We start from the raw sequence: 243,848 nt of genomic DNA on the forward strand, positions 1-243,848 counted from the left end.
TTACAGATGCCACCATGATGCTTGTTGGAGCCTGTGGCCATGAAAACATGCCTGTATTTAGTCTACAAGGCAATGCTTGGCTAGACCAGAATTCTATCTTCATGATTGCTAAATTCTACACTAAGTTAACATTAATTCTTTCTTGTAAGCTTCCCGTTGCTTCTAGTAGCCTAACTAGTTGCTCTCTGTCAAGTGTAAGATTTGAGTGTAGGCAAAATTTATCACCATTGCTTCCTTTGACTTTAGAGGTGACATTAGCATCAAGTATGGGGTTCTCTTTATTTATTGGGAGTGTTTAACAAAAGTCAAGTTAGTTTAAATCTGCTGTCACAATCAAACTCTGCTTCTGTGCCCATGTGGTCTCTGTAACCATCATCCATCTTCCTTCTGGTTATAGCAACCCCCCAACACTAATGCTTCAATTCCTTTATTTTGTCTTCACTCGAACATTCTAACCACAACTTACAGGATTTCCTTACAGGTGTAAAGGAGGGAGAAAACCTTTTTCCCTGGCCTCTTAGGTACTTCACCTGGGACCCTGCAAATTAGACAAAGGCAGATTAACAACAGAAAAACAAATATAAGTTTATTAACACATGAAGTTTACATACACATGGGAGAAACTCAGTGATGAGTAACTCAAAGGGGTGGCTAGAACTTGGGGCTTACATAGCATCTTAACAGAAGAACAATACATCTACACAACTATGCAGACAAAGAAGCAGTTATTAACAGACATGCACGCACTGGCTGTAGCCATCCCCCAGGGCTCAGAGCAGAGGGAACAGGCAAAAATCCTCATCTTTGAGTTTAACCCAGGAAAGTGTTTGACTTTACAAGCTGCTGCCCGAGGGTCTTACTTCTAATTAGCACACATCTAAGTGCTAACTGCAATCCTTCCTGGAGCCTGAAAGAGCTGGTGGGCACTTCCCCTGCCTCCTCCCTCCTCCTGGCTCCACTAATAAAACCAAATTGTTGGCATCTCCTTGGAAGGATCTAGATGTGTCAACACATCTAGCGCCCCAACTTTTAAGGCTGCCACCTGAGGAATGGGCTACCAAATCACCCAGTTCTGATAGCCACCATGGCTTCCCTCTGCCTTCTCCCTCTAGCCCACTCCAAATCACCAGTGTCTCCCTGGAAGGAACTTATACACATGTCTGGCACCCCAGCTTTTGCAGATGCCAGCCAAAGGACAGACCCCGGATCACCTGGTCCTAAAAGCCAACAGGGCTTGCATTCACAGATCGCACAGGACTATAGCAAACAATGAAGCAGTTCTCAATGGGGGGGGCAAGAGCACCCACCTTCACAGCGAGACACAGGTCCAGTGTAAAGGGAGCAGACAGAAAAGCCCATCTCCCAGTTTCTACTGGAAGGGCCCTAATTACATACTTTCCCAGCTGCTGCCTAAGGGTTTGGCTTCCAATCAGCCTGCATCTAGGTGCAAACTATGAGTCTCCCCTTTGGGACACTGACAGGCTTTGGCACACCCTCAACTCCTGGGCGCCACTAAGAACAAAGCATGGATTAGCACAACGGTTTGAGAGACAACCAAGAGCCACTAGTAAAGAGATTGAATCAGTACTCAAAAGTCTCCCCACAGAGACAATGAAGATGGCTTCACTGGTAAATTATACTAAACATTTGAAGAATTAATACCAATACTTCTCAGTCTCCCAAAAAGTAGAAGACAAGGGAACACTTCCAAACTCATTTTATATCAACATTAAGCCCTGATACCAAAACCAGACAAGAACACTACAAGGAAAGAAAACTAAAGGTCAATATCCCCAGTGAACATAGGTTCAAAACCCTCAAAAAATATTAGCAAGCCAAATTCAACAAGACATTAAAAGAATCAATACACAGTAATCAAGTGGGATTTATTCCAGGGATGCAAGGATGGTTCAACATTCACAAATCAATGATACACCACATAACAAAATGGAAGATAAAAATCATACGATCATCTCAATAGATGCAGAGAAAACATTTGACAAAATTCAATTCATCTCATGACAAAAACTCAACAAACTGGGTATATAAGGAACATACTTCAACATAATAAAGGTCAAATACGACAAACCCACAGCTAGCATTATACTGAGTGGTAAAAACTGAAAGCTTTTCCTCTAAGATCAGGAATAAGACAAGGATGCCCATTCTAGCCACTTCTATTTCACATAATACTAGAAGTCCTGGCCAGAGCAATTAGGCAAGAGAAAGAAATAAAAGGTATCCAAACAAGAAAGGAAGAAGTAAAATCATCTCTATTTGTAGATGACATATTCTAACCCTAAAGATTCCACCGAAAAAACCTTTTAGACCTAATAAATGAATTCAATAAATTTCAGATACAGAACTCAAATACAAAAATCAGTTGCATCTATATAGACTGACAATGAACTCGTGGAAAAAGAAAAGGAAGAAAACAATCCCATTTATAATAGCATCAAAAATAATAAAATACTTAGGCATGAATTTAACCAAGGAGACAAAAGATCTATACCCTGAAAACTATAAAACATTGGTGAAAGAAATTTAAAAAGACACAAATAAATGGATAGATATTCACGCTCATGGATGGGAAGAATTAATATTGTTAAAATGTCCATACTACCCAAAGTCATATACAGTTTCAGTGCAATCCCTATCAAAATCTCAATGGCATTTTTCACAGAAATAGAAAAACAATCCTAAAATCTGTAAGGATCCACAAAAGATTCCAAACAGACAAAGCAATCTTGAGCAAGAAGAACAAAACTAGAGGCAACACACTTCCTGATTTCAAACTATATTAAAAGCTGTAGTAATCAAATCAGTATGGTCTTGGCCTAAAAACAAATACATAGATCCATGGAACAGAAGAGAGAGCCCAAAAATAAACCCATGTGTATACGGCCAACTAATTTTCATCAAAGGAGCCAAGAGTATGCAATAGGGAAAGGAAAGGATAGTCTCTCAAATAAACGGTGTTAGGAATACAGGCTATCTTCCTGCATGCAAATGAATGAAACACACACACAAAAATCAACGAAACTGATGAAAGACTTCATTGTAAGACCTGAAACTGTAAAACTGTTAGAAAAAAACATATGAGTTAAACTCTTTGGCATTGGTCCTCGTGATGATTTTTTGGATTTGACGCCAAAAGCAAAGGGAACAAAAGCAAAAATAAGCAAATGAAACCTCACCAAACTAAAAAGCTCTGCACGGCAAAGGAAACCATCAACAAAATGAAAAGTCAGCGTATGCTGTGGGAGAAAACATTTGCAAACAGTGTGTCCCATAAGGGGTTAATATCCAAACTGTACGAGGAACTCCTACAATTTAATAGCCAAAAAAAGCTACCATTTTTTTAAATGGGCAAAGAACCTCAAAAGACATTTTGCCAAGGAAGAGTTACAAACATCAGCACATGAAAAGGTGCTTGCAATCTCTAACCATCATGGAAATGCAAATCAAATCCAAGATGAATATCAACTCACACCTCTTAGGTTGTCTATTATCAAAAAGGTAAGAAATGTTAAATGTCTGTGAGGATGTGGAGGCAAGGGAACTCTTGTGCACCGCTGGTGGGAGCATAAATTGGAACACACACTACGGAAACCAATGTGAAGGTTCCTCAAGAAATAGATAGAAAATAGAATATTTTCAGCTTAGGGGCGCCTGGGTGGCTCAGTCGTTAAGCATCTGCCTTCTGCTCGGGGCGTGATCCCGGCGTTCTGGGATCGAGCCCCACATCAGGCTCCTCTGCTGGGAGCCTGTTTCTTCCTCTCCCGCTCCCCCTGCTTGTGTTCCCTCTCTCGCTGGCTGACTCTCTCTCTGTCGAATGAGTAAATAAAATCTTTAAAAATATATATTTTTTCAGCTTAATAAAGAAGGAAATCTTGCCGGTTGTGCCAGCGTGGATGACCCTGGAGGGCATTATGCTAACTGAAATCAGCCAGACAGAGAAAAACAAGTACTGCATGGTATCACTTACATGCGAAACCTTAAAAAAAACAAAACAACGAAACAGAACTCAAAGACACAGAGGTAGAGTGGTGCCAGGAGCTGGGAGGTGGGGAACTAGGAAGAGGTCAAAGGTTATGAAGTTTGTTATAAGATGCATAAGGTCTAAGGACCTAATGTATAACATGGTGACGATATAGTTGACAAGACTGTATTGCAAAATCAGAATTTAAGAGAGAACTTATGTATTCTGGCCAAAAAAATGTATGCCATGTGATGACTGTGCTAATTAACTCCGTGATGAAAACCCTCTCATAATGTATCAAATATGTTTCATATATCAAATCATGCCGTTGTACATTTTAAATATATTACAATTTTGTCAGTTACACCTCAATAAAGCAGAGAGGGGGTCAATAAATGTGTATAGAAGTGACAAGACAAAGTAAAAGGGCTTTAGGGCGTTTGGGGTGGCAGACTGTGGGAAGGTAAATATACAGGGGAAACTAATGGGAGATGGGAATTGTTTTAGTAAGTTTTCTCTGTTGATTCCTCCAGTGCCAGCTCAAGGCTGGGAAGAGGCTCGGGTTGTCTCCCGTGATTAAGAATCGTCCTTCTTAATCAGGCAGAAGGCAGAACTTTCCTTGTGTCTGCTTCTTCTTAATTGCTCTCAGCTCAAAATACTCCTCAGGGCCAAAGTGGCCTGTTTTGGAATAGCATGCTCTGAGCGCCCTCACAGGAAGACTTTGTAACAAATGGGGCTTCTGCTCTGCTTCTTTTTTCAAATGTTTCATTTGAACCAGTTGCATTCCTTTGTTGCTTCATTTCCTCCGGTTTCATCACTGAGATTGAAATGAAGAGGAGAGTCAAGGGGGCGCCTGGGTGGCACAGAGGTTAAGCGTCTGCCCTTCGGCTCAGGGCGTGATCCTGGTGTTATGGGATCGAGCCCCACATCAGGCTCCTCCACTATGAGCCTGCTTCTTCCTCTCCCACTCCCCGTGCTTGTGTTCCCTCTCTCGCTGGCTGTCTCTCTCTGTCAAATAAATAAATAAAATCTTAAAAAAAAAAAAAAAAAAGACGAGAGTCAAGCCCCAGAATAGCACGGTGTTCATTCTAAAATGTGCTCATCTGGACTTTCGAGTCTTATCTGGTGTCCACTTTATACTCACTTACAAAGATGGGCAAAAGCCCCAACGTTTTCCTGAGGGTGAGCTTTTTATTCATGCATCCCAGCACTTAGGCATTTTTTCCCTTAGACATATTTCCCACAATAATTTAAATAAATTCCAGAATCTAAGATTAAGGCAAATTGAAAATATAACAATTTCAAAAATAGCCATTGCCAATCATTCAACTCCTAGGAATCATTCCTTGGGAAACCATACAAAATATGGGCAAAGATGACAAAACCATACTCTGCAACATTATTTATAATAGCAAACGCGGGAAAACAAACAGAACATTTAAAAAATATCTGCCAGGTTGAATAATTTTAGTGCTTCCATTCGCCAGACTTACGCAGCCATTACAAATTTTATTTACAAAATATGTTTGTTGGTATAGAGATAACCTTATGATACATGTTAAATGCAAAAAGCAAGTCACAAGGGGCACCTGGTGGCTCAGTCGGTGGAGCATGGACTCTTGATCTCAGGGAGTTGTGTTCAAGCCCCGCGTTGGGCATGGAGCCTACTTAAAAAAAAAAAAAAAAAGCAAGTCACAAAGCTGTGATAACAACTATGTAAAACCATGTACACTGTATTTGTTCAGGAATGCTTCTGGTTGAAAAAAACACTCTAATCAGCTGAATCAAAAAAAAAAAAAAATGCACGGGTGAAAGGAGTCTCCCAGCCCCCACGTGGCAAGTGGAAAGCTCTCAGGAACCAGGGCAGTACTCCCTCTCCTGCTCCCTGGGACCCTACTGCTCTCTAGTTCTCTCTTGATTAGTTCCTTCATCCCTTTCTCTGTCTGCCATCTTTTACTCCTCTGCTTCATGGGATCCAAACATGACCTCCCAGATGAAACACCCAGCAGAGGCCGGCTAGCATCCCAGCAACACAGTTCTAAATTTCTGGCATATGGAATTGAACTGGCCCCCGGCTTGGGTTCTAAGCAATCTACTTCTTGTCCAGTTGGTTATGATGAGGGGGGCAGAGGGTCCTTTTGTCCACTTAGGTAGGGGTGCCTCTCCATACGTGCGTAATTGGAAGGGCAGGGGCAGGCAGACCCCCGAGACGTAGCTAAAGGTTATTGTCCTAGAAGGAAATATACCAGATTTTTAATAACATTTACCACTGACCGGATCATGGTGGCCTTTCCTTTATGGATGCTATTTTACACGTTTTCTACAACACTGTGTGTTTTCAGAATCAGGAGAAAAGTGGGTTGGGTTTGGTTTTTACTATATAACATGTATTGAACCCTGTCCCTATTATGCGTGAGCTTGCCGGGTACGGGAGTTGCCAACTTCAATGATTAATGGACGTTCTCTTGATGAGTCTGCCTCGTGCCAGTTCCCCCTTTCTTGTGTTTGTACTTAACCTTGCCAAGACCTCGTGGGATTGTAAATGGTTTCTGCAACCCGTGTCACTAAGTTATACAACTCTGCACACCAGTAACAACGCTAGCCCGTACTGTGTGATTAGTTATTGATGACAGGCATTTGTTGATTCTTGAACCATTTCAAATGAATAGATCTTGTTTGTTTTTTTAAGACTAAGTTGTTTAAGATGTTATGTATTGAAAGAGAGAGCACGTGTGTGCGCAGTCACGAGCAGGGCAGAGGGCAGAGGCAGAGGAGAGAGAACCTCGAGCAGACCCCCCCCCCAGCAAGCCGAGCGAAGAGCCCCATGCGAAAGCTTGAACTTATGACCCCGAGATCACGACCTGAGCCAAAATCAAGAGTCAGATGCTTAGTCAACTGAGCCCCCAAACAACTGAGTTTTTTTAAAAAGAAAAACCATCCTTAATATTTTGTTACCCCTTAAGTTGACTGACTTGCACACGTCATGTGCCGTAAATACTGGTTTGCTGGTTAACACTCACTTTGAGTCACCAAACAACTGACTTTCCCATAACCACTGTCCGTTTGTTTCTCTGGATCTGTTTGCCTAACATTTAAACAGCCAGCTCTTCCTTCACTTTAATGAAATTAGCTTTAATTCCTCTTTCCCCATTCACACTTCCCTCATCGTCATGTCTTACTGGCCAGCTCCCAAGGTTTCATGATCACACGTGTGGCCGTAAATGTCTCTTTCAGTTAAGAATCTGGATGGAATGTAAATTCAGTGTTAACTCTCTCCTTTCACATACATAGGGAATTCTATCTTTAAAATCGTGGGGGGAAATGAGTCTCTGTGGCTTCCATGGCTGGGGTTAGAGTCTGTTTTCAAGACTTTTCCAGTAGTTCCATTTGAATATAATCTTTGAATCACAGAGGAGGGTAGCACGATATGTGACGTGAAGCTAGGACGGCCAGGGTTTGGCTCCCCGCTCCACTGACAGGGACCACTAGCAAAATATGCTGCCTCCCAGAGCCTGATTCCTCCTCCGTAAAATGGGAATCCTGACACCTGCTTCTCGGTTCTAAGATTAAATACGCGGACAATGCCTGTCCTCTATCAGGTGGTCAGTAAACATTTGCTAAACTGATGCAATGTAAAGAATGTAATGAACTATCAAGGAAACACCCATCTAATCCTCCTGAAGGGCAGCCAGAGCTTCTGATAAAGGGTGCAGAACTACTTTTAGAGTCAAATTACATGGGCAAAGGTCAGCCCCTCCTTCAGTTAAAAAGCTGGGGGCAGGACTTAACGAGGAAGTGGCCGTCCTTCTCTGAGCCTCGCTTCAGCCGTGGTCCTCAGCCTGAAGAGGCTGCAGCCCGTGGAGGTCCTGATGCCCTGAGCCTCCCTAAATGAGAAGCCAAGAAGACCTGGTGAAAGTTTCCTCTTCAGTTTTGTGGAGAGAGACTCAGGTCTAGAAATATCCTTGCCGCCACCAGACCTGAAGCAGGAGAAGCTCGTACCAGCTCCATGCCCAGGTAACACCAGGTTCGCAGCCCTCCCAGGAGGACACGGCTGGGTCTTCAGTCCAGGTTTTGCTAGGGAGGCAGGTCCAACCAGGGGAGAGGTCTACTGGCTTCATTATCATGTCCGTCTCGGGAGGCAAAATGACAGCTGCGAATCTGGGGTGATTTCCAGGAAAAGGAGACAACAGAGATACGAGGGGTTTCCAGGAAAAGGAGAGAAAGACAGATGAGGTTTCTCTTTCATTTCTCCTTTGCTACAGAAGGTTTGAGAGAGTGCGGTTAAGTCTATATAACTGTCTGGTTCATTTTTTAACATCATGCAGTCCTCTCTCATTGAGTGTGTGACGGCGTGTGTGATGACGTGACCGCAGGTGGGTGGCCAGGAGCCCACGGAGATGCTGACTCCCTCCCCTAGAGCGGGGATGGGGCTGAGGACAGGAGTCCCCGGGTTTGGGCCCCGTCCTGAGCACCTGCCTGGTGGGAACGTGGTCTAGCCCTGGCTCGACGCTCATCGGCTTCCCTGAGGACAAGGCCCGGGTAAAATGGGCAATCCCTCTCCCTCCGATCTAGAAAGCTGCCTCCTCTCTGCGTCCCCGCCCCCCTCGGAGCCTCTGTGCTTTGGTTTCACTAATGTGCCCCAAGGCGCTCGCAGTGTAGTTTCCCTGGTGGGAAAAATTAAGACATGTTACCTCATTTCGCCCTTAGGATTAAAAAACAGGTCATCCTCAGAAATGACAAATCGGGGAGAGACATGGAGATACTAGAAAGTCTGAAGTTCAGGGAGGAAGAAAAAAGGGCAGACAGGCTCCGAAGGGCACAGGGGGCATAGGGTGCTGACGGGGAAGGCTCAAGGCAGCCAGACCGAATTTAGCTGACAATCTGGCCCGGGAAGCCCCCTCGGCGATGAGTGTATAGGGGTGTGCGCGACACCCGGGCCTCACGTGTCTGTCCGGAGCAGTGGAAGTCAGCTCTTCAGCTGAGACTATGCAGGTGTCCCCCCCCCACTCCCACCCCCACACCCCCTCAGCAGGCCCCCCGCACAGTGAACTGAGCCCAGTCCTGCCCAGCTTGCTCCGGCCCCTCGCCGTGGCCGCGTCTGCTGGAACCACGAAGCACGCGTGCTTCTCCGTGACCTGCCACGGGAAGGGAAGTGAAATCTAATCCCAACAAGTGAATCCACTGCTGAAAATCCCCAAAGCGTGTCTGGTGACCACGGCAGAGGAATTCCCAGCAGGTTCGGCCTTCCCAGCTCCGCCGGTGCTCCCCAAAGCCAGGCTGCGGGGACGCCGGGGGACTTGGGCCATGTAGGAGGTTGGGGGGAAAGGAACCGTGACAGAAGGAAAAGAGGCCAACCCAGGAAGCTCGGTAGCCTTGCTTTTGAAAGTAGGTTTGCCGTGGTGTGTTCCAGATAAGGATGTGAACAGAGGAGGGAGGCGGAGGCTTGTGTCTCCGGAGTCAGGGAGTTAGCATAAGCCTCACAGGTGTTATTCTGCAGGGATTCTCGCCCCCCGCCCCCCCCCCCCGTTCGTTCTGGGTCTGATCCAGCCGGTGGATGGGTGGTGGGAAGGGGAGGGGAGCCAGACTTCCTTTCCATATACATGCATAACATTTATGGTGTAAGTTTCCATAAACCCAGAAGTTGGGCTTTTACTTTGAACAGGAGTGGCTGAGAGCAGTAGGAATCCAGCCCTAAAGGACCCCAAAGCTGGTCTAAACTAAGACTTAGCCACAAGGTTAACAGTAGCTCCCCCGTCATGTACAGTGGGGATGAGCAGGGGGAAACCCCGTGCATTCACAGTGTTAGAACCGATACTTTGTTGTGTCCACTATTTTGTTTCAGCCCAGTACTTTCCGGGCCCTGGTACAGCACCCCCCCCACACACACACCCCACACCCCACACCCCGCACCCCCACACCCCACCTCCAGGCCATTCCAGACCAATGAGTACTGCAGTGTTTTCTGCTTCTCTCTGTTTTGGCCCCCAACAGTGGGGGGTGGGCCAAGTACTCCTTTCCTTTCCCTGCCCGTAATGCAAAAAAAATCTCCTTTTTCACAAAATGGAAAGACCGGGGGCTCCATCTTGACCTCATTGGTTTTCCCCTTTTCTGATGTTGCTCTTGCATCGGCATCGGCAAACTTGCTTCTTAAAGAAGCAGACCCTTCCTCTCCCCCTCAGTGCCACACACGCGTGCACACACACACACACACACACACACACACGCACACACAATTTTCCAGTCTTCCCACTACATTAGAACAGTTTGGGGTTTTCTAACTTACATGCAGGTATCCTTAGAAGCATAGTATGGCTTGGAGAGAGGGCTCGCCCTCCCACCCAGGACACAGTTCCTATGGGACCTGAGTGTATTTCCTGCCTAGAGCCATCCTGAGCTGCCCAATTCTAAAGGGAGCTTCCATTTAAAACCTTCTCACTTCTGTCCTGACACAGTCCAGCTCTGGGCTCTTGTCTGGCCTCAGTTCCTTCCACACCCCAGCTGCTGCCCCAGTTCTGACCGCCTGACCTGCGCTCGCCTCACCCTTTTTGGCTCCTCCTGCTTGTCTCCGGTGGCTGTCTCTCCCCCCACCTTGGTCCACTTCAGTTGCTTATGTGTGCCTCAGTTCTCAGTATTTCTTTCATTCATAGAGTTGCCCGATTTGCATAAAAATGCGAGACACCAGTTTAGTTTGCACCTCAGATAAACAACAAATATATTTTTTTATTATTGACATATAATGTATTATTTGTTTCAGGGATACAGGTCTGTGATTCATCAGTCTTATATAATACCCAGTGCTCACTACAACACATACCCTCCCCAGTGTCATCACCCAGCCACCCCCTCCCTCCCACCCCCTCCACTCCAGCAGCCTGTTTGTTTCCTGAGATTTAGAGTCTCTTATGGTTTGTCTCCATTTCTGGTTTCTTCTTGTTTCAGTTTCTCCTCTCTTCCCCTATGATCCTCTGCCTTGTGTCTCAAATTCCACATATCAGTGAGATCATATGATAATTATCTTTCTCTGATTAACTTATTTCACTTAGCGTAATACCCTCTAGTTCCATCCATGTCATTGCAAATGGCAAGATTTCATTTTTTGATGGCTGCAAAATATTCTATTGTGTATATGTCCCACATCTTCTTGATCCATTCATCTGTCAGTGGACATCTGGGCTCTCTCCATAGTTTGGCTGTTGTAGACACTGCTGCTATGAACATTGGGGTGCAGGTGCCCCTTCAGATCATTACATTTGTATCTTTGGGGAAAATATCCAGTAGTGCAAGTGCTGGGTCATAGGCTAGCTCTATTTTTAACTTATTGAGGAACCTCCATACTGTTTCCCAGAGTGGCCACACCAGCGTGCATTCCCACCAACAGTGTAGGAGGGCTCCCCTTTCTCCGCATCCTTGCCAACATCTGTTGTTTCCCGACTTGTTAATTTTAGCCATTCTGACTGTTGTGAGGTGGTATCTCATTGTGGTTTTGATTTCTATTTCCCTGATGCTGAGTGATGTTGAGCACTTTCTCATGTGTCCTGGCCATTTGGATGTCTTCTTTGCAGAAATGTCTGTTCATGTCTTCTGTCCACTTCTTGATTGGATTATTTGTTCTTTGGGTGTTGAGTTTGATAAGTTCTTTAGAGATTTTGGATACTAGCCCTTTATCTGGTAAGTCATTTGCAAATATCTTTTCTCATTCTTTTGGTCGTCTTTTGGTTTTGTTGACTGTTTCCTTTGCTGTGCAAAATCTTTTTATCCTGATAAAGTCCCAGTAGTTCATTTTTGCCCTTGCTTCCCCTTGCCTTCAGGGGAGTGTCTAGGAACAAGTTTTGTGGCCGAGGTCCATGAGGTTGCTGCCTATGTTCTCCTCGAGGATTTTGATGGATTCCTGTCTCACATTTAGGTCTTTCATCCATTTTGAGTTTATCTTTGTGTATGGTGTAAGGAAATGGTCCAGTTTCATTCTTCTGCATGTGGCTGTTCAGTTTTCCCAACACCATTTGTTGAAGAGACTGTCTTTTTTCCATTGGATCTTCTTTCCTGCTCTGTCGAAGATTAGCTGACCATAGAGTTGAGGGTCCATTTCTGGGTTCTCTCTTCTGTTCCACTGATCTATGTGTTTGTGTTTGTGCCAGTACCACACTGTCTTGATGATGTCAGCTTTGTAATAGAACTTGAAGTCCGGAATTGTGATGCCAGTTGTGATGTTTTGCTTTTCTTTTTCAACATTCCTCTGGCTATTCAGGGTCTTTTCAGGTTCCATACCAATTTTAGGATTATTTGTTCCAGCTCTGTGAAAAAAGTTGATGGTATTTTGATAGGGATTTCATTGAATGTGTCGATTGCTCTAGGTAGCGTAAGTTTCATACAATATTGGGGATATATTTATACTAAAAAATATTTGTTTATCTGAAATTCAAATTTAATAGGATGTCCTGTATTTTATCTGGCAGCTCTATAATCATTTTTCATTCATTCATGAAAACAATATTTATGGAGAACTTACCATGTGTCAGGCATTGTACTAGGTGCTGGGAAAGCTGTCCAGGTCCCAGTCTTCATACCTTACAGAATATATACTTTATACACACACATACTGTGTACATATACATATATATATGAACCTAGAGGAAGAGTGTGGCTTTTGTGCTAAACCTAATATTTGTATGTCACTAGTTAGTTTTAACTACTGCATTTGATGAGCTTGCTTTTATAAACATGAATATTTACTTAACAAAAAAGTAACCTATTAAAATGTAATTGTAATACATAACGGATGCCAATATTTCTTGAGCATTTCTCGTCTGCCATGCACTATTTTAAGTGATTTATACCAATTCTTTTTATCCACATACAAAGTTGACGAAACAGGGTTTTTTTTCGTTATTATTATGATATGTCAGTGACCATATAGTACATCATTAGTTTTTGATGTAAAGTTCCATGATTCATTGTTTGCATATAACACCCAGTGCTCCATGCAATACATGCCTTCCTTAATACCCATCACCGGGCTAGCCCATTCCACCCCCCCCCCCCGTCCCCTGTGAAACCCTCAGTTTGTTTCGCAGAGTCCATAGTCTCTCGTGGTTCATTTCCCGCTGTTTACCCCCTTCATTTTTTCCTTCCTTCTCCTACCGATCTTCCTGCTATTCCTTATGTTCCACAAATGAGTGAAACCATATGATAATTGTGTTTCTCTGCTTGACTTATTTCACTCAGCATAATCTCCTCCAGTGCCGTCCATGTTGATTCAAATGTTGGGTAATCGTTCTTTCTGACAGCTGAGTAATATTCCATTGTATATAAGGACCACATCTTCTTTATTCATTCGTCTGTTGATGGGCATCTCAGCTCCTTCCACAGTTTGGCTATTGTGGACATTGCTGCTATGAATATTGGGGTACATATGGCCCTTCTCTTCACTACGTCTATATCTTTGGGGTAAATACCCAGTAGTGCAATTGCCAGGTCATTGGGTAGCTCTATTTTTAACTTTTTAAGGGACCTCAACACTGTTTTCTAAAGTGGCTGTACCAACTTGCATTCCCACCAACAGTGTAAGAGGGATCCCCTTTCTCCTCATCCTCTCCAACATTTGTTGTTTCTTGCCTTGTCAATTTTTGCCATTCTAGCTCGTGCAAGGTGGTATCTCAATGTGGTTTTGATTTGAATTTCCCTAATGGTTAATGATTTTGAACGTTTTTTCATGTGTCTGTTCGCCATTTGTATGTCTTCATTGGAAAAGTGTCTATTCACACCAAAAGTGTCTATCTTCTGCCCATTTTTTGATTTGATTATTTGTTTCTTGGGTATTGAGCTTGAGAAGTTCTTTATAGATCTTGGATACCAGCCTTTTATCTGTAGCGTCATTTGCAAATTTCTTCTCCCATTCCGTGGGCTCCTCTTAGTTTTTCTGACTGTTTCCTTGGCCGTGCAGAAGCTTTTTATCTTGATGAGGTCCCAACAGTTCCTTTTTGCTTTTGTGAAACAGGGTTTGTTTTTTTTATCCCCATTTTGCAGATGGGAAAATGGAGGCCCAAATAAATTAAGAAACGCACCCAGTCACACAGCTAGTAAACAGATGACCCAGGATGTGAACTAGATTATCTAACTCACGAAACCAACAGGTAAACCACTACTCTGTACAGACCAACACTTGTTTTAAAGATTTTCAGTTTGTTGGGGTGCCTGGGTGGCACAGCAGTTGAGCACCTGCCTTCGGCTCAGGGCGTGATCCCGGCGTTATGGGATCGAGCCCCACGTCAGGCTCCTCCGCTGTGAGCCTGCTTCTTCCTCTCCCACTCCCCCTGCTTGTGTTCCCTCTCTCGCTGGCTGTCTCTATCTCTGTCCAATAAATAAATAAAATCTTTTTTAAAAAAAAAAAAGATTTTCAGTTTGTAATCAGTCCTCCTCCATGGTCAATGAGTTAGCTAATATGAGTCATATTTTATAAACAGGAAAACTACACCACAGAGAGCCTAGTGATTTGCCCCAGTCCCTTTGCCAGTAAAAAAGCAGGTCTTCGACCCAACTGCTCATTCCAAATGCTGCACTCCCGCACACCATCTGAAACCCCCTGGAGCTTAGCTAAAGCAGTGGAGCCCAAAGTGAGTTTCATAAATATTCTTTACTGGAAGACTTAATCAGGCACTTGTTCAGAAGCTGAAGTTTTACTCTAAATGCTTTACAAATATTAACTAATTTAATCTTCGTAACAGTATGAAATGGGTACTGTTATCATCCCCATTTCAAACATGACAAACTGAGGCATAGAGGCAAGTTACATAACCGCTAGTGGCAGAACCAGGATTTGAGCCCAGTCTGTCTTGGAATAGGAAAAAAATTCCACAAGTCATTGTCAAGTGCCTTTTAGTGCTGGGCACTATGGTAGGCACTGGGCCTGTGGCTGCAAGAAAACAGCACACTGATAGGCCTGCCCTCGTGGGGCTTATCTTATGTTGAGGAGAAGAGAATAAACCTAGACAAACTTGGGAAAGGGTCCTAATGGGATGACTAACACTGACGGCGGGGGGCGGAGGGGTGCAAACTGTTGGCCTGTGAGACCAGGTGGCGGGGGAGGGGAGGAAAGTCAGGTGCAGGGGGCAAAGGTGGAAAATCAGGAAGGAGCATGTGCTTTCCGGAGATGTTGAAGTGACTCCTGACAGCAGAAGTTTTCACCGCGGTGCACCATGTGACTGTGAAATTGGGAGATGGTGAGGGAAGAAAGATTGTCAGATTGTTGAAGCCTGGAATAGGTTGGGGATATGAGGAAACGGAAGGGAGGAGGGAGCAAAGCGGTTATGACCCCCACCTCACACCATACCCATCAAGTTTTGCTTATGGGCAGATCTGTGGGGCTTAGACCTGTACAAGCCAATGCAGAGGATAAAGGAAGAAGGAAGAGAGAATGGGAAGGGTCAGGGACCCCGGATATTTCCCTTTGCTGAGTCGGCCTCCCTCTTTGCCCAGCGACCCTCCCCAAGAAGCCCTTAACTACCTTCTGTGGTCAAGGGCACCTTTTGAGATGTGCTGATGGATCCAAGTGAGAAAATGCAGAGCTTTCAGTGGCACATTCAAAGGCCCCCATGGCTGGCCCCACCGCCGTGTCCCTTCCTGTCCCTCCACATCCCTCAGCCCTAGCTCTTCACAGAGCGCCTGCCCGTGCTCTGCCAGCTCTCTCACCACTCTTCAAACACGTCCTAAACTCAACCGTAGTCTGTCCTCTGCCCACCCTGTTCCACCCACCCACAGAACCCTTCCTATCTGTCAAGGAGATTGCTTGCCCTCTCTCAGAAGCTGTCTGTTCCACCCCACGCTGGCTGTCTGCAACTCTGATCCAGCTCCTTGCCCGCTGTCTATGTGGAGCTGTCAGTGTACATTCTCTCTTCCTCATCCTTCAGAAAGAACCCCGGAGTTCCCATTTCTGATGACTTCCTGCCTCCCTCCACAAACGGAATACATGCCCGGTAAATGTGCGTGGAGTTCCCACTCCTGTCTCTCCTGACCCCCCGAGAGTAGCGTGCCCACGGGTGAAAGGACACGTGTGGACTTTGTTGTTGCAGACCCGCCATGTGCACCACCAGTGCCTGTGACCTGGAGGAGATCCCCCTAGACGATGACGACACAAACAGCATAGAATTCAAAATCCTGGCCTTCTATGCCAAACACCATGTCTTCAAGAACGCCCCCGCTGTCTTCTCGCCAAAGCTGCTGAGAACGAGAAGTTTGTCCCAGAAAGGACTGGGGGGTTGGTCAGCCAATGAGCCATGGACACAGGTGTCGTGGCCTTGCAGAAATTCCCCATCCACTGAGAAGCCCCTGAACCTGGCCAAGAAAAAGTCTTCCTGGAGAACCCTCTTCGGAGTAATAGAGAAGGAGGAAGATTCCCAGAGCTCACCTATAGTCGTTTTGGAGGGTGCCGCGGCAGCACATCAGGGTGGTCCTCAGAGTCAGCTGTGGTCTAGGTCCCTTACTAACGTGGAACAGCGCTCGGAGCAGGAAGGTAGGCTTTGGGGGCTGCTTCTCTCCCACCACAAAATCTTTCCCCTCTTTGTGTGTGTGGGTTTTCATCTCCTCCCAGCTGGGAATGTGGCCTGAGGCAGGGCACTCCACTGTGCCTCAGTTTCCCAACTTATTAATATTAATAATAGTTGCCCTGCTTTTCCCAAGACTGAGGAGAAAGGAAGAGGCTGTCGCTGAAGGGTGGCAGGACTGGTTTTCTGGCTCTACTGTCTAGAAATAAGCTTGCTGCCCTAAGTCCTGATCTTTTGTGCCAGAGGCCAGTATGGAGGGAAGAGCCCTACGCAGGGGTTCAGGCTGCCGTTCTTCCTGGGGTAAGTCAACTCTCCTCTCCGGGCCTCACTTTCCAACTGTACACTGGGGTGTCCCACCTGCCCTACCTCTTAGGGTGGTGGATGGAAGATCAGGTAGCTATATATAGAAATACTTTTCAAAGTATAAAGCACTCTAAAAAAAACCCTAACAGCTGAGAAGGATTTTTTTAAAGATTTTATTTATTTATTTATTTATTTATTTGAGAGAGCACGCACAAGCGGGGGGGGAGGGGCAGAGGGAGAGGGAGAAGCAGACTCCCCGCTGAGCAGGGAGCCCCACGCAGGACTCAATCCCAGGACCGTGGGATCATGACCTGAGCCGAAGGCGGACACTTAAGTGACTGAGCCACCCAGGCGCCCCAACTGAGAAGCATGTTGACAAAAGCTTTCCTCAGTGCGACAAAATACATTATAGTGAATAAAACGTTTTCATGAAGGGCTTCACCATAGCGAGTTGCCCTTCATCCACAAACCTTGGCATAAGGGTCTTTTTCCCCTTCATCAAGGCCCAGAGCCCACTGGCCAGATACTGAAAGAAAACCCCCCTCTCCTGCCGGGTTAGATTGCTGGGGTAACTTGTCGATAATCAGTCAACAGGTGGCAGTAATGTCTCAGTTTTAGAATGGCTTGCTTGGAGAATCAGCCCACGCTCGGCAGTTCTCCATCGCTCACTGTGATCAAGGAAGCTTTTCTTTCCCATACTTTTATAAGTCCCATAGACTTACAGGAGAAGTCTGCTACAATTTTACAACAGGAGAAGTTAGGGGTGAGATTATCTGGGGAACTCCTCCTCTCCGGTACAGCGAGCTCCTGCTGGAGATGGTAGCTGAGCTCTGGGGCCTCAACAGTTTGGAGGCACCTCAGTAGGCTTTTCTGCTTGGCTGTCTTTGGACTTCACCGAGGGGCAGAGGGAGCACTTCCAGACTTGAATCTTCTGGTTTCCTGAGGTAAATGACACTCTGTATTTCAATCCTCCCTTCCCACCTTTCCCTTGCCCGCTTTCTTGTTCGGTTAGTTACATGGGTGGTGAGTTGGTTTCACACTGGAAGTGACTCAAGAGAGCCTCACGTTCTAGTTCTGTTTTGCCATGTACAAATCAGAGCTTAGCAGTTGGGGTCCCCTGGGTTCTTGTAACTGAAGGTCACAATTTAGACCTCGCTACTGGGTCCAGGACTCAGACACCAGGCCTCAGTGAGAACTGTGAGCATATGTCCCAAGATCAAAGTCTAGAAGTGAGAGGTCTTAGGAGGTAGAAGCATGGGCGTCATACCAGCCCAGGTTCTTTGATCTGTGAACCATTGTTTGTCCACAGCTAGGATTTGCTACATGTGGAATGTTGTAGTTATGATTAGGTTCAGATGCATAGAGTGGGAAACTCAAATAACTATGGCTTCAATAACGTAGAGATTATTTCTCTCTCCTATAAGAGAAGACCAAAGTTTGGCAGCCCAGGCCTCATATGGCAGCTCCAACCATCATTAGAGATTCTTTCTCTGCCATCCCTTGGCTGGTGGCTTCCAACCTCAGAATCACCTTGTATTCCAAGGTGGCTGCAGAGACTCCAGCCATCATCTGTACATTTCAAGCCAGAAGAAGAGGAAGCAAGTGTGGGGGGAGGGGGCACAAAAGGGTGTCTTCTTTCTACATAATTCCCTTTCCTCTTGGAGAGCTTTCTTGAACCAGCACTCAACTTTTCTTACATCTCATTGGCCATTCCTTACTGGAAGGGAGGATGGAAAATGTAGTCTGTTCAGCTGAACCCATTGCTGCCTGTGACGCCGCAGGGGGCTCTTGCTAAGGAGGAAGAAAATGAATACAGGGAAGGAAATAGCAGTCTCAACCATAGAAAAACGCCCTACCCCTTTTATTTAAAACAAACGCCTCAGGGAGTGCCTGCGTGGCGCAGTTGGTTAAGCATGAGACTCTTGACTTGGCTCAGCGTCATGAGATCGAGCCCAGCATCAGGCTCCATGCTCAGCGGGGAATCTGCTTGAAGATTCTCTCCCTCCCTCAGCCCCTCCCCCTGCTCGCACTCTCTCTCTCTCTCAAATAAATAAATAAATCTTTTTTTTTTTTTAATTAAAAACACACCAATGCCTCGAGCCAAAGGCTGACCGGCACGCTCTCAACTGTGCTGTGCTCTCTTTCTCTCCTGAACACCATAGTGACACCTACCCCCAGATAGACCCCCAAGGAGGGGCAGCCTTTGTGTCCTCTCCCCACCCCAGCCAGTTTTCCCTTGCCTATCAGATGAGATCAACTCCAACAAGAAGGGAGTCTTGTCTTTTCTCAGTGTTTAAAATTAAGGTTTTTAAAAAGGGAGTCTCAACTAGAGCTGGTTCGTCTGTTTCCTGCACGCGCGTCGCCTGCCTCCCTCACTGTGTCCACCAATTCACAGACGTGGATGTGCGTAAGGAGGCAAGGCGGAGTGGCTATTTCCGGGTCCGCCAGTGGTCTCCTGATTGCCCTGCCACAGGAGGGGGGCTGGAGGATGAGGAGGGACGGCCTCTGGGGCCTTCATCTCCCTCGTCTGAGTGCAAGATGGACACAGTGTGACTTCCGGTGGGAGAGCCGTGCGGTGACCGCGTCAGACAGGCTGCACAGTAAGGTACAGAGGGAGAAAACGCCAGCTTTCCTTCCCCGTTTTCCACAGACACGAGGCTCCCACTGGCTTTGGATCCAGTCTCTTCCGGTCTCCTTGCCCGGGGCCGTGCGTGGCCAGCCTTCCGGACAGGGCTCGGTGGGCTGGAGCAAGGTGATAAGTCTGTGTTTGGTGTGATGGTCAGAATGGGAAGGAGAAGCATCGGTCCTTTTCTCCTTGACTCTCTAATTCTTCTCTCTCAATTCTCTCCTTATCTGTTTTTGAACCCTATGGGCCAAGCATGAAAAACGTGGCTTTTTAAGAAAACCATGATGCCCTTCTTTAAAGGAAGGCATTGTGGACAAAGGCCCCATGGTCTTCCAGAGACAGCCGGAAGGTGAAGGGAGAGTACCGAAGGTCTCGAGGAGGAATCTAGGGAGAGGGGGTCAGAAATCACCTCGCGGCTCCACGGGATGTCAAAGCTATGATTGGGACACAGTTCCTCCTGAGACCCAGGCTTTGCCTCTCTCGTCCATCCTGAGGTTCAAGCCAGGAGTTCCCCTGGACACTCCGGCCTTCCAGCCAAACCCCCACTCTGTTGCTTTCTTCAAGTGTGAGAATTGAGTAGTAGTGTTTTTCAAATATTCCGTATGCTCCATATGGCATCAAAGATAGAGCTTCTACAGATTTCTCGAACTTAAGAACTTAGGGACAAAGCAACAAGGAAAATGTTCGTCCCAAGTGACTCGGCAGTACCCCCTGCCCACCCCACCCGACCCCCATCCCTGATGAGAGACAGAGCTGACTGGTCCTTCACAGGCGAGGACGTTCAGGGGGCGATGGCCACGTAACCCTTCCTGTCCCCACACGCTCTATTCTATAGTTAATGTGGGCAAATACATGACTCTTCTCCTGGATGATAAATTCTTGAAAGGCATGGATGGCACGGTATGTGTCCTGGCTTACCTATCGGCATTAATTGGATGTTTCCCATTAGACATAGAGGGGAGAAGACGTGTAACCATATGAGAGAGAGCAAAGGAGTTCGGTGTTTGCTTGATAATGGGCTTGAGTAATGAATATGGCCTGAGAGCAGGGATATTTCTCTTTCCTCGGTGACCAACCCCCAAAGGCTTGTCAAACTACTGAATGCCCTCCTATACACATAGGGGCCGGCTCTCCAAGATATAAAGGATATCCAAAAAAAAAAAAAAAAAAAGAAAGAATAAAAATAAAAGCATAATGAGCATTCCCTCAAGCAAAGAACTAAGCACTTTCTTTTGTGTTTCTTCCCTTGCAGAGGGGAAAGGGGACCCTAATTTTGCAAGACTTCAAAAAGAGGGTGCAGAAGGGCGATTGTTTCAAGGTGGCAATCATTCCTCGGTGCACTCCGCCCCCACCCCAGCCTCTGCCAGGCAACTCCCAGGGCTTTCTGAAGAACGGCCTCCCCCCACCGGGGGCTGTTTCCTCTCCCTCCAGGCTGGCCTTTTCATTCCGGGCCACTGTGCATACCAATGAGCTAGACAAAGTTCTCCTGGGAAGGGACTCTCAGCCCCGTTTGGTCTCGTTTCAGCCGTGGACCCCAAAGTTGTTTCCATTGCCCACCGCGTTGCTGAAATTGTTTATTCCTGGCCCCCGCCCGTCGAGCTCCAGGCCCAGGGAGGGAGCTGCAAGTCCAAAGGGAGTTTTGTCCATCAGTTCTTCCACGACCAGGGCCCGTGCTCCCAGCCTCGAGCCACCAGCACTAAGAAAGGTAAACAGTTCCCTTCGGCACGCTTGCGTCGGTGTGGTTAGCCAGCCCGGGCTCTGCCGCTGAGGCATCTCTGCGGCGCTGGACCGGGGCCTGCCGGCAACGTGCTGGAGGCGCCGACCTTGGCTTTGGAGACCAGCCCGTGCCCGGGGAGTGCGCCGGCCACACTCGGAAGCAGCGGGCCAAGCTCACTGCCAAGTGCAAAGTGAAGTCTCCTCCCGAGGGAGGGAAGGAGTGGGCACGCCACCTTGTCCCCCGAGGGCAATGCAGTGCTCGATTCAGTCACGAGGGCCATGGTCAAGGGCCAGTGTGCACGGGGTGTAGATGGCGCGTCAGCCCGGGGATTCCTACCACTGCCGGGGGCTCTTGGGAAAAAGCACCAGGTCTGGCGCGGCACCTGAAGCAGAACCGAGAGGTCGAGTGACCAGACAGGGTCAGGGGTCAGCAAAACCGGAGCAGGAGCTAGGCCCGTAGGTCCCATCGGATGGGCAGGAATTCTAGAGTCGAGGGGAGCAGAGCCAAGTGGCCCAGGAAGAGACAGCGGGTCCTACTTTCCCTCACGGACGACTGTCCCTGCTCCTGGCTCCCTTCCCCCAAACTGCAGCAGAGGCGCTGGGGCAGAGGCGGCCCCGGGGTTGGCAGTGTGCCCAGGTGCCAGGAGCTGGGGTCGGCGACTCCCGAGCCTGGAGGCGGAGTGGTGAGTCTCCCCGCATCGCACTGCACTGTCGGGCTTAGAGTGAGCTGCCGGAGGAGAGGGGCCCCTGAGTGTCTCCACCTTATTGTGATCTCCTGGCTGGCTGGGTGACAGAAGGCCATACCCAGCACGAGGCTCGAGCTAAGGCTCTTGTCCTCTGTGCACATGAGAAATGTGTTTCCTGGGAAGAGGCAGCAGCATCAGAGAGAAGAACTCCACGCGGGCGATGGAGACGCACGTTCTTGCCGCTCCCTCGTGGCCTGAGTCTCAGACTTGCCGCTTACCTTGCCTTTCGCTGGACCTTCTTGGGATGTGACGGGCTGATGAATGTCCTGGCCTCCCTTGCCCTCTTATCTGGAACAAACATGAGGACTCCACGTCTTCAGAGACTGGGCCATAAATGAAAAGTGCCACTGGATCAGTGACTAGCTTTTCTCTGTTTGGATTCTGTTCTGTGGCCATTTTCCTCATGGTCGGTGGTTGGCTTGTTTTGAGATAAGAAGAACCATACTCCACCTCCCCCGATCCCACATACACACCCCGCAGCAGCTGTCGCCGTCTCTCTATCCACCTGCCATTTGAGCCTTTGGGGTGCGAGAACTTAATCATTTTATTTGTTTACACCCCACCTGGTTGTAAAGACAGCAGACTAAGTCTACATTGTTAGTAAGATAAAATAAATCCTGTTTGAAAGATAACATAAAATGAAAACACTAGCGGGGGAAGAAGGTGGGTTTAGGAATGAGTTTAAGTCCCAAAATGCAGGCGAGGAAGACTGCACCCCCTCGTAGATGGGGGCCACAAATTTTGCTCTACGCTTTCTAGCAGCACAAAGGGGGGAATGTGACCAAATGGAATTTCTGGTGTCCACGGGAAAAAAGCACCCACCTGCTCAGGAGAATCCTACAAACCAGAGAGAAGGTTCTCCTAAATATCTTCAGAGATAGGATCATGAGCAGTGGAACCGACATCTTCAACAACATTCTTACAATAAATATATGATGCATTTCGTGGTGAGAAGTGGGTGCTGAAAGGAAAAAAGAAGAAGAAAGCAGGGGTCTGTGGGTGAAGGTGGCTGGAGTGGTCTGTGTCCTATCAGACAAGGCGAGGCAAGAGTTAAGTTGCTAAGAATTACAAAGCACATGTCTCCCTCAATCCCTAAGCAGGCTACACGTATTGTCCCTGGGGGAAAAAAAAATTAAGATTATATTTTTTTCTCCTTAAAAAAAAAAATAACTGGAATTTTCCCCCGACAGATGGAGAAGACCAAATAATAGCCAAAATCGTTGAGCTGCTGAAATATTCAGGGGATCAGTTGGAGAGAGAGGTATGGAGCTTCTTGAACTAATGTGATTTCTTTCTGTGCCCACGCACTGGGACAGAGAATGGAATCGTACTCCAGACTGTATTCCTTTGCAAGTTCTGGTTTCCACTTAGTCCTAAATTTTATTTCCCTTGGAGTGAAAATTCTTCATGCTGGCAGCATCTCAAAAATGAATCACTTTGGAAAACATAAGTAAACCTTCTGGAGCCTCCCTGGAATTTTTGGAAATGAAAAATGTAACTTTGTTATTGCAAGAAAAGACACCAATAAATTAAAATTTGCTGAACAGAATTATGAATCTAGTTCCCCATGTAACTGATCCTTGGGGAAGTTTAGACTCTTGCATTTGCCCTGCAGTCTGGATATCGATGTCCCACGCCGTCTCCAAGGCTGGAGTCCTTCCCGAAATTTCCCCAGAGAGTGGCCAGACTGTTCTCTGCTCAAGGTCTCTCTTAGCATTTTGGCCAGGGAGGCGGGTGAAGTATTACTTGGAGAACTTTGGCCTTCCTGCTGTTTGAAAGTCGAGACCCCCTCATTCTGGTGGGGAAGGTGTGAGAGCGCCTTGTGGTACAGGGCCGGTGAGCAGGACCTCACTGTAGTCAGAGGGGAACCCTGTGTGGTTACCCACAGACTGACAGACTGTCGGGTCGTCTCTAGGGTGCGTCAGTCAGGGGCTGGCCTGTGGACCCATTTCCTTGTCCTACCAGGATCAGTGGGAGGAAGTCCGGCCCTATGGATCTTGTGCAGGAGGGGAAGAGCACTAACTGGCCAGCCCACCCCAGTCCTGACATGCTTAGCAGCTCCTTTCTCAGTGTGTTTGTCAGGGGTGTGCCCAGCGGATGGTGCCCGGGATGGTGCAGAATGAGAACCGGAGAGAACCAGGGATATCAGATACAGAAGAGAGGACAGGGTATGGGTGTGTCAGGTTCACAAGCAGAGGTCGAACAGGGGCGCAGAGAAGGAACATAGAGCATGCCCTCCTATGTTTCTCCAGAACTCACATCAGTGGGTGGGAACTACGGGGTGATTGATTTTCTCCATTTTAGGAATGAACTTTCTAGCACTCAGGACTGCCTTGTGAAGGAATGATCTTCCTGTCACCAGAAGAATTTCAAGGGGATGCCCGTGACCAGCCAGCAGCGCAGTGCTTGCCCTGGGAGGGACCTACTGGAATCCTGGAGGATTCTTTCAGGGCTTGAAGATTCTGCGGCTCTCTCATGGCAACCTCCTTCCCGGCCTCCCTGCCGTGACTTGCACTGAGTCATGGAGGGAGGCAAGGGACAGGAGCTGACCTCCGTGGCTAGAGAGAGACGCTTTCCTTTTCACCCCATAAATTACCACTTTAAAAAATCTCGCTTTTCTCGATGATTCGGGGTGATACTTTACATTCTTTATGTGGAGAACATGGTTGTGTCCCCAGTAGCGGACTTAGGTGGGAACACACAGAGGGTCTGACTCTGCCGTGTGGGTGTGGGTTCCCACCAGCCCGGGACAGTGGCCGTGGCCAGGGCTGCTCCCTTCCTGGCTGCGGAGTGCCTGCAAAGCCGCTCATCCCCGAGAGCGTATGCGGCCTCGTCCTGCACCCCCCGGGAGGCCAGACAGAGCCAGGGGCAACCCAAAGCCGCAAGGCTGGGACGGGCCAGGGTACTCTGCGGCAGGTGTCTCCTTCTAGCATTTGATTCTTCTGCTGTTCCTGCAAGCCCAGGCTTCCAGCTACCCACTGGGGTTTTGAATCCAGCTTTTTCAACTGGGTCACTGGCTGTCGAGGACACCTCTCCTTCTTGCTTCAGATTTATAATTCAGACAGGCCCCCTGGGCCTCACGGAAGTTGGGGGGTGGGCTGGGCTCACGTAGAGAGCATCACTCCACCAAAACCTTTACATGGAATCGGATGCCCCCCAGAATATCCCTTTTAGAAACAATACTTGTTGAGAAGCTGCTTAGCTTTCATTCCTCAGAGACAGAGCTAGAGGATTTCCAGGGAAACTTGTAGTCCTCGCGCACTAAGAAGTGCCCGTATGACTAGACTTGAGGGCTTCCCACTGGGGGTTCGGGCGGCCCACTGCTGGGTTAGGGGCTGCTCCGCGGGCCGGCCGCCCTACTGACCGCATGTCGTCTTGCACACAGCTGAAGAAAGACAGGGCTTTAGTGAACGGCCTCCAGGACCAGCTGTCCTACCCTGTTTTCAAGACCATCACGGACCACTTCTTAAGGGGTGTGGACACCAGGGGAGAATCAGAGGTCAGAGCTCAGGGCTTTAAGGCTGCTCTCGCGATAGACGTCACGGCCAAGCTCACTGCCGTCGACAACCACCCCATGAACAGGGTGCTGGGGTTTGGAACCAAGTACCTGAAGGACAACTTCTCGCCCTGGGTGCAGCGGCAGGGTGGATGGGTAAGTGCATCCTAGTTCAAGATGAATGTTCCCAGAACTCAGAGGAGGTGGAATGGAAAGTTACGGGGTGTTTTTCTCCGTTTTTTGTTGTTTTGAGTGAAGGGAGCGTATCTTTGAAGCGGCTCTCGTGGTTTAGAACAGTTGAGTGGCAAGAGACATACCCCAGTGGTGGGAACGTGTTTTTGGTGATTATCTGCATCATCGATAAATATTTACTGGGCTCCCGGAGGGTCCATGGGGTATGTGTTGGAGGAGAGGCCCTGGTCAGATAGGACAGGAAATGAAGCGATGGGGAGATAGAAAATGTTTAGATAGATACAATTTCTGTTTTCACAAATCGTGCAGGCAGCGGAAGTCTGGCAGTGAGACAAGGAGAGGAAAACAGTTCCTTATTCTCTCAGATGCTGACAGGCAGAGAGAGATACAGCGCTCATGATATCTGGTCATGGCTGCTTGGACCCAGTCGTTCTGACAGGGACATTTTGATACAAACCAAAAAGGAAACAGTTAAATTTGTACCTGTTTGGTTTTTTTTTTTTTTTTTTAAATAAAGGTTACTTATTTTTTTATTTCTTTAGTGATTTCTGCACGCAATCTGGGGCTCAGACACAACCTCAAGATCGAAGAGTCACAAGGTCTTCTCACTGAGCCAGCCAGGCGCCCCAAATTTGTGCCTGTTTCTAATTCCTTGCTATCGGGCAAAACAGACAGCCTCCCCACCAGCCTCAGACTCAACCTCTCCCCCATCCTTTATCCGCATTCCTTGAGATTTCCTCCAAGCTGCCATACTCAGATGGCCTCATAAGGTTAACCTCTTCAAAAGACTTTAATCACATCCCTTTAAATCTCAATAGACTCAGGGCATTTTCGTCTGTTCAGACCCTTCCTTGGAAGGACAGGCCGTTGTCCCACATTATCCTTAGTCCTCTTTCCACCAGAATGGTCCAAGGGTAGCAGGTTTGAGTCTGCCCTATGCCTGGCCCAGCACGGCCTTGAGGCCTCCAAACAGGCTTGGTCTCTTAGCCACCAGAAGGAAAGTACAGCTGATCTCGCTAAGGGGCTGAAGTGCCCACCGTGGCCTTCAGTGGCTGCCTGTTGAGCTTACCTAGTCTTCTGTTCCTTCCTGTTTTCCACATTTGCACCAGATGTGGTAGCCTTAAGTGGCTGATCCGAACAACTAAGGCTCTCAAGTATTCTAAACACAAGCTGCCTTAACTCATGCTAAAAGAAGGATAGATTCTTTGACGTTATTTTGGCTTCAACTGTTCTTTCTTCCAGGACCCCCTCCACTCTAGCTTAAGGGCCTCATCAGCCTCTGACCTCTTATAACGCTTCATGTCTGCACTATAATTACATACAGGAAAGAACCATCCTTGTTGGTCTTATAGGTCTGTTTTTCCAAAGAGATTGTAAGTATCGACTGGACTCACAGGCCAGTTCTCAAAAATCGATTTAGCTAGTGAATGCAGCTGAAATGCCAAAAATGTTCTAAAAAAGCCTACACCAAAAGCACAAACAACAAAAGAAAAAGTAAATTGGTCTGTAACAGAATTAAAACTTTTTCTGCTTCAAAGGGCACTACCAAGAAAGTGAAAAGACAACCCACAGAATGGGAAAAAATATGTTCAAATTACATATCTGATAAGGAACTTGCATTCAGAATATGTAATAAACTCTTACAACTCAACAATAAAAAGACAAAACCCAATTTTTTAAACAGGCAGTGGATTTGAATAGACATTTCTCCAAAGAAGATACACAAATGGCCAGTAAGCACATGAAGAGACGCTTGCTTTACGTCGTCATTTCAACATGAAGTGAATGCAAATCAAAACCACAATGAGGGGCGCCTGGGTTGCTCAGCTGGTTAAGCGTCCGACTCTTGATCTCAGCTCAGGTCTTGATCTCGGGGTCATGAGTTCAAGCCCCACGTTGGGCTCCACGCTGGACTTGGAGCCTACTTAAAATGCAACACCCCAAAACACAAGGAGATATGCTTTCACACCCACTAGTCATGCTTCCCCTTTGGAAGCAATTTGGCAGTTCCCCAAAATATCAAACATAAGAGTTACCAATTCTACTCTTAGGTTTCTACCCAAGAAAATTGATAACAAATGTTCCTGTAAAAACTTGCACATGAATGATCCTAGCAGCATTCATTATTCATAATAGCCAAAAAGTGGAAACAACCCAAATGTTCATCAGTGCTGGATAAGGAATGGAAATACCAAATGTGGGAGCGCCTGGGTGGCACAGCGGTTAAGCGTCTGCCTTCAGCTCAGGGCGTGATCCCGGAGTTATGGGATCGAGCCCCACATCAGGCTCCTCCGCTGTGAGCCTGCTTCTTCCTCTCCCACTCCCCCTGCTTGTGTTCCCTCTCTCGCTGGCTGTCTCTTTCTCTGTCAAATAAATAAATAAAATCTTAAAAAAAAAAAAAAAGGGAAATACCAAATGTGATATACCCATACAATGGAATAGTATTTAGCTATGAAAAGGAAGGGAACAGATGGATGAACTTTTTTCCCATTTTTTAAAATTTAAATTCAATTAATTAACATATAGTGTATTATTAGTTTCAGAGGTAGAGGTCAGTGATTCATCAGTGTTATATAATACCCAGTGCTCATTACATCACATGCCCTCCTTAATGTCCCAGATAGATGAACCTTGAAAACATTATGCTAAGTGAAAGACGTTAGACAAAGGGCCCCCTATATTGTATGATTCTATTTTTATGAAATGTCCAAACTAGGCAAATTCATAGAGACAGATGAGAGGAGAGGGAATGGGGAGTGACTGCTAATGGATAAGGAGTTTCTTTTTGTGTGATGAAAATGTTCTAAAATCAGGCAAAGGTGATGGTTGCCCAACCCTGTGAGTATACCAAAAACCACTGAATTATATACTTTAAAAGGGTGAATTCTGTGATCAATTTCAATAAATCTGTTATGAAAAATGGTGGTTCTAATTCTAGTAAGCTAATAAAAAGAGGAAAGAAAGAAAAAGATATTATTTACTTATTTTTTAATTTTGCTGCTGGTGCTAGAGAGAAAAGCAGTTCTATTTAGAGAAAATAGGTGGGTTTTTGGTAGAAATAATAAAGGGCATTTTCAAAGCCTTTAGAATTTGGTGGCATTTGTTTTTTCATTTGTATTTATTAGTTTACTTTTCTGGGCCATCATAAATCCTCATTTTACATCTTGACCACATTTAGGTTCAATTTGGAGCATGTAGCTGGAAATTAGGAGAGGGAGGAAAAAGAATGAGAGAGAAAGGACTAATTTTCCCCAAGCTGATAGAGAAGGACTTGCAAAAAATAAAGAAGGAGGATGTTGATAAAATAATATTTATGAGTTGATAGGAGCTATTGAAGTGTGGAGGAGATATGGACTGGACCTGTGCTCAGTGTCCATGAATAGGAAAGAAAGATGATGCTGGGTGGCAAGTATCTAGGGACTTCCATTGGCCCCGGGTATTCTGGTGGCTCTCCAGGGTATGTCCTTATGGTTGTGGAGAAGGAAGAAAAGATTCCTATGCACAAGGTTTCTAGGGTTCCTGACGATCTCAGTATTCCGAATTTCATGCAAGTGCATCTAATCTCCCCAACTAAACTGCAAATCTGAGGGCAGGCTTAAGTATTTTACGCCTGTTCCTTCTATATACATCATAGCCAGTACGCCTAGCGTAATGAATCAATGAAATGAATAGCAACTGTATCTAAAAAGCATGCTAAACAAGCTACCATGAGATTTTAAGTCACTCCTTGGCCATTTTTCCTCATTGTAAAGCACCATTCAAATAGTCACTCTATGGTCCTGCGACCTCACCCATTTTACAGCACTTTGTAAGGAGAGGTTTGCAACCTGCACAGTCCTCGACCTTTCAGCATCCACTCTTTTGAATGTTAAATACAGCATCAAAGCCTTTTCCCATCTAGCTGTTTAGCCCTGGATGTGTAACATAAGCCTGTAGCATATGTTTTCCTTTCAGAATACCTGGGACATTGGTCATCTTTCCAAACCCTCCCCCAAACCCTGTCATAGTCTCTGAACCCTGGGTCATGCCTGGGACAAGAGAGCAGAGTTCACAGGTATATGTTTTCAGCTCAACCGTGAATCAAACTTGGAATGAGTCTATTTCTCTTGTTTCCTCTCTAGGAAAAAGTACTTGGAATATCACATGAAGAGGTAGACTGAAGCATCAGAAGAGTTGTCATCTGGAATACTCATTATCCAGTTGGGATTCTGTGTACATCGGTCTCAGCATAGAATGTGGGAGAAAATACAAACGTGCAAGGCCAAGGGAGCACTGAAGTTTCCCAAATCGTTGTTCCTGTGAATCCGGAGGCATCAGGAGAGGCCTTGTCTGCCTCCAGCTCATAGAATGTAGTAGCGTGGCCTGTGATATCCGTGCTTTTCAGGTCCTCCACTGAATGTGGGAGGAAGTCTAGGAAGACAAGTGGTAATTTTCCTTTCAAGTGTTCAGGACAGAAACTGTCATCTTGCTTCTGTTGGCCACTGTAGGGAAATTTTGTTACAGACATTTGCTGATTCCATGAGGGCAAAATGATAAATCGTGCATGTGCTTACTCTTTGGTTTCTAGTACTGTTTATTTTTAAACTACTTCTGGGGTGGCCCAATAATGGCATTGTTTCAGTGCCCACCTTTAGGAAGATGTTGCTGTTCATGGTGGTAGACGTAGTTCAGAGAGACTCGAGTTCGCTGCTGTACCTACTAGTTTGGGGAGATACGGCCATATCTGCCTTTTGACTCCGTTCCCTAGAAATATTCTTCGGCAGTTTGAAAACTTGCATTTGGCAGAAAGTAATTACTCCTACCACCCTTCACAGTCTCAGTGACCCCACCTCTATTTCTCAAGGTCTCTGAAACTTTCTTTGTTATTTTTTTGTGGTAGTGTAATAATTTGTCACTGGTAAAATAAATATGTGGAAAGACCACTGTCAAAAGAGTATCTTGTGGTTAAAATAAGTAAAGAGTAATAGTACTAAGATCTCTGTGAGGATCAAATGAGTTAATCGATAAAAAGCAGTGCTTGGTATTGAGTGCTGAGCGTTCACTTATGTTCAATATTGTGTGCTGCCCTCAGCTAAGACGAACATTTCCTCTCAGAGCAGTCACTGATTGTTTTTCTGAAATTAATACTGTTCGGAATGAGGTCTTACAGTAAGTGAAATATGTTCCACAATTATTTCACGATTATTTAAAACAACAATTATTTAAAAAACAATTTAAAAAATACTGTCAAATTATAATCTTAAAAATTTCTGGATCTGTTGCACCCAGGATGTAGCCTGATGTAAAACAGGTGTTTAATAAACCTTTGATGAACAAATACATGGATGATTTAATCAGACATACTTTGAGCTTCATCGGAAAATGGGACCTATCTAATATCCCATGCTTCACTACTCTACCCATTTTAATTAAAATGAGTTATTCTCTTTTGCTTCCTGCCACCTCCCCTGCACACACACAGAAAATCATAAATATTAGGGATAAAGGAGTTTCCTTTTACAGAGGGAGACACAGGAGACTGCCTCTTCTCCCATGTTGATCCAACCATTCCACACTATTTGCAGTTTCCCAAATGTATCATGCAACCTTGTACCTCTAAGCATTCTCCACTTGGCGTGTCCTTGCCTCCCAGCCCCCTCTCCCCTTATTTCCACTAACTCAATTAATTCTGGCCCATCTTTCCAAACTCACTCCTTCATTTCCTCCAGGAAACATTTGCTAACCCTCCCTTGGCTGCCGTAGGGCTACATTTGGGTGACTTTTTTCAAAAGGATGCCCCATAACACATTGTTTATAGACATTATACTTAATGCATTGTGCCATAGGAACCAGTCTTTTGCACTGAATTATAAACTTTTGTAAACAAGTATTATGTCCAATTTAACTTCGTCTATCTAATGCCTGGCACATTTTTAATGTACACCTGCAAAATTATATACCCTAGCCTCGCTGCTATAACCTGTAAATCATTGAGATTGGAGTATGGCCCAAGATATGTGTCCTCCTAACAAACTCTCCAAATGTTCCAGTATTATCTGCAGCTTCTAGCCAAGATGAAGTAATAGTAACTGAGTTTAATCTCCTGCTTAAAACACTGAAAAAAAAAAACCTAGATAAAATATATATGAAAGAACAGTCTTCAGTTTTTAAGACATTGTGCATCAGGTAATGAAGGACTGGTCGCTGAGAGATGAGAAATAAAGTGAGCCCTGTGATTGCCCTAGAGTACTGCAGATGGCGTTTCCTGGCTGTGCTGGAGGGAGGGGAACCCACATAGGGCTCAGCAGTCTTCCAGAGTAGAGGAGATAGAGCCTTGGAGTCCAGGAAGGCCAGGGCGCTCAAGTCTGCAGGGCAAATAAGGGGCAGAAGAGAATGGCACACAAAGCTCCAGAGATTTACAGACAGATGCCCTCAAGTTTTCAGATGAATACGGATCAGCACAAGCATGTGAAGAAGTTATTGAGGGGAACACTCTAAGGTTCACACAGGGCTGGCAATAGTCCCTATTTCCACTAGCCAGAATGGAAAAAAATCTCAAAATTTGCATGGCAAATAGGTAGAATACCCGGAAGAATTTTGCCTCAGTAGTGGGAAAAAATACGCTCTAGATTGAACATGCTTCTGGTTCTACCCAACAAAGATGAAGAGCCAGAACCAAAAGGATTAAGCTGTGATCATGTAACTTAGCTGTATTCCAGAACAAACTCAATAATCTTTATAGGATCACAAAAGTATCCAACACTCAACAAGGTAACATAATGTCTGACACCCAATAAAAAATTACAAGGTATGTAAAGAAGTGGGAAAATGAGACATATAACGAGGAAAATCAAGAAAAACCACCCCAGAAATGATATGACTGATATAATTATTAAACAAGTACATTAAGACTACTGTAACTATATTCCATATATTCAATAAGCTGGAGGAAAGACTGAGCATGTGAAGAACACATAGAAATTACACATATGACTCAAATCAGAAGAAATCTATAACTCTGAGATGAAAAATACACTGGATTGAACTAACAGCAATGAGACATTGTATGAGAATAGATAAGTAAACTTAAAGACATAGCAATAGATCCAAAATAAAACACAGAAATAGGACTGCAGAGAAAACATTAACAGAGCAACAGTGAATTGTGGGATTACTTTTACTGGCCTAATGTAGGTATAATTGGAGTGATGACTTTCAAAATTTGATGAAAACTACATGCCCACAGAACCAAAAAAAGTCAATGAATACCAAGCACACCAAAAAAATGTAGAAAACTACACATCATAAGGCACATCACAAACTGCTCAAAACCAGTGATAAAGAAAAATACTGAAGAATCCAGAGAAGGGGGCACCTGGGTGGCTCAGTCTATTAATCATCTGCCTTCGGCTCAGGTCAGGATCTTGGGGTCCTGGGATCAAGCCCCACATCGTGCTTTGCTCTCAGCAGGGAGTCTGCTTCTCCTTCTCCTCTGCCCCTGCCCATCCCTCATTCGCTCGCTCTCTGTCTGTCTCAAATAAATAAATAAAATCTTAAAATTTTTTAAAAAAAGAAGCCAGAGAAAAAGATACATTACATAGAGAAAACCTGAAATAAACACAGCAAACTTCTCTTGGAAATGATATAAGACAGAGGAAAGTAGAGTAACATCTTCAAAATAGCAGAAAAAACCATCAACACGGAATTCTATACCCAACAAAAAGATGTTTAAAAAAAAAGAGAGTGAAATACTTTGTGAGATGGTCAAAAGCTAAAAACTACTCACAAGTAGATTTGAACTACAAAAAATGTTAAAGGAAGTCCTTTAGGCAGAAGGAAAGTTATACCAAATAGAAAACTTACCTACAGAAGAGAAAGCACTGAAAATGATAAATATGTGAGTGAATATAAAACTCTGTTTCTTATTTAAATCTCTTATTTAAAAGATAATGGATCATCATTTAAAGGAAAAATAATAACAATGTATTGCTGTGCTTATAACATATGCAGAATAAAATATATAACAATAATAGTGCAGAGCCTGGGAAGAGAGAGATAAAGGTATAATTATACTTTGTAAGTTTCCATACTATACATGAAGTGTATAATTTCACTTGAAAGTAGACTAGTAAGTTAAAAATGTATGCTATAAATCTAAAAAACCACTGAAATGTATACATACACCTACATAGTCACATTAAGATTTATAGCTAGTAAACCAACAAAGGTGATAAAATGGAATCATAAAAAATACTCCAAAAATAAAGCAGAAAAGGAGGAAAAGGGTAACAAAGACAGACAAGACAAAAAGAAAACAGATAGCAGGTTGTATCTTAAATCAAACCATAACAATAGTCATGATAAATGAAGATGGTTTAAATATCCCAACTAAAAGGCAGAGCTTACTGGGTTAGGTTTAAAAAGCCAGACCAGCTATATGCAGTCTACAAAAAAAAAACCACTTTAAAGACATGATTCTGTTAAAATCAAAAGGATGAAAAAAGTACTATGATAACACTAATCAAAAGAAAGATGGAGTGGCTATGTTAACATCAGTCAAGCAGATTTCAGACCAAAGAATATTAATATTATTCATTTAAAAATAATAAAGGTCAATTCATCAAGAGGATATAACAATTCAAACGTTTATGCATCTTCCAGTGTGTTTTCTTCCACACCACCAGGAATTCTCTGACACCAGCTGGTTATCCTACAATTCAGCTCAATTCAACCATCTATCCAGAGATTATGTCAGATCCCACATGTTAAGGGCTTCGTCCCATGAGACTGGCTCCCCAAAACACAGTCTTTAGACATCATCCAGGCTTCCGACCAATAGGCTATATCAGAAGTTCCCATGACCTCCTCCCTGGGTTCAATTACTAGAACAGCTAACAGAACTCAGGGAAACATTCTACTAACTAGATTACTGCTCTATTATAAAAGGATATAACTCTAGGGCACCTCTCCCCCTCCCCCTGCTTGTGCTCTCTCTCTCTCTCTCTCAAATAAATAAATAAAATCTTAAAAAAGAAAAAAGGATATAACTTAGGAACAGCCAGTTGGAAGAGATGCATAGGGCAAGGTATGGGGAAAGGAGCGTAAATCTTCCATGCCCTGGGTATGCCACTCTCCCAGTACCTACATGTGCTCACCAGCCTGGACGTTCTCCCAGCCTCATCCTTTTGGGGTTTATGGAGGCTTCATTATATTGGCATGATTAATTAAATCATCAGCTATTGCCAATTGATTCAACCGCCGGCCCTCTCCCTCCCCAGAGTCAGGGGGTGGGACTCAAAGTTCTACCCCCTCAGTTCACAGGGTTGGTTCCCTTGACAACCCACCCATAGTTACCTAGGGACTTTCCAAAAGTTGCCTCATTAACATAACAATAAACACCTTCATTGCTCTCATCACTTAGGAAATCCCAAGGGTTTTATTAGTTGTGCCAGGAGGAGCAGGGACAAAAACCAAATATTTATTTCTTATTATAAATCATAGTATCACAATCTAATAACAGCTTCAAAGTACACAAAGCAAAAACTGAGAGAATTGCAAGGAACATATGCAAATTCACAATCACGGAGATTTCAATGTCTCTCAGTAATCGATAGAACAAGGAGAGAGAAAATCAGTAAGGATACTGTAGCCTTCGTGCTGCTAACCCACTAGACCTGACATCACAGAGCATTAACACCAACAATAGTAGAAAATACATCTTTTTCAGATGCATACAGAACATTTACCAACTATATTCTGGGCCGTAAAACAAATGTCAGTAAATTTAAAAGGATTCACATGATACAAAGGATGTTTGCTGATCAAGTGATAGTAAATTATAAATTGGTAACAGAAAGATATCTAGATAATCCGTCAAATGTTTAAAAATTAAATAACCCATGTCTAAATCACCCATGGGTTAAAGAGGAAATTTGAACTTAAAGAAAATGAAAGCATAGCATATCAGAATTTATGAAGGGAACTTAAATACTTAGGGGGGTACTTGGTACTTAAGGGGAAATGCATAGCACTGAACACCTCCATGAAAAGGAGTGGTCATTAATTGATGACTTCAGCGTGTACTTTAAACTAGAAAAGCAAATGCAGAGTAGGCATAAAAAAGGAAATAAAGGGGGGTGGGGAGAGGAAATAACAGGAATCAAAGAAATAGAAAAGAGAAAAATAGGGAAAAGCAATGAAATCAAAAGATGGTTCGTTGAGCAGATCAATACAATCTCCAGCCTGACTGATCAGGAGAAAAGGCACAAATTACAAAGGAATGAGAGAGAGACCATTACTATAAGTTCTACAGATACTAAAAGGATAATAAGAGAATAGTATGTGCCAAAATTCAACAACTTAGATGAAATGGACAAACTTCTTTCTTTTTTTATTTTTTTAAGATTTTCTTTATTTGAGAGAGAGAGAGCATGAGCAGTGGGGAGGGGCAGAGGCAGAGGGAGAGGGAGAAGCAGACTCCCTGCTGAGCAGGGAGCCCGAGGTGGGACTCCATCCCAGGACCCCGGAATCATGACCTGAGCGGAAGGCAGATGCTTAACTGACCGAGCCACCCAGCTGCCTGAAATGGACAATTTCTTAAAGGACAAACTACCAAAGCTCACTCAGGAAAAGTAGAATGTAAAATTTTACATTTCCAAAATGGAGAACATTTTAGCAGTTTCTTTAAAAGTTAAACATCTATCATATGACCCAACCATTTCACTCTTAGGAATTTATTCAAAAGAAATAAATTTGGTCTAAAACTTGTACCAAATGTGGTAACTATATTTGTGAAAGCCCTTAATGGGAAATAAAAACAGTTGAATGGATGAACAAATGTGGTATATCCAGACTATGGGATACTATTCAATTAAAAAAAAATAAGGAATGAACTATTGGTATATGCTGTAACATGGATATGAATCTCTAAGGGAAAGAAGCTAAACAAAGCACACACTATAAATTTATTTATATAAAATTCTAGAAAATACAATTAATTTATTGTGACAGAAAACAGGTCATTGATTGCCTGGAAATGAAGGGATGGAAAAAAGGAATTATAAAGAGGCATGAGCATTTTGGGGTGATAGAACTGTCCATTACCTTGTCTTATTATTTTGTGGGTGTATACAACACAAAATTAATTGCTGTATACTTCAAATACATGCAGTTTATTCTATGTTGATTATACCTCAATAAAGCTGTCGTATATTTTTTTTTAAGTGAAGGCAAAATGAAAACATTTTGGACAATCAAAAGCACAATTTGTCATGATCAGATCAACACTGTTAAGATATGCCAAAGGAAAGTTCTTCAGCCTGAAGGAAAATTATACCAGAAACCCAGATCTATAAAGGGAATGAAGAACACCAAAAAAATAATAACTGTATGGGTAAGTAAAAATATTTTTCTCATGTTTAAATTTTTTTGAAAGATAATTTAAAAAAAGAAAATAAGTAAATTTTTAAAAAAGATGATTGATGAAAGCAAAAACAATGTATCTTAATATAACATGCAGAACATGTATGACAATAAAACACGAAAGACTGGAAGGGAGAAATAAAACAGACTGTTGTAAGGTTTTTATATTATATGCAAAGTGGTGTATTATTTCAAGTAGACTATAGCAAGTTAAAGATGCATACTGTAAATCATACAGCAGTGACTACATCTGAGCATAGCTAGGAAGTCAGTAGCAGAAGCAAACCGGAATCCTAAAAGATATGCAATTCAAAAGAAGGCCAGAGAAGAGAAAAAAGAGGGAACAGATGGGACAAAAAGAAAATATCAAGATGGCAGACAAAAATCCAATTGTAGCAATAATTGCATTAAATGGAAACGGCTCAATACTGCAATTAAAAGGCAGAAACAGTATTGATAAAATGAAGACCCAACTATACTCTATGTTTTATGTCTAAACATGAAAGAGAGATAGGTTAAAATTAAAAGAATAGAAAAATAAATGCAAAACTAGTAAGAAAGCTGGAATGGGTACATTAATATCAAAGTGGACTTCAAGTCAAGGACTATGGCAGTAAAGAGGGACATTACATAATAAGAAAAGGGTGAATTATTAAGAAGACAACAATCCTAAATCATACAGAGCTCAAAATGAAGCAAAATTGACAAAACTAAAAGGGGGAAATAGACAAGTCCACAATTAAGGTTGATTTCAACACTCTTTTCCCAGTAATTGATAGAACAGAACAAGAAAATCAGCAAAGATCTAGAAGACTTGAACAACAGTATAAACCAAACTGATCTAATCGAACACTCTTTATTGAACACTGTATCCAACAACTGCTGAATACTATTGTTAAATAACAAAAATTCAACCAAGTAAATTTTAAACATCTAATTGGCTTTTATTGAACAATTCATGAATTGGCAGTGTCCCATCTAGGAAGTAGAGGATAGCTCCAAAGGGCTACAGAAAAGGAAAGGTTTTTAAAGGCAGGACAAGGAAATCGTAAACAGGAAAAAGGATTATTTCAGGTGAGGTCACCTTCCTTTGGGGAACAAAAGAATCTTATTAGGTGGATTGCTTCATCTTCCTTTGGCAAATGGGGGAGCCCATGTGACAGATAACCTTATTGCTGCTGACCAGAAAATTCCTGACATGTTAAGACTACATTTCTGGGAGAGGTTGAAATGGCAACTAAGTTAAGTATTACACCCTGGTTTGTTGATGTGGCCTGACATAAATGACTCCCTTCTCAGCCTGTGATTTTTTCTTTTTAACACTACTCAAGTGCCCATAAAACATTCACTATGATGGACCACAGTCTGGCCCGTAAAACAAGTCTCAATAAATTCTAGAGTTAAACTCATACAGAGTACTTATGACCATTATGGAACTAAATCTGAAAATAACAAAATGATATCTGGAAAACCCCCAAAGATTTAGAAATTACACACACTTTTATGTAACCCATGGTTCAAAGAAGAAATCACAACTGAAATTAGAAAATGTTTTAACTGAATGATAATGAAAACATCAAAATTTGTGGGATGCAGCTAAAGCATGCTTAGAGGGAAACACATAGCTTTAAATGCTTTTGTCATAAAAGAAAGTGTAAAATCAGTGGCTTAAGCTTTCATCCTAAGCAACTAGCAAATTTAATCCAAATAAGTAAAAGGAAGGAAATAATCAGCAAAAAACAATGGAAGAGAAAATGGCCATAGAATAAAGAAGAATAAATTAGAACAAGAGCTGATTTTTCCAAAAAAAAAGATCAATAATAGACATACCTTCAGTTTGACTGACCAAGACACAGATTACCAAAGTCAGAAATGAAAACAGACATTGAACGGATAAGAGACACACTTTATGCCAATAAACTGAAACTTAGAGGAAATGGACAAACTCCTCAAAGACATAAAAGACAAAAATTGACGTAATAGAAAATATAAATAGCTCCAGATCTAAATTGAGTTCTTACTTAAAAACCTTGTCATGAAACACATCTGCACCTAAGAATCACAGCATTGCATAAAACTTGAGGCCTCCTAATCCTTTCCTTCCCAAGGAACCCCCCAAGAAAAAAGGACTCTAATTACAGGACAAAACACAGAAGTCTTCAAGGCCATGAAATTGGGCAATGGTAGTGGGGGAGCTTTTGGTAGGATGATCAGAAGTCAAAAAGCTCTTAAATAATCTTTTGTCTGCCATACAGCTAGTGTATGATGGGCCTCACACTGTCTCTTGTGAGCGGTATAAATTACTTTGGAATGCAGAGCAAGACTAGAGAAGGGGCCAAAAGGGAAGGACTCCTCCAATAGACATCTGGACAGAATAGGATACTTCACAGGTGTTTGGCCTCCAGCGGACTCTACCTTGTAATACTATTCATTGCCTAGAATGCCTTAGGTACAAGCAGCTCTCTGGAACAGGTAGTGGAACTGGCCAATTGAAGAGTCAAGGTTCAGAAAACTCTATTAGAGCCTAATACCAACAAATACTGGGAGATTCAATGAGTTCAGACATGCCTTGGCAGTTAATTAAAATGGAACAGAGATTAGAATCTCAATCTCAATTCAGTGTCCTTTTCCCTCCACCTACTGCCAACTGCCTCTGATCAAAATTTTGCACTGGAGTTTTTCATACTCAAACTGGGCATTTCCTGTCAAGCGTGGGTATTAATCAGTTCATTATTGAGGAAAAAAAAGGGGGGAGGGGTCACTTAGCATAGTACCTGGTGCACAGTAAATGCAGGGCAATCTTAGCAAAATTATGCCTTATTTTTGGCCTCTTAATTGAGAAAGATTAGCTTTATATGGTGATTAATGATTAATTTACAAATACTAATCTTGGGTAGATAATTTGCAGCGTGGCGGTAGTGGCGGTGATATGGAGACTGAGTGGGAATGGCAATCTGAGTACAGTGTAGGAAAAGGAAAAATATCTTCTAAGTTCTTGAGTCGGATCCCTGTGACATAAGAGAGCAACAAGAGAAATGCACACAAATATATTAATAGAAATTTTACATGATACAGGAGCCCTCATAAGGAAATGAAGACCCAACCAGATGGTTAAACCTGTTTTATGCTAGGTTTGATGAAAACTGGAAAGTCATGGAAAGATATGCTAGAACAGAGTATGGGCTGTGTGTAACACACTGGGGCCAACTCAGCAAGGCCTGTTTGCTCAGAGTCCTCTTCTGTGTCCCTTTGTCTTTGGAGGTAAGGATGCTCCTTTCCTGAGTACAGGGGCGGCCTTCTCACATTAGGGCTTGTGACCTGCTTCAGGGGAAGGTCAGAGGATTCTTCTTGCACACGCCATTTCTCAAATTCTTTCAGCTTAAAATATACACGATGCTAAGGTGCCATATTATGGGGTATCACATCCTGAACCCCATCAACAGTCATTTACCCTTTATTTTCAATTTACAGAAATACTCATGCAAAAAGACTGTATAAACTCAGCAGAAAACCCACCTGCAGAAAAGGACCCAAAACTTGCACTGTCCTTCCCATTCTTGAGCCTGCCTTTAATCAGGCAAACCAAAACCACGGTTCTGCCTCTCCTTTCTTTGACTAGATTGGTAACAGCACAACATGTGATTTTTGTTTTCCAGAAGAAAGAATGGGAGGGGTCAGCAAAGAAGTCAAGGTGGGCTCACTTACTCAAGAGCATCTGCTAAGAAAAGAACTTTACACTAAGATTTGTTCCATCTAACCTAATGCCAAATAATAAAGCTTTCCTCTCTTCCTGTCAAACCAGCAAACTTTGACTCAAGCAGGGATCTAGTAGTTTTGAGTTCTCGTTGGTTCTTTAATCCCTCTCCGGAAAGAGTATTGTAGGGGAGGAAAATAATATTCTTTCTAAGTTCTTAGCTGAGACCCTTGTAATAAAAAACAGATTAACAAGAGAAAACAGAAATTTATTAACGTGTACACCTTATGTACACATGGGAGATACTGAGAAACTCCCCAAAATGGCTTAGAATTCAGGCTTAAATATCATATTAATAGGAAAAGGGGAGGGATGATGTAGACGTCTCAGGGAAGAGTGATTTTTAGGAAAGATGAATGGGCCCGCAGAAGAGCAGGTGGGAAGTAGGACAGTTGTGGCAAAGTTCATCTGGCTGTTTTTTCTAGTCTCTTCTGTGATAAGAATCAATTTTCCCTGGTTGATGAAACTCTCAGGGAGGGGATTTATGATTTATGACAAGTGTGTTCCTTGTAGAGGATCTGTCTTCAGGCAGATAAGGGGAGCTCAAAGAAAGCGTCTAACTGTATTTGCTGCTTTTAAAGTGCCTACCCAACTCAAAACAATCAGGATGCCCAAGTGGCATACTTTGAGGTGGTATATTCTGCTACCCCTCAGTACCATAGCATATTGGGCTTGACACCAGGAGGAGCAATGTTCATTTTTAAAACTAATTTGAAGGGGGCGGTTCGGGGTCCACACCATGGCTCCTTCCAGGAATTGAGTGAAAACCACGGCAGGACGCACAAAATGTTTTCCTTATTCTCTATTCCCAGTACAGGTATGACCACACACTGAACTATGCAACAGGTCTTCTCAAACCTCTCTTCCAAGGTTGTATTTTATTTGAAATGCAAACAATAAAGGTGGGTTTTGTTGCCTCTGAAACACAAGTCACAGCAAAGCACAATCCGCTGTTTTAATACCTTGCTAAAAAGAAATGACACTTTTATTTTCCACTGTTTTATTATAAAAATCAACATTTCATTTGTTACAACTCAGCTTATTGTAATAATCAAAAGGGAATTTATACAAGGTATTTTTATACAGTTTACAATTAAAGCACTTATTTTACAAAAAGGGGGAAGTGAATAGTGGACAAGGGCTGACCAAATGTTGGCCATTAAAATATAAATACATCCTTGCAAAGCACCATCGTACCAAAGTCCATGAACAAGAAACACCAGCTGACTTTAAGACAATAACAAAGATTAAAGCTTAAGAAAAAATTTAAAAACACAAAGGATAAACATCTGAAAGCAGCACCAGATCCTTCACTTGCAAATAAGGCTAGTCCAGCTTAAGCTTCTTGGTATCCTCTTAACTCTTTTCAAATTTTCCTACTAACCCCAGATATTTAATTTAATGTAAAATTAGATTTATTCACTTTCTTTTCTTTTTAAATTCATATTTAGGTATACCTATCTAGATAGACAGATCTATATATATATATATATTTATATCCCTGCCCTGCTTATATTTGTTTAAAAAAAATGGACAGTTAAGCATAAGCAAAAGCACATTGTCTCTAAATCTTTGGTGTAAACTTTTGGGTAAACCCTAGGTAATGGTGAAAATCTACAAGTTAGTTTTTGTTAGGTCTATATTCTGAGTACAAGAAATCACATAGTATTTTATAGTTGTATCTGTAAAGTCATGAGGATTTTTTCCAGCAATAAACTTAATAATAGCTTAAGGATGCCTTATGAGAAAGAAAAACTGAGTAAAATTTACCTGGACTGAAGGAGGGTGAAGTAGTCAGTAAGAATATTAGATCTTACTGACTACCCCCCTTCTAACTCAGGTGCAGGCTTAGTTTGAAGAGATGCAGAATCAAGTCCAACGGAAATATCCTGAGTTATATGGATTCACAAAGCTCCTAATTTAAAAATTTTAAACTATAAATGTAAAATGTTATCCCCTAAAACTGAAATTTTCAAAAGCCAAAATTTGGGACTATTATGAAATGATGCCATCCCAGAAGTCAGAACCACACATATGCTACCAGTACTTTCTGAAATCATCTGTTATTTCTCTTGGCTCATTTTAGGCTTCGGATAAAGAAAGGAATACCAAATAAAATTAAACTTGAGTTTAAGAATTCTGAGAACATGTTTTAAACACCACTTGATTATAAACTTCTGACTCAGTCCCTGTCTACACTTAGTGTATAGTCTCATTTGTGGATGCCCACACATTGGTTGGCCAACTGATATTCACATACTCATAGCCACACTCCAAACATACTATGTATGTCATTATACAGACTTAAGCTTATTAAAAGCCTGGGGTATGAAAAGCCCAAGACTTTTGTTTCTCAATTTTGTTAGATGTGTAATGGTAACCAATACGCAGCTCTTATGGCGTGCAAATCAATGAAGTGGCAAGTTTCCCCTGCAAGAGAAAAAGCAATTTTAAAAACTACGTTTCTAGGAATCGAATCTAGGCACAGGACTCCACTAGCACAACTATCACAGAGAAGCAGGAGTCTATTATGATTGCTGGTATCAGGTTACATAAACATACAAAGATGCATGAATAGGCTAGGTAAGCCACAGCTACTAACTGGGCTCGAAGTATTCTTCATTAATAGGCGTTGATGGCAAAACAAAAAGATTTTCCCCAAACCTAATCGCTACCTAATGCAGATGGTGGTTATTTTTATATATTATCAAAGTTGGAATTGGCCTTATATAAATTACTGACTTTAGAGTATTTTAAAATGAACAAATACAATCCTCAATTCATGCTAAAATTTTACTGCTCAAAAGCCCTGCCCCCAAATTATTGGCCTGTTAGATGAAAATGTAAAGTCTTCATTTCTAAATATATATGATTCCTTTAGAATAGCTGTTCTCAAGGGTCATATATCACAAAGTATTTTATATTAAAATTAAAATCATTAAAATAACTCTTAGTTTTCTGCTAGACAGACAGCATCTCACATATGCTACTACAGAAGAGGGGCAGCAGGCGTCAAAGGCATAATAAAATTTCATGAAAGAAAAACTAATACTGAGAAATTCTATCCCTTAACTCTGCTTTTTCTTTTGACTATGTCATTATCTGATTTAAGCAGCAAAATTCCTTGGGCCACTGTTCAGAAGACCAGGGCTCTGAAGGAGGCAAGTTCAAAATTATGAAAGTTCTGAGTTAGAAAGACCACCTCAGTGAAGCCTAGTCTACTATACAGGGCAGAGAGGGTACGCTGTGCTAGAGTTCTTTTCTCAGATAATTTTAATCACACCAGTAAACAGGCATACTGTAAGACATGTTCAAAATTAAATACCTTAGTATTTAAGGAATCTAATAACACTTTATTCCTTTTTACCTCATGGATAATGAATAGAGCAATACACCAGATTCCAAACCTTTTTCCACTTTTTCCCCTGATTTGTGCTCATGTTTATTTTTTACTTTCAGTTTTTCCAATTAAATCTCATGTTTAATACTCAAGAGAGTTTACCTAAGCTTAACTGTCCATGTAACCCAAGGGCCAATCTTTCCTGAATTTTGATAATTCTCTCATTTAAAGGTACCCTCCCCAAAATAATAAGAATGCATCTCAACTACCCCAGAAAGAGGATTCTGAGATTAAGCGGAACTGCCTTCAAATAATTTCAAACAAATTGGCACACAAATCAGTATTTTGCAAGAAGAGGCCATTGCCATCGCAGTACAAGCACTTGGACTGAGATATAACAAGGCAATATTCTTCTTAATTCGTTATAGTGCAAGTTTCCACATGGGAAGCCCACTGGATAAAGATGCACATTAAAAAATGTAAACATATAGAATTCTCAAATTCTAATTGATACCCAGTTATTGCTAACCTTTCCATCTTCATTTAAGCATCAAAGGCCCTCGTGTCACAGAATGCAACTCCAGTGTCCATTCTGTTAGACTGTGAGCACTTTGTCCACCAACAGGAAGAGTTAATGCTTGTTTGACTGAAATGCAAGACACTGATGGATCACCATTTATGTGCAAAATCAAGTGCACCTGATTCATATAAGGTGTCCCCAACAATATAAGCATTATTCTGAAACCACATTTTTTTCTCTTTAACAAGTTTCCTTAGGTATTTTTAATTGCTTAAAAAGTTACTTCACCCCTGCCAAAATTCTAAATCTTTTCTTCCATTGTTTTCTCTTGGGCCCTAAAATCCAGAGAGGCCTCAGCAAGACAGAATTAAAAAAAAAAAAAAAATCATTCTGTAACTAACTGACCAACAACTGTTAAAGCAAAAAACATTAGTGTAAAAAACACATTCAGTTTTAGCAGAGAAGTGCTGGAAAAGCAGGAAACTAACTTGTGGCAAGGTGGCAGAGCAGTGCTAGAATCATCCCACATGTCAGCCCTAAGAGCTGAAGATGCAGCAGCCCAAGGACCACGCAGGTCAGGCAGATGACGTAAGAGCCTTCCATTATTCCCCTCCACCCAAGTTCTGACAGCTGAGAAGTTTTTAGTTGGCCTTCTCATTTAATCCATATTGGTAAATTTGTTAAATCACCTTAATCCATAATGGGATAAGAGAGAACACACACAAATATATAGAAGGTGAGTATAAGAATAATTTGTGGATAATTTGAAAACAATCTAACATTCACATTGGGTAACAGGAAGATATTAAACTCACGTCACACGTTAAGAGGTATGTATGTAGACATCATTCTGAGAAAAATTGGCCTAAAGAACATGAAAATGTCATAAACAGTTAATAAAGGGAAAACCTAATAACAAAAAATTCTCTTTTTAAATAGATTGTCTCTAACCGGAACATATTTAAATGTTTTACTAGGAAAAATATATATATATAAATGATTTCATATTGTGTTATTATATGCTGAAAGTACTGCAAGGATATATGATTAATTTACAACAAAAACATAATGGTTAAATTTGTAATTCTTAAACATTGCCTATATGTGTTGTAAAAAGAGATTTTAATGAGCACTAAAACAATCTTGGAAGAGGAGCAATAATATGTCTAACCTTTGATCATTATGCAAAAACAGCAAATTGAAGAGCTAAGCCTACAGAGGAATGGAGCTAGTAGAAATATTAAAGTGAAACCTTAATTTAGAAAATTCCATTTAATCAATCCTCAGATAAAAAGCTGTGAATAAATCATGATATCTTGGCAAAATGGCCTACAAAGCTGCTGGGGGAGGAAGCAAGGTAAAAACACCTAGAGAAAAAATTAATTCTTTTGACAGAGGTTGTGGGTTCTAAGGTAGGGACAGAAGACTTGCACACGCAGAGAGCCCCACACCATCTCACCGGACAACGGATCTCCTACAACAGCAACACCCAGAAGGGATTTTTATAAATACCTATTTTCCTCACTAAAATAATTGGATTCCTAGAGAAAACAAAGCCCTTTGTCCAAAGTCAGTTTTAATTCCTTTTTTTTTTCCTTTTGTGATTTCTTAAACTTGTTGGCCCTCAAACGTGAGTTAACATGAAGGCTATTTGGCTACTTCCAAGTATCTATGGTTTGCTGCTCTGAGATGGACTTACATTTTTCTTCTTCTCTCTCTCTCTTTTTTTTGGTATCAATAAAGCCCAGACATTCCTGGTCAGTGATGCCTTTATTATTCCTGTTTCCTTTGTACTCAGTCACTTCACTGGGTTTAAGGCATGCTTTGTGTATTTAGTTTGCAAAAATAAAACTTTTAGTACAAATTTATTTTTTATACAAATTTTTATGGCACAAGCAGCAAATCTGCTGTTTTAAGAAAATATATAAATATCCTTTTCTTCTGTACAAATATCTCCAGTATTCCCTACCCATTTATAATTTTTAACTGTACATGGTCTGCCTCATCTTTCTCTAATAGCTCCCTCCCCCCCTCCAGATCTCAACCAAATTTGTATTTACATTTTTGCATTGGAGGCAGTCAGAGGAGGAGGGCCCCTCCTCAGGAGGAGTCTGTACAGGGAGAGGGCGGTGGTGGGTAGAGGTGATGAGAGTAGCTCCTCTCTGTGTATGGAGAAGGTGGGCAGCTTTCATAGTTCTCTTCTGCTGACAGGTATTGGCTTCGGGGTGTGGGAGGTGGGGGCACAGGCTCTGAGTCATAGTTCAAGTCACTAGTGTAGCCCTTGGCTGTTGCCACTGAGGTCATTCTCCGGCTGGGAGCATAGTCACTGTCACAAACATCTGTGCTGCAGGGTGTGGTAGGGGGTGCAAAGTGCCGGTAGCTGTACGGCCTGTAGCTGGTATGGGGGAAATCAAGAGAAGCAGACACTTAGTTTTACAGAAAAGCAGTGGTCCCTATCAGAATACAGAGTATTAGATGTAAACTTCACTCTGAAGATAATACACTACTACAATTTAAATTTATACAGACCAGGAGGCAATTTGCAATGGTCAATTAAAGGAGGAAGACAGCATGTATTTCATATTTGCAAATAAAATGTGACTAGAGGCATTTAAAAACTGATAGAATGGGAATGCAGAGGTAAACTCAACCTAGGCTCTTGATGTGCTCTTATACCTTGCAGTTAAACCGTATCACTGAATAGCAAAGAACTACTCAAATACTTAATGATCATCTCCGGAAAATCTGTTCTACATTTTGCATTTAGTCTATACTGTGGACAGACGGACCTCACCAATTTCTGCTCTTCCACAGTCTGTGAGAAGACTGGGTCTTCACATATTTGATCCTACTCAATCATGTTAGTATTCCTTTAACATTCTTTAACTGCTCTATAATTTACCTAACGAATAATTTAATGATGTCTGAAGACTTTATTCTCTCTTTAAAACAAATATTGTGCAAGCCATGCTGAATTTTGGTAGACAGCGTAAGGGGTGTATCTATCCCATTACTGTTACTATCAGTAAAGAGAAAGTGCTGTGGTTTGGGGGAAAGAGTTTTGATCCCCTGTGTACAGACAAGCATACTGTCCTAACAACAAAATGATCAATTCTAAATATCCATGTAAGACCAGTGTATTTTCTAATATGTATTTCAGAGACCTAATTTATTTCTTATACTTGTGGTTCTACCTTTTCAAATAAGCTACAGTTGTTAATCAAGTCTGCGGCATGGCTAACTAATAAAAAAGGAACTGAGAAGACATGAACACACTAATGAAAAGAAGAGCTAAAAGTGCTGGCCTTTCTAGCCTTTCTACTTCTGTCCGTAACCTCATATACCACTTATATTCCAAATATCGTAAAGCTGATCTTATTTCATATTCATCCCAATCAAGGTTTCTTCATATGCTTTGTCATCAAAGTGACTACAATAGAGGGGCAGGACCATGGGTAAAACTGAATTAAACAATCCATGAGAGACCCAGTGCTACAGAGCTCCACAGGATACTATCCCAAATATAAACCATTTGCTATCACCCAGGGTTTGCCTCAAAAGAAATGGCTGCCAAAAGACCAGAAGTTACATGACCTGCTGACCAGGTTCTCAAGCGTTTTACTACCAATATTGACATGATGTCACAGTACTTTTTAGGTTTTATCTTTCTGTCCCATCAGGCACACTGAGTCTTGGTGAAATTTCTTGGCTCAACATTTAAAAGGCCCAACACTTCCATTTTCATGGGGTGGGGGGGGGGAGAAACCCAGTTAAGAGAAAAGGAAATAAAATTAGCAAAATTCTTTTATTCTTTTATGTTCCAGGCTGGACAAAAATCTCAACAAATGATGAAAAGTGTGACTCAGAAGAAAGAAACTGGGCTTAATCTGAGACTTGGGAAATGGTCAAATAAATGTTTTTGATGCAATTATGTTCATTTTAATCGAACAATGTTTTATTCAATTTAAATAAATTAATTTTTCATTTATTTATTTATTTCTTAAGTAGGCTCCCTGCCCAATGCAGGGCTTGAACTTATGACCCTGAGATCAGGAGCTGGATGCTCTACCAACTGAGCCAACCAGGTGCCCCAAAGAAATTCATTTTTTAAAAATAAAATTTTAGGTCCTTCATTTTGTTTTTTCAGTTTACAGGTTTCTGCTTCCTATTTTGGCTTTTTAGAACAAACTAGTGGCAAGGAAAGCAACATTTACAATACAACATAAAAACATCACCCAGAATCAAGCCTGTCTCAAATAGTCTTACCTATAAATTGAAATGCGAGTTCTGAATAAGATACTGTTAACAGTTTCACCTGGTTTCTATTTATCTGTAAGGTCGTATCAGGACAATTTGACTAGAAGTCTAGGAAACACCTTAACTAGAAGATAAAAGGCACTGGAGGGATGCCAATAAACACAGCACTCAGCATTTAGAGACTACCAAGCTGTTGACTCGCTGCTGGCCTTTGAAAGAAGATGGAAAGAGTAAGGACATAATACACTAGTACTTCACCTGCTCATACGCTCTAAGACACAAATCAGCAGAAAGGCATAATTTCCCCCTTTCTGTCTTACAAATATATTTCATTTATTTTACCGAGTCATGATTTAGTCCAAGGAATTTTATGAGAAATTTTTCATTCCAGATTGTAAGAAAGTATGTGAAGCAACGGCTAACTTCAGTTTCTCTCCACTTCTCTCGAGTTCTGTGCTCTTAGTCCCCCTGCTATTTACAGCTCTCACAACTCTCTGAAGGTAGGTTTGACTGACAGTCTACGAACGGGTTATTGGATAGCCTTAAGTCAACAGACTATCAATCAAACCTAACTTGAGCAGTAACCTATTTTGAGATCAGTTATTTTGGTGGGTAACTTCTCCTTAGAATACTGCCAAAAAATTAGAGGCTCTAAAAGCCAGCATTTGTGAGTCTCTTTACAAAAATGTATAATGCCCGAAAGAAAAGGATGTGTGATAGGGGCAACATTAGCATTACCAAGACAAGATGCCTATTCTCTCTCAGTGACCATCATCTACTTACGCAGGGCTACATCAAACCCACAACCAGAATATTTCTTTCTTCTAATAAATACTTTGATTATACTAGAGAAGATATGTATTACCTGTAGGACCTATGAGTGGAAGGACTATTCGAAGAATAACCAAATTCCATAGTGTAATGTGATCGCTCTGTGGCTGGGGATGGTGGAGGGTTCAAAATCTAAATGGAAAAATAATTAAATTATTAAAATAACAATAGTCTATGACACATAAAGAACATTAGACTCTTTTATATGCTCTTCCTTCATCTGTCTGTATTCCTTTCCATTACACAATTAGCACAATCTTTCTTTCCCAAAGAACTGATCTCAAATAGTGCTTTAGGAGTGGGGCTCTCCTCTCCCTAAGACACAGTTTCATCACGGCTAAACAGTGCAATGTGGTAAGAAGGAAATCTGTAACTCACTGGTTTAAGTTCAGCACAGCTGAGTTCTGATTGTTTTTTAATTACAAATGTTTAGAGAAACATTACTGACTTAGGAGAAATACCAGATGTGCTTCCTTTTTTGGAGAGGTCACAGAATGTATATCCTAAGCCTCTCAGGAGATAGTATTCAGTAGTTCTACTTTTATCCAAACTATGAAATTACTGCCTAGTGCTTTCAAATATGTTACCACACAGTCAGCTTAAAGATTTAGACTTAAGAGTCCTTGTAAATCCTACCCATGAGCCCTATATGCCTAAATTCCACACTAAAAAACTTTACATTACCATCACTGAGTACCCCCATTTAAGTTAAAAATCTAGGATCCTATTTATCTTAGCAATCAAAGTGAAACAAAAGAAAATAGACTGCTTACTGCAGGGAAGTAAGTGCCTTTGGTGCTTGAAGAACTACTCGATGATGCTCCTGTGACATGAGCTCGGTCGTAAGGGGGTCCACTGCTTCCCCCCATGATACTTAGGGAGCTGATCATTGATTTACCTCGAGACATTCCTAAAATGAAGGAGGATAAATACTGAAGATGAATAAGATCTATAAAAATTATTTCCACGCATAAAATATTTTTACTCAATACTAGGATTACAAATACCAATAGCCAAATAGTTTGATTTTAAAACAATTTATGCCCTCTTTTCCTAATAATAATTGAAAATACGTATGGAGAAGGGAAATGAATGTTCTCTAGAAGTAAACACTTCTACTGAGAGCTGGCCTAGAACAAGGCCAACTAAATAGCTCCCATCCCTTCTGTCCAAGGATAGAAGCAGAGCTCTTCAAAGTAAGTTTTCAACCTTAGAGGATTTGCAGAAGAAAGACTATGGGGAGTGGAGGCTGTGAAGCAGGATAGATTAAACAACAGATTTACTCAAGAGGAAACGAAATCCACTTTTAAGGGCATTAATACAAAGTACAGAAGATTACTTCTTCATCTACTGGACACAAATGTTGTTGGAATCACAACCACCAATGCTAAAGAAGAAATTCTATTATTTTCCACGTGACTTCCCATATTCCACTATCTGAAAATAGGTATAGCAACAAGGAATCATTATCATCAACAGTTTCAAAATCGTATCTGTTTTCTTAGATTTACACCCAGAATAAGTTCTACTTTCTGAGAGCTTTTGCTTGACACTTCCTTCTCCATATTCATTTAAAAAAGGGCTTCTTTTCACTATGGACACCAGAAGACACTGAAAAGAAAGCCATACTTCCCTGGAGCAATTTGGTCTACCCAAGTACACAGAATTTCTGGCTACCTGGCTATGCCTAAACAAACCCTATAAGATAATATAGCCCTCCTGGCTATCACCCAGCTATTTCCAAATCTTTGCTGAAAAGGAATCTTTATTTTATTTTTTTACCACCTTTAATTGCTGGGCTCAGTAGTACTGAGGTCGCCTGGTAGTGCACCTAAAGGACCTGTGGTTTATGACTCTTCACCAAATGTCTAGCTATTCACTTTCAGGAGAGAACATCCAGAAATGCAGTGGATGTAGTACGTGTGATAAATGTAGTCAGTATGTATAAACGTGTGTATTATGTATTTGCTTTATAACCTTTTATAAAAAGAAACAGTGCTAAAAGTAAAGAGAACATTTGTTCTTGAGAATTTTTTAAACCCAAATTTTTTAAAACCAAAGTAGTCTAGTTTGAAATAGACTCTAGGCAATATCTTATTTCCATAATGGAAAGTTGGCCATCCTGCCAGGATCCCAGACTTGATTCTCAATGGATCAGTCTTCACTCACCTGGAAGAGATCCTGACAAAGAACTTGGATGTGGCACATAACCAAGGGGCACAGAAGCTGGTCCATGAACGACATAGTCATTAGTCATGGTTTCCCCATCCCCCTTCATACGTGGACACAACATTCTCTGGCAGATAAAGTATATGGTTCCAGACACAAAAATGGTGACAATTACTCCAACAACGGAACCAACTGTGTTGGTGGCCTGTGGAGCTGGTTCCTCAGTTGGATCTGAAATGAGAATGCAGTACAGTTATATAATGGAGAAACAACTGTAGACTCAGAATAGTTATTAAAAAGAGGACTTCTGAGTAGAATGTGAGCTGGTGAAGACACTCACAAACATTTTTTTGTTTCTATAAATACATATACACCATACCCCATTGAGTATACAGGTAAATATCATTAGCAATCAAAATGAACTATCTTTAAGTGAAGACAGAAATAAAATACATTGAAAAGTATATCTATAAATTGATAAAAACAAAGATGTAAGTGAATCATACATTTAAGCATCATTAAGTTCTAAATACAAAGATAGGGGTCGCCTGGGTGGCGCAGTCTTTAAGCATCTGCCTTCGGCTCAGGGCGTTATCCCAGCGTTCTGGGATTGAGCCCCACATCAGGCTCCTGGGCTAGGAGCCTGCTTCTTCCTCTCCCACTCCCCCTGCTTGTGTTCCCTCTCTCACTGGCTGTCTCTGTCAAATAAATAAAACAAAATCTTTAAAAAAATAATAAAAAAATAAATACAAAGATAAAATTTATCCTACTTCATTTTGTATATCATAAAATAACACGGTTATTATGAATTTTAGAGAAAATTTTAGGGCCAAAAGGGATGGACCTAGGAAAGTCATCAAATGTTTTACCAGGCATAATGAAGAAGCCAAAAGCAGCTCTGAGCTTGATTTTAGGTTTGAAAAGTGACATACAGGCCTGGTGAGATTAGAAGCTAAAGAGAGCATTAGCTCTCAGGCCCAATATGCTGGTGCCTTCAGGGTGAATCTATTGCCTGAGGGCAAGAAATGTAAGGTCTCTGATACTTCAGTACTTACAAAGCCCAGAGCCTGAGAGCAATAGAGGAAGACCCTGCCCATGGCATTCACCTTCCTGAGCTATCTGAGGCTTTAGAAGCAGGGGGCATCAATATTACAGGTAAACAGTAAAAGGGCTCGTCAAGTTTAGAGCATTACTCTTCTATTTAGAAGGAAAAATCCTTCCATTCTGAACAGTCAGATTATATCTCACACTGCAGATCTTTTATATATATATAATTTTTTTATTTATTTATTTATTTATTTATTTATTTATTTATTTATTGAGAGAGCGTGCGAGAGGCGAGAGTGTGAGTGGGGAAGAGGGGAAGAGAGGGAGGGAGAGGGAGAGAATCTAAAGCTGACTCCCTGCTGAGCACAGAACCCTACAAGAGGCTCAATCTCATGACCCTGAGATCATGACCCGAACTGAAATCAAGACTCAGATGCTTAACCGACTAAGCCACTCGGGCCCCATAAACTGCAGATCTTTTAAAAACCTTCCTTCTGCTTCGTATTACCTTAAATCTCCCACGCCCACAGCTAAACTTGCCCTTTGATAGATTAAACAAACGAGAAAAAAATGCTATCACTAAGTTACAGGGTACACAGGGGTTTCCACCTACATATTCGTCTGTGGACTCTGGGGAACATTTTTCCCTAGTCCTTGTGAGCAGCCATCTATCTTTTTTATTCCTTTCCAGTGCCTTGGCATTGCTTTCCAATGCCAACCTTCAAGAAAGAATAGTTTATACTCACTATCCCCAATTCTTAGTCTCTGGGTCACATCTTAACTCACGGAAATCAGGATTCTACCCTCACGGCCACAGAGAAACCTGTCTGGCAAAGGTCACTAAACTCTTCATCTTACCGACCTCTCCCTCTCCAAACATTCTATACCGATGGCTCCTGTTTTCTTCTCAAAAATGTCTCATCAATATCCTTCCGAGATACCACTCTCTTAGTTTTATTATCTCTGATTATTCTTTTTGTTTCCTTTGTTGGCTTCCTTCTCTTTCATCTCTTAAGTGCAGCTGCTTGCTAGAATTCTATGTCCCGCTATTTTCCTCTACCTAACTCTCTCTGAGAGACTTCATTCACTGCCTCAGCTTTAATTATCTTTAATAAACTGAAGAGGCCAAATCTCTCCCTTGGCTAAAGATCTGTACAGTTGACAACAACTTCCTGAACAGTGTCAACGGGCTATCCCACTGACAGCCTGAATGCAACCTATCTATCCTGCACTCATCTTTACCAGTGTCCAACGTGTTTCGTGGATTCCAGGGATAAAGCAGATCATAAGTAAATGATGGCACCTGTGGCAAATCAAAGGCATTTAAATTAAGTTTTAAAAAAGTAACAGAAAACCTAATCGGCCAAATATTACATCTGCAGCCCAAGATAAGGAAAGATCCTTCAGTTTTCAGTCTCTGCTATACATTCTAGTTAATGACTCCAGTCACTCAGTGAGGTACTTGCAAGTCAACCTAAACTTATCAGCTACATCTAAATGCTTACGAAACCCTTTTTACTGTATTCCTGCAATCTATCCCCTCCTTTCCACCACCACTGCTCTCTTGATTTAGATAATCACCTTCTGTCTGAACTACAATAGCCCCCTAAGTACTTTTAAATTAGAGGCTGCAAGTCAATAGATGGTGAAAACCATTTAGTGGGTTGCAATCAGCATTTTAAGACAGAAACTTCAGAATACAGTCTACATAATATGGTAAGTACTGTGGTATGAACTTTTGTTTCTTTATGTGTATACTCACATCTCTGTACTCCTCTTGATGTGATCAAAAAGTATAAAAGCAATCAATCTAACATTTCCCTGCCTATAATCTTATACTTCCAATCCATCTATTTTTACAGCTTTCACAATTACATAGCCATGCCAGTCCTTTACTTAAGCTTCTCTATGGCTCTCCGTTATTCTGGATGCTGTCTAGGCTCTTTCGAAGAAAAACAAAGTCTTCTATGATCTCACCCTTACATATACTCTCTTGCGGATACCCCTCTTCAGGACATCGCCTGTATTTTGGCAGTCCCAGTTACATACAGCTTCCCAAAGGTGCCTGTTTCACTCTGTTTTTGAATAGCATATTCTCTCTGCTTGGAATGCAATCTCTCCATTTATCTGTACAATTAACACTATTCACTGATCAAGACCCAATCTTAAGTACCATTTTTCTAAGATGTCTTCCTTGATGAACCCCATCTTCATTCCTGAAGATCTGACCACTCTCTTTTTTGATGCTACTTATACAGATCTCTATTATAGCACATTTAATATCACTTATCACACTCCTTTATCAACAGTGTCTACTATGAGCCAGGGTATATATCTTATATACACTGAATTCTTTAATTTTCTCACAACCACTAGGCTAAATATTATCTTCATTTAAAGATAAAGAAACTCAAGTTTAACAACAAATAATTTGCTGGTAAGAGGTGGAGCTAGAATTCAAATCCATCTCTATTTGGCTTCGAAATCTTTTTTCTTACTACTACCTCAACCAGAGAGGACTTTGAGAAACTTGGTTCAGGAACCATGGACCGTCAACACATAGCAGGCATTCAGTAAAAGTCTGCTGAATAAATGAATAGGTTCTAAAAGTCTTAGTAAGGATCTCATTTGAATTTTGTAAAAATACCAGCTTGAAGTTTTCATTATGTATAAAGAGTTTTTAAGTGAATTCTACCTAAATTCTATTAATCAGTTTGACAGGGTAGACCTGACTTATGCTGAATTCCATTCAGAACTAAGTTTATCAGTTTGGGATATATTTTATGTCAGGCCATTGGTCAAGTTATATGAACCTTGAAGAAACTATGAGTTATGTACCGTAGGGTCTTTAGGCATAGGGGTATATGTTGGCCTAAGAATCCTCAGGCTGCATTTTAAGGAAGCTCTTAAAATCACTGAGAAACCGGTGGAAACGTGTCAAGAAAAACATGAGAGATGATAAATATGGGCTAATGTTCAGAATCTCAAGTTTATACCACTGACTGATTTCCACATATCTAAATGGTTTGAGAATTTCTTAACTTTAGTTGTGGCAAAAATAGTATTCATTCTTTTCTGATGCTTTCCTTAATGTTTCTGTGGAGATTTTTGTGCAAAGAAAACTGCTGTTTTTAAGGAATTAGTAAAAGCAAAACATAAAAAATCCTGGTACAAATAACTAGCTTAACATTAATGCTTGTTTCTCTTCTTCTTCTTTCTTTCTGGTTTTTTTTTTTTTTCCCCCAAGATTTTTATTTATTTATTTTAGGGAGAAAGAGAACGCAAGTAGGGGGAGGGGTAGAGCAAGGGAGGGAGGGAGGGAGAGGGAGAGAGACTGTCACGCAGACTCTGGGCTGAGGAGGAAGCCCCATGGAGGACTTGATCTCATGACCCTGAGATCATGACCTGAGCCAACATCGAGAGTTGGACACTTAACTGATGGAGCCACCCAGGTGCCCCTAATGCTTGTTTCTTCATAAAGAGATGATAATTATAAGTGAAATTCACCCACAAAGAAAGGAAAAAGTATTTTAAAAATTCTCCCGTGAGAGTAATATATAAGGTTTTAGTCCTACTTACAACAATCCAGTTCATCTGACTTGTCACTGCAGTCCACATTATGATCACATTTCTTATGTTTTCCAATGCACTGACCGTTGGAACAGCGGAACTGATCAATTAAACAAAGCACTAGGGAAAAAATGTAAATAGTTTTCTTATTTTTACTAGCACGTAAAGTCAAACTCTGGCAAGAGTCAAAAACCTTCTGGGTATAAATGAAAAACAAATTAGACTTTACAATATAACTTAAAAATTATTCTCTGGGGATTTCTATTGGTAGAGAGAAAAGAACGGGAAAAGAAATCCAGCAGGAAATTTCCTATTTTGTTCTTTACATTAAATTTCATCTTTCACTAATAATTCTGTTAAGAATTCTACATGCATTTTTTTTTAAAGATTTATTTATTTATCTGAGAGAGATTGGTAGGGAGGGGCAGAGGGAGAAGCAGACTCCCCGGTGAGCAGGGAGCCCGACACAGGGCTCAATCCCAGGACCCTGGGATCATGACCTGAGCCAAAGGCAGAGAGCTTAAACGCCTGAGCCACCCAGGTGCCCTCTACATGCATTTCTAGACACTAAAAAAATTCTAGAGAATTTGTTTTTTACCATGTTAAAGGTTAGTGGTGCAAAGAGGAAGATATGAAATTATTTTACATTGTAACAAATAAATCTACTAATTCAGAGTTCAGTGGAAACAAGGACTATTTTTACATACTGAAGGTCTAACTTTTGGGCCTCATCTCTCAATCTGCAAAGCTTATTAAAGTGTATAAACCTTATGCATGGTAAGTGGATTAAAACAACAATTGGAACATGCTACTAGGTTTAAACATAACAGAATCAAATGTACTTGAAAAAAACCCAAATCTACCATTGAGCCAAAGCAATATTCTGAATTTCAAACAACTGAACATTAATGGAAAAAAAAATTACACAACCAGGCCCCAGGAATTTCGGATACCTTCACAGTTCTTCTCATCTGATTTATCCTGGCAGTTTGCATCTCCATTGCATCGGAGGGCACCATCAATACACTGCCCACTTGCACACTGGAACTGGGACTCTGAGCATACAGGACAATTGAGTTCGTCACTGTGGTCTTCGCATTCAGTAAACCCGTCGCAGCGCCAAGCCACAGGGATACAGTCAATTTCTCCCGTGAAACAAGTAAACTGCTGAGGAGAACATGTTGGGGGTTCTTCAAATGAACAAGGGGGAGAGGAGTGACAAAAATACAACAGTCACACAAATGTACAAACACACTTGAGCGAAGGTCACTTAACAATTAACATACGTAAAACACTTTTTAATAGATAAAATCTGTAAACTATCCCATCTAACCAGAGAAGAAATACGATTCTTACACTACTACATTTAAATTTGCTAACTTGCAAAACTCTAAAACAGAAAGAAGTTTTCTCATATATTATAATTCAAGTAGGATTATTTGCAATCCATTATAATCTCACACATAACTGAGGAATAATCATCACTATAATCATCAACCTACAAATATTTTAAAGTTAGCCTAGAATTCATAGTTTTCTAGTGCTGAGGTTCTCAAGGAGTGGTCCAGGAACCCCTGGGGAAGGGGATCTACAAAGTCAAAACTATTTTATAATAATACTGAGATGCCACTTGCCTTTCTCACTACACTTGCCCTGACTCAACAAAAAGTATGGCTGGTAAAAGTCTTGGCACCTTAGCAAACTCAAGGCAGTGGTATCAAACTGTATTAGTAGTAACTGCATTCCACACAGCCACACACTCACAGTTTAGAAAAAAAAAAAAAAGCCAGTTTTATTTTAAAATATTCTTGACGAATCAGTAAAAATATTAATTATATTAAAATCAACTCTTGGAATACATGTGGTCTCTTCAATAGTGTTTGATAAAATGGGAAGTACGCATAAAGCTCGTGTTGCACACCTGAGAATGATGGTTTCTCATGGGAAAGCACTTTGAGATGTAAGCGCAACCCAAAATGGAACATCATTTTTATTTTACTATTTTATTTTTATTTTTTAAAAGATTTTATTTATTTATTTGACAGAGAGAGAGAGACAGCCAGCGAGAGAGGAAACACAAGCAGGGGGAGTGGGAGAGGAAGAAGCAGGCTCCCAGCGGAGGAGTCCGATGCGAAGCTCGATCCCAGGACCCCGGGATCACACCCTGAGCCGAACACAGACACTTAACGACTGAGCCACCCAGGCGCCCCACACAATTTTTATTTTAAATTGAAAGAAGAACTACAAATAAACCAGTTATTTACACTTAGGTATTTGGCAAGAAGTTTAAAAAAATGAATTAGTGAGGAGATAGTCCAAGATGGTGGAGGAGTAGGAAACCTCAGTTTCGTCTGGTCCCAGCAGTTCAGTAGATAGCTATCAAATCATCCTGAACACCTGTGAACTCAACCCAAGAGCTAAGAAAAGAATAACTGCAACACTACAAATAGAAAAGGGACCACTTCCTGCAAGGTAGAAGGTGCGGAGAAGTGAATCCCAGGCCAAATATCGGAAGATAAACCAAGGGGGGAGGGAGGCTCTATAAGCTGGCACCCGAAAGTGATAGAGCAGTAGGGCACAAAATCAGAACTTTTAGAAGTCTGCTCTGGTGAGGGATGCATCTGCCTGAAAGGTGCTCAGGTGGCAGGGTGGGGCAGAATCCTAGGTGGGACAGTGTGGTCTCAGGATCCCCGGCGTCACAGGAAGACTGGAGTCCCTGACTGCGGCAGAGTTCCCAGCCATTGGAGTGGGCTCTCAGCGTGGGGCTGCCATATACTACCAACCCAGGCACCGTGGGGTGACTGCTCTCCAAACAGGGGCCCAGTGAGCGGCAGAACCTCAGCAAGACCCCACTCTCTCCCCCCGGGGAGAGCGGCACAGGTGTGCACCACATAAGTCTGCAGGGTTTGGAACCTTGAAACGGTGTTGTGGGCCTGAGATAGAAATGCTCGGTCACAAGCTGGGTGAGCATGGAGTGCAGTCACAGACTGGGGAGACCAAGTGATTGACTGTTTTTCCCTGAGGGCACACTGAGGAATGGGGCCCCAGCTTTCTGCTCTGGGGCTGGAGATTGGGAGGCCACCATTTTCACTGTCATCCTCTAAAGGGAACAGAAAGACTTTAGGGAACAAAAGTCACATAGAGCAATCCGGAGTCGCTTACTTAGCCTGGTCCCCTGGCAAGGGTGGTACAATTCCGCCTGGGGCAGAGACACCTGAGAATCAATGCAACAGGCCCCTCCCCCAGAAGATCAGCAAAAACAACTGATGAAGACCAAGTTTACCAATCACACAGAAATGCAAAACTACAGTGCTAGGGGAAAATAGTATATAGAATTCATGGTTTTTCCTCCATGATTCCTTAGTCTTTCAATTTTAATTTTTTTTTTTTGTCTCTTACCTTTTTCAACCAATTTCTTATTTTATCAACTCTTTTTAAAAATCTTTAATTTTCATTTTTACAATTAAATTCTGTCCTTTCACTGTATTTAATTTGTGTGTGTGTGTATGTATGTGTGTGCGTGTATACGTGTGTGTGTGTGTGTGTGTGTGTGTGTGTGTGTGTATACACAAAGTTTTTCCTTCTTACAATTTTGGGATGCAGTTTCTTCTAACAAACACACCAAAATACATCCAGAATCTAGTATATGGACCTGTTCTCTTCACCTGTCTGATCATATTCTTTTTTTTTTTTTCTGTTAAAGTCTTTTTAAACTTTTTTTTTTTAATTCTTTTTTTTTTTTTTAAAGATTTTATTTATTTATTCGACAGAGATAGAGACAGCCAGCGAGAGAGGGAACACAAGCAGGGGGAGTGGGAGAGGAAGAAGCAGGCTCATAGCGGAGGAGCCTGATGTGGGGCTCGATCCCATCACGCCGGGATCACGTCCTGAGCCGAAGGCAGACGCTTAACCACTGTGCCACCCAGGCGCCCAGTCTTTTTAAACTTTTTATCTTTATAATTACATTCTATCCTTTCAATGTATTTAATTTTATTTTTGTATATATATATATATAATATATATATAAGTTTTTCTTTCTTTACAATTTTGAGATGTAATTCCTTCTAACAAACTGACCAAAATACACTCAGGATATAGTGTATTGCTCTGTTCTGTTCAACTTTCTGTTTATAATCTTTCTTGTTTTTTTCTTTTCTTTTTTTTTTTTTTTGTCTTTTAACTTTCATTTTTACAGTTACATTCTATCCTTTAACTGTATTTGATTTTATTTTTGTACATATATACGTTTTTCTTTCCTTACAATTTTGGGATTTAGTTTACTAACAGACCAAAATCTACACAGGATCCAGTATATTGCTCTGTTTTATCTGTCTGATTATATTCTATTTTTTAAATTTTAATTTTTTTCTCTTTTCCATTTCAGGTCTCTTCTGATTTGTTTACTGTGTATTTCTCTGGGGGTTGTCGCTATCATTTTAGTATTTTGTTCTCTTGTTCAGCTCTTCTTCTCTGGACAGAATGACAAGACAGAAAAACTCACCTCAAAAAAGAGAAGAAAAAAGGTCCCTGCCAGGGACCTAATCAGTATGGACATAAGGAAGATGTCAGAACTAGAGTTCAGAATAATGATTATAAAGATGCTTAGCTGGGCTTGAAAAAAGCATAGAAGACACTAGAGAATCCCTTTCTGGAGAAATAAAAGAACTATAATCAAGTCAAAATTTTAAAAAGGCTACTAATGAGATGCGATAAAAATGGAGGCTCTAACTGCTAGGAGAAATGAGGAAAAAGAGAGAATTAGCGAAACAGAAGACAAAATGATGGAGAATAAAGCTGAAAAAAAAAAAGAGAGAAAAACAACCACTGGATCAAGAGGGGAGAATTCAAGAGATAAATGATACCATAAAGCGAAACAGTATTATAACTGGGATCCCGGAAGAAAAGGAAAGAGAGAGGGGCAGAAGTTGTATTGCAGCAAATTATAGTGGAGAACTTCCCTAATCTGAGGAAGGAAATAGGCATTCAAGTCCAGGAGGTACAGAGAATCCCCTCAAAATGAATAAAAACAGGTCAACACCCCAACATGTAATAGTGAAACTTGCAAATCTCAGACAAAGAGAAAATCCTGAAAGCACCTCTAGACAAGAGGTCCATAACCTATGAGGGTAGAAACATTAGACTGGCAGCAGACCTATCCACAGAGACCTGGAAGGCCAGAAAGGACTGGCATGATATATTCAGGACACTAAATGAGGAAAAATATGCAACTAAGAATACTTTATCCAGCTAGGAGGTTATTCAAAATAGATAAACAGCTTCCAGGACAAACAGAATCTAAAAGAATTTGTAATCACTAAACCAGCCCCACAAAAAATATTAAAAGGGATCCTGTAAGTGAAGAGAGAGCCCAAAAGTAAGATAGACCACAAAGGAACAGAGACAATATACAGAAAGAGTGACTTTACAGGCAATACAATGGCACTAAATTCATATTTTTCAATAGTTATTCTGAATGTAAATGGGCTAAATGCTTCAATCAAAAGACACAGGGTATCAGACAGGAAAAAAAGCAAGACCACTGATATGCTGTCTGCAAGAGACTCATTTTAAGCCCAAAGACACCTCCACATTTAAAATGAGGGGGTTGAAAACCATTTATCATGCTAATGGACATCAAAAGAAAGCTAGGTGGCAATCCTTATATCAGGCAAATCAGATTTTAAACCAAAGACAACAATAAGAGATGAGGAAGGATACTATATCATAATTAAAGTGTTTATCCTACAAGAAGATCTAACAATTGTAAATATTTATGCCCCTAACATGGGAGCAGCCAATTATACAAACCAATTAATAAAATTAAAGAAACACATCGATAATAACACAATAATAGTAGGGGACTTTAACACCCCCCCCCCCCCAACAGCACTGCAATGGAAAGATCATCTGCAGAAGATCAACAAGGAAACAAGGGCTTTGAATGATACACTGGACCAAATGGACTTCATAGATATATTCAGAACATTCCAACCTAAAGCAACAGAATACACACTCTTCTTCAGTGTACATGGAACATTCTCCAGAACAGATCACATACTGGGTCACAAATGAGGTCTCAAATGGTACCAAAAGACTGGGATCATTCCCTGCATACTTTTGGACCACAATGCTTTGAATCTGGAACTCAATCACAATAGGAAATTTGGAAAGAACTCAAGTACAGGGAGGCTAAAGACATCCTACTAAAGAATGAATGGGTCAAACAGGGAATTCAAGAAGAATTTTAAAAATTCATGGAAACAAAATGAAAAAACACAACTGTTCAAAACCTTTGGAATGCAGCAAAGGTGGTCCTAAGAGGGAAGTATATAGCACTACAAGCCTTTCTCAAGAAAGGTCTCAAATACATAACCCAACCTCACACCTAAAGGAGCTGAAGAAAGAACAGAAAATAAAGCCTAAACCCAGCAGGAGAAGGGAAATAACAAAGCTTAGAGCAGAAATCGATGAAGTAGAAAACAAAAGAACAGTAGAACAGATCAATGAAACTAGGACCTGGTTCTCTGAAAGGCTTAATAAAATTGATAAACCCCTGGCCAGACTTATCACAAAGAAAAGAGAAAGGACCCAAACAAAGAAAATCATGAATGAAAGAGGAGAGATCACAACTAACAGCAAAGAAATACAAACAATTATAAGAACATATTATGAGCAATTATATGCCAACAAACTGGCAATGTGGAAGAAATGGATGCATTCCTAGAGATGTATAAACTACCAAAACTGAAATAGGAAGAAATAGAAAACCTGAACAGACCCATAACCAGCAAAGAAATTGAAGCAGTAATCAAAAATCTCTCAAAAAACAAGAGTCTAAGGCCAGATGGCTTCCCAGGGGAATTCTATCAAACATTTAAAGAAGAATTAACACCTATTTTTCTGAAGCTATTCCAAATAATAAAAATGGAAGGAAAACTTCCAAACTCATTCTATAAGGCCAGCATTGCCTTGATCCCAAAACCAAAGACCCCACCAAAAAGGAGAGTTATAGACCAATATCCTTGATGAATATGGATGCAAAAATTCTCACCAAGATACTAGGCAAAAGGGTCCAACATTAAAAGGATTATTCACCATGACCAAGTGGGATTTATTCCTGGGCTGCAAGGGTGGTTCAACATCCACAAATCAATCAATGTTATACTCTACATTAATAAGGGAAAGGACAAAAACCATATGATCCTCTCTATAGATGCAGAAAAAGCATCTGGCAAAGTGCAGCATCCTTTCTTGATTAAAACTCTTCACAGTGTAGGGACAGAGGGAACATACACCTCAATATCATAAAAGCCCTATAAAAAAAGCCACAGCAAATATCATTCTCAATGGGGAAAAACTGAGAGCTGTTCCCCTAAGGTTGGGAACAAGGCAGGGATGTCCACTATCACCACTGTTGTTCAACACAGTACTGGAAGTCCTAGCCTCAGCAATAAGACCACAAAAAGAAATAAAAGGCAATCAAATTGGCAAAGAAGAAGTCAAGCTCTCACTATTCCCAGATGACGTGATACTCTATTGTGCAAAACCCAAAAGATGCCACCCCTAAACTGCTAAAACTCATACAGGAATTCAGCAGTTTGCAGGATACAAAATCAATGCACAGAAATCAGCTGCATTTCTATACATTAACAATGAGAGAAGAAAGAGAAATAAAGGTGTCAATCCCATTTACAATTGCACCCCAAAACATAAGATACCTAGGAATAAACCTAACCAAAGAGGCAAAGAATCTGTACTCAGAAAACTACAGAACACTCATGAAAGAAATTGAGGAAGACACAAAGAAATGGAAAAACGTACCATCCTCATGGATTGGAAGAAAAATATTGTCAAAATGTCATACTGCCCGGAGCCATCAACACATTCAATTGCAATCCCTATCAAAATGCCATCAACATTTTTCACAGAGCTACAACAAATAATCCTAAAATTTGGATGGAACCAGAAAAGACCCTGAATAGCCAAAGGAATGTTGAAAAAGAAAACCAAAGCTGGTGGCATCACAGTCCCGGACTTCAAGCTCTATTACAAAGCTGTAATCATCAAGACAATATGGTACTGGCACAAACACAGACACATAGATCAATGGAACAGAATAGAGAACCCAGAAATGGACTCTCAACTCTATGGTCAACTAATCTTTAACAAAGCAGGAAAGAATATCCAATGGAAAAAAGAGAGTCTCTTCAACAAATGGTGTTGGGAAAATTGAACAGCCACATGCAGAACAAAACCGGACCATTTCTTTACACCATACACAAAAATAGACTCAAAATGGATGAAAGACCTAAATGTGAGACAGGAATCCATCCACATCCTAGAGGAGAAGACAGGCAACCTTTCTGACCTTGGCCGCAGCAACTTCATGCTAGACAGGTCTCCAAAGGCAAGGGGAACAAAGGCAAAAATGAACTTTGGGACTTCACCAGATAAAGGAAACAGATGATAAAACTAAAAGACAACCAACAGAATGGGAGAAGATACTTGCTAATGTCTTATCAGATAAAGGGCTAAGTCTCCAAAATCTATAAAGAACTTATCAAACTCACCACCCAATGAACAAATAATCCAATCAAGAAATGGGCAGAAGACATTAACAGACATTTCTCCCAAGACATACAAATGACCAACACACACACACAAAGCACACACAAAGTGCTCAACATCACTCAGCATCAGAGAAATACAAATCAAAACCACAATGAGATACCACCTCACAACAGTCAGAATGGCTAAAATTAACAAGTCAGGAAACAACAGATTTTGGAAAGGATGAGGAGAAAGGGGGACCCTCTTACACTGTTGGTGGGAATGCAAGCTGGTGCGGCCACTCTGGGAAACAGTATGGAGGTTCCTCAATAAGTTAAAAACAGAGCTAGCCTATGACCCAGCAATTGCACTACTGGATATTTTCCCCAAAGATACAAATGTAATGATCTGAAGGGGCACCTGCACCCCAATGTTCACAGCAGCAGTGTCTACAACAGCCAAACTATGGAGAGAGCTCAGATGTCCACTGACAGATGAATAAAGAAGATGTGGTGTATATATACACAATGGAATACTACTCGGCCATCAAAAAATTGATATCTTGCCATCTGCAACAACGTGGATGGAACTAGAGGGTATTATGCTAAGCGAAATAAGTCAATCAGAGAAAGACAATTATCATATGATCTCACTCATATGTGGGATTTAAGAAACAAAAACAGAGGATCATAGGGGAATAGAGGGAAAAATAAAACAAGACGAAATCAGAGGAGACAAACCATAAGAGACTCTTAATCATAGGAAACAACCTGAGGGTTGCTGGAGGGGAGGGGGGTGGAAGGATGGAGTAACTGGGTGATGGACATTAAGGAGGGCATGGGATGTAATGAGCACTGGGTATTATAAAAGACTGATGAATCAATGACCTCTACCACTGAAGCTAATAATATATTATATGTTAATTAATTGTATTTATATTAAAAATGAATTAGTGAGCCTGTTACTTCAAGGAAAACAATGGCAAATTGTAACACTGTACTTTTGCAGCATATTATAGCACTGGAGCTTTCAACCAGAAATTATAATTATGGAAAACCTGTATCCAACACTACAAGCTTGACAGAGTACCCCTACTTAAAAGTTTTTCTAACGAGATTGGTGGTGATATAAACATGTGATTTTAGATACTGTCTAACATCTGAAGATCTGGAACTTCTGATTGAAATTCTAGTATTTCCAAATGACCATGGTATAAGGTTACAAAATCATGCCTGGGTAAAATATCCATTCAGAACACAAAATACAACAATGGATTTTAATATAAGAGATTATGAAAAGTTAATATCATTTCAAATTCCACATGGTAACTAAACCTACAGTAAACTACCACTTGGAATACTGGGTGTAGAATTCAAAGTAATATGCATAATTATTTGAAAAGACTATTACTATAGCTCTCCGTTAACCAACTACACTTCTGTATAAGGCTAAATTTCCTTATATATTTCAACTAAAACCACATATTACAACAGATTGAATGCAGAAAAGGACATGAGAATCCCACCCCCACTGAAGAGATTTACAAAAATGTAAAAAAAATGTCACATTTCTCACTAAAATTATTTTGCTTCACACTGGGTGTTATAGGCAAACAATGAATCATGGAACACTACATCAAAAACTAATGATGTACTGTATGGTGACTAACATAATAAAAAATTTAAAAAATTATTTTGCTTCAGAAAATACAGTTAACTTTCTTAACAGGTTTAGTCTGAGTACATGTAAGGGTTTATTATTCTTATTTTTAATACTTTTTTTAAAGTTCTTGGTTTTAATTTCAACTACTAAATATAAATAAACATAATCTATGCAAACAAAAGCTATTTGGGGTCCTCAATAATTTTTAAAAAGGTAAAAGCTGCTGAGGTCACTCTGAGAATTGTCATTCAAGCCCAACTTCTTTGTTTTTGCAAATGAGGAAACTGAGGCTCAGAGAGGCTGTGACTGCCAAAGGTCATGAGCTTCCTATAAACAAGGGATAGTTAAAAATAAAAGGATCGGAAGGACAGTCTCCTTAGTTTTAGCCCATTGCCTTTACTACTATATCACAGGCTCATTGACTTCTTTTAAAAACCTGTTAGTAAATTCACTAGATAATATAACTATTAATATGACTATAGATTGGAAAACCTTTTATCATTTTTTTAAGATTTTATATATTTATTTGAGAGAGAGTGAGGAGGGAGAAGAGAGAAGAGAGAATCTGAAGCAGACTCTGCCCTGAGCACAGTCTGAAGTGGGGCTCAATCTCACAACCGCAAGATCATGAGCTGAGCAGAAACCAAGAGTTGAACGCTTAACCGACTGAAGCACCCAGGTGCCCCAACCCTTTTATCTTTAAAATAGAGAACACTGCAAATTACAGGTAAACATTTTACATGGGGAATTTGAGATATTACTTAGAGAGGGAATTTGAGGCTATTATGTATTCAGCACTATACCAGATCATGTGAAGAAAAAAAATAGGTAAAATACATGGTCCGTGTTCTTAAAGCGCTTTTAATTTGATTGGGGCTAGGAAGAGACTCATTAGTACAAAACAAAACATCACTCTCAACTGCATGTCAAGCAAACTGTGGTAACAGTGCTACAATTCAGAGAAAGGGGAGAACGAAAACAGCTAGTGACGTTTGTTTAAACATCATGAGATGCTCCTTGAAAAATAAGTAATATATAGGACGGCATGCAAAAAGAAAAAAATCTCTGAAACACCACAAGTACGTCCACTAAGGCAAAATAAAACAGAACATGCAACAGTAATCACCAAACTCTAAATAGCCAAACAAAAATAAACTGAAATACGAAAGGAGATGAGTAGGTAAGGCAGGCTCAAATGAAAACACATCTCGAAGCTCAGGCAGACGAATTAAGATTCTGTATTTCATTTACCTCCACAGTAAAATCAATGTTAAATTACAATTTTTAAAAAAGATTTTATTATTTGACAGAGAGAGAGAGAGCACATGAAGGGGGGGCAGCAGGCAGAGGCTGAGGGAGAAGCAGCTTGCCTGCAGAGCAGGGAGCCCGATGCGGGACTCGATTCCAGCACTCTGGGATCATGACTGAGCTGAAGGCAGATGCTTAACTGACTGAGCCACCCAGGTACCTCCCCACCCAAAATCTTTTTATTAAAAATATTTTTAAGTAATCTCTACACCCACCATGGGGCTCCAACTCACAACCCCAAGATCAAGAATCACACGCTCCACCTACTGAGCCAGCCTGCCACCCCAACAACAAAAAAATCTTACACACAAACACTGACTGCAGTTTTATTCTATTTTTTAAAGATTTTATTTATTTATTTGAGAGAGAGTGAATCAGAGAGCACAAGCCAGGGGGAGAGGTGGAAGGTGAAGCAGACTCCCCGCTGAGCAGGGAAACCAATGTGGGACCCGATCCCAGGACCCAGAGATCATGACCTGAGCCAAAGGCAGACACTTAACCAACTGAGCCACTGAGGCACCCCTGCAGTTTTATTCTTAAGAACAAAAATACAAAACAATTAAAATGTCCCTCAACAGGAGAATAATCTGTGACATACTTTTACAATGAAACACTACTCAGCAATAAAAAGAAACAAACTACTGATACACTCCTCTATATGGCTGAATCTCAAAAATCTTAAGCATGAGAATCAGACACAAAAAGGATACATACGCCATGATTCCTACATAAAAGTTCAACAACAGGCAAAGCTAAATTTGGGGGATAAAAATCAGAATAGTGTTTGCTTCTGGAAGAGGAAGGGCTATGGGAAGAACACCACGGTACTTTTCTTAATGATGACACTGTATATCTTGATTTTAGTGCTGGTAACACATTTGTTAAAAGGTTCCATTAACTTAATACATATATTTTTTTAAAATTTAATGCACACATTTAAAATCATCACTAAATGTGAAGAAAAAACGCAAAGGTCTTCTAAAAGACATTTTCTAAGTGGAAGATGGTATCTTTGACTCAGTTTTATCTATGTTACCATTACATAATGGTAATTTTTCTAAGATTTGCCTTATTAGAGTAGCAACCTAGGACTTTGATAGGGAAACACTTGCTGTTTTTTTCATTGTGGTAAAATATATGTAACAAAGTTTACTATTTTCTTTTAAAGATTTTATTTATTTATTTGACAGACAGAAAGAGACCACACAGAGGGAGCGGCAGGTAGAGGGAGAGGGAGAAGCAGACTCCCCACAGAGCAGGGAGCCCGATGTGGGGCTCAATCCCAGGACCTTGGGATCATGAGCTGAAGGCAGATGCCCAACCGACTGAGCCACCCAGGCATCCCAAAGTTTACTATTTTAACCACTTTCAAGTATATAGTTCAGTGGCATTAAGTACATTCACATAATTGTGCAACACTTGCTATTCTGGGGGAAGACACTTCAAGTACCACAGCTTAACTTTTACTGTGCACATACTTGATCTTCCCAACTAAACTCTATGCTCTATCTCAAAGATCTTCAAATTTCCTGCAGCCCAAGCAGAGTGCCTCACAGCTATTACTCAATACGTTATTTTTTTAAAGTAAAGTTAGAATAAAATATTCTTATACCATCTTATCAACAAATCCATATTTTGAGCGTATAAACCAATCTTTGTTCCCAGAAATATGTACTTTATGCAGTTATCGCCATAGTAGAAACATCATTAAAAATTTTTTTTCTCTACTTAAGCCAAATTTTGGCTACATTTTTACATGAATTTATGGTCATAATGTTTAACAGCTGTATAAACTCAGTTATTTTACTTAATTTTTCTATCATTAGAAATTAGATGCTTTCAATCGGCAGATTGCCATCGTAGAGAACAGTCTTTCTCCTTCAGGTGAAATAACTTAGAATTACTGCCAAGAGGAGAATTTCTGAATTAAGGGAGTGAATATTATGGTATTTGATGCTACCACACTATGCTTTAACAAAGGAATGTACCAATTTGTTATGCTCTCATAAGTGATTGAACCAATTTCACTACCACATTATTAGAGTGATAATAAATTTTTTTTTCTTTTTGCTAGGTAAGTAAGTAAAAACAATAGGGAACTACCAAAAGATGTGAATAAAAGAATGTTCTTTTCACTGGATACATTCCCAGCAATGATATGTAAACTTGGTAGAATCTAGATCTCAGTAGGTGGAGATTACAGGAGGTACAATTAATTCATTTTGTTACTCTCTATGGTGAAAAAAAGTTACTTTATTATTAGGAAATACATTCATTCACAAGATTAATTTCCTCCCAAATAACGGCAGTTCCACCTTAGTTCTAAGATTAGGTTACATCTGTTACCTATCATGACGGATTCCCTCTCAGAATAACCCAAAAGGCTAAGATCGTACAGATGAATGGAATATAAGTGACTAATCAAGTTAGGAGAAAGAGCAATTTCACTGCCAAATCACAGAATGCTAGATTAAGTCATAGAACATGCTAACTGGCATTTGGACCTGCACAAGAAAATAACATATTTACCTCCACATGATAGCTCGTCTTGAAGCAGAACCAAGTGCATGGGGCAAGAGCACCTTGTAGTACCATCTCCTTTTACAAGACAAATATGTGAACAGCCACCATTATCCTGAGCACAAGGGTGCTGTCCTGAAAAAGAAAAAAAAGAAGAAAGAAAAGGAAGGGAGGGAGGGAAAGAGGAAGGGAAGAAAGGACAGCTCAGTCAAAATCAATTATTTATGAATTGCCAAGAAAAACCAAATGTAAAATTACCTTGGACTTTTATTCCACTAACAATATAATTCCTCACTGTGTCCCTACACAATTGCAAGAAAATGAGGACAATAATGCAAAATATTTATATCTAACCACAGCCTTCAAATATTTATATATATATATAAAAAATTGATTATTGAAACTAAAAACATCACTAGGGAGACTGAAGAGACCTGGACTTTATTCTACTTAAAATATAAAAATTCTTCCAAAGATTTTAACTCAGAAATTCTACCTTTCTAAAGGATGATTTTACTCAAAAACTGTAGTTTAATGAAATATGAAAATTAGAGTTGTTGTGTTAGAAGAAAAAACTAAGTTCACATGGATTGCAACCACTCAGAGACAATCAAAATTATTTGCTTAGTCAATTGCAAAACGTAACCGGCAATGTTACAAACGTTTAATTTCCTTAAATTTGGGCTAAATTAAATAAATACAAACTTAGGCAACTTTTCAAAGTCTGTTTTACAAACTGAATTTAATGAAGGTTCTTTGAATTTTCTGCTTAGCCTGTGTTATACGCAACCTGACATCTGTCATCAGAATATCGGCATCTAATGTAGCCACCCATTTATTATCTGTGTTCTCAATAACACATCAGCCTGCTTCAGTGTGTGTTGATGAGACTGAGGGAGACAGCTATCTGTAACTGAGCAGATGTGTTATACTACACAGATGTCCTAAAACGGACATCAGTCATATTACACTGGAATACACAACCTACATAGCACAACCTTTAATTCTGTCACACTTTTTTTTTTTTAACTTATTTATTTGAGAGAGAGCGAAAGCAAGAGAGATCACAGAGGGAAAGGGAGAAGAAGATTCACTCTTGAGTGGAGAGCCCGATACGGGGCTCGATTCCAGAACCCCGAGATCATGACCCAGGCTGAAGGCAGATGCTTAACCAACTGAGCTACCCAGGCGCCCCCGTGACACTTCCGATAAACAAAAATCTCATTCTTTAATGTTATTATAAAATTGAAAAAAAATGTTTTTCCAAATATAAAACCATATTTAAGTGTTTAATTATAAAAAAGACACCCCCCCTAAAATTCTGAAAGCCTCCATTGAGATTTTCTGCAAAATATTCATTTATCAACTGAATAAAGGCCTTATTTCTATTTAATGTTCAGCATGAGTCACTTGTCACAGAATGACAATTCTAACTCTCAAATACGTCTAACTTCTAAGTTCACGAACAGTGACAACAAAATGAAGACCTGAACAAGCAATGGTGCTCTCATTCCACTATTCTCCTTTTATACTTCAGTTTGATTTGAAAGCATCAGGCTGAGAAGTTAAGGAGCAATAGTTCTCTCTTTAATATTTCATTTAACATTAGCATTCCTGGTACAATCACATAAAACCCAGAGTAGTGATTGCTATGAGGAGTCTTTTGATACTTGATATTAACAAGAAATTAAGACAAGATGATTAGCCATATTCAAAAGCTTTCAGTAAGATTAAAAAAAAATTTTATGGGTACTTTTCTAAGCTGAGAATTGAGAAATTTATCTAGGAGGAAGAAAACCAAGCATTTGTTAAGATCTAAGTTCATTTCAAAAACTTCTGAACACACTAATTCTTAATTTGTTTTTGCTTAATAAGGTTATTCCAAAATAACTATATTCATCATTATATAACTTTTGCTTTTGTTCAAACTATGGGGACACACAGGGAACAAAAGAAATATATACTTTATACCAGTATTCTTAAAGGGGCTGAAGGTGAGAAAGAAGGCATGGCAAGCAGTTCTTGTTGTATCTGAAATTTCTGAAAATAAGCCAGACCATTCCTTTTCCCCACTCCTGTTTTATGGGGAAAAGATGTTTAATCTGAAAAAGCTCAGTGAGTTTGATGTAAGTCTTTAAAAACACAGAGTTTAAAAAACGGCAAAATTAAAAGTGCATGAAAATCTTTAAAGAAATAGGTAAGAAGGGGCGCCTGCATGGCTCGGTTAAGCGTCTGCCTTTGGCTCAGCTCATGATCCCAGGATTCTGGGATCGAGTCCCATAGGCAGGGAGCCTGCTTCTCCCTCTCCCTCTGCCCCTCCCCCTGCTCCTGCTCGCTCGCACTCTCTCTAATAAATAAACAAAATCTTTAAAAATAAATATAATAAATAAAATTACAATAAATTAAATAAAATTTTAAAGAGGTAAGAAGACACAGAAGAACATCTTAATTCTATCTTAATTTCTTACAACAAACACGAATCCTGCAATTAACAGTATGCCATCAGGACTTACTATATTCCTGAAGGTTCAGCTCTTTCACTGCATGAATGTCACTAAGCTGGGCAATTCGAGCCTGGACTTTGGTTCTACCCTCTCGGCCTGTCATGTCAATTTTTTCAATCATTTGCTGCTGCTTATCAATCCAATATAGCCAGTTTTCAAACACAGTCAGTCCCACAGGCTGCAAGATATTGGAGTCTTCTAATACTATCCGGTTGGCACCTTGGAAAGGAGAACATTCAACAGAAATGATTCACGTGGGTCAAATCACATATTCAGCAACTACTGATCAAATACCAGTTAGATTCCAAAAGTACTGAAACGGAAAATATAAGGTGTCTACCACAAAGATTAAAAATCATTTTGAGAAGACATAAACATATCAGAGAACAGACTAGACATTTAAGTACAAACAAAAGCAAGTAAGTGCCCAATACATAATAAATACTCTAGTTCACAGAAATATGGAAAAGAGTCAAAATTTTTTTAAAAGCAGAGTCCATTTTTCAAATTACATTTTATGAAAAGCCTTAAAATATAAATCAGACAAAAATGGGACTTCTCTGGATAAAGCAGTGGTGGTGAGCTCAGAGCTCTTGGCCTCCCCAACTTGCTGAGTACACCTGAGGCCTCTATGAAGAACCACTCCACCCTCACTTCATCTGGCCACTCAGAACATAGAAAAAACGACTGACTCAAAGGTTACCTGGGTCAAACCTCACCATAAAGTAAGAATTCTTTCTACAACAGCCCAGTCATGGGATGTTAACTCTTAACAGGCAACTGTTCTGTTGAATTATAAGAAAGTTCTTTCATACAGTGTGTGGAAATCTATGCCCCACTCTCCATCCCCATAGCTTCTCCCTCATTCAAAAAGAAAAAAATACATTCATTCCCTCCCTGTTCCCCATAATAGTCCTTTAAATATCATTAGAACATTTTCATGGTTCCTAAGTGATAAGAGTTTAATCAAAGAAGGGCATTAGTTTATATTTTAGAACTATCAGGGGAAAGTTCTAGGAAAGAGGCAAGCATAAAGCTAAGTTTTAAAAAGGGAGAAAAATGGGGAGATACTCCAGATGAAAAGGCACTGCCTAAGTCAACATTCAGACCCTTCCTAAAAATTGTGGTAAAAAATTAAGGTATAACCCCGTAAGGACAAACAGGACAACAGAGCACAAAATAATATAAAATTCAGAAGTTGGAGCAGACCAGGGACACAGTCACCCTGAGAAAGCTAAATGCCTATGGTTGGTGAAGCCAACAACAAAATCAATTAGCTCAGGAACTGGAAGCACCAGGTAATTTAGGACGGAACAAAATGGCTGGGGCTGAGAGAAGAGGGTTGATTGAAAATAAGTAAAAGAAGTTCTTCAGCTCCTGGGTCTCCCTCTTCCTTTACCGGAAGACTAAAGATATACTTTCTTAAGAGGCTGAACCAGATTTTAACATATCAGCCAAAGACAAAGAGGTAGTGCCATACATGGGATATTACAGGGGAATTAATTAAAAGTCTACTTTCTAACTGGTGAGACTCTCCCCAACACCCTTTTCCCACTAGATTCCAAGAATCCTAGCAGCCAGCTTTTATCTTCCTACAGAAGACCGGAAGATATCCCTATAGGAAAAACAAACCAACAACAATAATCAAATAAAAAACCCAAGGTATCCAAGAGAAAAGAACTTCAGATGTTGTCGCGCTGGAATCCTATTAGAAAGCAGCCAGGTGTCCGTAAGATTTCCACTCCTTCACAGGCAGCAGCAATGGGAAAGGCAGCATTTTTACTGCCTCACTATTAAACATAGACAACTAAGGATCACCACATATTTAAAGAAAACTACTCTTAAATTCAAAGCCCAAAAGAAACAGAATAAAGGAATTTAGAGAAACAGATGCAATTAAAAGCAGAAAAAGCCCAAGTCAATAGCAACAAAAACCTGAAAAACAGGACATTTTCGATAGGGGCAAGGCATTCACAGAACACAAGAGTCGTTAGAAGTTAAAAATATGATACCTAGAAAAAAAAAAAATCCAAAAAGAGAGTTGGAAGATAAATCTGAAAAACTCTCTCAGAAAGCAAAACAAAAAGATAAAGAGATGGATAATAAGTGAGAAAAAAAACTTACAGTCAAGATCCGACAACTGAGTAAAAGTTCCAGAATGAGAAAACAAATCTTTGAAGAAACATAAAAAAAACTTTCCAGAACTCAAGATGTAAGTTTCCAGACAGAAAGGACTTGCCTAGTAACCAGTTCAATGAAAGAAAGAAACAAAGAGGGAGGTAAGAGAGGGATCACACAAAGGCAGATTATCATTAAATTCTAAAACACCTGGGAAAAAGAGATGTTAAAAGCTTCTGGAGGGGAAAATAAAAGATTACATATAGTCAGGAATCACAATGACATCAAACTTCCAACAACACGAGATGCTTAAAGACAACAGAATTTTGCCTTCAAAATTGGGAGAAAATAGTTATGAAACACGAATGTTATATACATCCAAATTATCAACTGAAGTGTGAGGGAAAAAAAATTCAGACAAATAAATGAAAAATTTGAACCTCCTATGAACTCCTTTCAAGAAGCTAAAAGAGGATGTGTTCTACCAAGAAGAAGAAATTAGCCAGAGAACTGGAATCCAATAAATAGGTTTCAGCACCAAGGAGACTGGCAAGTGCATTCCCAGAATCATAGTGAAAGGAAGCTGGCCTAAAAAGCAAGCAAATCCAGATTGGAGCAAGATGATAAAAAAAATTCAAGAGGTATGCTTTCAATTAAAAAGAAAAAAGATGGATTGCTTGGTGCATCTGTTCTGTAGGTACTGAAACAATATTTACACTAGACAAGATTAACTTCAGGGGGAAAAAAAGCTACAGAAAGAAACATGCTAATCGTAATATTTTCACAGCCATAAATAACAATTAAGTACGAACCTAAAAATTATGATATAACTATCCTGGGAGGATGGGAGGAGAGTTCATATGAGTATTTTGGGGCTATACAGTTTAAGACAGCAAAACATTTATTTTCCATCAAAGGAAGTCAACTTGTGATGTCTAAAATTGAAAAATCAAGAAATAGCTGTTTTAAGCAAGTTATTTTAAAATAACAAAGTAGATGCTTCAGAACGGGAACTGAGAGTAGGTAGAACAATAGACTTGTTTTTTGTTATAAACTAAGTAGAAGCATTTGATTTCCACAAATATTTACATGTATCACTTTGATGAAAATTAATATTAAAGCTAAAATAATAAGAGTGAATAAAAAAGATTAGCTGGTGGTACTGTAAGGATGACTTCAAGTGCTCCTCCAGAAAAAAGAGCTGTCAACGGTGTCACTGCAGGATCCCAGACATGATAAGGACCTGATCTACTTTAATGGCAGTTATAAGTAAGACACTGGAACCAACAATGAAAAGACATGTTCATTTATTCAATAAACTACACATGTACTAAATATAATCCAATGTAAAAGGCTCTGTGGGAGGCTAAAAAAAAAAAAAGCAGAAAGAGATCCCAAGACAAAAGTGTTTGTGAATATATGAGGAAGGGAAAAAAAACCCAACTACCAACATTATACTAACCTTTCTCAGAAAACAGAAAAAGAGGAAATAATTCTTTTCAGGAGGCCAATGTAACCTGGATGGCAAAACGCCAACAAGTACATTATAAGAAAGGAAAATTATAGGGTAATCATTCTTAAACAAACATCTTACACAAAATCCAGCAATATATGGAAAGGAAAATGTATCATGCCAAGTTTGATTTATTCTAGCAAACTAGGAACAGAAGGGAACCTCCTTAATCTGATAAAAATGTGATCTACAGAAAAATCTTAGCAAACATAATACCTAATCCCAAAGTATTGAATGCTTTCCCCCACATCAAGAAAACCAAAAATAACACAAAACCAAAAAACCCAAGGATTCTATACAACATTGTACTGCAGGTCCTAGCTAGTGCAATAACGCAACGAAGAAAAAGAAACTTTCATTAATTTGTAGATAAATGATTCTGTGACATTCATATCTTAAAGAACCACAGATAACTGAATTTAGCAAGGTCCCTGGGAACAAGCTCAATATAACAGAATGGGAGAAAAAAGGAAACTATTTTTATATTCCAGCCACAGTCAGAAAATGAAATGTTAAAAATTTAGAATAGTCTTCACCACCAGCATTCAAAAGCCTCAAATACCAAGGAATAACTCTAATGAAAGATGGGAAACATCTCTACACAGAAAACTATAAAACACTGAGGGAAATTAAAGTTCTAAATAAATTCTATAAATTCAGAGCAAACCCAGTCAAAATTCTACTAGGTTTCTTTCATTTTTGGTGGAAACTCAGAGGCAAATTCCAGAATGTAAATGGAAATACAAAGGGTCAACAAGAGTCATCTTGAAGAAATATTAAAGACAAACAATGCCAGATAAATTTGTTATAACATTATAACAATTAAGAATAAAATACCACATAAGACCAAGTGACCAAGGGAACATTAGATTCCAAAAACAAACTCATACAAATACAGTCACTTCATTTATAACAAAGATGATGTTAGAGAACAGTGGAGAAAGAATTATCTTCTCAAAAACTGATGTTAAATCAAATAGTAATATGGGGAAAAAAAATTTTTTAACCCCTACCTCACAACATGCACAAAAATAAATTCCAAATGGATCATAGATCTCGATGAGGAAAATTAAACAAATTTTAGGGGTTAAATCCACAACAAAATATCTTTGTGACTTTGCAGTAGGCAAAGATTTCTTAAACAGAACATCAAAGGCACTAATCATAATGAGAAAAATTAGTAAACTGTACTGCACTAAAACTAAGAATTTCTTTTTCATCTAAAGATACCACTGGAAGAATGAAAAGGTAAATCACAAATTGGAAGATTTATGCAATCAATATATATCCTTCTCTATAGAGGAAAGTGTAAAGATGTACTAAAAATTATCAAATAAGACCTAAACAAATGGAGGGATATACCACAGTCATCGATGAAAAGACTGAATTTCTTAAACATGCCAATTCTCCTCCAATATATCTGTAACTTGACAACGGATTAATAGTCTGATAAGGAATTTTTAAAAATCATTAATACAAAAATGGGCAAGAAATAGCAATTCATGGAAGAAACACAAATGACCAATAAATTAATATCAAACAGGGAAATGCAAATTTTATTAATGAGATATACTTTTTAAACTATTGGATTGGTAAAAATTTAGAAGTCTAACAATACCAAATACTGGAGGGACAACTCATATACTTCTGGTGGGGATTTTAAATCGATATCATCACTGAAGAGCAACCTGGATGTATCCGTTCAAGGTGAATGTATACATAGCACATTACATAGCAATACTACTACAAGGTTTAGGCCACGGAGGAATGTTCAAATATCTGCACAAGAATACTCACTAAAGCACTGCTCTTAATGCCAAAAAACTGGGAATAGCAATTTAGACAGAACAAAGTGTAGAATGATTCATACAATGAAGTATGTGGTGAAAATAAATGACAGAGTTGTGGATCAACAGGGATTGTCTCAAAACCATGATATATCTGTAAAAAGCAAGCTACAAAGGAATACATGAGACTATTAAGTTTAAAAAGTGGAAAAAAAAAAGTTTAAATACATATGTGTGAATATATGGTAAATGAGACACACACACACAACAAAATATGCATGGCAACGAAAAACATCAAAAGTTACCTCAGGGAAAAGAGGGAGGAGAACAGAATTGAGGAGGGATATGTAAGGGCTTCAAAATTCTCTAATGTTTCACCTCAAAGAAGAGAAAGAGGAAGAGAAGCAAACGTGGCCCCAAACACTAGATTTATCAAAGTTGGACAGCAGGAACTTTATACTTTCTGTATGTTGGAACCATTTCATAATTAAGGGTGGAAAAATGCATTAAAAAATGGAAGTTAAAGTGTTACTAAGCGTTACTAATGATAGTGTTTTGGATTTTTTTCTTCTCTTTTTCTTTTCTAAACTGTCTTTAATGGACATGTTACTTTTAAAACAAAAAACAAACATCATAAATGAAAAGAAAGAGAGAAAAGGAAAGAAGAGGGAAAAACCCCACTTTCAAGACTAATAAGAGTTAAAACACTGACATAGAAAACTATTATTCAAACTAGAGGTGACAGAAGAGATACAGGTGATCAGATAAGGAAAAGAATATACCATGTGAGGTATGTGTACACACATGCATAAATGTGTGCATGACTAGAATCGGAGAAGGCATAACGGAAGGAGGAATTTAAACCTGAAAAGATAGAGTATTTTCTAGTTTTTAAAAAAATTACAAATGGGGGCGCCTGGGTGGCACAGCGGTTAAGCGTCTGCCTTCGGCTCAGGGCGTGATCCCAGTGTTCTGGAATCGAGTCCCACATCAGGCTCCTCCGCTATGAGCCTGCTTCTTCCTCTCCCACTCCCCCTGCTTGTGTTCCCTCTCTCGCTGGCTGTCTCTATCTCTGTCAAATAAATAAAATCTTTAAAAAAAAAAAAAAATTACAAATGTATTCAAATGTATAAAAATTCAAATGATACAGAAATAAATACTCTTAACATATTCATATGCTAGCCTCCCAGACCTTTCTCAAGTGTATCTTCTTGCCTGTTCCTCGAGGAACACATAAACATATATACCCATGTGTTTCTTAATAGTAGGTATACATGTTGGTATGTGTGTATACATACACACGTGTATATACACACATGTGTATACATAGTATATTTTTAGAGGGCAAACTATCATCAAATATAGTGTGTGCGTATACCTATATAAAATTAAATTAAATTTTAAAGCAAAACTTGGGGTGCCTGGATGGCTCAGTCGGTTAAGCATCTGCCTTCGGCTCAGGTCGTGATCCCAGAGTCCCGGGATCGAGCCCCACATCATTGGGCTCCCTGCTCAGGGGGGAGTCTGCTTCTCCCTCTCCCTCTGCCACTCCCCCTGCTCCTTCTCTCACCCGTTCCCTCTCTCAAATAAATAAAATCTTAAATTAATTAATTTTAAACAAAACTAGATCTTAATAAACACTGTTATACAACTTAGTTTTTAAAAATTATCCTTCTATGTCACTGCACACAGATCTAGCTCATTTTTTGGAATGACTGTAATATTCTATACACTAGATATACCAGAATGTAGTTCTCTGTGACAGACTATTATAAATAATGCTCAGCAGGGACCCTTTTACAAATGGGTATTTCTGTAACAAAAAAAAAAAAAAGCTACCTAAAAGGGAATTCACTGGCAAATTGCCCTCCAAAAAGATCTTACCAATTTCACTTATACCAAAGTGCATGAGAGCATGCCATTCTCTATCATTCTGACCATTGGGTATAATCAACTTTATTTTTGCCACTCCAACAGACATAAATAGTGTATTATTTTAATTTCATTTACCTGATCACTAGTGAGGTCACAGAGTTATTTAGACATCAGAAATTGGGGAGAGGGGAGGTGAAGTAACTATGATTGTAGATAGAGGAGTGAAGATAAGTAAGAAAGTAAAAGTACATCTGAAGAACCAACAAAGGATTGAATTTGGGTAAAACACCAACAATGGTAAGATCATTTGAGTTTGATGATGGGTTTGTGAAAGGTGAATACCAACTCAGGTAAGCAGGTTTTTTCTTCAGGTTATAAGACAATCCTGAAGATTTTTTTTTAGTAGCAGTGACATGATTAGAAACCATGCTTCAGAAAATTAATTTAGGAAGAGTGTACAAGCTTTCAGGGAGGAAAATCAGCAGGGAGGAGATTTCACTGGCTAGACCTCAGGCCAGAGAAGGTAAGAACATAAACTAGAGCACAAGAATTAGGAAGAGAGAAGTGATGCATTAGAAATTATTATCTATAGAGCCTAAATCAAGAAAATTAGGAAATTGGGGGCGCCTGGGTAGCACAGTCGTTAAGCGTCTGCCTTCAGCTCAGGGCGTGATCCCGGCGTTCCGGGATCGAGTCCCACATCGGGCTCCTCCACTGGGAGCCTGCTTCTTCCTCTCCCACTCCCCTGCTGTGTTCCCTCTCTCGCTGGCTGTCTCTCTGTCACATAAATAAATAAAAAATCTTTCAAAAAAAAAAAAGAAAATTAGGAAATTATTAGGTAATAGTTGATGGTTGAAGAAAAAGTACTTCCCAACCAACATGATGCTAACTATGCTTTAGTAAATAGAACTGTAAAGAAATATGCATAAAAATAATACAATGGAAGAAAAATACAAATTCTATTAACAAATCATCTCAATACCTCAAATTAAATAAGAAATACATTTCTTGGGTACCTGAGAGATCACTGCTTTCAATTCGCCGGAGGTCTGAATCTGCCCAAAAGAGCTTGCCCAATCTGCTATCAAGGGCTAACGCAATTGGTTTACTTAAGCCACTGAAAAAGAGAACCTCCCGTTCTGTTCCATCCAAAGCGGCCCGTTCAATTTTGGGAGACCTTTCCTGAAGATTGGTAAAATACATATACCTGAAGAGAAAGGAAGAAACAATAAGTTCAGAAAAGTAAGAAAGCATACAAAATGAGAATATTCTTAAGATAAAAGGAGTAGAATATTTTAAAATCTTATTTTTAAAAGTTTTAAAATATATATTTTTAAAGGCCATGGGATACTTTTATTACTTTCAATAATAGTAACAACAAGGTACACAGAAGTTCTTAGGGAGCTAATTTTCATGAATTAATAAAATGAAGTGATAGGGGCGCCTGGCTGGTTCAGTGGGTGGAGCATGCAACTCTTGATCCCAGGGCTGTGAGTTCAAGCCCCACGTTGGGTGTAAAGATTACTTTAAAATAAAATGAAGTGATAGACACAGGCATAGCTATGCTTTGGGAATATGACAATACATAAATAAAATAAAAGATATAAAAGAACAGTTAACCAAGAAGACCTGAACACCAAATTTTAAATTCCTTCTCCAATTAGTCTATTTCATAACTAAAAATAAGTCACATATGAATTATTTCTCATATTTAACTTCTAGAGCTCATCTCTTTCCTGTAACTCTTTTGAAGTAAGCTACTGCCCCTGATGAATTCCTTACTCATTCAGGTACAAATAAGTACTGTACCAAATGTAAAGCTCTGTACTGAATGAAAGAAAACCTATTAGTTATTGTCCTAAAGGAACCTAAAGTCTAGTAGAAAATATAACGATGAAAAACAATTAAGTATAAGGTAGAGGACTAAGCATAACTAGAGAGACACAGATACAGAGTGGTTGGTACTTGGGAGAGGGGAAAATCACACCTGGCTGGGGTGGGGTAGATCAAGGAAAACTTCGTAGATGATGTTGAGGTTCCAAAAGTCCTGAAGATATGGTTAGAAATTAGAACTACAGCAATAGTGACGAAGGAAAGAAATTCTAGGCAGTAAAATCAGAGAAAGCAAGGATGTAAGAAAATGCAAGGGCAAGTAAATGGAGAATATCGGGTTTTTCACTGGACCGTCCGCAGGATACTTAAAGGTAAATAACAAATGAGCTGAAAAGGAAGGCTGATGAGGGTCTCAGATGCCAAGATATCTGAATGCAACTTTAGTAACATACCCCTTCTCCGGGTTCACCACAATGGCTCGAGGTCTGTCTTGCTCGCCTTTTAGTACCACTCCAATTGATCTCCCATCTAATCTTGTTACATTAATGACATTGGTGGCCTCACAAGTCCAGTAAATGTAGCGGCTATAAATATCAATGCTGAGGTCATAGGGTTGTATTTCTAGGTTCTGATTTGGAACTGAGCTCACAACGACAGTAAAGCCCTAGGGAAAGAAAAAGACATACACACAGAAAATTAGACTCCAAGCCAGAGAGCCCTGAGGTGATCACTCACAATGCTTACACGTATGTGGTTACAAACCTGAGCAGGAACTCTTAAGTCTCACTGGACGTTTCTTACATTTTTTTTATGGGTGATCTGTTTCTTTGTTACCATGCATTTCAAATGTCCCCTTAGGTTATTACGACATGGGGCAGATGAGAGAGCTGAGGCCATATTAGTTGCTCTAGGAACCTGACAGTGCATTGATTAGAGTGAGGAGGTGGCAGCTGTGTCCTGGAAACTGGAGACAACTGCAGCTAGAACCACCCCTTAGAAATACCACTAAAGCAGTGGCTCTTAACTCAGGGCGTTTGGCATGGTGTGGAGACATTTGGGATTGCCACATCTATGGGGGATAACTGGCATCTAGAGGATAGAGGTCAGGGATGCTGTTAAACAGCTTACAATGTACTGGTCATCCCTCCACAACGAAGACTTACACAGCCTAAAAAATGTCAACAGGGCTGACGGGGAGAAACTGCTTATAGAGATGATAGCAATTAGGGGTAAAACCGTATCTACCAGTCATGTCTTTCTCCAATCCTCAAACCACCGAAAAAAAAATTTTTTTAACAAAGCAAAGCAATTAGAGAGGTTCAGTTCATCTGCTCTACCCAAATAAATGATATTTCTTTTACTTGGCAACTCTGAGGTCACATATTCCTTAACGAGGCTATCTCATTTATCTGCTGTGTCTTTGTCTGTATAATAACAGCTATAATTTCTATCTACTACTTATCAGCCTGTTAGCCCTAGCCTATACAGTGTAAAGCACGTCTGTAATACACCACTATAGCTGTACCCCCTCAATGATCCCCCAACAGCCCCTAAATACATCATCTCCTTGCCTTTTTTTGTGAGATATTAAGACATATCAAAAATTAGTAATCCAATCTCCCTAAATTTTGATACACTCAAAATCCAACATCACTGCTATAAGGAAGACAAATAATTATTTATAGTAATCCCAGTCTAAAACTGCTTAGCCACAGAAAGTCATGTAGTATGGATAACAGTATGCAAACTGTGACTGGTGTGTAAGCATAGACAAGATTTGTTGATAGTATTTTCATTCCCATCCCACAGTCACCAAATAATAGCCCCCCCCCAACATTATTAGGTTAGTGATAACATAACCTAGATGTTTTTAATTTTACTGAGAGTGTGTTATATGTTTCCTAACTTCTGAACCTTTTTAAAAGTTAATAACAGTAGAACTGTTATTTTATGGAGTCCCTATCTACTATGTAACAGACAGTGGGCCATGTGCTTTACATAGTTTTCAGCTAAAAAATTTTAAGAGGGGTTCTGGGTGGCTCAGTCAGTTAAGCAGCCTACTCTTGATTTCAGCTCAGGTCATGATCTCAGGGTCGTGAGTTCAAACCCCATGTCTGGCTCCACACTCAGCGGGGAGTCAGCTTGAGGATTCTCTCTCTCTTTCTCAAATAAATAAATAAATCTTTAAAAAAAAAGTTCATAAGAATCCTAGTGAGTGACAGAGCTAAGATCAAAACCAAGGTCTATTTGATTTCAAAGCTTCTAACTTTCCCTGTAGATGGAACCACAGTGGAAAAAACTATATAAACAGATATGAGTGGCAGTGACAAAGTCATCACCAATATATGAGCATAAATTTTCCTTATACAATTTTTATTCCAACGGCATCATCAATTATTTAGTCAAAGATCATCAGGAGGGAAAACAGCTGCTAGGTCCAGAATTTTAGTCGCCTGCCTCCCCCATACACACGCCCACATTCTCTCCCTCTTTCTCTCTCTCTCTCTCTCTCTCTCTCGGGAATTAAGTAAAATAGGATGGTTGGTTACTCCAATTACCAGGCAAAAGAAACGGATTTTGAACCGAGCTGTGAATTACCTGGCTGCCGTCTTCTTGTGCTTTTCGGATCATGTTTTGTCGTGAGTCAATCCAATAGAGTTGCTTGTCCAGTGGGTCATAGTCAATGGCCCGGACATTCCGAAGGCTGTGGATAGGAAGGATGATGTCAGGGCTCTGCTGCTCATCAATCACCATGCGGTTGATGGCACTCTTTTGACTGAAGAGCAGGAAAGTAGTTGGAGCTTAAAGAAAGCAAAATGCAAATTTGAAACACAATTACTCTAAGTCTTGTATTTCCCAAATATTTGATCAGCTTGTTGTCTATACCTCATACAAAACAAAAAAAAAAAAACAAAACAAAAAAAAAAACAAACATAGATGCTGAGGAGGTAAGGCTGAGGACAAAACCCTTTGGAATGTTCCCAGAAATTTTCCTCAAGGTGACACTAATCAGCACTATGCTACCAAATCAGTTATGAATTTAGCCAGTGACACAGGCCCCTAAGCCTATTTTGTTCTATCTTGTCCACAGTGGTATAAAAGGAGACTTGATTTCAATAAAACATGTGAAAAAGACATCAAAATTCTCCTTGTCTACCAAGTGAATAATCTTACTCTTCCATAACCTATTCTTGTGGGTGGCAGGAACCCTAGCTTCCAAGACTGGTTTTAGTTTCAGCTGTCTATCTAGTCACTTGATCATAACTAAGTCACTTAACCTTTTTAGGTCAAAGTTTGCTCAACTCTCAAATAAGGTTTTAGCTATCTTCTCCTGCTCATTGAGCTGCTCTAAGAATTTTACAACGTATATGAAGAAACTTTAAAAATTGTAATGTATTATGTCAATTACACCTCAATGAAAAATTATATAAAGTAAAAATCACCATTGTTTATTATTATCAGTAGTAGCAATAATAAAGTTGGTATTAATAGAAATTAAACAAGTCCTCATGGACTGCATATATAGATTTTATTTTGCATTGTATATACGGGGTAACTGTAAGGAGAGACAGCCAGTAAAAATCTTTCTCCTCCCCTCTTACTCCCTCTCATTCTTTCTCTCTCTCTCTCTCTCTCTCTCTCTCACACACACACACACAAAACTAGTAATAAATGCTTTATACTCATTATCTCTAACCCTTGTAAAAAACCTTGTATTTATATTTTCACTAAAAAATATTCTGCTCTGATGCTAAGATGTCCTAAATTTATGAAATGGGGAAATGTAACAGAGACTAAGTTTCCCTTTCCTGGGGACTAAGCCACTGACTACTATGTAATTATCTTCAGTGCAGGAAAACATCTAGAAAACAACAGCCCTTGACAGTGCTACCGGCAACTTCAGTCTACTAGCATGTTGAACATCTTCATTAAAATATAATATAAAAATTCCATAATTATATTCTATTCTCTTGGCATTCAGTCATCACCTGAATCCAGTAGAATTTTGTCCTTCTCAGGGATATAAACATAAATGGCCAATCTAGAACTCCCTGCTCTATTTCTTCCTAAGCCCCATTCTTCACAACTCCATTATGTGTGGTTCCCTGGTTTACTTTACATTTACACCCAAACATACATTGGCTTCAATCCCAAAGAAACTCATTGGTATTCATAAAGAAACTTGGTATTCACAACACTGAAATTTTTTTTTTTTTAAGTGAAGCATAGTTGACACACAATGTTACATTCACAACACAGAAATTCTGCTTTATGTAAGTTCTTCACTGGCTAAAACCCATACCCAGCTTGGAAGATTTAGAAGGTATTCCAATGATCCCACGGGAACCCTCCATTATCTGGAGTCAGCTCCATCACATATTGACTTAACAACTTTAAGCAATTTTAGTAGAACCCATGCCTTAAGTAGTAAGAATACATATCACAACAGAGTAGCTATCTTTTGTTTTTAAAGAATTATTTTTTTGGCAGTACTACTTTCTTGTAAAGCAAGAAAAAAAGGGGGGGGGCTCTAAACTGTGCATTTCCAACAGAATAATCACCACTTACACTAAGACATACAATGAGGCTTAGACTCCAGAGTTTTAGTTGCCAACTTTTCCCGTCTGGGAAACAACTAATCAAATATATATTTGGCTCCTACTATGTTTTACTGGGTACTTTTTTTGGGGGGGGGAATCAAGTTTTAACCTTCAATTAGATTCTACAGTTAGGTGTTCTAGAAATGTAGATTAAGATAAAACCAAATATGGTTCCAAATAAATGCTTTTTTCTTTTTTTAAGATTTTATTTATTTATTTGACAGAGAGAGAGCATGCACAGAAGTAAGGGGGAGGAGCAGGGAGAGGGAGAAGAAGGCTCCTCGCTGAGCAGGAAGCACGATGCGGGGCTGGATCCCAGGACCCTGGGATTATGACCTGAGCTGAAGGCAGATGCTTAACCAACTAAGCCACCCAGGCACTTTAAATGCTTGTTTCAAAAAGTCTATGGATGACATTAACAATTATAATTAATTGGCTCAATATTTCTAAGAGGAAGCTAATGTTCTGACTTATTCAAATGAAAACTTGATTCAGTCATCCAGTGCTTAAAGAGACAAAGAATATGCAATTTTGGAAACCTAAATCCATCTTAATTTATGTAATCTCTAACCCCCTCATCTCCTGCAAAATGGTACTTTAAAAACTGTCATCCAGGCTGTCTGAGTTTTGCATTCCCACAATGAAGACAGCTACACACACAAGTTGGAAGACGAGGCCTAATGTAGGAGGGAGGTTTTCAGCTCTCTTTTGAAGGTACAATTGTTTACCTCCAGCTTAAAGGGAGGCAATGCTCCTGTGTAAGACCTTCATAAACCACAAGGCCATGTCCACCGCATCTAATGGGCCATTTGTGCACTATGCCAAGGGCACTGAGTAGCCCACACGTCATTAACCAAGCCATGCGTATGTGTGCCTATGACTGCCCACAGGAAACGTCTTTTCCTAATTTGCACAAAGGTGCCATAGAGACCAGCCACCTCAGTACTGAACAAGGGATTCCACAATTTGGCTTCCTGTTTCCTCCGTGACTTAATCTCTTTATTCACTCTATTCCAGTGACAACGGCCTCCTAGGTGTTACTCTAATATGCCAGACATTTGGCCTCTGCATTTGCTATCCCCTTTACTTAATAGAGCCTCTGCATTTGCTATCCCCTTTACTTAATAGGTCTTCTCCCAGATATCCACCTAGCTCATTTCCTTACCTCTCTCAGTTCTTTTTTTTTTTTTAAGATTTTATTTATTTATTTGACAGAGATAGAGACAGCCAGTGAGAGAGGGAACACAAGCAGGGGGAGTGGGAGAGGAAGAACAGGCTCCCAGCAGAGGAGCCTGATGTGGGGCTCGATCCCATAACGCCGGGATCACGCCCTGAGCCGAAGGCAGGCGCTTAACCGCTGTGCCACCCAGGCGCCCCACCTCTCTCAGTTCTTGGCATAACGTCACTTTATCAGTAAGGATTTCTCTGATAATCGTATTTAATGTTGCGATCCTCCTCACCCTTTCTCGCTCTTAATATTTCTCCAAAACATTTATCTCCTTCTAACCCATGATATAGTTTACTTATTTGGTTCAATATCTGTCCCGCTAGAATAGAAGCTCCATGAGGGCAGAGACTGATGTCTATTTCATCCACTGCTATATTTTCCAGTGGCTCAATAGATGCTCAGTATGTAGCAGACATTCAATAAATATTCAATGAAAAATAAATGAATGAATACATGAAGAAACAATCATTAGATGACAATAACTATGGAGAGCCCTGTAGCCATAATTTTGAAAGTAAAAGAATAAAATTATTTCAGAGAATTGGGAAGGAAAACAAACATTTATTTAGGACCTCCAACATGTCACTCATCATTCTAGATGTTAATCCCCAAAATTATCACCTCCATTTTTAAATAAGCAAACTCAGAAAGGTTAAGTTTTTCCCCAAGGTCATGAAGCTGCTGAATGGAAAAGTGCATGTATTTTTCCCAGTTCTGTCCTGCTTCTTCATCCTTTTACTTAACAATGATTTCTTGAATCATTACTATTTACCAAGCACTGATGTAGGCACCTAAGATATATCAGTGAAAACACAAAACAAAACGAAATGCGGCTTCAGGGAGTTTATATTCCAGTAGATAGACAAAAGCAATTAACATAATAAAGAAGTTAAAGTATATAATAATTAGAGTACATAAATTATATAGGATATCAATGAGTGGTAAGTGTTACAGGGGAAAAAAAGTGCAGGTAAAGAACACTGGCAATGCTAGACAGGATGAAAGGATGATTTACTTTAAATAGGGTAGACCAGGTCTTACTGTATAGGTCACAATTAAGCAAAGACTTGGAGGTGAAGTATATCCATGTAAATATTCGCAGGAAAAACATTCCAAAGGCAAGAAGCAGTACAACAGTCCTGAGACGGAAGTAACGGGCATATCTGAAAATAACAATGAGGCTAGCGTTGCCGTCATGAAGAGAACAAGGGAGAGAAGAGTAGAAGCTGAGGTTAGAGAAGCAAAAGGGGAGGAATGCAAAGTGTAGGGTATGGATCATGCAGAACTCGTAGGCCATTGTAAGAACTAGGTTTTTACTCCATGTGAAATGGGGAGCCATTGCAACGCTTTGAGCAGAGAAACAACACAATCTGAGTTTGCTTTTGAAACACAGGTCAGGGGGACCTGGGTGGCTCAGCAGTTAAGCATCTGCCTTTGGCTCAGGTCATGATCCCAGGGTCCTGGGATGGAGCCCCACATTGGCGTCCCTGCTTGGCGGGGAGTCTGCTTCTCCCTCTCTCCTCCCCCCTGCTCGTTCTCACTCTCTCTCTCAAATAAACAAAATCTTGAAGAAAAAAAATAGAAACACAGGCCAAGGAGTACATCACACACAATGCTGGAAAACTTTCTGACGGTATGTAGTGTGTTAAATTTCTCTCGTAATCTGCCTTGGAGTCTAATATATCTCTACACAAATATTCAATAGTACTCATTATAGAAAGAGCACACAACAGAAAGCCTCTTGAAACACTAGTGATCTATCACCAAAAGGCAGCCAAAGACAAATGGATACTAGGGACACGTAGCACTGACTTCTCATTGCCTTCACTGACTAATATGCACAGATATGAGCAGCTAAAATAATGATCTCAAAGGTCTTTCCATAGTCCCCTCGTCTCCATCCTCCATCAGTCATTACCTTTATTTTCTCCTTCCATTCAATGTCAAACTTCTTGAAAAAGATACTACCCCCCTTTCCTTTTCCCTTTCTCCATTCACATTCTGACCAATTCTAATCTTTCACCATTATTTCCCTGCAATTACTCCCTGTAGGGTTACTAATAACCACCTTATTAAAAAATCCAGTGGATACTATTTTAGGATTCACCTAACTCAATCTCTCAGCAGCATTCAACACAGTGCTTTTGGGGGACAATCTTATTTCTGATGCCACTATTTTCTCCTGCTTTTCCTTTTACCTATCTGGCTGCTGCTTTCCCTCCTCAAACAGAGTTCTTTAGGTTACCAGATCCTTCCCTGTCTCTGCATCAGGAGTTGGCAAACTATGGCCCATAGCTGTATCTTGGCCTGCTGCCTGTTTTGGATTAAGTTTATCAGAATTCAGACACATTTTAGAAATGTCTGGATAATGGCTGCTTTCATGCTACAGTGGACAGAGTTGAACAGGTGTGACAAACTGTATGATTCACGAAGCCTAAATATTTACTCTCTGGCCCTTTACAGAAAGTTTGCTGACCCCAGCTCCAAACCTTCTCTCTAAGTAATCTCACCCATTTTAAAAACACACTAGCAATTCCAAAATTTATTTATCTCTCACTTCATGTCTCCCCTCTTCTATCCAACTACTTATATTTAATGTATCTATTTCAATGTCCCATAGGAAAATCAATATAAACATGCCAAAAATCAAACTTTTTATTTCATTCTGAAAACTAGTCTTCCTCTCTAGTCTTCTCATCTCCTATCTACTTAACTACTGAAACCAAAAATCTAAAAGTCATCTTTGCTCCCTCCCTCTTCTTCCTCACATCCAAACCATTAACAAGTTCTGTCCACTCTAGCTTCAAAACATACCTTTAATCCAAAGCTTTTCTCCATCACCACCGCCACCATCCCAAGCAAGTCTACCTGATTACCACACCAGTCTAGTTGACTTCCCTGCTACTACGCCTTTTCCTCTTCAAATACAGTCTACACAGCAATCAAATCACGTTATATCTTAATTTTCACAGCAACCTTACACAGTAGTTATTATTCTTCCCATTTTACAAATGAGAAATTTAAGGCTTAAAAAATTTGTGACTCGGGGTGCCCGGGTGGCTCAGTTGGTTAGGCATCTGCCTTTGGCTCAGGTCATGATCTCAGGGTCCTGGGATCAAGCCCTGCCTCAGGCTCCCGCTCAGAAGGGAATCTGCTTCTCTCTCTCCCTCTGCCCGGCCCCCCACACCTGGCTCATGCTCTCTCTCTCAAATAAACAAAAATGTTTAAAAAAAATTATGTGACTTGATTTAGTAAAACACAAAACTAATATGTGGCAAAGACTCCAAATCATTAAACTATAAACTTACAGTCTTTCTTGTTTACAACTGAAGGCTTGTGTCAGAACACACTGCATCCTTTCCTATGTGACTTCCTATACTTTCAGGCACAGAATAATTTCAACAGTTAACTGAATAGTTAACAGTTATTTTATATCATATTATTATTTGTTATATGATTTACTATCATATAATTATATAATATATAAATGTTATATTTAAATGTTTATATATTTACATATGAAAATGTTTACTTTATATTATTTATATGTAATGTTTTCTATATTATATATTTATTATATATTATGTTATATATTACTAATTGAATAATTAATAGTTAATCTAATATACTATAGCAGTTTTGTTACCATTTACCCTAGTGAACTATATCCTATAATTCTCTGCCATGAATTTGCTTTTTCTGACCAAATTCTCTATTTCTTTATCATCTCTACCAATTAGTTCTTGTTTATTCAACAAGACATGGGCCTTCACATATACTTGAGTTTAAACCAGGTTTCCCCAAGCCAGCAATGTTTGTTACACACTGTGTTTTGCTGTTATTAGCACAGTCTGTGTGTGTGTGGTTATGTATATTTAATATGTAATATGTATTGCTAATATTTTTTTTTAAAGATTTTACTTATTTATTTGACAGAGACAGAGAGAGCCAGCGAGAGAGGGAACACAAGCAGGGAGAGTGGGAGAGGAAGAAGCAGGCTCATAGAGGAGGAGCCTGATGTGGGGCTCGATCCCATAACGCTGGGATCACGCCCTGAGCCGAAGGCAGACGCTTAACCGCTGTGCCACCCAGGCGCCCCATGTATTGCTAATATTTAAATATCAGAAGATATTGCAGCCAAAAAAAAAAAAATCTGGATTCATGACTGGATGAGATCTGGTAATATCGACTGGAATTAAATAGAGACCACCCACTATGTTCAGAGCATGTGCTCTCTAGTTCCCCATATATTTACAACTGTTTCATACCAGGCTTAATTACTCATCTGCCTTTTCCACTTAGCCTCTTATACACTTAAATTTTTTACCTTTAGTCTATTCTATGAACTTCAAAGGACAAGGAGATTTAATTTTGAAGATTCTCTTTGTTGTACTGTTTTTACTGCTCTTCCTTTAGAAAAATGAATAAATATAAATTATGTATAGTAATGCATGTGTGACTGTCTTTCTCAATGAAGCTATGCAACTGTGCATTAAATATTTAGTGCTCAAAAGTAAAAGACTTAATTTTTCTATAATATCAATTTTTCCATAATAGTAATTAGCTATCACTAAATAGTTACAAAAACTTGCATTTTTTCCATCTTTAGTCTTTCTCTTTTGTTAAACAAATGATCAACTCTGGACTTTGACAACTTTTTACTCTAGAAAGAACATGAACTACAAAGTGTTCTTTCTTCTCGAACTCTAGTTTGCTTTGGGGGGAAATGCAGCTTACCACTACAAGTCCTGTTGTCAGCATTAAGTGAGTAGTGGGCAGGGCATCCACAAACAAAACCTCCAACTGGCACAGCCAAGCAGAGGTGGGAGCAGTGCCCATTGCTGGAAGCACACTCATTCCACCCCGCCTGCCGAGAGGAGTGAAAGACGAGGATGTCCATCACATAATCCAAATGGCCCTGAATGATGGTGCGGTTTTGGCCACTGGTTTTGTTGGCACGTTCAATGCTGCGTCGGCTCCAGTCCGTCCAGTAGATGTAATCTTGGTACTGAGTTAAGCCAAAAGGATGAGGCAAGTCATCTGCTATAACTTCACGGTTGAGTCCTATTTTCAGAAAGGCAGAAGAGACGGGAGAAGCAGAGGTATGAAATATGTGAGAGTATAAGTCTTATTGGCCAAAAGAAAAAAACAGTTGTAACATATAAAATATTACATTTGTAAGCAATTTAAAATAGAACAATTTATTTAAAAGCAATTTTAAAACCAGACCAGTCCTCTGAAATCAATCCATCTGCAGTCTGACCCCATGCCTCAAACTTATATTCTTGCTATAAATCACTGAGTTTGTTTAAACTCCTACAAATGGTCTATTTACACTGCAATCTTATTTTATCTCCATAAGGGACTATAAGTTGAACTTTTCTTCTTCCTTCGATAAAAAGATAGAAATGAATATAGTGTATTTTACTAGTACAAAAAGTCACTTCAGGAACATCTAGGGAGTTATAAATTCCATTACAAGCCCAGCAACAATGAAATTTCCACAAAATAAAGAGATGTGAATCCACATACCTGGGCCACTATTAATAATAATAAACAGGATACAATGCCAGTCAGAGGAAGAGGAAGAATCTAGACATTCATATGAAGTTCTATTAATAGTACCTAACCAATGGTAAACAGCAGCCACTGATTTCTACATAGAGAGAATAACATACTATCTGTCTGAATAAAAAGAAGTACAGCTTACCAAGCATATTTGAAGATTCTATTAAGTTGGTGTCCAGGTCTGTCCAATAAAGCCTCCTTTTAGCATAATCAATAGTTAAGCCATTTGCCCGTCCCACATTTGGAACTAATGTAGTACGTTCACTTCCATCCATGGCAGCTCGGTCTATCTTAGGTTTTCCACCCCATTCAGTCCAATACATAAATCTTAATTCAAAACAACAGATATTTAACATTTCAGTTTTGGTTATTTGGGAGAAAGGGCCATATTTGTGCACAGTAACTAAATAAAGAAAATACACATTGAGTCAAAGAATTTATTAAAACAAAATCATGGTTATAATTTTTTCAATTATTTTGGCACCCTCAACTAAATATTTTTTCTCATATCCTAAAAAGGAAGTGAGTCAGCTTTCTTTAGTCTTTCCAATGAATTTGTTCCATCCAAAACCCAGAAATTGAAAATAAATTTCCTTACTACAGCTCTTGCATTTATAAAACTAATATTCAAGAAGATACCAAAAAATTAAAGCTCTGGTCTCAGAATCTGATTCACTTCTGCATAAAATATTTTTATATCTTTTTATATATTTCTGAATACAAGTAACTTGAGTTTTTAAATTTTTAGACTTATTTTTTGACTTATATAATCAACTCTCCCCCAAAACAAGTTGCAACAGTACATCAAAGGTAAAAATTAATAGCCTTTAAATGAAGTTAAAAAGCAAAGTCTGAAATGTATTTGGTCACACAGTGCAAGGGAACATACTACACGTACAAGAGTGATGAATCACCTTTTATCGTGTCAGCTGGGCAGTGATTACAATAATCCCTGTGAAATTTTAGAATACTCTCTTGCTTTTATTTTTTTTCAAGTTTTTCACATTAACCTTAGAGCAGCCCCACAGTATAGGCTTTTTACAGATGTAAAGAGGCTAAAGCAATAAAAGAAATGTGAATGATTTAATTTCTTCAACTCAGTCACATGGCAGAGTGAGAACTAGAACCTAATCTTTAGCTAAATGCTTTTGCAACTAAACTAGTAAGGTGCTAGTTCTGAGACATTCTGAATAGTGGGACTAGGAAAGCACTCCACATGCCAACTCTCATCAAATACCTGAGGACAGACATTCACTCCTCAGCCTGTCAGCTGATGGCTGACCTGGTAACAACGCATGAACATGCTTTTCTGAAAATTAAAGTTAGTCCTGGGCTTTGTTTGTATTTGCACTCGTCAGCTGACAGGGACACGCACACAAGAAGCAAGGAGAAACAACTGTGAGAGAAATGTCACAGTTGCCAGCAGCCACATAAACTACAGTCCTTAGTCCCAACTATTAAATCTGTCTGGTAACTAATGCTCAGAGTAAAGATCACCATAATCCAACCAGACCACGTCAGCACAGAGAACTTTCTTTGCTATGGCCTTCTAACCAGATGGTAACTAGCTAATAATGCGATTAATGTGATTTCAAGGGAACTATTTTTAATTACAGATATGGTAAATATGCTTTTATGTTCACACTGTTAACTTCTGCTTTTTAAAAGTGGAATTATTCTTCAAATTCCAGATTTCTTAGCTGTTGGCTTTTTAAAACTTGCTAAATCATGCAACAGGATCACCTATCCTTGAAAAATGTGTTGTGCTGTAAATAAACTTCCATTTATTGAAAAGTTTACTATTTAATATCAAAGTTCTCTAAGCTTATAACAGTGATCAAACTAACTGTCCATTCTAAATTAATGACTATTCTAAAGTGGAGCTTTTTAAAATGCAACTATTTCTTAGTACATGGCATTATTTCAGTGGGTTTTGTAATCTGGTTTAACTTGAGACCAGGATGCAAGCAAATGCAAACTTGATACCTTTAAAAAGGCTGTTTATTAGCATATTAAGTAGGACTGGTAATATTTAAATAATAATCCATTTCACTAGTCTTTCTCTACCTAATGTTAATAACAACAAAAGCAAAATTTAGCAAATAATTTATTCTAAATCAGTGAAATCTCAACTAATGGGTTTTGTTTTTGTTTGTTTGGTTGGTTGGTTGGTTTTTTTTGAAAGTTCAGGAACTTATTTTTACTACAGGGAAGAGATTTGCAGTAGAGTGCTGAGCCCTGAGGGCAACTAATGGGTTTCAAAGATTTTGTTTATTTATTTGAGAGGGAGAGAGAGCATGCAAGTGCAAGCAGTGGGAGGGAGAGAGAGACTCTCAAGCTGACGCCACGCTGAGCATGGAGCCCAAAGTGGGGCTTGATCTAACGATCCTGAGATCATGACCTGAGCTGAAATCAAGAGCTGGATGCTTAACCGACTGAACCACCCAGGCACCCCTCAACTATTGGATTTTAAAATAAAGCCTGCCTATGGTTTAGTTATCAGATTCCTTATAATAAGCACTACTTAAGACATCAAAAATACAATCCATAATTAGGCTATGTGCAACACAGTTGCAAAGAATGCATACATAAAAGCTGTTTACCCTTCAGCAGGGTCCAGTGCAAGAGCTCTGGGACTATCTAAGTCTTTCCACACCAAAACTTGTCGGTGCTGCCCATCCAACTTTGACACCTCAATTCGATTCGTTCCTGTGTCTGCCCAGTACAAGTTCTTCCCCAGCCAGTCTACTGCCATGCCTTCTGGATAATCTAAGCCGAATTCTACCACGTGTTCCAGCGCACTGCCATTCATAAAGGCTCTGCTGATGGTCTGCAAAAATAAGATTAACAACAAAATCACATGGCTTAAGTACAAAACACTATCCAGAAAGCATGTTTGTTTTGGTTTTTATTGGGTGGGAGGATCCAGAAGAGCCAGAGGCATAGTTTCTTAATACAATTCACATATTTTACAAGCACAGGAAAAACCTGATGTCAATCTCTAACAAATGCAACTGTGACCTCAAGTTTTACTCTCAAGCCAGGGAGAAAATTTTATAGTTCTTAGGACCAAAAATTTATTCTAGTAAGACAGCAGAATGACTCTGCTTTTAAAATCTATTAGTAATGTATTAGTAATCAAGTGAAAAAGATATGACCAGAATGTTGTAGACTCATAACTGGTTGTCAGCTTCCTGAAGGTTCTTGAGAGTATGTCATGGCATTCTGTTAATCTGAAAAGATCTCAACAACCTTATACATTATAAAATGTATATAACCCTTATCATATTATTACCACTGTAATTCTGAATCCCTCGAAATTTAAAATCATAATTCAAGCTATTAATAATAGCTGCTACTTCTTGGCAAGCCCTACCTTAAGTACTTTGTACACATATATTTTCATTTAATCCTCGAAATAGCCCTGCAAGATAGGCATTATCTCTATTTTCAAGATGAGAAAACTTAGAAGGCCATAGAGTACAAGTCAAAATATATTTACTTACTTCATTCATTCACTCAATTAATAGATTTTACTGAACGCCATTAAAATTCAACTCTGGCTCCAATACCCCATGATTTTTCCATATTAGACAAATTGTACACAAGTTATCTGAAATAAGTCCAAAACTATCTAGAAGAAGGAAAGATTATTCTTCAGATTTTCTGGTCAGGAGCTCCTCCTTATTGACTCAGTATGCTTTTCAATATTTATTTTAGGAAAAAGAAAATAAAGGTATACTCTAACTCATAATTAGAGTTTTCTACTTCAGCCAGACTGCAAAATTTTGTTTAAAATAAATTAAGAGCCAGGCTTCCATACGCCATTTATATAACTGCTTACTCTTTACTTGCAGAAAATGTCACTCATTATCCTCAAATGGAACAAAGGAGAGGAAGATTATGTCCTGCAGATTTAAGAACACTCAAGCAAAGTATCTTGTATTTTAAAAAAAAAGCACTTAATTAAATACTGAATGGACCTCCCCCTTGACTTCCTTTAAAAAATTAAGAGCTTTTGTTGAATTCTGCCTACTAAGCAATGAGGAAGAGTGATCATCACAGCATGAAGACTTGGACATTTTAAAGCACTCCCTTCTAGTCTTCAGTTTAAACATTCCAATTCTTTTGGCTAACCTTGAGTGATATATCAGTCCAGTAAATGCGGTTGTCTGTTACATCAAAATCCAAAGCAGAAGCTTCTTTGACACCAGTGAGAGGAATGGCCACATTATTATTGTTAGTTTCCAAAGAAATTCGCCTGATATCTGCTCTCCGTGAAAACAAAAGGAAAGCCTCTGGGACAATGCAGGTCTTCATGTCACTGATGAGTTCAAAGCCAATGGGGCAGGCACAGCGGAGGCCCTGAGGCCTATAGAGGCAAAGATGGCTACATCCCCCATTTTCCTCAGCGCAGGGGTTGGAACCTAAAAGAAGCATTAATTATAAAAGGGCACAGAAGGACAAACACACCAACACAATCAACATATTTTCACTTGAAAATGACTAAGTCGTGTAGGTCACAAAGACATATGATTAAATCTGCTCCCAAATATACTTTCGATTCTAATATCATAAATAAACACTATGAAGATTAATAGGGAATAAAAAGCCAGGCGCGGTGGTGCAGGCCTGTAGTCCCACCTACTCGGGAGGCTGAGGCAGGAGGAACACTTGAGCCCAGGAGTTCTGAGTCGTAGTGCCTGCACTATGTTAGTCGGCTGTCCACACGAAGTTAGCATCAATATGGTGACCTCCTGGGAGCAGGATGCCACCAGACTGCCTAAGGACTAGTGCACTGGCCCAAGTCAGAAATGGACCTATGTACTACATTTTGAGTAAGCCTACATTTAAAAGGCCTATTCCTGGTTAAAAAAGAATTAACAGATGATTTCTATATACCCATAAAACATCAACAATTTACACTGCTGCTTTACAAGCCACTACCTCTGAATTTTTCCCATTCCTGATTTCCATCTCAGAAAATTCTGGAATTACTTACCAATGATTCGATGAACATTTGTGGCCTTTAGGCCCATGAGGTCAGGAAGCTGATCTATGATGATTTCCCTCTCTGCGCTTCGTTTGTGTACTCTTTCGATGCTACGTCTCTGCCAGTCAGTCCAGTAAACATAGTCACCCAACAAAGTAAACCCAAATATGTGAGGAATTTTGTCTTCCACTAGTACTCGTCTCCCAGTGCCATCAGTATTCATAACCTTCAAGTTTAAGTTTAAAGACAAGAGGTAAAGATGTGTACTTATTCTTCAAATGTATATAAAAAATAACAAATCCAACTGCCTGTTGTATCAACACTGAAGTGTCATCTTGGTTATTCCTATTATAGCGCTTTCTTTCACAAAAGGATAACATGCTAACTTAACAAGAATGATTTCAAATACTCAGTGTAAGCTCATATTTTATCTCTATTTTTCCAATCTCTTATTACCCTTCCTTCTAAAAATTCTGGCAATATTAGCTTAGTATGTATCTCATCTATTAAGTGACTATGTAAAAATTAAAAATACGATATCCTTACCTGAAGTTTGCTCGTACACTTGTTTTTATATTATAATGTACCTTCATACACATTATTTTATTACATATTTTGTTTTATAACATATTTTATTTTTCCTGAGAGTTTTGTCTTTTTCACATGGAAGGAAATTGAGATTCATATAAGATCACACAGCTTGGAAACATAGTTATTATCTTTTTTAGGACTACTTCCACTTACTGCATTGCTTATTTCATTGTTTTTATTTAAAATTTTTTTGAAAGCCCACAGATAAAAGGGCTCTCAATACATCTCTCAGTCTCCTTAGACTATAATTGTAAATGTATCTGGAGTTTATAACACTCTCTGCAACTAAGTTTCAAGTAACTAGGATTACCTACTCTTTCCAATTACCCTATGTAGCAACATTATTAAATTCATTCTGACACTCTCATTATAAAGGTCAGCGATTTCCCTAGAAGTGGCAAAGGCATCTTTTCTGTCCCTGACATTCCAGCAACATGTACTAACATTCTGTTCTAAAAGATGGAGTAAGTCTTCTAAAGCACGAACTTGTAAGTCCCCAACTGAGACCATTTTTACCATTAAAGTGGCCTGTGTGCCAGGTAAACTAGCTTTCAGAAATGTTATTCGGCTACTAAAAACAAACACGTGCAAACAATGTCTGCCCTCCTACCCACCTAAAAACAGTATCATAATCTTTTATGCAAGTATGAATTTTTTTATCCATAAAATTAGTAGGAAAATAGTCCATGTAAATCAATACTGTGATTGCCTAAATGGAATGACAAACAGATGTTATCTTTATCTCTCCTCTCTAAAATTTTAAAATTCTTGCTGACCTTCCAAGAACAGCCAAACCTTGAAAACAAAGTACTTCAAAATTGAGTGAGCAAAACTGTGCTATATCCTTGTATTTTCACTTGCATATATCAATAAATATTTCAGTTATATCTAATAGAAGAGATTATATTAACTGAATGTTTATCTGTTCACATCAGATACAACAGGCCTTCCATTAAGACAGGTGTATAAATCTGTATTTAAACAATGTTTTTTAGAAGTAAAAAACATAGTTTAAAAGAATTAATAAACACTTCCAATTCCTACATTAAATACTGTTTAAAGTTAATAATTTCTCATTAATTTGAGACATGGGTCTAGATTTTTTTACATTCATATCTTCTTGCAACAGATCTTTCCTGGACATGCTTTATGTCTATGTTATATCTTAAAATTACTTTGGTATTTAAGAGTAAGAGGACTAAGCAGAGAAAAAGGGTCAATTCTGACTAGAATGTGACTTCTAGAATAGCAGGAACCTAATTCATCCATTTATGTGTCAACCATTTCTACTATTAGTCTGACAAAGAACTCAATAAATATTGGTTACATAATTTTTAAAAGGAGATAATTTCCGAAGACACTCAGGAAACCTTCCTAAAAATAGAACTGAAAATTTATGTAATAGTTCTTATCCTTAGATCCTACAGCTTGACCATGTGAATGAATGAAAGGTATTCTTGCCCAAATTTTAAATCCATGTAAAAAAAAAAAAATCGACACTACTCCTTATTTTTGGAGAATGATCCCTCCTAAAAGCAGAGCTCCAAGAGAGAATTTCTGGCCCCATTGTATTATTGCCTGGAAACTGTGATCAGAGTAAAAATCTTTCCTTTATTACACATATAACAGAAACATCTTTATTTTAGGTAGGGAAAGTTTATTTTTAAAAACTCTGTACTTTTACCAGCATCCTAATACAGAGATTATTTCTTGACCTCCACCATCTTCCTCTAACCCCCTTATAAGAACTTCCTCTCAATACTATTTCCTTCCTTCCCAGGATCTTCAATATCTCCCTCTCCATAGGGTCCTTTTCTTCTGCCTTTATCACAACACAATTTCTCCCAGCTTAGAAAGACACAGTTTAAAAGTTGAATGATTCTGTTTTTACTGCCATATTCTTTGAATGTGATCTGTAACAGCTGCCTCCACCTCTTACCACTCATTCCACTCTTACCACTCATTCATTTATCATTTGATAAAGAACAACTTAAAAGATGGCAGCTTTAGTATGAATTTGGATAATGGGCAAAGAATGAAACTGAAAATCATAGTGAGAAAAATAACAAAAGCACAATTCCAAAAGATCCTTTTAGTTTACACAATTAAGCATCTTCTAGTTAGCAGTTACTCTCTATGCTTCCGCTCTCTACAAATCTCCAATCATCCATGTTTTGGCACTACTAGACAGACTGAGATTTCAAATATAAGCTCTATCATTCACTAGGTACTCTTAGGCAACTTCTCACAACTAAAACAGAAAGAGAACTTATATCACTGAATTATTTAAGAATTGAAGAAAATAATATTAAGTATAGAGCACAGTATTGGATATGTAGATGCTCAACAAATGTTAGTTCTTGCCCTTTGAAATTATTTTTTAGTCCCTTAAGGTAAATATAGCTGTGTTTAAATGGCTGTAATGAATTAATTTATTAAAGTGTAGTTCTTCAAAATAAAAACTGATACATTAATATAAAAGAATATGTGGAAATAAAAGACCAAAACAACCACACACTGTTAAACTGAAGAATAAAAACAATGCAGACCCTCTCTATGTCCTGGCAACTGGTGGAAAACTACAGGGCTGCAGCCTTATTCTCATTTCCAACCCCAACTGTATTGTTCGCTTATGCTACTTAGATGTACGTTAACTAAAACGGTAAGTAAAAAGGAGCAAACAGTTTGGTAATTAGATCACATATACTTTTGCTGCTGTACCAGATCCTCACTCTACTCCCCCAGCCCAAAATCAAATATTGACAAACACATCTAATGAATGCAAATCACCATGAAAGACATCATGATGAATGCTCGGAAGTTTGTAAGAGGGCCTCTCGTAGCAAAGGGGTTACAATTTAGTTGAGGAGGTAAACTATATTTACATTAAAATCATACATGTATACCCTTCTCTGGCCTGTAGCTTATCAGGAAAAAGTGTAGGAAATAGTAGGAGCTCAAATCCATCTTGAAGAATTAGAAGAATTTTGACAAAGAGAGAAAAGGATTTTTCAGAATATAAGAGAAATAACACATGTTAAGACACAAAGATGCCTTGTGTGACTGACTTTGAAAGAAATGCACTGAGGCAGAAAGAACACAAAAGGGACTCAAAGGAGACAGCATTAGGCAGATACCATCGTATGGCAGGTATAAAAATTCCAGGATGAGAACTACAGAAAACAAAATACTTCTGAGAGCACTTAAAGGAGGGTGACATGACAAAATTCTATTTCAGGAAGACCTCATTTACCTCTATCACTGTGTTCTGATTGTGCTAAAAATAAACATCTTCAATACAGAATTATGGTTAATAACATATTTTCATTTACTGTGGGATGGTAATGGAGGTCCAAAATCTCTTATCTGAAAGTCTTAAGGCCAGCCATATTTCCGAGAATTCAGGTTTTTTGTGGTATTTAGAAAGGTGAACACAATGCACATTTAGTACATCACCTCTACCTGGGTCCAGGGCAGCACTTTGTTGCCAAACACGTTCATATTTTGTGCAGTAAAACATATACATAGTCCCACAAAGGGGGACACATGAAGACTCCAGATAGTCTTATAGTGCTTCGAGTCAGGTTTTCCACCAAATGAATTAGCAGAAATAACTTGGTTTTGAGAGCTTTTTCATTTCAGAATTACATATAAAGGATTATAGATTAGAAATGCTTTGGTCTAGGCCCTTGTCAAAACTGGTGTTTGGATCAGTGTTAATGCTGCTCTAAGTGCAAGACCAGGGTCTCAGGAAAAAGAAAAAAGACCAAAGGACATATGAAAAATCCAAGGTTTTTAGCAACATCTGTCGAACAACAACAAATGGTAAAAAAGTTCTTACAAAGATGTTTAGATTAGCAGAGTGGCCAGGAACTCAAACACAGTTACCTAAAAGCCCCTACTAAGGATTTGGTAGCTTTACCTACTAGAGCATTAGAGGCCCTTCTAGCTAATCCTCCTTCTTTCACTTCAAAAGCAAAAACTAGAACTCTTTTTTTTTTCCCTTGGGGTGGGGAGGGGCATGGTGGGAGAAAGAAAATAAAGTGCACATTAAAGCTAGATATATCACATTTACTTCCAATTAAACAATGTAATTCAGATGTGCTAAAGATTTTTTAATGTAATTTTATAAGCACACTGTTTCCCTTAATTCCCTATCTTCCTGTTTTTATCTGTTGCAGTTTTTACAGCAGGGTCAAGTCTAGAACAGTGCTGCCCAAGAGAAATATTTAAGCCCCAAATGTGAGTCATGTGTGTAATTTTACATTTTCTAGTAGCCAGATTTTAAAAAGTAAAAAGGAACAGGTAAAATTAATACTAATACTGTATATACTGTATTTTATCTAATCCAAAATATCCAAAATATCTTTATTTCAACATGTAACCAGTACTTAAAAATTTCTTAATGAGACTTTTATCGTTTTTTTCATACTACGCCTTCTTAGTATGCATGTTAGACTTCAAGCATCTCTCGTTAGAGTAGCCACTTTCTGAGCGCTCCACGGCTGTAAGTGGTCACTGGCTACCCTAACGGACTGTGCAGGATTAGAATTTCATGGTGGTGACTATACAGCCTACAACAAAATTAATGTACTGCTTTTTTAGATTACATCTCTGTCCATTCACACACCTGCCTGTGACAGGGCTGCCCTATGCCCCTCAAGCTTAGTAAAGCCACAAACAATTAAGTGTCTTCCATATGGTCTTTCCTCCCTCTTCAGCTATACTATACGTAATTCTAATATGGGTTTAAAATTATTTTTAAAAAATGATTTCTGATGGGAAAAAAATTGATAAAATAATGTTTTTCAGCTTTTATCACATTTGAAAGTTTAAATTTCAACACTAGCTGAGACTTATAAGAACAAGGACAAAGACTTGATTCTTTCATTTCTTTTAGGTTATCCCAACATTTAAGTGTTACAATCACAGTTATATTAATAAGATAATCCATACCTACCATCTCCTTGGCTCTCCCACTAAGACAGTATTCTAGAGTGACCGTGTACTAATAATAATGGTTAAAGCTGATGGTTCGTGAGAATCTTTATTCTGCTTTACCGCATGTCTGAAATTTTTCATGATTAAAAAAAAAAACACAAGGAAAGATAAGGTGCAAGTCCAAGGGCACTTTAATAATAATAATAATAATAATAGCTGTCATTAACAAATGCGGTTATCACTTTTGTTGGTATGATGTGGAAAGCAATTAGAATCCTCTGAAGAGATTAAGGGATCAACAGCTTAAAAAATCTGATTGGGAGACTTTACATCTAAAGAACCATATATTTCCCTTTTATACAGAGTCCAATGATTACTTTCTGAACTCCGTTTCCTTCCATTACTTTTGCAGAGGTGACACTTCTATTAGAAAATGGCTTTTCCCCTAAATATTTCTCTTTTACCAGCCACACAATCTCTACTGGCAGAAGCAACACAGTGAAAAAGAACATGCTGCTTTGTCTCTAAGGAAAGCACTATTACATTTCCCAAACCCAACAAGTAACAGTTTTGGACAGGTTACTAGGTTTGTAAATATGGTTTTAAGCCCCTTATGTTTAAAATAACAACACAAATCCTGGTTAAAGCTTGCTTGTACATTCTGAACCCAGAACAAATGAACCATTTTAAGCGATTCCAAAAGATTACCCTTATGCTTTAAAAGTTGAGCCAACACTAATTAAATCTTCTGGCAGCTTTTGAGGGTGTGCTTTGCTGTATTACCTCAGAGTGGTTTAATTAGTTAAACTGAAATTGGGCTTCTGTCACTTCTAAAATCTACCTCCAAATCTGAACCAGAGTCTCCAGTGGTTTCAACTGCTTCAACCACATTGTGGTAGGGATTTAACTATTCTGAGGCATTCCCAAATATTACAAACCACACTGAGAATATAGGCTACAACAGGAAACAGATGTGGGTTAACCAGAGTATCTCCATAGGAAGGAGGTAATAGCAAACCTTCCATAGATACCACATCTGGTTTTTTGAGCAGTTTCATCAGCTTATGAAATGTCAAGGCAAGATTACCCATGAAATTTTGGAATGTAGCCAGTCTACTACCAAAGTTGTTGCTATACAACCTCACTTGACTAGACACGTTCAAAAAATAGATGACAACAGGACAACCAGGCACCTATCATAAAATGAGCTAGAGTGGGAATACTAAGTCATCCTAAAAGAAAAGCTTAAATTATGCTCACAATGAACCATTCCTCTTCTAATGTTCCAGCCAATATCCAAAACAAGTAGTGAATTAATATTTATATATAAAGAGACAAAAGATCTCATTGGAGGCTGATAATAGGGTATAAAATATAATTTCGCACAAATGGTATTTTTAAAAATGGACTATATATCCAAAGAAAGACAGTTCAATCATGAAGGAGCTCACTGGGGTGACAAGTAAAGAGAAATGCTTTGGAACTAGCAGGGGAAGTAAAGAGATGCCATGCACCTGTGTAAAAGAACGTAAGGGCAAATCACAGTCCCGCATTTAAAGCCTTTTAACTTAGGTCAAGACTTATTATGTCTCAGTAAATACAAGTGATTTTTAATGTGAAAAGAGAAAATATCATAGTTTCATTGGGTAGTTTTATTTTTTCAAGGAGTCATGCTTAGAGCATTAAACAACTGCAGTTACTATGCTCTTTTAACAGAGAGAGCTAAGAATTGCTATTGTGACCAAAGCTTTCTAAAACCAAAATTACTCAGGAAAACTAGAAAATTAAAACAGATTTTCAGTTCAAGGCATCATTACGATGAATACACCACCACCTTGGTCAATTATACTCAACTCCTTCATGAGACACTTCTTAGAGTCCCACTGTCCTAGGGCCTTCAAAAAACTCTAATACAGGAAACTAAGTATGTTAACAAGGGAAAAGTGCTCTCTTTCCTTTCATTCTCTTCAAGCACAACTAAAATAAGTTCTATTTGGAGTCTGAGTAGAAATAATAATAAACACCTTATTATTGAAAGGCAACATACTCCAGTACCAGTGAGTATGCCTTACGTTCAGATAGTTTTTATTTATCATTTTTTAAAGTAGGTTTGTTTTTTGTTTTTTAAGTAATCTTTCCACCCAGCGTGGGGCTTGAACTCACAACCTTGAGATCAAGAGTTGCATGCTCCTCCGACTGAGCCAGCCAGGCACCCCCCAGATACTGGTTTTCAAATACTATTCTTCAGGAGCGCCTGGGTGGCTCAGATGGCTGAGTGTCTGCCTTCGGCTCAGGTCATGATCTCCAGGTCCTGGATAGAGCCCCGCATCAGGCTCCCTGCTCAGTGGGGAGCCTGCTTCTCCCTTTCCCGCCGCCTCTCCCCACTGCTTGTGCGCGTACGCTCTCTCTCTCTCTCAAAGAAATAAAATCTTTAAAAGATATATACTATTCTTCATTAAACAGAACTATGGCTCCTTAGAGTAATAGTTGATTCCAGGGCTGAGGTAAGAGAAATGTAAGATAAAGCTGAATATATTGTTTCAGAAAGTGCTTTAAAATAATGGAGGTTCCTTGAAAAATTAAAAATAGAATCATCACATGATCCAGCAATCCCACTTCTGGGTATGTATCTAAAAGAACTGAACACAGGATCTCAAAGGGATATTTATCTGAGCATCCATGTTCACTGCAGCATTATTCATAATAACCAAAAGGTGGAACTAACCTAAATATCCACTAATGACTGAACGGATGAAGAAAATGTGGTGCATACATAAAAGAAAATATTATTCAGCCTTTAAGAAGAGAACCTTGTTATGTGCTACAAAATGGAGGCACTATGAGGATGTTACGCTAAGTGAAATAAGCCAGCAACAAAAAGATAAAACTGTATGATTCCACTTATTCCACTTTATGATTCCACTTTAGGTATCTAAAGAAGTCAAACTCTTAGAAACAAAGTAAAATGGTGGTTGCGTGAGCAGAGGGGAAAAGGAAGCTGTTTGACAGAATTTCAGTTTTGCAAGATGAAAAAGTTTTAGAGATTGTGTTGTACAGTAACGTGCATATAATTAACACTACTTGACTCGGTTTCAAAATGGTTATGATGGTAGGTTTTATGTTATGTGTTTGTTTTTTTACCACAATTAAATAAAAGAGATGGAGGCTCATGAAAAGGTCACAGGAATCAAGTTGAAAGGGCTACTAATGCCAATTCTGGGATAATTTTTCAACCATACAATGATAATAATGGAATATAACCTTATAATATTCTATAATTTTATAGAATAAATATCCATGGTTCTATATTAATATACATATGAAAAACAGAATAGAGGCTAGGGAACAGCTCTTCCTTACAGGAAAATTCCAATTAATAAATATAATAGGAATAATGGAAATCGTATCAATGTTAATTTCCTGATGTTGATCATTGTACTATGAGTATGTAAAATGAAACTGGGATTCTATTATTGCAAATTTTTTGTTTAAGTCTGAAATTAACTCAAAATGAATAGTCTAAATAAAGGGCAACATAGCACAATATATAAAGTACTGTATTAGGAATCAGGAAGGTGGAATTCGCTCTTTTTTTTTTTTTCTTAAATAGAAAGTTCTAGGGGCGCCTGGGTGGCACAGCGGTTAAGCATCTGCCTTCGGCTCAGGGCGTGATCCCGGCGTTATGGGATCGAGCCCCACATCAGGCTCCTCTGCTGTGAGCCTGCCTCTTCCTCTCCCACTCCCCCTGCTTGTGTTCCCTCTCTCGCTGGCTGTCTCTATCTCTGTCAAATAAATAAATAAAATCTTTAAAAAAAAAAAAAAAGAAAGAAAGTTCTATGACCTTAGGCAAAATAAAAGAACTAAACTAAGCAAAAAGCGCCAAAGAACGCTGAATTTTACGAAGAGAAACGGGGAACAGAAAGAACAAATGTTTCTGTGAGCATTTTATCTAGAAACTATAGCTAATTTTATGAGAACTAAAAGCAGCTTTTTTATGCAAAAACAATTTTGAAAACCCATGAAACACTGTTTACCTACTATCTTGAGACTAATAAAATCTACTATGGCACAGGAGGGTTTTTTTTCATATTTTAAGAATAACACTGTAGCTAAAACACGAAAGCAGTATTATAAATCTTAACCAAATATAAAGCCAAGTCATTAGTCAAGCCAAAATAAAAAATAAATGAACAACAAAAACAAAAAACTCTGAATAGGGGTGATATTAATTGCATAAAGCCTCTAACTTCATTCCTACTTAGAAACTCTAGAAGCCAGAAAATTTCAGAAGCTCGTAATTATAAATGAAATACTAAACAAATACCAGTCTGCTGAAAATCTCACTACAACCAAAGGAATTCTAATCATTCTCCAAGATTTAGTTATTTCAGATCAAATCTAACAAAAAACATTATAGTTCAGTGAATGAACGGTTTGGTAAATCTATGAGTTCAACAAAAAAATAGGGCCTGCATTGTAGTATTCTTAGAAGGTCTAAATTTTTAAATTGTAAACTACACTTAAAGTGCAAAAAAACTGAAGAAGAAGCCTTTCTTCATTATGGGTAACTTAAGGAATAACTATTATACAGAATCTTTAAATAGCTGGTGATAATTTTAAATTTAAGTACAAAGTTAAAACACTTGTCACTTTTAACTGCTCAATGTTTTGCAAATTCCCTCCCAAGAAGTCCTAAAATTGTGGTCTTTGCCATTATTTGACTGCCTACCCTCTCCAAACCCTCTAAAAAACAGTAAAAATAAAATGGCTATGACCCCTGTAAAAGTATAATAGTTTCCCACCTACAGAGAAATAACCTCCTGAAAATTAATGTTTTACATGGACTCCATTAGTAAAAAAAACATTTACATGTTTGGCTAATTTCAAACAACATCTTTAAACGTTTATTTAAACCTCCCAAGCACGTTAATAATGGAATAGCTTGTATACAGGTCAATACAAAAACATAAACAAATATTACAAGGAGAAGTTGCTTTCAGTAAAATTGAGTTACTAAAGATTTTGAAACCCCAACAAGAAAGTTTTCTTTAGTTAATAGGGATTCACAATGCACAGTATAAGGAAAAATTTAAAGAAAAAAGAAAATATTCATGTCATCTGAATATAAATTTCCTTTAAGCAACTCTCCCAAGGCAAATGTATTATCTGTTCTTAATCCAAAATAACGCATTTAGTAAAAAAAAAAAAAAAAAAAAAAAAACCACCAGAAAATGCTATAATGGGAAGAAACCTAAACATCATCTGGTTTAAATGATCGTACTGGTCAAGATACAAAGACCAGATTATTATGTGAATTATCTAAGGTCACTCAGTTAAATGGAAAATCAAACAAGAATTAAGGTTAGGGTCTGCTATTACAAAATGTTTCAATAAAGATCTAGAGATTACCACTCATAACTAAAATACCGTTACCAACTGTAAAGAAGCTAACTTCTCTTCTTAAGAAAGTAGGACATTAAAATCAGCACTCTTTTACTTCAGGAATACAAAAACCAAAGGAACAAGAAAGGAAGATTGAAACTAAAAATATTTCCACACATATTAAATGGTTTTATACTAAAACAAGAGAAGAAGGGTAACAACAGAACATTTTAAAAACGATCCAAGAGCAAGTTCAAACTTGGTCACTAAAATAACACGCATGAGATTTTTCTAATTTACAAAGATAAAACTATACTAACTCCTAAGTGAGGCAAAGTATCTTGTTTGGTGAGGCTCTAAGGGTTTGTTGTGGCATTTCAGGAAAGCATGATTACCTCATCATCAAGGTTTCCCTCATTATATATGTGCAATAATTTTTTTAGAGTCAGACAAAGTAGAGTGGATAATGAGACAACAGGGTATATAATTAGATGATGTACTCTGCAGATTATAACAAGTTAAATAATGTTGCTTGAATTGTACATCAAAAGGTAACTTTCAAATAGGAATTCAAAAATATGTTATCATAAAAGACACCCCAAACAGATGCAAGATGATATAAAAGAATGGCATCATGTTTACAACTCAATGAATATAAGCCCCTAATCCAGGTCTTCTGTTGAGCTGAGGAATCTGATGATGGTGTTTATCAATATCATTCTTCAGTTATAACATGCCAGGAACAAATGGGGGAAAATATACATTCACATACATTCATATAGTTTTGTAAAGTAGCAGAAATGGGCAAAGATTCAGGTACGTAGGCTCATTATCTTGAATATTTCTCTAAAACTGAAAATAAAATCAATTTTAAGGAGCACTGAATATTATAAACTGGCAAAGATTCAAAAGGAAGTACTTGTTGGTACTTGTCATATAATCAAAAGAGCTTTATCTCAACAGCAGATGATTATATTATTACAATTTCTTAAGGAAGAATTAATCTTAGAAACGATTAAAAAAAATCATCGTAAATGGGCCCTTGTGTACTTTAACAGACTTTCACAATACACAAGCTAAAGAAGCCAGACAAAGAAATTACAAAGGAATCTGAATACTTGGAAAACAAATTAGGATATTGATAAAACAGAGGAAGTTGTCATGAGGGGAAAATGTAGTCCTACAATTTTAGGCTTAGAATATGAAATAGATCATTCACCAACTGTTAAGTTTTCAGCACACATCCTACACAATAATACCCTCTTTATTCAAAATTTCTTTATACTTAAAGCCCTAATAATCTGTTTCCCAAAGTTGTGCCAGGTATAATTAAACTTGGACAAAACTACCTCTGGACATTATATTCTCTAAAGCAGGAAAATTTATAGTAAGAGACTAAAAAATTTACATACCCTTAAAGTAGGTAAGAAACCTCTTTTTATCTGTAACTAGTAGGTATTATTGCGTTTGTCAGAAGCTCAAAAACCAAAGAAGGAAAAAGGATATAAAAAGCATTTAATAAAAAAATAAACTGTGAGAAAAATTTGATGTCATTTTCAATAAAACCAGTGATTCAAAACACAGTGATTAATTTTGTCAATCAGGTAAGTTGTATATGAGAAAAGCATCCTCAAAACAAAACGAAACAAAAAAACCCAAGCTAATAGTAACATTCTTAACTTTATATAATGGCAAGAAAATGCTTTAAACTTCTAAATTATCAATGATATGTCTTTGCTACTGAAAAGCGTAGTGCATACCCTCAATGCAATAGATCTTTTTGGCAGCGAAACCTGACCAAGAAAAATATGAATGCTGTTAAGACACAATGTGCTTTTGCCCACTGAAGGGTCTTATAAAATAGAAATAAAGGCTTATTTGATGATTGTCCTATCAGAAAAACAGAAATGATCCTTTCTGCTAATGCTTTAGTATTACATAAGGAAGCCCCAGAACACTACAGTAAAAACTTGGGTGGGCACAGGGGTGGGGGGGGGGGTTGCAGGGGAGCTCAGTGCAGACAAGTAAACAAGAAGCTTGTTTGTAAAAGGTGATGAAATGATTTTAGCATAATGAATAAGAAGCATAAACAAGTACCAGCAGGTACCTTTTATATAACACCTACAGATAAGTGGTCACTATCAGCTGACAAGTAGGGAAATCAGATATATCCTCACAGACCCATTCTTTTTCTCTTTAAGATTTATTTATTTACTTGAGAGAGAGAGAGAGAGAGAGAGAGAGAGCGCTCGCGCTCGAGTGCGAGCACAAGGGAGAGGGAGAAAGAGTCCCAAGCAGACTCCCTGCTCAGCATGGAGCCCGACACGGAGCTCCTCTATTCCATGACCCTGAGACCACAACCCAAGCCAAAACCAAGAGTAGGACACCCAACCAACTGTGCCACCCAGGCACCCCTAAACACATTCTTATATTAAAGCATCAGCCAATATTATAACTATCTTTTAAAAAATGTGGCATCATTAGCAACTCCCTGTCTCCCCTCGCTCTTTGCAGAAGCTGGTTATAAACCTCAGATAACCTACTTGTTCTTTCTGCCACTCTGCATGATAAAAACCCAATCTTTGAAACCTGCAGCTCTCCAATATACCCAGCATCTGGTTATATCACCACTTACAAAAAAGGAAGTGAGAACCTGATCTAAGGAATCTCCACTGACAGCACAGAGAGCACAGATGGGTGAACATTCTGAGCTCTTCCCACAAAACGAAGAGCTTCCTATGCCTTACAGTTGCTACATAAAAATTTACCAAATCACGATCTTTTCTTTTCAAATGTACCATAAACACATATAGGGCAGTGTGATCCCAAGTAAACTCAAAGTCTTCCAGAAGAGAACAGGGCTATACAACTATTATTTAATATTTTCTTAGAGTCCCAGGAGAAAGCAGCTTTCATTCTTAGACATGACAAAAAGCTGGGAAACTTTCTTTAAAAAAAAAAACAAACTGTAGTTGATACACAATGTTACATTAGTTTCAGGTGACTGAAAAAATCTACTAGGAGGATTTCTTAAGAGTATTGGACCAGAAGAGAGCACATCACCTAGACCAGGGTAAGATCAGTAGTTAGGATCCCCTGCTACATACCAAAAGCTAACAAATAATCTCTTCAGAAAAAGAAGCATTTAAAAAATTATATATTTTTCCCAAAGTTTTCAAGCTCACTATATTCAATCTACTATCAAGTAAAGTGAGATGGAAAGCTGGTTGTGGCAGTTGCTCCTATAGCTACCATTAGTCTCAGAAAGAGAAACTAACAGTTTTTCTCCCCCCAGTTATGCAAGATTATTTTAGATGAAGAGCTGTGCTCTTTCCTTAACATGCCATATACCAGAAATTTTACATATCATCATAAATTAAGAAGAATAAATAACAATACCTGCTCTCTTTACTTCCCAGATGTGTCTATGAAAAGAAAATGACAAAAGCACTGATGCTCAATTAGAGGAACTTCAAAAGAATCTCCAGGGGAAAGAACAAGGGGAGGTTTTTGTATGTATAATCTGGCAGAGATAGATGTACCACCAACCCCAAATAATCTGTCAAAAAGCGGACAGAGAGTAAACCTGGAAGAAGAGAAATAGATGTGAAAGGCAGGCTTTTAAGGATGCTGGTACCACTCGAGGAAGAAGGAAAGAAGGAAGTGAGGGAGGAAATGACACCACTGCATATACATGTGTATATCGCTCAAGAAGAAAGAACAGGCTGGAATGAATGCTAATTTTAAGATCTACTGCACTTACTGCAAACCAAGAAAATAAATCCTGTTTCATCAATATTATATGTTGTTAGATAATGATTCATTCTTATTCTCAAACACTGTCACTCAGAACCTCCAAAAGTTCGCACTTCTCTACCTAAATCCCTCCTAAACTATTTGATTTTGAATAAATTTCTACACTGAAAGTGACCTGAAGTGTGAAAAATAAGACATGAAATATTCCCAGTAAGAAACAAATGTCTTATTTACAATCTAATCAATCAGTCATAGTAAGCTTAAAAAGATACCAAATATAGAATTTTAAAAATCCCTACAAAATGATAAATCTTCCCTTATGTACAAACATTCTTATGGACACATGAGCTTTAAACTGTTTTTCTAAGAGTGGTAATACATATACCCTCACGTATGGTCCACAGCTGGTCAACAATACACATTTGTGAACTGCTTGGGAATGGGTGTGCAATTTGTACTCAGGCTGGCCCAAGTAGGAAGCTAATAGCCTGTCTAAAAAAAAAATGAACCCATAACTTTGGTCTCATTAGCGCTGCACTCTAAGCTGTTAAAGATTCAAACACTAATTTGGATTTAAGGAGGGGGACAGTGAAACACTAAGAGGGAGAAAATTTATATAGTCAAGTCTATGCAAAATTTTCTATTAATGCAAACCAGCTGCAAGAATAAGAAATGCAGTTTTCAGTATTTGAGCCTTGTGGAATACTAATGGATTTTTCTATTCCAAGTTTCCATTCTGAAAAGAAGGCCCTTTAATTCACGATTCCCTCAGAGTCCCCGGCACTCCTAAGAGCTACCTTTCTAAAATAATGGCTTTGGAGACCAAATTATCTATCTGTTAGGAGATATGTGCTGTGGCTCTGAATAGCCATTCTAAGCTATTCCTTATATGAGAACTCATGCATCCCCCAAAGAAATATTGTTAAAGAAATTGTTTTAAGTACGTGATCCATAAGACCTCTAGCACAGCCTAACTCTAAGTTGTGAAATTTAGGGTTCACATTCAACATCAAGGTATATGTCATCTACAAAACATTGTGATAAACCACTGATTTATTGTGATTCACCACTGGTTGTTTCCACCACAATTCTATTCTGATTGCTACAACTTAATTCTACCATACAGTAAATATTTCCCCCCAAGCTTTGGTTAATTAATCTTTCTCCTATACAGCTCATAAATCAATTTAAAAATTGTTTGCATGTAACCACCTTAATACTTAATATATGCTACCACCTGCCTCCAACACCAGTAACAACAAAAGTTATATATACACATATGGGCTTTGTTCTCCTGACAGAACTATCAGTATAAGTAATTAATATAGGTCTTATATAATACTTGATTTGTGAAGAAACTGTCCCTCTAGGAAATTCATACAGTGGCTTTATCCATAATGAGGAAAATCACTCGCATAAGCTTTTAGGACTAGAAATAGAGGAATATCCATTTCTCATGCCAGTATAGCTCAGAAATCTTAGGGTTCAGTTGAAAAGAATACATAATCCCTAGCATCCTGAAAGTTGAATAAAATTTCCGTAAAAGATACTCTGGCACCCCAGACAAGAGGCAAGAATATTTGCATCAAATTAACATCAACTTAAAAACCATTATAAAACTGGTTTTAAAATGAAAAAGCAAGAACAAACCTCAATTTTGTCTGTTTTGGCATCTCCCCAGTATATTTTGCCTTCATCATAATCCAAGGCTAAACCATTTGGCCAACCAAGAGAAGTGTTAACCAACACTACTCGGTCAGAACCATCCAGAGCTGCTCGCTCAATTTTCGGGATTTCTCCCCAGTCAGTCCAATACATGTACCTACAGAAGTATACAGAAAATGAGCTAAAAGCAGATAATAAATGGTAACTTTCAGATATTCTAAAGGTGAGGTCCACCCCTCATATCACACTGGAATCAGTTAACAGCATAGAAGGAAAAAAAAAATAGGACTTAAACATACTCAAAATCTATGTTTAAGACATAACAGCAGTATATACATGCTTGAGGAAATTTTCAGATCAAATAGTGTTTTCTAGAACTGAAAATAAAAACGCCTTCCAGGGGGGTGGCTCAGTTGTTAAGCATCTGCCTTCGGCTCGGGCCACGATCTCCAGGTCCTGGGATCGAGCCCCACATTGAGCTCCACACTGAGCCCCATATGAGGCTCCCTGCTAAGCAGGGAGTCTGTTTCCCCTTCTCCTTCTGTCCCTCCCCCTGCTCATGCTCGCTCTCTCTGTTTCTCTCTCTCAAATAAATAAAATCTTTTTAAAAAATGCCTTCCAATAATGAGATTCCATTTTTAGTTAGGTTTTTTCAAAATATTTTGTACTCCTTCCCACTAACAGTCATCTTTTTTTCCCTAAACTTTTTATTTAAGTAATCTCTACACCCAAAACGGGGCTTGAACTCACGACCCCAAGATCAAAAGTTGCATGCTTTTCGTACTGAGCCAGCCAGACACCCCAGTCATCTTTTTTTCTTGCTGGCTTGTCATCTCTAACACAAAAAGGCTATCCCAATAGTAATATTCAGATGACAAATTGAATTCCCAAAATAACTAACTCTTTCTGTAGTGCTAAGTAACTGCTGTGGTTCCTAGGAGTTTGAGCGGCTCCAAGGCACTGATATACACTGAAGTGTAATAATTTGTCACTATGTTCACCCTTAGAATGAATCTCATAGTAACAAATAACATTGGTGAGCATACAGAAAGCTGTGTTTCCCTGGATTGTGGTCAGGGTGTTATGACCAAAAAAAAAGAAAAAAAAATTCAAGTCATTCACATATCTTGGGATATACAAAGTAAGATATATCCTTTACCATATCATTCTAGAAGTTTCGAAAATGGGATGAAATTAAATCTTCTAGGGGAAGAGAAAGAATTCTGAAAACAATTTCTTTCCACATTTTTCATGGTCATGATGCAACCTCAGCAAAATCTGTAGCCAACACCCAAAGTCAGCAAGCATTGACTTAATTTAGAAAGAAAAAGTATTAAAACATTCAAGGAAAAAAAAATTCTTTAGCAATTCTTTAACTTGAGATTTTATTCCAATCACTATGTTCGAAAAATGAACAGCCACTGAAGAGCTGTTTATTGAAAACCAACACACACTTCATATTGTTTTTGTCAATGTTTTTAGGAACCTATAGAAAACAGAAACACCAAGCAAAATTTTCTATCAGCAGAGCTTCTTACCCAACCATGGGATCTAACACAATGGCTCGGGGTTCCTCTAAGTCCTCTGAAATCAAGATCTTCCTCATGGTCCCATTGAGCCTTGTCACTTCTATCCGATCAGTGCCAGTGTCTGTCCAATAAAGATTTCGGGCAACCCAGTCAACAGCAATACCATCAGGATGCGCAATTTGAGCAGTGACCACAAACTGACTGCCAGATCCATCTATGAATGAGCGGCGTATGGCCCTCACTTCATCGTCAGTCCAGTAGATATAGCCTTCCACAGGATCATAATCTATGGCAATGGCATGACGGATGTCTTCTAACTGTAAAACAATGTCCGTGAAATCTGGTGTATCCAAAGAAATGCGTCTCAAGTCTGTCCTTCGTGCTAAAAGCAGTAATTCAGTGGCACCTAGAACAATAAAGTGAGATAAATGAAGAAAAAATTGAAACCCACAGTCAAAATTTAGTCACTCTAAATAAAGAATGCAGAACTTCTTCGGGAATTGAAAAGTAAAGGAGTAAAAAAGGATACTCAGGGTCCATTTAGGGTGGAAATGGAAAGTAACATAGTGACCTAGGAATAGCTTGACTATGAGGTCAAGCTCTATAATGGCTCAGCTCTCCAAATCAAGTTTTGATTCCTTCTCTGGTTCATTTGTTATATAGCCCCTGGAATTAATAACAGCTACTTAAAGGTATAATGAAGAGTGACTACATAACGACTAAGAAGTTGAGTAGCTGAATATTAAAGGAAGAAGGAGACATAGGATATAGGTCCTTTGTTTGAGAAGTATGTTTACAAAGGTAAATGAATCCAAGACAAAGATCTTTTGTGTCTGATGAGAATGTTCCAAAATTGGATTGTGATGGTTTCGCAACTGTAAATTAGTTAAAAACCACTGAACTGTACACTTGAAATGACTGAAATTTATAGTACGTAAATTATATTTCAGTTAAGCTGTCTTAACTAAGACAACTATAAGGCAATACCTGACATAATTAATGACAAAGAGGGCTATGGTGAAGGAAAAAGCAGCAGCAAAGAAAGTGAATCAGAAAAAACACTGGTTAAGAGTAAGAGTTGTGGATCTGACAGAGCTGTTGGATTCAAATTCCTATTCAAACTTAGGCAAAACTTCATCTCTCTAAACCTAATTTCTTCATCTATATCCCACAAGGTTGCTGTGAGGATTAAATAAGATCCATGTAATATTCAGGAATGTACTGAACATGTAAGTATTTGATCAATGTTAGCTAATATATTATTACTAACATTAGAAAAGAAACACTTTCAAATTTTTATTTCACTGAGTTTTAGATTAGATTTATTTACGAAAATTTTTTTTTTTAAGATTTATTTATTTATTTATTAGAGAGAGACAGCCGGCGAGAGAGGGAACACAAGCAGGGGGAGTGGGAGAGGAAGAAGCAGGCTTCTAGTGGAGGAGCCTGATGTGGGGCTCGATCCCGGAACGCCGGGATCACGCCCTGAGCCGAAGGCAGACGCTTAACGACTGCGCCACCCAGGCGCCCCATTTATGAAATGTTTTTAACTCAAAGTAGTATTCAATAAAAACACAGCTGAGAATGAAGACATTAAGCTCAATCTTCTGTTTTAATTTTTTAATGTTCAAGTAAAGCATCAATAAAATCATCTAAGTATAAAAGATAGTAAGCAAGATGACATCTGAAAGAGTAAAAAAAAGATTCCCAAAGAAGTGAGTCTAAAAGAAAATACTGGCATTTAGCTTCACATCAATCTGGAATTATAGTTGAAAAAACTGAGAAGAGGAGTAAAACTTTCAACAACAGCTTTTTGACTTAAGGGCTAATTATAAATGAACTCGATCTTAGAGAAAATACAGCCCTAAATGCCACAGCAGGCACCAAATAGGAGTAACTTTGTACCATTCACTACCTCTGCTAACTACCAAAAGGAGCCAGCCCCAAAACTCTGCAAACAAGGAAGTCAAAGAAAGTGAAGCTGTTAATTTGAGCAAGGTGATCAAAACAGAATAGTTAACTTGAAGCTACTACATGCCAAATGCACATCTAAAATTCAAAATACTAGTTAAACATGTACATTTGCACTGCTATGAGGGAGTAGACAGACCACTATTGCTAAAATAAATCTTCTGTTTTAAACTCAAGCTACATTTTTAAACAAAAAAGCAACATTACAAAAACCTTTTGTTTTAAACTGAAACCAAATTATTGTTTGCCATGGAAACCGCCTCACAAGAGTCAGCCAGCTTCACCTTTGACTATGAGGATAATTTATCAATGCCAAGTCATGACAAATATCCTGTACACCAACTCAATTCCATCTCTCTGACTCCCTGACCCCCTTGCCAGGAACTCCCTAACCCACTCTGAAATAAAGGCTTCTGCTTTTCAGAGTTAGATAAAGAAGCCACTGCTAAATGTAACAATTTTCTTATCAGGTCTTGCTGGTGGCTAGAAAACCAGATAGTGATCCACAGGGGTAAGAATGAAGAATAACATTCTCATTAAGAAGAAAAAGAGAAGAACTGGTGTTCTCCCAAACCAGAAGTCCCTTGAAACGTCCTAAAGCAACGTATTTCTCCAATATGCCCTCTTTCGATAGGGAATTAAGAGAGTAAGAAGAGACAGTGGTTAAGTATAGAAAGAGGTTGCTTTAGAAACAGAATATGGATTTTTTTTCTTCTTCTGAAAGCACTTCTCTGTTGTTGAAAGGCAATTAAAAATATCATTCAACAATTTTTTAGAACTATATCTACCCCATGATAAGTCATTATAGTCGAAAGTTCAGTAAACTGCTTCCTTGCACAGAGGTCCTTTATTTACAAATGCTACCTACTGTTAAAAATACATTCTTTAAGAAAATACTCATTTTCACAACAATCAATTGCGATATCAATGACTGACATTTCATAAAAAAAGAGATAGCACCTAATTTTTTTCAAAAATAGCATGTTAAAAATTTAGTTAAAATGCTAAAATAACTTACAAAACAGTATTAAAGAGATGCCCTAAAACACAAAACAACCCTGTTATATAACTGATTGTGAAGACAAAGATTAAGCAGCTAGTCTCCCAAAGACTGTAACCTACAGAGCTTATTATAGAGAAATAAAATAAATCATAAAGAATTTCAATTGTATCTGAAATTCTTCCTTCTTGGAGACCATCTTTCTTACCATCTTTGCAGGTTTTTCCATTCTCCAGGAGTTTGACCCCAGTTGGGCAAGCACACTGATAAAAAGGTTTGACTGGAGACATCAAACACAAGTGGGAACAACCACCATTATCAATTCCACATGGATTTGTAGCTGTCAAATATAAATCACACTGATTAATACCAATGATTATAGATGCCCTCCCTCACTCTAGGTACACAAAGGTTAACAACCATAACATGAGCAACTGTGATAAACCAAATTATTACCAAATGTCATCCAGGTGCTTGACTACCAAACCATTTGCAAGGAAAGGAATTAATCACTGAGAACTGACTTAGCATTTTGTACCCAAAGAGGGATACACAAGAAATAAAGCAGGAGGTCCCTGCCCTAAAAGAGCTTACAATCTAGTCAGTATGCCAAAATTAACAAACTAGAAAACAATACAAAACAACGAAATTAAATGCTATCTTGCACATGATAGACCATAAGTACAGAGTAAAATGGAAAGTAAATTAGGATTAAAGAAGACAGAGGACATGACAGGACCCTTGAAGGATAGGAAAATAGATAGGAGGACATTTCAAATGTGGTAAAACTGTATGAAAAAAAACTCAGAGGCTGTACATTGGGTGAGATAATAAGGCAAACAGTCTAACTATTAAAGTTTCTGTTGACTAATCGGAGTTACAGCTGAGTGAGCACAGAGAATGGGAACAAATTGTGGTGGAGGGCACTGAAAGCCAAGAAAAGTAATTAAATGTTGAAAAATCCACTTTGGAAAGATTAACATTGAAAAGATAGGCATAACAGATTCAACAAGGAAAAACTGAGAAGCAGAGATTAATTAGCACCTTTGCCAAAACTATGGAAAGGGATGGATTTAAATAATATTCATTAAAAAATCAACATAAGATGGAGACCAACAAAATATGAAAGATAAAACAATGATAACTGCAAATTTGAAACTAGTAAAACATAAAGGATCAACAGTGCCATTAAACAAAAACAAAAAAAAAAAAGCACCAAAAAACAGAGAAATTCTCTCCTAAGGACTAACCATGAGAATAAAAAATTCATAAAATATTTTTACAAAAGGGCAACACATACATTTAAAAACATTTTTATGGACTCATGATCATCAGATTCCAAAAAATATATTCATTATTTAACTATCTCCCCCTAAATGGATACAAAGCAATGCAGAATCCAAATACCCTTTATTTTTGGCTATGGAATACAATCTGAAATATACTCAGACACATGCCAGACATTTATTTATATACAAGTGCCAAACACTTAACATTCTCATATTCCTTTTAAACCTAATTCTACTCCTCTCTTAAAAGAAATTGTTGCCAGCAGCCGAAGCCCAAGTCACTGCAAAGGTTGACCAAAAATAGAAGCAAAACTAAGAAAAAGGGCAGGGGGGAAGTGTGCAAAGACAAGTTTAAGCAGGTATTTTATCGGACAACCTAAGGTACTTAAATTCACCAGTTAGATTCACAGAGTTTTCCATTTAAGAAAAGTGCTTGTTTGCTTTTAAAAACACACTTGAGAGAAATAATATAAAGAAGAAATGCATTTGTGTATAAGCTTAGTATCTCAATTTCTTATCTCATGTCTCTCTTCTAAACCACCATAACCCCAGACCCAAACAAAGGGCTGAGGTGGCCAGCAGTGATAGATAACAAGCTATGGTTTAGGCTGCCACTCAACCTGAATTACATTTTGACATTTTCCTTATGTTTTATTCCTTCCCACTACCTTTGGATATGTCCTCTCTGCTCCTGCCTTCACTAAAGCCAGACATCTGAGTGCTAAAGCTATTCCAACTTGCAATTTAAAAATCAAGATCACTTACCATTTGGCTGCCTCTGTTGGCTGAAGGCATGTATATCCATGGGAGAGAAGATGTTAGAATGGATTTCACGCAGACCCTCGCCAGTGTACTTGTTGCAAGCCAAAATAGAGTGTGTATTCCAGTCAGTCCAGTACAATGTGTCCTCAAATAATGTCAAGGCAAAAGGATGTGGAAGAGAACCTTTAACCACTGCCTGCCTATTAACAAAAACAGAAAAACTCAAACATATCTAAATTTTCTTTTATCAAAACATTATTTTGCCCATTAAAACATCTTGTTTCCACAATAACACACAAAAATCCCAAGTAACACATATCTTAAGGTCAAATACACCTACGAAAAATAAGTCACATAATAAATTTGAATATATTTTCATAGTGTTCAAAACTCCCAACCAAGTACTTGGCAACAGGCCCCAGGTTTATTACAAACTAGCAGGGAGAAGGCTCAAGTATTAGCACTGCTTCAATTCCGATCTCTGGACTCACATCTTCTATCCTTCCACAAAATTCATGTTGTTAGAAGATAGGTGGACAAAAAGAAAAATCCCAAGGTTTAAAGTTGGCACTGTGAAGTAGTTTTAAATCTGCAATAGGTTTTCCCCTTCTTGATGTGTCAAAACAAAGAATTTGAGCCTGTTTCTTCCACCGTTTCCTATGGTTTTGGTAACTGAAAATAAAAACATATACTTGAGGCTAAAAAAGGTGTTCTGGTGGAGCTCTTTCTGCAAACCCCAGTCTAGCTCTAGTAAAGGATCACTTCTGCTTGCCTTCTGCTATGTGATTACTGATTAGTGTTCAACCACAGTACTCTGCAGTGTCTTGGAGAGTTATTAGTAAATATTCCTGAATAATGAACAAATCATGCTCTGCCTCAAAATAATATTCAAAAAAATTCTTTGATATTTACCTAATATCAAATATAATATTTTCATAAATAGACTGGGAGGGAGGAATGGACAGTATAAGCAACTGAAGAGAAATAAAGAACAACACATATTTTAGGGAAAACCAGTTTTTAGGTCCTGGACATTACTGAAGAGACCACCAGCATACTAAATTAAATTCAAGAGCAGTAAGATAATTTTTATCTAAGCAGAGTTAACATCTGTTATTGTACATGGAATGGTCCTAGCCTAAGGTGTTTCAAATTCAGGCCGGATTTTTAAAAAACTGAATACAAGATTAGCATGACCAGTTTACCAAACAAATTTTCTATTTTAGAAATTCATCCCTACCCTGCCAGCCCACATCGCCACAATTTTCTCCTCTCATTTTTCTTCTTTTCCCCTAGCAGATTACTTTTCCTTCTCATTTCCCCAAAAGAACTGTCACAATGTCAACTTCTGAGGTGGCTTCTTCTACTTTTTAAATGAACAGTAAGTTTACCAAAGAGGTTATGTTATTTATAGGAATGATATCGTTTAGGTCCGAATTTAAATAGGTCTACATATTTCACACTAAAATCTACCAAAATTCAGTATGGTAAGAGAGTTCTGAGAAGCTGCCAAGAAAGAAGGAGCACAACTGAGAACGGAAGAACAGTAATATATGACTTAGCATTTCATTAACCATCCTAAAGAACTAAATTCTATAATCGAATCTTTGAAAAACTTTGGGAAGAAAAAAAGCCTTCTAAGTCCTTTGCATATTATTAAATAAAAAGTTAAAATTCACTCTTTGAAGTAAACAGAGGAAAACAATCAGGAAAAACAAAATCCCTCCCTAGAAGATACACTCACTTTACATACTGACTAAAAACATTTATGTATCGGTAAGAAATCAGATAGACCTGAGTTCAATGTCCCTCTAACACTTAAACTACTTACATCATTTCTTCAAGCTTTATTTTCTTTATTTATAAATGAAAGATAATAATCTATCCCCATTGAGTTACTGTAAAGGCTAAATGGTAATAGATGCAAAACCATTTAGCATTATGCTTGGTACTTAACAAACATTTCATAAATAATTCCTCAATTTTAGGATATATTTTTCAATATTTTAATATTTCTGAGATGGGGTAATATTTACAACTGAGGTGTACATTTCCTGTATTTGTAAATCAATAAAAAGTTCTTAAAATCAGTATCATATTAGAATCAAGTAAATCCTAGACTCTGGCTTATTTATATTCCCAAGATCTCATGCAACACTGTGTGCACAAATTAAATGGAATGATTAGACACTCAGTAAATGCTTGATAAAATGAAATATCGTAAATGATACATGTAATTAACAGAGCTGAATAAAAAGCAGAATTAAGAAGGCTATAACTCATTCTTAACATATTCTTTGGTCATTTTATTGATTCATCCAACCAATAGTGACTTGTTCCTGAAAATGGAGATAACTGTACATAATCTTCACCTTTCACCTCTCTGGCTGGGATAACTAAGTAGGCCTACCTCTTGGTTTCTCCCTGAAAACAAGTTTCTTCAAGGAGTTGATCATGGGTAGCAAAAACAAAGATGGCAGGCAAGATCAAAGCTCAGTTCTTCAGTTGTATGTCACAACAACAGGAGTTAAAAAATGGATCTCTACTATGAAGACCAAAGGAAAGAAACTGAGATCGCTGTTGGTATTTTGATTTAGTGCTGACAACCTCTGAGTATCATCCCTTTCCTGTGTCTGTCATTTTCAGCAGTGCACTGACTGACAGGGCTCAATCCCACCAATACCCCCAAGTACATGAGCCACTTGCTACCTCTTCCATATTCCATGCTTGGTGGGTGCCTCTTTCAAATTCTGCACCAACTGGACTTGTCCTTTATAGAACACCTGCGCACTTGCATTCACTTTCTCTGTTTCTGGACCTCTTCCCAGAAAGCTGTCCTCTGCCCCTGTTTCAGAATTCCCCCACCTGTGTGGGTAATAAATCTTTTTTTGGTCATACCAAAGCACTACTGTCATGAATTCTGACATGTGAACCTAACCTTGGAAGGGAGCTTCCCTCACCGTAGTAAAGCTGTTATAATACCTAAGAAGATGACAAAAGTGGTAGCAGCACAGGTTTGGGAAATCCACAAGCCCTCCATATGAAAACACAACAACTAGGTAGCAAAATCAAAAATCCATGGACAACATTCACAAAACAGCTAAGTAAAAAAATATTACCACAAAATCCAAAATCCAAAAAGGTATGGAAAACTACCAATAGCCATAAGACCTGATTGGCATCAGTACTTCTGCAGTAGGAATCAGAAAGAAAAAATAGGGCCTTCAGGAGACCTAAGAACAGAAGAACACACAAGATAGGTAACAATGGAAAGTAGGGCAAACAAATATGAGAACATCAGCTGATGAGGAGGGGTTCTGGCCACTCCAAGAATGAGTGAATACAATGAATTCATGGTTGGCACTGAAGGGGCTAGTACACTTTAACCCACTGTGAACTCTCAAAGTTGACATTCCAGGACTCACTTCCAGACAAAGCCCCATACTGAGGATAAATTACTGGGAGTAGAATGAAAAATGAGAATGATAGGTGCAAGAGGGATTGGAAAAATAAGGTACAAAAAAAAGTGGGAGAAGGAACCCAAGTCAGGAAATGTCAGAAAGCAAGCTACCATTTTTTAGAACACACACACACACACAAAACGAAGTTACAAAAGTTATGATGTACCCTGCCTTCTTCAATGAGTTCAAGAAAAACAATTACACATGAAAATAAGACAATAAAAATATTAAGGGAAAATCTCATTTAAAAAGTTAGTATTTAAAATAAAACCAAAAATAAAGAATCATATCCTTACAATTAAAATATGCCAGAAATATATGGCTGTTGAACAAACAAAATTTATAACCTATAACCTAAATAATACTTCAATATAACACTAGCCATAAAAGAATAACAGAAATTAAAATTAAAAACCTCAAAACTGAGGTGACAGAACTGATGAAAGAATAAGAAATATAAGAATAAATCACTTCAGAAATGAAGTTTAAAGTAGAAATAACACAAGAAACAAACAACAAATAAGGAAACAAAGTGAAAAGGATGAATTTTTTCTTTTTTTGTGATTTTTTTCAGTTTTATTGAGAAATGACTGACATACATCAACTGTATTAAGTTTAAGGCATAGAGCATGATGGTTTGATTTGCATATATTATAAAATGATTACCACCATAGGTTCAGCTAATATTCATCATCTCATGTAGAAACTTCAAAAAATAGGGGCGCCTGGGTGGCACAGTGGTTAAGCGTCTGCCTCCGGCTCAGGGCGTGATCCCGGCGTTATGGGATCGAGCCCCACGTCAGGCTCCTCCACTATGAGCCTGCTTCTTCCTCTCCCACTCCCCCTGCCTGTGTTCCCTCTCTCGCTGGCTGTCTCTATCTCTGTCGAATAAATAAAATATATATATAAAGATGCTTTAAAAAAAAAAAAAACTTCAAAAAATAAAAAATTTTTTTCTCTTTGTGATGAGAATTCATGGGATTTATTCTCAACAACTTTCCTGTATGTCATGCAGCAGCATTAACTACAGTCATTATGCTGTACATTGTATCCCTAAGGAGGAATTTTTTAAATTCAAAAAGAAATAGGACAAGAAATTTTTAAAAAATAAAAGATATGAAATACAAAGAACAAGGGGAGAGAATAAAATTATACCGGAGCAAAGAAATGAGCAAATGGTAACTTAAATCCTCAGGAAGAATTAAGCAGTATCAGAAACAGCAAATATGTAGGTTAATACAAAAAGATGCTGGGTGCCTGGGTGACTCAGATGGTTGAGCATCTGCCTTCAGTTCAGGTCATGATCCCAGGGTCATGGGATTGAGCCCCACATCAGGCTTTGGCTCAGTAGGGGAGTCTGCTTCTCCTTCTGCCCCTCCCCCAACTCATGCTCTTGTGCAAGGCCGGGCGCGCTCTCTCTCTCAAGTAAATAAATAAAATCTTAAAAAAAAAAAAAAGACTATATAATACTTTCTCTTTTTTTTAACCCTTAAAAAACCTGTAAGATCATACTAATAATGATCATAACATGATATTGGTTATAATAGAAATGTAATCTAAATGACAATAAGAGCAAAAAGGAAAAGAGAGGGAACAGAGACACACTAGAGTAAAATTTCTATATTTTACAGGAATTAACTCAGTATGATCATAAAGTCGATTTTAACAAAATGCATATTGCAACCCCTAGAATAATCACTAAAACTGTTTTACTCTCAAAAATACAGTTCAAAAATTGAGATGCCTGGGTGGCTCAGTCAGTTAAGTGTCCGAGTCTTAATTTCGGCTCAGGTCATGATCTCAGGGTTGTGATATCGAGTCCTGAGATGGGCTCTGTGCTGGGTGTGGGGCCTGCTTAAGATTCCCTCTTCTTCTCCCTCTGCCCCTCCCCACTCTCTCTCTCTCTCTTAAAAAAAAATAAAAAAATAAAAAAAAATCAATAAAGGAATTATCTACTAGAAAATATCTACTTAATACAAAAGAAGGCAGAAAAGAACCAAAAAAAAAAAAAAAACCCAAAAAAGAAACAGATATAAAAAAATAAACATCAAAATGTCAGATGTAAACCCAACCATATCATTAATAACACTAAATGTGAATAAACACTTCAAACAAAAGGCAAAAGGTTGGGGGTGCCTGGGTGGCTCAGTCAGGTATACCTCTGCCTTCAGCTCAGGTCAGGATCCCAGGGCTCTCTGCTCTGCAGGGAACCTGCTTCTCCCTCTCCCTCTGCCTGCCACTCCCCCTGCTTGCACACACTGTCAAATAAATATATAAAATCTCTAAAAAAAAAAAAAAAAAAAAAAAAAAAAAAAAAAAAAAAACCACCACGGCAAAAGGTTGAACATCTTAAATATATACAGTTTTTCCTCTTCAAAAAAATACCTCTCTCTATATATATAGACAAAGATTGTTAGACTTGGTAAAACAAAGCAAGATTCAACTATATGCTACCTACAAGAGACATTTTATTCACAGATACAAACTGGTTGAGAATAAAAGGTCACAGTAAATAGTAACCATTAAGAGAGATGGAGTGATTCTATCAGACAAATATACTTTAATATATGTAAGAGGTAAAGAAGCACATTTTATGATAACAAAGATTCAAATCATCAGGAAGATACAACTATAAACATATACACACAAAAAAAGAGCCTCAAACAAATGAAGAAAAACCTGACAGAAATGAAGAGAGCAAAAGACAATTCAACATTAACAGTCCAAGATCTCAACATCCTACTTTCACAGAAGTATAGAACAACTAGACAGAAATGAGATGCCTGGCTGGCTTAGTTGACAGAGCATGCAACTTTTTAAAAAAATATTTTATTTATTTATCCCTTTGAGAGACAGCACAGGCGTTGGGGGAGGGGCGGAGAGAGAAGGAGAGGCGACACCCTGCTGAGCAGGGAGACTAAGGCAGGGCTGGATCCCAGGCCCTGGGATCAGGACCCGAGCCAAAGGCAGACGCTTAAATGACTGAGCCACCCAGGAGCCCCTAGAGCATGCAACTCTTGATCTCAGGGTTGTAAGTTTGAGTCCCACATTGGGTACAGAGATTACTTAAAAAGTAAAATCTTAAAAAAAAAAAAAAAAAAAAAAAAAAAAAACTAGACAGAAAATCCTCAAGGATATGGAAATTTGATTATTATCAACCAATTTAACCTAGCCTCTAAAGAAAATTCCCATCTAATAACATAACATACATTCTTTAAAGTACGTATGGAACTTACTCCAGGATAGACCACATACTAGGTCACAGAATAAATCTCAAGTTATTTTAAAAGACTGAGACAGAGGCGTCTGCTTTTGGCTCAGGTCATGATCCTATGGCACTCATGCGTGCACTCTCTCTCATGTAAAAAAATAAAACCTTTAAAAAAAAGACTGAATTATATAAAGTGTATTTGCTGAGAACTACAGAATTCATTAACAAATGAACAACAAAATTTGAGAAATTCACAAATGAGAATTTTCTAAATTCTTCCTTAATGTCTTCTCAATAAGCAACGGGTCCAAGAAGAAATCACAAGAAATTCTTTTAAATATTTTCAGATAAAAGGAAATGAAAATACAACAAATAAAAAACTTATTAAAAAATGTATGGGATACCACCAAAGCAGTGCTTAGGGTAAATTCTATAAATTTATTCCTTAAGTGCCTGTATTAGAAAAGAAGATTTTTTTTTTTTCTTTTAAGAAAAGAAGATAATTTCAAATCAATAAACTAAGCTTCAAGCTTAAGAAACTAGGGGGAAGGGGCGCCTGGGTGGCACAGCGGTTAAGCATCTGCCTTCAGCTCAGGGTGTGATCCCAGCGTTCTGGGATCGAGTCCCACATCAGGCTCCTCCGTTATGAGCCTGCTTCTTCCTCTCCCACTCCCCCTGCTTGTGTTCCCTCTCTCGCTGGCTGTCTCTATCTCTGTCAAATAAATAAATAAAATCTTTAAAAAAAAAAAAGAAAGAAACTACGGGGAAAAAAGAGCAAATTAACTGCAAAGCTAGCATAAGAAAGAAAATAAAAATATTAGAGTGGTCAATGAAATATTAAAACACAAAAACAGTAGAGAAAAAAAATCAGTTAACACTGCATGTGGATTCTATGAAGATTCACAAATCTGACTATCCTTTAGGTAGACTGCCCCCTCCCAAAAGAGAAAATGCATAAATTGGGAAGTTTGTGAATGAAATCATGAATATAAGAAGGACATCACTACTGGCCTTGCAGATATTAAAAGGATTATAAGAAGATATGATGAATAACTTTATGCCAACTTAGACAACTTAGACGAAAGGGAAATATTCCTAGAAAGAAACAAATTGACAAAAGTGACTCAAGAAGAAATAAAAAAAAAAAACTTAAAGACCTAGAACAATTAAAGAAATTGACTTAATAGTTTAAAATCTTCCCATAAAGAAATCCCCAGGCCCAGATGACTTCACTGTTGACTTCTACTAAATATTGCAGCAGAAATAATATCTGTCCCATACCCTTCCAGAAAATAGAGGAAGAGGAATTTCCCACCTCATTCCCTGAGGTTAGTATTATACTGATACAAAGGCCAGACAAAGACAGAATAAGAAAAATAAACTACAGACCAATACCTCTTATGTTTATAAAGACATAGAAGTCCTCAAGAGATTGTCAGCAAACTGAAACTAGTAACATCTAAAAAGGATTCTAAACCAAGACCAAATGGGATACTCCAAGAATGCAAGAGTGGTTCAACAACTAAAAACAATTAATGTAATTTCATCATGTTCACGAAATAAGAAACAAAATCACACGATCATCTCAATTGATGCAGAAAAAGCATTGAACAAAATATAATATCCAGTCATGGTATAAATTGTGAAAAAACTAGGAACAGACGGAAACTTCATTAACTTGATTAAGGTGTCTACAAAAAAACCTATAATTATGATTTCCCCCAAAGATCAGGATCAAGCAAGGATGTCTTCTATTTAACACTGTAGTAGAGGATCTAGTCAGTATTACCAAACAGGAATACAAGGCATCTAGACTGGAAAGGAAGAAGTTAAACGGTCATTATTCTTAAGTGCCATGATTCTAAATATAGAAAATACTAAAGAATTAAAATACACACACACACACACACACACACACACACACACACACACACACACAGAAATAAGTTGCCTTTCTATATACTAGCAATACAAAAATACAGAAATTGATATGATCAACTAGTATTTGACAAGAAAGCCAAGAATACTCAGTGGAGAAAAGATAGCTTCTTCAATAAATGGTTCAGGGAAAATTAGACATTCACATGTAAAAGAATGAAACTAGACCCCTATCCTATACCACTTACAAAAATTAACACGAAATGGATTAAAACCTTGAATCTTAGAGCTGAAAAACATAAAACCCCTAGAAAAAAAACACAGGGAAAAAGCTCCTTGACATGGTTCTTGACAATGATTCTTTGGAAATGACACCTAAAGCACAAGCAACAAAATAAAAAATAAGCACGTGGGACCTCATCAAACTAAAAAGCACTACACAACAAAAGAAGTGATCAACAAAATGGAAAGGTAACCTACCGAGTGGGAGAAAATATTTGTAAATCATATATTTGATAAGGGTTAATATCCAAAATAACAAAGAACTTACATAACTCTGTATCAAAAAACAAACAAATAATCCAATTAAAAACTAGGCAGAACACCTGAAAAGACATTTTCCAAAGAAGATATTCAGATGGTCAACAGGTACATGAAATGATGTTCAACATCACTAGTCATCAGGGAAATGCAAATCAAAGTCACAATGAGGTATCACCTCATGCCTCTTAGAATGGCTATCATCAAAAAGGTAAGAGACAGCATACAAGGAATATAGTCAATGGTACTGTAACAGAATTGTATGGTGACAGATGGGTAGCTACACTTGTAGTAAGTATAACATAAGGTATAAACTTGTCAAATCACTATGCTGTACACCAAAACTGATCTAACATTGTTCGATTAAAAAAAAAAAAAAAAGGAAGATTCATCCATATCTAGAAGAAGCCAGGATAATATCACATTGGCTGCACTATGTGACTGTCTGACTCCCAAACAGAATGGAGCTCTGGAGGGCAGCAATGCTGTTTGCTCTGTGCACTGGGTAGTGGTCATGGTCAGTGCCTAAAGAGTTGCCTGAACCTAGTGGGGCTTCCTGTATATTTGATGAATGTCCCATGTGCTTACCCTCAGTGACCTCTGCTTTGGATTCACCCAGATGGGACTCCATTGACAGAATCTCAAATCTCCTTTTCACATGGGAAAACAGCTTAGCCCCAGGCCATGGGGACAGCGAGGAAAGAGGCAGAAGCTTCCTCACCAGGGCAAGGAAAATGATAAATCAGCTCAACCACAGGGGGCCCCCCAGCAGACCTTTCCACAGGGCTAGGCACACATTAACAAAGGAAGGAAGGAAGGAGGGAAGGAAGAGGGGGGGAGAGGGAGGGAGCGGAGAAGAGATAGCAAATGCCTGCAAGGATGTGGAGAAAAGGAAACCTTTGTGCACTGATGGTGGGAATGTAAACTGGTACACCTACTATAAAAAACAGTATTAAAAAAAAAGAAAGAAAAAAGAAAACAGTATGGAAGTTCCTCAAAAATTAAAAATAGAACTATATGATCCAGCAATTCCACTTCTGAGTAAATATCTGAAGGAAACAAAATCACTATGTCAAAGAGTTATCTGTATACCCACGTTCACTAAGCATTATTTAAAGCAGCCAAGACATGGAAACAACCTAAGTGTCCATGGACAAATGGATGGATAAAGAAAATGTGGTGTGTATATATGTACAACAGAATACTATCCAACTATTAAAAAAAAAATAGGAAATCTTGTCATTTGCAACAACATGAATGGACCTTGAGAACATTATACTAAGTGAAATTAAGTCAGAGAAAGACAAATATTCTATGATCTCATTTAGATGTGGCATCTTAAAAGAATTCATAAATTGAAATTAATCAAATAATTCATTCACAACACCATTAAAAAATACTTGAGAATAAATGTGACATAAGAGTGTAAGATGCCCTACAGAAAATGCAGCATAAATCTGGATGTGCCAGTTAAAACAATAAAACTCTGAAGAAAACACAGCTGTAAATTTTCATGACTTTGGATTAGGCAATGATTTCTAAAGACATCAAAAACACTTTTAGCCAAAGAAAAAGCTAACGGATTACACTTTATCAAAATCAAAAACTTTCGTGCTTCAAAACACGCTGACAAGAAAATGAAACAAAAGCTACAGGTTGAAATGAAATATTTCTAAATCATATATGCAATGAAAAAAAGTATTCCCAGAATACATAAAACTCTTACAACTCAAAAAGATAAATAATTTAAAAATGGGTAAACTTCAATAGTGTCTTATACATCTAACTGGGCCTCACATGAAGGAACTACACTGTGTTCAAGACTGTAGGTAGGCCAGACAGAAGTAAAGTTAATACTGTATGTATCTGGAGTAGAATGTAGAGAAAAACATTAAAGGCATCTAAATCAATTCATCAAAATCTGGTATTTACTTTTCTTCCAAAGTAATTATTTTTTCCTGACTATATAAGAAATACATGTAAGTTCCCCATAAAAATTTGGAAAGAGAAATAAAAAGAACATCTTTCTAGTGCTTTATTAAAGCATGTGTACAATATGCTCATATATATATACAAATACAAGCAATTCCCAAACATCAAGCAACGGAAAAACTGGTTTCTATTTTTATAATAGTTAAGGCACAACAGGAAACCAACTAACAAGGTTTAGAATTCAAAATTTGGTAAAAATCCATCTGCTCTACATCATAGCCCCCAAAGGACGGAAGGGAAAAAGCTGAGCCAAACCAAGAAATGATGGAGGCACCTGCACTAAGCCAAGAATAGAGAGCATTTAGCACCCCCTAATTACTGAGCTTCTTCATTGGGAATATATGCAGCAAGGCCCCAAAGTCCTTGTTTCTCCTCAAAAGTGGTTAACTTGCCTTGAGAAAAATGGTTAATTTATTTTGAAAGCTCCAAACGCCCTCTTTTTTTTTTTTTACAAAAGTGAGTTTTTATAAATTTGTGTCGTTTACTGCATCATAATGACCTGTTTTCATTTAACAATGCATTATAAAGATTTTCACCATGTTATTAAACATTTCTTTCACATTATTTTTGATGCCTATATAACGCTACATTGAATGATTGTGCTATAATTTAAACATCCATACTGTTCGACACTCAACATTATATATTAAAGTGTTTTTAAGCAGAAACATACATTAAAAAGAATACGAAATGATCAGCTGATGAAAATGTTTTGACCACAGGCTAGCAGGAATCTAATTCTGTATTTCCTAAGAGCACTGATTCTGTATTCACTATCTCAGTGTTTGCAACAACTTCACAGAATTAAGTACCATAAATAATGAAAATCCACTATAATTAACACTATGGAAAATACTCGCTTTCACCAGTAAAGAAAAAATACAATTAATATAAGTAAAACGTATTTTAAAATTTCAAAATGGATAAAATTTTTTTCTTAAACTTAATGTAAAAAAATGATGAGATGCAGGCATACACTATGTATGACAGTCGGAATCATCAAAATCATTCCATGAAAAAAAAAGGCCTTAAAATCTCTATCTTGCTATACAAATCCTACTTCTAGTAATTAATTCTAAGTATGTAATCAAAGGTACAGACTCATAGGCTCCTCTTTATTCCAGCAATATTTATAGAAGTAAAAAATAACAACTTAGGGGCGCCTGGGTGGCTCAGTCGTTAAGCATCTGCCTTCGGCTCAGGGCATGATCGTGGCGTTCTGGGATCGAGCCCTATATGTCGGGCTCCTCCGCTGGGAGCCTGCTTCTTCCTCTCCCACTCCCCCTGCTTGTGTTCCCTCTCTCACAGGGTATCTCTCTGTCAAATAAATAAATAAAATCTAAAAAAAAATAAATAAATAACAACTTAAATGTTTCATGATAGGACAGCATGATTAAAAACAGTTACTGCTCAACATTCAGATTATAGAATCTTTATCTTGCATTTATATTTAACAGCGAAACTGCTGAATCCCACTCTTTCTTATGCTGTCCATTTTTATTCTTTCCTTACTCTCCCGCTCTCCCCTTTTTCATGGACTTTTCCCACTAGATTGAGTTTATATGCTCTCTTTACATCTCTAGGGATTTGGAGGATATACAAACTGTTTTACTCCATTTAAATTATCTTTATGTTTTTAAATCATATTTGATTCAATTTAGATAACTTTCAACTGCAAGAACAGGCAGTATTTCCTGATAGCCCCATGTATAAGGTAGATGTTAAGATGGTTTTACTCCAGCAGGCCCTTCTTCCTCATCTAACCATCCCACCATCGTTTCTCATTTTTACTGATAACACCTGATATTTACATATTTATTTTATACTTTTTTATCTTCTTTTTCAAAATATCTCATGGTCTCATTAAGTTTTAAAAAACGCATTAACAGCAATTACTAGATTTAACTCCATATTTAACTGGTTTCATTCTTCACAAATATTTAATTATCTGACTTCCTCTCTCAAGCTCTAAATTTTAATTCTAAAACATATCAAGTAACTTTTGGGGAAAGAGCAATGGAAATAGTATATTTTGATTCTTTGCACATCTCATGTATTTCTGTTGCAGTAACACATGACCCCTCACCAACCTCCAGATCCCACATCTTCCAGATCCACGTTTCTTCCATCATTTTCATCTCTGCATCTCCAAGTTGTAGAAGAATTTCTCAAGGTTAAATTCCATTCCACTGATTTGATTTTTTTTTTTTAGTCCTCACTGCATAAACTGTTTTAAACAATCATGCTCTTCATCATCATTTTTACTGATCTTAAATGTTTTCTTTCATACTACTTACTCTATTTGCATGTATATTTGTATCCTCTTAAACTCTGATAATTTTTTTCTCCTCTATCTTACAGGAGATTACAGGAAGACACTAACTCTGATTCTTTAATACAGGTAATTCTTTGGACTGTAGTATCTTTTTGAGTGCCCTGTTACTTTTTTTTTTTTCCCTGTATTTCAGAGGAAGGTCTGTACTTTATTGAAAGTTGAGATCAATTCTGTTACAGTCTAAAACTTCCTGGCCCAGGCTTTCAGATCAAGAAGAGAGAGGTAAATAAATTTTCAATTTGCAGTTTTACTTTAATTTGGAAATCAAATCACGCAAGGAGGGGGAGGATTTGAGGCTAGCAATAATAGCATATTCATGTATTTTTTTTTTCATGTTTTTGGTAGCACCAAGAAGTCTGTTAATATCTTGAGTTTGCTTATTCTCTGACACCACTGTGCTCATTCACAGCCAGCTTTAACTACACCTCTGATTTTTGCCTAACATGCTCAATCATGTCAAGTATGGTTACCATAATATATGCGTCCTTCAGTACCTGGTATGTTTCCCGGAAGTGCTAACAGAATCCAGATGAGGCCTACTTTCACTCTAGCCCACCTTCTCCTCCTCCTCATCACCCTCACTTCCAGCCATCATCTCTGAAGAGCTGTGATTATTATTATTTATTTGGGCAAATCTCTTCAACTTGCTTCTTTAGTAAATTCTTTAGTAAATTTAGTAAATTCTTCACAACCTCAGTAGGTAATGAACCATGTCAATCTGCCTAGGTCTGAGGGGTTTCCTGAAACCCAGGCAAAAAGGGATCACACACCGCTCAGATTGGGACATCTTTCAATCTGGACCCTGAAGAAATTCTTCAAGGTTTCTGGTATTTTGTTATTTTTACCTAAGTCTCTGGTACTGATACAAAATTCCCCTATGTTTATAGTTCATGGCTTTAATAACCATTAACTTCATAATGACTATAAATCTATATCTCCTTGTGAGACTGCTCTGCTGAGCTGCAGGCTCATATATCCAAAGCTCTGCAGACTTCACAACCATAGTTTTCTCTAAGAAGCTCAACTGTAAACATGTCCAAAGCTGAACTCAACCTCATTCTCTTCCTACATTAAAAAAAGAAAGAAAAAAGAAAAGAAGAAAAGAAAAAAGAACCTATCCTACTTTTCTGAATCCATTTCAAAGGAATGACACTTCCATCTAACCAGCCATTCCAAGCAGAAAAAGGAGTCATCATAGATTTATCTTCAGGGAGCTACAGGTAGTTTATTAGGATTGGGTCTTAGTATGCGAGGAAGGAAACGGTGAGAACATTTTTCTAAAATGAGATAAAGGAATTAGATCATTAAAGTCACAATGAAGAGTTTGTACTTCACCTGAGAATAATGATGATTTACTAGAAGATTTAAGGAAGTGAACTAATTCTAAATAATCTTCAAACCACTTTCTATACAACTATCAAATTGGGATTTCTAAAAGACAAATCTAGCCAGGTCAATTTGCTAGTTGAAAATATCCAATGACTGCTACTACTTTTCAGGATAAAATTCAAATGCCTTATCTTAAAATACTAGACCCGCATGATCTGGCTCCTATCCATCCTCCTAGACTTGCCTGTAACTATTCCCCCATTTCCTACTGCTGCTATCACTGACTAAACTGTTCTTTAATAATCTTAACTTAAAAATCTGACCCTAGTTATTAGGAATTATTTTCCACAGAGGGCTTTTATTATTCCCTCAAGATGTTAAAGTTCATTATTTTTCTTCAATGTCTGTCAATGCAGGTTAAAAAAGCATATTTTCACCCTTGATACCTACTTTAAAATCAGTTAACTATATGTGCACCTGTTTCTGAACTCTGTTCCACTGATCTCTATCCTTAAACTTAAAAGCTCATAGTTTTAATTATTCTAGCTTTACAGTAAATCTTGAAATCAAGTTGAAATATCATGCATTTTTTTACCTTAATAAAATTGAACTATTTTAATAGGTTCTAGACATTCCCAAATTTTAGATTCAATTTGTCATTTAAAAAAAAAGTGTGTGCACATGTGTGCGCACACATACCAAAAAACTCCTTTGGAATTTTTGTTGAGACTATGTTGAATCCATAGATCAGTTTAGGGAGAAATGCCACCTTGACAATACAGTTGGCCCTTGACAATGCAGGGTTTAGGGGCACTGACCCCCAGTGCAATGGAAAATCCACACACAACTTCTGACTCCCCAAAAACTTGACACCAACAGCCTACTGTTGATCAGAAGCATTACTGATGATATAAAGAGCCAATTTACAAATGTTTTGTATATGTATTACATATTATATTCTTAAAGTAAGCTAGAGAAAACATTACTCAGAAAAGCCCAAGGAAGACAAAATACACTTATTATACTGTATTTATTTTCAAAATCCACACGTAAGTGGACCTGTGCAGTTCAAACCTGTGTTGTTCAAGGGTCAACTGTTTTTGATAATTTTTTGTTTTTTAAGCAGGCTCTGTGCCCAGCACAGAGTCCAATGTGGGGCTTGAACTCATGACCCTGAGATCAAGACCTGAGCTGAGATCAAGAGCTGGACACTTAATTGAATGAGCCAGCCAGGCGCCCTCCGATAACTTTTTTCTTAAAAACTAAATATCGGGGGCGCCTGGGTGGCTCAGTCGGTTATGTAGCTGCTTTCAGCTCAGGGTCCTGGGATCAAGCCCTGCATCAGGCTCCCTGCTCAGCAAAAAGCCTGTTTCTCCCTCTCCCTATGCCTGCTGCTCCCCCTGCTTGTGCTCTCTCTCTCTGTTAAATAAATAAAATTGTAAAAAAAAAAAAAAAAAAAAAAAAAAACTAACCTAAATATTGCAGTCTTCCCAAAGATAAATATTGCAGTCTTTCCATTGTTGCAACTGGAGAAGAAAGAACTATGAACTTTGTACCTCACAAAGCACATTAACGGTCTTACAGGTAATGTACCTTCTGCAGAGACAGTGTTTAGGAGTATTAATGTATGTTAGGAAATGTGTATGAGAGCCTTGAGTTATCTGTGTCTAAACGCAACTGATACTTAAAACTACATTCCACAGCTTATATGAAGACTGAAAGGAGAGATACAAATATAAATAAGTATACACGATAAATTCTTGTTGTTTATTTTCTTTAAAGGGAAGAGGGGCAGTAATGAATCTTTGAAGTTCATCATGGAAATTGTACAGTTCATGTGGGTTTTTCAGATTTGGAATCAACAATTATGTAGCTTTTCCAGGAACTGAATAGGTTAAGACTCTTTTTTTACTTTTGTGTGAGATATCTTTGCAGAATGTAACAGATCTAAGGTTAAAGATATCGTTCTCAACTGATGATCAGTTAGCTTACTCCTTCCAAGACCAAACTGCATCCTTCAAGTATTTGTATGGCTTTTTGACAAATGCATTGGTGTTCATCTCAAAAGGGACTTGAAAAGTGTGGAAGTTTAAGGACAAATCCATTATCACTGGAAGAGTAGCTAAAAAGATCATGCGTTGCTGATTTCTAATCAAAAGCACCATTTTTATAAAAAAAAATAGCACACAACTTTTCTTCTGTAATAAATAATATCATCTGATCCACATTTACTGAACACCTAATAAGTACTAGGTACTGTGGTCTGCTACATGCTCTTATCAAAAGCAAAAATCAAAACACTGAGGACTGAAAGACTACTTAAGGGATACAGAGTTTATTCCTTCCCTGGGTACTCTAAGGTCTATCCTTAACTTCCAGAAGATTTCTATTTTGAGTAACATTAGCTCAATCATTTGTAGAACCACCTCTACTGTATAATGCCCCAATCTGACACAGAGACTACCATGGGAAAGTAATATAAAATTAACATACACACAAAAACTGCATTTTTTTAAATACATTACATCCCTTAGTGACTACATGTGAAAATTTTTTTCTGAAATTTAATCTGATGAAAACATTCTCTTGCAAAGAACTCGTAAGTTTCCACCTTCCCAATGTGTGCTGGTAACTTAATTTCCTCTATCTGCTGAGAAGCTTAAAGATAACTTGTTTTTTACCTTTTTATTATAAAATAAGGCTGATACAGAAAAAACTAGTGTAACCTTCACCCACACACCCTGTAACCTTCACAAAATCAGCAAAGAAATTTACTAACCACCTCAGAAAACTCTTCACGGATCCTGTCTCGACCCTTCCCTCTCCTCAAAAGTAACCACTATTCTGACTTTACAGTAATCACTTCCTTACTTTTTAGTTTTATTAGCTGAGTGCACATCCACAGAGAAGTTTAGTCTTGACCACCTATTGTTTTTTGTTTCCTATGTCTGTTCAGTTTCAAGACTTAATTTTTTTTTAGAGCAGCTTTAGGTTCGCAGCAAAATTGAAGGGAATGTACTGAAAATTTTCCATATACCTCCTACTTCCATACATGCACAGTCTTCTCCATCATCAGCATCCTCCACCAGAGTGGTACTTTTGTTACATCTGATGAAACTATACTGACCCATCATAATCACCCAAGGTCCACAGTTTACATTAGGGTTCAGTCTTGGATGTTGTCCATTCTACAGATTTAGACAAATGCATGACATGTACCCATCATTATAGTACGATACAGAATTACTTTCACTACCCTAAAAACCTTGTGCTTGGCCTATTCATCCCTCCCCTTCAATCCTCTTTTCAGTCTCTTTTGATCTACAGGTTCCATCACCTGTGGATATATTTGACCTCTGTGTCTATATCCACTGATGCAAACTCATACAGCAGTTGAGTATTTTCTCTGTCCTCTGTTTTTCCTGCGAATTCCAAGTTCGATCAGACTCATGCTGAACTGATACCTTCAGCAAAATGAAAGATGCTGTACTTTTCTTCCAACAGCAGGCAAATAATGTCTATTCTTTTTTTGGTTGTGATATGAGCAGCCATTGACGTTCACTGCCTAGATCCAATAGTTCACTGGAAGTTATAAAATGCTGATAGTCTAATTATATCATTTATTTTTCATATATTAGTGGGAACAGCTTTCCCATATCTACTATTTTGTTAGCTACTGGTAGATTCATGTAGGAAAGGGAAAATAAATTGCTTCTTTTCCTTTACTGCCAACATTAGGAGTAATGATGAACTGGTTCCCTATCATCCTCTCAAACTGACCACTTCCCTTCTACAATATCATTATGAACTCAAGGATTTAAACATACTTGATGAGTTTCTTTCCATTTTTGACCTGAGAGAGGCTTCTCAAGTTATTTCTCCAGGCTTACTAGCATGACCCTAGAGTCTGTAACAGATTCTTTGCTATCTGGTAGGACATATGTTCCAGCTCATCTTGTACATTTCTTGCCACAGACACAGAATCAACAATTTCATCTGAAAGGTATGATTTCTTGTAAGGTGGAACGTTTTCCAAGACTATAAAGTGGGTGCTTTTATTCCCCTTATTCCTCTTCAGTAGTCACAGTTAGGAAATAAACAAAACATATTTGTGTGTATTTATCTGTATAACATAAAATACCTAATGAGTTCATGCCAGTACTTCCAATTAAAACTCAGAATTATCAGTTTTCCTTACTTAACTTCTACACCGAAAATCCTGCATATGCAAGGGCAAAAGAATACACCCAATGATTACTCACTTACTTAATCCAACATTAAACAGTCTCCAAAAAAACAAACAAAAAAACCCAAAAAACAAAAAAACACAACCTCAGAATGAGTATTAACATCAATACACCAATGTAGTTACTATGAAGAGTTTTACAAAAATTTTGTATATAGTATTCTCTACTCTCCCTCCAGTGGTACTTTACCTTCTCTAAAAATAACTGTTACATACTATACCCTCTCAATTTGAATCCTCCTTTAGTTTTCATACAAGTAATTATATATTTAATGTTCTTCATCAAACCTTTTTTGATATCTCATTCATCATTTTGGTCGTCTAAAGCTCAGACACTAGCACATTTTCAGGAATGACTCAGGGAAATAGTATTTCTTGACTTCTTGCATGTCGGTAATAGTTTGTGGCTTTACAGGAGAGAATCAGTTACAATGTATTTAAAAAAACAAACAAACCTGCCTCACATTTTCTTAAACTCTTGAGTATCTTGAAAATACTACTCCATTTAATTCTGACATGAAGTGAAACTGGGGGAAAGTCTGATGCTAATTCAATTTTCTTTTCCTTTTAAGTAATTTATTTTAGAGGCCAAGACAGTACTTTTTTTCTCTACAGAATAATTTTACTAGAATATATCTTGGTTTTGTTTGACTATTATTCTCAGGTACATAGTGTTTTCTTTCTTTCTTTGTTTTTAAGATTTACTTATTTATTTGAGAGAGAGAGAGATAGCACACACAAGCAGGGAGAGGAGCGAAGGGAGAGGGAGAGAGAAAATCTCAAGTGGACACCTCACTGAGCACAGGGCCCACCGCGGGGCTTGATCCCACAACCCTGAGATTATGACCTGAACCGAAATCAAGAGTCAGGTGCTTAATCAACTGAGCCACCCAGGTGCCCCCATAGTGTTTTCTTTCAAACTGAACTTTCAAATCTTGTTTTAAGTAAATTTCCCTGAATTATAGTTTTTCTTATGTATTCTAATCCCTTGCTTTGGATATCTTCCTAAAAGGGTCTTTTATCTGTGTTGTTTCTTCTTTGACTATCTTCAATATTAGTCACTTCCTCTCCCACCCTTTTTACATTTTTACGTTTCATTTTGGTCTTTAAATTTTTCTTCCTTTTCAACTCTTAAAGATCTTTGTTTATTCACTCTTATGTCCCTTTCAGTTTACCTATCTTTTCTCAAATAATTTTTCTTTTATTTCTAATTCTTAGTTCTGTCGTCTCATTTCTGAACTCTTTTTTTTTAAGTAGGCTCCATGCCCAGGGTGGAGGCTCGAATGTGGGGCTTGAACTCACGACTGTGAGATCAAGACCTGAGCTGAGATCAAGACTCGGATGCTCAACTGACTGAGTCACCCAAGCATCCCTCATTTCTGAACTTGCTAATTTTAATTTATTTTGGTCTCTGACATGGGATATTGCTGTCTAAATTACTGATAGTGCATTTTTAAATGGAGGTTTGGTATGTTCTGTGGGCATATCCTTCTGGGAGGTTTTCTATGTAAGGACAATAGTCTATTCCTCATTCTTTTTCTTTATAATAATTTTTTTCTTTAGCTTTATTGAGGTATAACTGACATAAAACTGAAAGATATTTAAAGTGTACATAATGATGATATAACACACATATAAATTGTAAAAGGATCCCACCTAGTTAATCATATCTCACACATTTTTGGTTTTTCTTTTTTTGGGGAGGGGGAAATATTTAAGTTCTATTCTCTTAGCAAATTTCCAATTATATATTACAGTGTTATCAACCATAAGTACAACATTATGTATTAAAACCTCAGACCTTATTCATTTTACATTTTAAAGTTTATATACTTTTACAAAACCTCTTCCTATTTACTCCACCCCCTCAACCCCTGGCAACCACTTTTCTTCTGTTTTTATGAGTTTAACTTTAAAAAAAAAAAAAAAAGATTCCACATATATCTGATACCATGTAGTATTTGTCTTTATCTGGCTCGTTTCACTAAAGCTAACGTCCTCAAGGTCCACCCATGTTATCACAAACAGCAGGATGTCCTTCCTTCTCATGGCTAAATGATATTGCATTAAATATATACATACCACATCTTCTTTACCTATTCATCCACTGACGTGAATGTTTCCATGTACTGGGTATTATAAATAACGCTGCTATGAACGTGGAAGTGCAGATATCTCAAGATCTTATTTTGATTTTCTTTGGATATACACCCCAAAGTGGAATTACTGGATCACATGGTAGTAAGTAATATTTTTCATTTTTTGAGCCTCCACACTGTTTTCCAAGCAGGCTGCACCTATATATAATCCCATCAATATCAGTCGCTGTGGTTTTAATTTGCATTTCTCTGTTTATTAGTCATGTTCAGCACCTTTTCCTGTAGCTGACAGCCAAGTGCAAATCCTCCTTGGAAAAATTAAACTAAATTCCTCTGCCCATTTTTTAATGAGATTTTTTACTATCAGGCTGTATGAGTTCTTCATATATTGTGGATATTAGCAACTTATTCAAACATATAATTGACAAAATATTTTATCCCATTCTACATGCTGCCTTTTCATTTCGTTGATGGTTTCCTTTACTGTGCAGCTTTTTAGTTTGATGTAGTCCTACTTGTTTATTTTTGCTTTTATTGCCTTGCTTTTGTTGACAAATCCAAAAAATCACCACCAATAATGGTGTCAAGGAACTTACCCCATATTTTCTTCTAGGAGTTTTATGGTTTCAGGTTTTAAACGTAAGTCTTTAACCCATTCTGAGATGGCTTTTGTGTATGGTATAAGATACAGGTCCAGTTTTATTCTTTTGTGCATCTGCCCAATTTTGCCAACATCATTTATGGAAGAGACTATCCTTTCATTATTGTACATTCTAGGCTCCTCTGTCAGAAATTAATTGTTCATATATGTACTGGTTTATTTCTGGGCTCTCTAATCTGTCCCACTGATCTATGTGTCTGTTTTTATGCCAATACCATACTGTTTTCATTACTGTAGCTTTGTCATGTAGTTTGAAATTAGGGAGCATGATGCATCTGAGCTGTGCTCCTCATTCTCAAAATGGCATTGGCTATTAGGGAGCTTTTGTGGTTCCATACAAATTTTAGGATTGTTTATTCTATTTCTGTGAAAAACTTCACTGGAATTTGATAAGAACTGTACTTAATCTGTAGGTGGCTTCGGATACTACAGAGATTTTAACAAATTAAATCTTCCAACCCATGAGCAGGGATTATCTTTCCATCTATTTGTGTCTTCAAATTTCTTTCATCAGTGCCTTATAGTATTCAGGGAACAAGTCTTTCACTTCCTTGGTTAAATCTATTACTGTGTGCTAGATACATATATTTTTTGATGCTATAGTAAATACAATTGTTTTCTTAGTTTCTCTTTCTGGTAGTTTGTTACTAGTGTATAGAAATGCAATTGATTTTTGTATATTGACTTTGTATCCTGTACTTCTACTGAATTTATTAATTCTAATAGTTTTGTGGTGGTTTTATGATTATCTATATATAACATCATATAACATAACATATAACTGCAAATAGTTTTACTTAATCCTTTCATTTATGGATGCTATTTATTTCTTTTTCTTGCCTAAGTGCACGGGCTAGAACCGTCAGCACTACACTGAATATAGCAAGAGTGAGTATCCTTATCTTGTTTGGATCTTAGGGAAAAAAAGCTTTCAGCTTTTCATTTTTGAGTATAGTATTAGCTATGAGTTTGTCATATATAGCTTTTATTATGTTAAGGTATGTTCCCTTTATATTCATTTTGTTGAGACTTTTACCATGAATGAATACTGAATTTTGTCAATGGAATATATCCCACTTGATCATGGTATACGATCCTTTTAATGCACTGCTGCATTTGGTTTGCTAGCATTTTTGTTAAGGATTTATGCATCCATATTCATTAGGAACTCTGGCCTGTAATTTTTCTTTTTTATAGGTTCCTTGTCTGGTTTTGCTATCAGGGTAATATAATAATGAGTAAGAGATCCCCCCTCTTCTACTTTGTGTAAGATCTTAAGAAAGATTGGTATTAATTCTTCTTCAAGTGTTTGATACAGAGTTCACCAGTGAACCAGTCTGGTCCTAGACTTTTGTTTGTTGAAGGTTTTTGATTACTAATTCAATCTCCTTACAAGTAATTGGTCCATTCAGATTTTCTATTTCTTCATGATTTAGTCTTGATAGGCTGTATGTTTCTAGGAATTTATCCATTTCTTCTAGGTTATTCAATTTGTTGGTGTGTACTTGTTCATAGTAGTGTCTTCTGATCCTTTGTATTTGTGTGGTATCAGCTGTAATGTCTTCTCTTTCATTTCTGATTTTATTTCAGTCTTCTTTTTTCTTGTTAAGTCTAGCTAAAGCTTTGTCTATTTTGTTCCTCTCTTCAAAAAGAGCTCTTGATCAGACAGATCTTTTCTATTGCCTTTACTAGGCTCTATTTCATGAATTTCCACTCTGACTCTGGTTTTTCCTTCCTTCTGGCAACTCTGGGCTTAGTTTCTTCTTCTTTATCTAGTTCTTTGAGGTATAAATGTAGGTTGTTTGAGATCTTTTGTTTCTTAATACAGGCATTTATTGCTTGAACTTCCCTCTTAGAACTGCTTTTTTTGTATCCTATAAGTTTTGGAATATTGCAATTCCATTTTCATTTGTCTCAGATATTTATTTCCCTTTAGATTTCTTCCTTGACCCACATATTGCTCAGGAAGAACTTGTTTAATCACCATATATGTGTAAATTTTCCAATTTTCTTTTTTTTTAATTAAGGAATAACATACATTATATTAGTTTCAGGTGTACAATATAAGCATTTGATATTTGTATGTATTTCAAAATGATCACTATCATAAGTCTAGTTAGCATACATCACATACATAGAATTTTTTCTTATAAGGAGAACATTTAACATTTACTCTTAATAACTTTCAAGTATGTAATATAGTATTATTAACTATAGTTGCCATGTTATACATTACATCCCCCTGACTTATTTATTTTATAATTAAAGTTTGTACCTTTTTCTTTTGACTCCTTTCATCCATCCTTTGACCATGCCCCACTCCCTGCCTCTGGCAACAACCAATCTGTTCTCAGTATCTATGAGCTTGGTGGCTTTGTGGGTTTTTTTGGGTTTTTTTGTTTTTTTTTTTTTCTTTTTAAGATTCTACATATAAGTGAGTTCAGTATTTATCTTTCTCTAACTTCTTTCACTTAGCATTATGCCCTCAAGGTCTCTCCCTGTTCTTTCAGATGGTAAGATTTCATTCTTTCTTATAACTGAATAATATACTTTTTTGGAATTCACCACATTTTCTTCATCCATTCATCCATCAAAGGACACTTGTTGTTTCCATATCTTGGCTATTATAAATAATGCTACGAAGAATATGCGGGCGCACATATATTTTTAAGTTAATGTTTCTGTTTTCTTCAAATATCCAGAAGTGGAATCGCCAGATCACATGGTAGGGGTTTTTTTTTGTTGTTTGGGGGGGGGGGGTTGTTTTTTTTTTTTTGAGGAACCTCCATACTCTTTTCCACAGTGGCTGTGCTAGTTTACATTCCCACCAACAGGGCACAAGAGCTCCCTTTTCTCTACATTCTTGCCAACGCTTATATCTTGTCTTTTTCATAACAGCCATTCTAACAGTCACACGTACAAAGTGATAATTTTCCACTTTTCTTCTTATAACTGATTTCTACCTTCATACCACTGTGGTCAGAAAAAATGCCTGATATGATTTCAACCTTCTTAAATTTATCAAGACTTGTCTGTGGACTAACATATGACCTATGTTGGAGAATGTTTCATATGCACTTGAGAAAAATGTGTATTCTGGTACTATTGGATGGAGTGTTTTTAAATGTCTCTTAAGTCCACCTGGCTTAGCAGGTAATTTAAAGCCAATGTTTCCAAATTGATTTTCTGCCTAGGTGATCTATTTATTGTTTAAAGTGGGATAATGAAGCCCCCTACTATTGTTGCATTGCTTTCTATTTCTCTCTTCAAATCTGTTAATATTGGCTTTACGTTATTTAGGCACTATGATGTTGAGTGTATGAATATTTACAAAGTTATATCCTCTAACTGAACTATCCCCATTATCATTATATAATAAACCTTCTTTGTTTCTTGTTACAGTCTGTGGCTTAAAGCCTATTCTGTGTGATATCAGTATAGCTACCCCTTGCTTCCTTTTGGTTTCCATTCACATGTAATATATCTTTTCATCTCTTCACTTTCAGAATGTGTGTTCTCTTAAAGCTAAAGTGAGTATCTTATAGGCAGACAGAATATAGTGGGTCTTGTGTTTTTTTCCATTCAGCCACTCAACATGTTTTCATTAAAGAACTTAGTCCATTTCTACATAAAGTAGTTATTGATAGGTATAGACTTAATATTGCCATTTAGTTCATTGTTTTCTGGATGTTTTACATTACATTTGTTCCTTCTCTTGCTCTCTTACTTTGTGATTTGAATTTCTGTAGTAGTATGCTTAGATTCCTATTAATCTTTTCTATATATACAGATTTTTACTTTTGGTTATTACCAGGAGGCTTACGTAAGACATTGATCCCAGCAAGGTTCAGTGCAGAGGAAAATGTCAGAAACACCCATGTCCCAGTATTTCCCTGTAGTAAATCTATTTCCCCTGAAAGAATCCTGAGGTCAGGCTTCTAATTTAGCAGACATCAAGGTCTGACAGCAATCCTCCCAAGAGACCAGGGAAGTCTGCAGCCACCACCTCCGTCTTTTCTCTCTAGCCCAATCCAAATCTCCAGTATCTCCACACAATCAACTTATACACATATCTGATGCCCCAGCTTTTACTAATGCCACCCAAAGGAAGGGCCCCTGGATCGCCTGTCTCTGAAAGCCAATGGGGCTTGCATTCATAATTCACACAGGACTGTAGCAATGAAGTAGTTCTTAAAAACAGGTAAAATAGCAACCTTTCAGTGGCTGTATATCTGGGTCCAGTGCAGAGGGTAGAGGTAAAAATGTCCATCTCCAAATCTCTACCTGGAAGGCCCCTAACTATATACCTCCCAGCTACTGTGTAGGGGATCCAGCTCCAATCAACCTACATCTAGGTGCTGTGATCTGCCCCTTTGGAACACTTGACAAATCTTGGCACACCCTCAACTACTGGGAGTCACTAAGAATAAAGAATGTAGTTTAGGCATCATAAAAGTTTGAGAGACAACCAAGAACTCAGGACAAGCTTGTTGATAAGGTTCATCTCCTACAAAATACCATTAAAACAAGACTGGGAAAGGAGCTTTTTTATCTAATGTGTAGAAGCCAACACAGAGAGTCAAGAAAAATGAAGAAACAAAACAACATGTTCCAAACAAAGAGCAAGATAAAACTCCAGAAACAGACCTTAATGAAACAAAGATACATGATTTACTTGATAGAGTTCAAAATAAAGCCATAAAGATGCTCACCAAGGTGAGCAGAACAATGCATGAACAAAGTCAGAATTTTAACAAAGAGACAGAAAATATAGGAAAGCACCAAAAAAATCAGAGAGCGAAAGAACATAATAATCGAACTGAAAAAGTCAATACAGAGGTTTAACAGACTAAATCAAGTGGTAGAAAGTATCAGCAAATTCAAAGACTGGGCAACAGAAATCATCCAAAGAAGCAGAAAGAAAAAAGAATAAAAATGAAGACAGCTTAAGGGACTTTAGGAGACCATCAAGTGGACCACCACTCGCATGATGAGGGTCCCAGGAGAGGATAAAGCAAAAGCGGCTGAAGGTTTATTGAAAGAATATGTCCCCAAACTGCCCTAACCTGGGGAAATGAATAGACATCCAGATATAGCCCATAAACTTTCAAATAAGATGACTCCCCAAAAAACCTATACCAACACATTATAATTGAAATATCAAAAGTTAAAGACAAGAAGAGTATCTTAAAAGCAAAAGGAGAAATAGAACTTGTTTCATACAACGGAATCCCCGTAAGACCATCAGCATATTTTTCAGACAAACTCTGGAGGCCAGAAGAAGTGAGTGGCAAAATATATTCAATGTGCCAAGGTGGGAGGGTGGCAACTGCCAATCAAGAATACTCTACCCAGCAAAGCTGTCTGAATGGAAAGAGAAATAAAGAATTTTCAAGACAAGAGAAAGCTGAAGGAATTAATCACTACTAGATCTGCCTTACAAGAATTGTTAAGGGGACTTCCCCAAGCTGAAACAAAAGAGTGCTAATTACTAACAAGAAAACATCAATGTATAAATCTTACTGGTAAAAAGGTAAATATATGGTTAAATTCAGAATACTCTAATTTTGTAATACTGGTGGGTAGATGACTTACAAATCTAGTAGGAAGGATAAAAAATTACAGTAAAAATAACTATAATGTGTTAATAGATAAACAAGATAAAACTTGTAAACTGTGACACCAGAAACATTAAATGTGGGAGGGAGAGTAAAAACTATAAAGCTTAAGATGCATTCAAAGTTGTTATTAGCTTAAAATACTGTTACAAATATACGATGTTCTTCATAATAACCTTAAAAATGGGATTTTTACCTTGATACTGCTGTATGTCTCATGTTTATGGATAATTAGTTTTCCTGAATTCTTGGAAGAAGGTGGTGTCAAGGTAGTTTTTCTAACTTTACAGAATTCACTCTTTTGTTGTTCTCATGTCATGTTAAACAATATGGCAGCTTCCTTTCTGAGATCTCCCAGCTGTTTCTCTGCCTATCCTTATCTGAACCTTCTCTTTTCTTCCTCTTTTGATCCTCTAATTTTCCCTGTACTGCTCAATTTTGATGCTGCTATTGTATTCAATTTTGTTTCCATTCAGTGCAGTACCCTGTGCTGGTAGAGATCTCTCGCAGCTCCATTTCAAGAATTCTTTGGAGCCAAATTGCTCTATCCTGTCTTTACCATGAACACACTGTACTTGGCTGATACTGGAGTGGGCAAACCCCCCCCCCACCTCATTTCAGCTGCTGCTCTTAATATAGTCCACCACATTGTCTAGTAAATAGTTGAGGCTATTTTGGAGGTCTCCTGCTTTTAAGTTCTATGAAACGCCCCACTCAAATCTCTCTGCTTACTCTTGTACAAACATACTAATACTATGGAGGTCTTGTAAGCTGTTAGTGGTCTGCTCTTACCTGCTTTTATTTCTGGATGCCTGAAGTTAGTTTTATGGTATATTTTTGGATTTGCTATCTAGTTTCATTAGATTTTGTGTGAGTATTCTGAGGAAGTCAAAAAAACAATGACATGGCCAGATTTCCTTCTTACCATCCCTCTTAAAGCCAAATTTGAAGTTCAAACAAAGCAATTATGGTTTTATATTCATCATATACTTATTATTTCTCTTGACTTATTTTTATTTATTTTTAAACCATCTTGTTGTCTTTTCATTCTTTTTTAAAACAAAGCAAAAAAAATTACAACTCCATAATTACAAAAACTTTATTTAATAAATTCTTTAAATCTTTCATGATTTTCAATACTTCTAAATGCTTCCTAATTCATAGTTCAGACAACTCACAAATGTTTACACTTGGAAAAAATTTCTTCAACTACCTAAGACTCTGTTTCTGCTGAGACCTTTAGAATGAGACCACTAGAAACCAAAATAATCATTCAAACGCAAGAACATAGATAGTACCCTTAAAATTCTGAACATGATCTGACTAGAAATTCCATGTTTATGTATTATAATTCTGTCTTCCTTGAATATTAGTGTGCAGGCATGCATTCGGATTTTTCCTAGTCCTGGGGTCGGCAAACTACGGCCCACTGACTTATCATATGCTTTGTAAATAAAGTTTTACTAAAATACAGCTGTGCCCATTCCCTTATGTTTTATCTGCAGCTGCTTTCACACCACAACAGCAGAGGTAAGTAGTTGCAACAGAGATCATATGACCCACAAAGCCTAAAATATTTACTATCTGGCCCTCTCCTAGTCTAGAGATGTATCAAATGAGCTTCCCTGAGCAGCACTTGGGGGCTCAATAGATAATTCTGAGTAGGATGACTGTTGTGCTGGGTGTCTAGCACACTGTAGGATGTTTACCATCTCTGGCGCCCCATAAACTAAAACTAAAATGCCAGCAGCACTCCCACTCCTCATTAACCAAAATTTCCCACACTCTGGGAGAGAGTAGAAATATTATCCCTGTTTAAGAATCACTAAAGAACTAAATTATCTCAGAGTAAAGAAAAAGCAAATATGTCTGTAAATTCTAAATCCTACCAAGATAGATGAAAATGTAGTCACCTTTTTTTAAGACCAAACTAAAAGTCTACTCTTCTTCCTCTTTGACACTCAGCCAAAAATACATTAATTTCTTAATAAAGTTAGGCTTTATAATTTGATAAAGATATCAAAACACCATGATGTTTACTTAAAATTTAAAATTAAATTTATGAGGCCATCTTACCGATTTGTTCCATCCAGATTTGATTTGTGGATGAAATTGAGTTTTGCATCTGCCCAATAAAGCTTCTGTTCCTCATAATCCAAAGTCAGTCCATTTGGCCAGTAAATTTCAGTGTTTATTATAATGAATCGACTTGAACCATCCATTCCAGCACGTTCTATCTTTGGTACTTCTCCCCAGTCTGTCCAGTACATGAACCTAAAAACCATATAAACAAATAAACCCATGATATAAGCAGGTTAAGAGCCAAGTATTTTATAATTAACACTATTAAACAAAGAAAGCTCTCTCAGGAATACTAAAACTGAAACCCTTAGAAATTATCAAAATTTTAATAATCTACCTTTTTGTCACCACCGTGGTAATAACTGATTTAGGCAAGCATCATCAAGCATGCAAAAAACTATGTGATCAAAGTTTCCTGAGAAAAAGCAAGTATTTACACGGTCTCAATGTATCGGGAAAATGGTAACTTTAGAGAAAATGAACTTGGTGAACACTACCTTAAGCACATCATCTAAGTTAACATTATCAATGAGAAAGGGACTGGTATCATGTATGTGATGCACTGGAAAGGACAAACCATCTTTCATGCAGATTCTCTTACATAGTATTCCTGCCAAAAATGAGGAAAGGGAGAAAAACAAATTGAGAAACATTCTAGAAAACAACTGGTCTTTGAAAATATTAATTTCACAAAAGTCAAAGGATGGCCAAGAAACAACCTAGATTAGAGGGGAATAAAGAGACATGGCAACTGTAAAGCGCATGATTCTGGACTGATCAGTTGAGGGAAATGCTATGAAGGCATTATTGGGAAACCTGGCAAAATCTGAGGGACTGTCAAAATATATATCAGCTATGTACTAATGTTAATTTCCTAAATATGATCATTGTACTGTAGTTAGGATATACAGGACTTCATTGTACCATTTTTGCTTCTATTCTACAAGTTTAAATTTTTTTTCAAAATAAAAAAAATGGAAGTCTATTATTAATAGTCTCATTCCAGAGGTAAAAACAAAATTTTCCTTGTTAAAGGTAAAACGCTTAGTGTGTCATATTTCATGGAGTAGGTTCCATGCCCAGTGTGGATCCTAATACAGGGCTCGAACTCACAACTGTGAGATCAACACCTGAGCAGAGATGGGGAGTTGGATGCTTAACCAACTAAGCCAACCAGGCACTCCTAAAGACCTATTTTTTAAAGGTAATGAGGATGCTATGAATAGATATGATGTACTCAATAAATGTGTTCATACACAATTGGATTTCAAGTATAAATTTTACTCAAAAAGTTGGTGAAATGGTAATACTAAAATAATTCCACTTGTACAAAAAGATATTTCATATAAACTGCTTACTCAATGAAATCATGGGAAGAGAATATCAGGTAGGGAATAACATTCTTCCTAGACACAGGCATTGTGCTAATGGTTTTACATACATTATCTCCCTTAAGCAGTGTTATGAAATATTATTTGTCTATCACCATATTTCAGATGGAACAACTCAGAAAAGTTAGTATATTGCTCAAAGTCACAGAGCTAATAAATGAGGAACAGAAATTCAAACCTACATCCCCCAGATTCCAAAGTCAATTCTTATGCCTCAGGTCAGAGCCTTGAATAATAAGGAATAGAAGGCAAAGTGTTCCCTAAAATGAGGATAATGATTGGATATTGTCCAGAATAAGGAGCAGGGGAAAGGTTAGATTTATGCAAGATAAAACTATATAAAAAAAGCAAGCCAGACAATTTTAGACCATGTTAAAATTTTTTGGTTTTTATTCTCAGAGCAACATAAAGACACTTGAAGACTTTTAAGATTGGAGGTGAAATGACTGGCTTTGTGAGGTTTGGGGGAGTCGGGCAGTTAAGGAGGAAGAGACTGGCTACAGTATAGAAAAAGAGTAGAGGAAAACTAAAAAGAATACACAGAGGCTCTCCTTTAAAACCAAAGAAAAAACAGGAAAAGATGGTCAAAAATAATTAAAGTCTCTGAAAAGTGATCAAAGGATAAACAACAAATGAGAAGCATTTACTCAAGAAAATGAACTAACTCTCAGGAGGAAATGTGATAGTTCAGCTATATTACTTGCACCACCATCCATGCTGCTAGGTTTATGGCACAAAAGTTCTACCCTGAGCAGACATAGCAGACCCTAAAGATTGGCAGCTACCTGGCCCTGTAAGAGGATGCTGACTTAATCTGAAGTAATGGAAAAATCTATGCCCAGGAATGTTGTCAAAAATAAGCTCTCCATGGCAAACAATCAGAGAGGGCTATTATCCCAAGCAACACTGGTCCAAAAAGTGTAAATGTAATGTAGGTAAATTTTACTTTAATTTTTTTTAATGGACAAAAGATTTTACTAGCTACTTCACAAAAGAAGATACATGAATAGCCAATTGGTACATATCACAAGGAAATGCAAATTAAAACTATAGTAACAAAAAATAAAAAATAAACAAAACCCTAGTAACAACCAATTCCACACTCACTAAAATGGCTGACATTTAAAAGACTAACAATACTAAGTGTTGGTGACAATTGAGCAACTGGAACTCTATACACCACTAGTTTAACCCTTTGGAAAACAGTTTGCCAGTGTCTTATAAAGTTAAATGTACATCTAACTCTAAGAATCAGCAATTTCACTTTTAGGTATTTTATCCAAGAGAAATAAAAACATATCCACTCAACAACTATACATGCAAATTCACAGAAACTTTATTTGTAACAGCTAAAAATTAGAAACAGCACAAATATCCATTAATAGGATGATATAGAAACTCTGGTATATTTATACAATGGAATAGTATTTAGCAATACAAAAAAAGTAACTATTCTGACATTCAACAAGGATCAATTTTTAAATTAGGCTGAACAAAAGAAGCCAGACTCAAAAGAGTACCTACTTCGTGACTCTATTATATGAAGTTCTAGATTCAGCAAAACTAATTTATAGTGACAGAAATCAGATCAGTAGTTACAAGGATAGAAACAGAAGTTGACTTGAAAGGGGCTAGGACAGCTTTCTGGAGTGAGGTGATGGAAAATTTGGGGGGGAGTAATGGTAGATACATATATTCATCAAAACACCAAACTATAAATATAAAAACATGCATATTTCTGCAAATAAATTATATCTCAATAAAGTTGCCTAAAACACAAATAAGAAACGAGATAATTTTTAAAAGCTAATTCAAAAGTATCTCCTTTTCTGTAGAAGCCTTTCCTAGCTTGCCCAGAGTTACTCCCTCCTAGGTTTCACTGTGCTATAGTACTTATCACTTATCATTATATATATCACTATATATATCATTATATATATCACTTTTTATTATATACTTTGTATATAAATTATGAAGAACTCACATGGACTGAACATAAGCAATTTGCACACTATCAAGATAGATACAGCAATAAGTGGTGTTGTCTATACTGTATAATATAATTTAGGTAGGTCTCAACAATTGCCATTAACCTAAGTAAGCATTAAACTTATAAGTAAGAATTCGGTGTCTAGTTTACAGTGAAATTAAAAGTTAACAAATTAATTAGCTCAACAAGAATTTTAGTAATAAAATTATTTACATGCTGCTGCTTATCAAAGCTAATAGATAACTCTCACATTATTTAACAGTAAAAAATATATCAGGTCATGTTATTTCAAGGATAAAGGCTTCAAATACAAAGAGGGAAACAGACATTTGTCAAGATGAGGATCTGAGAACAGTTTAGAATTTTTAAGCAAATCTTGCAGATATTTTCATTTGTTCAAATATTTAAAATGCAAAATAATAATTTTCTATAAATACTAAAATTTCTATGTTACTTGATTAACATTTAAATTAAAAACTCATTACAAATTTAATATAGAAAGGGAATGAGTCACAGGAAGTAGAAAAACACAGAAGTGTTTTATAAATTGCCAAGATATTATTCAATTTTTAAAAATGTACTAAGTACCTATTAGGAGCTAAGCATCATCCTTGACATAATACAAAAATAAGCAAGGCAAAACAACTGCCCCTATGAAAACTGCATCTAGGCAAGGAGTGAGAAATGTAGCATGAGAGGTATGAACAGGGTGCTATGAGAGTACAAGGAAGTGATACCCAACCAAGCCAGTAAATGCTAAGAGTTGTCAATAAAGCTGACCAGAAGAACAATACTTTTATTTAGGCAGTTGCCAAAATGAGAAACAGCATTACAGGAAGAAGACACAGCATATGCAAAGACATCAGAAGTCATGGTACGTTCAAGAACCAGCAAGAAGATCAGCAGAGCTGCAGCATATAGTGTATTTACAGTGCAGGACACCTGGCAAAAAAAAAAAGAAGTCCCACAGAAGGGACCTATTCTGCTGTACAAAGAAACCTGAACTGTATAACCTACAGATGGTGAGAAGGTACTTCAGACTGTAAGCAACAAAGTAAAGTGGTAAGATTATCCTTTTAATCACTGGTGATAACAATGAGGTACTGGCTACAGGGGGAAGAAATTACAGAAAGAAAATTAAAGTACAAAACTTCTGAAATATTCCAAATAAGAACTAATGAAGACAAAAGTCGAAAGATGGATCAATGTGGGAGCAGAAAGATAAACGAGAGAGAGTAGGATGGCTTTCAAGAGTTGGCAAATGTGAATGAGTCCGTATTGGTGTCATTCAACAAAATACGGAATACAGACAGAGTTTAGGAGGCAACAGGATGACTTCAGATAAGGATGAAATGAGCATCTTCACCTCATTGTTTTTCCTTATATATCCAAAGAACCAGTCAATAGAGTAAAAGAAAAACTAGTGTAAAATTTAAAGGAAAGTAGGACAGAAAACGTAAATAAAATTAAAAGGATGTTAATAGTCAAAAAAAAGTTGGACTACAGTAACAGGGCAAAAGAAACTGGAATAAAAAGCTGAATATGAAACCAAACTAGCCCCAAAGTGTAAGAGTCATTAGGAATATAATGGGACAGATAATGTGGTGAAATTTTACAACCAGTGGAAACAAAATTCTGACTTATTAGAGTGAAAAAGAAAAGGTATCATGCGAAATTCATACATCCTTCCTCTTCCTGATCCCTGAGCCAGTTCCATCTTACTTTGGTTAGTAAATTGGGGTTTTAAGTGAAGAGGAAGTTGGAGATTTCAAGGCTATGTTTCCTGATAGAACTAAAAAGAAAAAAAGAACTGTGAAGAAGTTAATTCCATGCTTCCCCTCTACTTGATTATTTGTGTTGCTATATTTTAATAATAAGTGATGATTAATAAGATAGTGAAAGCATTCATTTTAGAGGATTTGTTTTTAAAGAAAATGTACAGTAATCATATGAAAAACATTCTACTACTGAGGAACAAGAAAAAACATGGAGATGGTTTTGCTGTGACAAAATCCATCCTAACGGAATTCTACCTGTATAAAATGGTTATCCCAGAGAAAATTAGATTGCTAAGAATGATCCTTAAATGCCCAGTCTAGGTGACTAATTTTTAAAAGTTGGTGGATATAACACAAAGAATATTTAATTCAGAAATAACACTGGTATACCACTACTAGAAGATAAAGCTTATAAACCTGGGAACAAATAACATACTAAATCAATTTAATTCCCTACTATTATCGAAGAAAATGCTAGCTATAGAATAGGCATACCTTGTTAGATTACATTTTGCGGATACCATGTTTTTTACAAAACGAACATTTGTGACAACACCACATCAATAAAGTCTACTGGAACCTTCTTCCAACAGCATCTGCTCACTTCATGTCTCTGTGTCACATTTTAGTAATTCTCCCAATATTTCAACTTCCCATCATTATTATATGTTATGGTGATCTGTGATCAGTGATTATGACTGGCTCAAACTTCAAATGATGATTAGCATTTTTTAGCAATAAAGTATTTTTTAATTAAGGTATATATATGGTTAGTTTAGACACAATGCTACTGCACACTTGATAGACTACAAGATAGTATAAATATAACTTTGTATGCATTCGGAAACCAAAAAACTCACTTGACTGACTTCATTGTAATATTCACTTTATTGCTGTGGTCTGGAACCCCCAATATCTCCAAACTATGCATTTTCCCAAATTGCTGTTATCTACAATCCTCTTTCTGAAGAAATCATAGGTGATGCATTTTAGTTCTTCTAAATATAATAATGATGCTATATTAACTGGCTGGAATGCCTCTCTCCTCCTTCTATACTCTCATAAATATCCTGATTCTTCAGAGAGTCAAATGTCGCATCTTAGTGAAGCATTTCATGACTCCCTCAAGCACACTCTCCTCTGTACATTTCAAATAATACAATATTAGGACTATTTACACATTCCCCACCCCTCTTTATTCCAGGTCCTTTTTTATTTATTGTTGTATCACCTATCCTAAACCATTTTATATAATGGCAAGTGTATTTACAGTCAGCATTCAAATGCTTAATAATGGTCTGCACTCACCTGCTCTTGGGCCATTCTGTATGTGTGTATTATTACAGAGAGCATATCCTTAAAAAATAAAGGCAGAATTTTATTTTAATGAATATCACTATTCTTCTGCTATGCTCAAGTTACACGCTGTTTGCTATTCCTTGAATGTGCAATGGCATGAGAGTCTGGCACACAGTGTTGCTACTGACTAAAAGCTATTACCCATTTCCATACCTTGTCTCCCTGGAAAACAACTGCTCAGCTAGAAAATGCCAACCTGAAATAGCCCCCCAAATAAAACTGAATACTCTCTCCTTTGTTCCCCCACTGTACAGATTTCTACAGCAATACTTATCAAGCTTTACTGTAACAATATTTCCCTAAATTTAAAACTGGTTTATACATAATAAATCTATTTTTAGATAGACAAGCTAGTCTATTTAGTAGATGTCTACTAATGTAATTAGTCTATTCTACACACATTTTGCTACTACATCACCTCAGAGGGTATACTAGAATATCCCATCTTCCAAACCTAGAAGCTCTGCATAGATAGCTTCACTGACTTTTTTTAATGGCCTGGTAGAGAGAATTTTTTTTTCAAGATAAAATTATTTCAGTCATGCCTTTAATTACCGTCTGATACATTACAGGAATCCGGAAATTAGTTTTTGAAGAGAATCTTGCCCTTACCCTTAAGTATTTCCTCAGTTTTACTTCTCAAGCTCATTTTACCTACTTTTACTAAATTGCACTTTACCCTCATACAGCAGCGACAAATGCCAAAGAAATCTGTCACTGTGGGTATTGTAGTAGCTTTCTTATGAGGACTGATGGGGGTAGAAATCAATTTCATTATCAGGAGTAAAGATTTCTCAGAGAATAACATCTACTTAAAGAACATTAACCCTTAAATTTAGTATCTCCTTTTTTAGATTGGCTTACATTATTCATGGGGTCCATTCCAGTTACAAAATTCATAGTTTTGTTAACTGTCTTCCTTTATATCCACCGTCATACCTCATTCATTTTTTTCAACACTAAAAAGGGGGAAAAATAGAAACAATACGCAAATCATAGCAAAGATATTCACAGATCCTATGATCATGCACTCACAAAATGTCTGCCATGGATACCTGGCATTTTAGGGGGCCATCTAGTATCTAATCTACCTTCCTATGTTTAAAGAATCGTCCACTTAATGAGGCAGAGGCACTTCCTGAAAGCACCAGCTATTTGTTTTCTAAATCTCCCCTGCAGCTGGGACAGGGGGCATAAGATTTGGGTTTTGCCTGTCAGACAAACTAAGAAAAAGAGAAAGTGGAGGCAGAAGAGAAGGAAGCAACGGCAGAGAAAAAGTAGCAAGGATCACAAGCAATCCATGCTGGTGAGGCTGGGGACAACAGCCAAGGCTAATTAAATCCAGTTTGAATTAATTCATCCTTCCATCCTTCTTCAATCCAGTTTTGCAAGGAAGCGCTAGCAGCTACTTTAGGAGTATCTGTTGTCTCATGTCAGTGAGAGAGTACAAAGAGTGGTAAACATACCTAACCCAACAGTGGTGCTGTCACTGGACCAGGTCTGTGGTATGACGTTTAGCACCGTACCTGGCTAGAGACTCCATGCCTGGTTCTTCTACGATTTAGGAAATTTTATGAGTAACCCAATAACCCTCTTTAAAAATACTTTTTCTGTTTAAACCACAGGGATTTCTATTACTTAAAACTATGAACACTAACATGCATTTTTAGATCCAACACCATCCAAAAGCATCACTTTCAAGTTTAGACGGTCACTTCAACTCTTCTACCAACAAAGCCTCATACGTTAGAAGTCCCCCCATCCCAACATCTTAAAAATGGCATGTTTCAGAAGTTTCACAGCTCTTCCCTCAATCTACTGGGACTCCTCTCATAAGTGCCAATGTCAGCATTCATGAGAATGACTGGCAGAGAACTATCAGACAAATTATATCCTGAACCTTCCATCTGTATGCTTATCTAAAACACTATCTTGATGAAAACTGATAAAAAAGGAACAATCTGTGACAGACAGAAAAGCCAACTTAACATTAAAATTTGGTATTTATGTCACCATAAACAATGAAATAATGAGGTGTAAAAGAAAACAAAAATCACCTAACCTATCTGATCTACTCACACTTTCATAACTTCAAAACCCAATAGTCATCAATACATAATGACCATGACATAATCAGTTCTTGAATATTCAGACACCTGAATTGTAAATATAATTAACAATTATGCTATGGTCTAAAAGTCTGTCACCCCCAAAACCCATATTTTGAAACCTCACCTTCCAATGTGATGGTATTAGGAGGTAGGGATTCTGGGGGTGATTAGGTCATAAGGGTAGAGTCCTCATGAATGGGATTACTGCCCTCATTAAAAAGCCCCAAGAAAGCACCCTTGACCTTTTTTTCTACCTTGTGAGGTTTCAGTGAAAAACAGCCATGTAGGAAGCAGGCCCTCACCAGACACCAAATCTGTCAGCACCTTGATCTTGGGTTTTCCAACCTCCAGAACTGTGAGAAATAAATTTCTGCTGTTTATAAGCCACCAGTAATGGTATTTTGTTATAGAAGCCTGAACGGACTAACACAAGTTTTCCGTAGCACAGTGTTTCTTAGGCTGTGCTCTCCCCTCCACACACAAACACACTAATAACAGTAAAAGCAGTGATGATGATGATGCCAATTTTCTATCCTGGCAGCATTTGAGAATGACTTCAGAAACTCTTAAAAATATCAGTAACGTGGACTCTTCCATCAGAGATTCTGATTAAATTGGTCTGGGTTTGGACCCACACATCAATATTGTCTAAAAGTTCCTCGACCCTCCGATTGGCACCGGCTGTCGGCTCGTTCCATCACAGTGCAGCCCTTGTGGCATCTGACCCCACAGTGTCGGGCCCCAGTGGGGACCTGGGCATGCTGGTGGAGGCAAGTGCAAAAGGCAAGGACAATGGCTTTGAGGAAGCAGAATATGCTGCCATCAACTCCGTGTTGGAACAGATCAACTTCTGTCTGGACCACCTAGATAGAGGAGAAGAACCACCACCTCCATGCCTGCCTCCAGTAGCTGCCTGAGTCCAAGTGGAAGACATAACCTGGGTTCCAGCAGCAGCTCGGGGAGGTCTCTAGAGATGCCAGTCCCTAGGCTCTGGGAGACACCAACCAACCCCAACCCTGTCTCCCTGGGCTAGGCTCTGGCCTAGGCACTCACCACCTGGCTAAGATACCTTCTCAAGGGCTGGCCTTACAGGTCCCGTGATAGGTCTGCCTGCCTGGGTCACCCTTCTGGTACTACCCTTGGTGTGCCTGGACCAGCCCCTACCACCTGGCATCCTCTCCTGGGGTCAGGTGTGGGCCTGTGAACCACCCACCTCGCCTGCCTGTCCAATTCCAGTGCACTTCCCCACTCTGCTCTGGCCCTGAGCATCCACATTAACAGCTGGACAACAAAATAAATAAATCTTTCTAAAAATTAAAAAAATAAAAGCTCCTCAACTCACTTAGGGTTTAGGACCAGTGAAGAGGAATCTGACTTTCTGAAGCATCTGTTTATCCATAGCAGTTTGTTCTTTTACAGTGGTGTTAATATATTTAACTCACTAACAAGCTGGTCCTAAATATTAGTTAATAAGTAGCTCTTAAAGGTATGGAAGATCATGTAAGGAAGCAAAGCACGAAATAAATTACTTTCCACACAACAGTCTTCCATATTTCCCTCAAAAGTTTTATAACTTGAGAAACGGGATATTTAGGCTTCACAATTACTGCTTAAATTGTATTAAGTATAAATATCCAAAGATATGTAAGGATGAAAATAGATTTTCAAATGTCTAGTACAAATTTTCAAACTTTTAGTATCCAATTCTTTCCATATAAAAATATTTAGTGGCAACCCTCAATGGAGGTTTAAGTTTGCTTATTCACTGAAGGCCTTACACACACCAGAGTCTCATTTTACTTATAGGATATGGACAAATGAATATAATAAATATCCCTTCAAAGCTCTTATTCTCAGTTTAGACCATGCTGCCAAAATGGTTAAAAAAAAAAAAAAGCCATATTAAGTTATCCATGATTTTCATAAAAGTATATACAATATAAATAGTAGTCACCTTGACACTGTATTAATTTCACATTGGGTGACTTGCATCTACCCTTAGCTACGCTAACAAAGTGTGAAAAAAAAATCACAAAACTAATATTTTTCAAAATAATTTTTTTGCTTTGTCCTTCAAGTAGGTCCAGTCAAGTAGGAGATCAATATTTAAGAAGCCATCATGCCTTTAATAAAACCAGATTACTCAAAAAGCAATTAATAATTCTGAGATTTCACCAGGGAAAACTGGTATACTTCCAAGTGTTTAAAGACTCCTAAAAATAAAAGTCATTGCTTATTACTCTCTTTTTCAAATCCACATAGACAAGCAGAGAAAAGTCTACAATCTTAATCAGATACCCACAGCATATAGACACACCCCAAAGCCAAACCACTCTTTGTGGAGGTGGGGGAGACATCAAGACTGACAAAATTACTGACTCCATTTCTTTCTGAGACTCCAAGAATCAGGGTGAAATATGATCTAGAAGATCTCCAGTCTTCTGATAGTGGTGCTAATTTTAGAGCTACCTGGATACTATCTAGGGCCAAAAGGCAAGAATAAGTTACTTCTAATTTCACCCTGGAGTCAAACAAGTCAAAGAAAAAACTTTAAGGTAACCATAGAAAAAACAAAACAGAAACAGTTATTTAATACTTATTTTTTAAAACATCAGAAACATGTATTTTAAATAGGCTCTTTCACAAAGATTTAGTTTGCAAAAGAACACAAAGCAATGGCTAAGATATTAATTTGTTAATAAATTCTATATCAACACCACTTAAAAAGCTGAACATTATGTTTTAGCAGGCATTCATTAATCTACCAGAGTTGGAAAGCTGGTAGAAAAGGACAAAATCATCTGAAAACTACAGAATAAACTTTTTCCTTCAGTTGAAATACCTAACAAAAAGAAAATGGGAGCAGACTATGAATTAATTTCTAATCCAACTCTCAAAATTAATCAAATTGGAAATCTAGTATATTTTTAAAACTCATGGTGGGAGGTTCTCTTTAGAGTCTCACCCTACTCCACATCTCTAAAAACAATTAAAGAATTAAATATGATGTATGGTGCAAGCAAGGAGGCAACCAGTATAAAGAGCAAACTATACTGGTAATACTCTGTTGCTTAGCTTGTATAGTAGGCATACCATTGTTCATTATCTTATCTTTTTTGTATGTATGAAATGTAAGTTCATGTATACAAAAAACTAAACCATATGAGGTGCCTGGATGGCTCAGGTTAAGGGTCTGTCTACAGCTCAGGTCATGATCCTGGGGTCCTGTGATCAAGCCCCACATTGGGCTCCCTGCTCAGCAGGGAGTCTACTTGTCACTCTCCCTCTACCCCTCCCCACTGCTCCTGCTCTTTCTCTCTCTCAAATAAATAAATAAAATCTTAAAAAAAAAAAAAAGCTAAACCATAAAAATAAAAAAAAGGAGAAAAAGCAAGTTGAACATACTTAAGCCTTCTCGGTATTAGAAACAGTGCAACATATGAAATCATAAAGAAAAGAAATAGATTAAATACTGGGGAGGCAGGAGGACAAAAAAACTTATAAAATCTGTTTTTGGCAAAATGACAGACCAGAAGCCCAAAGAAACCCTCCTATTAAAGAACACCTAAAAAATGACAGATAAAACTATTAAAATATTTTTTTAAAGATTTTATCTATTTATTTGACAGAGAGAGAGACAGGCAGTGAGAGAGGGAACACAAGCAGAGGGAGTGGGAGAGGAAGAAGCAGACTCCCAGCGGAGGAGCCTGATGTGGGGCTCGATCCCATAACGCCGGGATCACGCCTGAGCCGAAGGCAGACGCTTAACCGCTGTGCCACCCAGGTGCCCCAAAACTATAAAAATATTTTAAATACATGTCTGCATCCATAAAAATTAAAGGAAATATTTTGAGCACAGAAAGGAAAAATTGAAAAAAGTAATCTAGTGCTGAAGGAGAGATGGTCTCTATAACCTATACAAGGTAGCACCCTTAGATGAGAAAATACACATAATGACAGAAACCCCAACTTAAACACTCTCAGTGGGTAAGCTAAAAGGAAAACACACACACAGGAAAACACACACACACAGAAATGGCAGAAATACCTGACTATAGTAAAGAGATAATTAGTGAACATGAAGATAATTCTGGATAATCTCTAGTGCTAAATACAAAGAGAAAGAAATGGATTCACGAAAGAGAGGTTAAAACAGAAGAGTGAGGAAAACAAACAAATGTGTAGTTAGTTATTCTAAAAGAAAAGAAAAAGGATATAAAAGCAATATTTTAGGAGACTTTTCTAGAAATGATGAAAGACATCAGTCCACAGAATCAAGAAACCAAATGCCAATTACCATAATAAAATCTAGATAAATCCTACTGAAACTGTAATCAGAGAGGAATGGTAATAATGGATAGCTTCAACAACAACAAAGAAAGCCAAGAGACAAGAGAATAATACAATTAACATGGTAAGAGAAAATATCTGTAGACCTGGAATTGTATCCTATACAAAAAAATTAAAAACAAAGGCAAAATAAAGGTAGATTCAGATAAAGCCTGAGAGAGTCGCCCCTCAATAGGACTTCACCAAAGGAAATTCTAAAGATTTAGAAAAATTATCCCAAACAGAAGTTCTAACATGCAAGATGGAATGATAAACCTAAATTTTAAAAATAATGTCTTATGGGTTAGAAACAAGGAAGCAGAACTTAAATTCATGATAATGACAACATATAAGCCAGGAAGGTAATAAACAGAGGTAAAGCATACTAAGAATTTCATTAAGTATACATGTTAAAAATTTCCAGAATTTGAAAAAAAATTTTTCAAAAAAATATGTTTTTAATTCTCAAAAAGACTGCAAATTCGTAGAGGGAAAAAAACTGACAAAATATAATCAATAAAAAAAGACAAGAAAGAAGAGAGAAGAAATGGGCAGAACAAATAGAAAACTCAAAATAAGACATCAGATACGAATACAAATATATTAACAATTACAATAAGCACAAGTTGTAAAAGGACTGAAATAAGCTTCAGTAAAAGACACATTTTAAAGATTTTATTTATTTATTTGAGATAGAGAGAATGAGAGAGAGCAAAAGCGGGCAGGAGGGGCAGAGGGAGAGGAAGAAGCAGACTCCCCACTGAGCAGGGAACCTGATGCCGGCTCAATCCCAGGACCCTGGGATCATGACCTGAGTCAAAGGCAGACACTTAACCAATTGAGCCATCGAAGTGCCCCTAGAAGATATATTTTAATGATGGATTTAAAATCAAACCAAAAACTCCAACTACATGTTACTTAAAAAAGAAACTCTTGGGGTGCCTGGGTGGCACAGCGGTTAGGCGCCTGCCTTCGGCTCAGGGCATGATCCCAGCGTTATGGGATCGAGCCCCACATCAGGCTCCTCCACTGTGAGCCTGCTTCTTCCTCTCCCACTCCCCCTGCTTGTGTCTCTATCTCTGTCAAATAAATAAATAAAATCTTAAAAAAAAAAAAAAGAAACTCTTAGAAAATATAAACACATGGAAAGTAAAAAGATGGAACATTAGATATGAGGCAAAACTTACCAGAAGAAAGTGGATATAATGAGTGATACCTAACAAAATGGACTCTAGGGCAAAATGCAGTAGTAGCAATAAAATCACTAAATAATGGTATGAGGTATATCAGGAAGAAAATTCCTTACCTTACCTGTATTTCAAAACATAGCCTCAATGCACATAAAGCAAAATACACATATCTATAAAAAGAAATTGTCAAATTAATTACCAAGTGAAGAATTTTTTAACACACTTCTCTCAGCAATATTAATCAGTTAGGAATCAGAAGCTTCAATAGTACAAATAAGTTTGATTTAATGGACACATCTAGAACACTGCATTCAAAAACCACAGAATATATTTTCAAGCACACACAGAATACTTTTTTTTTGAAGATTTTTAAATTTTTTTTCTTAGTAACTCTATATCCAAAGTGGGGTTTGAACTCACAATCCTGAGAGCAAAAGCTGCATGCTCCACTGACTCAGCCAGCCAGCCAGCCACCCCACATGAAATATTTTTTAAATATAACCACACACTGGACCATAATGAAAACTTAAGTATAGGACTAATACACATGTCACAGAGTAACTGTAATTAATTAACCTATAAATAATAACTAGGAAAAAAAAGTTGTATCCCATCTGTCTGGAAATTAAGATTCACATTTCTAAAAAATAAAACACAATTCAAAGAAATCTAATTATTATATTACTGAAGTATTAGATGCAAATAATGAAACTTTGAAGTACAGGTAAAAATAGTACTAAAGACGTTTAAATTTACTAAGAGCTAAAAGGATAAAAATAAAGAACCAATCCAAAGAAACTATAAGAAAAATAAAGGGAGAAGAAATCCCCAAAGTATTTAAAAAACGAAAGCACCACAGAGAAAAGCATAGGAAAAACATGAGCTTACAAAACTATACCAAGACAAGTTTTTAGCAACCTGAATAAGCTACACCTATTAATAAAATCGAAAGAGTAAATTTATAAAACTTTCCCAGGTGGGAGAAAAAGGGAGGACATAGCCCACATACTTACTGGTAAACTCTCTAAAATTCTCAAAGACCAAATAACTCTAACCTTAAGACAAAAATTACTACACTATACAGGAAAAGGAAACACTCCAAAACAGCAGAATAAACAGTCTTCTCGAGTACATATAGAATGTTCACAAGAATGTGGGCCATGCAACAAAGAACTGAAACCATATACAGTATGTTCTTTGGCCACAAGAGAATCAGACTAGTCCATATAAGAGAAAGTTATCTACAAAATCCTAAAAATTTGGAAATTAACCAATATACTCCTAAACACAGATGAGCAATAAATGCTTAACCCTTGCCCTGAGAGAGGTCTGGTCTTTGCCCTCAGCCAGTTAGACGTAAACTCTAAGCCCCTGGACTGTCTTCACTGATAAAGAGTCTTTTAGACTCTCTGTCTGAAAACAGTCTTTTTGTTTATCTGAGGCCATGAGCCACCTCAGATAGTCTAGGCCAACAATGTGATTTATAATAGGGGCTCTGGGCCACTCAGTATTTAATCCAACCTCCAGAGGGGCTAGAGACTGAAGTCAGCCAAGCAGGAAGTAATGACCTGTGTGACATTACTCTGCATGTTGTCACACATTGTGGGAGAAGTAAACACCGTCCACAGAACTAACTCCACTGGGAGAAGACAACTGGAAGCTCTGCACTTAGAACTCTCATGGACTCTGTCCTGTGCACCTCTTTCCCTGGCTGATTTTTATTTGTATTGAAATAAACCATAACTAGCATATAACAACTTTCAGTGAATTCTGAGAGTCCTAGTGAATTACTGAACCTAAAGTTAGTCCTGTGGACCCCCAATCTGCAACTGGTGTCAAAAGTGAGAGTGGTTTTAGGGAGGGGGGTATGAGCAAAATAGGTGAAGGGGATTAAGAATTATAAACTTACAGTTAATAAGTAAGTCACAGGGATGAAAAGTACAGCATAAGGAATATAATTAATAACACTGTAATAACTTTGTATGTCAACAGATGGTAACTACATTTATCACAGTATTTTATAATGTATATAATTGTTGAATCACTATGCTATACACTTGAAACTAATATATTTTATATCAACTATACTTCAATTTAAAAAGTAAGATCTATAGGCTAACTTTAAAAGCTTTAGAAAGAACTGTATTTTTTTTTTTTTGAGAGAGAGAGACAGAGAGAGAGAGAGCAGACATGGGGTGGGGGTGGGGAGGGATGGGGAGACCCAGAGAGAGAGGATGAGAGAATCTTAAGCAGGCTCCATGCCCAGTGGGGAGCTCAATGGGGGGCTCAATCTCCTGACCCTGAGATCATGACCTGAGCAGAAATAAGAATCGGATGCTTAACCGACTGAGCCATCCAGGTATCCTGAGTACTATACTTTTAAATAATATAATTATGGAATATAATTTTTAAAATTTTTCTGTCTAAAAAACCTAGAGTAGTTTATGTTTTACTAGCCATACCCTGACTTATTATGTCAACCCAGGTAGAGCCTAAGTTGGTGACTTTACCCAGGGATTAACCAGCCCTGAGAATGGGAGCCATCTGCCCCTGAAGCTGGGAAACACCACCCCCCATGCACAGAAGCACCATATGGCAAGGCTCAGACTCCACTGCATTTATACTTTAATCTTTCTTTGGTATCTCTAGAATGATGATTGTAAACAACCTATGAAATGAATATGCTGTATACTATGAATCCTGCAAAGTGGCTCTGAATAATAAAGCTGATTTGACAGTGTTTAACACACACACAAACACACACCACCACCACCACCACCACCACCACCACCACCACCACCACCACCACCACCACACCACACCACTGCATGTATATAAGAATAACTATAAAGGAAACTGACAATATCAAATACTGGTGAGGACACAAAGTTACTCAAGCTCTCATACACTGCTAGTGGGAATAAAAAATGTTACAGCCACTTTGGCAAAATTTCAGTTTCTTATAAAGTTAATTATAGTTACCACAGAACCCAGCAATCTGACTCTTGGGTATTTACCCAAGAGTAATGAAAGAGAAATAAAAACTTATGTTCACACAAAAATCCGCATACAAATAGTTATAGCAGCTTTATTTGTAATTGCCAAAACTGGAAACAACCCAAGTGTTCTTGAACTAATTAATGGATAGACAAACTGTAATACATACCACTCAGCCACAACAAAACTAGTGATACACAAAACAACATAGATAAACCTCAAATGTATTCGCCGCCTCAAAGAAGCCAATCGCAAAAGGCTATACATACTGTATGATTCCGTTCATATGACATTCCGGAAAACTACAGAACAGAAAACAAGTCAGTAACTGTAAGGAACTGAGAGTGGGGGCAAGAAGGTAAGTACAACAAAGCATAAGGAAATTTTGGGGGGTGATGGAACAGTTCAGTATCTCAGTTGTGGTGCTGATATCGACAAAGAGTCTCTGACTGAACTCTGGCCAGGCTCCACTGAGTCCTTTCTCAGCTGGGTCTCAACTCTGGCCAACAGAGACTTGAACAAAATACTAACATAGTTTCTAACAGCTCAAGGCTGCATCCCTAAGATGACCCCAGTCCCTCGTAAAGTGCCTGCCTAAGAAACTCACTGCTGCCAAAAGAATTTACTGTTTGTTCCAGCCAACACCTGAACATAGGGCCCCTGTCTGCCAGTCTCTGTGGGAGGGTAGGAGACTTGGATGAATGCCAGTTAGCCAACCCAGATGGTTTCACATAGACCAATTTCCCTTTCCAGCTTTTTGTAATTTATCACTCCCCTGACTCTACTGAACCCCTGCTCACCCCCTCCCTACTCCCTCATTCTCCCTTTAAAACACTGAGTTACCTGTGTACAAATCAAAGTAGAGTTCCATTTATGCTGCACTCTTTTCCAATATATTACTGATTAAAATTTGTCCTTACTGTTTTAACTAGGGTCCAGCTTTTTTCATCTTTAACAATACACAATGGTATGCATTTGTCAAAATTCATATTATCATACACTAAAAAAGGTGAATTTTATCATATGTAAAATTATACCCCAGTTAAGGGAAAAAACAACAGCAACGAGCTTCTGAACCATCAGCAATAATTCACCTCATTAATATGTCAAAGAAAAATCATATATGGTCATCTGAAATGCAGAAAAGTCACAACAAACACCAATTCTAGAAGTTTTGCTTACATCAACAACTAAATGCACACACCTTTTCTCTAAAGCAAAAATAGGCAAACTATGGTCAGGGGTTCAAATTCAACCCATGCCTTGCTTTTTGTATGACCCTATAAGCTAAAAATGGCTTTTTCATTTTTAAAGGTTGAAAGAGAAAGAAAGAGAGAGAGAGAGAAGAGAGAGAGAAAGAACGAACAAACGAAAGAATGAACATCCAACAGAGACCATATGTGGCCCACGAAGACTAAAACATTTATAAACTGGACCTTTCTAAAAACTTTCACCCACCCGTTGCTACTCAAAATGTAGACCATGTACCAACAGCCTCAGCAAATCTCAAGTTCTACCCTGAACTACTACATCAGAATCTTTATCTGATAAATAAAATTAAAACCAAAGTATTACCACCTTTCCATATAGATGTGTCTTTGTAACATCAGAGAACACCCAGTAAACACATAACAATAGAAGTCATATATACAACTCTAGGGGCACCTGGGTGGCTCAGTCGTTAAGCGTCTGCCTTTGGCTCAGGGCGTGATCCCTGCGTTATGGGATGGAGCCCCACAACAGGCTCCTCTGCTGAGAGCCTGCTTCTTCCTCTCCCACTCCCCCTGCTTGTGTTCCCTCTCTCGCTGGCTGTCTCTCTCTCTGTCAAGTAAATAAATAAAATCTTAAAAAAAAAAAAAAGTCATATATACAACTCTAGGAAATACTAAGCAATATTTCTAGGATAAATCTACATCAATTCAGAAAAAGCATCAGTTAAATCTCAATGATACTGTGACTGCATTTTCTGAATCCAAAATTATAGCTGACACAGTCCAACACCAAGATAAAGTATTTTAAATCATTCTCCCAGAAAATGTGGTAAGCATTCATGCCATTAGCTAAGCATAATACAAATTACAAAGATGCTCCAAGGTTTTTAAGAAATATTTCCCTAATTATTTCATTCAAGCCCTTCATTTGATCGAAAGAAAGAATAGGGCCTGTATTTTCCCAAGCCCTTATATGGCATGCTATAGTCATTTATCTCAGCCTCCCACGAGGACTTGAAAATGGCCATTCTACAAGCCTTGCCACAAACTGTTTAATGGAAAATTAGGTACAAGTATTACCTACACTGAAACTCTGTTTCTGTGTCTCCTCTTGGAAATGAAAGAGAAGAAAGCAGCATACCACGTAAATTTAACAGTAATCTAAAGATAATTAAAATATTGCAAAATATAATCATTACTCTATGACCAAGGGTTATGTATTTGTTTGTATCAATACAAATCTCCCTCATATCAGAAGTCATTCAGCAATATGATTGGTAATACACAGGTTTGGACTTAGGACTCTCCACATTCTGTGAGATTTGACAAATCCTACAATACTTTTTAAAGCAAATGCTGAAAATATTAGCTATACTTTCCTACTAGTCCTACCTTAATTTTTAAAAAACTGTGGACTGGGGCGCCTGGGTGGCACAGCGGTTAAGCGTCTGCCTTCGGCTCAGGGCGTGATCCCGGCATTGCGGGATCGAGCCCCACGTCAGGCTCCTCCACTATGAGCCTGCTTCCTCCTCTCCCACTTCCCCTGCTTGTGTTCCCTCTCTCGCTGGCTGTCTCTATCTCTGTCGAATAAATAAATAAAATCTTTAAAAAAAAAAAAAAAAAAAAAACTGTGGACTAACTCCAGGGCTCAAATTTTTACTTTTTTTTTTTTTTTTTTAAAGATTTTATTTATTTATTTGACAGAGAGAGACAGCCAGCGAGAGAGGGAACACAGCAGGGGGAGTGGGAGAGGAAGAAGCAGGCTCACAGCGGAGGAGCCTGATGTGGGACTCGATCCCGGTACGCCAGGATCATGCCCTGAGCCGAAGGCAGACGCTTTAACGACTGCGCTACCCAGGCGCCCCTCAAATTTTTACTTTTGATTGCTTTGAAGGTAATGAACTAATCTCATTTAAAATGTACACTGTACATTAAAATATGAGCTCATACTGATGTCTTCAATTCTAACCCATTACCATAAGTATCATTCTAGCCTCCTCTCATTGTTTATCTGTCACTTCCCACTCAACAGTAAGAAACCTGGTTCCCACCACATACCATCTATTTTACTTAATTGTTTAATTCTAGTATGCAATCAGAACTGTTAATTGTACCCCTATGGGAAGCAACATCGACAACTAGAGCACACTGCTTATGTGCAGTTCCTTTTGCCTTTAGTCTTACAGGTTCCATGCATTTCCAAAGTTAATTAGGTCAGCACCTTTCCTCCCCAACTCTATTTAGTGAGATTCTTTCATAATTTCTAAGAGAATTAGATTCTTCTGTCTCAATCTGCAATATATCCCAGGATCCTCCAACCTCCTAAATGATTTTTTTAAACTTTGCATACATTAAGTTCACTTTTCGAGGTAAAGATCTATGGGTCTCGACAAATGTAGAGTGTGCTTTTTTATGATGCTTCTCATCTTCTATAAATATAAAACATCTCACAAGCGATTTTACCAATCATGCTTCAGGCATACACACACATTTCCAAAGCCACCTTCAATTCTACTAAACAGGATACAGAGTTTACATGTTTGCAGTATTATCTCCATGCACATACCACTTTTTCCACAAACTCTGAGGAGATTCATTTCAGAAAACTTTTGCTTTCAGATTACCAACAGTTGTCTGCTCCCGATTAGGCTTCGAAGAAAACAATGTTATAGTTATATAAGAAAACAGATTTCATATTATTTTACAATCAAGTTCTGAGAGTTTCACTTACACTTCTACCATTAATAAAGTAATAAAAGCTTATAAAAACAGTTATGAATTCATTTTACTGATTTCACTTCCACTTTTGGTCTTCCTATCTATAAACTGAGATGATGTAGATTCACTTACAGTCTCACTGTAAAGATTTTTAAACAAAGTCAGTCTAGTCTAAACAGTATTTGCTTACTGTAGATAAACTATTTTAATAAGTAACAGTATTATTAGATCCAATACCAATGGTTCAGGGAATTTGAGGATATAAATAAGACATAAGAGCATATAGGTTCTATTCCTGAAAGCCTGCCCCAATCCAGATAAAAACCTCTGAAAATTCCTAGAACTCATCTATCAAAATTAAAATTTCAGACTATACTATGCAAGATCCTCCTAGTTAATAGATATATTATTCTTCTCGCATGCTTCATGTATTCAGATTTTCAATGCAAAAAAGTAAAGCCCTGACTTTCAACTTCCAGTCCAGCATATAAGCAGCTGAGAAGCCGTCACTCCATTCTAACGACAAGCAAAACCTGAACTAAAAAAATCAACCATTCTTAGATCTGTCAGAGAAGTAGGGTTACAGAGCAAACTGCTGCCCTCAAAACTGAAGACAGACAAGCAAATCCAGAGAGTCACAACTTACAAGAGCAAAAACCTATAAACAGAAACTTCCACGGGAACTAGTACCAGGGTAGGAAAACCTAAACTGTATTTGACCTGCAAGAGGCTTAGCGTGGACAAATGTGAAAGTTAAAAATTCCAGAGGGAACCAATCATGAGGGGGCCCTCACACTTTTTTAAGTTTTACCTCCAGGAACTCCACCAGGTCCTCACAGTGAAGATCAGTGAAAAATCACCTCATGTTCCAGCAAGGGGGAAGGATAAGCTAGCCATCTTTAAATACATTAGCGCATTTTATTCTTAACAAGCCTGTCCTCAAGAATTTTATCAGAGCCTAACCTGTTGGGATTTTATCAGGGCCTAACTGACATAAGGGAAGGGAATTACCTAACTCCAGCATTCTGCAGCCATCCTGCCCCACCTAAGGGGGGGTAAAAAAAACTGAGATGCATTTGTGAAGCTCACAGCTCAGGAGCACAGGCTCACTAAAAGACTGAGACCTAAACACAGAATTATAGAATGCTTCTCCTCTTCCAACACCTCAACAGATTTCTAAAGGCCTATTTACTACAATTCCTTTTACTCAGTATACTATCACGGCCAGCTTTCAACAAAAAATTATAAGGCATAACTAAAGGGAAAAACATCTTGAAGAGATATGGCAAGCATCAGAAACAAACTCAGATATGGTAGGGATGTTGGAATTATCAGACTATGAATTTTAAACAATCATGACTAATATGCTAAGGATTCTAATGGAAAAGAGAGGCAACATATAAGAACAATGAATAATATGACCAGAGAGCTGGAAATTCTAAGAACCAAAAAAATGCTGGGGATCAAAAACACTGTAACAGAAATTAATGCCTTTTTTTTTTTTAACAAAAAACAGGTTTTTATGTATTTATTTGTCAGAGAGAGAGAGGGCACAAGCAGGGGGAGCGGCAGGAAGAGAGAAAAGCAGGTAGAGGGAGAAGCAGGCTCCCCACTGAGCAAGGTGCCCAAAGCGGGACTGGATCCCAGGACCCTGGGGTCATGACCTGAGCCAAAGGCAGACGTTTAACCAACTGAGCCACCCGGGTTTCCCAAAATGAATGCCCTTAATGGATTCATTAGTAGATGGGACACAGCTGAGAAAAGAATCTCTGCCCTTACAGACATGTCCACAGAAATAGCCAAAGAGGAAAAAAAGATGGGGGGGGGGGGTGGGAGGGTGGGAAACAGAACAGAATATCCAAAAACTGTGGGATAACTACAAAAGATATAACATATGCATGATGAGAATGCCAGAAGAAAAATTTAAAAAAAGGAATATTCAAAGCAATGATGACTTAGACTTTCTCCAAACGCCAGATACCAATCCACAGATCCAAGAAGCTCACAGAAGAACAAAGCAGCATAAATACAAAAAAAAAAAACCCCAAACCCCCCCCACCAAAAAAAAAAAACCTAAGCATATCATATTCTAACTCTAGAAAACCAAAGATATAGAAAAAATCTTGGGAAAAAAATTTCAGGAGAAAACACACACACACACACACACACACACACACACACACACACACACACACACGACTTCTCGGAAACCATACAAGCAAGAAGAGACTGGAGTAAAATATTTAGAAGGGTAAAAGGGGAAAAACCTACCAAGCTAGAATTCTATACTCTGCAAAATTATCCTTCAGAAGTAAAAAAAGACGTTCTCAAACAAAAATTGAGGGAATTTATTGCCTATAGACCTGCCTTGCAAGAAGTTCTGCAGAGAGAAGGAAAATGTGTAAGAAACTTAGGTCTACACTAAAGAGAAGAAAAGCGTTTGAGAAGGAATAAAGTGAATATAAAATTAAAAATTTTATTACAGAAGGGAGGAATTAGAAATATTTTGTTCCATTCAATTTTGCTGTGAACCAAAAGCTGCTCTTAGAAAAAGTTTATTTAAAAAAAAGACAAAGCCCTGTTTCAGTTTGCTGTTCTACAAAGCTTGGTGCTCATTTGTACTGGTAAGATTGGTACCAAATCCTCAATTGGTACATTTTCCCAAAGCCAGCTAAAGTATGTAAGCACAGGAAGGAATAAGAAACAGCCTGAAAGAGATAAATGTTATTCCTAAAATGTAACAAGTGAGTGCCTCCAGTAATGCAATGACCTGACAGCAGAATGAGGCTCTGTGCTTGGGTCTTCTCCACACAATATTTTTCCCTAGGCTCAAGCTCAGAATCTGCCTTATGAGACTTTATCCTTCCCCAGGAAGTGCAGTAAAATGGCAATTTTACTCCTAGAGAGTCAGGAGAGAAGTATTCATGGCACTCAGAGATGCATCAATGAAGCTGATTCAAAAGGAGTGGAAGCTACTAAGTCCTGCTGAGAGGACACTATACAAAGATGTGATGTTGGAGAACTGTAACAGCTAATCTCAAGGATGGTACCATTTTGCAAACCCAAATTCATCATTCAGCATGAGGGGAAGAGAACAACCCTAGACAGAAAATATCTAATGGGATTTATCCTCCAAAACTAGACGAAGTATCTTCTGTATCCAATGTAGATAAAGATTTACTCTGTAACTTGGGTTATGGTATCTGAGGACTTTATTTGGGCCAGGTAAGGACAAAAAGTTGAGTCACAGTATTTTAACTTTATCAAATGAATACCAATTTATATCCCTTAGTATAAGTCTAGTGTAAGACAAGACTAGCATGTTCTGCCCTCAAATATGTATAGTCCAGACATGGTACAAAGATAAAATATCCCTACAAATGCAACAGACATCTAGGTACTAAAAGAAAGTAAAGGTCCATTCTATGTGTCAAAAAGATTATGTGAACTAAAAAAACTACGAGTTTATAAAAGAGCTTTAAAAATTCCCAGTAAACAGGACACCTGGGTGGCTCAGTCAATTGTGTATCCGACTCTTGATTTCAGCTCAGGTAATGATCTCCGGGTTGTAGGACTGAGCCCTGTGCTGGGCTCTGCACTGAGCAGGAAGTCTACTTCAGATTCTCTCCCTCTCCCTCTGCCCCTTCCCCTGCTTATGTGCACTCTAAAATAAATAAATAAATCTTTTTTAAAAATTCCCAGTAAACTTTTTTAACTTTCCAATTTTTTCACATCAATGTATCATATGCAGATAATTTAAACACAAAATTGGATCCTTTAGGGATTTCTGTTTGCCATTTTTCAAAATAATTCTGATTTCAAAATTTCCAGAACCAGAGTAGAGTTGCCAATACAAAGCATCAGGGGCAATGAATGTCAAATAAGTCATCAAGAATTACATCTGCATTGGAAAGGTAAGGGAAGGCCATTTCCAGCACTAAAATATATAACATATACAAAGTCTGGCTGTAACTGTTAAGCTGCTATAAGAGATTTCAAGAGGGGCGCCTGGGTGGCAGAGCGGTTAAGCGGCTGCCTTCGGCTCAGGGCATGATCCCGGCGTTATGGGATCGAGCCCCGCATCAGGCTCCTCCGCTAGGAGCCTGCTTCTTCCTCTCCCACTCCCCCTGCTTGTGTTCCCTCTCTCGCTGGCTGTCTCTCTGTCGAATAAATAAATAAAATCTTTAAAAAAAGAGAGAGATTTCAAGAAATCACGTGGGTTATGGAAAAGGGCACCTGCTAAAAGCCTGAGTAACATACTAAGGTATGAGACTTAATAAAGAGCAACATTTAGGTGTTGGTACTCTAAAAACAGAATTAATCTTTAAAGGGGATTGGGCACCAGCCAATAAGAGAAAGGTGTAAACTTTTTATTTAAAGATCTATTAGAATAAAACACCAGACTGCAGCAGAATAGAGATTTCAGGACGCAGGGGAAAAAGAAAATTCTGAGGAAAAAAACATTCTCCATATTCTCTGTTAGGATTTGACATAAACATTTTCTGTTATTAGAATAAGGAATATTTGATACTGAGGCTTCAAACCTCCCCCCTTAAGTCAGCGACTTAAAAATTAGACTATGAGGTTGAGGCACCTGGGTGGCCCCGGCTGAGCATCTGACTCTTGGTTTCAGCTCAGGTCACTGGTCTAATGGGAAGCCCAGTGTAGGGCTCTGCACTCAGTGGGGCATCTGCTTGGAGATTCTCTCCCTCTGCAAACCCCCACTCACACATATGCTTGCTCTCTCAAATAAATAAGTAAATCTTAAAAAAAAAAAAAAGACTATGAGGTAAACTTCTTGACTACATCACTTTATCTTTCCAAAAATAAAAAATAATTGGGGTATACATATTAAGGAATAGGTTTGGTTTGGCTTACTTGTTTTGTTTGGGCAGTTAACCTAACTTAGAAATCTATGATTACCTAAAAGTACTTAACTATAAAGTTGCTAAATTCAACTAGCTGTGTAACATATTCTGCAAAGGCTTTTTATCAGCATTATTTTTAAAAGCCAATTTTAGTATCCTGTAGGAAATGCAAGAGTGTTTGATAAATATGTCCTGTGGCTTCTCAAAAGCCAGGCTACAGGCGCATATAGAAGAAATCTCTCTTCAGCAACAATTATTACTAACTCTCCAATTATGTGGTTTATTCGGCCCCTAATTTATTTTGGCTTCAATGGGTTCTATTTTGGCTCTGACTTAAGAGAAGATAAACATTCTTACTTGATACTGAAGAATTAAATATATATGGTTACAGCGCCAGTTTGCAATAGTATTCACATCTGCTACTCATCAAAAATCAGGAACCAGTACCAGGTTGTTATATGTTGTTCACTAGTTTCCATACAAATGTAATTTTATTGTTGTATCTGGCCTGATATCCACTGCAATACTTTCTGGAAAACAAATTTTAAATGAAGTGAAGGGTGGAAGACAGGTTTTGTGTTAATTAGGAAGTAATCACAGTAAGTAAAGAAAATATTAAGTTTTCAAAACTTCAAAATTTCTTACACCAGAAAATAAAAATACCTCAACCAACAATCAGAGTATATTCCAGCCATTTTATACAAATATATTTTATACAAATTTACTACATTCCGAAATGTATAATGTCTATAATTAGGTAAGGGTAAAATAATAAATTTTCCAAAATATTCACAAACCCTTAATCTAGTGCGTTACTCAATCTGAATCTACTTTCCCCTAACAAAAATATTCAGAAATGCTCAGTTTCAACAAACTTAAATGAAGGGATAATTTTTCCCCTTTATAAGATGTAATTACACACAATGGTGGCTAATTAAGAAAACATTTAGAATTGAGTCATAAAAACTAAGTGAACCAGATCTATACTAGATCATAAATCACTTCATGATCCTTGAAGTCACTTATATAATCCTACCTATAATTAAAAGAAGTCATTAATACATGTATTAGAAAGTATGAATAATGCTCATCATGTGCATATATCTACAGTAAGAAAAGGCAATATTTAAAAACATGAAAATCAGAATTTATGTTTCTGATAATTTAGTAACAAAATAACCAGAAATCCCTCCTTTCACAAAACCTCTAGAACCACTGGTTAGTCTTCCTACTTGACTTATACATTGTTATAGTCTGAATGCTTGTGTTCCCTCAAAATTCATATGTTGAAATTCTAACACTCAAAGGTGACAGTAGTAGCATGTGGGGCCTTTGATAGGTGCTTAGTCATGAGGACAGAGCTACAAAGCAAATCCTAGGATTCCACCACGTGAGGACACAGCAAGACGATACCAGCTATAAACCAGGAAGGCGGCCCTTATCAGAAGGGGACCATGGTGGCATCCTAATCTTGGACTTCCCAGACTCCAGAACTGTGAGCAATAAATTTCTGTCATTATAAGCCACTCGGTTATAAGCTACCAGGCAGTATTTTGTTAAACAGCCCAAAAAGACCAAAACATACATATACACAAAATAAAAGTATATAAACACTCTTAAATGTACAGCTAAGGTATCATGAAACTAGGAGAAATCTCCAGAGAGCCAAAAATGAACAGGGAGGTAAAGAGCAGTACATGCCTGATGCTACAGCAAGCCTGTAGGATTTTCTCATCTCAGAAACTGAGGGACTTCTGTTTCGACAGCAAAACAGGGAAGAAGATAAAGCCTTGACACATAAGAAGCACCGTGTTAGAAATAAGATTCTTGCACAAAGCTCAGACCCTCAGGGAACAATGAAGCAGAAAAATCTGCCATTGGCAGAGAAAGGCAAAGAAGCTTTTCAGTCTTGGCCTATGCTCTGAAAAGGTGGGAAAAAGCACCAAAAACTCTGTAACCACAACACCGCCCTCACATAGGTTTAGGGTCTGAATTAATTCTCTGTACATGGTACTCCAAACATTAAATATAAAAAGTAATCTCTGCTTAAACAAGGTGATAATATAGATGTACACATTTGTCAAAACTGCACAGCGAAGATCTGTGCATTTTACTATATAGAAATTATACTTTAATTTAAAAACAAAAAATAAAGTTGTTCCTGGAAATACCTCTATGGTACTTGGCAGAAGCAAACTAAAGCCTCTCTGGAGGAATATGCACCCCCATGAGGCCACTCAGGATTCTCAGACAGCCCCTCTGAAGATCAGCTCATAATCCGAAACTATACGACATCTAAGGAAACAGTTCACCTTAAGCAAGAATCAGCAAATATAACAAAAACAGAAGTGAATTTCTAAGAACTTCAGACAACTGAACAATCTGATAGAAATTATAAATATTTAAAATGATTAAAATGCATAAAAGATAGAATAAAATACATGAGATAAAACATCATAAAACAGCAACAAATATCCCTAAATAAATAATACAAAAATGATCCTCAGTGGATGTTAAAACAATCAAGAGATGAGGAACTGGATATTGGTATGGTATAGAAGGATCAGCCCACAAATTATTCACAGGATACAAGAGGAAAAACTCAACTTTATAATAAAGATATTAATTTTCACCATCTGAACCCAGTGTATAATCTCCGTATCACTACAAGTAGGACAAGACATTACATACTTTCTGATGTGATAAATACAAAGTACTCAGAACTGTACTGCGTATGACGTATTTGTGCAAAATACTGAATTTGTCACTTAAGTCTTCTAGTCTAAATCTCATAAGAAATAAAAAAGGATAAAAATAAGTCAACCATCACAAGGATCTCTTAGAAAATCCAAAATCTAAAACATGCTAATGGACAACTGTAGAATCTTTCTAAAAAGTCAACAGGATGAGAGAAAAACAGGGAGGGGACACTGTTCTAGAGAAACTTAAGAGGCATAATCAAATGCAAACTGTGAACCTCGTTTTGGATCCTGATTCAAACATATCAACTATAAAAGACATTTCTGAGACTATTTTGCATATCTGAATATAGACTAATTTATAATATTGTTCATTTTGGGGCATGTGGAAGATAATGGTACTGTGGTTATGGAAGAAAATGTTTTTCTTTTAGGAATGTAAAATGAAGCATTCACAAGTGAGAGATCACTGTGTGGGTTTGCTTTAAAATACCTGAACTAACAAAACAGCTTAAAGGTCTAAACGTAAGAGAGTGGTTGAATAAACTATGGTACATTTATACAATAGAATACTACTATCATTGCAAAAAAGAATGACGAAGAGCTATATGGAATGATATTTAGGATGTATTGTTAAGTAAAAAAAAGAGAGAGAAAATGCAAAAGAGCACTTTAGAATGTTACCCTTTCATGTAAGAAAAAAGAGAACATAAGAAAACACTCATGTATTAGTTCATTTGTGCAAAAAGGATTTCAAGAAGATAAAACCAAAAATTAATTAGAGTAAGGTATCTATAAATAAGAGGGAACAGACAAGAAAGGGAGAATAGGAGCAGGGTAGAAGGATGGGGAGGAAGGACACTACTCAGAATATAACTTATGTCATCCCTAACTCTTAAAAACGTGGCAATTGTTTCATGTAACTATGATATAAATCAATACTTAAAATCAGCTAGGATATTGGGGAGGATAATCAAAATGAATACAAACTGTGATAAATGTATTACAAATGAATAATATAGCCACACTGCAACAGATAAGAAAGAAATTACCTAAATAAACTTGGAAAACAGTATTTTGACTCTGCAGACAGTAGTTTCATAGTATTGTATTCTAGACAGTAAATTTCTTGCTCACAAGAGTTTAGGTTAGCAATTCTGAAACCCCTGCACACTAGGTTTGCACACAACATACAATATATCGTATATTTGATAAATATCTGATATTTATATTGATAAACCAGGTTTCTCACTGTCATAGAATCGACCAAAAAAGGAAAAGGACAAGACTATAATGTAATATTGTAGTGGTGGATTAGAACTGGATTGTGGTGGAGATATCAACATGAACTCATGTTTTTTTAATATAGAGATAAAGATGATAACACACAGAACTACGTGTATGTGTACACATCCATGTATTTCCTAACTATGTCTAGGGCTTAAGAGTAATGACAACCTAGTAGCAAAGACCACACCTAGCTTCCAGATCTTAGTTTCTTGTTTCTTTTTTTTTTTTTAAAGATTTTATTTATTTATTTAACAGAGATAGAGACAGCCAGCGAGAGAGGGAACACAGGCAGGGGGAGTGGGAGAGGAAGAAGCAGGCTCATAGCAGAGGAGCCTGATGTGGGGCTCGAACCCAGAACGCTGGGATCACGCCCTGAGCCGAAGGCAGACGCTTAACCACTGTGCCACCCAGGCGCCCCCAGATCTTAGTTTCTAAATATCATTTGCCAATAAAAGGAGACAGAGCTCCTTGCAGAAGTGATTGATTCTAAGCATGAAGCAGAAAAAGGACGAGTCTGAAACATCTGCTGTCAGACCATAAAGTACTTAAAAAATGATGAGGGCCTATCAAAGGGACAGAGGAACAAACTTGAAAGAGTTCCCAATGGCCAAATCTGCGACAGTTTGAGCAAGAAATGATGACAGTAATGGTCTGTATAGAATAAAAGAAATACCTATGAGTCCATACTAATATAAATAAGTGCGAAGGACAAGACAGCTCTTCATTAAAGCAGAATTTAACTAATAATACATGTGGGAGGAGCAATGGAACTAGAAAAATCACCATGTGGCAAACACCATAGCAATAACTGTTGCAGGTAAAAACCATCAAAGGATGCTTATATTAGTGGATAAAAGTATAATGAGAAACAAGATAATTGTATAACTTCCAATATTTGTTACAAGGAAAAAATAGTAAACACAGTTTAAAAAAAAAAAAAGACTCTGGCAGACAACAAGTAAGTAATCAAATGTAACATCACCATTATCTTCATCATGTACCCTGTTGATATGATGCCTGAGAAGAGCACACATCACTTCTGTGGTATTCTTGCCCAAAAAGTATAACCTTAATCAAATCATAAGAAAACATCACACAAACCCAAACTGAGAGACATTCTACAAAATGACTGGCCAATAATCTTCAAAAGGTCAAGGTTATACAGGCAAAAACTGCCAAAATGTCCCAGATTAGAAAAGACTAGAGATAACAATTAAATGCAATATGGGATCCTAGACCAGAAAAAGGACACTAGTGGGAAAACTGGATAAATTTAAATATGGTATACAAACTAGTTATAATAACATTATATCAACATTAATTTCTTGGTCTAGATAACTGTTCTATGGTTAAATAAGATATTAATATTAACGGATGCTGGGTGAAAATTATACAAAAACTCAATATTATTTTTCTAACTTTTTTCTAAGTCTAAAATTATTGATAGACTACTCTCTCTAGTTTCATGTAAGCTAACATTTTCTCATCGTAAGTCTTTAAAATGAGGGGCACAAGAACTTCTAGAAGAGCAAAATATAGTCATTGGTATAAAAACTCAACGGATTCATTAGACTGCAAAATTAGGCACACCTGAGGAAAGAATTAGTTATCTGGAAGACAAGTGAAAAAATAAACCACATAGTAGCCCAGAGAGACAGAGAGACTATCAATATGAAAACAAGATTAAGAGGCATGGAGCACAAAATCAGACAGTCCATCATATACCAAACAGGAGTTCCAAGGGAGTCTAAGGATGATGAAGGAAAAGTAAGAAATAATGCATAATAAGTTTCTAGAACTACCAGATAACAGTAATTTTTAGATTCTACAAACACGAATTCTAAACAGGATAAATAAAAATGGAGCCAAATCTAGACCAGGGTAGGAAAAGCTGCAAAATATCAAAACTTAAGAGATGCATAGGGCTGCTTTTAAAGAACCAGAAAGAATAAACAAAGTACTTACAAAAGCAACAAGAATTAGAAAATACCAGACTTCTCACAGTAACAAGTAAAATCAACAAGTAAAATACCCTCTAACAACTGAGCAGAAAATAACTATCACCCAGATTCTATCGTCAACTAATTATCATTCAAGAATGAGGGCAAATTAAATACATTTTCAGACGAAGACGAAGAGTTTACCATTAGGCAACTTTTGCTGAAAGAAATACTCAAGAATATACTTTAAGCAGAAGGAAACTGAACCCAAATGGATTAAGTGGATGCAAAAAGCAATACACGTAAGTAAATCTAAAAACAAAGAATTTATAAAATCTCCTTTAAATAAAGCTACCATGTTGCATTTTAAAAGTAATTCAATTTGCAAAACAAAACACACTGCTTCAGCAAGATACTTTTCATGAAGAAAAAAAGCACCAAAAGTGGAATTGGAAAATCTCAACTAAGAATCTGGCTGTCTCTTATTTTAGCCAAGGCCCTGGTTTCTTCAGCCACAAAGTGAAGGCATTTAGCTGTAAGAGCCTCAAGATTCCCTATCAGTTCTAGGACTTAATGGGCAGAAAATAGGCTTCCCCAGTTTACCAGGACGTCTTTCAAAACTAAGTTGTTGAGAGTTTGGAGCAAGATCCTTCATACACAGAACCAGTGTTTTTAAAGCAAAGTCCAGTATGAAGCTTATATTTTAGGATAACTGGCTATCTGCTTCTATGCAAAAGCTATGGAAATTGATTAAATCTCAGGGAAAGAATAAAGAAATTGATGTACTTTAAACTGTTCCATATTTCAAGAGTTAATGAAGAAGGAAGGAAAAGGGTGGTCCAAGTGGTAGGAAAACCAAACAGTACAAAAATCAGGAAGTCTTAACAGAAAATTTCCAAAAGGAATATAGTATCAATATTAAACGCTGCAAAAAAATACTAAAGACAATCATTTTAGGGACGCATGCGTGGCTCAATTGGTTGAACGTCTGCCTTCAGCTCAGGTCATGATCCCAGGGTCCTGGGACCAAGCCCCGAATTGGACTCCCTGCTCAAAGGGAGTTGGCTTCTTCCTCTGCCTCTCCCCCTGGGCTTGTGCTCTCTCACGCATGCACGCTCTAATAAAAAAATAAAATCTTAAAAAAAAAAAAAAAGAATAATTTTATTCCTTTTTCACAAATTAGCTATCTGGCAAACAACTCCTTCCAAAATCTTAAAGGCTCAATGACACAAATACTTGGTGCCAGTCAAAACTAATTTACTGCATTTCTAAAGAGCCAGTCACGGTGGAATATAGCAAGGGTACATAAGATCACCAAAATACAGAGAGCCAATACTCAGTTAAAGGTATCCTATTCTTGAATCTCACAAAATTTCATTCTTCCTTCTGCTAAGGCTGAATTAAAATGTCAGTGCTGCAAGCAAGGAAAGCTTTTCTTTAAAAAGCAAAGCTGTTAAGAGACAGGGCTAGGTAAAGTCATTTAGTTATACTACAAATATTCCCTTTCAGTGTTCCTTCAATAAAAGTGGGCCTGGAGATATGGGACATAAAAAAATTTGACTACATAATTACAACTCAGTCTAAGACAGGGCAATGGATATCACTAGATATAAATAACTAAAAATTGGATGAGGGTTAAGATATTTTTTAAGTAGGGGGCGCCTGGGTAGCGCAGTCGTTAAATGTCTGCCTTCGGCTCAGGGCGTGGTCCTGGCATTCCGGGATCGAGTCCCACATCAGGCTCCTCCGCTGGGAGCCTGCTTCTTCCTCTCCCACTCCCCTGCTGTGTTCCCTCTCTTGCTGGCTGTCTCTCTGTCACATAAATAAATAAAATCTTTAAAAAAAAAAAAAGAAAGGTATTTTGAGAATATACATATACACACACACTTATTTATTCTTAAAAAGTTGGGTTTTTTTTCCATTTTCAAGGGCCTTCAATCATATCCCAGAGGCTGGTAAAGCCAAGACACTAATCCAGGAAATCTGGCTTTTCTAACACATTTCTCTTAGATTTGGGATAATCTCAAAAACCCCACCTCCAAACTATATTGAATCGATATAATCTGCCCGAAAATAACTGGCTACAGTTTTCATTCTTCAAACAAAAAGAATCTTTTGACATTTTAAAGTATTTTCTAATTTACATCCAGTGGAATCATCAAATTGGTTTTAGGGGTCAAACAGCCATAAAAAAGGAGGTTGAGTATAATGACCTATACAATAAGGGCAGCAGAAACAAAATTTTTCTGTTCCACAGAAACACATTCTAAGTGTAGCATACCTAAATTATGAACTTGTATAATGTCCATAATGTGTAACTGTAAAATAAAAACTTAAAAATCGATACAGTGTACTTATTTAAATACCTCACTGTTTAAACTTAATGTCAAAACTAAAAGAAACCCATCATTTTAGAGATGAGAAAACTCAAGTCCAAAGGAATGAAGTGACTTGCTGGTAAATAAGAGAGCTAGATGTGACATAAACCAAGCTCTATTATCTTGATAACTTAGTTGAAAAAACTAAAAATCTTAAATATGTTTTAAATAAACAATCATAATTAAAACAATACTGGGGTAGAATTCACGAGATGATGCTAAAATTTGTATTTGCTTAGAAAACACTTTCTCCTCTGACAAGGAAAACTAACAGGATTATGAAAGAAAATATAAGGTCTGGTCACTCAAAAAATATTTATTGAACACCGTTAGGTGATAGGAATGATTTTAGTCATCTGGAACATACCAGTGTAGAAAATACTTCTAAACATACTCAAGATATGATAATTATATGTATATAATTGTTAGGGAAATTACATATTATTTTTTTCCATTGAGTTAGTTCTGCAAACATTTTTAAGCAGAACTTTTAGTGTTATAAATATTATTCTTAATGATGATAAAAATATATTTTAAAAATAAGTATCTTTCAGGGGTGCCTGGGTGTCTCAGTCATTAAGCATCTGCCTTCAGCTCAGGGAGTGATTCCAGGGTCCTGGGATCGAGCCCCGCATCGGGCTTCCTACTGGGAGCCTGCTTCTTCCTCTCCCACTCCCCATGATTGTGTTCCCTCTCTCGCTGGCTGTCTCTCTCTGTCAAATAAATAAATAAAATCTTTAAAAACAAAACAAAAAAAATATCTTTCAAAGCTGTTCAGTACAAATTCACTTCATACTGAATCACTAAAGCTTAACTTTTTAAAAAATATCCAAAAGAATTTGGAATATGAAAAGATCCTTAACAAACAAAAAACCCTTAAAACTACTTTATTTGTACCTGAGACAGCTGGCCCTCAACATCACTAAGATCCGTATAGTTGCTGAGGAGCAGACTGAGAAACTCCACAAGCAGAGCAGCCAAATAGTCAGGAATTTCACTATAAGGATACTGTTTCCTATAACTATGGTTGTTCATTCCTGGAACAATTTCTGTACACACATTTTCCTGTTCCTTATTCTGAATTCTACACTGCCATCACTCAAAAGAAAAAGAAAAAAAAAATCTCAGACTAACAGAGGCCAAATTTAGGGAGGGAAATAAAAATCTTCCTTCAGTCTAGGCTAAATGGACTGATTACACAAAGAACTCCATACATCCGAAAGCACACAGATGTCTGCACCAGTTCCCAGGGCTCAAACAATACCAGTCATTCAATAGCTTTCCTTTTACATAAGCTGATGTGAGAGAGTTCAGTCAGCTCTTCTGAACCTTATAACCCAGGATACTGGACTCTGATAAAGCCTACATTTTTCTTCAGCACCGTTTTCATGTACTTTCTCTGGAAAGTAAACTTCATTTCTCCCCCCAAAAATAAATCTGGAAATCATCTCTTCTGTTTGATAAGTGATGTACTCAATCTAAAATTACTTTTCCAGTAAAACCACAATCCTTAACATAAATCTAAGATCAACAATGAAGACTGACAGAACATATTTTTAAATGCATGAGTTTAAAATATAATTTTACAATCCATCATGCTAATTACCAAATGTATACCATTTGGCTGCATTCTATTTATTTTCAGTTGTGTAATTTCAAAAATAGCCATATGACACATAACTTTCCAAAAATTAAAAAAGATTTTAAGAACGGGGGGAGAGGGTAAACTTACACACACATTCATACACATAAGCAACACTAACCACAACCATCAAAAATAATGAAAAAATATTTCACTAAGTGTTCGACCAAACTTAAGGCCTCAGGAGAAATAGTGTTCACTGATCATCCCTTAGAAGCTTAAATAACACTACTTTCTACACTTTTATTGATTCTTCCAGTAATTTTTTGATCAGCCGAGTCTCTGGTGGTTTCTCACCTTCAATACTGGAAGTTGCATGGGTAAAGGAAAGCCACAAAAACTCTAATGTATTTTTTAAATAATATGGTAAACTTACTTCGTAAGACACTTATCAGACCTGACACCCAGAAGTAAAGCTCATTAGTATAGGGCACGAAATGAGAATGATTCATTTAATCATCAGATGATTAGATCCTGAATAGTCGAGAATTGCCTATAAATTCAGCTCCCGTGAATATGTACTATCATAAAATCATTATCCCTTGTAGAAATGATCTAGATGCTGCTCTGGAATTGTGGTAATCAAGCTATTTTATCCACCCATCCTCCTTAAGAGCTCTTGTGGCCCTTCCAATTCCCTTTAACACTCTTCCTCTCTCCACATACATCCTATATAATACAAGTAAACATGCTTTTGAAGAAGGAAAAGTTCTCTTGGCCAAGTTTTCTGTCCTTAAACAGATTGTAAATCCTTAAAGATATTCCCCCCTCTCTCCCCAACAAGAGTACAAAAAGCAGAGCTCTGAACATACTATTTAAAAAACATTTGGCTGAATTGCCATCATCGCCCTTACAGTTACAAGATTATATTTGTCAAAAACAATTTTTTAAAAAAATATTTCTCTTTTCACCAAAGTACTATTCCCTAATGACCACTAAAGCACCAAAACCCTGTGTATTCTATAAAGCAGTAACCTCACAAACATTTCAACACTCTCTGCAACTCACAAACTTTGTTGGCAAAACACAGATTCCATTTCTCAAAAATGTCTTGCAAGTTCTCAACAATCAAATTTTTCATCAGTACAATTTACTGCATATCCAACATCTCTGACCTCCTCCTTGGGACAGTGAACCATCTTTCCTACCACCAGAGCCACTATATTTTCTGATGACTTATTAAGAGACCATCTGACTTTAGCAGATATCTCTTAAAGCCCCTCTAAAAAATACATAATTTTTATATATTATATAAATTATACATATGTGTGTTCCAGAGCTTCTCACCCTAAAGTTTCACTACACTGTTGTCCATATTATCTTTTATGGACAGACAAATCTTTTCATTTTCCTACAATATGGCATCTTCTTTAAACTTTGTCACCAAATAAGGCCTAATATCAAAACAAAGGAGCATACATAAACCTTTCTTCCATTTTTCCCCACGTTCTATTACATAATATTAATCCACTCCCTTTTATAAATGTGTTTTAAAGCATTCCAATAAACTTGAAAGTCAAAGAAAACAAAGTGTTAAAATGGTTATATGAAGGCTGCTTATCTTTACATTTTAAACAATTATGAGTAACTCATTTCAGGTAAATATTTAGTTATCTACCATGACAGACTCTGGCATAACAACATATTCAATAAACAAGTATCAAAGAATGATATATGGCAGAAGTGAAGCATAGAAACAGAAGCATGCGATGACACAGTTCACATTTTCTAATGGGATTTACCCATAGCTTTAAGTTTCCCTTCTCATCAGAAAATAAACCCCTACAGCAAGTATATGTTTAATTAACTAGAAATGAGTTCTTTAACAACTTAATTTTTTATATTTCATTCAATACTGACATATTAAATAATACTTCAGAGTTTAATAAAAAAGACACTAGTATAACAAAATGATTGCATATACACTAAAAGTTGTAAGGTCCGTAAGATTTTTTTATGTTGTCTTGAGCTATCAAATACCACTCTTGTTCGGTCTTCATCCCTTCTTCTCTGCCTTCTAATTATCCTCTCATAATTATTAAATGCAGAAAACAAACCAAGAACTCTATGTATGGCTATCCCATAAGTGATGTTACAAACACAGTATAGTAATATTTACAGAAACATCTTACTTTAAGAACACAACATAATTTCCCACGTTCAAGTCTACTTGACAAAGAAGCTCAGAGAACCTAAAATTTGGTTTTTGATCTTTCTTTTCTTTTGGGGTTGGGGAGGGGGTGTCTATGCTAGCGGACAGAAACCAGCAAACGGAGATGCAATAGGCTTTATACATTGCACAAAACTTACCCACTTGAAGGATCTAAGGCAATAGCTCTGGGTTGATCCAATTCTTGCCAAAATAAAACTTTCCGTAAAGATCCATCTAAATTAGAAACTTCAATCCGATTTGTTTCAGAATCTGTCCAGTATAATTTTTCTCCAAGCCAATCACATGCCAGCCCATCAGGGGACAATAATCCAGAGACAACAACATTCTGTACACTCTCAGTTTTGTTAAACTCTGTTCGTTTAATGGCTTCTTCGCTGACATCACTCCAGTATATCAAGCCATGACCAAACACAAAGTCCACCGCAGCTGCATCCTCCAAGCCTCCAACTACAATCGTAGCATTCTCTTTGCCATTTGTAGCATCAACCAATCGCAAGTCCCGTCTGTTTGCATAAAGCAACAAAGGGGCCGCTAGAACAAAAAAAGAAAAATATGTAAGTAAAAAGAAAGGAAATGTAATGGTTCCTATAAACTGAGTTTCAAATCAGCATTAGTGAACAAATACTATCAAAAATAAGAGTAAATAAATCTATAGAAGTCTGTCTTAAAGTCTTTTCACAAACAAAATACCATTTTTGCAGCATTTAAATACAAAAAGTGCAAAAGCAAGGAAATAATTCTACTAGGACAGCCTTTTCTTATTAAAACAGTCTGTCACATAAAATTAAAAAGTTTGGCCATACCAAGAATTCACAAGGATATGGAGCCAGTGGAACACACACTCTACTGTGGGGAGGGGGATATAAATGGTGCAGCCACTTTGGAAAACAGTTTGACAGTTTCTTAAAAGGCTAAATATACATCCTACCATATGATCCAGCCACTCCATGCCTAGGTATTTACTCAAGAGAAATAAAAGCATATGTCAATACAAAGACCTATACATAACTGTTCATAGCAGCTTATATGAAATAAAGCCAAACTGGAATCAATACAAATGTCATCAACAAACTAATGGATGAACCAACTGTGATATAACCATACAGTACAAATAATGAACTGTTTGTACATGTAACATGGAATCTCATATACCATGTGAACCTCAAAACAGTCACGTGGAGTGAAAGAAGTCAATCCAAAAAAAAAAAAAAAAAGTATAGATTGCATGACTCCATTTATATAAAATTTCAGAAAATTCTAATTACTCTATTGTGACAGAAAGCAGATCAGTGATTGGAGATGGACAAAGAGGGTAAAAAAGAACAGGGATTATACAGGGAGAGAGTATAAAGAGGCATGAGGAAACTTGTGGGTAATAGGTATATCACATCTATCTATGCAGACGGTTCAAGAGAGGTGTTCATATCAAAACTTATTAAATATACTTTCCATATGCAAAATTTATTGTATTATCAATTATATCTTAATAAACCTGTTAAATACACAATCTGGCAGAGATAGTTCTTAACAACTATTTTATTCTGTTTTACATTATTATCAAAATGACCTCTGAATAAGACCTAATACCAAAACTAAATATAAAGCCTACCCTAAATATTTAACTTTGAGAAAGCTGAAGCTGTTAGGATTAAATTTGTATAAATTCTACGGTTTTGGGAATTTTTAAATATCTATTCCAAGTTCCTGACATTTACTTTCCTGGTATCATTAGTAATTAAAGATACAGAGCACAACTATCCAAAAGAACTTTCTCTGATGACAGAAATACACTCTCCCCTGGGCAATACAGTATCCAGTGGCCAAAATGTGGCTAGTGTGACTAAGAAATTAAATCTTCAATTTTATTTAACCTTAATTCATTTAAATTTAAATAGACAAGTGGTTGTATTGGATAGCAGAGATCTAAAGGCTGAGATGAAGAATACAAATGAGGGAAGGAAAAATAACACCAGAGTTCTGCAATAACGTACATAATCTCTCACAATTACTTAACTAAAGGTCTAAAACTGTGTCATCCAAAGGCAATACCAAGTACCATTTAAAAGTAACCACTACCTCTTTTTTTTAAGAAATTAATTTCAAAAAATTAAGGTGCTCAAAAAAGTATAAAGAAAAAAAGTGATATTTACCCAGTATATGGATTCAGTAATCCAGTTCATGGATTATGGCTGCCAAGTGGAGTTCTAAAGTCCACTATTTTCAGCTAGAAGTATAATATGGATTTCCCTACTAAATAAGCTTAAATCCATCTGTCTTAGTCAAAAACAAACAGGTGGATAGCTTTTTAAAAAAGTGACTAAAAGCCCTGTCTGCTCATTCTGTGTATCTAATACTGCTATTGGCAAATTAATAAATTTCCCTCACAGATTCACGCTTAACTAATTTCAAGCCTTCATTCATCACAATGATTTATCAGTACCCACAGTGTCTATTGCATTATCTTATATTGAGTCCGTCATGCTATGAGCCAATTATAAAAATCAGGAAAAGGGACTCTACTAGTTAAGGGCACAATGCTAAGTACTACACAGGGCTAAGCAACTGCCTGAGAACACTTACAGTTTAAAATCCAAGAATTTAAAATCCAAGAGTGATAATAATCTATTTATTGAGCACCTTTCTTTATGGCACTATCCTTGGAAAACTGTGTACCAACTCGTATGTGACATCAGGTATTAACTAAATCTGTTAAGTCTGTTTATGACTTTCAAGTCAAACACTAATACTTTACTGAACATTTGGTCTACAAAATCCAAAAAACCTTTCTGATCATTTAAGACCTCAAAAGCCTTCTAAGTACAAGGGGAAAAAGAGCGCTGGGACAAGTTAACTTCTTTTAATTGAGCAGTACTATTTATAATTAAGATTTCTAAGGGACTATGTGCAGGGGCACCTGGCTGGCTCAGTCAGTAGAACATGTGACTCTCAATCTCGGTGTTGTTGAGTTCAGAGCCCCGTATTGGGTGTGGAGATTACTTTAAATCTTTTTTTTTTTAATTAAGGACACTATGTAAACCTACCAACTATTACAGGGTTCACCCTGTCTAACCACCCTTCTGATACTTGAATACTACAATATTACAACCAATATCTATTCAGCAATATATTAAATGGGATATCTGAAAGGTATAATTTGATTGGTAATATTTTTTTAATCTATGAAAGAAATACACTGAATCCATACACATGCACCCCTAGTTACAGTATATATGCCATGCACTCCATTAACTTCCTTTCCAAAGAGCTTACCTTCTAACTTCCTAACAGCCAGATAATCCAAATATCTGCCAACATATCCCTTTAGTGGAACCTGCACAGTACTTAGGAATCCTCATTTTCCTTTATTAACTTCCTATTAAACTTTCTCTAGTAGCCTTTCTAAATTTTTTCCACTTTTCTGAAGACAAATTCCACGCTTTGAATCCTTACACCTCGGATCATCTCCTAAAATAATCTCAATGAATCAGGAAGAAAATAAATGCCATATATCCCCAACACCTTAAACTTCTCAAAAATCTCTATATACCCCATCCCTCCTCCTTTATCTCATCCTCGGTCTCAAATGACAAGTTACCTTTTCTCCTTTTTATGGTTAAAGCAATACTTTTGATTCAGTCTCCCTACTTCCTCTCTGCAACTTTCCTCTATGGATTATTCCCTATTTCTTGTATCTTCAATGGCTCCCGCCAGGTCTCTGCTATCAAAACACTTTGTTCTAATAACCCTAACCTTGCTACCACCAAGAGAATTCTATTTCTCCTAACTACAAAATCTTATAATATTGAATACATTTCATACCACCATCTTAGTCTAACTTAGACTAACTTTCCACTCATCACCCAACTAAAACTGCTCTGCTCTCTCCAAGTCTCCAATGGCCTTTTCTCAGTCCTTATTTCTGACCTCTATTTAGCATTCAACAATGTTGACCATATCCCTACCTATGTAGAAATCTCCTTCTACTACACTTACTCCTATTTTTCCTTCAGTACTGCACCTATAACTTCTTGTTGGCCATCTCTTCCAACCATTAAATTAAATTCATCACCTCCCCCACAACCTGCCAAAAAAAAAATATCTTCAAGAGTCAATGGTACCATTTTCCTATTCTTACGGGTACACAGTGGAACCCTCTTTCATACCTCCCTTTTCCCCTAGTCTGCCAAATACTGTCTTGCTGACTCTTCCTTTAGCATGTCCTTAAATCTGCCTCTTTTCCGTATTCAGAACCACTATCCTACTCTAGACCTTCATGACCTTATGCCTAAACTACCTTCTTAGTAAGTGATCTCAACACTCTCCCATCCCTTTTCCACTTCTAATACTTCTACTTTATCCAACTCAAAAAGCTTTCTGATTTCCTTTGCCTAAAATAAAAAGCCTCAATACTTCAGACCACCACCAGGTGACTTTTACCTAAGACTAACTTAATTTTATAGCCTCTGCATCATACAAACTGGTTTTGAACACAGTGACTGTGAGCACATCATACTGCATCAACACAGTGCATTCATTTTCCTGCCCACTCCATACTTCCCTCTCATTATCACAGCAAGCAAGTTCTTCAAGGCCAGATTCAAATCTTATCTATTCCACAAATCTTCCCAATTGCTTCAGCTTTCCTTTTTTGAGCTCTTACAGTCTTTATTGATACCAGCATTTTTAAAAATATATTTTCTACTTCAACTAGGATCTCTGCCCCTTGGGAACAGGAGCAATATAACTAAGTTTATCCCCAATACCTAGCAAGAGTTCACTGCCTGACAGTGATATGGTAAACGTATCTACTAATATCTAAAAGGAATTCTCCAGAACCTGATCTAAAAATATATTTGTCATTAACCCAAAAGGATTTTACATTAATTCTGGCCAAGTGCTCACAAATGCCCATTACTTACCTACTGACTTGTTCAAAGTTTAGTTAAGCTTATCTCCTCCCCACCGACCCCTGAAAGTTTAGCTAGCTCTGAGCTTAAGCAAAACAATACAGAACACCCTCTCTTTTTTTTTAAAGATTTTATTTATGTATTTATTTGACAGACAGAGAGAGAGCACAAGTAGGCAAAGCGGCAGACAGAGGGAGAGGGAGAAGCAGGCTCCCTGCCAAGCAGACAGCCCAATGCAGGGCTTGATGCCAGGACCCTGGGATCATGACCTGAGCCAAAGGCAGTCGCGCTTAACCGACTAAGCCACCCAGGTACCCCCAGAACATCCTCTCTTAAAGACTCATTCTGAGTATAAGGTGACCACAGGAAAAAAAACCTCCTTTTAAACTACCATGGTCATGTCATCTCCTAACCCCCACCAGCTTATCCCACTCTCCCACAAAGATCCTGCTAGCACTATTCATTTTAAGACAGAAGTCTTTTTGTGTTTGATTTTGAGACACCTACATATCTTGTGGTTAGAGCTTTCTACCTATTACAATAATCTTTTCAAATAACCTCCCTGACTCGGTAGGGATTTATTTTTGACATCTGTATGATGACATGACTTGGATGAGGACTGGGCTTCATCTATGGATGCACACCATCCCCACCTTGATAATGATATTTAAACTCTCCTCTCCTGTCCAGAGATTCATGTATCTTTCCTCAAGCTCAACTCTTGAACCAGTGCTCCAGATAGCTAGCCTGCTGCAACATGGTACTTCGATATTTTCCAGCAAACAAATTTTTTCTTTGGCTCTTTGAGAATCACACCCTGACTCTTGAGTAGGAATATTTCCCAGCTATTCTGTGAGGCCTCTTCTACCTTCCCTTGACTCCTCCAGTGGAGATTACAGTGGGAATTTCCTTGGCTCATCACAAGGGAATACAGGCACACCTCATTCTCTCACACTTCACTTTATAGCACCTCACAAATACTGCATTTTTTTTTTTTCAAATTAAAGGTCTGTAGCAATCCTGCATCAAGCAAGTCTATTGGTGCCATTTTTCCAACAGCATTTACTCACTTCATATACGTATTTCACATTACGGTAATTCTCCCAATATTTCTAACATTTTCATTATTGTTTTATTTGTTACGGTAATCTTTGATCAGTGATCTTCTATGCTACTACTCTAATTATTTTAGGGCACCACAAACTGCACCCATATAAGACAACAAAATCGATGAATGTTTTCTGTGTTGACTGCTCCACCAACTAGACATTCCCCTGTGTCTCTCCTTCTCCTCAGGCCCCTGTATTCCCTGAAACACAGCAACACTGAAATGAGGCCAATGAATAACCCTACAATGTTCCCTAAGTGTTCATGTGAAAGTAAGAGTCACAGATCTCTCACTTTAAATCAAAAGCTTGAAGTGATTAAGCTTAGTGAGGAAGGCATGTCAAAAGCTGAGACTGGCTGAAAGCTAGGCCTCTTGCACCAGTTAGCCAAGTTGTGAGTGCAAAGGGAAAGGAAATTAGAAGTGCTACTCCAGTGAAGATTCAAATGATAAGAAAGCACAACCACCTTACTGATGATATGGAAAAAGTTTTAATGGTCTAAATAGATCAAACCAGCCACAACATTCCCTTAAGCCAAAGCCTAATCCAGAGCAAGGCCCAAACTCTCTTCAATTCTATGAAGGCTGAGAGAAGTGAGGAAGCTGCAGAAAAGTTTGAAGCTAGCAGAGGTTGGTGCATGAGGTTTAAAGAAATAAGCCACCTCTGTAACAAAAAAGTGCAAGGTAAAGCAGCAAGTACTGATAAAGAAGCAGAAGCAAGTTATTCAAAAGACCTAGCTAAGATAATTAAGGAACGTGGCTACACTAAACAACACATTTTCAATGTAAACAAAACAACTTTATATTGGAAAAAGATGCCCTCCAGAACTTCCACTGTTGGTGAGAAGTCAATTTCTGGCTTCAAATTGTCAAAGGACAGACTGACCCTCTTGTTAGGGGCTAATGCAGCTGGTGACTCTAGGTTGAAACCAATGCTCGTTCACCATCTGAAAATCCTAGGGTGCTTAAGAATTATGCTAAATCTATTCTGCCTGCTCTGTAAATGGAACAGCAAAGCCTGGGTGACAATTCATTTGTTTATAACATGGTTTACTGAATGTTTTAAAACCACTGTTGAGACCCACTTCTCAGGGGGAAAAAAAAATACCTTTCAAAATATTACTGCTCGTTGACAATGCACCTGGTCACCCAAGAGGTCTGACGGAGATATCCACCAAGATTAATGCTGTTTTCATGCCTGCTAACACAACATCCATTCTGCAGCCCACAGAGCAAGGAGTAGTTTCAACTTTCAAGTCTTATTATTTAAGTAATATATTTTGTAAGGCTATAGCTATCACAGTGATTCCTCTGATGAATCTGGGCAAAGTAAATTGAAAACCTTCTGGAAAGGATTCACCATTCTAGATGTCATTAAGAATATTTATGAATCATGGAAAAAGATCAAAATATCAACATTAACAAGAGTTTGGATTCCAACCCTTATGGATGACTTTTAGGGGTTCAAGACTTCAGCAGAGAAAGTAACTGCAGATGTGATGGAAATAACAAGAGAAATACAAGTGGAACCTAAAGATGTAACTGAATTGCTGCAATCTCACGATAAAACCTGAACAGCTGAGAAGTTTCTTATTACAGATGAGCAAAGAAAGTGGTTTCTTGAGATGGAATCCACTCCTGGTGAAGATGTGGTGAAGACTGTTGAAATTACAACAAAGGACTTAGAATATTACATCAACTTAGTTGATAAAGTAACAGCAGGGTTTGAGAGGACTGACTTCAATTTTTTAAAGAAATTGTACTACAGGTAAAATGCTATCAAATGGCATCACATGCTACAGAGAAATCATTTGTGAAAGGAAGAGTCAATCGATGCAACAAACTTCATTGTTTTCTTAGTTTAAGAAATTGCCACAGCCACCCCAACCTCCAGCAACCACCAACCTATCAGTCAGCGGCCATCAACATCAAGGCAAGACCCTCCACCAGCAAAAAGATTACAACCTGATGAAAGCTCAGAATATAGTCAGCATTTTTTACCAATAAAAATTTAATTTAGGCATATGTGTTGTTTTTTAGACATAATGCTAATGCACACTTAAAAGACTATAGTACAGTGTAAACAGAACTTTTGTATGAACTAGGAAACTAAAAAATTCACTTGACTTGCTTTGTTGCAATAGTCACTTAACTATTGGGGTCTGCAAACAAACCCGCAGTATCTGCAAGGTACACTTGTACTCTTTCCCAGCTCCTTTGAATTCCTATTTCTGATTTAGTCATTTAATCCCGTAAGTAACTCTCATTCGGTTGAGCACCCTCCCTCTTCTCCCACTGACTGCACATTTCACCATTATAGCACTAATTCAGCTCAGAATCTTCAAAAATGGCAAAACTTTACTAGAGACAATTTAGAACTTCAATGTCCTCCTTGCAAAACTTGGGACCTCCCCAAACTGGCTCAGCTAAAACCTCTCCCTCCCATCACCCTCTGCTCTTCCTTCATCCTCTTGACCACCCTCAACCTTCCTGTCAGCTCCCTTGAATTCTTTATCCATCCTCCTTTTAATAACCCAGTTTCCTCCAACCCTTTATATCTACCGTATCAGACCTTTCCCTTCTCACTCCAACTTCTTAACTCCCTATAGTCACCTGAGCTTTAAGGCTCCCTTTTCCCTACTTGAGACTCATTAGGGACTCTCAGGGACCTGATTTAAAAATATGAATTGGAGGGGCACTTGGGTGGGTCAGTCAGTTAAGTGTCCCACTCTTGATTTCGGCTCAGGTCACGATTTCAGTGTCATGAGATAGAGCCCTGTGGTGGGCTCCACAAAAGGCATGAAGTTTGCTTAAGATTCTCTCTCCCTCTCCCTCTGCTCCTCCCCCACCACTTGCGTGCACACTCTCTCTCGCTCTCTTAAAAAAAAAATTTTGAACTTGGAAACAGGCTGGATCTTTTATCCACTCAGATGAGCTCTGGAGACACCCAAAAAGCCCTTGGTCTTGAGTTCCTCACCCAAAATTTGTCCAGTCTCCACAAGATTACACATCAGGGCAACTTCATACTGACTGAGCAGGTAACCTCAACTTGCCCCATCTGCCAGAAACACAACCATGGTAAAAATATAAAGGAAGAATGAGAGCTTTTATATAAACTACCAGTGGGTTGAAACTTTCAAACTGAAGCTATAGCCTCTCTATTTGTGTCGGTTTGTATGTTTTTATACATATAGATGTTTGTTGCAACTGTTGTTTTTAGGTGAAGAGGAAAGCAGGACAGACCAGGACAAGCCTAGAGGCCTAAGGAAGGGGCTTGTCTTTATCTCAAGGGCAACAGAAAAAGGTACTGAAGATGACCACTGGGAAAGATCGACCAGTGATGTGAAACAGATGTGGAGGAAGAAGTTGACAAGGCAGTAAAATCAGACAAATCCATAAGGACTTGCAGCACTCCAGGCAAGAGAGTGATCACTTAAACCAGGGTACCCACGGGTGATGGGGGGGAGGGTCAGTGAATTCCTTAGGGAGAGACTACTCTCAATTCCTCACTGTAGAAGTGAGCACAGATGTCTACAGAGGTCAACTGACCTCCCCAAAGTCCTACATCTAGACAGGACAGTGCACCTGGTGCTGAAGCCGTGTTCCCTGACTCCAGTACTAGAGGTATGGAGGGGTAAAGTCGGTCACCATGTCTTTCACACAGTACGCTTAAAATAAATGTTCTTCTTATAATGATATGGCCAAGTTAATACCAATATTAATCAAAATGTGAGCAATGGCACTCAAGTAGCCTGTTGATGGAACCCCATTAGGGAGACACACTCACCAAAACTTCTCTAATGCTTTATCTTCATAACAAAAACAACAAAGCCACCACATTTGCATATAATATTTTATATTATTAAGACTAGTTTAACATGTATGATTCCATTTGGTTTCCATGACTTCCCTGTGAGGGTTTTGGGTCAGGTGTCCCTACCTTGCTGGTAATTAAGAAAACAAAGACACAAAGAAATGACCTATCCATGGTCACAGAGCCAGTGAGTGAGGAACCTAGATTTCTTCTGGGTTCCATATTTTCTTACAAAAATCTGCTCAATCTGACATGTACCCACAGTGCTTTCCCATAACCACAATTCTACTCTTCCAGAATGATACCAAAAATGCCAATAGACTACAAGACAGTTATACAAATAATGATGACAATGATAGCAGCATATTTAGCAATTTATGTATAGTGTCTCATTTAATTTTTACAACCCTGTGAGGTAAGTTGTATCATTATGCCAATTTTACAGATGAAGAAATCAAGACTCAGAGATGTTAACTACCTAACTCAAGAGCATCCAATTATTAAGTTTATGATGCAAAGAAAAAAAATTCAATCCCAGGTCTGACTCCAAAGCTGGACTCCAACCACCAGCCCCAGTTCCCCATGTCTGGGTGCCTGAGGCTCTCAGCCACCTCTCATGTAGTCTGTATCATGTCAAACCTGAAATAAGCTTAGCAGGCAATAGTTTTCAATGAATCCTTCATAATATTTTTTTAAACTTTTATTTATGCAGAGTAAGTAAATCGAAGTACAGCTGACACACAATGTTACATTAGTTTCAGGTGTACAACATAATCCCAAAAATCTATTCATTATGCTACACTCACCACAAGTGTAGTTACATGTGTCACTGCAGAATGCTATTACAATACTATAATGTATGTTTTTTAATGTAACATGTGTTATATGCATATAAAATATTTTTCCTACCTCCAGATAGTATTGCCAATTATAACTTTAGATTATAAAATCCCTTAAAGGAGTTCTATTCTAATTGGCTTGAAAGTAAAAACTTGTTCATATTAATTAAATATTCCTAAGATTTCCAGAAATTAAGGAAATTAAACTTCCACTTTCGAAAGTATTTTTTATAGAAACTAAAGCAAGTATTTTAAGAATCCAAGGTAACAAACATTTAAGTAAATCTTTGGCAAATGAGACCAGTTCAATATTGTTGTTTTAATAAAAAAGCTATGTCTTCTGAGTTATCGACATGAAATTAAGATAAGCATACATTTTTATTCAACCTGGCTATGTTCTTTCTAAATTTTTACAGGTTTACTGAGAGAATAAACTAGCATTATATCTACATTTGTATTTAGCCAAGTTGAATCACTATTCTGACGAACATTTTAGTAGTAACTATGTTTTGTAATAAGCCAACTTGAAGATAGTTTCCAAAATCTTTTAGTTACTTAAAACCTAAGAACTGGGGTGCCTATGTGGCTCAGTCAGTTAACTGTCTGCCTTTAGCTCAGGTCATGATCCCAGACCCTGGGACCGAGCCCCACATCAGGCTCCCTGTTCACTGGGGAGCCTGCTTCTCCCTCTCCCTCTCCCTCTGCCTCTCCCCTCCACTTGTGCATGCTCTCTCAAATAAATAAAATCTTTAAAAAAAAAAAAAGCCTAAGAATTATGGTAAATTAATTCATGGATATTTATTAAATACCAAAGTCATTTCTAATTAAGACATAACAATAAAGCATAAGCATTTCAAGTTTATACAGTTTTTTTCCTCTTACTTTTATGGTACCAACCAGCTATACATATTTGAGTTTATTTGTAGGCATATTCATTTTTTGCCATATTGAGAAGTGTACAGCTATAAAAAGTTGTAAGAGGTATATTCATAAGCTCTGTCAGTCTACGGGAAAATGATGGTGCATGACAGTTCACAGTTATGCAATTCCATTTTCTCTGTAAAATAGCAGTAATTTATATGTCATAATTTTATATTTAAATGAGACTCTACTAGGAGAATGATGACAGAAAAGAACAACTCTGTATAGGGGTATGCAGAATGTGTTTTTATTAAGAAAAAGAAAATCATCCCAAAGTAAAATGGCTATTGCTTCAGAATAGAAAGAGCAAGATGCAGGACAAAACCTGAATGGATATAAAACATTATAAAAAGTTTATGAAAAAAATTTTTTTGTTGTGGTCAAAGCTAAGAGCTGATGCATTTATTTTGTGACAGTTTTGAAAAGTGCTATAGTATCAAATATTGTTACTTGCACAAAACAAAAATTCGATCTTCTATTAAAATGACAGAACTTCCTTGAGTCATTGGTCTGCTCTTAATATTAAGAGGTTATAAGGGGCACCTGGGTGGTGCAGTCAGTTAAGTGTCCGCTCCTGGTTTTGGCTCAGTTCATGATCTCAGGGTTTTGAGATGGAGTCTCACACCAGGCTCCATGTGGAGTCTGCTTGAGATTCTCTCTCCCTCTTCCACTTGTGCTCTCTCTAAAATAAATAAATAAATCTTAAATGAGTAAAGGTTATAAAAAGTTTTTCTTTGCCTTCTGAGTAATCTCCCTAAAAGGCAAAAACTCTGTGTCTTATCAGAATTTCCTATGCTTGGGGGCGCCTGGGTAGCGCAGTCGTTAAAGCGTCTGCCTTCGGCTCACAGCGTGATCCCAGCGTACCTGGATCGAGTCCCACATCAGGCTCCTCCGCTATGAGCCTGCTTCTTCCTCTCCCACTCCCCCTGCTGTGTTCCCTCTCTCGCTGGCTGTCTCTCTGTCACATAAATAAATAAAAAATCTTAAAATAAAAAAAAAAAAGAATTTCCTATGCTCGAAATTGACTTTATCATAGCTTGATTATTTAAAAAAAAAAAAGTCTTCTCACTTTTGAAAGAGCAATGGTTCATCGTGTGCCTTCCTATGTTTACTTTAAATAAAATTTTTTGACGCTTTGGTAAAATAGGTAGTCAAGTACTTCTTCTCACTGACCCATGATCCTATTTAACCAAATGTTCAAATCTCTAAATCTCCTTACAACTTCTGACATTCTGCCTTTTCAAAATCAAATCCTAAATGATATATTTTGCCCCTATGATTATCTCTGAAATTTCCCAAAGGGTTCCTCGGAATTCAAAAAGAATTTCTTCTTTCACCTTATAAAGAGAGGTATTAAAAATAATTAGATTGGGGTGCCTGGGTGGCTCAATTGGTTAAACGTCTGCCTTCAGCTCAGGTCATGATCCCAGGGTCCTGAGACTGAACCCCGCATGGGGCTCCCTGTTCAATGGGGAGTCTGCTTCTCCCTCTCCCCCCACTTGTGCTCTCTCTCAAATAAATAAATAAAATCTTTAAAAATAATAATAATAATAATTAGGTTTACTTGATCAATGTTATGATTTGCATGGAAAGCACTGTCAAAATCAGAAGTGATGCTTACCCTCCCTAGGTTAAATCTATATGAATAAAATATTATTATCTCAGAAGTTACATGAAATCTAGATATTGATCAATACTCTCACCATCCATGATATGTTTCTATTTATCAGGAGTCCTGGGGCTGCTTTGCCTAATATTAGATAACAATATTGTTGTATCATCAGTGAAAATTTCAGTTATGTGTATTTTTTTATGTTAACTTGGTCATATACAGTATATCTCAATACACTATATTCTTTCTCAATCAGAATTCTCATCACTTACTTATGGAATTTTATCATACAAATGTTTAGGACTTATTCCAGACTTACTAAAATTTTTTACTTAATAATCTTGATATATTCTTTTTGTTGTTTTTGGTTCCCTTCCCACCCTGTTCCACCACCACCCCTTCCTAATCTTGATATATTCTTGATGTGCTCTAACTGTATGTTTGATGGAACATGTGGCTCAGGATTATTATATATTTTATACACATAAATTAGATGTAATATCCACTCTTCTTTAAAATAAGGTTAATTATTATGCTTATAGATATTTTATCTAAAACTTTTTTGAATTGACCAGACTTTGGTTTGCATGCCACAAAATAACCAAATTTCCTCATCATTTGCATTATATTTTATAACAAACTCTCATCAGATCTTCCACTTTTAAAATAATCAGTAGTGGGGCACCTGGCTGGCTCAGTTTTAAAGCAGGTGACTCTTGATCTTAGGGTCATGAGTTTGATCCCCACACTGGGCATGGAAATTACTTCATTTAAAAATTAATTAATTGGGGCGCCTGGGTGGCTCAGTTGTCAATCCTCTGCCTTCGGCTCAGGGCATGATCCCAGGGTTCTGGGATCGAGCCCCACATTGGGCTCCCTGCTCCACTGGGAGCCTGCTTCTTCCTCTCCCAACCCCCCCCTCCCCGCGTGTGTTCCCTCTCTCACTGGCTGTCTCTCTCTCTCTGTCAAATAAATACATAAAAATCTTAAAAAAAATAAATTAAAATAAAATAAAAATTAATTAATTAACCAATTAATTTACATCAAGAGTAAGTTAATCACCACCATTTTAAGTCTTTTGTCATCTACAGATAAGTTTTTTTTTTTTTATTCTGATGCTTCTCTGAAAGTGCTTGCAAATCAGCTATAAGCTACAGTGCTCATCTTCAACAAAAAAAGGACTGCTGAAAAAGGACTATACCGGTACTCTTGGGCTTCCCATGGCATCACTTAAAGAACTTTGAGACTATACCAGTGAACTAAGTCAGGATTTCCAAGAAGCTAATGGAGAAGCAGATAGATTTGTAAGACTACTAACCCAAGATCTAGCAGAATGAGAATTAACAGGACAGAATAAACTGATGAAGGATGATTACAAGTTTTATTTAAGATAATGTGATGCTTTGATGTTCCATTTTCTGGATATAAAGAACACTTTTCTTTTTTCTTTTACATTATCTGTAACTTGTTAATGATTTAAAGCATACTATGCTTTTGTAAACAGAAATAAAACATTTTTTTCTCCCTGCCTGACTCTTCCATCATTCAAAAACTTTTACTGTGTATTCTTATTTTCACAGCAATATAAGTATTTGCACAGGTTCAATAAGAGTCTGTCCCTTAGGTGGAAACATTGGTTATGCAACCGAGGCTTTGACTGGAATGCCATATTTGAAAGCAGTGCTCATTTAATTAAATATGACCAGACAGTTTTAAGGAGCTATGGCTGACTTCATGAAGCCAGCGCTCACAGTTCTCTTAGGAAAACTAGACTGGTACTGGCCAGGAGTTCCCAGCCTCACAGGTGAAGTAAGCAAGATCACTTCCAGGCAGGCCCAGGAACTCTAGGATATGTCTGAGAACTTCAAGAATTCACCAGAATCTATAGGTACTACAAGTGAAACCTGATAATGAATTCTTGACTTTACTTCCTTGGCTTCAAGAGGTTTTTTTAAAAGTGAAATCCAGGGGCACCTGGGAGGTGCAGTCAGTTAAGCATCCAACTCTTGGTTTTGGCTTAGGTTGTGATGTCAGGGTCATGAGATCAAGCACTGTGTGGGCTCCTTGCTCAGTATGAAGTCTGCTTGGGTTTCTCTCAAGGAAGGAGGGGAACTCTTTTTCTTTCTCAAATAAATAAATAAACCTTTAAAAAAAATGTGAAATCCAAAATAAACTATTGAGACTACACCAAAATAAAGTGCTTTTGCACAGCAAAGGAAACATCAACAAAACAAAAAGGCGACCTACTGAATGGGAGAAGATATTTGCAAATCATTTATCTGATGAGGGATTAATATCCAAAATATATAACAAACTTATACAATTCAATACCAAAAAAAAATTTTGATTTAAAAATGAGCAGAGGACCTGAAGAGACATTTTTCCAAAGAAGACATACGGATGGCCAAGAGACACATGAAACAATGCTCAACATCATTAATCACCAGAGAAATGCAAATCAAAACCACAATGAGGTATCACCTCGTACCAGTCAAAATGATTAGTATTAAAAAGACAAGAAACAACAAGTGTTGGCAAAGATGTGGGAAAAAAAGAACATCATGCACTATTTGTGGCAATGTAAACTGGTGCAACCATTGTGGAAAATAGCGTGGAGGTTCCCCAAAAAATTAAAAATAAAAATACCATATGATCCAGTAATTTCACTGCTGGGTATTTACCCAAAGAAAACAAAAGCATTAATGCGAAAAGATATATGCACCCTTATGTTTACTGCAGCATAATTTACAATAGCCAAAATATGGAAGCAACCCAAGGAACCCTCAATGGATGAAGATGTGGCATGCATGCACGCACGCACACACACACACACAAAATGGACTATTACTCTACCATAAAAAAGAATGAAATCTTGCTATCTTTGACAACATAGATGGACCTAGAGGGTATTACGCTAAATGAAAGAAGTCAGGCAAAGACACATACCGTATGATTTTACTTATATGTGGAATCTAAAAAATAAATTTAAAAAACCAGACTATTAAATACAAAGAACAAGTTGGTGGTTGCCAAAGGGAAGGTGGGTGAGGGGACGGGAAAAAATGAAGGAGATTAAAAGATACAAACTCCCACTTATAAAATAAATAAGTCACAGAGGTGATAAAAGTACAGCACAGGGAAAATAGCCAATAATATTGTAGTAACACTGTACAGTGACAGAGGATGACTACATTTATCATGACAGAATTGTCAAATCACTATTTGGTGTACACCTGAAACTAAGATAACATGGCATGTCAATTATACTTCAATAATAAATAATTTTTTCAAGTCCAATCCAAGATTCCTTATAAAAATATTCAGCAAGGCAACTCACAAAGCCTATACCTACATAAATAATCGGGTCATATCTAATGATAACAACTTCACAATGACTCTTATTCTACCCTGTTAGGGACTGAATGTTTGTGTTCCCCAAAATTCTTATGTTGAAACCCTACCCCCACTATGTGACAGTATTAGGAGGTAAGGCCTTTGGGGAGTAATTAGCCCTCCTTACAATGAGGTCATGAGGGTGGGAAAAAAGGAGGGGTGGGAAGGGCACCTAGGTGGCTCAGTCCTTAAGCATCTGCCTTCGGCTCAGGGCGTGATCCTAGCGTTATGGGATCGAGCCCCACATCAGGCTCCCTGCTTTACTGGGAGCCTGCTTCTTCCTCTCCCACTCCCCCTGCTTGTGTTAGCTCTCTCGCTATGTCTCTCTCTGTCAAATAAATAAATAACACCTTAAAAAAAGGGGGGGGGTGGGAGCATGATGGTAGAGTCCTCACAAATGGGATTAGTACCCTTTTAAGAGCCAAGAGCTTATTTCCTCTCTCTTGCTATCCACCCTGTGAGGATACAGAGAGAGGTCAGTAGTCTGCCACCCAGAGAGGATCCTCACCAGAAACTGTCTATGCTGGCACCTTCATCTTGGGCTTCCAGCCTCCAGAACTGTGAGAAATAAATTTCTGTTGTTTATAAGCCATCCAGTCTATACTATTTTTGTTATAGCAAAAAGCTGTAAGCCTCAACTGACGAAAACATACCCCTAACAGTGAAAAATTTTGTTTTAAACAAAACTTGTGACCAAGTGCTCACGATCGTTCATTACTTATCCACTGATGTGGCTTGACCAAACTTAGTAAGACTCTTCTCGTTTCCCACAAGCCCCTAAACTTTGGCTTGCCCTAAGTTTAAGCAGGTAGATGCAGAACTTCCTCCCTTAACAGGTCATTCCAAGTATCAGCTGACCACAGGGGGAAAACATGATCATGTAATCTGCTTACCCCGACCCTCTTGACTCACCCCCGTACAAAGTTCCTGCTAGCCCTGCTTAGCCTTCTCTATAAAAGTTTGTGTTTGATTTTGAGATACTTGCAGATCTTTCAGTCAGAGCATTCTCCCTATTTTAATAATCATTTTGAATAGTCTCTCCTTATCTAAATCCAGACTGGTTTTTATTTAACAGTATTATGACAAACCACCTATTTGCAAACTCCAAAGCAACACTGACATTTATTTTCCTCTATTAAAAATGACTGGTATCATTTCCAAAACTGTAATAAGGCCCAGGTAAAATTAGGTACATACAGAAAGCACTGCATGTGAAATTACTGTCTAGAGTACCAGCAACCTAGCCTTCAGTTAGTCATTCACCTTTCTACTTTATAAAATGAAAAATTTGACCAGGTAATTGTTAATACCCCTTCTATCCTATTAATCTAATATGAATTTGGTAAAAAAAAGTTTAACTGAGACAGTGTTCTATGTAGTCAATACACAGAAATGAAGTGCTGCTGAACTGAGTCCTTCTCCAGCAGAAAAACAAGATTTTTTTCATGTCTATTTCTATAACTTCAAAAAGAGATTTCGGAAATAATTTCTGAAGATAAAGATACCAATGATCAAACCCACAGTCATTCGAAAGTGCTTCATATATCCACACAATGGAGTATTATTCAGCCATAAAAAAGAAGGACGTATTGATATGTGCTATAAACATGAACCTTGAAAACATTATGCTAAGTGAAAGCCATATACAAATGGCCACATATTGTATGATTTCATTTATATGAAATGTTCAGAACAGGCAAATCCATAGAGACAGCAAAGTAGACTAGTCGTTACCAAAGCCTGGGGGAAGGGGAAATGAAAAGTGACTGCTAAGGGGTACAGGATTTCTTTTTGGGGTGATGAAAATGTTCTGGAATTAGACTGTAGTGATGGCTGTACAACCCTGTGAATATACTAAAACCCACTGAACTGGACACTTTAAAACAGAGAACTTTATGGTATGTGAATTATATCTGTTTTTCTAAAAAACTGGGTTAAAAAAGTACTTGAGCGTGCTAATTATATTACCAATGCAACAGTTACATCCTAAAACCAGAAAACACATTACATAATCCACATTTCAAATTCAGTCTCAGATATAAACACACTGATTTATTTCTGATTAGTTTTCTCTATCTCATCTGTGCTAAAAAAAAAAAAATTATAGTAGCTACAAATTTATACCATGTCTAATAAACAATTTGAGACAAAACACAAAATGAAGCTCCAAACAGACCGTATAAATGTCAAAAAAATTCACATCTTCTAATATTGCTTTAAATGTAAAATTTAGAATATTTAATATATGCAAAGCTCTGGTTCATGATGGTATATAAAGGGGAAAAAATCTACTCTTGAAACACTTTATATCTAACAAAGAGCTGTTGTCTTCACTGGCATAAATCATGAAACTAACAAATAAAGACCATATAACAGTGTAGCTAAGAGCTCATGTTAATGAAGTTCAGATGTAGCTTTCTCAGACTTGCAAAATACAGAATCTTTAAATTGGATACATGGATAGATACACTTAAATTACACCTCCCAATAAAGCTGGCCAACAATGAGAAAGACTCTCATACCTATATCCTGTACTTGATGGGATTTTGGTCTAAGTGATAAAGTGATGACTAACCAAGGCCATCAGAGAAAAATGGCTTCCTGGCCAAACAAACATAATTTGATAAAGGTACAGTTTTCCATTATCTGAATGACTACTTTCTTGAAAAACAGGACTGCTGCAAATCATATTCACCTCTGCACTTTTATTTTTACTGAGAATGTAATCAGTAACTTTAGGCCTAATGTCAATTTATAACTTAAAAATTCACTTAATAAATTTTTTTGCCAAAAACTATGATTTCACTTTGCATCCCCAATCTCCCGGCCCTTCCAAGCAAGATATCACAGAAATAAAAATTAGGAAGTTATGGGGCACCTGGGTGGCTCAGTCGTGTAAGTGTCTGCCTTCAGCTCAGGACATGATCCCAGGGTCCTGGAACCAAATCCCATGGCAGGCTCCCAGCTCAGCGGGGAGCATACTTCTCCCTCTCTCCCTCTGCTCCCCGTGTGCGTGCTCTCTCTCTCTCTCAAATAAATAAAATCTTTTATAAAAAAAAAATTAGCAAGTTACATTACAGCTAAGAGGATCATAGCACTGAAGTACCAATAATTTTCACCAAATAGAGCCCAGGCACATTTTAATATTTTCCTGTCTCACATCTGAATGTCCTGAACTGTTTGTGAGGATAGTCACTGCCACAAGTAACACAAGTTTGAGAAACCAAGCATGTGCTAATAATATCAAATGACACTATTTTCCTTGTATTTATGATGAATTATATTTTAAATTAGTAATTTCAAGGGCAAATATCCAAATCTTAGGTTATCTGATCTACATATTTGACTTTATTTCAAAGTTATTCACATGGAGGTGTTCTATTCATTAAGACAGCTCATTTTACAGAATATACATAAAAACTCTCATACAAAGAGTTAAACATGCAATGCAGGAATTCAGTATAACTTTTTTTTTAAAGATTTTATTTATTTATGTGACCGAGACAGCCAGTGAGAGAGGGAACACAGCAGGGGAGAGGGAGAGGAAGAAGCAGGCTCCCAGCCTAGGAGCCCGATGTGGGATTCGATCCCGGAACGCCGGCATCACGCCCTGAGCCGAAGGCAGACGCTTAACGACTGCGCTACCCAGGCGCCCCATCATTTTTTTTAAAGATTTTATTTATTTATTTGACAGAGATAGAGAGATAGAGACAGCCAGCGAGAGAGGGAACACAAGCAGGGGGAGTGGGAGAGGAAGAAGCGGGCTTCCAGCAGAGGAGCCTGATGTGGGGCTTGATCCCAGAACGCCGGGATCAGGCCCTGAGCCGAAGGTAGACGCTTAACGCTTAACGACTGCACCACCCAGGCACCCCCGGGGAATTCAGTATAACATTTACCCATCCTGCAGGGAAAAGTCTATCAACTGAATAATTTTAACTGTTGTAATGAAATAATACAATAAAAATTTTTCTCAATTAAACAATGTTTTGAGAAAATTATTTTGCCCACACTTAACTCTTAAGTATCACAATCAACTGTACTATTTATCCTCTAGCTTATTTATAATACTCACCTAAAACAGTGTTAAGGCTGCAATCCTTTAAGGTAAAATAAATTTTATATAGTAGCCATTTTAGTTATATAAAATAAAACAATATATCAGAAGTGGGGTGCCTAGCTGGCTCAGATGATGGAGCATGTGACTCTTGATCTCTGGATCGTGAGTCTGAGCCCCACGTTGGGGGTAAAGATTACCTTTAAAAAACAAAAACTTAAAAAAATATATCAGAAGTGAAAGTATTTCGTGGAGCTTTCACTTTGGTTGCAGAAGAGTCAAAAAAGTTCAAAAACCACTGGCCTAAAACTATTGACTCCCTATAACAGTGCTTGACACTTAAATGTTTTACTAATCTTTCCTGAGCATTAATATTTCTTTTAACTTAGCCATCTTACTATCAGCAGCCATTTATTCAGGGTCTACTACTGACTATACACTATACTCTCCCTTTGCAAATATTATCTCCCATCAGTTCTCATAAAAATCCTGTAAGGTATTATCCCTATATAACAGAAGAGGACACTAAAGCTAAGTAATTTGTCCAAGATTACATAATGTAATAGAAGATCTGAACTTGGTTTATCAATAAAGCCCATACCTTCCTGTTATAGTGCCCCACTTTATAATCTTCCTTGAATATAAACTTGTAATGAAACTTCCATGATGAGATTGAATCTTCTCAAGAAAATTTACCCATGACCGAAACAGGTTACTGTGTTACTTGTTTTTCCGAAATGTTTAAATTTTAAGCTCACATTTATATACCCTCCACACAATCTTCTTTGATACTCAAAAAAGACAGTTATTTCTGATAGCTAAAGCACACATACCCTCCACACATCTTTGATATTCAAAAAAGACAGTCATTTCTGGGGCGCCTGGGTGGCACAGCGGTTAAGCGTCTGCCTTCGGCTCAGGGCGTGATCCCAGCGTTATGGGATGGAGCCCCCCCTCAGGCTCCTCCATCAGGCTCCTCCGCCATGAGCCTGCTTCTTCCTCTCCACTCCCCCTGCTTGTGTTCCCTCTCTCGCTGGCTGTCTCTATCCCTGTCGAATAAATAAATAAAATCTTTAAAAAAAAAAGAAAAGACAGTCATTTCTCATAGCCAAAGCACATACAACTGTATGGAAGAATACTTCAGTTCAGCAAATGGAAAAACCTCCAATTAAAGCAAAACAAAAAAGTCTCTGAGAAACCAAACCATGGGAAATTAGTTAGGCCTCATGATAACAATGAGCTGAAACCTTACACATAACAACCAAATTATTCCCTAGCCAAACGAGCAAACCTAAAGCTAAGTAAGTAAGTAGGAATGAAAGTAGCAAATTCAACTGCGTGAAATTATCATCAAACACCAATCCCACTAATCAACCTCATGCTCAACGGGTCATTCAGTCCAGTTCTCCCCAAGCGTGTTGCTTGGATCAAAGGTTTAGCAGAATGTTAAAAGGATTTATGGAAAAAATACCAAGTTTGGGAAACGGTGAGTTAAACAAAATTAAAATTGGTCTACTTCACGTTCTCTCAGAGCCCTTAACATGTTAATGTGAATTATGCATCTTCAAAGGGATTCTTCATCCTCACGCAAATAAGGTGTACAGAGATTAAGTGACTTATCCAAGGTCACAGCACAGATAGCTAATGGCAAACTCAGAATCAGAATCTAATTTTCCTGATTCCCACTTCAAAATTCATTCTACCTCCTAGAGATTCTATTTGATATTAAAGAAAAAGCCTTTCCAAAGACCACTTCTACAAAACATAAGATGGAAAACACTAGTGGCTTGTCTGTACAGTACTTTCCACCATCCCACCAAAACTAATATACTTTTTTGAAAACTAGCAAAAAATGTTTATGAAACAACAAAACCTCCTCAAGCTGGACAAAGTATTTGCAGATTATACACATAATCGTACGCCAAAATTCATATTCTTATAAAAATATTTCCTCTAGAAAATCAGAGATATAATCTTTTCTAATCAGTACCTGGATGGAACTAAAAGAATAGTAAGGAAGACAACCCAGATTGTTAGGGACATGCCTATTTTGCTCACCACTATAATATCAAAGCTTGATATACAATAGGTATTCCAAACATATTTGCTAAAAGAATGAACAATAAATCCCTACCATTAATAAATTCCTACCAATAAATCCCTAGTATCCCTCTACCATTAATGAGCTGTAGGAGCTTGATCAAATCATAATCTCTCTGAATCTGAATATCCCCACTTGCAAATGAAGCTGTTAGACCAGAATGATCAAGATCTCTTCTACCTGTTAGAATTTGTAAATCTTATACAAATTAAATATCAAATTCCTAGCATTTGAAAATATGTCCACAATAAAAAATTACAACAAAAATAACATTAGCAAATCACTGATATTCATCATTTCATTTAATATGCCCGTTAAACATGCAAATCAGATCAATATTACTACCTACATTTTACAGGTAAAGAAACTGAGGCCCAGAGAAACTGACTAGACCAGAATCACAAAGCTATTAAGTAGAGAAGCACAAACTTTGAACCCAAGATTTTAGTGTCAAAATGCCCAAATCTTTCCATTACACTTTGTCCTCCCATGGTAGGGATAGGGATGCAGCCCAGATGATGACAGCATTATTCCTTGGCCTTCAGATATTGATTTAATAGCACTACAGGACAAAAGGTCTTCCAAAGCCTCTCATCACCCCATCATCCCAATGTTAACTTCTCAATGTTAACAACAACTCTGTGGGAAAAAAAAATTATTTTAATGGAACAAATTAATCACATTTTTCTCTTTAAGGGTCCAAGATTAACTACTGCCACTATTATAACAGAGAATGACATTATCGAGGAATGAAAAGAACCTAAAATATGAATAAAAATCTTTCACATCAAAATACCATTTTAGTTCAAATAATATGTACTCAGTCAGGTACTGTTAAATTCAAAGACCACCTTAAACCATTAGTATGCTACATTTAAAATGAGAGGTCTACTTATGCAAACTTTGCTATGAAAGATGAGGCAGTTTAAACTATTAACTCTTTAAGTCTTGTTACATAACACCATACTTCAAATTAATACTTCAAGTGCAACTTTTCGAAACTCCAGGAAGGAACAAACCCAACTCTAGGCTCAAATTTGGTGTTAAAATAAACAAATGGCATTTACATCACACTCTTACCCTTCAAGAAACACAACTGGGAAACCAGAAGTATCCCAGGTTATGGACTTAGATTTCCCCAAGACTTTAACCTATCAGCTGACTCTCATATTTAACTCTACTTTCTATCTAAAAAATGGACATATTCTTATGTCAAATACGTTCCTCACAGCTATCGCAAAAAACCCTTTCAACAAAGAATATACTATAATGAAATAAACATACACTTATTAAACCTCTCAAAGACACAACACTGCATTAAATTCTCTGCCAAGAAAATTAAGTGAGCACTATCTTTAAGGGGTTACATATGAAAATAGTTTGGAATATGCTTACAGTGAGTCATAATTATTAAGCATAAGTAGATATAACATGCAAACGTAATAATCCTACAGAAGAGTAACTAAAGAAAAAAAATTCCTCCTCCTCCAGAAAAAAAAAAAGTCAATCACATTCATCCAAAACAAATATACACACACAGAAATGGCATATTGGGCTCATTGTGCAAGATCCTGAGTTACTATTGTGCCCTTTAAACTTTAGCAGGTTTTGGAAGCTTAACAAAAGTTTAGCTTGTTAAATTAAGAGTTAAAAATCTCCATAGACTCAAGAGGTCTTATACCTGAAAAGAATTTACCATGAACACAAACGAGAATTTTAACAAAACCAAAGCCAGAAAGCCACTGCAATCAATTCATACTTAAACTCCTCTGCTGGTAAATGCTCAAAAGCACCAGATTCATCACCACTTCAAAACTGGTAAGTTTGAGAAGAGCTGCTGAAATCTTGCGGGCCAATCAAAAACCTTAGTGAACTGTCACAAAATAAAAGTCACAGCCTATGTGACAGCTTTACAGGCCAATTCAAAAAACCACAGGGCCATCGAATATATGCGATTCTCCGAGTAAATTATCTAGGATAGCCCATGTTATTTACCAAAGTGCAAGCAGTCCCCAGGGGAGCGCAGCAAATGATAACTTAGGTCCCAGGACAGGCTCCTCTTCACACAGGGATGACTTTCCTACTTACTGCCAACTGTACACTTGCATGCTCCGAAAATAGGGGCAAGTCCTGAATACCAGGGGTTACAAGGGCAACGTTTCTATTTTATTATGGGCTCAAGCTCAGAAGAATCCCAATGCTGAAACTCTCGACCTATAACCTCGGAGTCACTTTCCAACTGTGTTCTCACCCAGGATCATTATATCCCAACGGAAGCCAATGATTAGTAGTAACAAGGCCTGGAAAAATAGTAAGAAAGCTCGAAAAGTTCACGTAAGAGACACGGAAAAGGTGGGGGCTTCAAGAGAGGAGACCAACCTTAAAGCATCTTGGGCTCAAACATTTAAAAAAACAAAATACATACAAAGACCCTTCACCCAGAGGACTCCTGGCAAAAACAGACACAAGGACCCTCAGTCATTGAGACAGAATGAGGCTCCAGGGGTTCACCCAGACAAGCAGCCCGGATTGAGGCTCCGATTTGTCCAGGGAAGGTCCGGAACCCTGGGAAGGGGTCTGCATTGTGGCCAGGCGGAGCGCACAGCCCCTTCTCCCGGGCCCCTCTCTCTCTCCTTCCCCACGACCAGGCCTCTCCTGGCTCCTCTTCCCCCTTCTCCTCCCTCCCTCCCCCTCCCCCCAGTCACACACAAAACAAGGCCACCTCCCCCCCAAATCCCACCAACTTTCGCGCCCCCCCTTCCCACCTCTCAGGAGCGCACAGAAACTGCAGGCCAGGAGGCTCCTCAGGACGGCCCCCATCTTCCCTTCTCGCGTTCTCTTCTCTCACCGGCGAGGGGCGGCCAGAAAAGGGGGAGGCAAGGAGCCGGGGCGGCCGCCGCAGCGGCAGGTCTGCACGCTCATGCTTCCCAGCTTTCCAGAGAGAGAAGAAAGAAAGGGGCACGTCAGGGCTCCGCGCGCGCCGCCGCCGCCGCCCTCTCTACCGCGCCGCTCTGCCGGGGGCTCGCGCGACACCAGCGTCTGCTTCCATCCCGCCGCCTCCTCCCCCGGCGCTCCGCTTCCCCCGCGCTGCTCCTCATTCAGCCTCTTCCTCTCACGCAGCGGCGCAGGGATACCACGGGCCCGCCGCCGCCGCCGCCGCCGCCACGGATCGCCGCGAAGGTCTCCCTGCGCGCGGGCGAGCCCCTCCCTCGGCGCCGCCTCCCGTGCAGCTACGAAAGAAAGTGGGGGACCGCGCGCACGGCCTCTGCTTGGAGACCCCGGGAGATCCGCCAGGAAAGCAGAGGCGAGCTGGAGGGAAAAGGCCTCCCGCCGGCGCATTCCTATGGGATTCTTTCCTGGGCCGGCCGCTGCGGCCCTCCCCGCGGAGGGCGTGAAGCGACGTCGAACAACATCGGCCCGGCGTGGTCGGGACTACTTTCTGCGGCTCGGCCCGGCCGCCGCCTGCTCCGCTCTTTGTGCGGTCGCCGCCGGCCGAGCCAGGTGGAGGTCCGGGCACCCGCTGGCTGACACCTGGGCCGGGGATGTGGGAGGCGGCGGGCGGCCGGCGGAGCTGCAGGCCGTGCGCGGGGAGCCGCGCGGGTGCCGACGCGGGGCGATGAGTTCAGTCTTCGGGCTTGGAAAGGGGCTTAAGCTTTTATCTTTCAGGGAAAATAAAGACGAATGCTGCCTACACCAGCTTTAAACGTGATACGGTGAAGGGTGTTCAAACGCCAACTCAAAGCAGAGATTTTCCTTTTCTCCTGGCTTTGCAGAATTAGACTGTCCCCAGAATGAGGTCCAACAAGGACTAAAGATTTTTAAACTGGCAGGTAAAATCCCAAGATAAATGCGTCAGCACCTAAGACAGAGCAAAGGGACAATTGGTAAGGACTGTGTTTTGGATTTTACAAGTTGCGATTGTAGATGTGTTTGGCATTTTTGATTAGCCCTCAGCTTGAGGAGGAAAAGATTCACCAGAATCTCCGAAGGAACTCCAGCCAGAGTTAACCCTAATGGAGCCGTCAGGTGCATTCTGTCCAGCTGTCACAGGCCCTTACCTGGAGCAGATGGGCGGGGATAGTGGAGCAACTCCCACAATGTTTCTAATACATCAGTCCCCCCTTATCTACAAGGGGGATGCCTCCAAGACCCCCAGTGGATGCCTGAAACCATGGGTAGTACCCAACCGCGTATATACTGTTTTTACCTAGGCATACATACTGAAGATGAAGTATAATTTATAAATTAGGCACAGTAAGAGATTAACAATAACAACGAAATAGAACAATTACAACAATATAATAGAAGTTATGTGACTGTGGTCTCTCAAACTATCTTATTGTACTGTACTCACACTTCTTGTGATGATGTGGAATGATGAAATGTCTCCATGAGAGATGAAGTAAGGTGAAATGATGCGGCTTTGTGAGTTAGCCTTATGCTACAATTGATCTTTTGACAACAGGAGAATCATCTCCTTCCCAACTGTGGTTGACCTCGGGTAAATGAAACCGCAGAAAGCAAAACCTCAGATAAGGGGGCACTACTGTACCTCAGTGACATTGGAGTTCACTAAGTGCTTGCACACACATCATCCCATTGGACGCTCAAAGCTAGCCTAGAGTGAGGCCGGTTTTGTTACTTATTATCCTCATTGCACAGAGGAGAAAAATGAGGGGTTCAATGACTTGCCAAGGCCACTCAAGTAGTGAATAGCAGGACTCGAACCCGGCCCAGGTTTTTCAACTTCAGATAATGCTTCTTCCAAGAAATGCGTGCTGAGCCAAGGTGATACATGTCTGTTAGCAGACAGAGGACAGAAATAGACAAGTCACTTCCTCCTAAATTCACCTGAGAAAGTCTAACCACCACTGATTTAAACCACCTTCTTCCAAGAACCCTCTCAAGACTGCAAATTTTGTGACACCTGGGTGGCTCAGACAGTTAAGCATCTGCCTTTGGCTCAGGTCATGATCTCAGAGTCCTGGGATTGAGTCCTGGGTTGGGTTCCCTGCTCCATGGGAGTCTGCTTCTCCCTCTCCTCCCCACTCATGCTCTCGCTTGCTATCTCTGTCTATCTCGCTCTCTCTCAAATAAACAAATAAAATCTTAAAAAAAAAAAAAAAGACTGCAAGTTTTGTCTTCTGGCCTCCTCAAAACAGATAACTGAGAACCAGGTTTTTCAGCAACAGCCTAGAAAATATTACTGTGAAGCTAGTGAGGCTGTGGAGACACCATGTTGTAATGGAGAAGAGAAGGCATGGACTGAGACGGTGAAGATCCAAACCCTACCACAGCTACAAGACGTGTAACTTTGGGCATGATATTTACATGCACTGCACCTCAGTTTTCTTGTTTGTAAAATGGGGATCATACCTCCTTAGGGCTTGTAGTAAGGATTTAATTAAATAATATGCATAAACTGCTCAATATATAATAGGTGCTCAATAAATGATCATATGCTTTCTTAACTTCTTCAAGGTGAACAGTGTCAAAATACCTTGGATCCTTGGAAAATAATGGAGGAGAGGGGGGAAAATCACATGCTCAAAATGCTTATTGCAGGATTATTTATAATTGGAGGTAGATCACTGTGAAGTTGATGAAAATTAACCTTTGGGACGTCTCACTTTCACAGGCCCCTTCCAAGCCCTGGGAGGGGCCCTAACAATGTGTTCATGATTTGCAAAAGTAAGATAGTTTTGTATTCTTTTTCTGAAAACATCTCTCAAAATTGCATAAATTTCAAGTCCCACAAAACCCGGATCTGTTTCTATTTATAATAGAAAACCGAGTACAACCTAATCTCTTTAGGCTGTCAACCTAAGTAGGGAAATGAAGTATTTTACATTGTTAAAAATGATAGTTTAGATGACTTTGCAACAGTATTGGAAAATGTTTACAGTTAAACTTAAAAACATGAGAAAGTGAATGTACATTTTAGTTACAGCTATGTAAAATATAAATATATATAAACATATATATTTTTTTAATTTACCACATATTTGAGCAAAGACCAAAAGTAAATAATAAATGTGTTGAAAGAGATATTCATGAGATTTACTTTACTTTTCTGTTCTTAAATTTCCATTAATATATTCTATATTTTTTCCAATTTTTTAAAAGTACGTAAGTGAAAATCTATGGCTTAAGGTTAAACCCTAGGCTGCACATTTTCACTAGCTAACAAATTTATTTTTGCATCTTTCAAGTGCCTATTAAAAATATTCAATACCAGTCACTGTGTTAAGTGCTGGGGGTGCAAAGATGATATTAATCATGGTCCTTACCCTCAAGAAGCTTACAACTTAGTTTGGAAACACTGCTTGATAAATAATTAAAATGTTAAAATTGCTATGGCGCAGGTGTTTAACGTATCAATAAGGAGCTCAAGGGTTCGTCTGCCTGAAGCATTTGTCTGCCCGCACAGTTTTAAAAAAGGAAAATAACCCTAGAGCTGAGGCTTGAAATTTAAGTCAGAGTTTGTCAGGCCAACAAGACTGACAAGGAATTCCAAGCAGAAGGGTAGCAGGTGCAAAGGCACTGAATTATTAGAGAGCTTGGCACGTTGGGGATTTGAAAGTAGATCCATATAGCTGAAGCATAGGGTGCTTTTAGAGAATGTCAGAAAATGAGGCAGACCATTATGTAGATATCGGATAATAAAGAGTTTTTTAAGTCATGCTAAGAAGTTGAGCTTTTAGCCTGTTCACAGTGTGGACGTCGAAGCATTTCTGTCATGGTAGAGAATGGATTTGCATGTTAAATAATTTTTCTGACCGCAGTCAGAGATAATAGAAGGGAGGCAAGGCAAAAAGTAGGAAGACCAAAGTGAAAATTATTTTTAGTTTGTGGAAGACATGGTCAGGACAGCAACCCTGGGGACTGAAAAGAGATCAATCACAGATTTGAGGAATATCGGGTGGAAACCGCAGGACTTGGTAACCTATCAGATGTGAATCGGGAGGGATAGAGAGAGGAAGGGTGAGAGAAGTAGTCTACAATGAAGTTCCTAGTTTCTAAGTTATGCACCCAGGTGAATGAGAGTCTCATTTACTAAGAAAAGAAATGCATAAATAAGGAGGATTTCAAAAGAGGTGATGATCAGTTAAACAATGGGTCTTTTATATTGGTCCTGTCTGTGAAACGTCCAGCTGCAGATAGCCAGTACACAGTTTTGATGTAGAAGTTTGGACTCAGGAGAGGAATGGAAAACAGAGCTGTTCGGTGATGATTGTGGAGCTTACACACCACACAATCCTGGAATGTACTGTAGAATATTGAAGAGTGATTGAAGAGTTATTACCACAGTTTTCTGGATGATGACAGTAAGACATCGGGAAGGGAAGGCATTTTCTAATTCAGGTGAAGGCAACTTTGGGTCACTTCACTGATGAGCTGAGGGTAGAGATTATAGCTGAAGCCATAACCTTACCTAAGGGGAGAATAGAGCATTTAGTGTGACTAGAAAAGTAAGCGAGAGCAGATTCATGTGAAATACAAGTGTCTAGGAACAAATGGAGGGAGAGAAGCTAGAGACAGAAACTGAAAGGAGACAGGAGGAAAACTGGTTGAAAGTGCTGTGGCGAAAGAAGGTGTGGTCATTAATGGCAAATATTGGGGTGCCTGGGTGGCTCAGGCGGTTGAGTGTCTGACTCTTGGTTTCAACTCAGGCCATGGTCTCAAGGTCATGGGCTCCAGCCCTGTGTTGGGCTCCGTGCTTAGGCGGAAATCTGCTGGAAACGATCTTCCTCTCCCTCTCGCTCCGCTCCTCCCCCTGCTCTCTCTCTCTCTCTTTCTCTGTGTGTCTCAAATAAATAAACAGAATATTTAAAAAAAATAATGGCAAATACAGGGTATGGTGGAGAAGTCTGCTATGAGAAGCACTGAAATGAGGTCACTGTGACTCATAACTTCCAAAAAGGTTACTGATGGTAGCTTACATTATGCCAACATTTTAAGGATGCAATCGAGGAGTAAAATATACATCCCTTTTGAACTAGCATCCCACCTCTTGAAATTTATCCACAGAAACAAAAGTTTATAGAGATATGTGTACATACATATTTACTATAACGTTGTAATAGAAAATGAACAAATAGGGGCGCCTGGGTGGCTCAGTCAGTTGATTTCAGCTCAGGTCATGATCTCAGGGTCACAGAATTGAGCCCTGTGTCAAGCTTCGTGCTCAGCAGGGAGTCTGCTTGAGATTCTCTCTCTCCCTCTCCCTCTGCCCCTCCCCCCTTGCTCTAAAATAAATAAATAAACCAAAAGAAAGAAAGAAAGAAAAGAAAGAAGGAAAGAAAGAAAGAAAGAAAGAAAGAAAGAAAGAAAGAAAGAAAGAAAGAAAAGAAAAGAAAAAAAAAAACCCAAGCCTACAAATATGGTAGTTTTATATGGTTCAATCTAATTTTAAAAAACCTGAACACATTTCAATAGGGAATAGTTGAATAAACAACAGTATATCCTCACTGTGGGATACAACTGTTAAAAAGAACTATGTAGATTTATATGTATTGTTTTGGAAGTGTAGCCATAATATACTGTTAATTGAAGAGCAAGTTAGAGAACAGTATGTTCTGTGTGGTGTGATTTTTGTTTAGGAAAAGAAGGAATGAAGGAAGGGAGAAAGGGAGAGAAGAAGAGAGGGAGAGCACTGGATGGATTGGCCTTGGATGGGAGGAGGAGTGGGACCACCACTTCCAGATGAGGGAGAATGAGAGTGCCTATCAAAAGCTGCTGAAATTCCAAATCCCTTCCTCCACCTGCACTTTCACAGGCTTCTGCCAGAGGCCCTAGGAGGGATGATGGAAATGATATAACATGGTCATATATTTTCATAAAATTTGTAAGGGTAAATTTATTTGTATTCTTTTTGTGTTAATCCCTCCTTTCCCAATTATATATGCTAAGGCACCACAAAACCCGAATCTGCCCCTTGTAGTGATAGATCTGGGGGGAGTGGGATAATAGAGACAAAAATTTAAAAGAGTTTACATCTGATTGCCTTTATTTTCTTAATGCAGTAGTCCCCCTTACCCGCAGTTTTACTTTCTGTGGTTTCAGTTACCCACAGCCAACCCCAGTCCCTATTGTCAGAAGGTCAAGAGTAGCCTAATGTTACGTCACAATGCTTAGTCATTCACCTCATTTCATCTCATCTCATCACGTGGGCATTTTTATCAACTTCCATCAGCACAAGAGGAAGGGTAAGTATAGTACAATAAGATATTTGAGGGAAAAGAGATCACATTCACATAACTTCTTTACCGTATATTGTTACAATTGTTCCATTTTACTTTTATTTTTTTAAAGCTTTTGTTTGTTTATTTATTTATTTAGAGAGCACAGGTATGGAGAGGGATAGAGGAAGAGGAGAGAGAGAATCTCAAGCAAACTCCCAGCCGAGTGCAGAGCCCCCAACAGGGAGCTCAATCTCACAACCCTGAGATCAAGACCTGAGCCGAAATCAAGAGTCGGTGCTTAACTGACTGAGCACCCAGGCACCCTTCATTTTATTATTATTTTTTTCAGGAAGCTCTATGCCAACTGAGAGGCTTGAACTCAGAACCCTAAGATCAAGAGTTGCATGTCTCAGGGGCGCCTGGGTGGCACAGCGGTTAAGCGCCTGCCTTCGGCTCAGGGCGTGATCCCGGCGTTATGGGATCGAGCCCCACATCAGGCTCCTCCGCTATGAGCCTGCTTCTTCCTCTCCCACTCTCCCTGCTTGTGTTCCCTCTCTCGCTGGCTGTCTCTATCTCTGTCGAATAAATAAATAAAATCTTTAAAAAAAAAAAAAAAGAAAATTACGAGTAGGAAGACATAAATAAATGAGTACATCAAAAGATTGATGAGGAGTGGGATGTTGACACGGTTTCAATAGGAAAAAGAATATGTTCACAGGAGCTATGCCTGGCAGATACTACCTTAAGCAAGGAGTCAAAGTGAACATCGTCAGTAACGGGGCAGATTGAAATCATGTGCCACGTGGCAGGATATAACGAGATGAAAGCAGCATCCCTTCTGTGATATTCCTGCCACGGTTGTATAATCTGAATAGAATCATAAGGAAACACCAGTAAACCCCAAATTAAGGGACAAGTTATAAGATAACCAGCCTATCTTCTTCAAAAATAGCAAGGTCATGAAAGTCAAAGAAAGACCAAGGAATTGTTCCAGGCTGAGGGAGACGAGTCGATGCAGCGTGCTTCTGAACTCGATCCTGTCTCTAGAAAACACGGCGCTGGGACAACTGGCAGAACTTGAGTAGAGCCTGAGTACGGGGTAGTCGTCATGCATCGGTGTTAATTGTCTGATTTTAAAGGTTGCATCGTGAGTCTATAGGACAGAGTCCTCGTTTGTAGGAAAAAGTATTTGTGGGTAATTGGGCCTCAGGTCTGTGCTTACTCTCAAATGGTTAAGGACAAAAAGTTCTTTGTACTGTACTTAACTTTTTTTTTTTTAACTTTGTGAATGTTTCAAAATAAAAAAGAAATAAAAGTACTTATGGTATTTGGAAGATAAATGTGTTATAAGTATAAGGTTTTATTATTTAAATCCAGAGAGCCCTTTAACATTTTTCAACTTGATGAATAACTGCCCTTTCTTTTCTCCTCATCCAAGATTACTGCAGTTCATTCACAAGACTGAATGGAATCTTAACATTTAAACACCTAATCGCTTTCTTTCATCTTTGGCACAGATGAACTGGATTTCCCCACATGTATGAGTCACCTGATAACAAATTTCCCAGCTTAAATAGGTTTAAAACTGCATGATTAGTAAAGCAGCATTGTGAACTGTGTCTCAGATTCAAAATTTATAGTAACAATGTGTTTTTAGCATTCATGTTCTTTCTCAACATACACATTTTTCTTTCATGCTGTGAAAAGTTTTTCTGGTGTTGAAAGTTTTCGTGCCGCTGTGCCATAATAAAGCCCCTCCCCCACTCTCACACCCAGAAAATCCGACAGCTTGATGTGTTTCTAGCTTTAAGTTGAATTGTAAAACGCTGCATTCTTTTCGGTTTCCCACAAAATGAAATAAAAGAAATATGCAATTGCTATTTGGGGGCCTATGTCTAGATAAATAAAACGCCGTCCGAACCCCCATCCCTAACCTTGCCATTGCTGAGAATGAGGTCGTCGAGGAATACGGCAGTCAGGCAAGGAGGAATTGCTTTTCCTTCACCATTGTCAGAATCTATTCAATTTGGAGTCACATAAACCAAATTTTTGACTTGGAGAAAAAGAGGGAAAAAAAAAATCAGTCCTTACCAAAATTTAGTTTATCTGAAAATGTTTGAGCAGGTTGCTCAGACTAGTGGTTCTCAATGGTGGGGGATGAGCGTGGAATTTGCCCCCTCTCCCAGACTCTTAGCAACACCTAGAGACATACTAGGTTGTGAAAACTGGGGGTGGGAGATGCCACTGGCCATCTCGTGGGTAGAGGCCAGGCATGTTGCTAAACAGCCTACAATCACAGGACAGTCTCAAAACAAAGAATTGTCAGTGCCAGGATTGAGAAACGCTACCCAAGATGAAAACAGGGAAGAGAGAAGGCTAAGGAAGAAAACAACAGCAACCAAGAAACCGAACACAAAACAAACAAAACAAAAACCTAATAATCAAGCTATGAATTTTACACAGACTTATAAAAATGGAGATTTTTAGGGATTAAATTCCTATTTCGTGGTCTTTTAGGATAGTGCCAAGAGACAATTGAAAGCCATTGTGAGTTTTCCCAGGAGTATGTTTTTATCAATTCACTTGCCAAGTATCTCTTGAGCACCTAGTAGGTGCAGGACACTGAGGACACAAAGATGGAAGACCGCCTCTCTTCTCTGGAGAAGCTCAGTTTTTAGTGGTGAAAACATCCTTAAGTGCAGAATCATAATACAAACGGAAAGAGCCTAAAGAGCAAGTAAAAGGTTTATCACGGACCTTCTCCAAGCCGAGCGCTTCTGTTTATCTTGAATAATTGTCATATTAGCCCTCTCTGGTGAGTGCTATTCCCATTTCACAGAAGAAGAAACTGTGAGATTTATAACAAGAGCTAACGAGTACATGCCAGGCACTGTTCTCAGTGTTTTTAATACATTAACTCATTTTATCCTCATGACTGCCCTATGATACGGGTACTAATCACATTTGACATATGTGATATTTAGGGCCCAAGAGCTTAGTCCAACTTCCTACAGCCAGGCTGTCTGTCTCCAGACTCTGTGCTCTTCACAATCCACTCCAGCGTTTCTTTTATGCCTTGCCCAAAGAAGTAAATGGCCCATCTGGGCATAAAAGCCAGAGTGTCACTGAAAACCCAATGCTCTTGCCTATAGCACAGCATTACACACTCCCCGTCCTAGAAAAGTACCCAAGATGCTTCGGGCTCACTGATGCCTGGCTTTGCCTCGGGGAAGCCAAAGTAAACTTCACATTCGAGGTAGCATCTGAACCCATACTGCAAGTCTAAGGAAGGAAGTCAGCAAAAGGGAGAGCATAGGCAAGAGGAGACAAAGACAAATTTCACCATGGCTAGTAGTTTGTTGTGGTTGCAATGTAGCATCTGGAGAAAGGACTAAAGACAACCTGGAGAGGTAAGCAGGGGCCTGATCAAGGAGGGTGGGCTGTGGCCCATAGGCAAAAGAGAATTATTAAAAGGCCATCGACAGGACATGATCTGATTTGATATCAACCCCTAGAATGGTATTTTCGAATCTAGAACAAATCGCTTCCATTCCTTTCTGTCCCCGTCCCACCTCGCCTGGTTTGAATGTTTCTGGTATGGGGGAAGAGAAGGAAGAATCTGGACTGCCTCTCCCTTGGCACTTCTCCCCAGCCACCCTCAACCCCAATGGAGCCAGCTGACATACAGGAGTTGAAATGATGACAGTGCTGGTAAAAAGCAGGCAGCACTGTGATGCAATGACAACCCAAACTGCACTCTCTAGATTGATGTGGTTGGATATATTTTGAGTTTGATAGGGCTCCTGTTAGTAATACTCATATAGTGCTTTATAGTTTACAAAGCTTTTTCACATGCACTCTGTCGTTTGATCATCAAAACGAAGCCAGGAGGTAGGTATTATCCCATTTCACAGATGTGGAAGCTGAAGCTTATAGAATGTCTGTGAGTAAGTAGAAACAATGAACACAGAACTCCAGACTTCAAGTCTTATCCCCCCCCCCTTGCCTTCTTGCCTTTCCTTCCTCCCTCTTTAACAATGTTTTTTTTTTTAATATGTTTTGATTTTCCTACATATGTGAGATAGCGAAACCCAGAAGACTTGCCATTGCCTTCCCTTCTCTCGTATAGGGTTAGTTCACTGGGGCTCCTGTTCTTGTTAATGCAGCCGTGTAAGGTTTTCCCAAATATATCCTGGTGCCTTTAGTGACATCCTGATGGATCGAGTATGTACTTCTTTTCATGGCACATCTGCCCTTCTGCACCCTGGCTTCAAGCCAAGTGTGACCAACCATCCCGTTTGTCTAGAACTGAGGGGCGGGGGACTTTTAGTGCTAAAGCTGGGAACATTCTGGGTAAAGTCAGACAGGTGATCACTCTATGACTCCCTCTCCAGCTCCTAACGTGCTTCTCTCCAATGCTGTCTTCTGAGAATCTCTAATCCCAGCATTTGCTATCCTGTCAGAAATCCCTGTCTTTGATTTTGCTATTCCTTTCACCAGAAGCTATACCTCCCTCTTTTTCCGTCGGCTACTTCATACTTTTTCTTCAAGATTATGTTCTGAAGGGCAGGTACTAATTTCTCCAGGAGACTTTCCCTGATCTAAATGTCCTTTCTTTGTGCTTCCATGTCACCCCATACAGACCTTTGTCATAGCAGTGAACTTCACTCTATTTTTTAAAAGATTTTATTTATTTATTTGAGAGAGAGAGTGAGCGAGAGAGAGAAGGAGTGGGGGGGAGCAGAGAGAGGGAGAAGCAGGCTCCCCGCTGAGCAAAGAGCCCGATGCTGGGTTCCATCCCAGAACCCTAGGATCATGACCTGAGCCGAAGGCAGGTGCTTAACCAACTTAGCGACCCAGGCGCCCGGAACTTCACTCTATTTAAATCATTTGGGTGTGTTTTTTTTTTGTTGTTGTTGTTGTTGTTTTTTACTGTCTCTTGCAGAAAATGTTATACTCCTTTTTATCCCAGTCCTTAGCACAATTCCTGTCATAGAGAAGGCAGATAATTAAGGTCTGTGAGCTAATCCAATGGTGCTAGAACCCTGTAAGAATTTTTCTTAGTTTCCTTCCATAGAGTTCTTGCCAGAGAGAAAAGGTCCCCTCTTAGGGTATCAAAGCTGGGAGAAGCGTCAAGAGGGAGGCAGAAGTGAGGTCATAGAAGGAAGGGGTATAGCCTTTCATACTTAGCAGCTTTCATTAATGGAGCTCTGTCTGTGAACGCAAGAAGAGCCTGGGTCGGAAAGAAAGAAATGCAGGTAACCAGTCCGGCCAGAATAGACACAAAGGTGCTACACTAAAGCCCTCCTAGTCTACCTGTAGCTCTATACACCTTGCTCAGGACCAGAAGCGCCTCCGAGCGCGAGTCTACCTGAGCCCACAGCTGCACCTGGCTGGAATGAGCGATGAAGAGCAAAGTGGGAATCATTTCCTGACAGAAAAAACACCTCGAATAGTCTAACTGCAGAGGCACACATGCAAGTGGGTGTTGTATGAACAATGGCCTGGCACAGTAGTTCTAGTCCTTGAACCTGAGCAGGCATCGGAACCAACTGCCCGGCTTGTTCACATGCAGCCTGCTGAGTCCGGTCCCCCAGAGAGTCGGAGTCAACGGGTCTGAGATGTGGCCCGAGCATTGGCCTCTCTGACAAGGTCCCAGGTGGTGCTGCTGGTCTGGCGACAAGATTTTGGGGATCACCACCCTAGCACCCACTCCATCTCCAGCCTCAACAGATAATCCTGCCTGTGCGTTCACTGAGACAAGTGTGGTCACCCAACATCCAAGATTTACGATGACAAAAACACCTTCCGTTAATAGAGTTACTCCTTAACGTCACTTTATTTCTCTCCTTTTCTTGCCAACGTTTACAATTGTTCATATTGACCAATTTCATTTCTTCCGCGTTCATTCCCTGTTAATGCCTAGTAATCTTTCTTCCACTCTGCCCACTACTTACTTGACGGTGCTTAAAGATGATCTGTAACTTTATGACCACTGGGTATATGTTAGAAAGAGAGAGCTAGGTGACTGTATTTGGGGTGACCATGAAGGAGATTGGGACTAAATTTTTTTTCTTTTTGCTTAGGTAGAGTCCTGAGAAACATTTCTCTTCCTGTTTTCACCTAGAGAAACCTAATTTCTCCTTGCTTTCTTTTTCCCCCAGTGGAGTTAAAAATAGCATGGATCTATTTATTGTGTGCCAATTTCCCTTAGGATGTCTGCAGATGTTAACAGATACTTCAAAGTCAATAAAGAAACCTCAGATTTTCACACTGGAGTAGGTGGGGAATAGAAGGCCCTTGATCCCTGTTAACTAACTTGGTTGGGTATCACCATCTTTGTTTTCACTGCTAAGAAATTTTTTCATAATGAGAATACAAATTCTTTTTAAAGTTTATTTCTTTATTTTTTTAGTAATCTCTGTACCCAACATGGGGCTCAAACGTACAGCCCTGAGATCAGGAGTTGTGCGCTCTTCCAACCAACCCAGCCAGGCACCCCAAGAATACAAATATTTTAATTTTAATTTTAATGGTAGTTTTAGATCTACAGTAAATTCACAGGCATTAATTCATTCAACACCAGAACGTAGACGTCTCTGAACTCAGACACACAGGCTCTTTAACAGGACATGTTTGACGTAAGAGCAAATTAAACTTGCATGAAAAAGGAAACTTGCATCTATTTACAAGTGTAGAGAGGATTTCAGGCCATCAGATTGCATGTTGATTAGTGATATTAGAGCAGTGGATTCATTTATTGATTCATTAAAAATATTAACTGAATACCTCTCATACACGGCACTTAAATATTAAGGTTGAACACGACAAAAACGGAGCTCAAAGTTGGTTATATTTAAGGGAAGTATAGTGTTGTTGAAGACATTAGACATATACATAGGGAAAACTAATTAATAGTGGAAAACAAACACAGAGGAGATCTTTGAGAGGCAGAGGGCCAACTGAGTGTTGGGGACAGTAAGTACTAGGAGCTCACAGTCACTGGTTCCCTCGGTAGTTTGATTTCATGAAGCAAAGTGAGATTCCCTCATAGGAAGCTGGGAGAGAGGGAGAAGTGGAAGGGGGGAAATAGAATGGAGAAGAATATTCTATTCAAGGAAGGCCTAAGAGCACGATCAGAGACCAGTAAATAGGCCAATCTGACTGGAGCAGAGATTTCAGGTGGTGAAAGCAAGAGAGTCACATTTTTGTAGCATTAGAAAATATCTAAGATTTCATCCATGAGTACCCTGGAAGAAATAGAGACTGGAAGGTTTAACTGATCGGCATCTAGTAAAGCTGAAGACACACATATCATCATATACTGGTCAGCATCTTGCAAGAAACAGAATGTTCTCTCGCCCTGGGTTATTGAGGAAATTTAATAAAAGGACTACTTACAAAAACACAGGTAGGGTGAATGGGAACTTAAAAAAACAAGAAGGGTAGAAATATCAGGGAAGCTTGGGGACCTTCCTTGTTATCCCTAGGTCTGAAGGAGCAAATAGAAAAAATGGTCAGCAGATCCCCAGATCCCAAGCAGCAACAGTCTTAGGGAAACTTAGGGAGCCTCAGGGAGAGGAATGCAGCCAACCCACAGAGACCAAGCAGGGTGGGGACCAGGAGAACAAATGCCCTGATCTCAAGCCCACTCCCTTGCTTTCCTGCTGGCACCTCCCACTGGCCAAATCCAACAAGAAAGTAGAGGGAAAGGGCATTCGTTGATGTAGTCCGTAAAGGTCAGCTTCCTGGGGTGCAGAGCAGAGTGGAGGAGAGAGTGGATCTGAGGGGTAAATGGAAAACATCTGGAATACCACAATCCTACCTCCAGGTTTCCTATAGAGACTCCACATGTGCAAAAGGACATGCCAAATACTGTCTTGCAGCATTGACCATAGTAGCCGTAAACTGCGGGGAAACCTTCGTCTATAAGGGGCTACGTAACATTTGAGGTATATTCATTTGTTAGAATATAGTGCAGCCATTAACATGAATGAACTGGATAGATACAAGCGTGCGTGTGTGCGTGCGTGTTGCAGAGATACAGGCAACATGATAGATAACTGTATAAAAATATTTTAAAACAAACAGAAAGGGTAATTGTTGTTTGCTGTTTATACCCACACATATGGAGTAGAAGTATAAAAACATGAACAGAAGAATATGTGAAGTCAAAGAGACCAGAATTATGGTAGCAGTTTCCTCTGGTAAATGAGGAAAAGGGAGTGACATTGGGGAAGATGGAAAAAAGACCTTCGCCTATATTCTGTATTCTAGAAAGATCTGTAGCAAACATGGCAAGTCCAGTGATCACTGTTTCAAAGGAAAAGAAAAGGCAGAGGAAGGAGATAGACAGCATGGTGAGTAATACTTGCAATGTAGATAGAGGGGCTACAAAAGCCTTCCTGGGTAGGTGACGTTAGAACCGGGACCCAAATGCAGGGAGAGTAAAGCAAGTGAGTGCCCGGGGGCACCACTCTTGCAGGCTGGGGGAGCGGCAGGTGCAAGTGCTGGGGGGACAGCATGTCTGACCTGTTCAAACGGGAGGCCAGGGTCCATGGAGGATGGTAAGCAAAGGGGAGGGTGATAGGAAAGAGCTCAGAGGGTCAGGCTGGGGACCAGTCTGATAGGCCTGGCAACGAAGGTGGTAAGAGGGATGAGGAATGGACAGAAGGCAAAAAAAAAAAAAAGGGAGAGTACCTAAGAAGGGGAGAAGAAGAGAGTCAGCGGAGTGGTCAGTCTCCCCTCAGGAGAATATAACTAGGTCTGCCCCCTCATGGAGCAGCTCCAGTGCTCGGTGTTGAACAGGATTAAATAAATAAATAAATAAATAAATAAATAAATAAATAAATAAATAAATAAATAAATGAATAAAATATATTTTATATTATATATTGCATGTAAATATAATTTTTTGAAATTTAATGTAGTGAGGTGAAATTCACATAACACATGCTTAGCCATTTTAAGGGAACAACTTGGTGGCATTTAATACATTCACAGGGTTGTGCAACCACAGTCTCTATCTAGTTGCAAAACATTTCCTTCACTCCAAAATAAAACTCTGTACCCATTAAGCAGTTTCTCCCCACTTTCTCCTGCCCCCCAGCTCCTGGCAACCACCGATCCACACACCATCTCTATGGATTTACCTATTCTAGACATTTCGTAGACATAGAACCATACAATATAAGCTTTTCCGTCTGGCTTTCTTCACACAGAATAATGTTTTCAGGTTCATCCGCGTTGTAGCATATATCAGGACTTCTCTTTATGGCTCAATCATACCTCATTTAAATGTATTTTGCGGTCATGATTTTTATAATTTTTGGTGGTCGTAAAATACGCATGACATAAAATTTTCCATCTTAACTGGTCTTAAGTGTATAATTCAGTGGCAATAAGTACATTTACATTGTTATGCAACTGACGTCAGCATGCATCTCAAACTGTTTTCTTCTTCTCAAACTGGGAAGTATCCATTAAAAGATAATTCTCAGCTCCTCCTTCCCCCAGTTCCTGGTAAGTACCATTCCGCTTCTTGATTCTGTGAATTTGACTGCTCTAAGTTCCTCCTAAAAGTGGGATCACACAGCATCTGTCCTTTTTGTAACTGGCTTTTTTCACTTACCCTAATGTCCCCAAGGCGCGTTCGTGTGACACCACGTGTCAGAATTTCCTCCCTTTCTAAAAAAATTTTTAAAAATTTCTTTTAAAGGGGCTCCTGGGTGGCTCAGTCGTTAAGCATCTGCCTTCGGCTCAGGTCATGATCTCAGGGTCCTGGGATCGAGTACCACGTTGGGTTTCCTGCTCCAGTAAGGAGACTGCTTCTCCCTCTCCCTCGGTAGCTCCCCCTGCTTGTTCTCTCTTACTCTCTCTGTTAAATAAATAAATAAATAAATAAATAAATAAATAAATAAATAAATAAATAAAATCTTGTAAAAAAAATTATTTTAAGTAAGCTTCATGCCTGGCATGGAGCCCAAAGAAGGGCGTGAACTCATGACCCTGAGATCAAGACCTGAGCTGAGATCAAGGGTCTGATGCTTAACTGACTGAGCCATCCAGGCGCCACAGAATTTCCTTCCTTTTTAAGGCTGAATAATATTCCATTCCAAATGTGTACACCACGTTTTGTTTACCCATTCAGTTGTTGATGGACACTTGGGCACTTGGGTTTTTCCACTCTTCGGCTATTGTGAATAATGTTGCTATGAACATGGGTTTCCAAGTATCCATTCAGGTTTCTGCTTTTAATTCATTTGTGTACTGTATTACAGTCCTCCAGAGAAACAATAGGATATATATGGAAATTATATATATGGAAATTATATATATGTATATAATGTATATATGTATATGTATAAATGTATATATTTATACAACGTATATATGTATTGTATATATATAAATGTATATATATGTAAATGTATATATATATATAAATGTATATATAAGTTATATATATGGAAATTATATATATGTATATAATGTGTATATGTATATGTATAAATGTATATATTTACACAAGAAATTATATATATATAATGGAAATTATATATATAATGAGATATATTATAAGGAATTGGCTCATGTGACTGTGGAAGCTGAGAAGTCCCATGTTGGGCCATCTGCAAGCTGGAGACCAGGGAAGCTAGTAGTGGGTTCTAATCCAAGTCTGACAGCCTGAGAACCGGGAGCACTGATGATGTAGATCCCGTGCTGGGAGCAAAAGGCTGATTGCTCAGCTCAACTGTCAGGCAGAGAAAGAATTCTTCTTCCTCCACATTTTGTTCTATTCGGGTCCTCAACGGATTAAAAAGTGACCATTCACATTGGGAAGGGTCATCTGCATTATTCAGCCCACCTGTTCAGATGCTAATCTCATCTAGAAACACCCTACAGACACACCCAGAAATAGTGTTGAACCGGACATCTAGGCATCCTGTGACCCAGTCAAGTTGACACATTTCAGGTATACACCCAGAAGTGGACCATCACAAGTATACACCCAGAAGTGGAACTACTGAATCACATGGTAATTCTATCCTTAAATTTTTGAGGAAGCGCCACTCTGTTTTCCATAATTGCTATACTGTATCACATTTTTACCAACAATGTTGTGGTCATGGTATTTTAATGTTTTCCAATTCAGTGTATGGAGGGAAGGCTGGGCAGTTCTGGAGCAGATAATCACCTGCACATTGCCTGATGGGCCTCTCTCACTGGTGCAAGGGGGCAAGACCAGGCAGATCTCAGTAAACCAGGTGCTTATTTCGTATAACTGGGGGGTTGGGGACAGACAAGTACAGAGGTAGTGTGGAAAAGTGCTTGAAATCAGGGACCAATGGACCAGTTGAGGGCTTAGACTAGATGATGCCTCTTGGAAAGGGAGAGATGGCAGCTAGAATCAAAAAGTTATATAACAAGTGTTGGCAAGGATATGGAGAAATCAGAACCCTTAGCACAGCTGGTCAGAATGTGAAACGGTGCACCTGCTTCGGAAAGCAGTCTGGCAGTTCCTGAAATGTTTACACATGGAGTTACCATATGACCCAGCAACTCTGCTCTTAGGTATATGCCCAAGAGAAATGAAAATATGTGTCCACTTAAAAACATGTACACAAATGTTTAGTGTAGCGTTAGTCACAATAGGCAAAAGGTAGAAACAAACCAAATGTCCTTCAACTGGCAAATGGATAAACAAAATGTAGTATGTCCATAACTGAAATATTGTTCAGCCGTAAAAAGGAGTGAACTACTGATACATGGTACAGCACGAATGAACCTTGAAAACAGAATGCTAAGTGACAGAAGCCAGTCAAAATACCACGAGTTTTTTGATCCTATTCTTATGAAATGTTCAGAACAGGGAGATCTATGGAGCTAGAAGGTAAATTAGTGGTTGCTTCAGGTTGAGGGTGATGGGGATATATAGAGGTGATAGCCAAAGGGTGTGGGCTTTCATTTGGAGATGATGAAAATGGTTTAAAACTGACTATAGTGATGATTGTACCTATCTGTGAATATACTAGAAACCATAGATACTTTTTGCTGTATACTGTAATTGGGTGCAATTATAATTGTAAATGAGTGAACTGTGCAGTATGTGAATGATATAAAAAGTTGTTGAAAAAAAAAAGCACAAGAAAATAGAACTTTCACTTCATGAGGGACTAGTTATCGGGGCTACAAAGAGAATGTCAAGTATCAGCTCATTATGATAGGGAGAACATGACGGTGATTTCCACCGATGGAAATAGGACAGTGTGGAAACCCGAAGAATAAAAATGCAGTTTGGAGGAAGAGATCTAACAAGGTTAAGAAAAAAATATCAGGTCACTGTAAGTTACTTTTAGGATGATTTGAATTTTACTTGCTTCTTTCCCAGAAGCTCCCAGGAAATGTGTTTTTCACATTTTTTCACATCTCGTGGGCCTATATTAAAGTCATGTTCCCCAGCCGAACCCTGACTCAATCTAGGTGTGATAAAGATATGAATTACCCCTCAGTTTCCACACTGCCCTTTCTCCTTTCGGCAGAAGAACCAGCACTTTCCCCACTTTCAGCTTAGAACGTGGCCAGTACCCAGTTTCTCTTTTGGGTGGACATGATCGTGGGTCTAAGTTCAAGTCAATGGGGTGGGAGGGAAAGTGATGTGTGCAACATCTATTATCCCTTTAAGGCCAAAAACTGCTTGCAGTGCATTGTCTCTTGGCTCTCCCTGCAGGCTGGAACCAGGGCGTAGAGCTGATGCAGTCTCAGCCACCGCAGGAGAGTGGCACCTTAGGAAAGACGGCACAGGAAAATGAAAGTGATCTGTGTTACTTAACGGCAGGCGGCACAGCATTACCCCAGCCAGCCCCACATCTCCGACCACTGACCTTCCCGAGAGTTAGAAGTGAATCTCCATCGTATTTAAAGCACTATTTGGGGGTCTCTTTGTTACACCATAGCTTGGCTTCCAACAGAATGAATACACTAGGGGAACGGGATGAGCTGATTGGCTTAATCAGTTCAGCCCCACCCCCGGGGGGCTTGGGGGTGGGGTCAGCTTCCCCTAAAGCACGTGGTTTTATAGTAAAAGGTGAACATCTGAATGAAAAAATCAAGGTGCTGGGGTGCCTGGGTGGCTCAGTGCGTGAAGCGTGGGACTCTTGATTTTGGCTTGGGTCCTGATCTCTGGGTGGTGGGATAGAGCCCACAATGGGGCTCTGTGCTGGGCATGGAGCCTGCTTAGGATTCTCTCTCTCCCACTCTCCCCTGGCCCCTCCCCCCATCAGTGCACGCAGGTGCGCGCACTCCCTCTCTCTCTGAAAGGAAGAAACAAAGAAACAAAGAAAGAAAAGGAAAAAAAAATCAAGGTGCTTTTCCAAAGAAGAAGAGGGAACAGACATCCAGCAACCCAAAGCAGAAGCTGTCCACTTACAGCCTAGAACAGAGTTTCTCCACTTTGGTACTGTTGTCATTCTGGGTTGGATCATTCTTTTTGGGGGTGGGGTATGTGTGTGCTGTCCTGTCCATTGTAAAATGTTAGTAGCATCCTGGCTTCTACTCACTGTATACTCCAGCTGTATACCACTGGCTCCTCTCTTCCCTCCACCCCCGTCATGAAATTAAAAATGTCTCTAGCCATTGCCAAAGATCCCCTGGAAGCAAAAATCTCCCCTGGTTAAAAACTGTTGCTCTAGAAAGAGTCTTGAGGCTGCCTTTTCTGCCCCTCACCTCTAGTCTTTTCCTCATACAGTTGGTAGATTTTCTTTTGTAACAAAAACATACCATGTTCAGAAAGAATGACTTTGTAAAATAGGCTAAAATCTAAACTATCAAGCAGGCTTACAAAAACCCTTGCGAAACACTCCCTTGCTAGTCTCTTGTATAATCCTATCCACAATACCCATTGCACTAGCCACACTGAACATCTCACTAATCTCGAAATTGCCACGCTTTTTCCCTCATATGCATTTGTACGTACTATTCTTTCTGCCTGGAGTACCATTGTCTACCTGCTCTTAGGGAAACTCCCATGTATCTACTCTTCAAGACCCAACTTGAATGTGACTTTCCCTATTTAAAAAAAAAAAAAGATCTTGAATTTCCTAAGAACACTTCATTTCTCCATGCTACTTTGTTCATACGTCTAGGATCATTGTGGCACAACTTCTTAAAATCGTGTATGGTCTTTGTTTTTTTTGTTGTTGTTTGCTTGTTTGTTTTCAAAGATTTTATTTATTTATTTGACACAGAGAGAGGCAGCGAGAGAGGGAACACAGGCAGGGGGAGTGGGAGAGGGAGAAGCAGGCTTCCCGCTGAGCAGGGAGCCCCACGCGGGGCTCAATCCCAGAACACTGGGATCATGACCTGAGCTGAAGGCAGACGCTTAACGACTGAGCCACCCAGGTGCCCCCCAAATCGTGTATTGTCTTTGAATCACCAGTTCCTAACACAATGCTTGACACCAAGCTGTTGCCCAGTCACTGCGTGCTAAATGGATGAGGGAAATGAGGAAAATTGTCACAGTACCGCCTTCAAATTTCACTAATAAAAATTGTAGATTGGCCAGAGATCATTGGCTTTCATGAGCTCAGGCTGCCTTTACGACAGGTGTCTGTCACTGAACTGGAAAGCAGGTGGAAGGCTAACCTCAGACAGGGAATTAAATACTTTCAGCACTGTGCCTTGGTAGCCCATGGATCAGTGAGCATGAAGTGTTGAAACAGTAATTTCCAGTGGCTGCTGCCAGGGGGATATAGAGATGTTCTACAGAAAGTATCGTGTTCAAGTTTGTTACAGGGGAACCTCTGTGAGGGTGAACTGCCCAGGATGTGCCTGCGACAGCAGGGGCTCAGTCTTCAAACACGTCCATTTGTCTGTTATCTTTATAAAGTCTTCCTGTTTGAAGGAATTAAAAATATATGTTTGGGGCATATAGGTATATCTAGTTCCAGAACCATATGAGGCCTGCATAAGTCTCTAAAGCAAAGTTCTGGTGTCCAGAAAGCACAACAATGAGAAGAATAAGTCTTTTTACAGAATTACAAGGCTTGTTTTAATCTCATCAGGCCACGTGTCTCCCTTCACTTTAGGATTTCCGAATATGCCCACTATACTCTAGAAACAGCCTCCAAACTTCCTTTCTGCCTCTCATTACTGGTTCGAGAGAATAATAAACATGTCACAAATGACCCCCCCATCCTCTGGTGGGATTTTTATTTTTATTATTTTTTTAAAGATTTATTTATTTATTTTAAAGATTTATTTATTTGAGAGAGAGAGTGAGGGGAGGGGCAGAAGGCAAGGGAGAGAGAGAGAGAGAATCCTGAAGCAGACTCCCCACTGAACACGGAGCCTGATACAGGGCTCTTCCCCAGGACCGTGAGATCATGATCTGAGCCAAAGCCAAGAGCTGGCCACTTAACCAACTGTGCCACCCAGACACACCATTATTTCTTTGAGAGAGTGCAAGAGAGACAGAGAGAGAGAGAGAGAGAGTAAGAGTGCACGTGCGTGTTTATAAATGGGGAGGGGGCAGAGGGCGGGGAGCTTGCTGTGGGCCTCAATCCCAGGACCCATGAGATCACAACCCAAGCCAAAACCAAGAGTCAGACACTCAACTGACTGAGCCACCCAGGCACCCCTGGTGGGTTTTTTAAAATCAAAGAACCTTAATTCTGTATAAACTTCATAGCACAAATATCCACTTTATAATATGATAAGCCAGATGGAAATTCAAGAAGGAGAAAGATGGAGAAAGGACAGAGGGAAAGAGAGTCCCTTGAGTTAGTGAGAGACAGGAGCTCTTGGGGTCTATTGTCCTGGCTTGCTTGTCCTGATCCTGTGGGTCTCAACACTGTCTGCACACGAGGACCACTTGGGGAACTTAAACAATATGGAGCCCCTGGCCCCAGTTGAATCAGAATCTCAGGGGATGGTTGGTACAGCCAGTGCTTAAATAGCCAATCACATATCTGGAGTCTGAAAGTCTTATTTCATAAACACATTGCCTCTCCCCATGTGAGGGAAGCAGAGCCCTGTGAGAGCTCCACCATGACTATATGGAGCCAGGGAAGAATGGTTCCCCCACTTTGCCCCTTCCTCTCCCCGAGACTCACCAGAAAGAGAGGAAAGCGTAACCATGGAAGCAGGAGGGATGCTGGGCAGGGGAAAAAATGAAAAATAATTACTAGAGTTGGTCTAATTATGCCTACTGCTTAAAGTCTACACACCACCCGAATAACAACTACTAGTTGTGCCTAAGTCTTATTTTATTTCAGAGTCAGGGCGGAGTTGAGCTGGAACTATAGGTACAAGGCTGGGAACACAGGATCCAACACAGGCAGCCGCAAATGGTATGGGCATATTTTCTCAGCTTTCAGCGAAGGGCATAAAAATGGGAAGGGAAATTCCCTGTCTTTTTCCTGTTGTGGTTGATATAACGTTGGAAATTTGAAGGTAAACATTTACAATCCCTCCCCAAAAAGTTTCAACTGGGTTATGTAACCTATAGCCAATTGGATTAAGATGTGATTCATAATCTGTATGTGTGATTCTGCTTCTCAACCATAAAATGTATAATGTTTGTGCACATTATGATTTAAGGCTGAAGAGAAGAAAGTGAACTCTGCTTGAATCCCTCTTATTCCAACAGAGACCAATGAAGGCAGTAAAGCCTCCTCTTTACAGGCTGCACGTGCAGGTGTGGTGCCGAGAAGCAGCTCCTACTCCAGGTGCAAAGCCTTGCCCAAAGATAAAATAATCCACATGTCATTATGAGGTCCCCTTGACCTAGGCTCCTGCAGGTCTGGAGGGACCTGTGTCCCAGGTGGACTTTACTGAAGAATTTCTAGACTTGGTCCATTAGGCAAAATGTCTGGGAGGAACATTGATTCTTTTTTTTTTTTTTTAAGATTGTATTTATTTACTTGAGATGGAGAGAATGTGCACAGGAGTGGTGGGGGAGTGGGAGGAGCAGAGGGAGAGGGACATGCAGACTCATGCTGAATGTGGAGCCCGTTGGGGGGCTCGATCTCACCACCCTGAGATCATGACCTGAGCTGAAATCAAGAGTCAGATGCCTAACAGACTGGAGCGCCCCAGGCCCCCCAGGGAACACTGATTCTTAACTACATACACCCAAGTCCCCATTTGATGAGAGCTGAAAAAGCACTAACATTAGTAACAGCAGTGACTTCAATTTCTTTCTACTACGTAGGCTCTGGGCTGGCTATTTCATCTCCATGTTTTATTTTCTCTCCACCATAACCCTGTGAGGTAGAAAGGAGCACAAGGTCGCTTGGCTGAACTGAATATGTCTGAGGTCGGTCTTTCAGATATGTCTCTGAGACCAAGGTTTTCCCATTTTTACCCACAGTCTCTTGAACTGAGGGACCGTGTGTTGTTTCCTTCTTTGCCTCAAATCACTCGTAAGTTCCAGGGACTGGAGTTGGTGCCTGAGTCCCTGCCTCTGAATCTCCCTCTTGCCAATGGCCTCTTTGGCCTTCTTCCAATCAGCTGCTGCTGCCTGCCCTACCCCAGTTTGGGCTGACTTTCAGATTCTACTGTGACTTGGTTTATAGAGGTCAAAGTCCATCTGTCTTTTCCCCTTAGGCTTATCTTTTGGTTTTGGTATTTTCTTCAAGGCTTGCATCCTTAGCCATGCACCTATGTCCGGGCCAGTGGCCTCCACCTGTTCCCACTGGTATCCTGATTTCTGGCTTGTCCTGGTTGTAGTTTATGAAAGACCTGTTTGAACAAGGAGATGACTTCTCAGACTTCAGACGCATGATTAGATATTGAAACAGTGGCTATATAAATTTTGATATTTATATGTGCTGTAGCAAATGCTCCTTCTCCAAAAAAAATGTAAATTGTGGATCCTTGTCTTTTTGAGGGGCTGAGAGCTTCTGCATTAAAAATATAAACGTGGGGAGCACCTGGGTGGCTTACTCTGTTAAGTGTCGGGCTTTTTTTTTTTTTTTAAGATTTAATTTATTTATTTGACAGAGAGCACAAGCAGGGGAGCAGCAGAGGGAGAGGGAGAAGCAGACTCCCCACTGAGCAGGGAGCCCGATGCGGGGCTCAATCCCAGGACCCCAGGATCATGACCTGAGCCAAAGGCAGACGCTTAACAGACTGAGCCACCCAGGCACCCCAAGTGTCTGACTCTTGATCTCCGCTCAGGTCTTGATTTCATGGTTGTGAGTTTGAGCCCCGCATTGGGCTCCACACTGGGTGTGGAACATACTTTAAAAAAAAAAATTTATTATATATATATAATGATATTTTAGTTTTTTATAGACAACATGTGAAATACAGATAAATATAAAGGAACAAAATCACCCAAAGTCCAATAGCCCAAAGATGGATAATCACCCACAAGTGTTTTGGTATATTTGGTCAATTTTCCTTACACACACGAAAACACAAGTATATACAAAATGGGGATTAAACCTAACATGGTCTCATATTTCATTTAATATTATCCCACTAGCATTTCCTCATATCATTAAAATTCTTTCCCTTCCAGCTTTATTAGAGTATAACTGTCGAAGTTATAATAGATTTAAAATATACAACATGATGATTTTATATACATATATACATGCATTTTGAAATCAAATCAAATTGATTAAAAACGAAATTAACACATCCATCACTTTAACAGTTATCTTTTTTTAATGTAACAATGCCTAAGATCTACTCAGCAAATTTCAAGTATACAATATTATTAACTATTGTCACTATTCTGTTGCATTAGATCCTCAGAAATTATTCATCTTACACCTGAAAGTTTATACACTTTGACCAACATCTTCCCACTTCCCCCTCCCCCAGGTCCTGGTAACCACTGTTTTACTCTGTTTCTGCAAGTTTGACCTTTTCCTTTTCTTTTTTCTTTTCTTTTCTTTTCTTTTCTTTCTTTTCTTTTTTTCTTCTCTTCTCTTCTTGCTTTTAGATTCTACACATATGTGATACTATGGAGTATTTTCTTTCTCTTTCTGGTTTATTCCACTTACCATAATGCCCTCTGTGTTCATCCATGTTTTTGCAAATGGCAAGATTTCCTTCTGTTTAAAGGCTGGATAATATTCATTGTATATGCAGATATATACCCACATTTTCTTTTCCATTCGTCTGTCAAGGGACACTTACATTATTTCCCTATCTTGGCTATTGTGAATAATGCTGCAATGAACACAGGGGTGCATATATCTCTTCAAGGTAATGATTTCATTTTCCTTGGGAACACACCCAGAAGTGGGATTGCTGGATCAAATTGTAGTTCTATTTTTAATTTTTTGAGGAACCTCCGTACCGGCTTCCAAAATGGCTGCACCAGTTTGCATTTCCACCAACAGTGTAAAGGGTTGCCTTTCTCCACATCTTTGCCAGCATTGTTATTTCTTGTCTTTTTGATACTAGTCATTCTGACTGGTGTGAGGTGATATCTCATTGAGGTTTTGATATGAATTTCCCTGATGATGAGTTATGATGAGCACCTTTTTGTGTACCCGTTGGCCATTTGTTTGCCTTCTTTGGAGAAATGTCTATTCGGGTCCTTTGCCCATTTTTTTTTTTTAAGATTTTATTTATTTATATGACAGAGAGACAGCCAGCGAGAGAGGGACACAGCAGGGGGAGTGGGAGAGGAAGAAGCAGGCTCCCAGCGGAGGAGCCTGATGTGGGGCTCGATCCTGGAACGCCAGGATCACGCCCTGAGCCGAAGGCAGACGCTTAAGGACTGCGTTACCCAGGCGCCCCCCTTTGCCCATTTTTTAATCAGGTTATTTGGGTTTGGGTTGTTTTTGTTTTCGCTATTGAGTTGTAAGAGTTCTCTATATTTTTGGATATTAACCCCTTATCAGATATGTGATTTACAAATTTTTTTTCTCATTCCATAGGTTGCCTTTTCATGTATTGATGGTTTCCTTGACTGTGCAGAACGTTTTTAGTTTGATGTAGTCCTATCGGTTTAGTTTTGCTTTTGTTGCCTGTGCTTTGGGGGTCCTGTTCAAAAAATCATTGCCAAGACTGATGTCGAGGAGTTCTCCCCTATATTTTCTTCTAGAAATTTTATGGTTCAGGGTATTAGATTTACATCTTTAATCTATTTTGAGTTGATTTTTGTGTATGCTATCGAGTAATCATCCAACATCATTCTTAGCAGGTAGATATAACATCTTCCCAACACCATTTTTTGAAGGCTATCCTTTCCCCATCCATGTATTCTTAACACCTTTGGCCAAAATAGCTGTCCGTATTCATTAATATTCTTTGGAGATATGTTCAGTTAACTGTACAATATTATACCCTATGAATATAATATGAATTATATAACTAATCCTGTTCAGAGACTTGGGTTGATTATATTGATAAATGTGCTTCAATGAACATACTATGCATGAATTTCTATGTGTAATTTTATGTTCTGGACTACTGGGACAAAAGGTAATGTTGTCTAAGGCAGTGATGAACAAATTTCTTAGTCTCAGGACCCCTTTACACTCTTCACTATTACTGAAGACCTAAAGAGATTTTGTTTATATTGGTTATAGCTATCAATATTTACTATATTAGGTGTTAAAAATGAGAAATTTCAACGGTAGTGATTTAAAATATTTAAAATTTCACTAAAAATAACAGTAAGAAACACATTGTTTTTGGATTAAGGGGTGAATTCGTGAGAGGTAGAAATCAAGTACTCAGCTTCCCTCTAGGGGCTTACAGAAATTCCCACGTTTCTCCTGGTCCTGTCACGGACTTGGGAAATAGAGAAGCAGAGGTGTGGGAAGCTTTAATGGAAGTAGAGATGGGAAAGATGGTGAGTCTGAGGAAGTGTCAGCCAGTCTCCTCGCAGGACACATGGAACATGTTAAAGGTTCTAGTCCACTAGGTGAAACTTTAAAGGCATAATCTTCCTTCCCACACTTCTAGAATGCCTCCTAAAATACCTGCTTTGTAGCATTCAAAATACCTGCTTTATAGGGTCCTAGTATGAATATTAAGCCACTTACTTTTTTAAGATCTTATTTTTAAATAATCTCTACCCCCAACATGGGGCTCATACCCACAACCCTCAGATCAAGAGTCACACATTCCACCGACTAAGCCTGCCAGGGGCCCCGAGCCACTTATTTTTAAAACCAAATGATGAGATACGCTACACAGGTAGGAATTCGCAACATATTTGTGAGGAAACTGGTAGGTTATGTGACTGGTCTCAGGCTGGGTTTTGGGGATGGAAACAATAGAATCATCACATCTAGAACCCAGTTGTCCTAACTACGAGTCTAGTGGTATGCCCATTGATTCTGGGGAGGGAATACTAGTAGTTCAGGAGTGTACGAGTGCTGCTTCTAAAAGCGATTGAAAGGCATAAAAAGTACAAGCTACTTCCTAGACTACGAGGCAGGTGCCTAGTGGTATCGGTGCGTATTTGGATCCCTCCCACCTTTCATTTTCCACCGAGAGACTGAATGTACAAATAGGCAATGGCCAAATATATGACCCATATGTCAGCAGAACTCTGACCCACAACCTCTGTTGCAATCAGAGGAAGAAGCCAAGCAACTTGGCTTCCAACTCAGGATCCCCACCCCCTTAAAAACCAGGACCAACCCGAGAAAGCCAAATACGCTCCCCATAGCAATCACTTCTAGATAGTCCGCCTCCACCTCCACCGTCCCCAGGCCAATACACTCCAGTCAGGGATTAACCTGAAGCCTCCCCTCTTTCCCACACTGGGGCTTAGCTAGTCCCCTGCCTGGCTCGAGTCTCTGCCAAAGGCAAGGGATGGTGGCTGACTCCCTTACTGTAGCAAGCTCTAGATAAATAGCCTCTGTGCTCATTTGGCCTGTCTTTCTTTATTTCCACATCGCTGAATGAATAGTGAAGGACGTTATAAAGCCAAGTTATGAAGAAAGCATCGGTGATTGAACGTTCGTAAAGTGCTTTTCAATCATTTTAGTATGCCTTGTAAACACCTTGTGAAACACTGATATCCCCGTTCTAGAGCCGAGAAGGTTGAGAAAGAACCAGGAGCTTAAGTGATTTGCCCAGAGCTGGGATCAGAACATAACCCCCCCTCTGTTTGACGTCTGTTGTTTATCCACCGAGCTCAGACTGCCCTTTGGAATCATTACCATTTTAAAGCATTTTACTCTGGGTTGAGTGAATATTAAGGAGTAGATCACATTTCAGCCTGGCAGACGCTAAAGTATTGTTTTTAGTTTGTTTTTCTAAGTTTTAGTAGACGACATATGGGCTCCATTAACTTTACTATGTAGCACAATTTCGAAGATAGTTTCTCTTCCAAAATATTTTTCACCGTAATTTAACATTTTAAAGTTCAGCACACACCATCAACCCCTGATACTTTGTTTTTCTCAAAGTCATGCCCTTTTCCTCTCCCCTGCAGGGGGGAGGAGTAGAGGTCATAAATCCAGCCAGGGGGTACCCTTGTGTTATTGCCACTGCGTGGGAGGAGGGGAGGATGAGGGTAACTGTGCCTACCTTGGAAAAAGTCCTCCTAAGGGAAGGGCTTTCCATTTTTTTTAAATAAAGATTTTATTTATTTATTTATTTATTTATTTGGGAGAGAGAGTGAGCATGAGGGAGGGGCAGAGGGAGAAGCAGACTCCCAGCTGAGCGGGGAGCCCCAATGCGGGGCTCGATCCCAGGACCCCGGGGTCATGACCTTAACCAACTGAGCCACCCAGGCGCCGCTCCATTTATTTTAAGATAAGCAGTTTTTTGTGCACACTTCCCCTGCGCCCCACCCACCACCACCAAGTCTTAAGATGGTTGATGATGTTGACTGAAGGCGTCGCAAAGAAAATCGGGACGTAGACCCTGACTAGAGTCTAAGGCCCGCCTGGAAGGCAGGGGCAGGCGGGAAGGGATGATCCTTGGTAGCTCCTTGCTGTTGGCCAAAATGCACTGATCCCTGTTCCTCTGGACCCTGGGGCACT

General features: G+C 38.5%; 2 protein-coding genes and 1 pseudogene across 3 annotated transcripts; 2 read left to right on the forward strand and 1 right to left on the reverse strand.

Moving 5' to 3' along the window:
- The first annotated feature begins 7,795 nt into the window (after nucleotides 1-7,795).
- On the forward strand, nucleotides 7,796-30,897 carry BCL2L14 (BCL2 like 14). The gene is made up of 6 exons (XM_045781491.2): nucleotides 7,796-7,996; nucleotides 16,048-16,487; nucleotides 20,973-21,152; nucleotides 23,100-23,170; nucleotides 25,295-25,561; nucleotides 29,719-30,897. The coding sequence occupies exons 1-6, from the start codon at nucleotides 7,989-7,991 to the stop codon at nucleotides 29,755-29,757; spliced, it is 1,005 nt and encodes a 334-aa protein (XP_045637447.2). The 5' UTR covers nucleotides 7,796-7,988; the 3' UTR covers nucleotides 29,758-30,897.
- Nucleotides 22,732-214,797, reverse strand: LRP6 (LDL receptor related protein 6). 2 transcript variants are annotated; one of them, XM_087855642.1, is made up of 23 exons: nucleotides 214,459-214,797; nucleotides 189,085-189,478; nucleotides 150,878-151,075; nucleotides 121,435-121,631; nucleotides 119,589-119,720; nucleotides 116,419-116,815; nucleotides 114,866-115,037; nucleotides 98,555-98,771; nucleotides 97,690-97,979; nucleotides 96,156-96,382; nucleotides 93,695-93,879; nucleotides 92,722-93,048; nucleotides 84,754-84,956; nucleotides 82,608-82,819; nucleotides 81,339-81,529; nucleotides 73,039-73,248; nucleotides 70,535-70,660; nucleotides 57,439-57,675; nucleotides 56,495-56,605; nucleotides 51,869-52,099; nucleotides 50,473-50,609; nucleotides 49,734-49,831; nucleotides 22,732-22,870 (listed from the first exon to the last, which is right to left on the reverse strand). In XM_087855642.1, exons 1-23 carry the CDS (start codon nucleotides 214,511-214,513, stop codon nucleotides 22,771-22,773), a joined length of 4,647 nt encoding a protein of 1,548 aa, XP_087711768.1. In that variant the 5' UTR covers nucleotides 214,514-214,797; the 3' UTR covers nucleotides 22,732-22,770. The 2 variants fall into 2 exon arrangements, with proteins under 2 accessions (XP_087711768.1, XP_045637431.2); XM_045781475.2 differs by lacking the exon at nucleotides 22,732-22,870 and adding an exon at nucleotides 41,601-47,006 and having other exon boundaries at nucleotides 214,459-214,796.
- On the forward strand, nucleotides 158,100-160,499 carry LOC123781713 (bublin coiled-coil protein pseudogene; annotated as a pseudogene).
- Nucleotides 214,798-243,848: the final 29,051 nt, after the last annotated feature.

This window comes from Ursus americanus, chromosome 25 (genome assembly GCF_024610735.1).
Source record: "Ursus americanus isolate L20-20 chromosome 25, mUrsAme1.1.p, whole genome shotgun sequence".
Lineage (NCBI taxonomy): Eukaryota > Metazoa > Chordata > Mammalia > Carnivora > Ursidae > Ursus > Ursus americanus.

Excerpts from the sequence above, each read along its gene's own strand:
- BCL2L14 (XM_045781491.2), top strand. Across the intron at positions 23,171-25,294 it reads GGGATCAGTTGGAGAGAGAG|CTGAAGAAAGACAGGGCTTT; the intron begins GTATGGAGCTTC and ends TCTTGCACACAG. Across the intron at positions 25,562-29,718 it reads TGCAGCGGCAGGGTGGATGG|GAAAAAGTACTTGGAATATC; the intron begins GTAAGTGCATCC and ends TTTCCTCTCTAG.
- LRP6 (XM_045781475.2), bottom strand. The coding sequence starts at position 214,513 with ATGGGGGCCGTCCTGAGGAGCCTCCTGGCCTGCAGTTTCTGTGCGCTC. Across the intron at positions 116,816-119,588 it reads TGGAAAAACCTGCAAAGATG|GTGCCACTGAATTACTGCTT; the intron begins GTAAGAAAGATG and ends TTATTGTTCTAG. Across the intron at positions 52,100-56,494 it reads GTCAGATGAACTGGATTGTT|ATCCAACTGAGGAACCAGCT; the intron begins GTAAGTAGGACT and ends TTCTCATTTCAG.